The following is a 288,358-nucleotide window of genomic DNA, read 5'->3' on the forward strand; positions in this document are numbered from 1 at the left end:
CAGTCACGTGCTTCAGGTCCTAATAGTCTGACGCACGCATCGTCACCGCTACTGCCCTGCTCCATAGGTATCTTTGAGCACTTTTTTTGTACTCAGGACACGCGCACTGGCTCAGTGAGCAAGTGCAGTGCAGTGTTCCTGACACCCGTCAGTCAGAGCCACCGGACTACTACGACTAATATCCCAAATCATGCCGTCAGCCAGAGCCACTGGACTACTACCCCTGATATCCCACATCATCCCGTCAGCCAGAGCCACCAGACTACTACACCTACTAACCCACATCATCCCGTCAGCCAGAGCCACCGGACTACTACCACTAATATTCCACAGCATCCTGTCAGAGCCACCAGACTACTACCCCTAATATCCTACATCATCCTGTCAGAGCCACCAGACTACTACCCCTAATATCCCACATCATCCCGTCAGAGCCACCGGACTACTACCACTTATATCCCACATCATCCCGTCAGAGCCACCGAACTACTACCCCTATTATCCCACATCCCGTCAGCCAGAGCCACCGGACTACTACCACTAATATCCCACATCATCCTGTCAGAGCTACCGGACTACTACCACTAATAGCCCACATCATCCTGTCAGAGCCACTGGACTACTACCCCTAATATCCCACATCATCCCATCAGAGCCACCGGACTACTACCCCTATTATCCCACATCATCCCATCAGCCAGAGCCACCGGACTACTACCCCTAATATGCTACATCATCCTGTCAAAGCCACCTGACTACTACTGCTAATATCCCACATCATCCCATCAACCAGAGCCACCGGACTACTACCCCTAATATCCCACATCATCCCGTCAGCCAGAGACACTGGACTACTACCACTAATATCCCACATCATCCCATCAGAGCCTCTGGACTACTACCCCTAATATCCCACATTTTCCGTCATCCAGGGCCACGGGATTACTACCCCTAATATCCATCATCCCGTCAGTGCCACCGAACTACTACCACTAATATCCCACATCATCCCATCAGAGCCACCGGATTACTACCTCTAATATCCCACATCATCCCGTCAGAGCCACCGGACTACTACCACTAATATCCCACATCATCCCGTCAGCCAGAGCCACCGGATTACTACCACTTATATCCCACATCATCCCGTCAGAGCCACCGGATTACTACCTCTAATATCCCACATCATCCCATCAGAGCCACCAAACTACTACCCCTATTATCCCACATCCCATCAGCCAGAGCCACCGGACTACTACCACTAATATCCCACATCATCCTGTCAGAGCTACCGGACTACTACCACTAATAGCCCACATCATCCTGTCAGAGCCACTGGACTACTACCCCTAAGATCCCACATCATCCCATCAGAGCCACCGGACTACTACCCCTATTATCCCACATCATCCCGTCAGCCAGAGCCACCGGACTACTACCCCTAATATGCTACATCATCCTGTCAAAGCCACCCGACTACTACCCCTAATATCTCACATCATCCCGTCAGCCAGAGCCACCGGACAACTACTGCTAATATCCCACATCATCCCATCAGCCAGAGCCACCGGACTACTACCCCTAATATCCCACATCATCCCGTCAGCCAGAGACACTGGACTACTACCACTAATATCCCACATCATCCCATCAGAGCCTCTGGACTACTACCCCTAATATCCCACATTTTCCATCATCCAGGGCCACCGGATTACTACCCCTAATATCCCACATCATCCCGTCAGTGCCACCGAACTACTACCACCAATATCCCACATCATCCCATCAGAGCCACCGGATTACTACCTCTAATATCCCACATCATCCCGTCAGCCAGAGCCACCGGACTACTATCCCTAATATCCCACATCATCCCATCAGCCAGAGCCACCAGGCTACTACCCTTAATATGCCACATCATCCCGTCAGCCACCGGACTACTACCCCCAATATGCTACATCATCCCATCAGCCTGGGGTCAGAACCAGAGCGCAGAGTGGAATTGCCCTTACTTCCATACCAGGGATCCCTTTAAGAGGGGCCTGGGGTCAGAACTAGGGCACAGAGTGGATTTGCCCTCACTTCCATACTGGTGATCCCTGTAAGAGAGGTCTGGGTCAGAACCAGAGCACTGAGTGGATTTGCCCTGACTTCCATACCGGGGATCCCTTTAAGAGGGGCCTGGGGTCAGAACCAGAGTGCAGAGTGAATTTGCCCTCACTTCCATACCGGGGATCCCTTTAAGAGAGGTCTGGGGTCAGAACCAGAGCACTAAGTGGAACGGTCCTAGCTTCCATCCGGGGATGCCTTTAGGAGGGGCCTGGGGTCAGAACCAGAGCGCTGGATAGATTTGCCCTGACTTCCATACCAATGATCTGTTTAATAGAAGTCTGGGGTCAGAATCAGAGCACTAAGGGATTTGCCATGACTTCCATACTGGAGATCCCTTTAAGAGGGAAGATGTGCCTATGGGACTATGGGATGGAGGATGTGATGGGTATATGGACAGGGAGGAGGTAATTCATTTCTGCCATGTGCTCTCTGCTCCTTCCTTTCTGGGGGGCAGACAATGGCTGGAAGCTTATGTTCTCGGGGATGCTAGATATCTCCCACCCGGTCAGTGTCTGCTGAGGTGTTGTGGAGTGGGAAAACTGTTACTCATAGCAACCAATCACAGCTCAGCTTCTTTTAAGCAGCTTTGGTGAAATGAAAGATGCTTTGTGATTGGGTGGGGCTATGTGGAGTGGGCATGGCCGATACACACATACATACACACATTCATTTTTATATATATAAATGAATCGCAGGTCTTCCATTTCACAGGTGTTACAGGTTCTATAGGATAATAAACTGTATGCCAAGTTGGAGAACTGTGTATTCGCCGTACAGTAGGTTCAATTCATAGGTTTACTAGTGTCAGCTGCAGGTTTCCGTATGGATCCTGATAAGGTCTGAGCGGTCCTGGAATGGAACCTCCCAAAAAATCTGAAAGCAATAGGCTGTGTGCCCACGTTGCGTTTTTTAAGCTTTTCTGACGTTTTTCCAGCAGCAGAAAGGCTTAAAAAACGCATTCCCATGCAATCCTATGGGATTCCGCAGTTGCTGTGCCCATGCTGCGAATTTTCCGCTGCGGAATCGCATAGCGGTAAAATCCACAGTATGTCCATTCTTTCTGCAGAATCGCGGCAATTCCACCGCCATAGGATTGCACTGAAACACTCACTTTACGCATGTGGCTATGCCCACCATCCGTAAAGTGAGAGCTTCATGTGCGGATGGTACCCAGGGTCTGGAGGAGACTCTCCTCCATGCCAAGGGTACCATATTCCTGTAAAAATAGAATTAAAATAAAAAAATAGGGATATACTTACCCTCTGTCGGCCCCCGAAGCCCTCCCGCATCTCAGCGGTGCTGCCGGCATCTTCTGTTCTCAGGGATGCATTGCGCAAATCACCTGAGATGACGTAGCGGTCTCGCGAGCGTGACATCACAAAGGTCCTTTGCGCAAAGCATCCCAGGGAACGGAACGTACTGGGAGCGCCGCTAAGGACATCGGAGGCCGTCAAAAGGTGGGAATAACCATTTTTTTAAAATTATTTTTAACATCCTATCTTTTTCTATTGATGCTGCATAGGAGCACGTACGTAGGAGCCAATGAAGGCTGGCAGGAGCACCACTTTTTACATGCACTTTTTAGTAAAGGATCAATACCAGAGCTCCTTGCAGGGGGTAACCTGAGGTCTCTCGTGAAATGAAGACCATGGGCTATCTTGGCCAATTGTGACACAATATTTTGCTAGGATTAACAAGTGCTACCCATCAGCCTGGCTGAGCCGCTTTATAACCCCGAACCTCCATCACTGTTGTATCAGCTGTAAAGATGTTGTAGCTCCTACAAAAATATTCTCCCATAAAGAAATGAGAGCGTATAATGATGTTGGGGTCTCACACCCTGCGCGTCCCGCAGCGTATGTCCAAATCTGGTGGCGACAATCGATTGTGGTGTGAATACGCAAGCATGGCCGCCATGAGGAACGTGAGGCACTTCGCGCCAGGTTCAGCATCTTATTTGTGCTTCGGTCACTGTCCGTACTTATACCTGGGCTATTTTTACATTTCTTTGACTATGAACAGAAATATGGGCGTCAGTGGTCAGTAAGTTCTGCTCTACTCAGGGCTCAGGCCATTCATACCTGGTACAAAGTTTCTGCCATATACCTGAGGTACAATGTCTGCGTGCTTATTAGTGCAGAGCCTGCGCTCACAGAAGTTAGTGCAGCAGTGACATGTCACGTGGCGTGGGGTCCCCACTACCTGACGTGTCCACAGCCTGTGAGGTAACTGCCTGAGGTGAGGCACGCGGCCGTCCTCAGTGTCCAGCGCTCTCCGCGGGGAGGTGTGTTCTCCTGACGAGCGCAGCATCAGTCTCCGCTGCCAGCTCGCCTATTAAATGGAAGTGGCGGCCACCGGCGCATCAGTGCAGGACATGCCAGGCGACACACCAGGCTGCTGTCATGCTACACTGGAATGAGGAAGTGGAGTGGAGAGGGGTGGGACTGAGACCTGAGCTTCATCCTGCGGCGCCGCTCAGAGCAGCACATGGAGCAGCTGCAGGGGACTGGGAGAGCTGTCTACGGCCAGCCCACGGCAGAGCAGGTAATGCGGCGTCCGCTCCAGGGGCTGCGCGGGAGTCACCTGTATGGATGTGTAGGCGAGTGCGCCCCATAGTGCGCGGGCATGCACCTGCCCTGTACTGTGCGGGAAGTGCACAGCTCCCTGCCAAGTTCCTCCAGTGTGGAGGGAAGTGTCCCGGCTATAGAGCATTGGAAAGTGCTACAGAATATGTTGGCGCTATAGAAATAAAAAGTTATGTATACATATATAGATGTGTGGATAAATATATATATTTATTTACTTATATAAACACCCTCAGCACGTCCAGAACCGCATCTTTACTGCCCTATAGCTGCCTGTCTATTGATGCACTCTATCCCTCCGTCCATACTCACACACAAAATACAGATACATTATATATAGTATGGATAGGAAAAAAATAGTAACACATATAGTAAAATATTCATGCCAAGAATCTTTGTTCCAATACAGTTTACTCTTCTATTCAACAAGTAGGATGAGCCGGTGTGCCAGAGCCGGGGAGTCTGCTCCCAGAATCATGGAAGGAGCCAGATATCATAGAAAATACATTACACTAACATCCACACATCTATATAATTCTACCGAATATATTACATGACAATAGTACACGCAGCATATGTGACACCGTATACGGATACTGCATAGGATATACATTATGTGTGTGATAAGTTTTCTACTCTGTTATTAATAACTTTTTCACTTTATCCTATCTGTCAGTTAATATATTCTCTCATTAGTTCAGCTCATGACCGTAGTGGACACAAATACTCACATTTTTACGTTTACAATAAAATCAATCTAAATCCAGAATTTAACATTCCTTGTCACACAGATCAGTTCTGGTATTTTGTACATAGGCACCTGGCATGTCATTTGCTCATATGCATAATTAGGTCAATTCATCTTAGAAGGATTGTTTCATCCACTTCATGTACGCATGTTGTTTTACCTACTTCTTATGAGCTGACATTACAGAAGGATGGGGCAGTAAATGTGTCTCCAAACTGTATTTAGACTTGGAATTCTGAATTTCATTGAATGAATCTTCAGTTCACGTGAATGAAGTTTCTGCGTAGATGGAAATAATGAGAAGAGTCCTAGGGTTGTATTGTCATTTTCATTTGCATATTGATTCTCTCGCCGTAAATGTAGTTAGCGTTTTTTTTTCAGTAAAACCTAACAATAATCTAATGATTTCAAGAACTGATTTAGCGAGCGATGCCAGTAAAAGTTTCTCTTGTTTTTACTAATCTTCTGATAAATTTATGAACAAGAGAATATACAAAATGGGAACTTTTTCTCCAGTAAAGCCTTTTCCAAGTTAGACAATTTTTGATATATGTTAGGAGTAAGGTTAGTTACAATTATTTTTCACAACATAAATATAATATAAAATACCATACTTATAGCCACACAACCATTTCCATACTATGCTAGCAGCTAAAACATGAGGGCAGATCTGACTTATTACAAGCATTTTAACTTTTTGTATGAGAATGGATAGATGATCATATCCCTTAATTCCTTTTGATGTAATTTGTTATAATCCAGTTTATATTATCTATATTTCTGTACTGTGTTCTGGATGCAAAACACATTAATATGATTACTAATGGAGAAATGGGGAACAAAATGCACAGGGTAATTTAAGGAAGTTGTGAAATGACACAGGACAGATAAGAAAGTGGAATGAAATGAACTACAGAAACAAAGTACGCCACTGGTAATACAGAAGATGATTGCTATGTTTACTGCTAAACCTAGGAATCAGGAATGTTGTGGATCAGTTCTCACAGAATATTATTTTGGGAGTCATTGATCATGTTTGGGACATCAATAAGGAAATCTGCTTGTAAGGAGAGTGCCTAAAATACTGGCTAATTTCATAATGAGCTATACAGTCATGTTTGGGTGTTTGCAGCTGGCAGGCGTTCAGTAGGTCACTGGAGGGTATGTCCAAGATTTGACATATTTTGGGGTCAGCATCATAACCTCTGATTTTTTGAAGTGTAGTTTATAAAACAAAATGACTTTCTTGTAGTTTTATCCGTTTTCTAGGTATCAAGTTACTGACCATACATTTCAATGCTGTCACACTAACCGATCTTCAAAACCATGTTGAGTACTGTAAAATAAGCTACCACTCCTTTATGATTGCTTTATTTTTGTTTATTTCCATTAGTAAACATTGGTATGCTGTTAAAAAAAAGATGAGAAACAAGGTGTGTTACTACCAGAGGGTGTGGTGCTCCATCGGAATATCAAATCTTATATCTACTACCGCTCTATCTTGTCTTGATAGTAAAGTCGTCCAAAAGTTTTATTTCAGTGAATTTTAATATGACGCTTGGAATTGATTATAGATTTGTTTATGTTGATTATGCTCTTATAAAATATAGAAGTATCTACAGTAATAAAAATTAGAATATATTTTTATATTGTTTTTAGGTTAATTATCAAACCAATTTATTGTATTACCAATCCACATATATAAATACCTGTCTGTGTTCATCAGCTCATGAAATACAATTACGTTTGACCAGCTTGCTTTTTCTGAAATTGCCTGCGCCTCTGACGACCAATTTCGCACGGGCCAAGCTAGTTAGAATATATTTTGATATTGTTTTTAGGACTATTAAGTTAGAGCAGTGCTCCCCAGCTCCCATCCACACGGCCCTCAGCTCATCATGTTTTCAGGATTTCCTTAGCATTACACAGGTGATGGGATTTAAGTAGATAAAATGTACCAAAATTACAATGAAAATATGGTAAAATGTTGAGGTTTCATGCAGTTTTACACCTTCCCCAACAGCCTTAAAAAAGGAAAATGGGTATGGCTGAAAGGAAATAAAAGAGGTTGTTGGTGTAAAATATTGGCATTAGGTGCCATAATTCAAAACATGTATAAAATGTCTAATGAGTTATGCTAAATTTATTATGCCATGTACTGAATTCATGCAGTAAATTTGGGGGCATTTATCACTATTTTTACTAAGCTGAATATCTATACATCATGCAATACTATTGCTAAATCTCTCCAACAGTCACAAACATGATTTTTCTGTAGCTTTGTAGGATGTTCAGGTATGCAGAAGACGAGTCAAAGAAGTAGTAGTGTCTCAACAATAATATCACTAGTAGTAAGTGGAATGTGTCTGTACAAAAGTAGACTTAAAAAAAGATAGTCATTTTAAAACACTTATATCCCCCTTTACATTTGTGTCGGGATTTATGTCTATATAAGAAATGTCAAAGCATTGTGAGATCATTTGTATGATGGATACCCCTGGCTCCTGATGAACCCTATAGAACTACTGTGGAATCAGTATGGGATTCTATAGTACTTCTCTTTGTTTTGACAGGGAGAATAATGCTGTATGCTACAATATTAGTCCTGCCATATCTTCTAGGACTGTCAATAAAAGCTTCAAACAGAACCTCTGATTCCAGTGTGAACATAGCCTTAAAGAGTTATTAACAAAAAAGTTATGCCCTATCCACAAGATGACCGCTGTGACTAAAACCACGATTTCGGATCTCTGAGGGTCCTAGCAGTAGTACACCAAAAGATCAACAGGTTATCCTCTATCCTTTGGCTAGGCAATAACTTATATGTTTGTAATCAATCACCCATTGATATGACTTCAATAGATCATACACAGAAGGTGGGACAAAGTGATGTACTAAAACTCTGGAAGATTTGTGTACCACAAAATGGACACCCAACAGTGTCCAACACACCCTACTAAATTATATCGGGGTCTCTTGGGTTTGTAAAAATTCATATGAACAGATTTCAGTTGCAGAGTGTTCTGTAACAGATATGCCGTGTGTGAACTTACCCTCTTAACATGATATGGTACCTGTAGAAGACCAGCATTACATGAAAAAATTACAGCTGCCCCAACTCTGTTTTGCTGTTCCCTAATATGTAGGAATATATCATTTCAGGAAATAATATGGGAAATTAATATTGACTACGTCTATTCGTAACTTTTAGAATTGTATTAAAAAGCGCATACCTTTGTAATGCTGTTTCCACCTACCGGCCAACTCATTTTGAACTAATAATTCTTATTCTTGACTTGTTAAGCGATGAACAAGAACAATTAGCTCGTAACGCATTGGCAATATGTTAAGTTTGCATTTTAGGGCTCGTTCAGACAAACGTATTGTACAGACATGTGCTGTCTACTTTAAATTTGGATAGTGCGCTTACAACGCACTGACCAATATCATTCTATCAGGCTGTTCACATAACAGTTTTTTCGCATGGAACGAGTGTCCGTGTGAAAAAAACCACAGCATGTACTATTCCATTTGTATTTCAGGTGGGACTCGCCTATTCAAGTCTATGGGAGTGCAAATTATATCTGATCCTATAAACAATCATGATTGTTTACCACTGCATCTATTTGTTATTATCAAATTTATTTTATAGAAGTACTATACAAATGTTATTCCACAAATAGTATTAGTTTCTGGAGCTGTTATTATTATTATTATTTATTGTTATAGCGCCATTTATTCCATGGCGCTTTACATGTAAGGAGGGGTATACATAATAAAAACAAGTACAATAATGTTAAACAATACAAGTCATAACTGGTACAGGAGAGAGGACCCTGCCCGCGAAGGCTCACAATCTACAAGGGATGGGTGAGAATACAGTAGGCGAGGGTAGAGCTGGTCATGCAGCGGTTTGGTCGATCGGTGGTTACTGCAGGTTCTAGGCTTGTCGGAAGAGGTGGGTCTTCAGGCTCTTTTTGAAAGTTTCGATGGTAGGTGAGAGTCTGATATGTTGTGGTAGAGAGTTCCAGAGTAGGGGTGATGCACGAGAGAAATCTTGTATGCGATTGTGGGAAGAGGAGATAAGAGGGGAGTAGAGAAGGAGATCTTGTGAGGATCGGAGGTTGCGTGCAGGAAAGGGAATCTGCGAACAGTCTTATGCAATGTAATCAGAGGACAGCATGAGGTGGGGGTTAAAGCACAAATTTCAGCGATGTGTCACTTATCAGGCTGTGTGCTGTTAACTTACAATGAGGTTTTATCACCAGGACATTATCACTGCCAGGTCTGATGCTCATGCGACTGCTAGACTGACACCCCCCTCCCTCTGATAAGCAGCTCACTTTCAATAGACCATGTACATAGAAAGCCTGGTGGGGGTGGGACTAGCTTTAGCAGCTCTGCTACATTCTAAATCTAAAAACTCTGATTGTGTCACAACTGCCGAACCCAGTAAATTAAGTGATACATCGTTGGATTCAGCGTCTCTCTACATTATGCTGCTCTTAGATGAAACTGCAAAAACCTGATTCCCTTTAATATCTTTGATAATGTATTGTAGGATTCCTGCTTTATAGAGAATAAAGCTACTGTATTTATACCACAATTTTCCTGTATATTTTTACATTTCTTCCTTTGTGACTTTTTTTAAGGACATTTATATAATATGCACCAAATGTGGTCTCTTTTCAGACCTATGAAGTTCACAGTTTTGACGAGTGTAGCATAATAAAATGCACCTTCTTTTGGTGCAGAATGTTGTTTTTAAATCTGTGCCAGCCATTGGGCGGCACAAGGAAAAGTCCCTATCCTGTAGTATACAGTATATTCCTACAGGTGTGTCCAGTACAAGGTGCAATGCAGGGACATACATAGGAGAAACTAAACAAAAACTTCAAACAGGGATGAATCTGCATAGACATACGAAAAATGTCTACACTATATTGAAATACAGAGAGGTACTGTAATTTCTGTTCTTCAGGCTACGCCATGAGTAATCGATAAGTTTACTGCTTAGTTGGTATTGATCTAGTGAATTTTGGGAGCTAATGCACTTCAAAGAAAATCTGTCAGCAGGATTTCACACTATTTTTATGTGCATGTAATTCTTTCAAAGACAAGTTCAGCAATACCTTTTACATGGGCAGTCCATTCCTCCATTACTGAGAAATCAGTATTTCAATTGATATGTAATTGAGTCTCCAGATATGAAGCTTCTGTCATTTCAGTTCTTTTCTCCCCCCAACATTGCCTCCTCCTGCTTAACACTTGGCTCTATTGCCTGAACTCACATGGCATAGAAGCTGTCCGTCAAGCAGGCAGCAGCACTGGGTGGCGAATAGAGCTGTAGTGCCAGAATCTTCAGATCTTCAGGATAACAATGCAAATGTTCTCAACAATGGAGGACTGGACTGTTTAGGTAAAGGTATTGCTGGACTTCTCTTTGAAAGAACTATACACGCATACAGTGTGGACAATAAGTAATTCATACACTGCTGATTTTGCAAGTTTTTCCACATAGAAAGAATGCAGACGTCTAATTTTTATCGTAGGTACACTTCAACTGTATAGCAGAACAGTGACAAGCATGTTACATGCAGAGGGGTGCAATGTTAGTACTGATAGAAAATATTATATACCACCCATACATGACCTAAATAGAACCAACTGCACATGAATATCAAGCAGGCAAAACAGCAGTCATACAGTCCAATATGTAATATAAATGCTTTATTAAATATAATAAACAATGTGACAGGTACAAGGGTATAGCAGGGGGACATATGCATGCTCAAACAGCCACAAAGAAGAAACAGGGGCTAGAGGGACCACAGATTACTGCATCAAAACATTCCTTATACATGATGAAATATCATAGAGTGACATAGCCACCATGGATAGGGCAAGTGCCATGCAAATCAATAGTATATCCCAACAATAGCGGCCATATGTGCAACAGTACAGGGTCAGTACCTGAAAGATGCAGGGAATGAGGGTCCGTCAGCCCATCCCGATGTGCGTTTCCGAGTAACAGAACTTCCTCAGGGGGCGTGGAGAGACAATGCATGTGGGATGTACTTACTTGGCGCCAGCCGGAAGTATTAAGTGTAAAATACACCTAGCGTCACGTCACCTGTGAAACCAATGATGCGGCCAGCACCTCCCCCTGACAGCTGACACCGGAAACACGTGGGGCCCCTCGTGATTACGTGCCAAGCGTCAGGGAAGATGCAACAGCCGAGACAGAGGAAGCACAAGGGATGCATGAGCAATAGAAAGCAAGCAAGCGGCGGCCATCTTAGACAGGGGCACATGAAAGGGCAAACTAGAATAATAAAAGAATGAACAAAAGAATACATAATAGTGAATATATAATTAAAGGGGCGTTGCCAAAGATAATGAAAAGAGACTATAGCCACCAAAGATGGTAAAAATAGATGCCTGTGTGTGTACAGACCATTAAATGGACAATACATCTAGAACAAGTATAGGGGCAATATATAGAGGGATATATATACAAATAATGGCCTAGTGGCATTAATGTAGCATAATTGCCATCACATATCACAATATAAATACAGCTCTATAAGGAAAAGAGCTGTTCGCTTTCTTATACAAATATATATATATATATTGTATATACAAATATGACATAGGGAACAGATATATTTCTCAACATCAACAATACATATGTCATATAACCTCTGTAGCAGATAAACCCCCATTACAAACATATACAAATACAGTGGGGAAAAAAAGTATTTAGTCAGTCAGCAATAGTGCAAGTTCCACCACTTAAAAAGATGAGAGGCGTCTGTAATTTACATCATAGGTAGACCTCAACTATGGGAGACAAACTGAGAAAAAAAAATCCAGAAAATCACATTGTCTGTTTTTTTTTCATTTTCTTTGCATACTGGAGGCTGATCACTAGTGGCTGTAGATCATAATCGATCCATCTATTAATATGTTCTAAAAAGTTCCCTCTCCCCGAAGTGATAGGTCTGCCGTGTGGTGAAATCATGTCTTTATGAACCTTCGGTAGAAGGTACAGGGTGGAGATAGTAGGTTCCTTCACTGTGAGTTCCGAAGCCAGTTCTTTGGTGATAATGTCGTCACTGATAGCCTTAGTTAGAATAGCATCAAGCTTAGCACTAAATGCAGAGAGGGGATTATATGTAAGCTTCCTATAGCAAGTGGTATTGTTCAGCTGTTGGAACGCCTCTCTCTCATACATAGGCTTAGGCCACAGCACAACATTACCACCTTTATCAGACGGCTTCAGCACCACGTCAGGTAGATTTTGGAGGAACCTCAAACAAACTCTCTCCTCCCTTGTAAGATTGTCCCTTCCACCGAATTTCGGAATTCTCAAGAATTCTTCAGTCACCACCCACCACAAACAAATCAATATTGGGACACGATGTTAAAGGATGGGAACTTAGTCAATCTTGGATGGATGGATGGAGGGATCTTACCTCCTACATTGTCCTGTTCAAAGGTCAGCTCTTCCAGGGTCCTCAAAGCCTCCTGTTCCTCCTCTGTAGGAAAAAGAGATTGAATATCATTATTAAAAAAGTACCTCTTGAAAAGCAACGACCTAGGAAAAATATGTAAGTCTTTCACTGCACTGAAAGTATCATACCTTGGTGTTGGCGAGAAGGATAGACCCTTACCAAGCAAAGAAAGATCTACATCTGAGAGTATATAGTGACTTAAATGAATCACCTTGTTGTCTCTCCGATTAACTTCAGATGGGTTCATCATCCGCCTTTTATATGGATGATAGAGAATGATCACGTAATTTATGAACTTCATTGGCCCCATGTGAAGTGATGGAAATAGATGATGCATCCGATTGTTCACTTAATGAAGAAACTGAGACACTAGAAGATGTTCTGTGTAAAATCGGATTATTTTTACTTCTCCAGAGATAGACCTTACCAGTCTGGTAATCCCTTTTATCTCAATTAAACTTAGATAGCTGGTTATCTTGAATCTTTTTGACCAGCTGGTCCATAGATTTATCAAGATCTGTTTCAAATTGTTGTATTTTCTCAGCTGGGCAACCATTCCGTATCTCTGCTTGGGCAACATCAATAGATTTATCTAATTCAGAGATATTCGTAGAATTTAAATTAATAAGTTGCATAAGGGTAAGTGAACACATGTTGCATGCCTCCTCCCATTTAGAAATAAAATGTTCATCATCCACTGGGAAGGTGAGACTGACCTTGACCCGTAATCCCCTCGAGACCATTTTATTGGTAACATATTTCTCCAGAAAAAGCCTGTTCCACCAGATTTGACAAGCAATTTCACATGCTGTTTTGCAAATGGAATAGACAACAGATGGAAATTATTGGCAATTATCAAGACACCCTCAATAAAGGAGTGTGTTATGAATGGGTCACCGAGGAGGATGGCAGGAACAGGCTAAGCCACCAGAAAACCAGAGAGATTGGTAACTAAGCGGATTGCAGACCCCTGATCCTATCCACACAACTAGCAGTAGCCGTGAAGCGTACCTATGATGCCCTAGACACCTCGGCACAGCCAGAGAGCTAACTAAGCCTAAAGCAAGAAAGGTGAAATCTAAACTGCCCCGGAGCAGACCCCAAAAAATAGGTAGCCCCAAACATATATTGTCGGTGAGACAAGATGAAACACAAACGCAGGCAGAAAAATAGACTGAGCAAATGATGGGGCCCAAACTGACTAGACAGGATAGGAAAGGAAAGACACTGTATGCAATCACACAAAAAACCCTGAAAAATCCAACACATCTGATGTACAAAAACACTGAAGTCACACAACTTTGCCCCCACTATATCAGCACTCCGGTATTAACTGGAAGCAAAGCAAAAGAGACCAATATAACAGGGGACTGAACAAACTGACACAAGCAGTAACATATGGAGCGGTGGTCCAGCACAGCCCCCAGCAGGAGCAAGCTGAACCCGCACAACAAGCAGAGATAGACAAAACCAGATCAGATGCAAAGGTTAAGCAAATGAATCACTTAGCTGAACAATGCAGAGACAGGGCAGGAGACATCAGACCTCTGAATGCACAGGAAAGCAATCACCAGCAGGGATTGCGGGAAGTCTGCAGACATAAATACTCCAATCCGTAACCCTACATCTCCATTCGTCATCATCGTCATCATCGTCAGGTGGCAGATCTCTGTCAATTTGGCCAGCTCCACTACCTCCATTAACCCACAGAGGGAGCAGGGGGAGCTTCGGCTCAGAAGTCTGAGCCAGGGAATTCACAACAGGAGTGGTTCTGCAGGTGGGGACCACAGACCACATCTCAGTATTAATGCTTTCTGGCTGATGTTTTGGTCATTTATGAATGATGGTTGTGCTTTCATACTCGTGGTAGCATGAGACAGACTTTACAACCCACACAAGTGGCTCAGATAGTGCAACTCATCCAGGATGGCCCATCAATGTGAGCTGTGGCAAGAAGGTTTGCTGTATCTGTCAGCGTAGTGTCCAGAGGCTGGAGGCGCTACCAGGAGACAGGCCAGTACACCAGGAGACGTGAAAGGGTCCGTAGGAGGGCACCAACCCAGCAGCAGGACTGCTACCTCAGCCTTTGTGCAAGGAGGAAAAGGAGGAACACTGCCAGAGCCCTGCAAAATGACCTCCAGCAGGCCACAAATGTGCATGTGTCTGCACAAATGGTTTGAAACCAACTCCATGAGGATGGTCCACAAATAGTCACCATTCCACCCTACCTAAAAAATGCAATAAAAAACGATCAAAATGTCGTTTGCAGCCAAGCAAGGTATCAGTAAAGCTGTCAGTTTGTTACACAAAAAATCAAGCATTCACCCAGGCCAATAGACAAAATTAACTGTTATGGATCTTGGAATATGGCAACACAAACCCTTCCAATTTATTTTTTCAAACTTTCAGATTTTTTTTTTTCACTTAAATGAAAAAAAAAAGTTTGTTGCCATAATCATACTGACCTGGAGAATCATACTTCATAGTAAATTTTACCACAGAATATATGGCATAAAAACAAAACCTTATAAAACATGACAGAATTGCATTTTTTCAAAACTTCACCAAACTTTTTTCAGTACTTTGAATGGTAAAAAGAATGCTGTTATTTAAAACTATATCTCAGTCTGCAAAACAACAAGTCGTCATACAGCTATGTGAGCGAAAATAATAAAAAAAAAGTTATGGTTCTTGGAAGAAGGAGAGAACAAAAAACAAAAGTGCAAAATTTGGCTAAGGAGGTCAAAGAGTTAAAATGTGATTCATGCTAAAATTAAATAGTGCATCCATTTTTATTAGAATGGGTCATAGTTAATGGATTCATATTGAAAATGTCTAAATGGTCTCTATTACGTTAAAAAACATAATGTGAAATTTTCTCAACAAAATTACTAACTTATAGAACAAGTAGAAGACCTAAAAAGTGATATTATCTTTAGTTTCAGTATGTACTACTTTCCTGTATTGTTGTCAAAGTATATTTACTTAAATGGGGTGTCAAATGTTTAACACCTTATCGACTGCCGATACACATTAATACGGCGGCCGCAAAGGGGCCTTATTCATTTTAAAACAGCGATTGTGAATAATGGTATAGCACCCCCCCTCCTTCCCAGAGTCCGAAAATCTCCGGGGTTTCAGCTATTGGTGGTATCTGAGACACTGGAGAATACGATTAGCCGTTTTTTCTGGTGATCGATTATATAAAAGAAAAAAAAAGTATGCCCGCTATTAAAATCATTTATCTCTCTTCTGACATGATATTCATTTTAGAGGAGAGAGAAATTATGTGCCCAGGGCCCTACTGCTCCGTAGTGCACCCGCCGACATTTACCGGCCGGCACCTGACTTGATCACTGTGATAGACCCTTTCACAGTGATCAAATGCCAATAATTAGTAAATCATCCCCCCATATCATCCCCTTAGTCAGATTATTATTTTTTTATTTTATAATTTTTATTTCTTTCATTCGTAAGGATTAGGGTTTGGCTTGGGGTTGGGCTTAGGGTTGGGGATAGACTTAGGGTTAGGTTTTTTTCATAAAATGACGACGATACTTGTTTAGTACAAGTGCTCTCTACCCAAGTTTTCATCGAGTGCTTGGGTATGCACCGAGTATCGTGGGTGCTTGAGTGACAAGCTCGAGTATCACCATGCCCCGCATGTTTTGCTGCTGTTAGACAACCAGAAAAAAAATGTGGGGATTGCCTGCCATACACTGGCTGTCTAACAGCCTCGAAACATGAGGGGCAGGGACTCGAACACATCATGCGAGCAACCGCAATACATGGTGCATACCCATGCACCTGATGCAAACTCGAGCAACGAGCAATTCCTCTCAACACTAATGACAACATATTCAATATGACGAGCTAATGTTAGCAAATTCTATGTAGTACTTTTGAGTTCAAAATCCTCATTGCACCACTGGATAAAATCCTTGAGGAGTGTACTTTACAAAATGGGGTCATTTATGAGTGTGTATGAGGGGGGTCTGTTGTTTAGGCACTTTAGGGACATTGCAAATATGCCATGTTGCCCGCAATCTATTTCAGCCAATTTGTGTTTTAAAATTCAAATATTGCTCTTTCCGTTCCGAGCCCAGCCTTTTGTCCAAACAGAACTTTTTGACTACATGTGGAGTCTCATGGCTGTAAAAACAAAGTGGGTAACAAACTGTGGGGTCCACCTTTTGGTGTTACCTCTTGCAAAAGTCAAAAAATTGGGGCTAAAGCAACATTTTAAAGGTAAAATTTATATATTTTCATTACACTTTACATTAATTCCTGAGTAGCACGTGAGGGGTTCAAAAATTTCCTGACAATAGTTTTGAAATATTTGAGGTATGCAGTTTATAAAATGGTATCACTTTTGGGTAGTTTCCAATTTATGGACCCCTCAAAGTCCATTGAAACCTGAATAGGTCCAAAAAACAGGTTTTGTAAATTTGTTGAAAAATTGAGAAATTGGTACTAAAATTTTAACCCCCTCTAACATCCTAACAAAATAAAATGAAGTTTCAAAAATTATGCAGATGTAAAGTACATATGGGAAATGTTTTATTAATTTTGTACAGCATGACTAACTGGTGTAAGGATATTCAGATTGAAAGTTTGACAATTAAAATTTTTTTTCTTCAAAACGTTCACCAAAATGGTCATAACGAACAAATTTTACTATAATGAAGTACAATATGTCAAGAAAAAACAGTTTCAGAATCACTGGGATCCGGTGGTGTGTTCCAGAGTTAAACATAAATTGACACTGGTCAGATTTCTAAAATTTGACCTGGTCATTAAGTTCAAAATTAGCTCGGTCACTAAGGAGTTAAATATTGTTTCCCTGTTGGACCAGGCAGAACAGAGCAGTGTCTTTAATTGAATCATATCCATGTGTTCTGACATACTTGTTACAGCGCTCCCCTATGTTCTTTTTATTCGTTTTCAGAATGTTTTACCTAATGTGTTCAATGATGGTGAGAAAATGACTCTTGGATTGGGCTGATTCTGATTCACTGGCCTGCACAATACAAGGAATTGCTACACTGCCCATACAAGAGGAAAGAAAGAGTCTGACTAGCTCCTAATTTTGTGTATTACTGATATAGTATAGAGGAGATGGACTTTCTGAAATGGAATCAAAAGAAGATTGCTCATGTGATGCTATAACACATACAAAATAATTTTTTATTAAAATGGTTTGTCCAGGATTAGAAATATCTTGGCTGGTTTTGTTTTTTAGAAACCGTCAAACCTGTTCAAAGATTCAATGTAGACTTGATCCTCTACTCCTTTGAAGTTAGGCTATATGCCCACGATCCGGAAGTAGCAGAGCTTTGGACGCAGCGTATTTTCGCTGGGTCAAAAACGCTGCCTTCTATTTAACGCAGGTCAGTCCGCATGTGTTCATGGAACCGTGCGGATTTGCCACGTTCAATACATTCTATTGACTAAATTTCTAATTTTAAGAGAAATTAAAATTCTGCGGTCTTGAAAGACACGCCGCATGTCAGTGTCTACGGGTGATCCTCAGGCTCAGATGCACGCACAGTGTACATGTGATTTTTAGAAATCCCATCCACTATGCTGCAATATCTGGCCGCTGAGGGTTTGACGCTGCATAAATATGCAGCGTCAAACCCGCAACAATTCCTGATCGTGGGCATGTACCCTCAGAGTACCAGACACAACCTGTGTGGTGCTTTTTTGGGAAGAATGCAGCCATACTTTCTAATTGTACAGTTTACAACCACTTTAATTTAAATTGAAAAATTTGCACAAAAAAAATTATGTTTTGTGCAATTTGTCAAACTAAAAAATTTTTTTCATGGGATTTCACCTTAAATTGCTTGTAAAGGATTGTTAAAAATTCTCCCCTAAGGCTTTTTATGCTAACGCCACTGTGCTTGTGGTGTTACTTTCTCTACTGATGGATATAGCTCGTTATCTAAAATCATTGTGAATTCCACTCTGTAACCTCTGTTAATTTATCAAAATTCACATGATTTTTGCTTTCTTGGCCTTTTTTCAGAGAATATGAATGATAATACCAAAACTTTTTCTCCATTCATGGTTAGTGGTTGGGTGAAGCCATTCATTGTCAAACTACTGTACTTTCTCTTTTTAAATCAAACTGACAACCCAAAATATCCAAGTGACCCTGATCAAAAGTTTACATACCCTGGTGATTTTGACCTGATAACATGCACAGAAGTTGACACAAATGGGTTTGACTGGCTACTAAAGGTAACACCCTCACCTGTGACCTGTTTGCTTGCAATCAGTGTGTGTGCATAAAAGCTGAGACAGTTTTTGGGATCCAGACAAACTCTTGCATCTTTCATCCAGCCACTGACGTTTCTGGATTGTGAGTCATAGAGAAAGTAAAAGAATTGTCAACGGATCTATGGGAAAAGGTAGCTGAACTGTAAAAGAGGAAAGGGATACAAAAGATATCCAAGGAATTGATAATGCCATTCAGCAGTGTTTAAACTGTGATTAACAAATGGAAAATCAAGGGCTCTGGAAAAAAAAAACCACGGTCAGGTAGACCAACAAAAATTTTGTCTACAACGGCCAGGAAAATTGTTTGGGATGCATAGAAAAACCCACAAAAAACATCAGCTGAAACACTGGACTCTCTTAAAACTAGTGATATGGCTGTTTCAAGATGGACAATAAGGAGGCACTTGAAGAAAAATGGGATGCATGGTCGAGTCACCAGAAGAAAGCCATTACAGTGCAAATGCCACAAAGTATCTTGCCTACAATATGCAAAACAACACAGAGACAAGCCTCAAAACTTCTGTAACAAGGTAATTTGGAGTGATGAAACCAAAATTGAACTTTTTGGCCACAACCATTAATGTTACATTTGGAGAGAGGGAAACAATGCCTATGATGAAAGGAACACCATTCCGACAGTAAAGCATGGATGTGGATAGCTGATGTTTTAGGGATGTGTGAGCTACAAAGGCACAGGAAACTTGGTCAAAGTTGAAGGAAAGATGAATGCAGCACGTTATCAGCAAATATTGCTGCGCATGGGACATACTTGGACGTTCCAACATGACAACGATCCAAAACACAAGGCCAAGTTGACCTGTCATTGGCTACAGCAGAACAAAGTGAAGGGTCTCAAGTGGCCATCTCAGTCTCCTAACCTCAATATCATTGAGCCACTCTGGGGAGACCTCAAGAGAACAGTTAATGCTAGACAGCCCACGAATGTACAGGAACTGGAGGCTTTTTGCCAAGAAGAGTGGGCGGCATTACCATCTGAGAAAATAAAGAACCTCATCCACAACTACCACAAAAGACTTCAAGCTGTCATTGATGTTAGAGGTGGCAATACACGGTATTAAGAAATGAGGTGTGTAAACTTTTGATCTTGGTCATTTGGATGTTTTGGGTTGCCATTATGATTTAAAAAGAGAAAACACAGTAGTGCCACCCAACCGCTAACCTTGAGTGGAGAAAATGTTTTGGTGTTATCATTCATATTCTCTGAAAAAAGGCCAAGAAAGCAAAAATTCTGCTGGGGTATGTAAACTTTTGAGCACAATTGTATCTAGATCCAAAAATACATTTGAAGCAGTACAAAATTTAATAACAGTAGTAGGATTTCGAGACATCCACTCTCCAAGTTTTGAATGTACTAGAGAAAAAAAGGCAGCACTCAGTCAAAATAATTACACAAATACAGTGGACTTGTATTAGTCCATTTGGTAACATATCGGTCCTAATAGACCTTTTTAAATCCTATTTATTTATCTATCTAAATGTTTTTGTGTATGTATCAAGCCCCACTCACTGCCCTCCCACTCCACATATCCCCGCCCACTGGCTGATGGAGAGTGGGGTTGCAGAGGGAAAATGCGGGACGTGGGTGGAGAGCGGAGCTGCGAAGGAAAAAGGGACACAGATGGAGAGTGGTGCTGCGGAGGGATAGAGCAGGACAGCGTGTGGAGAGCGGGGCTGTGGAGAGAGGATGGGGCTGTAGAGGGAGAACGGGGCATGGATGGAGAGTGGTGCGGCAGAGGGAGAGAGCGAGACAATGGGTGGAGAGCGGGCTACGGAAGGAGAGAGCGTGATGGTGGCTTGAGAGGGATGCTGTTAATAGTCCAGTCAAAATACGGTTTGACCCGGAACAAATTCCAAGAAAGCATTTTATGATTTTTTTTATTACTATTATATGTGGGGAAGAACATATTAAAAGTTTTCCAAAAATTGATCACCACAAAGGTCCTAACTATGACGTCATAAGACGATGACAGCCATCGCACTAAAAATAACGAATATTGCCCTATTTCAAAGCTGTAGCTTTAGGTTACAGAAGAGTTTGCATTTTGTATACTATATATTTTCATATAACAATTTTTATACAAAGTTTTATACTAACTACATGGACAGGCAAGGTCATGACGTCATCAATGACGTCATGACATATATGTACATTTCTAGAAATTATAGATTAATACACAGTGCATTTTAAGACCTACTTCATCACTGAATAAGCGTGTCAGGTCAATAGTCACTATTTTCATCATCAGACACTGCTTCCTCACTCATATTGTCACAATGCCCTTCTTGACATGGTCCGCATACCCGTGAACAGGTAAGTCCGTGTCTTTTGCAAGTGCACCGAAGTGTACTACAACCACGAGAACAATTGCAATGAATTATTTTCAAAAGTGTTTCTGGCGCGGGTGAAGTATCCATCATCACTGGAACTAGACTGTTGTTCTGCAATTCCCATCCCCATTCAGTAGTGTCCATGGCCGCACCATTGTCCATCCAAAGCATCACTTGGAGGTAACTCCGAAGGGCATGATACTTCGTTGCAGAGGAGGTCGGTGGCAGTCGTTCAGGTGTAACAAAGATTTTGGCTGAACCAACTTTTTTGCAGAGAGTAGAATATCTCATTGCAGACAGATTGTCTCCAGGTTTGCCCCCGAACAATGCCACCATCGCTTTACACCCAGCGTCTTCAGTCTCAGCTCTGTTTTTGTTAGATGTGGAAAAGATTTTAGCACAGCTATTTAAGACCGAGTCTCCTTTCAAAACCTTGTGTAGACCGAGTTTTTTTCCAATTCCAAAAACCGAGGAAGTGGTATCGCAACCCGTGAATGTATGAAGGAACACAAGACTGCTGCAGACATGGTTTCCCAGGAACTTCTTCATAACCTTAATGTCGTATACTGTTGCAGGACTCCCTTTATCCGAGTAGAAATAAAGCTTGTTGCCATCTCTGGTTGATGTGTGATGAACTAACAACACCAAAAATCTGTATCTTCACCAATGAGACTAGTACTTTTGTTGGATGACATTGACACTGCTGCCTTAACAATCTCCACATCTGCATCCCCCTCTGATTATATTACGTGGCAACCTCTGTCATTCATGCGCTGTGAAACGAGATTGATAAGAGACTGTTTGTTCTCCACATTCGAAAGGAAGTCCTCCTTTTTCCAAACAAATTTTGTTCCTTCAGCAATGTTCACTTAGTTACTTGTTCGTTTTTTGCGCCGTTGCTGATGGGTAATGTCCTTTGTGTTTGGTCATCCAATGTAACCATCAAATACTATCGTAGCCTTACCATAGTGCTTTAGTGTGAAAGATGCATAGTCTTCAGCGATTGAACAATATGTCTTTCCTTCTGACCACTTCAGTCGATGGAGAAGAGAACCTCCATCAAGAACATAAAGTTCCACTTCTGGTACATCCTTGAGTACTGCGTCATCTGAACTCTGTTCTTTTATAGCAGCCATCAGTTGTGCTTTGTTTAGTTTGCATAAGAGATGTTTTGCCTCAAAGAGGGATGGTGGGTATGGTGAAAGTTCATAGGCCATCACCTCATCAAGGGAAAGATCAACAGTTTGAGACACCACAAGAAACCTTTGGAACAAAAGAGCAGGGTCTATTGTTTTGTCCTTAGCAACGTCAATAGCCTCACTGGATGCCAGGGTCTTGGCTTTCATTGACCGCTTGTACTTAACTGAAAACAGTGATTGACCCTCCATTGTTGCCACTATTTCTCTGCCAATGGTGAACAGGTTATAGACATTCACATCCTTATTTGCATTGACACCGGTGATAATGTTGTGAAGAGACACTTCATCAGAGAAAGGTGAAAAGTTCTCAAGTTTATCTGCAATTTTCTCCAGGTCTTCACAATCTCGTCTCGTCCTTGACGTTCTTGCCTCCTTGTGTTGTTCACTGGTGACAAAACTCTGGCAAGTGAAACCCTGCATTGCATCACTGTAGGAAGAGGACACTGGCACGCACAGACAGAGTCCACAAGGCCCTCTGATGTTCGGACATTCCACTTCCTCTGGTGAGTCCTCCTGCAGTTTTTAGGGAGCGCATCAGAGATTGCTCGATGACTAGGTCGCAACCCAGGCCTGCCCAGTACTGATCAGTCCGCCTTACAACTTGCAAGCCATTCATAAATCTATGGAAGACTGATGGCATATCATCTTCCAGAGTGGTCATAGACTGGAGGTAAAGGTAGGCGGCCTTCACATAGTTCCCATGCCCAGCAGCTGCAAGAATGGGCAAACATTCGGCTACAGAATGAAGGTGCATCAGCCAGGATCCTGTACGATCGGCCTCGATAAGCTCCCTTGCAATTCCAAGCATCTGTTGGTAATTCAGCCGTAGTTTACTGGTGCAAGAGTTAGCGCATAATCCGTTTCTTTTGGTGGACAATTTCACTAAGGCAGGTAGAAGTGTTGACCGAATTCAAGTCATTCTCCCCTGTCAGTGTCCGAGCATACAACTGCTCAAGTTCTTGCAACAGGTCTGTAAAACTGGGATGGTCGCAAAGTACTTTGTCTGCAACTTGCTGAGTAAGACACTGATCAAGGAGGAGATGGCCACGAACTGCACGCTGAACTGCCTTTCCAGTCATGATGTGTTGCACAGCATTGTCACCGTAAATTGTTCCCAAGATCTCTTTGATTCCACTCCCATCCATCAACGTTCTTATGGCACCCATAAGATTCATCAATGTGTGGAAGCTCCCGAGCATCAGGACAACATCTCAACCCGGGCTGTCTTCAGGCACCTCGTGTTTGATTTCTAGCGCTTTCCAGTAGAGTGGCTGATCGAATGTAACAACTGCAGTGGATCGGTGTTTATCAGCATGGTTGCACAGATACTCAAGAGTAGAGAAGATGCATGACATGTCAATGATGGGCAGGATTCTTTGGAGTAAATTCATGGACTTCAGTGCGCTGCTAGACAAATTCACTTATCCAGGTTATGAGAAAGATTAACTGTTTATTTCCCAACGCGTTTCAAAGTGTATACCACTTCTTCATCATATGTCATCCCCTGATGAAGTGGTATACACTTTGAAACGCGTTGGGAAATAAACAGTTAATCTTTCTCATAACCTGGAAAAGTGAATTTGTCTAGCAGCGCACTGAAGTCCATGAATTTACTCCAAAGAATCTGAAGTTTTACGGTCACAGAGTTGACCTTTGGACGTGCAGCAAGCTGACTACGGATCTTATATGCCTGAACCTCTCCTGAAAAGGGTGAGTAGATTCTAATTTATTCTTCTAACAATAACCCGGATAAGACCCTATTGCGCTTTTTGTTCCTTTAGTTTGATTGCAATGATGGGCAGGAAGATTACCAAAGACGACCCTGGATGATCACAATCTTTATGTAGCATGTGCATCATTCCATTCCAGCTCGGTGCAGGCTGTTTGAAGCGTAAAGACATCTCCCACAATACATCAACACATTGGTCAATGGCGTTGAGAAATGGCAAGGGCTTGAATTTTATGTTTCGGCGAGTGTGTTTTGCGAAACAGTATTCCCTTACATCAACTCTGCTTTGTTCAACTATCTCCAAGTCCGCAGTCTTCCGTCTGAGAATAGTACGACTGACCTTCCTTCCTGGAGTCACAGTAGCTACCATCCCCATGCCGTGGAAAGTCCCCTTCCCATCTAACGTGATGATATTATGATCGACGTCCGCAGCGAACAGCAGTGCCGTATCCAGTCTGTCTATGGTACCACCGAGTACATCCTGGCCAACAGAAGCGGCAGCGTTTTCCTCAAATCGCTGAACTTCCGAATATGATGAACAATATCCCATGGCTGAGAGACTGTCTACAAAAAATCGAGACCTGAAATGATGATGGAGCTGGACTGCTAACCCAAGCTGCAACGGAGCTACTACAGCCCTGGGACGTACAGCCTGAACAACTGATTGTCCAATGCTTGCGACCTTCCTGTGAATGTCCTTTCCAACAAAGAGGGTTTCAAGCAAGCAAAGCAAACTCAGGGGCAGATACTCTAAGGCAAACTGACATTCAAGCAAAGAAGTCTTTGGATATTCATCGGTTGAAGATGGGATCTTAGACTTGATATCGCTCTTGATTAGTTTGGCCGCAGTCTCTATGATGGCTCTCTTCTGGGCTTCTTCATTCGTTTCCTGACTACGGAAATAGTCCCTCAGGATTATTCTCTTCTTTTCACGGAACGTTACAATGTTAGGCAACCCTTCACACTCTGCTATGTATAGTGAATCGCCATACCTCTCCTCCAGCCTATACCTCAGCCATTTATTACTATAGGCAGCACTGACTCCTTCTACAAGATACTCTGTCATTTTCTTTGCAAGATCTGTGACAGTCAGTTGCTCTTCATCGTTGTCCTCAAGAAATGCACACATTCTCAAGAACGCTTGCTCTTGGTCCATGTTCATCGGCCTCCCTACCTTCCGCGGTTTCTTTGTAGTAGATCCACCACCATGACGCCTAGGAATTCCGTAATTTGTCCGAAAGTTAATGTCACATGAACGATGATACAGACAGTCTGCAGCATGTAAGTCCTTCCCAAAGTACGCGATTCTCCATTGGTGATTGCCCACTCATCATTACGCTCTTTGCAATGTGACAAGATGGACCTTACAAATCCATCCATTTTAACAAAGCTATAGTCATCGAAATCACTACTAGATCTTGTCTTCACCACTTCGTGTCCACAGAACAAACACTGCGTCGTGCTATCATAGGATCCAGTAGACACCCATGTACCTCTCTTGGCAGGTGAATGATGAACGGAAGTAGCTTTCTTATGCAAGTCTAATTGCTTCTTGTTTATGTAGTTCATATGACATCTCTTGTGCACCACTGCTCCAGCAGCTACCACAGTGCTAATATAGGGAAGGTGACCTGACGGATGGACTGACTGGACAGGTTTCAAAGGGGTTTGCACTTGTCAGGCAGGATGTCAGTTATGACAGGAGGGAAAACAGCTAGGAAAGTGTTGGTGACGTGCAGTACCTGGAATTGACATTAGAGGGCAGGGAGGAGTGTGAGCTTAGGACTTGACATCAGCTTAGGGCTAAGAAACCATTGGTCATGGGGGGCGGAGTTGCAGGGAACCGGGAAAGCTATAAATTGGACAGGATGGTTCCAGAAAGTTCCAGTCCCCAGGGGGAGCTCAAGTGACAAGAAGACTGTGACAGTTGGTGCACTGTGAGGAAAACCTAACTAGGGGACTGAGGAGAAAGGAAGTCAAGGGGGGTGGTCCTGACATGAAGTACCACAGTATAGACGAGGCTCTGGGTGTAGGACACCGTATTTGGAACGACGTATGACCAGTAAAATTACTGTTGGTGTACAGGCCTACGGCAACCACAGTGACGGAGCTGTCAGAGCGTCACAGAGTGAAAAGGGACGGTATGTATATACACGTCCCTGTTGAAAGTACGCTGTCTCAATGTGTTCTGTAACCCGAGAGCTGTGAAGAGAATCGCGGTGTGTTGTGGGACCGTCAGGCGGACGGTGAAAGAAAGAATAAACTTGGACCTGTTGCACCCAAAACGTGCCTCCATCTTGTGTCTGTACGTCACTGCGCGGTATACAGAGGGTCCACCCCCCCAGCCCGGCCCACTGACCCTACACTAACGCCCCTCTCAATACTGGCTTTATTGATCCCTTCAGCTCCTTTCGCACCAATCACCACTCTTTCTCCGTCATCTTCTACTTCATAGCTGCATAAGGGGCAAGTTTCTTGACTTTCCATCATTCTCAGCTCTGTAAAAGAAGATAAATAAATCATTAAATAATAAATATAATAGTAGTAATTGTAAAAGAAATATGATAGACACTGAAAGGCGAGTCGCATTTAACATTTTACAGCTTTGGCGGCCATATTTTTTGATGTCACATTTGGACCCTTTGTGGTAACCCTATCTTGGTAAACTTTTAGTATGTTTTTCCCTACATGTAATACTACCAAAAAAACAATAAAATGCTTGCTTGGAATTTGTTCAGGGTAAAGGATTTTTTTTTCATATTTTGACTGGACTATAAGGGATAGAGCGGGACACGGGTGGAGAGCTGGGCTGCTGAGGAAGAGCGGGATAGCCAGTGGAGACAAGGGCTGTGGAGGCAGAGAGTGGGATGGCAAATGAAGAGCAAGGATATGGAGGGAGAGAGCAGGACGGCCAGTAGAGAGAGGGGCTGCTGAGGGAGAGAGCAGGGCTGTGAAGGGAGAATGCGGGACGGTGATTGGAGAGAGGGGCTGTGGAAGGAGAGAGCGTGACGGTGGATGAAGAGCTGGGCTGCACAGCAAGACAGCAGGGCTGTGGAGCAAAAGCGGGGATGCTGAGGGAGAGAGCGGGATGGCCAGTGTAGACAGGGACTGCAGAGGGAGAGAACGGACGGTGGATGGAGAGCGGGGCTGCTGAGAGAGAATGCAGGACAGCGGGTGGAGAGCTGGGCTTCGAAGTGATATAGCAGGACGGCGAGTGGAGAGTGGGACTGTAATTAGTTACTATGCCCGGGCAATGCCGGGCTCTTCAGCTAGTGTATTATATAGAGTCATTATAAACAGAGTGATGTAATTCAAGTGTTTATTTCTGTTAATGTTGATGATAATGGCTTATAGCCAATGAAAACCAAAAGTCATTATCTCAGTAAATTAGAATACTTTATAACACCAGCTTGAATAAATGATTTTAAAATTCGAAATGTTGGCCTACTGAAATGTATGTTCAGTAAATGCACTCAAAGCTTGGTCAGGGCACCTTTTGCATCAGTTGCTGCATCAATGAGGCGTGACGTGGAGACGATCAGCCTTTGGCACTGCTGAGGTGTTATGGAAGCCCAAGTTGCTTTGATAGCAGCCTTCAGCTCATCTACATTGCTGGGTCTGGTGTCTCTCATCGTCCTCTTGACTATACCCCATAGATTCTCTCTCATCTTCCTCTTGACAATACCCCATAGAGAAGGGTTAAGGTCAGACAAGTTTGCTGGCCAATCAAGCACAGTGATACTGTTGTTTTTAAACTAGGCATTGGTACTTTTGACAGTTTGGACAGGTGCCAAGTCCTGCTGGAGAATGAAATTTCCATCTCCAAAAAGCTTGTTGGCAGAGGAAAGCACTAAGTGCTCTAAAATTTCCTGGTAGATGGCTGCACAGACTTTGGTCTTGATAAAACACAGTTGACCTATACCAGCAGATGACGTAGCTCCCCAAACCATTACTGATTGTGGAAACTTCACACTCATCACGACTCATACACATCAGCCCCTCTATACTTCCTTCTCCCATGTACAGCTCCCACACACTCCTCACCTTCCTGAGAAACCTCAGCCAATCTTGCCCAAACACATCGCAGAAAAAAACTACTTACAATTCCAACAACTATTGGCTCTTTATCTTCCTTCTCCTACTGATTTCAGGGGACATCTCCCCCAACCCTGGTCCACCATCCCCCAACCTCAACCCCTACCCTACCTCATATCGAAACCACAATAATCTGATTAACATTACTTGCACTCCCTCATCTCAATCTTTTAATTGTGCCCTCTGGAATCCACGGTCTGCTTGTAACAAGCTTCCTTTCCTACACAACTACTTTCTGAACAACTCTCTTAATCTGTTGGCCCTCACTGAAACCTGGATTCAGGATACTGACACTGTCTCTCCTGCTGCCATTTCCTACGGTGGCTTACAATTCTCTCACTCCCCGAGACCCACAAACTGACCTGGTGGTGGAGTTGGCATACTCCTGTCCCCACAATGCACTTTCCAGGTCATCCCCCCAGTCCCATCACTCTTATTCCCTTCTTTTGAGGTCCACACCATCAGGCTCTTCCGTCCCCTCTCCCTCAGGGTAGCGGTCATATACCGGCCCCCAGGCTCCCCCACCCACTTCCTTGACCACTTTTCAGCCTGGCTGCCACACTTCATGTCCTCAGAACTACCAACCCTCATCCTGGGAGACTTCAACATCCCCATTAGCAGCCCTAATTCCACATCTGCATCCCAGCTTCTATCACTAACCACCTCTCTAGGCCTCTCACAGCTTTCAACCTCTGAGACACATAAGGACGGTAACACCCTTGATCTGGTCTTCTGCCGGCTCTGTTCAATCTCCCACCTAAATAACTCACCGCTTCCACTCTCTGACCACAACATTCTCTCCTTCACGCTCACAAATCCTCACCCACCCCAGCACACTCCTACCTATCACACATTCAGAAATCTGCAAGCCATTAACCCTCAGACACTTTCAGATTCCCTACACTCATCTCTGTCCCCAATCTCCTCTCTTTCCTGTCCTAATCTGGCTGTTCATCACTACAATGACACTCTTAGAAGCACCCTTGACCAAGTAGCTCCCCTCACCCTCAGAACCTCCAAACACAGAGTAAAACAGCCCTGGCTCACATCGCAAACTCAACTTCTCCAGCGATGCTCCAGGAGTGCTGAACGCCTATGGAGAAAAACCCGCAGACCAGAAGACTTCATCCACTTCAAATTTATGTTAAGAACCTATAACGCTGCCCTTCACCTTGCCAAACAGACCTACTTCACCACCCTGATCTCCTCACTAGCCAACAACCCCAAGAAACTTTTTGACACTTTTTACTCCCTCCTCAGGCCAAAAGCACAAGCCCCTATCACAGACATTTGTGCTGATGACCTGGCCTCCCACTTTACAGAAAAAATAGATAATATCCGTCAAGAAATCTGCTCCCAACCACCAAGTGCTGTGACTCCCATCCCTTCCTACATCTCCCCTGGCTCACTCTCCACATTTGATCCCATCACAGAAGAAGTCTCCAGACTCCTCTCTTCTTCTCGTCCGACTACATGCACTACCGACCCCATTCCCTCACATCTCCTCCAGTCTCTCTCTCCAGTCGTCACAACCCACCTAACTACAATCTTTAATCTCTCCCTCTCCTCGGGCATTTTCCCATCCTCCTTCAAACACGCCATCGTTACTCCATTACTAAAGAAACCTGCTCTCAACCCATCCTGCACAAACAACTACAGACCAGTCTCCAATCTCCCCTTCATCTCTAAACTTTTGGAACGCCTAGTTTACTCCCGCCTTACCCGTTACCTCTCCATTCACTCCCTTCTAGACCCTTCACAGTCCGGCTTCCGCCCCCTACATTCGACTGAAACTGCACTCATCAAAGTGACCAATGACCTTCTGACAGCAAAACGTAACGGTGACCACTCTCTGCTCATTCTTCTTGACCTATCTGCAGCTTTCGATACTGGTGACCACCATCTCCTACTCTCTAGGCTCCAGTAACTAGGCATTAAGGACACTGCACTCTCCTGGTTCTCTTCCTATCTCTCTGACCGCTCCTTCAGTGTTTTGTTCTCTGGCTCCACGTCATCTCCTCTTCCTCTTGCTGTCGGGGTACCTCAGGGCTCAGTCCTTGGCCCCCTTCTTTTCTCTCTCTACATGGCCCCAATTGGACAGACCATCAGCACATTTGGCTTTCAGTACCATCTTTATGCTGATGACACACAACTATACACGTCTTCCCCCGACCTTACCCCCGCTGTACTACAGAACGCCAGTGACTGTCTGTCCGCAGTCTCCAATATCATGTCCGCTCTCTATCTGAAACTCAACCTCTCCAAAACTGAACTTCTTCTGCTCCCGCCGTCTACTAACCTCCCTAAATCTGACATTTCCCTCTCCGTGGGTGGTACCACAATAACACCCCGGCAGCAGGTGCGCTGTCTGGGTGTTATGTTTGACACCAATCTCTCCTTCACATCCCATATACAATCCCTTGCCCGCTCCTGCCGCTTACACCTAAAGAACATCTCTAGAATCCGCCCTTTTCTCACTATGGAAACAACAAAAACCCTCACTGTTGCATTGATCCACTCTCGCCTGGATTACTGCAACGCTCTATTAATTGGCCTCCCCGTCACTCGACTATCCCCTCTCCAGTCCATACTTAATGCAGCGGCCAGGATCGTCCATCTGGGGAATCGGTACTCGGACGCGTCCGCTCTTCGCCAGTCCTTACATTGGCTGCCCATTCATTATAGGATCCAATTCAAAGTACTTGTTCTCACCCACAAAGCTCTCCACAGTGCGGCACCCCCTTACGTCTCTTCTCTCATTTCTGTCTATCGGCCTAGCCGATCGCTGCGCTCTGCAAACGACTTTCGACTAACCTCTGCACTAATCCGTACCTCCCACTCCCGACTCCAAGACTTCTCCCGTGCTGCTCCTATCCTCTGGAATGCTCTACCCCAAGATATCAGGACTATCCACAATTTGCATAGTTTTAGGCGCTCCCTCAAAACACACCTGTTCAGAGCGGCCTATCACATTCACTAATCAAAGTCATTCTCTGTGTAAGTGTGCGTGTGTAGCCCATTCACTATCTCCATCCATCCTTCACTCCCGCAAGATGGCTGGACCTTCATTGTAAATACACCATTGTAAATACACACCTGTACTCTGTATCTCCCCCACCTCATTGTAGATTGTAAGCTCTCACGAGCAGGGTCGTCTTATTTCGTCTTATTTTGCTTTAATTATTGTATTGTTAGCGTTGTTACTTATGACTTGTGTTTTGAAACTGTTAAACTGTAAAGCGCTGCGGAATATGTTGGCGCTATATAAATAAAGATTATTATTATTATTATTATTACTAGACCTCAGGCAACTTGCATTGTGTACCTCTCCACTTTCCTCCAGACTCTGGGACCTTCGTTTCCAAGGTCTAGTATGAAATATCCACAATCAGTGATGGCTTGGGGAGCCATGTCATCTGCTGGTGTAGGTTCGCTGTGTTTTATCAAGATCAAAGTCAGCGCAGCCATCTACAAGGAAATTTTAGAGCACTTCATGGTTTCCTCTGCCAACAAACTTTTTGGAGATGGAAATTTCATTCTCCTGCAGGACGTGGCACCTGTCCACACTTCCAAAAGTACCAATTCCTGGTTTAAAAACAACAGTTTCACTGTGCTTCACTGGCCAGCAAACTCACCTGACCTTAATCCCATAGGTAATCTATGGGGTTTTGTCAAGCGGAAGAGAGAAGAGACACCAGACCCAACAATGCAGATGAGCTGAAGGCTGCTATCAAAGCAACCTGGGCTTCCATAACACCTCAGCAGTGCCACAGGCTGATCGCCTCCATGTTACGCCGCATTGATGCAGTAATTGATGCAAAAGGAGCTCCAACCAAGTAGTGAGTGCATTTACTGAACATACACTACCGTTCAAAAGTTTAGGGTCACTTAGAAATTTCCTTATTTTTGAATGAAAAGCACAGTTTTTTCCTATGAAGCTAACATTAAATGATTCAGAAATACACTCTATACATTATTAATGTGGTAAATGACTATTCTGGCTGCAAACGTCTGGTTTGTAATGCAATATCTTCATAGGTGTATAGAGGCCCATTTCCAACAACCATCACGCCAGTATTCTTATGGTACTTTGTGAATACTAACTGTGTAAGACGGCTAATGGATGGTTAGAATACCCTTGAAAACCCTTGTGCAAGTATGTTAGCACAGCTGAAAACAGTTTGGCTGATTAGAGAAGCTATAAACCTTACCTTCCTTTGAGCTAGTTGAGAATCTGGAGCATTACTTTTGTTGGTTCCATTAAACTCTCAAAATTGGCCAGAAAAAAAGAACTTTCATGTGAAACTTGACAGTCTATTCTTGTTCTTAGAAATGAATGCTATTCCATGTAAGAAATTGCCAAGAAACTGAAGATTTCCTACAACGCTGTGTACTACTCCCTTCAGAGGAGAGCACAAACAGGCTCTAACCAGAGTAGAAAGAGAAGTGGGAGGCCACGTTGCACAATTGAGTAACAAAACAAGTACATTAGAGTCTGTAGTTTGAGAAATCGATGCTTCACAGGTCCTCAACTAGCAGCTTCATTAAATAGTACACGCAAAACGCCAGTGTCAACATCTACAATGAAGAGACGAATCCGGGATGCTGGCCTTCAGAGCAGCGTGGCAAAGAAAAAGCCATATCTGAGACTGGATAATAAAAGGAAAAAATTAATATGGGCAAAAGAACACAGACATTGGATAGAGGACGATTGGGAAAAAGTGTTACGGACAGACAAATCCAAGATTGAGGTGTTTGGATCACACAGAAGAACATATGTGAGACGCAGAACAACTGAAAAGATGCTGGAAGAGGGCATGATGCCATCTGTCAAGAGGTAATGTGATAGTATGGGGTTGCTTTGGTGCTGGTAAAGTGGGAGATTTGTACAAGGTAAAAGTGATTTTGAATAAGGAAGGCTATCACTCCATTTTGCAGCGCCTTGCCATACCCTGTGGACAGCGCTTGATTGGAACCAATTTCATCCTACAACAGGACAATGACCCAAAGCACACCTCCAAATTATGCAAGAACTATTTAGGGAAGAAGCCGGCAGCTGGTATTCTATCTGTAATTGAGTGACCAGCACAGTCACCAGATCTCAACCCCATTGAGCTATTGTGGGAGCAGCTTGACCGTATGGTACGCAAAAAGTGCCCATCAAGATAAACCACCTTGTGGGAGGGGCTTCTGGAAGCATGGGGTGAAATTTTTCCAGGTTCCCTCAGCAAATTAATTTTACGAACCTTGTCACTGTCTGGACTAGATTTTAAATTCATTTGGCAACTCATCTGATTAATAAAAGTATGAGTTTTCATGGAAAACACAAAATTGTCTGAGTGATCCCAAACTTTTGAATGGTAGTGTACATTTCAGTAGGCCAACATTACACATTTTAAAATCATTTTTTCAAGCTGGTGTTATAAAGTATTTTAATTTACTGAGATAAAGACTTTTGGGTTTTCATTGGCTGTAAGCCATAATCATCAACATTAACGAAATAAACACTTGAAATACATCACTGTTTATATTGACTCTATATACTATACGAGTTTCACTTTTTGTAATGAAGAACGGAAATAAATTAACTTTTTGATGATATTCTAATTTTGTGAGATGCACCTGTATCTATGTATGTTCATAAGTAATCATTTATTACTTTAAAAATGTTTCTTGTGCTAAATGTTATTTATATTTTTTTGATCTTTCAAGTACTAAAGATCATTTTGCAACGCAGCACACAGGATAAAAAGCAGATGAGGTAAATGAGCACAGGAAAAGGTGTTTTCCTGTTTATTTTAAATACAGCTAGGTGTGAAATTTAGCGTAAAAGAATTAAAGAACTTTAACAGAGGAATAGAATTGTCCTTGATGCTCATTCCTTCTCACCCTTCCATGTATGTTTTTAATTAATCTTAGGATCCCAACATCTTCATCTACTCCTTGACAGCTGTTGCTAAAGGTTCTGAAAAGGTTTCATCTGACTAACAGTGTAATAACTATAGTAGAGAACTTAAAGAGACTCAGAATGACTGTTCAAACAAAGTCCCGTCGCTCAGTGCTTCATGGTGGAGCTAGTCATTTATATTACCCTTTTCATCTGCTTGTTTTCCCTCAATCTCCACATCCACCTCCTCGTCTTCGATTGACAGCTCTGGTTTCACAGAGCCAGAGATGATAAGAAGGAAACCAAGCCGGTGGGAAGGTGTGTATAAATGATTGGCCGCCATGAAGCCTTGAGCGCCTGTACTTGGTTTGAACAGTCATTTTGTACTGACAGTCTCTTTAACCCCTTCCTGACATCCGACGTACTATCCCGTCCACGGTACCCGGGCCCGTATGACCGTGGACGGGATAGTACGTCTACCGCGATCAGCGGCGCCCACGTGGTGAGCGCCGCTGATCGCGGCCGGGTGTCAGCTGATTATCACAGCTGACACCCGGCACAATGTGTCAGGGGCGGTCACGGACCGCCCCCGACACGTTAACCCCTTGCACACCGTGATCAAACACGATCGCGATGTACCGGGGGTTAAAGGGAAGCATCGGCAGGGAGGGGGCTCCCTCCGTGCTTCCCTGAGCCCCCCACGGCAGCGCAATGTGCAGCGCTGCTGCGGGGGGCTCCTTTCCTCCAGGCCCCCGAATCCAAGATGGCGACGGGGGCCTTCGGGGGCCTGCAGGAAGCTGGCTTCCTCAGTGCCTGCAAAGCGCAGGCATGAGGAAGCCTTCGGCACTGCCTGTGACAGATCGCTGATCTGTCACAGTGATCTGTGATGTGACAGATCAGCGATGTCCCACCTGGGACTATGTAATAAAGTAAAAAAAAAATTAAAAAGTGTAAAAATAAATTAAAAAAATCGCCAAATAAATTAGTAAAAAAAAAAAAAATATTCCCCAATAAATTCATTTTTTGAAAATAATAAAAAAAAAACAATAAAAGTACACATATTAGGTATCGCCGCGTCCGTAACGACCTGCCCTATAAAACTGTCCCATTAGTTAACCCCTTTAGCGAACCCCTTAAAAAATAAATATAAAAAACGAAGCAAAAAATAATGATTTATTATCATACCGCCAAACAAAAAGTGTAATAACGCGCGATCAAAAAGACGCATATAAATATCCATGGTACCGCTGAAAACGTCATCTTGTCCCGCAAAAAACGAGCCACCACACAGCATGATCAGCGAAAAAATAAAAAAGTTATAGCTCGCAGAATAAAGCGATGCAAAAATAATTATTTTTTATATAAAATAGTTTTCATTGCATAAAACCGACAAAACATAAAAAAAGACCTAAATGAGGTATCGCTGTAACCGTACTGACCCAAAGAATAAAACCGCTTTATCAATTTTACCGCACGCGGAACGGTGTACACGCACCCCCCCAAAAGAAATTCATGAAACGCTGGTTTTTGTTCATTCTGCGTCCCAAAAATCGGAATAAAAAGCGATCAAAAAATGTCACGTGCCCGAAAATGGTACCGATAAAAACGTCAACTCGTCCTGCAAAAAATAAGACCTCACATGACTCGGTGGGTCAAAATTATAGCTCTCAATATGTGGTGATGCAAAAACTATTTTTACAATAAAAAGCGTCTTTTAGCGTGCGACAGCTGCCAAACATAAAAACTGCCATAAATAGTAAATCAAACCCCCCGTTATCACCCCCTTAGTTAGGGAAAAATAATAAAATAAAAAAAAATGTATTTATTTCCATTTTTCTATTAGGGCTAGGGTTAGGGCTAGGGTTAGGGCTAGGGTTAGGGCTAGGGTTAGGGTTAGGGCTAGGGTTAGGGCTTGGGTTAGGGTTAGGGCTGAGATTAGGGTTAGGGGTGTGTTGGGGTTTGGGTTGGAGTTAGAATTGGGGGTTTCCACTGTTTGGGTACATCAGGGGCTCTCCAAATGCAACATTGCGTCTGATCTCAATTCCAGCCAATTCTGAGTTGAAAAAGTCATATGGTGCTCCTTCCCTTCCAAGCTCTGCCATGCGCCCAAACAGTGTTTTACCCCCACATGTAGGGTATCAGCCTACTCAGGACAAATTTCAAAACAATTTTTGGGGTCCAATTTCTCCTGTTACCCTTAGGAAAATAAAAAATTGGGGGCAAAAATATCATTTTTGTGGAAAATTTTTTTTTTATTTTCACGTCCGAGCGTTATAAACTTCTGTGAAGCACTTGGGGGTTCAAAGTGCTCACCACACATCTAGATAAGTTCCGTGGGGGGGTCTAGTGTCCAAAATGGGGTCACTTGTGGGGAGTTTCAATAGTTTATGTACATCTGGGGCTCTCCAAGAGCACATGACACCCGCAGACCATTCCATCAAAGTCTGCATTCCAAAACGTCACTGCTTCCCTTCCGAGCCCCGACGTGTGTCCATACAGTAGTTTTCTCCCACATATGGGGTGTCAGCGTACTCATGACAAATTGAACAACAACTTTTAGGGTCCAATTTCTCCTGTTACCCTTGCGAAAATGAAAAAATTGGGGACTAATTGATCATGTTTGTGGAAAAAAATACGATTTTTTTATTTTCATGCCCGGGCATTACAAACTTCTGTGAAGCCCTAGGGGGTTCAAAGTGCTCACCACACATCTAGATAAGTTCCTTAGGGGTTCTCGTTTCCAAAATGGGGTCATTTGTGGGTGTTTCCACTGTTTAGGTACATTAGGGGCTCTCCAAAGGCAACATGACACCTGCAGACCATTCCATCAAAGTCTGCATTCCAAAACGTCACTACTTCCCTTCCGAGCCCTGACGTGTGTCCATACAGTAGTTTTCTCCCACATATGGGGTGTCAGCGTACTCAGGACAAATTGGACAACAACTTTTGGGGTTCAATTTCTCCTGTTACCCTTGGGAAAATAAAAAAATTGGGGACTAATTGATCATGTTTGTGGAAAAAATACGATTTTTTTATTTTCATGCCCTGGCATTATAAACTTCTGTGAAGCCCCTGGGGGTTCAAAGTGCTCACCTCACATCTAGATAAGTTCCTTAGGGGGTCTAGTTTTCAAAATGGGGTCATTTGTGGGGGGTTTCCACTGTTTAGGTACATTAGGGGCTCTCCAAAGGCAACATGACACCCGCAGACCATTCCATCAATGTCTGCATTCCAAAATGTCACTACTTCCCTTCCGAGCCCTGACGTGTGTCCATACCGTAGTTTTCTCCCACATATGGGGTGTCAGCGTACTCAGGACAAATTGGAAAACAACTTTTGGGGTTCAATTTCTCCTGTTACCATTGGGAAAATAAAAAAATGGTGACAAAAAGATCATGTTTGTGGAAAAAATACGAATTTTTTATTTTCACGCCCGGGCGTTATAAACTTCTGTGAAGCACTGGGGGGTTCAAAGTGCTCACCGCACATCTAGATAAGTTCTTTGGGGGTCTAGTTTACAAAATGGTGTCACTTGTGGGGGGTTTCCACTGTTTAGGTATATCAGGGGTTTTCCAATCGCGACATGGTGTCCGATCTCAATTCCAGCCAAAAACGTCAAATGGCGCTGCTTCCCTTCCGAGCTCTGCCATGCGCCCAAATAGTGGTTTACCCCCACATGTGGGGTATCCGCGTACTCAGGACAGATTGCACAATAACTTTTAGGGTGCTGTTACCCTTGGAAAAATAAGAATTGAGGGTGAAAAGATCATTTTTGTGGAAAAAATATGATTTTTTAATTGTACGGCTTTATGTTATAAACTTCTGTGAAGCCCTTGGGGGTTCAAAGTTCTCACCACACATCTAGATAAGTTCCTTAGGGGGTCTAGTTTCCAAAATGGTGTCATTAGTGGGGGGTTTCCACTGTTTTGGTACATCAGGGGTTTTCCAATCGCGACATGATGTCCGATCTCAATTCAAGCCAAAAACGTCAAATGGCGCTGCTTCCCTTCCGAGCTCTGCCATGCGCCCAAATAGTGGTTTACCCCCACATGTGGGGTATCAGCATACTCAGGACAAATTGCACAATAACTTTTAGGGTCCTGTTACCCTTGGAAAAATAAAAATTGGGGTGAAAAGATCATTTTTGTGGAAAAAATATGATTTTTTAATTGTACCGCTGTACGTTATAAACTTCTGTAAAGCCCTTGTGGGTTCAAAGTTCTCACCACATATCTAGATAAGTTCCTTGGGGGGTCTAGTTTCCAAAATGGGGTCACTTGTAGGGGGTTTCCACTGTTTAGGTACATCAGGGACTCTCCAAACGTGACATGGCGTCCGATCTGAATTCTAGCCAATTTTGCATTGAAAAAGTCAAACGGCGCTCCTTCCATTCTGAGCTCTGCCATGCGCCGAAACAGTCGTTCCCCCCCACAAATCAGGTATCAGCGTCCTCAGGACAAATTGCACAATAACTTTTGCAGTCCAATTTCTCCTGTTACCCTTGGTAAAATAAAAAAAAATTGAACCTGAAGTATTTTTTTTGTGAAAAAAAGTTAGATGTTCATTTCTTTTTAAATATTCAAAAAAATTCCTGTGACGCACCTAATGGGTTAATAAACTTCTTGAATGTGGTTTTGAGCACCTTAAGGGGTTCAGTTTTTAGAATGGTGTCACTTTTGGGTATTTTCTATCATATAGACCCCGCAAAGTGGCTTCAAATGTGATGTGGTCCTAAAAATAAAATGGTGTTGTAAAAATGAGAAATCGCTGGTCAACTTTTAACCCTTATAACTTCCTAAGAAAAAAAATTTTGGTTCCAAAATTGTGCTGATGTAAAGTAAACATGTGGGAAATGTTAGTTATCAAGTTTTTTGTGTGCCGTATCTCTGTGATTTAAGGGCATAAAAATTCAAAGTTGGAAAATTGCGAAATTTTCAAAATTTTTGCCAAATTTCCGTTTTTTTCACAAATAAACGCAAGTTATTTGAATGAAATTTTACCACTAACATGAAGTACAATATTTCACGAGAAAACAGTGTCAGAATCACCGGGATCCATGGAAGCGTTCCAGAGTTATGACCTCATAAAGGTACAGTGGTCAGAATTGTAAAAATTGGCCCGGTCATGAACGTGCAAACCACCCTTGGGGGTGAGGGGGTTAAAGGGACTGTTCCATAATGAAACCTCTACCCATGTGAACAGAATTGAGAGCCCTCCGCAGACATGGTCCATCTATGGTCGTTTGAAACGCATCTGCTTGCAATATGCAATTTCCCAGTGTTCCTCCCACATTTCCATCATGGACACAGTTTCATTATCACGTTTGTTGACACGTAGCTGTTTTTAAAGCAACCCTGATTAAAGAAACTTAATTTTTTACCGAAACATGGTGTCCTGTGATCAGATGCTGATTATCTGCCTCCTGATGATCCTAAAAGGAGAAACACGTTGAGGTTTCACTCCATCAACCACCAACTTTGAGTACCCTTTTATTGTTATCAACATGATTTAATTATTTATCATTAGTATCTTTCTCTCTTGTGGGCTAATATTGGCCTTATAGGTTAAATACACCTTCTGGCTATCTAGCTTTTGCTATCCTTGTTTAATTTATCAGTTATATCAGGGACTTCAGGGATAGCCGTCGTGGAGCGGGGGCGCCATTCCGCTGACAAGTAGGGTGCCAACCTCCGCTGACAGGAAGGTGTTCAGTCACAGGGAACAATATAGTCAGGTACTCATTTGTTTGCACTTGTCACTTTATGTCTCGTGTTTACAGCACTTTTTTTTGCACCTTTTCTATTGTTGCCCAAACCTACCCTTACTGGCGACACCTTTACACTCCTTTCCTGGTTAAATGGTAATTGTGTGTTGCACCAGTCCAGGGTTATCTAGGTATAACAGGGTCAGCAATCGTGGAGCGGGGGCGCCAATCTCGATTGTGTTTAGGGTGACAACCTCCGCTGGTAGGTAGCTGTTATCAGGGCCCCGATTTAGGGCCTATATAGGTGACACAGTTGTTTGTGGATTTCTGTGTGTTTGTTTTGTTTTTTGATTCAATAAAAGTTGTAATTTACTTATAAATAATTAGTAATGCTCCCCTCATTCTCCAAATTGAATTTTTGAGCTTACGTTTCCAATTCTGATATAATGATACTTTGGGAGTGATCATGGGGATTCTATGGGGTGAACATGGTGTTCTATGGGGGTGATCATGGGGATTCTATTGGGGTGAACATGGGGATTCTATGGGGTGAACATGGGGATTCTATGGGGGTGAACATGGGGATTCTATGGGGGTGAACATGGGGATTCTATGGGGTGAACATGAGGATTCTATGGGGGTGAACATGGGGATTCTATGGGGGTGATCATGGGGATTCTATGGGGTGAACATGGGGATTCTATGGGCGTGAACATGGGGATTCTTTGGGGGTGAACATGGGGATTCTTTGGGGGTGAACATGGGGATTCTTTGGGGGTGAACATGGGGATTCTTTGGGGGTGAACATGGGGATTCTATGGGGGTGATCATGTGGATTCTGTGGGGGTGAAGATGGGGATTCTGTGGGGGTGAGCATGAGGATTCTATGGTGGTGAACACGGGGATTCTATTGGGTGAATATGGCGATTCTATGGGGGTGAACATGGGGAGGCTATGGGGGTGTCTTGCTGCACATGGGGGGGCTATGGAGGTTTCATGCTGCACACGTGGAGGCTATGGGGGTGTCATGCTGCATGTGTGGAGGCTATGGGCTATGGAAATTCCCACGCAGCAATGGCATAAAGTGAGACTAGGGACTTTTTTTTTTTAAGTGGCGGAGGAATACAGTGCGGAAGGATACCTACCTTCCGTCATTGGATTCCTGCAGCCCGTAGAGAACGGCAGCAACAGCTGATGCTGCAGTTCTCTACCCAAGATCGTCGTGGGACACACTCGTGGACTGCTTCGGATCGTGGGTGAGTATTTTTGTGGTTTGTTATGTTAATATTTATTCCGTAAAAGACAATGGCTTCGGGGAACAATGTGACAAGTATTGGTAAGTATGTTACTCTATGTTATATGTACTGTATGTCTATGTATGTATTGTATGAATGTATTGTATGTAGTATGTATGTAGTATATATGTGGTATGTATGTAGCATGTAGTATGTATGTAGCATGCATGTAGCATGCAGTATGTATGTAGCATGCATGTAGTATATATGTAGTATGTATGTAGCATGTAGTATGTATGTAGTATGTATGTGGTATGTATGTAGTATGTATGTAGCATGCATGTAGCATGCATGTAGTATGTATGTAGTATGTATGTAGTATGTATGTAGCATGTAGTATGTATGTAGCATGCATATAGTATATATGTAGTATGTATGTAGCATATATGTAGTATGTATGTAGCATGTAGTATATATGTAGTATGCATGTTGCATGCATGTAGTATATATGTAGTATGTATGTTGCATGTAGTATATATGTAGTATGTATGTATCATGTAGTATGTATGTAGTATGTATGTGGTATGTATGTAGCATGTAGCATGCATGTAGTATGTATGTAGTATATATGTGGTATGTATGTAGCATGTAGTATGTATGTAGCATGCAGTATGTATGTAGTATATATGTAGTATGTATGTAGCATGTAGTATATATGTAGTATGCATGTTGCATGCATGTAGTATATATGTAGTATGTATGTTGCATGTAGTATATATGTAATATGTATGTTGCATGTAGTATATATGTAGTATGCTTGTTGCATGCATGTAGTATATATGTAGTATGTATGTTGCATGTAGTACAGTGGGGAAAAAAAGTATTTAGTCAGTCAGCAATAGTGCAAGTTCCACCACTTAAAAAGATGAGAGGCGTCTGTAATTTACATCATAGGTAGACCTCAACTATGGGAGACAAACTGAGAAAAAAAAATCCAGAAAATCACATTGTCTGTTTTTTTTTCATTTTATTTGCATATTATGGTGGAAAATAAGTATTTGGTCAGAAACAAAATTTCATCTCAATACTTTGTGATATATCCTTTGTTGGCAATGACAGAGGTCAAACGTTTTCTGTAAGTCTTCACAAGGTTGCCACACACTGTTGTTGGTATGTTGGCCCATTCCTCCATGCAGATCTCCTCTAGAGCAGTGATGTTTTTGGCTTTTCGCTTGGCAACACGGACTTTCAACTCCCTCCAAAGGTTTTCTATAGGGTTGAGATCTGGAGACTGGCTAGGCCACTCCAGGACCTTGAAATGCTTCTTACGAAGCTACTCCTTCGTTGCCCTGGCGGTGTGCTTTGGATCATTGTCATGCTGAAAGACCCAGCCACGTTTCATCTTCAATGCCCTTGCTGATGGAAGGAGGTTTGCACTCAAAATCTCACGATACATGGCCCCATTCATTCTTTCATGTACCCGGATCAGTCGTCCTGGCCCCTTTGCAGAGAAACAGCCCCAAAGCATGATGTTTCCACCACCATGCTTTACAGTAGGTATGGTGTTTGATGGATGCAACTCAGTATTCTTTTTCCTCCAAACACGACAAGTTGTGTTTCTACCAAACAGTTCCAGTTTGGTTTCATCAGACCATAGGACATTCTCCCAAAACTCCTCTGGATCATCCAAATGCTCTCTAGCAAACTTCAGACGGGCCCGGACATGTACAGGCTTAAGCAGTGGGACACGTCTGGCACTGCAGGATCTGAGTCCATGGTGGCGTAGTGTGTTACTTATGGTAGGCCTTGTTACATTGGTCCCAGCTCTCTGCAGTTCATTCACTAGGTCCCCCCGCGTGGTTCTGGGATTTTTGCTCACCGTTCTTGTGATCATTCTGACCCCACGGGGTGGGATTTTGCGTGGAGCACCAGATCGAGGGAGATTATCAGTGGTCTTGTATGTCTTCCATTTTCTAATTATTGCTCCCACAGTTGATTTCTTCACTCCAAGCTGGTTGGCTATTGCAGATTCAATCTTCCCAGCCTGGTGCAGGGCTACAATTTTGTTTCTGGTGTCCTTTGACAGCTCTTTGGTCTTCACCATAGTGGAGTTTGGAGTCAGACTGTTTGAGGGTGTGCACAGGTGTCTTTTTATACTGATAACAAGTTTAAACAGGTGCCATTACTACAGGTAATGAGTGGAGGAAAGAGGAGACTCTTAAAGAAGAAGTTACAGGTCTGTGAGAGCCAGAAATCTTGATTGCTTGTTTCTGACCAAATACTTATTTTCCACCATAATATGCAAATAAAATGAAAAAAAAACAGACAATGTGATTTTCTGGATTTTTTTTTCTCAGTTTGTCTCCCATAGTTGAGGTCTACCTATGATGTAAATTACAGACGCCTCTCATCTTTTTAAGTGGTGAAACTTGCACTATTGCTGACTGACTAAATACTTTTTTTCCCCACTGTATATATGTAGTATGAATGTAGCATGTATGTAGTATGTAGTATGAATGTAGCATGTATGTAGTATGCATGTTGTATGTATGTAGCATGTATGTAGCATGTAATTTTTTTTTTTTTTTTTTTTACATTCAACACATTAGCCGGATGATGGGACTACTACTGTCCCATCATTGGCTAATGTGTCAATCACTGTCATGGTAGCAGGCATCGCCCGATGGGACTTGTAGTCCCATCGGACGATGCCTGCACAGACCCCCGGAGCCTGCACAGCCCCCCGGCAGGCCGGCACAGCCCCCCGGCAGGCCGGCACAGCCCACCGGAGCCTGCACAGCCCCCCGGCAGGCCGGCACAGACCACCGGAGCCTGCACAGACCCCCTGGCAGGCCGGCACAGCCCCCCGAAAGGCCCGTACAGACCCCAGAGAGGCTGTACAAGGGAAAAACAGGATTTTTCTTATTCCGATACCGGAAGTCCCATAGACTTGAATGGGACTTCCGGTATCGGAATCGGCGATACCGATACTTTTTTTTTAAGATCGGCCGATCCATTCCGATCCGATACTTTGAAGTATCGGACGGTATCGCTCAACTCTAATTATAACTTAAAAATTACAATCTAATATCTCCGCAATAAATAATAAAAAAATAAAAAGAATGTTTTATTCACCTGTGCAGCGATTATTCTATGATGTGGCCAGTTTAGCATGCTGTACCTGGTAAAAGATTCTCTTAAGTATTGCTTGCCATTACAAGTGCTATTCTCTTTAAAGACTTGAATGTTCATGAACTTTTTATATTCAGAATAATTTATTTTTTTTCCAATATTTTTTATAAATACATTTAGGTCTGTATTTGCCATCTACATACATTCTGAACTGATTGGAGGTAACCAGCTGCTGAGATCTTTCCCATATTCAGCTAAACGCCCAGAGATGGACTCCTCTTCATCTCTTCTTGGTGCACAGAAACAAGCACCATGGGCATAGGTGACATTATATTACAATACTGATATGTTAGGCTGTTAAGAAAACTCTGATCTGACATGTTCTAAAATTCAGCATTATGGCTTTATGTTTTCTTCTGTCTGTTTTCTCTCTCTACTCCTCAGTCCTTCTTCTCCTCTTCATATAGTATAATGGGCTATGTCACAGGGTTCGAGGAAGAAGTGACTGAAAAGTTGGGAAGGAAGCTGTTTTCTTTCCATATGTGTTTCAAGACCAAAAAGTAAAAGGCATCCTTTTAACAAGAGTTCAAATTTCAAAGATGACAGACTTGGGGATCATTGTTGGCTTCCCAGATGCTATGGAAATGCATTAGCAGCACCTTGAGATCACGTCACAGTTGCGCCCACCTCCATGTGTTCAGCCGCTTTTATGCTGTGGACACTAGGTCACTGCAGCATCTCTGGGGGTCAATAACTAGGACTGGAGTTATGTAATATACAGAAAACACCCCCTTTACCAGTGCAGGCTCAACTTTCAGCCTGTGCCATTCCAAAATATCTATGACTCTCACTACATAGGTATACATTGGGAGTACAAATTTATGACGAACTTTGACACTCTCAGTGCTGGAATGAATGTGTCGCATGGATTTATGTCTTTTTACATCAATTAAGGAATTTCCTTTTAAAACCTTGCGGGGCAACACAGAACTAGACCCCAATCAGAGGACCATAAAACATCCAGACTCCTTATCTATGAACTGGTCCAATGTTTATATTTATGTTTCTCCCTCTCCCATATTGATAGTTCTGCTTCACGTCACTTGTCTTATCTATTGCATTTTTACTAGGCTGTATTGTGCATAAATATGTGACTTCAGATTTTGTATTAGTCTAGCCTGATGAAGAGACCTGAGTAGTCTCGAAAGCTTGCAATGTATTACCATCTTTTCAGTTAGCCATTAAAAGGTATCAACGACTGAGGACTCTCAATTCTGAATATTTTTTTACATAGGTATAGTCCCTTAAATACAAGGCCCATGTCATGAATGGGTGAGACTACCAATCACAGCAATTTAATCATTTAGGTGTTGTGTCCCTTAGTTGACATAGTGAGGACGTTGTTAAAAGGCATGTTCACTGCAATTTCAGGGAAAAATTTAAGGCCAGCTAGTAGGTCTTCGCTCGGGCTTTCTGAACCTGTAACATATGCTAATAGGGTGGTTTTAGTACAAAAAAGGATTGTCATGATAAGGCAACCATTTTGATATAAACCTTTTATTCAGGGAACCTGGTGCTATGAGAAAGTATTACCGAATTGGAAATATTTTTTCTTATTATTTAGAAAATGTAAATGCTTATACTGTACTCATTTCCCAATAGTTTTAAAAATATGTTAAGATATGCTAACACTTACAGTTACCTGTCCAAATGTGCAGTGGTGTTGAAATGAGACAGCATTTTACTAAAAGTATTCATTATTATGTCTATGTACGAAAACATGTAAAGGTACAAAAACTTTTACAAAAAAGCAACAGAGATGAAACTTGCTATTTTGTTCAAAAATGTTTGAAATGTTTGAATAAGTTGTTCAGGCATCTGGCTCCAGACATTTGACTGTGTAGCCACCAGATGTGCACTCAAGACACCTGAGAATAGCACCACCAAGGTCCTCAGCGCAAACCAAACTTTTTACTTGCTTTATACCTAGCTACCCTCAAGTCTGTATTTCCCTCGTGTTTCCTTGTACTTGCAACTCAGTCTTCAGAACATTACGTGTTGCAACAGAGGGGCAAGTGTTTCCTACTATTTGTTCCATAGCTGTGGAGCCATCTGTTAAGTTAAACAGGAAGGTCTGGTTTGTCTCTCTCTCCCGGGCTTTTTTTGCTATTTTGGGAGATTCACTTCTCCCTAAGTAGAAGATGGACAGTATGGTCTGATTATGGGACTCCTTATATGTTTAAGACGAGAGCTTCTGTTTTACCCATCTGCTACTGTTTGAGGTGTATTCATTATTAATAGAGCCTGCGACAGTTTCTGCTCAGATATGCAGCCTTGCTTGGGCAAATGAGACATTCTTCAGCAAATTGCTTTCGTTTTTGATTGCTGATTGTACGCGTGTCACCAAGCTGACTCAAGGTTCATCGATGCATGCTCAGTAAATTAAAAGGAACATAAGTATGGATCAGCCAAGAGAATGAATTCTGTGCCTACAATGACCCAAGGCCATTTAATTTTCTGCTTAATTTTGTTGCAGTCAGTTTGCATTTTGGGTTATTATGCAGTAGGAAATTAACAATAAATAACAAATTTGGTCCTCCTGTGCTACTAATGATATTTCTTTATACATCTTAGTAATTCTATTTTTTTTAAAAAAGACTCAAGGACTGTTCCTGTCTGATACCCGGGCAGGTACTGAAGGAAACAAGAGTAAAGAGAAGAATAGTTTAATAATTATAGATTTTAGTTTACAACCCAATTAAATAAATTTTAACAGTCTTTAAAATTTAATTTACAGATAATCAGAGAAACATGGAAACAGATGAGGCACCAGATATGACCCAAATGTCAGGTGAGGTCAATTTAAAATTATGAGGATACATTCAAGCTAATCATCTTGAATAATATAAGATTTTTGTTGGTGCAGTCGTAATTGGGTGAGATTATCAAACAAAGCAAGTGTCCCTTATAAATCCATCGGTTGACCATTATAGAATTGTAATCTTGTAATCCACAGTTATCGTGACAATATGTATTTTAGCTTTTCACTCCATGAAAAGGCTTTTATTGTTTACATGGACGTATCAATAATTAAAGAGGTTGTCCGTCACTTTTTCATAGATGATCTATCCTGCGAATAGGTCACTCAGTGTCTGATAGTTCAGGGTCCGACTGTTATGCGAGGCCTAGGTCGAAGGAGGCTGACAAAACCCGGGCCCCTGCGGAGTCCCTCAAACTAGGGAAAACCCTATCTGACCCTCAACTCAGGGTTTTTGCTAAAGGTGCAAATGCCTGAGCCTCCAGCCTCTCCTTATCTCCTGCTCAGCCCTAAGCTGAACCCTCCACCCTCCACCCAGTGAGTTGTCAAACCACCAAAACCCACACAGTAATAACAGACAAGGAGAACTTAAACCGCACCGCGCCGCATACACACAGGACAATACTATAATGTGAACAGGGCAAAACAAAGCACAAATATAGGAAGGCGAAAAGGTAACAACGGATCATACGACACCAGATATGAATTTCTCTCTCCAACACCTCCACTCCAGACCGGAACCACTTGGCACAAAACACAAGCTATAATCGGCGACGCCCACAGGCCAGCACGACTATTTAAAGACCGTGGGCGTGACCAAACATCCCACCTGATTTCCAGCTAGATTAACCCCAGATAACCTGAGTAAAATCAAGCCGGCGCCACTGAGGCTATAGTGGACGGAGATGGAACTACCGCTGCCTGCCGGACGCTGTGGTGTGAACAGCGTCCGACATGACAGTACCCCGTCTTCTACGAGGGACCCCAGGGCCCTCAAGACTCATAGGACCCGGCTTGTCCGGATGACGGCGGTGAAAGGAACTGACCAGCCGATCCGCATGTATGTCCGAGGCTGGTACCCAAGACCTCTCCTCCGGACCATACCCCCGCCAGTGCACCAAATACTGAAGAGTACGGCGCAGTACTCGAGAGTCCACCACCTTGGAGACTTCAAACTCTAAATCGCCATCCACCATGACTGGAGGTGGCATCGGCGTCGTGTCCACAGAGCCTACCACCTTTTTCAATAAAGACCTGTGAAACACGTTGTGTATCTTGTATACCGCAGGAAGCTCCAACCGATAAGGGTTTATGATGGCAGCAATCTTAAAAGGGCCAATAAACCTTGGACCCAATTTCAATGATGGAATTTTGAGTTTTATGTTTTTAGTAGCTAACCACACCCAATCACCCACACACAGGTCCGGACCTGGCACGCGTCTAGAGTCAGCCACACGTTTGTATCTTGCACTCATGCTCAGCAATCGCTGTTTCACACTCCTCCAGACCGATGATAGTTGAACTCCTAACCGGTCCTCCTCTGGGACGCCCCCAGAGCCCCCCTGACGCAAGGTACAAAACTGAGGATGGTGCCCATAAACACAAAAGAACGGAGACTCTCCCGATGATTCTTGGCGGTGATTATTTAATGCGAACTCGGCCAAGGGAAGGAACGTCAACCACTCCTCTTGGTTGTCAGACACAAAACATCGCAAATACTGCTCCAGATTTTGGTTCATGCACTTAGTTTGACCATTTGACTGCGGATGAAACGCCGACGAATGAGACAACTTGATCCCCAATCGTGAGCAAAAAGCTTTCCAAAACTTCGCCACAAACTGGGTACCCCTATCAGACACTATGTCCGACGGAACTCCGTGCAGTCTGACCACCTCCTGCACAAAGACCTGAGCCAACGTCTTAGCGTTGGGCAAGGAAGGCAACGACACAAAGTGCGCCATCTTCGAAAATCGATCAACCACCACCAGGATGACCGTGTTCCCCGCCGAGGCAGGCAAGTCTGTGATAAAGTCCATGGAGATTTCTGTCCATGGCCTACTAGGTATCCCCAGAGGCTGTAGAGTGCCAGCAGGACGGGTTCTGGGCGACTTGGCCCTGGCGCACGTGATGCAAGCTGTCACGTATGAAACCACATCCTGCCGGATTTTTGGCCACCAGAAGCGGCGCGATACCAGTTCCAAGGTGCCCTTAACCCCTGGATGACCGGCCAGGACCGAGTCGTGGTGTTCCCCCAACACTTTAAGACGAAGATGAAGGGGTACGAACGACTTATTAGCGGGAAGTCCTGGTGGTACCTCCTCCTGGGCCTCGGCAATCTCCGCCTCTACCTCAGTCGTGAGAGCCGAAACCACTACACCTTCCTGGAGGATGGGTACTGGCTCTTCCCGAGGTTCTCCCCCCGGAAAACACCTGGACAAGGCATCCGTGTAAAAAACAATGCCCAGCGAGCCTGCCTGGGAGACAGACGCTTGGCCGACTCCAGATAGAGCAGGTTTTTATGGTCGGTGATGACTGTGACCTGGTGGGCCGCCCCCTCCAAGAAGTGTCGCCATTCCTCAAAAGCCAATTTGATGGCCAACAACTCCCTGTTGCCGATGTCGTAATTCCGTTCGGCCGGCGACAGCTTCTTGGAGAAGTAGGCGCATGGACGCAAATTGCTCAAGGACGAGCCCTGTGACAGTACTGCCCCCACCCCCACCTCAGACGCATCGACCTCCACCGTAAAAGGTTTAGATACGTCCGGTTGCACCAGAATGGGGGCTGAAGCAAAACGGTTCTTCAGAAGCTCAAATGCACGCACCGCATCCTCAGACCAGATAGCGAGATTGGTACCTTTTTTCGTCATGTCCGTGAGCGGTTTGGCTATAGTAGAGAAATTCTTAATAAACTTCCTATAATAGTTGGCAAACCCAAGGAACCGCTGGAGCGCTTTTAGATTACCAGGCCGTTCCCATCGCAGCACCGCTTGCACCTTCGCGGCATCCATTTTAAACCCTGCGGCGGACACAATATATCCCAAAAAAGGCAACTCTTGAACAAAAAACACGCATTTTTCAAGCTTAGCATAGAGCTTATTCTCACGGAGCAGCTGTAACACCTGCCTGACATGCTCTAAACGAGTGTCCTGGTCGCTCGAATAAATAAGGATATCATCCAGGTACACAATCACAAATTTCCCCAGCACATGAGCAAATACATCATTTATGAAATGTTGGAACACAGCAGGCGCGGTTGTCAATCCAAATGGCATAACTAGGCTTTCAAAATGACCCTCAGGGGTATTAAATGCCGTCTTCCACTCATCCCCCTGACGGACCCTTATGAGGTTATATGCCCCCCTGAGGTCAAGTTTGGAAAACCACTTCGCACCAGCCACCTGGTTGAACAAATCAGGGATCAGAGGCATCGGGTAGGGATCACGGACCGTAATCTGGTTTAACTCCCGGAAATCCAGACACGGGCGTAACCCCCCATCTTTTTTCTTAATGAAGAAAAACCCCGCTGCTACAGGTGAGGATGAAGGCCGGATGTGCCCTTTACTTAAACTCTCCGCAATGTAGTCCTTAAGAGCTTGTCTCTCCGGACCAGAAATACTAAACATCCTCGCCTTTGGCAATTTAGCCCCGGGTTTTAACCTAATTTGACAGTCATAGGCTCGATGTGGTGGTAGTTCTGAGCAACCCCTCTCAGAGAATACGTCCGCAAAATCCTGCAATGCCTCCGGAAGGCTGGGCTTCACGGCGGACACACATGTGGCCAAGCAATTCTCCTGGCAGAAACTGCTCCACTGGACTATGTCCTGGGTTCTCCAGTCAATCACCGGGTTGTGCTTAGACAACCATGGGAAACCCAGGACTATTTGTGCTGGGAGATTATTGAGTACCTTACATGTAACCCACTCAGAATGTAGGACCCCAATGTGGAGTTTAACCTCAGCTACAAACTCAGTAATCTCCCCCTGTGGGAGGGGAGCGGCATTAATGGTAACCACGCGAATAGGATGAGGGAGTTTTTTGATCTTGAAACCTGCCATGCGTGCAAACTCCTCATCCATGAGATTGGTGGCTGAACCGCTATCCACAAACACTGATATTGGTAGCTCTCTGCCCGCAATAATAACCCTGGCAGGGAGCATACATTGAGATACCATCATGGAGGATATGCATACGCTCAGTTGGGCCTCCTCCATACCCTCTGAGCTTACCAGTTTTCCGCCGGTGCGACTTTCTTTGGTAGCACAGGACAAGCATTTACATAATGATCTCTTTTACCACAGTAAAAACATGCTCCATGCTTCCTGAACCCAGGAACGCGACGCTGCACATGTGATACCCCAGCGATTTGCATAGGTTCCGTGGGCTCATCTGCAGCAACCACACTGGCACCCCTGCTTTCCCCCAGAGGCAGCGTCTCCTGCGCCCCTTGACGCAAACGGCGATCAATGCGTATAACCAAACTCATGGCAGATTCTAACGATGCAGGAGTCTCATACATCAGAGGGCCTGTTTAACTCTTTCTGAGACCCCATGAATAAACTGACTCCGCAGCGCTGGATCGTTCCACTGTGTGTCTACTGCCCAACGGCGAAATTCTGAACAATAGTCTTCCGCCATACGTTCCCCCTGACGGAGGGCGCGGATTTTAGATTCTGCTAAAGCCGATCTGTCGGGGTCATCATAAATGAGCCCGAGTGCTGAAAAAACATTCTCAACCGAATGAAACGTAGCAGAGTCGGCTGGTAAGGAAAACGCCCATGCTTGGGGGTCCCCACTCAGTAATGATAACACCAGACCCACCCGCTGAGCCTCATTACCTGAGGAGACCGGGCGCATGCGAAAGTATAACTTGCAGGCCTCCAGAAAGATGACAAATTTGCTGCGTTCCCCAGAAAATCGTTCAGGCAGCGGAATCTTAGGCTCTGCACCTGCACCAGCAGAAGCCACTTGTACATTAGCTACAACCAGGCCCTGCTGCTGAACTGCCCCCTTCAACTCGGTGACCTGTACGGACAGCGCCGCCAACTGGCGGTTTATGGAAGTCATGGAATCCATGGAAAAATGTTGGGCCGATTATAATGTTATGCGAGGCCTAGGTCGAAGGAGGCTGACAAAACCCGGGCCCCTGCGGAGTCCCTCAAACTAGGGAAAACCCTGTCTGACCCTCAACTCAGGGTTTTTGCTAAAGGTGCAAATGCCTGAGCCTCCAGCCTCTCCTTATCTCCTGCTCAGCCCTAAGCTGAACCCTCCACCCTCCACCCAGTGAGTTGTCAAACCACCAAAACCCACACAGTAATAACAGACAAGGAGAACTTAAACCGCACCGCGCCGCATACACACAGGACAATACTATAATGTGAACAGGGCAAAACAAAGCACAAATATAGGAAGGCGAAAAGGTAACAACGGATCATACGACACCAGATATGAATTTCTCTCTCCAACACCTCCACTCCAGACCGGAACCACTTGGCACAAAACACAAGCTATAATCGGCGACGCCCACAGGCCAGCACGACTATTTAAAGACCGTGGGCGTGACCAAACATCCCACCTGATTTCCAGCTAGATTAACCCCAGATAACCTGAGTAAAATCAAGCCGGCGCCACTGAGGCTATAGTGGACGGAGATGGAACTACCGCTGCCTGCCGGACGCTGTGGTGTGAACAGCGTCCGACATGACAGTACCCCGTCTTCTACGAGGGACCCCAGGGCCCTCAAGACTCATAGGACCCGGCTTGTCCGGATGACGGCGGTGAAAGGAACTGACCAGCCGATCCGCATGTATGTCCGAGGCTGGTACCCAAGACCTCTCCTCCGGACCATACCCCCGCCAGTGCACCAAATACTGAAGAGTACGGCGCAGTACTCGAGAGTCCACCACCTTGGAGACTTCAAACTCTAAATCGCCATCCACCATGACTGGAGGTGGCATCGGCGTCGTGTCCACAGAGCCTACCACCTTTTTCAATAAAGACCTGTGAAACACGTTGTGTATCTTGTATACCGCAGGAAGCTCCAACCGATAAGGGTTTATGATGGCAGCAATCTTAAAAGGGCCAATAAACCTTGGACCCAATTTCAATGATGGAATTTTGAGTTTTATGTTTTTAGTAGCTAACCACACCCAATCACCCACACACAGGTCCGGACCTGGCACGCGTCTAGAGTCAGCCACACGTTTGTATCTTGCACTCATGCTCAGCAATCGCTGTTTCACACTCCTCCAGACCGATGATAGTTGAACTCCTAACCGGTCCTCCTCTGGGACGCCCCCAGAGCCAACCTGACGCAAGGTACAAAACTGAGGATGGTGCCCATAAACACAAAAGAACGGAGACTCTCCCGATGATTCTTGGCGGTGATTATTTAATGCGAACTCGGCCAAGGGAAGGAACGTCAACCACTCCTCTTGGTTGTCAGACACAAAACATCGCAAATACTGCTCCAGATTTTGGTTCATGCACTTAGTTTGACCATTTGACTGCGGATGAAACGCCGACGAATGAGACAACTTGATCCCCAATCGTGAGCAAAAAGCTTTCCAAAACTTCGCCACAAACTGGGTACCCCTATCAGACACTATGTCCGACGGAACTCCGTGCAGTCTGACCACCTCCTGCACAAAGACCTGAGCCAACGTCTTAGCGTTGGGCAAGGAAGGCAACGACACAAAGTGCGCCATCTTCGAAAATCGATCAACCACCACCAGGATGACCGTGTTCCCCGCCGAGGCAGGCAAGTCTGTGATAAAGTCCATGGAGATTTCTGTCCATGGCCTACTAGGTATCCCCAGAGGCTGTAGAGTGCCAGCAGGACGGGTTCTGGGCGACTTGGCCCTGGCGCACGTGATGCAAGCTGTCACGTATGAAACCACATCCTGCCGGATTTTTGGCCACCAGAAGCGGCGCGATACCAGTTCCAAGGTGCCCTTAACCCCTGGATGACCGGCCAGGACCGAGTCGTGGTGTTCCCCCAACACTTTAAGACGAAGATGAAGGGGTACGAACGACTTATTAGCGGGAAGTCCTGGTGGTACCTCCTCCTGGGCCTCGGCAATCTCCGCCTCTACCTCAGTCGTGAGAGCCGAAACCACTACACCTTCCTGGAGGATGGGTACTGGCTCTTCCCGAGGTTCTCCCCCCGGAAAACACCTGGACAAGGCATCCGTGTAAAAAACAATGCCCAGCGAGCCTGCCTGGGAGACAGACGCTTGGCCGACTCCAGATAGAGCAGGTTTTTATGGTCGGTGATGACTGTGACCTGGTGGGCCGCCCCCTCCAAGAAGTGTCGCCATTCCTCAAAAGCCAATTTGATGGCCAACAACTCCCTGTTGCCGATGTCGTAATTCCGTTCGGCCGGCGACAGCTTCTTGGAGAAGTAGGCGCATGGACGCAAATTGCTCAAGGACGAGCCCTGTGACAGTACTGCCCCCACCCCCACCTCAGACGCATCGACCTCCACCGTAAAAGGTTTAGATACGTCCGGTTGCACCAGAATGGGGGCTGAAGCAAAACGGTTCTTCAGAAGCTCAAATGCACGCACCGCATCCTCAGACCAGATAGCGAGATTGGTACCTTTTTTCGTCATGTCCGTGAGCGGTTTGGCTATAGTAGAGAAATTCTTAATAAACTTCCTATAATAGTTGGCAAACCCAAGGAACCGCTGGAGCGCTTTTAGATTACCAGGCCGTTCCCATCGCAGCACCGCTTGCACCTTCGCGGCATCCATTTTAAACCCTGCGGCGGACACAATATATCCCAAAAAAGGCAACTCTTGAACAAAAAACACGCATTTTTCAAGCTTAGCATAGAGCTTATTCTCACGGAGCAGCTGTAACACCTGCCTGACATGCTCTAAACGAGTGTCCTGGTCGCTCGAATAAATAAGGATATCATCCAGGTACACAATCACAAATTTCCCCAGCACATGAGCAAATACATCATTTATGAAATGTTGGAACACAGCAGGCGCGGTTGTCAATCCAAATGGCATAACTAGGCTTTCAAAATGACCCTCAGGGGTATTAAATGCCGTCTTCCACTCATCCCCCTGACGGACCCTTATGAGGTTATATGCCCCCCTGAGGTCAAGTTTGGAAAACCACTTCGCACCAGCCACCTGGTTGAACAAATCAGGGATCAGAGGCATCGGGTAGGGATCACGGACCGTAATCTGGTTTAACTCCCGGAAATCCAGACACGGGCGTAACCCCCCATCTTTTTTCTTAATGAAGAAAAACCCCGCTGCTACAGGTGAGGATGAAGGCCGGATGTGCCCTTTACTTAAACTCTCCGCAATGTAGTCCTTAAGAGCTTGTCTCTCCGGACCAGAAATACTAAACATCCTCACCTTTGGCAATTTAGCCCCGGGTTTTAACCTAATTTGACAGTCATAGGCTCGATGTGGTGGTAGTTCTGAGCAACCCCTCTCAGAGAATACGTCCGCAAAATCCTGCAATGCCTCCGGAAGGCTGGGCTTCACGGCGGACACACATGTGGCCAAGCAATTCTCCTGGCAGAAACTGCTCCACTGGACTATGTCCTGGGTTCTCCAGTCAATCACCGGGTTGTGCTTAGACAACCATGGGAAACCCAGGACTATTTGTGCTGGGAGATTATTGAGTACCTTACATGTAACCCACTCAGAATGTAGGACCCCAATGTGGAGTTTAACCTCAGCTACAAACTCAGTAATCTCCCCCTGTGGGAGGGGAGCGGCATTAATGGTAACCACGCGAATAGGATGAGGGAGTTTTTTGATCTTGAAACCTGCCATGCGTGCAAACTCCTCATCCATGAGATTGGTGGCTGAACCGCTATCCACAAACACTGATATTGGTAGCTCTCTGCCCGCAATAATAACCCTGGCAGGGAGCATACATTGAGATACCATCATGGAGGATATGCATACGCTCAGTTGGGCCTCCTCCATACCCTCTGAGCTTACCAGTTTTCCGCCGGTGCGACTTTCTTTGGTAGCACAGGACAAGCATTTACATAATGATCTCTTTTACCACAGTAAAAACATGCTCCATGCTTCCTGAACCCAGGAACGCGACGCTGCACATGTGATACCCCAGCGATTTGCATAGGTTCCGTGGGCTCATCTGCAGCAACCACACTGGCACCCCTGCTTTCCCCCAGAGGCAGCGTCTCCTGCGCCCCTTGACGCAAACGGCGATCAATGCGTATAACCAAACTCATGGCAGATTCTAACGATGCAGGAGTCTCATACATCAGAGGGCCTGTTTAACTCTTTCTGAGACCCCATGAATAAACTGACTCCGCAGCGCTGGATCGTTCCACTGTGTGTCTACTGCCCAACGGCGAAATTCTGAACAATAGTCTTCCGCCATACGTTCCCCCTGACGGAGGGCGCGGATTTTAGATTCTGCTAAAGCCGATCTGTCGGGGTCATCATAAATGAGCCCGAGTGCTGAAAAAACATTCTCAACCGAATGAAACGTAGCAGAGTCGGCTGGTAAGGAAAACGCCCATGCTTGGGGGTCCCCACTCAGTAATGATAACACCAGACCCACCCGCTGAGCCTCATTACCTGAGGAGACCGGGCGCATGCGAAAGTATAACTTGCAGGCCTCCAGAAAGATGACAAATTTGCTGCGTTCCCCAGAAAATCGTTCAGGCAGCGGAATCTTAGGCTCTGCACCTGCACCAGCAGAAGCCACTTGTACATTAGCTACAACCAGGCCCTGCTGCTGAACTGCCCCCTTCAACTCGGTGACCTGTACGGACAGCGCCGCCAACTGGCGGTTTATGGAAGTCATGGAATCCATGGAAAAATGTTGGGCCGATTATAATGTTATGCGAGGCCTAGGTCGAAGGAGGCTGACAAAACCCGGGCCCCTGCGGAGTCCCTCAAACTAGGGAAAACCCTGTCTGACCCTCAACTCAGGGTTTTTGCTAAAGGTGCAAATGCCTGAGCCTCCAGCCTCTCCTTATCTCCTGCTCAGCCCTAAGCTGAACCCTCCACCCTCCACCCAGTGAGTTGTCAAACCACCAAAACCCACACAGTAATGACAGACAGGGAGAACTTAAACCGCACCGCGCCGCATACACACAGGACAATACTATAATGTGAACAGGGCAAAACAAAGCACAAATATAGGAAGGCGAAAAGGTAACAACGGATCATACGACACCAGATATGAATTTCTCTCTCCAACACCTCCACTCCAGACCGGAACCACTTGGCACAAAACACAAGCTATAATTGGCGACGCCCACAGGCCAGCACGACTATTTAAAGACCGTGGGCGTGACCAAACATCCCACCTGATTTCCAGCTAGATTAACCCCAGATAACCTGAGTAAAATCAAGCCGGCGCCACTGAGGCTATAGTGGACGGAGATGGAACTACCGCTGCCTGCCGGACGCTGTGGTGTGAACAGCGTCCGACATGACACCGACATCCGACACACCTGCTGATCAGCCGTTCTCGATTGTGGAGCTGCTCCATCTTGTGGCCACGGCAAGGTACTACACATCCGCCTCCTATTGATTTCAAATTGAGCAGTTTCGGCTGACTCTGAGAACAACTGACTGGCAGGGGTGTCGGACCACAACCGATCAAACATTGATCCTAATGATAAGTCATCAATGCAAAAGTAGTGGACAACCTCTTTAACACACACACTTGATCTTCTTTCAAAACGTATATGAAGATAAATGTGATGTAACTAAACAATATTGCAATAATTTATTGGGAACTTTCTGTTTTTTATATGGCTTTAAAAGCCAAAACCAGAAGTGGACTAAAAAATTGTAAGAACCACAAGTTGAATTTATACTTTCTGTGAATTAATGACCCACAGCTTCAAAAACAACACCAAAGTCCCTTGTTGAAAGCTGTATGTGCAGGATTGGACTGGCTCACCTCACTTGCAGAGATGTCAGTGGATTCACCTTTTCTGCAGAGGTGTCAGTCTCACTCCAATACCTAGCACCAGCACAGCAGGGGAAGGAGGGAAAGTGTCACTATGGCTTCTGATTAGCTGACCAGTGTATAGCTGTTGTAGGCTATACCTCTCCAACAGAGGATTGAGCGCTATAGATACGCCACACCATTGTCCCATTCCTTGATCATGGCAATAATTCGGTAAAACATGTTGGGCAGATGTGCTGCATGTCTAAGTTTTATGCAATTAATATTTGTCACTCTGTCTTTAGATGACACTTTATAATACTTTTGATAATCAATGGCTACTTAATATAGTTGAAACAAAAACAATTTATCTATAGGGCAAAAATTATTTTATTTATACCCCATCCAATGCATATATTTTAAAGTAAAATGAATAAAGGTTAAGTTTAGGTTAAGTTTATGACCTGTTAGTGAGGGGTCACATTTAGTCGGGTTCTGCCCCTTTACTCAACTAAATTCTCCTAGAGCGGAGTTAATCAGACCAGTTCCCATTGGCCCTCGTGCAAGCATTTCATAGCAGCATTGGGTCTAATGATGACCCCTGTAACTGCCATGCTAGTCTTCCCCCCCCGCCCCCAAAAAATCAAAATATCACATGTACCCCAAAGTTGCGTCAATAAAATTGTCAGCTCAGAGTTAATTTAAAAAAAACGAGCCCTAACTTAAGTCCATCGATGAAAAAAAGTTACAGAGAATGGTAACAAAAACATTTTTTTCAATGTTACACATTCCAGAAGTTTTCTTCATTGATAAATAAGAAAAGAAAAGATCCATGCCATGTAATTAGGTTATAGGTGTTGATCCTCCTTTTAGGTTCACCTTAAACAGAACCTGTCAGGCCATTCATGCTGCCTAAACCACATAGGGCATGAATCAGAGACCAGCTCCATCTTTGTAGATATTTACTGTTAAATGCTGCGACTTTTCACAAAAGACATACTTTGAACAGGAAACTGAGATAACTAGTCGCAGAGGCTGACCCTATGGCGGCACTTCATGGGAAGGTAGTGAACGCAAGCACAACCAGAAATTTCAACATAATTTTCTCCACAAAAGCAGATTAAACACAACAGAAATGTAAGTCCCTGACTGTAATACATTTTTTGTGGTGGCCCATGGAAGCTGAAAAATAAACAAAATTCATTAACAGACACATGCTGTTTTATACACTGCTTTGTGCAAAACACACTGTAATGACCAGGCTTGTGCAGGTTAGGGGCCTGCCAATGCCAGCAGAAACTTCAACTGTCCTCAGATGCACATCAGTGTATTGTGCTGCACAGACCAATGTGGCAATACCAGCTGCTGGTCAATCAAAGGTCAGCAGCTAATGTTGGTGTGCACGTGACCTGGGGTGCATGGCACTGACATCATGCACTCTCATTGCTTGTATGCTGAAGCTGCCAGCTTCACAAGAGGAAGCCACGCGGAGGGAAGGTAGTTATTTTTTTAAAATCGGTGAGTACATGGTGGCCATAATACTTTATGGATAACTATACCCTGTGCCTTATACATTTCGGATGACAATGGGCTGTGCATTGTACTTTATGGATGACTATTGGCTGTGCATTATACTATATGGATGATGCCTATGGGCTGTGCATTATACTTTATAGATGACTATGGGCTGGGCATTGTACTACATGGATGACTATGAGATGTGTATTATACTACATGGATGATGACTATGGGCTGGGCATTATACTTTATGGATGACTATGGGCTGGGCATTGTACTACATGGATGACTATGAGATGTGTATTATACTACATGGATGATGACTATGGGCTGGGCATTATACTTTATGGATGACTATGAGGTGCATTATACTTTATGGAGGACTATGGGCTGTGCATTATATTTTATGGATGATTATGGACTGTGCATTATACTTTATGGAGGTCTATGGGCTGTCAATTATACTATGTAGGATCTGGACTTTGTATTATACTAATATGGAGGACTATGTGCTGTGTATTATACTATATGGAGGAGTATGTGCTGTGCATTTTACTATATGGAGAACTATGGGCTGTGGGTTATACTATATGGAGGACTGTGGGGAGTGCATTATACTTTTGGTATGGGGTCCCAAGACTTCTATGTATGCCCCGGGTTGGTATAATGATTTATTTATTTTTTCTATACATTAAAGAACAGTGGCAGAACAGAGGAAATATACCAGGTTGGGACCCAGGATAAGGAACACATACCATGTTGAGGGACATACATACCCAGGATGAGGAACATATATGTTTATGCTAGGATGATGGACATATATACCAGAACGAGGGACATATATCCCAGGAAGAGGGATGTGTGTATATATAATGTGTATATATATATATATATATATATATATATATATATGTACAGAATATATGCTAGCTATTGAACCCGTTCTATGCCCTGGTGGCGAGCATTTATATTGGTATATGGTCTCCATCCTGATTTGTGCTGCTTCAATCCTGCGCCCTAATCTTGTCATGTGCTGCTACTATCTTGCGCCCCCATCCTGTCATATGCTGCTCCCATCCTGCACCCCCTTCCTGTCATGTGCAGCCCCCATCCTGCACCCTCATCCTGTTTTGTGCGCCTCCATCTTGATTCCGACGCCACAACCCGCCCTCTCCAGACATCACAGCCTTATTTCATTCATTTGCACCCACCAACAAAATGGCACCTGAAGTGGGCTATATGCATGCGACATTTCCAACGGAGGATTCATGTCCCGGCCTCAGGCCCGCGGCAGTACCGGATAGGAAAGTTGTGCTGGAGATCGCAATATGTGTTCAGTGCTTATGCATACCGCGATCTCCTGGGCCACAATCCTCATCCCCAGATGCGTAACTCTGTGGGGTCCAGACTGCGCAGGCGCGTCACGCTTGCACAGTCTAAAAAGGCTTCAGACACAGTGACGCTCCTAGCATTATATTATAGATATATATGTACATATATTCACACGTGGTCAAAATTGTTGATACCCCTCGTTTAATGACAGAAAAACCCACAATGGTCACAGAAATAACTTGAATCTGACAAAAGTAATAATAAATCAAAAATCTATGAAAATTAACAAATTAAAGTCAGACATTACATTTCAACCATTCTTCCACAGAATTTTAAAAAAAAACCTAAAACTCGTGAAATAGGCCTGGACAGAAATGATGGTACCCCTGAAAATAATGAGACAAAAGGGACATGTTAATTCAAGGTGTGTCCACTAATTAGCATCACAGGTGTCTGCAATCTTGGAATCAGTGAGTAGGCCTGTATAGACGACTACAGAAACTCACTGTGCTTTTTGGTGACATGATGTGTATCACACTCAACATGGACCAGAGGAAGCAAAGGAAAGAATTGTCTCAGGAGATTAGAAAGCAAATGATAGACAAACATGTTAAAGGTAAAAGTTATAAGACCATCTCAAAGCAGCTTGATGATCCTGTGACTACAGTTGCATATGTTATTCAGAAATGTAAGCTCCATGGGACTGTAGCCAACCTCCCTGGATGTGGCAGGAGGAAAATTGATGACAAATCAAAGAGATGGATAATACGAATGGTAACAAAAGTGCACAGAAAAACTTCTAAACAGATCAAAGGTGAACTTCAAGCTCAAGGAACCTCAGTGTCCGATCGCACCATCCGTCGTATGAGCCAAAGTGGACTTCATGGGAGACGACCAAGGAGGACACCATTGTTGAAAAAAGGTCAGAAAAAAGCCAGACTGGAATTTGCCAAACTACTTGTTGACAAGCCACAAAGCTTCTGGGAGAATGTCCTATGGACAGATGAGACAAAAATGGAACTTTTTGGCAAGACACATCAGCTCAATGTTCACAGATGGAAAAATTAAGCATATCAAGAAAAGAACACTGTCCCTTCTGCAAGCGCAAGGCAAGGGACAGGGAACTGGAGTGATGGTGATGGTGCATACAGAGGCTGAGGCCATGGGCAAGCTGAAATTGTTCCACAACAAGCACCCACATCTTCTCGCCCGACCTTCCTCTCCCAGTTACTAGGGGACTGCAATAGCACACCACTGTTGAACTCAGAGCAGTGTCAAAAGGTTGTTGGTTGGATAGCGGATAATGCTTACAGTAACTTTGTAACCACCATCTCCTTGTCTTCCACACGGTCAAGTCTCAGTAGCCGTGAGTCTGGACCGCATGTTTCTCACCCTGATCCTCCTTCCTCCCACCATGCCGAGTGCCCGGAGACAACTGATCCCACACTTGGACACCCCGAAGAGCTGTTCACTTTTCCATTTTTAGATTCGGGCCTCTCGTCCGATCCACTTGAAGCGGGGCAAAAGAAGATTGCATGTAGCGATGCCCAAATATTTGAGCAGCTACGGTCACACGAAGGCGACTGTGGGAAAGTGTCACAAGAAGTGGACGATGATGAGACACAATTGCCAGAAAGTCAGGAGGAGGACCAGGGTGTGCAAGTGGAAGACGAGGTGGTGGATGATATGGTAACTGACCCAAGCTGGCAGGAGGACATGCAGAGTGAAGACAGCAGCATACAGTGGGAGCGAGGCATAGCACCCCAATAGGCAGGAAGAAGCAGTGTGGCGGCTGTAGACAGAAGGTGGACAACCGTTTCCTTTAACACCAACATGACGGAAGTTGCCAGTCCACCTGTTAGGTCTTCCCGAGTTTGGTTGTTTTTTTAATGACTCTGGCGATAACCCCAAAAAGGTCATTTGTACCACCTACCAGGCCAGCATCAGCATGAGTAGCAAAACTACCAGCCTGACCACCACCAGCATGATCAGGCACATGGCAGCAAAGCACCCAACTTTGTGGGCCGAACACCAGGGTCCAGGAACAGTGTCTGTGGGTGACACCACTCCTTCTTCCGATGTTGTACATGCAAGCCAATCCCCTGTTCATGATGCATGCGAAGATGCCGTCTGCCCTGCACCTTTCGTTGCACACACTCAACTAGCACTATCAGCAAGAACGTTCAAGTCATTGTCCCAGCACAGCGTTCAGTTGTTTTTACTCCCGTCCTTGAAACACAAGTGCAAATACGCAGTCAACTCTCCACAGGCCACACTACTAAATTCACACATTTCGCGACTGCTTGCACTCAAAATGTTGCCTTTTTTAGGTTAGTGGAGACGGAAGCTTTCCGCAACCTGATGGCGGTGTCCGTCCCAAGGTACTCGGTCCTCAGCCGCCACTGTTTCTCCCGGTGTTCCATCCCCGCATTACACAACATTAGCCGTGCCCTCAACAATGCAGCTACTGGCAAAGTCCACCTAACCATGGACACTCGGACAAGTGCTTGTGGGCAGGGAACGTACCGTTGTGGCCAAAAGTATTGACACCCCTGCCATTCTGTCAGATAATACTCAGTTTCTTCCTGAAAATGATTGCAAACACAAATTCTTTGGTATTATTATCTTCATTTAATTTGTCTTAAATGAAAAAGCACAAAAAGAAGTGTCCTAAAGCCAAATTGGATATAATTCCACACCAAACATAAAAAAGAGGGTGGACAAAAGTATTGGCACTGTTTGAAAAATCATGTGATGCTTCTCTAATTTGTGTAATTAACAGCACCTGTAACTTACCTGTGGCACCTAACAGGTGTTGGCAATAACTAAATCACACTTGCAGCCAGTTGACTTGGATTAAAGTTGACTCAACCTCTGTCCTGTGTCCTTGTGTGTACCACATTGAGCATGGAGAAAAGAAAGAAGACCAAAGAACTGTCTGAGGACTTGAGAAACCAAATTGTGAGGAAGCATGAGCAATCTCAAGGCTACAAGTCCATCTCTAAAGACCAGAATGTTCCTGTGTCTACCGTGCGCAGTGTCATCAATAAGTTTAAAGCCCATGGCACTGTGGCTAACCTCCCTAGATGTGGACAGAAAAGAAAAATTGACAAGAGATTTCAACGCAAGATTGTGCGGATGTTGGATAAAGAACCTCGACTAACATCCAAACAAGTTCAAGCTGCCCTGCAGTCCGAGGGTACAACAGTGTCAACCCGTACTATCCGTCGGCATCTGAATGAAAAGGGACTGTATGGTAGGAGACCCAGGAAGACCCCACTTCTTACCCCGAGACATAAAAAAGCCAGGCTGGAGTTTGCCAAAACTTACCTGAATTAGCCTAAAACATTTTGGAAAAATGTTCTCTGGTCAGATGAGACAAAAGTAGAGCTTTTTGGGCAAAGGCATCAACATAGAGTTTACAGGAGAAAAAAAGAGGCATTCAAAGAAAAGAAGACGGTCCCTACAGTCAAACATGGCAGAGGTTCCCTGATGTTTTGGGGTTTCTTTGCTGCCTCTGGCACTGGACTGCTTGACTGTGTGCATGGCATTATGAAGTCTGAAGACTACCAACAAATTTTGCAGCATAATGTAGGGCCCAGTGTGAGAACGCTGGGTCTCCCTCAGAGGTCATGAGTCTTCCAGCAGGACAATGACCCAAAACACACTTCAAAAAGCACTAGAAAATGGTTTGAGAGAAAGCACTGGAGACTTCTAAGGTGGCCAGCAATGAGTCCAGACCTGAATCCCATAGAACACCTGTGAAGAGATCTAAAAATGGCAGTTTGGAGAAGGCACCCTTCAAATATCAGGGACCTGGAGCAGTTTGCCAATGAAGAATGATCTAAAATTCCAGCAGAGCATTGTAAGAAACTCATTGATGGTTGCCGGAAGCAGTTGGTCGCAGTTATTTTGGCTAAAGGTTGTGCAACCAAGTATTAGGCTGAGGGTGACAATACTTTTGTCTGGCCCATTTTTGGAGTTTTGTGTGAAATGATCAATGTTTTGCTTTTTGCTTCATTCTGTTTTGTGTTTTTTCATTTAAGACAAATTAAATGAAGATAATAATACCAAAGAATTTGTGTTTGCATTCATTTTCAGGAAGAAACTGAGTATTATCTGACAGAATTGCAGGGGTGTCAATACTTTTGGCCACAACTGTACATCTTGCTGACGGCACACTGGGTTAACATAGTGGATGCCGGAACCCAGATGGACCTTGGGATGGAACATGTCCTTGCGACGCCGAGGATTGCAGGCACTACGTCAATCAAGGTTGTCCCCACAGTCTACCGCTCTTGCACCTCATCCTCCCCCTTCTCCTCTTTAGCCTTCATCTCCAAAATGACATCAGTCACAAGCGCAAAGCACTGCAGTACTGCCTCAGCAAAGCGGCAACAGGCTGTGCTGAAGCTAATATGCTTAAGTGACAAACCGCACAATGCTGAAGTTGTGGACAGCTCTGAAAGAGCAGGCAGATCTGTAGCTGACACCGCTCAACCCACTGCCAGGAGTGACAATGCCCTGATCTGGTGTCTGATCTGAGGCGAGGTGAGCTCACACAGGTACCATGCCTGGCCCATGTGCTTAACCTTATGGTTCAGCGGTTTCAAAAAAAAAAAAAACCTACTTGGAGCTGCAGGATTTGCTTGTCAAAGTACACTGCCTGTGTGCCCATTTTAGAAAGTCATCTACAGCTCCTGCCACTGTTGCCGTACTTCAGCAGCTTCCAGCTCACCGACTGGTGTGTGATGACCCCACGCGTTGGAACTCTACACTGCAGATGTTGGAAAGAATTTGTGAGCAGAAGAGGCAGTTTTTGACTACCAGCATCAACGAGGTTGTCAGTATTCAATTCAGACTCCACAATTAAGACCTCAGGAGTGGACCTGATGTCAGACATATGTACCATCCTCCAAAACTTTGACGACTCCACTAAGATGGTAAGCGGCAATGACGCCATAATTAGCATTACCATTTTGCTTCTGTGTTTTTAAACAGTCTCTGCTCACAATCAAATAGGATGCATTGCAGGCGGAGCACAATGAGATGGAGCAAGGAACCACAGCCCAGTCTCATCTCATCCCAATGTGGATTGGGTGACAATGAGGAAGAGGAGGAAGAACAGGAGCTAGTTTCATGCGCTATAGATGGTACTACCTGCACAACTGTCATACCATCTGTTCAGCATGGATGGCCTGAGGAAAAGGAGGAGGATGAGAGCATGGTCAGTCGTCCTCTTGGTGAGGACACGAAAGTCTTGCCTGTTAGAAGTCTGGCATGCATGGCTGAGTTTATGTTATGCTGCCTTTACCCTCGTGTTCTCCAAATTTTGGGTGACAGTCATTACTGGTTGGTGACACTTCTAGACCCATGCTACAAGGAGAACTTTCTATCTCTTATTCCCGAGGTGGACAGGTCTACTAAAATGGGGCAGTACCAGAGAGCCCTTGTTGCAGAATTATTAAAAAAATTATCATCTGAAAACACTGGCAGCAGAGGTTACAGTTCATTGGACAACCAAGGAGTACAGGTGAGAGAGACACTCCAGCAGAAGCAGGAGAACAATGGCAAACTTCTGGGAGAGTTTTCTCAGACCCTCCCATCGCACAGGCCCTGAGGCATGGGGTACTCTCACAAGGAGTGCAAAGTTTTGGAAGATGCTGAGGAAGTACCTTGCTGACCGTACCAAAGTCCTCCGTGCTTTATTATTGGGTATCCAAGCTGGACACGTGGCATGAACTGGCTCTCTACGTCTTGGAGGTCCTGGCCTGCCCTGCCACTAGCATTTTGTCAGAGTGAATTTTTAGTGCCGCTGGTGGAATTATAACTGATAAGCGCATCCGCCTGTGAACTGAAAATGCAGACAGGCTGACTCATAAAAATGAACAAGGGCTGGATTGGCCAGACTTCTCAATAACACCAAATGATAGCAGCGTAACATAAACTCAAATCCAGTGTCTTTTTTTGGGAGGTCTATTCCCATGCACCTCTTCACACCCACACATGGTTATACGCTTCCTGATGTTGGCTATTTGCTGTTGTCCTCCTACTTCTCATCCTCTTCCTCCACTATCATATCACTAGGGTGACCATGGTCAGTGATGCAACACCCACATATTTTTTGTAAAGGGTGTTTATGATGTTGGTAAAAACTATTTGTTAGTGTGTTCATGTATACCCCCAGGGGTAAATGTTTGTCAGCCCATACACTTAGTGCATGGGCATTACAAGTATAGGAGACCCGCTGCTTTCTAGTAGGAACATTTTTTTATGAGGCGCTCCTCTACGTCTCTTCCATGGGGCATTGGAGTGCCTCCAAATTTTTGCCAGCCCTTGCATTCACTGCAAAGGCAAACACTATGGGAGACCCAATTCTTAATAATGGGAACATTTTTTCATGAGGCCCTCCTGTACGTCTCATCAGAGAGGTATTGGGGTGCGTCCTAATTTTTGGCAGTCCTGCCACTCACTGCATGCGCATTAACAGTATAGGAGACCCACTGTTTAATACTGGGAACAACAAAGCATAGCTGGCTGATGAATCTCTAAGAATAGTGAGGGCCGACTGCTGGCCCTTTAAGAATAGTAAAGGCCGCCTGATGGCCCTATAAAAATAGGCTTTGTAACTTTCTGTGTTCCTTTCTGTATTCCTCCTTCATAAATGAAACAGGATGTGTCTGATGATGTGTCACACACCACATGGCCAGATAAGGTTGTAAAATGTTAAAATGACATTTCCCAGTGAATGCATTTGTCTTGGTTGAAAGCAATGCTAAAGTTCAAAAACGCATCAAAAACTTTACGTGTGAACATAGCCTAAGGTGTGGAGGAGCATTTTTGTTTTTGGTTATTTATTTTTCCTTATATACAAGTCATTACCCTGGAAAGGATGTTTCTTAACATATTTCCCAGGAAAATCCATTTTGGTTTGTTTTTTTTTATGTTTTATTGTGAGTCTGTAAAAGTGGCGTAAGGCTATAACAACATTATTCACATCGAGCACCCGAGCAATCCAATTTTGCTCAACCCGAGCAGTGAGCACCCGAGCATTTTAGTGCTCGCTCATCACTAGAAGCACCAAATTTGACCTCGTGTGTATATACATACCGTGGTATGTAAAAGTTTGATCATTGGGGCCAAAGTGTTTTATTTTAACCTAATCGGTCAACAGGACTTGTCTCCAAATTGCATCAGACTTGTTTAGATATTCTTTTGCATACTTCTGATGCTGAATTTGATGGTGAGGAAGCAGGAGAGTTTTTCTTCTGATGACTATTCTTGAAGGCCATATTTTGCAGGTGTCTGTGAACAGTAGAACAATGTACTACATCTCTGGCACACATCTCAGTCAAAAGGCGGGTCGGGCCTAACAGAATAACTAATCAAATACTGTCCGTGTCCTCTTAGGGTACTAATAAACATTGTGAAAAAATGTGTAAAAACTAAAAAGTTTTAAGTGTTAAAAGTAAAAACTCCCATGCCAGTTTTTCCAATAAAAAATAATGTATAATGGCCAATAAATATCAAAAAATTAATATCCATTATAAATAACTCATAATTGCTATTGCATTGTCTATATTAATACATATAAAAATGCTATGTCAGTAATTATCTGGCACAATGAATGATAGCTAAATAGAGGAAACATTGCCATAATGCTGTTTGTGTTCACGCCGCCTCATGAAAAAGCGAAATAAAAAGTGATCAAAAATGGTATAACTAAAGACTAGGGTGTTTTACACAAAGCAAGCCTTGATGGAACTCAATGCACAAAAAAATGAAAAATTTATGGCTCTAAAAATGTGATTAAAATACTATATTTTACTTGTCAAAATGTAATACAACAGAAAAAACATAAATTGTGAATCAATGTAATTACCATCATATTGTCTCATACTATAATGCTATTTCATTATTTGTACTACTTAGTGAATGCTGTAAGAAAAAAGTACAAAAATCATGCTGCTTTTTCTCATGCAGCCCCGCAAAAAATGAAGAGATAAAAAAGTTGTATGTACACAAAAGTGGCACCAATGAAAACTACAACTTATCCTGCAAAAAAAAAACAAGTGGTAATACCACTTTGTTAACAGAAAAATTAATGAATTATGGGCCTCGGAATTTGACAAACTACCCAAAAATAGTAAAGCATAAAAAAATACATAAATTGGGTATTGTCATTATCATATTGACCTGCAGAATAAAGTAATTATATTAATTAAACTGATTAGAATAGGGACGTGTTTAAGAAAAAAATCCAGAATTACCATTTAGTTTGGACATTCCTTCTCCCAAAAAGTGTAATAAAAAATGAACAAAAAAGTCATGTATCTGAAAATGGTACTACTGAAAACTATATCTTATGACATAAAAAATTAGCCCTTTTACTAATCTTAGGGCAGAGACACACTGGCGAATTTTTCATCCGAGAATCGGATCGTAAAACTTGCCCTGGCTGGCACCTCTCCTGACCTGAACTTGACAGCTGCATAGTAATCCATCACACTGTCATGCTCAGGTCAGGAGAGCTGCCGGCCAGGGCAAGTTTTACAATCCGATTCTCAGACGAAAAATTCGCCAGTGTGTCTCTGCCTTTAGACAGAAAATTGTAAATGTATGGCCTCAGAATAAGGCAACACAAAACAAATGTATTGTGTGTTTATTGTACAAAAGTAGTAATAAAACTACATACATCTGGTGTCGCCATAATTTTTCTGACCCACAGAATAAAGTTAAAATTTAAAACGTCTTAAAACAAAGGATGAATTGCTGATTTTTTTTTCTCTTCTTCCCATATCTCTATTTCATAAAAATTTTTCTTAAAATACCAGTTCAGGTTTAAATATTTATAATATTGTTGAATTGTGTGATATCGCCATGCCTAAATCTAAAGAGTTCCCTTAAAGGGAACCAGTCATGTCCTTTGTAGCATGTAAACTGTCCCCAGTGCGTAGTTAGTGATGCAATGTGCATCATCAACACTTTTTTCATTAAAAACAGGGCTGTAATAAAATGGAAAAATCACTTTATATAGCTTTATTGTACCTACTCATTTAGTCATTTATGGGTGTGCTTCACTGCGTTCAGTCACGGTTGTTGCCGCCCACTGGCGTTTCATATGCCAGTCTTAATGATCGGCGTGCAGGAGTATGATGGGTCTTAGACTGGGTCACACTTGCGTGTGTAATGCGAGAAACTTGCACGAGTCTCTCGCATCAATACCCGGCACTGCCACCGGCACTCGGGACCAGAATGTGCGGCTGTGTTGAAATACATGCAACCGCACACTCCGGTTCCTAGTGCCGGCGGCAGCGCCGGATTGTTGATGTAAGAGACTCGTGCGAGTTTCTCGCATCACACTCACAAGTGTGACTCCAGCCTTATTCATTAAATAAAAGTCTGGTGTATATTTATGATGCAACCTTTTAGGAAACTATTGGGCATGCTTCTACACTTGACCCACCCATGCTCCATCCAGTTTGTGAGGTCTGGCTGGGAAAGGCGTGAAAACAACAAAAGTTGCAAAATGTTTGCGCAATTTTTAATTATTCAAAATGTTGCTACTCTGTTTTACTTCAGAAATCTAGCAAGATTATCGGCACGATAGTGTTATTTATCCACCGTCAAGATGGCATGTCACCAGAAAAACTTAATTCCCACTGTAATGTCAGAAAAATAGAAAATGTTATGGGTTGTACTACTTTGCAGCATTTGCACTATGACAGCGGCAGCTCATCACTATGCAATCTACTCTTCTCTGTACTAGTGGGTAATGAGGATAATGTGAGACCATATGTTAGAAAATTAAAATATTAAAAGGGTTATCTGGGAATAGTAAAAAAATAAATCGATAAAGGGCATGTCATTATAAATTCCTAAATTCTTTTATTAGCAAATTGGTTTTGTTCAGGGAGGTAATCACAATAGGGTTAAAATGGCTGCTGTCTTTTTACTCTTGACAGAAACCTGTCCTAGAATATTAATAGGATTGTGCCGGTGAGCGTGTGCAGTAGGGAGCTCCACTCTGTCTCTATGTGTAGGAAGATTTATATCCAGTGGATATTGAGATGCAATACAGTAGATAGCATCGGAGCTGAGGTAAGAAGAGTCTGCTCACACTGCTGCCCACTCTGACTTTCTGAATGACAATGGGTGGCATAGGAGTTCTCTAGGTCACAGCAATACAATTTCCTACTACATACAAACCCAGGCACCGGTCCTAACTGCAAGGTCAGGTTTCTGTCAGTATAACAGGAAGGCAGCTAGTTTAATTCTATAGTGATTACCTCCCTTAACTAAAATATTGTGATTTGCTAATTAAATTTAAAGAGGAATTATTTTATAATGACAATTTCCCTTATTTATTTTGTTTTCTTTCTAATCTCATAGAACACCTTTTAAACCCCTTTCCGATATTTGCAGTATAAATACGTCATGACTAAGTGCACAGTGATCGCATCGACAATACATATTGGGGGCTGTCTATTGCTTTGGGGTCTGCTCTGGGGCAGTTTAGATTTTCCCTTTCTTTCTTTAGGCTTATTTAGTTCTCCAGCCGTGACAAGGCGTCTAGGACCACCGTAGGCACACTCCATGGCTACTGCTAGTTGTTGTGGATAGGATCAGGGGTGTGCAATCCGCTAGTTACCAACCTCTCCGGTTTTCTGGGCTTAGCTTGCTTTTTGTTGTTTCTTCCTCGGTGACTCATTCATAACAGGGTACCTTGCACCGCAGAAATAATCGATTTTAAAATTGGTCAGACATACCTGATATTTATCAGGGGGGCAGGTCTTTCCCCATCTGACAGAGATGCCTCACATCCATCACTCATATTGCTGCATTGTGTCTCCGCCTCCAAATCTTTATTTTCAAATCCTGGTGCCTTCGCTGTACTATGTCTTCTTGGTTACTGTCGCCCATCCTCTGTCATGACGTCGGCGGCCAGAGACCCGGCCCCGCAGTCGCTTATGGTTTATTCACACTGCGGGGCAGGAATCTTGGGCATGTGCAGTAGTTATCTGCGCCCGAGATTCCCAGATTCCCAAATTCTTGCATTATAGTGATAAGGTGTACATCATTTTTCCTATACACTATAGGGGTGAATAGAGGTGCATGTCTTGGGTTTTTGTGGAGTACCCTGTAATTTAATTATTTTGGACTTAAAATTGGGAATTAATCCCATCTGGTTATGTCTGCTGTCACTGATAACAGTGACAGCAGGTACCACTGATGGGAGAGTAGTATCATCTCCTGGCGCACAGATACATATTCACATAAAAATAAAAACTCATTATACTCGCCTCACATCAGATCCCCGAGGACCTCATCTTCTAGAAATAATGTAAAACAATAAATCAACGTACACACGTGGTCAAAATTGTTGGTACCCCTCGTTTAATGACAGAAAAACCTACAATGGTCACAGAAATAACTTGATTCTAACAAAAGTAATAATAAATCAAAAATCTATGAAAATGAACAAATGAAAGTCAGAAGTTTCTTTTCAGCCATGCTTCAACAGAATTTAAAAAAAAAATAAAACTCATAAAATTGGCCTGGACAGAAATGATGGTAACCTTAACTTAATATTTTGTTGAACAACCTTTTGAGGCAATCACTGCAATCAAACGATTCCTGTAGCTGTCAATAAGACTTCTGCACCTTTCGACAGATATTTTGGCTCACTCCTCAAGAGCAAACTGCTCCAGTTGTCTCGTGTTTGAAGGTTGCCTTTTCCAGATGCCATGTTTTAGCTCTTTGCAAAGGTGCTCAATAGGATTTAGGTCAGGACTTATAGAAGGCCACTTCAGAATAGTCCAATGTTTTCCTCTTAGCCATTCTTGGGTATTTTTAGCTGTGTGTTTTGGGTCATTATCCTGTTGCAAGTTCCATTGCCTGTGACTGAGACCAAACTTTCTGACACTGAGCAAAACCTTTCTCTGTTGAATTCCTTGATATTCTTGAGATTTCATTGATTACGCGTGTCTACTCCCTGTCCGCCGTAGTCCAGGTAATCCAGATTGCCCCACGACGATCTCACATGTAGGTCACATGTGGAGATGTGACCACTCTACCCGGCTGCTGGTAATACACTGCAGGAGCGTTTACCTCCTGTCAGTGTATCAGCAGGTCAGCTTCGGTGCTTTCACTTATGGCACCGCTGCGTGGGAAAGTTCTCACACAGCGGTAGTGCCGTAAGTGAGCACCGGAGCTGATGAACTCTGGTGAATTCTCACGGCATTTCAATGATACTCTATGGGAGGGATCACCTCTTGTCAGTGTATCACTGGAGGCCGGGTAGAGCAGTCTCATCTCCCGATGTTACTGTTCTACACGTGAGATCGTCGTGGAACACTCAGTAAATGGACTATGTCGGACAGGGAGTATTATATGTTGGTTTATTATTTTTTTTTGCTGCAGGGCATGAGGGAGTCGTGGATTAGGCGATACAGTAAGTATGGTAAATTAAGATTCAATAAAGGAGTCTGTGTGATTATTTCAATTAAAGGACTTTATTCTGGCTGTGTGTTTATTTACCATGTAACTATGGGGTTAGTAATGAATAGGTGTCTTATAGATGCCTCTCCTTTACTAATCCGTGGGGTTGATGTTACCGTACAATACAAAGGTGACATCAACCCCTCAAATATTACCCTACTTTCCACTGCTACAAGGCAAGTGGGAAGGGCAAGGCTAAGTGCCAGATTTGGTTTTAGCCTGGGATGGTGATCATGAGAGGCAGAATCCTTGCAAAAATTTCCACAAGGAAATCTGCAACGTGCACACATAGCCTTAATGTCACCAGTAATCTGCACAATTCAATTGAAAAATAAACTTAAATTTTAGAGGCTGTAAAAAAAAAAAAAACTAAAATAATTTGTCATCATAATTATGTTTGTGAAACAAAGAACCTGCCAGGTTCTTTGTTTCATAAATTGTCACGGTGTAGGAACCTACCTCGGCACCTCTCTTTAGTAGTGCACACTGTTTTTGATTCATAATTATGCTTATCATTAAATTAATATTGTACTTTGTTCAAGTACCCTTTGAATTTATAACAGCTTTCAGTCTTGTTGAGTAGGAGTGTATCACCATGGCACACCAAGAATTGACAATCTTTGCCCACTCTTCCTTGCAGTAGCAATGCAAATCTGATAGTGAGGTCATCTCCTGGGTATAGCGCGCTTCAAGTCAGCCTAAAGATTTTAAATTGGATTAGGGTCTAGCTGCGGCCATTCCAAAACTGTTACCTTCCTCTGGTGAAGCCATTCTTTTGTTTATTTGGAAATATGCACATAGTCATTGTCATGCTGAAAGGTGAAATTCTTCTTCAGCTTTTTAACCGAGGCCTGAAGGTTTTGTTACAAAATTGATTGAAATTTGGAAATGTTCATAATTCTCTACACCTTGACTAAATCCTCAGTTCCAGTTGACAAAAACAGTCAAAAATGCTAATGATGCCTCCACCATGATTCACTGTGGGCATGGTGATTTTTTTGTGATGTGCAGTATTGGCTTTGCAGGAGATTGTTGTCATATGCAGTACTTGCCAGAACTTCCTACAGCTCCTGTACTGTTGCTGTAGACCTCTTGGAAGTCTCCTGGATAAATTTTCTTCTTGTCTTTTCATGAATTTTTGAAGGATGTCCAGTTCTAGGTAATATCACTGTCTTGTCAAATTTAAGTCACTTCTTGATGACAATTTTCAGAAATTCCCATGGTATGCATTGGATGTTTTATTTGTATGCTTCTCCTGACTAATGGCTTTTAGTAATGAGAGTACTTTGCTGTGTTGTAAGCTGTTTATAGATCATGGCTTTTGGTGTACCATATTTTTTGGACTTTTTTCCAAAAAAATTTGGAGAAAAATGAGTTGTGCAACTTATAGTTCGGATGTACCTGCTCTGGCTGAGGTGGGACACCGGCGGAGCAGCGGATCACAGGAGGCAGGAGCCGCAACAGCTGCTGCACATTCGCATGTACCCGCTACATAAAGGAATGAATATTCACTGCTTTCCATTCCCATAGGCTTGGAATGCAGTGAATATTCATTCCCTTTAGTAGCGGGCACACGTGAACTCCTGGCAGCTGCAGGAAGCCGGCGGCTGCAGCTAACACTGTGCCAGCTATTGAAAGCAATGAATATTCACTGCTCTCCATGCACATAGTCCCAGCATGGAGAGCAGTGAGTATTCTGGCAGCTGTCCTCAGCTTGTAAGTAGCAGCGCATGATGTCCCTGCCATGCACTGCTTACAAGCATAAATCAGCTGCTGGCATCGGAACGAGATGCTGCGAGTGACCACAAGGAAGGTAAGTATAATGGTTTATTTTTTTATGTTTTTCTGATGGGGTCCATGCATACCAGAATGGGGATGGTGGCGAATCATACCAGGATAAGGATGGGGCCATGCATTCCAGGACGGAGATGGGGGCCCTGCATACCAGGATAGGGATGAGGGAGCCGTTCATACCAGGATAGGGATGAGGAGGATATGCATACCAGGATAGGCATGAGGATGCCATGCATACCAGGATAAGGATGAGTGTGCCATGCCTACCAGGCTAGGGATAAGGAGGACATGTGTACCAGACTAGAGATAAAGGGGCCATGCATACCAGGATAGGGATAAGGAGGCCATGCATACCAGGATGGGGATGAGATGAGGGGGCCATGCATAGCAAGATGGGGATGAGGGGGCCATGCATACCAGGATAGAGATGAGGGGGCCATGCATACCAGGATAGGGATGCGAAAGCCATGCATACTAGGATGGGGATGATGACAGTTGTGTACTGACTACTACGTAACATGAATTTAAACATGATTGGCTAATTCTGAACACAACTATATCCCCAATTATAATGATGCAGCCACTTTTTTTATTTTAGCTTTTTTTTAAAATTTCCCTCATCAAAATTATTTAATCTCATAGTGACCGAACCATTTTTGACTTTAATTAAGATGCCAAATCTTTTAAATCTGACCAGTCTCACTTCATGTGGTAATAACTCTGGAATGCGGCAATGTATTTAAGTGATATATTTTGCATTTATTTGTGAAAATATCGGAAATATGGCGAAAATTTTGAAAAATTAGCAATTTTAAAACTTTCAATTTTAATATCCTTAAGCCAGTTAGTCATACTGTACAAAATAATTAATATATAATATTTCCCACATGTCTACCTTGCATCTGCATCATTTTACAAACGTCATTTTATTTTGTTAGGATGTTAGGATGTTTCATAAGGGACCTATTCAGATTTAAAAGGACATTGAGGGGCTTAAATATTGGAAACTCCTTTAGAAGTAATACCATCTTAATAACCGCACCACTCAAATACTTCAAAACTGTCAGGAAGTGTTTTAACCCTTCTGGTATTACTGAAGGAATTCATCTAGAGGTGTACTGAACATTTTTAACGTACATGTGATTCACAAAATGTTGTATAATTTAGATGTGAAAGCAAAAAATTACATTTTTTCACTAAAATACTATTTTAGCACAAAATTTATAATTTCCACGCGAGGTAATAGGAGAAAATGGACCCCAAAATTTGCTATGCAATTTTTACTGAACGTGGCAGTACCCCATATGTGGTTGTACACTAGTTTTTGAGTACACAGCAGAGGTCGGATGTGAAGGAGCGCTACTTGGCTTTTAGAATGCAAATTCTATTTGAATAGATTGTGAAAGCGATTAGTTGAGCTTCTGGGATGCCAAAACAGCAACCCCTCCAGGTGACCCCATATTAGAAATGTCACTGGTTAAGAAACTCATCTAGGAGTGTTGTGAGTATTTTGAACCTATAAATGCATCACACACATTGGGAAATGAAACTATAACAATTTAGTTTTAAAAATGTAATTTTTTTATTTGTTGCAAATTTGTCAGTTACACAAGGGTTAGCAGGTGAAACTGGACCCCACAATTTATTGTGCAATTTCTCCTGAACGCAGTGATGCCCCATATGTTGTTAGAAACTACTGTTAGGCCACACGACTAGGCTGAGAAGTAAGGAGCATTATTTTGCTTTTGAAGCCCTAGAATAGTTTGTGGGCAACATTTGTGGAGCCCCTAAGGTGCCTGAACAGCAGAAGACCCCCAATAATTACACCATTGTAGAAATTGCACCTCTCAATAAATTAATCTACGGCTGCAATGACTATTTTGTAACATCCACACCATGCTTTATTCTGGTGAATTGCACATATGCCAATTTAGTGCCCATACATTGACCCCTCATACAGTTTAGCTCCCCCATACATTTTGCTCAGCTTTTGCTTCTGACACGCACCTTATAAATTAATTGGTCTCTCCCCACTACAATAATGCCAAGCATCTGGCTGCTTATTGCGGTTTAGGCACAATGGGTCTCAGAAGGAGGGGCATTTGGATTTGAGAGCACAGATGTCACTGGATTTTATTTGAGGGGATGGGAGCAGTGTCACTTTTCCAGAGTCTTTGTTCTTCCCAGTGACAGATGACGGCCTGAATGGGGTCTTATTTTGTGTGGGATAAGTTAGCATTTTTATTAGGATCACATTCTTGTGTTCTATGCTGAGCACTTATCTTGAGGTTTCTGTGAGGAAATATAGGGGAGACACGAAAGGTGGATGGTAACAATTGCTTTCATTGTTCTGACAAGCAATAATGTAATAAATTGGGTGTTCATGTAGCGGTGTATTAACCGGTAACCAACCAGTATGTGTAAAAGTATAGACATAGATGGCTAGTAAAAGCATTAAAGTGTGTGAGAACATGTTACAAGGGTCCTGGTTATGAAGAAAATTTTAAATGGGCAACACAGGTATAGTTAGATAAATATGCTGAGGTGGTTGGCCATTCTGAAGAAATGCGTTTTTAGGGCATGATTAAAACTGTGGGTATTGCAGATTAACTGAATTATCCTGGGTAGTGCATTCCAAAGAAATGGTGCAGCACGTGAGAAGTCTTGGAGACGGGAGTGGGAGGTTCTGGTTATTGAGGATTGAGTCATTAGTAAAACGGAGGGCATGGGTAGGGTGGTAGACTGAGACAAGGAAGGAGATGTAGGGTGGTGCTGAACTGTGGAGCACTTTGTGGATGAGAGTGATAAGTTTATATTGAACTCTGGGGTGGGTAACCAGTGTAATGACTGGCACAAGGTAGAGGCATCGGTGTAACTGTTGATAAGGAATATGATCCTGGCTGCAGCATTCAAAACAGATTGGAGAGGGGAGAGTGGTAAGATTGAGACCGATTAGTAGAGAGTTACAATAGTCCAGACGAGAATGAATAAGAGCCAGAAAAAGAGTTTTTGCAGAGTCGAAAGTAAGAAAAGGTTGAATTCTAGAAATGTTTTTGAGGTGTAGATAAGGAATAGAAAAGAATAGCATCACTTTATGCGGTAAACATCAGATAGATCCAATGCATAAGGAAAATGGTTATGGGTCCACAGCAAAATGACATAGACAGAATTAAGTTTTGCCAGTGAAAGTGAAAATGTGTATCAATACTCAAGCAATGTATTATTTAACTTTTTTCTGAGAATACTGTGCAAAAATATGACAGATAAATTTGTGAAACATTTTCAATTTGAAAATTTAGTGTATTTAAAAGGTCTAATTCAGTGCTGCAAAAATTATTTGCCCTCTATCAGATGTCTGTTTTCCTAAAAATTGTATCACACAGAATGCTTTCTGACTTTAATATATCATTATTATATAAGTTAGTAAAACATTAATTTTATATATATATATATATATATATATATATATATATATATATATATATATTATTAGTTGACACTGACCTCTTACCATTAGATGTCTATCGTATCTCTTTCCCAGACTGCAAACTCTCAGAAAATATTTAGAGACCTTCGGAAGAACCATGAAGGCTAAAATGTCTCACTTTTTCACTGTACGAATTGGAGCAGCAAGGGCTGTCAGTTGATACTCTTAGAGCCCGTTTTTACATTACACGAGGAAGAGATTTGCTGCTCAAGAAAGTAATTCGAATGAACACATTTTATGCTACATCCAATGCACAGCTACTGCATCTTTCTTGTGATCCTTGGCAATGACTAGAATACTTTAATATCTTTATAACAACCATAGCTGCATTGGGGTCTTGTGCTTCCCACTTACCAAAGAGATCAGGCAGAAAAGTTCAATAAAAATAGTTTAAGGGTTTGTGTGAGGATCCCGACTCTCCTCGAATCTGTTGATTGTGCGGTCACGGCACTCAGACGTCATTCTTTGACAAGCATAGTTTTGTACCTTTTGTTCCTGCAACTCGTCGCAGCTCAGTCACTACCTATCATCCCCACTTGGCCAAACAAATTGAGGTCAGAATATGTCAGCTGTATATTCTCTTCTGTTTAGCTTTTAACAATCTTTAGACTGGAGATATATATTGGTATAGCCAGTTTTTATACATTTCATTGTGCACACAGATCTTATCTGCTGCTTTAAGTAACTTGTCATAGCCAAGCGCTTATGCATATAGTGTTACCATTTGAGGAAGACAAGAGACAATAATCCCGCACAGCCCACATTAACCTCATTTAGCTCTCATATCTCTGCTTCTTATGAAACTAATATCTGATGGTAGCTGTTGAAGTTGTGAAATGAAAAGAACAAAGTGAGATATATTTAACGGAACAATATCCGGCACTTCCAGGGAACCAGAGGCAAAGATGTTATCTGCAGTAGCTGGTAGACTTTTAGCCTGCACTGAGCAATAGCTTGTAAGAGTTGTCAACAGGCATTTGTATCTTAGGAACATACATATATGTTTAACGTCATTTACGCCAAGAAGTAAATGTATCTTTGAACACACTACTATAGCTTTTTGTCCAGGTTTGTGTTTTGTGCATTGTTAGTTTGTATTGCTGTGGTAAGTAAGATCCTATTAAACCAGTGATTAAATTTTATTTTTATAGGCAGTTTGTGAGCCTGTTTTTCATGCCTTATCTGTGAGCATAATTAAGTAGTAATAGAGACCCTTGCACAGTAAGTTGTCATACTGTGAGCGGTGACTTCATGAAGGTTACCATGGTTCAGCGGCTGTGAACTGCGATAATCTTACTGACATCACCGCTCATCACAGCAGCTGGGTGCTCGCACTGCACAGCATGAGAACCGACAGTGGCTACTGCTCTAGTCTGTGGAGCTGCATTTTCTGAATCGGGCTCCATTTCCTGGTTGAAGATTACGGAGATCGTCATGGAACCTCCATATAGTGGATTACGATGGACAGATGTGGATTACTTTTTTTTGTTAAAAAATGGGTACAAGAAGGTAATTGTCAGGGAGTGCTTTTTACAATTAAAGGACTTGTCTGTGTGTGTTTATTTATTTTGACTATGTGGTTTGAAATGGGGTTGTCTGACAGATTCCGCTCCATTACTAACCCCTGGGCTTGATGTCAGCAGACATCACACAGCTGACATCAACCCCAAAACCATTACTACAATTGCAATCACACCAGGGCAATCAGGAAGACCTGAGGTTAAGCGCCAGAATTGGCACAACTAATGGATTCACCATTTAGAGGTCAGCTGAAGGCCTCTCTGATTAGGCTGGGAAGGGGTCAATATCCAAATGACCCTTCCCAGCCTATTAATATCAGCCCACAGCTGTCTGCTTAGACTTTGCTGGTTGTTAAAAAATAGGGGGGACACCACATCATTTTTTTGGGTCCCCCTTTATTTAATTACCAGTAAAGACTAAACAGACAGCTGTGAGCTGATATTAATAGACTGGGAAGCTTGATATTTATTAGCCCCTTCCCAGATTACTAACACCAGTTTACAGTTGTTTGTTACGCCATTTTTTATTTATTTATTAGCTAAATACAAGTACGGAAAACTACACACGCAAAGCACTGATTATATATCTCAGTAATATCTATCTATGCATATCGGTATATAAGATTGCTTTATTAGTTTGAAAACTAGCTTTAAATTACATAGTGTTTACAGCATAAAAAATCTGATCTGATTTAGCTGCCTCAGAAATTGACCCATCTAATTACTTGTTTAAAGCTGTTCTGTTCATTTAGTAAAAAGTATTCCTATGTAAAATGTCCCGGTGATGTGTAGATTACAAGAATTCCACTGATGGGTCAGACAAAATAAGTTGTTATCAGAGAAAACTGCTGGTGTGCGCACATTTTCTATTTAAGTAGAAATTAAAGAGGTTTTTCACTAATAAAGTTCACCCCATTTCTTAGAGCGTATCTCTTCCTATCAGTTTTCTAATATACTCCTATTACCTGCCCTGCTCTTGTAGGTTCATTTCTGTGTGGTTGCTATATTCCTCTGTTGTGATTCTGACTCTGTTACTTCCAGTCTGCAAACCAGAATTGGACGTACTGAGAAGTGCACGTCATTGGTGGGAGTAGTGCTACCGCTGTGAATGACATCAGTCTGAACACGCATGCTCAGATCAGACTTTACTCTCCTCCAAAGCTTTGGCAGGATCTGTGCAGAGAAGTGCCATGCTTTCAGCTGACAATCACTGTGATGTACTGCTTGTCATTAGAAAGCACATCGCAGGGCTTGTCAGTTGAACTGATGGCACGTCACAGCATCGTCAGAGTCAGTCTGCTCCACGTATGAGTGAGCAGTCATCACTCTGTTGTCAGGCATCCTGGGAAAAAGGGCTCCTTCCTTGTCCCTAATGCTAGGGGCACCCTAGTTATCCCTATTCTTTGGATTACTTCTAATGGTGAAGACGCCAGGGCCACGTACCTTGCTGACCTCCTTAATCCGCTCTCAATCTGTTCACTTCCCCCACCAAGGGAAGAGGGGGGTACTGATATATGGCAGTACCCCAACCAGAATAACAACAGGGATAAAGAAAAATACCTATCATTAAAATATGCACACACAAACAACAGAGGAAAATTCCAAGGATTGGAGGATGAGGGAAAAACAAAATAGGAGAAGGAGAGGATTAGTACACAACCTAAACTATGCAGCGGTCTTGGATAAATTCACCAAACACCTTCTCAAACAACAACTCTCAACCAACTTGTGAACCATGCACCAATGAAGCTAGCTTTGGCAATGCTTGTTTGCTAGAGTCCAGTATATATAGGATAGGAGAGAGGAGGGGCCAACAGTGAACAGATGAGAACCTTAATACAGGCAAGCATCCAGTAGCTCTCAATTAAGCAGATTAATACCTGCAATGCTAGAAGAAGCCTTGACTATTTAATATGAAAGAGAAGTGCTTCTAGTCAGAGCAGTAGTAGAAAAAATCAGACGGTGTGGTATTTTGGCTCCTCTCTGTCATGGTAAACCCATGATGTAAGCTCAGATTAAACTGCACTCTCCCTTCGCTTGGTTACTGCCAATGCTTTGAACTGCTGACAATGTTTTATGCACTCATGTGATCGCAGGCTTCTTCTGTGTTTTTGTTTGTCCACCTGCGTTTTGAGGATTGCCCACAGGTTCTTATTGAGTTTGAGATCTCGGGAGTTTCCTGGCAATGGCACAATGTTCTGTTTCAATGTTTTGTTCAACTAGCCACTTAGTTATAACTTTTGCTTTGTAACATGGTGGTCCACATGCTGGAAAAAGCATTGTTCATCACCAAATTTCTTCTTGTTGGGAAAAGTTGCTCTTGAAAGATATTTAGATGCCATTCTTTGTTCATTGTAGTTTTCTTAAGCAAAAACGCAAACTTTTGGCTGAAAAACAACCCTATACCTGAATCATTTCAGCATGCGTTATTATTTTCATGACACAAGACTCCTTTTGATCTCTTTTTTCCATTATTCCATTTTTTTCTGTGTCACTATGATGTAAAAGCCATATTTTTGGAGTGGTTTTTATTTTTAGTTTTTTATGGTGTTCACCATGCAAGTTAAATAATGTGACTGTTCATGCCGGTCTTGATGAGGGTTGTGCTGGAGTCAGATGCTCCTAATTCATGAAGAGGTGTATGCCTTTTCATGAATCTGACAAGTGATGTGTGCCTCTATGCTCTACACTAGAAATCTTAATTAAGCCAGGTGCTGGAATGAGATTTCTAACATACGGAATACTACAGTTTGTCATGAAATAGACCACATCCCTCCTCAGCTTCGTCTACTTTGTCAGGACTGAAAGAAACTGGTGTGAAAACACCAACATTCACAAAATGTAGGCAAAACTCTGAGTTTGATTAATTGAGCGCTTTATCCTTACTTTTTTTAGTTAGTCCTAGTATGGGGCTTAACCCATTGGTTTAACCCCTTCGCACCCGAGCCTGTTTTTGCCTTCGTGACTGGGCCAATTTTTTCAATTCTGACCAGTATCACTTTATGAGGTCATAACTCTAGAACGCTTCAACGGATCCTACTGATTCTGACATTGTTTTCTCATGACATATTGTACTTCATGATGGTGGTAAAATTTTTTAGATATGATCTGCGCTTATTTGTTAAAAAAATCAAAATTTGGCGAAAATTTAGAAAATTTTGCAATTTTCAAACTTTTAATTTTTATGCCCTTAAATCAGAGAGTGATATCGCACAAAATAGTTAATAAATAACATTTCCCACATGTCTACTTTACATCTGCACAATTTTGGAAACATAGTTTTTTTTTTTTAGGAAGTTATAAGGGTTAAAAGTTGACCAGCGATTTCTCATTTTTACAACAAAACTTGCAACACCATTTTTTTTAGGGACCACCTCACATTTGAAGTGAGTTTGGGGGGTCAATATGACAAAAAATACCCAAAAGTGACACCATTCTAAAAACTGCAACTCTCAATGTACTCAAAACCACATTCAAGAAGTTTATTAACCCTTCAGGTGCTTCACGTGAATGAATGGAATATGGAAGGAAAAAATAAACATTTAACTTTTTTTCACAAACATTTTACTTCAAAACCATTTTTTTTATTTTCACAAGTGTAAAAAGAGAAAATGAACACAAAATTTTTTGTGCAATTTCTCCCGAATACGCCAATACCCCGTATGTGGGGCTAAACCACAGTTTGAGCACACGGCAGAGCTCAGAACGGAAGGAGTGCCGTTTGACTTTTTCAATGCAGAATTGGCTGGAATTGAGATCGGATGCCATGTCACATTTGGAGAGCCCCTGATGTACCTAAACAGTGGAAACCCCCACAAGTGACCCCATTTTGGAAATTAGACCCCCCCAAGGGACTTATCTAGATGTGTGGTGAGCACTTTGAACCCCCAAGTGTTTCAGTAAAGTTTATAATGTAGAGGCATGAAAATAAAAAAATCATTTTTTTTCCACAAAAATGATCTTTTAGCCCCCAATTTTTATTTTCACAAGGGTAACAGGAGAAATTGGACCCTAAGAGTTGTTGTCCAATTTGTCCTGAGTACGCTGGTACCCCATATGTGGGAGAAAACTACTGTTTGGGCACACGTCGGGGCTCGGAAGGGAAGTAGTGACGTTCTGAAATGCAGACTTTGATGGAATGGTCTGCAGGTGTCATGTCGCGTTTACAGAGCCCCTGATGTACCTAAACAGTGGAAACCCCCCACAAATGACCCCATTTTGGAAACTAGACCCCCCAAGGAACTTATCTAGATGTGTGGTGAGCACTTTGAACCCCCAAGTGTTTCAGTAACGTTTATAATGTAGAGGCGTGAAAATAAAAAAATCGTTTTTTTTCCACAAAAATGATCTTTTAGCCCCCAATTTTTATTTTCACAAGGGTAACAGGAGAAATTGGACCCTAAGAGTTGTTGTCCATTTGTCCTGAGTACGCTGGTACCCCATATGTGGTAGAAAACTACTGTTTGGGCACACGGTGGGGCTCGGAAGGGAAGTAGTGACGTTCTGAAATGCAGACTTTGATGGAATGGTCTGCGGGCGTCATATTGCATTTACAGAGCCCCTGATGTAACTAAACAGTGGAAACCCCCAATTCTAATTCCAACCCTAACCCCAACACACCCCTAACCCTAATCTCAGCCCTAACCATAACCCTAACCACAAACCTAACACCAACACACCCATAACCTTAATCCCAGCCCTAGCCCTAACCCTAGCCCTAACCCTAGCCCTAACCCTAGCCCTAGCCCTAGCCCTAACCTGTGTACCTGCTTTTTTTTTTTCTTTTTTTATTTTTGTGACAAGATCGCTGCCCTGCGATCTGACTCATAGTAACGCCACTTCTCCTCTGATCTCACACTGACAGATGATCAGAGGTGAAGCAGCGTTACTATGTGACAAGATCGCTGCCTGGCACATAATAACGCGACTTCTCCTCTGATCTCACAATGACAGATGATCAGAGGTGAAGCAGCGTTACTGTGTGACAAGATCGCTGCCTGGCACAGCTGTGCCAGGCAGCAATCAGCTGTGCCAGGCAGCGATCTAGTCACACAGTAACACTGCTTCACCTCTGATCATCTGTCAGTGTTAGATCAGAGGAGAAGCCGCGTTACAATGAGTGAGATCGCCGGGAAACAAGCAGCTTTCCCAGCGATCGCTCCCATTGGCTGCTGTGACGCTGACGTCATCAGGACCTGAACCAATCAGGTCTCGATGACGTTGGGGGTCCCAGCATGCATTGCGCACCGGGATCCCCGCGTTGTAAGGTATGTGGGGGTCCCGGGGGGCACAAAACCGTCGGCGCTGCACAAAGCCCAGCAAGCGCCAACGTTTCTCTACTGTGGGCGGTCGGGAAGAGGTTAACACATTGCAATACGTGTTCTCTCCAGGGTATTAGACCTGTCAGTCTCAGAGTATGTGCACATAAATACTTTTTAAGGTAGTTACACTCCGTAACCTGCATGATAGAGCTTTAACCCCTTCACCCTGAGCACGTTTTCACCTTCGTGATCAGGCCAAATTTTACAATTCTGAATAGTGTCACTTTGTGAGATAAGAACTCTGGAACGCTTCAACAGATCCCAGTGATTCTGAGAGTGTTTTTTCGTTAAATATTTTTCTTCATGATTGTGATAAAATTTGCTTCGATTTGACTTTGGTTTATTTGTGAATTTTGAAAATTGTGCAATTTTCATACTTTTAATTCTTATGCACTTAAACCAGAGAGTTATGTTACACAAAATAGTTAATAAATAACATTTTCTACATGTCTGCTTTACATCTGCATAATTTTTTAAACTTTCTTTTTTTGTTAGGAGGGTAAAAGTTGATCAGCAATTTCTCATTTTTCCAACAAAACTTACAAACCCTTTTTTTTAGGAACCACAGCACATTTGAAGTAATTTTGGGGACAGAAAATACCCAAAGATGACACCATTCTAAAAACTGCACCCCTCAAAGTCCTCAAAAACAGGAATTAATGCACTGTGGAAGGAAAAAATGAACATTTTATTTTTCTTCATAAAAATTTTACTTTAGCCCCAAATTTGTTATTTTCACAAGAGTAAGAGCAGAAAATGGACCACAAAATTTGTTGTGCAATTTCTCATAACTACGCCAATACCACATATGTGGGGAAAAACTACTATTGCAGGGCTCGGATGGGAAGTAACACCGTTTGACTTTGTAAACGCAAAAATGACTGGAATCAAGAGCAGATGCCATATTGAGCTCCTGATGTGGCTAAACAGTGGAAGCCCCCACAATTGACCCCATTTTGGAAACTAGACCCTTGAACGAACTTGTGGCCAAAGAGTTATATTTAAACCTCATCGGCCCTGACTTGTTTTCAAATTGCATCAGGCTTGTTTAGATGTTCTTTTCCATACTTCTGGCATGCAGAAGAGGTTTTCTTATGATGACTCTTCCATGAAGGCCATATTTGTGTCAGGTCTCTAAAAACGTTAGAACAATTTACCACAACTCCTGAATCTGCTAAATCTTTCTGAAGGTTCTTTTGCAATCAAGCGGGGGTTCTGATTTGCCTGTCTAGCAATCCTATGAGCAGCTCTCACTGAAGTTTTGCTTGGCCTTGCAGACCTTATCTTGACCTCCACTGTTCCTGTTAACTTCTATTTCTTCATTACATTTCGAACTGAGGAAAGGACAACTTGAAAACGCTTTACTAACTTCTTATAGACTTCTCCTGCTTCTTCTGCTTGGCAGCTGATTAAATGAACCCATGGCTGCCGTTTTATGGCACAAGGTTGGAGGAGGTTGGTTTTTATAAAGCTGGGAAATTTGCATCACCTGGCCTTTCTTAATGATGACAGTGAACAAACCATAACCCTAGCAGGCTTATTAAGGTCTGAAGCCTTGTTCAAAGTTATCTGAGCACAAAAGTCTTTACGGGTGCCCAAACTTTTCTATCGGCCCATCTTCCTTATATAACTTTTAAAATGTAAAAAATGCAAAGAAATTGTGTCATCTTTAACTTTAGGCCCTTTAGAGATCATTTAATCTTCAACTTACTTAACTGTTCACTATAACAGTAATTTTGACCATGGGTGCCCAAACTTTTGCATGCCACTATATGTGGGGAAAATCTATTGTTTGAGCGCAAGGCAGGGCTCAGAAGGGAATGAGCACCTTTTGACTTTTTGAATGCAAAAATGGCTGGAATCGAGAGCGGACGCCATGTCGGGTTTGGAGAGCCCCTGATGTACCTAAACAGTGGAAATAGTTTTCTCATTTTCACAAGGATAGCAGGAGAAAATGGAACCCATAACTTTATATCATTGGGCAGTGAAAAAAAATAATTACATTTCTACCACCAAAAGTTTACAATTTTTTCCTCGAGGAAATCTATAAAAATGGCACAATTTCTGCTGAATGTAGAAATACTCCATATGTGGCTGTTCAGTACTGCTTAGCCACTCAGTGAGACTCGGGAGGGATGAGAATAGTTTGCGGACTCCCTATGCAGAGTCCTTAAGTGCTAGAAGACCAGAATACTCCCTGAAGTGACTCCATTTAGGAAATTATAGCCCTTTGAGAATTTGTCTACAGCTATAGTGATGATTTATAGATTGTAAGCTCTTACGGGCAGTGTCATCATTATATTTGCTTTAATAATTGTATTATCTTTAACTTGTGAAGGGTTGACTCACTTGGCTGCTTGCAAATGTAGACTCAGGAACGCCTGAGGTAAATCAACCGCTAGTTAATTAAAACACAGCATAATACTTAGCGGGGTTGAATAAAGTAAACGTGGCCTTTCAGGCCTAATGGAAAACAAGAGATAAAGTTCAAAAGAGTCCTTTCCCTGCAGTATTCACCTGCATTTACCACACAATGTCCTCAGCTCCTCCTGGAGCCACGTGGAAGTTCCTCCTCTCCCTAGTCACAATACACACTGACTCCCTAGACAAGCTATTTAGCCCCTTAGTGACATAGCTAATTTTGTACTTAATGACCAAGCCAATTTTTGCAATTCTGACCACTGTGACTTTATGTGGTTAGAAATTTGGAAAGGCTTTAACGGATTCCGCTGATTCTAAGCTTGTTTTTTTGTGACATATTATATTTAAAAACTGGTAAAATTTCTTTGATATGATTTGCGCTTGTGTAAAAAATGGAAATTTGGCAAAAATGTTTAAAATTTTGCAATTTTCAAACTTTGAATTTTTATGCCCTTAAATCAGAGAGATATGTCACACAAACTACTTAGTAAATAACATTTCCAACATGTCTACTTTACATCAGCACAATTACAAAAAATATTTTATTTAGGTAGTTGTAAGGGTTAAAAGTTGACCAGCGATTTCTCATTTTTACAACAAAATTTATGAAACCTTTTTTTAGGGACCACCTCACATTTGAAGTGAGTATGGGGGGGTCAATATGACAGAAAATACCCAAAAGAGACACCATTCTAAAAACTGAAACTCTCAAGATGTGTAAAGCCACATTAAAAAAGTTTATTAACCCTTTTAGGTGCTTCACGAGAACTAAAGCAATGTGGAAGGAAAAATGAACATTTTTCGTTTTTCACAAAAAATTTACGTTGGAACCAAACTTTTTTATTTTCACAAGGGTATCAGGAGAAAATGGACCACAAAGTTTATTGTGCAATTTCTCCTGAGTACACCAATACCACGTATGTGGGGGAAAGTCACTATTTGGGCGCATGGCTCAGAAGGAAGGGAGCACCGTTTGAGTTTTGGCTGGAATACATGGCGGCACCATGTTGTATTTGGAGACCCTCTGATGTACCTAAACATTGGAAACCCCCCAATCCTAGCTCCGACCCTAACACAGCCCTAACCCCAACACAACCCTAATCCCATGCCTAACCACAACCGTAACCCCAACACAACCCTAACCTTAAAATAACCCTAACTCCAACACAACTATAGCTCTAACTATAACCCTAGCCCCAACTCTAACTCTAGCCCAACCCTAACTAGAGCTGTAACACCAAGCCTAACCCTAATGGCAAAGAATGGAAAAAAAATTTTTTTTTTATTTCATTATTTTTACCTAACTAAGGGGGTGACAAAGGGGGGTTTGATTCACGATTTTTTTTGTTTTGATCACTGTGATAGGGTCTATCACAGTGATCAAAAAGAACCAATAGGAAAAATCTATTGTTGTTGGGTGCTGGCTGGCAGATCTCGGCGGACGCACTGCACATGCGCCTGCCATTTTCTTCTGGGAAAATTACACTGGGGGTCGTGGGACAGAGCCGGAGGGTACAGGGACACTGGAGGAACTGGGGGGCTCAGAAGACCCCATTTCTCTCTCATCTGGCATGCTAGATCATATCAGAAGCAAAAAGAAAAAAATTGGAAATCAGACATTTTTTTGCGGTCGCCTTTATTTGGTGAATAACGGCAATCGCTACACTGGGGACAGTTAAAACCGATTCGAATCATGTTCTCCGGGGTCTCAGCTACCGCCGGCAGCCAAGACCCCAGAGATTTTCCGGTGCTGGGGGCGCTATAACCTTATTTCTCAGCGCCGTTAAAAATCCGCACTGATAAATAAGTACCCTTAACGGCCACCATTAAAAGGCATATCGGCAGTCACTAAGAGGTTAAGACAGGCCATGTGATAATCACCTGATCGTGACATCATCCCAGGTCCGGTCAGTACACATGCCGTTATCGGCTCTGCAGGTGGAGATATGGTGAACACCATATCATCCGCTCTATGGGTGCCCACATAAATCCAACCCATGTATGTAACTTTAATTTAACCCTCTCAACACAGTGTGCTGGAGCTTTCACATTATTGATGCCAATATGTGCAGTGACACATATCTCCCCTCATACACTGTGCTGGTGACCCTGTCACAGTTGTTACTTATGACTTGTATATGAACTGTTGAATTGTGAAGCGCTGTGGAATATGTTGGCACTATATAAATAAAGATTATTGTTATTATTATTTGAGTTCATAGGTGTTTTCCAGAAACAAGCAGCAGAGGGTGTTGCTCAGTGAAAATTGCAAATCTGCTATTGTAGTGCCCAGTATGTTGCACTGCCCTGTACGTTGTAGTTCCCAGCTCGTTCTTCTGTAGACATGCACCTGTAAATTAGGCAGACTCTCATCATTATAGAAATGCCTTACATGTGGGCGCTAAATGTAGTTTAGGCACACTGTGGGCCTCAGAAGGGAGAGAGGACATTTCGATTTGGGAGTACAGAATTTGCTAAATTTCTCTTGGTGGATGATGAGCTGTAGCACTTTTCCAGAGCCTTTGTGCTACCAGTAACGTGAAAGTAAGTCCCGCTCAGGTCCATCATCTGTTAATTGAAATATAGGGAGATTGAACAGTGCTGCGTATATGATGTACAGCGCTTGGGCGGCTATTTCTTTTTATAACCTAAACCTGCATTACGCTTCTCCTCAACTTTATCCCTGACTGTCTGGTGTATTACTCTTACACAGAGAATAAATTACACAGTGGTGGAGTCACTTTACTAATTGTGACTTCTGAAGTCAATTGCTCACTCAGTATTTTATTTAGGAGTATCAGATAACAGGGGACTGAATACAATGAATGCATGTCACAATTTTAGATTTATATTTTTAAAATAATTAGAAAAATGTGTATAATTTCCTTTATACTTCACAAATACTTGCTACTTTGTATTAATATAATACATATAATCCCAGTAAAATATATTTAAGTTTGTAAGTGTAATGTGAAAAAGTTCACAGGGTTTTGAATACTCTTTCAAGGCACTGTATACAGCGGATGTCGAGAAGGAGTTGATGCAACTTGTCTGCTCTTATAATTCAGTCAGCGTGACTGAGTGATATCAGCAGCCTTGTCCTTGTTAACATTTTCTCCTGAGCTAATTAATGAGACGATCTCTAAAATGATGTAAGATGGTAATATTGACCAGTGGGATGGGTGTCGCAAGTCCGGGTTCTTCGCCTTCCATCTTCTTGCACCGCCGCCCTCCTGCTTGGTTCACCGCTCCCGGCATTGCGCTTCTTCTGCGCAGGCATACTTCTCTACCGTGTTGATGGTGAAGCAAAGTACTGCAGTGCGCATACCCCGGGAAAGGTCAGAGAGGCCCAGCACCTGCGCACTGCAGTACTTTGCTCTGTCGTCAACAGGGCAGAGAAGTACGCCGGCGCAGAAGCGAGATGCAGGCAGCGATGAAGCAAGCAGGAGGACGGCGTTGCAAGACGATGGGAGGCGCCGGACCCAGACCTGCGACACCCATCGGTTCGGACCGCATCGGACAGACCCCCGGGTGAGTATAATAAAACGTATTTTTCTTATCTTGCAGGTCAGATTGGGGGCTTATCTACAGCATTATAGAATGCTGTACATAAGCCCTGAAAGGCAGTGGCCACATCTTATAGCGACGAAACAGGTGACAGGTTCACTTTAAGTTAACTCTCATGGCAAGCAATGATGTTGCAATTTTTGACAATTCATCTGATCACTGTTCATAACAATATAGAGTCAATGCAAATTGGCAGTATAAAAACTGAAGCAGGAAACTTTGTGAAAAACCAAATTTATGTCAGTCTGAAAACTTTTGGCCTTGACTGCATATTTAGGGCCAGAAATGTTAACAGAACCCTTTGATTGAGATCAAAGAATAATTTCCCAAAGTCCAAAGTCTTTCCAAATCTAATAGCACTGGATCTGATTGTACCCTCGCTTTAAGTCTGATTTTAATTCATTGTCATGCATTACCTTTTGATTTGCATACAGGAAATCAAAGCCCTGAATTGAGTGATGGCTTAGAAGACAATGATGAACCAATGCCAATGCCTGAGGATCTTTCTACCAATGCAGCATCTCAACAGACTGCTAAGACTGAGAAAGCTATTGGTGAGATATTTATAATGCAATTTTCAAAATAATTAAACAAAGTTATTTATGCAAAACAAAAATGATGTGGTCATAAGTTAAATATGTAAAACACTACTCAAACCATTTAGAAAATATAATATACAAATGGATTTAAATATACAGGTGCTTCTCACAAAATTAGAATATCATCAAAAAGTTAATTTATTTCAGTTCTTCAATACAAAAAGTGAAACTCATATATTATATAGAGTTGTTGTAAACAGAGTGATCTATTTCAAGTGTTTATTTCTGTCAATGTTGATGATTATGGCTTACAGCCAATGAAAACCCAAATGTCGTTATCTCAGTAAATTAGAATAATTAGCAAAAAAAACCTGCAAAAGCTGCCTATGCATTTAAAAGGTCCTTTAGGCTTTGTGCGCACGTTGAGTGTTTGCTTGTAGACATTTCTGCAAGGTTTCTGCATCTTTTGGCAGGAAAAACGCTGCAGAAAAAAACGCGCGTTTTTGTTGCATTTTTGTATGTTTTTTGTATGTGTTTTTGTACAGCAATGAAGGATTTTTTGAGCTAAATAAAGATATTTAAAAAAAAAAGTAAAACTCATATTATATAGAGTCATTACAAAAGACTGATCTATTTTAAGTGTTTATTTCTGTTAATGTTGATGATTATGGCTTACAGCCAATGAAAACCCAAAAGTCATTATCTCAGTAAATTAGAATACTGTACTTTATAATATCAGCTTGAAAAATTATTTAAAAATACAAAATGTTGGCCTGCTGAAATGTATGTTCAGTAAATGCACTCAGTACTTGGTCGGGGCTCCTTTTGCATCAATTACGCCATCAATGCGGCGTGGCATGGAGGCGACCAGCCTATGGCACTGCTGAGGTGTGATGGAAGCCCGGGTTGCATTGATAGCAGCCTTCAGCTCGTCTGCGTTGCTGGGTCTTGTGTCTCTCATCTTCCTCTTGACAATACCTCAAATTCTCTATGGGGAATTCCCTATGGTTTTTTTGTTAATTATTCTAATTTACTGAGATAATGACATTTGGGTTTTCATTGGCTGTAAGCCATAATCATCAACATTAACAGAAATAAACATTTGAAATAGATCACTCTGTTTACAACAACTCTATATAATATGTGAGTTTCACTTTTTGTATTGAAGAACTGAGATAAATTAACTTTTTGATGATATTCTAATTTTGTGAGAAGCACCTGTTTATCAACCAATCTTAAACAATTTATGGACTGTGGCAAAAAAACATTAGTGAAAGTTTACATGATGGAGTGTACCTTATCCATGGTTAAAGGAGTTATCCATTTTATCTTTATTTCATCATGTGTTGAGTGTAAGATTTTGTGACAATTACCAATATATAAATAATACAGGTTCTCCTCCTTACAGCTCTACTTTTCTCAAAATGGCAGTTGATAGAGATGTAGGTGACCAGACATATCCATCTTTCTCCTATAGCATAAACACAGCACATAGCAAAGGTATTTTTCAGTTTGTGGATGCTCATGGACAGGTTTAGTCACATGCTCCTCCATCAGTGCACCTATTTTAGAATAAGTTTAAGTCTGTTTAAGGAGGTGAAAAACCTCTAATACTTATATTTTCGTTAGTGCCACACAACCATGTCCTCAACATATATACAGTGGGTACGGAAAGTATTCAGACCCCTTTAAATTTTTCACTCTTTGTTTAATTGCAGCCATTTGATAAATTCAAAAAAGTTCTTTTTTTCTCATTAATGTACACTCTGCACCTCATCTTGACAAAAAAAAACAGAAATGTAGAAATTTTTGCAAATTTGTTTAAAAAAAAACCTGAAATATTAAATCGTCATAAGTATTCAGACACTTTGCTCAGACACTCATACTGAAGTCACATGCTGTCCATTACCTTGTGATCCTCCTTGAGATGATTCTACTCCTTCTTTGGAGTCCAGCTGTTTAGTTAGACTGATAGGACTTGATTTGTAAAGGCACACACCTGTCTATATAGGACCTCAAAGCTCACAGTGAAAGTCAGACCAAATGAGAATCATGAGGTCAAGGAAACTGGCCAAGGAGCTCAGAGACAGAATGGTGGGGCAAATCTTTATGCTTGACAATTGTTCCTGCTTCCAACACATCAACTTCCAAGAACTTACTCTGCACATGCTGTCTAACGTGTACCACCACATATGACTTTGTAACAAAATAAGCATTTTATTAACTTATCTTCCAGTGGCTTATTATTATGTTTGATTGGTGTATACTATATCAATTTGTGCAGCTAAATTGCTCCCTTAAAGGGTGATTTTCAAGTTGTGTCTTCCTTAGGCCTCTTTCAAACGTCCATGTCTTTGGTACGTGTGGTGACAATTTTAACACGTACCGGAGACACTTACACACGTAGACTCATTCAAGTGAATTGGTCTATTCACTTACCAGTGTGTTTCCATGGACCTTGTGGCCATGGGCAAAACAAGCTGACATGTCCGTTAAAAAGTCCTGCACATTTGCACATGGATGACACATGGATGTCATCCCTGTGACACGCATTGGCACCAAGGAAGAAGCTGTACAGTAATTGTTCCCCAGCATCGGGTGCTGAAGACCTCTCTCATCATTCTCCCCTGCTCTGCCGGCGATCAGTGCAAGCAGGGGAGAATGATGAGAGTTATTTTCAAGTAAGAACATTGACACCAGGCAGCGGCTGATGGGACTATTACTCCCATCAACCTAAACCTACTGCCGCTAATAACAGTGACAGCAGGAGCTGCTGATTAAAGTAGTCATCACCCGACGCCTGTGCTATAATTAAATAAAAATCTGGTGTGAGTTCCCCTGTATTTTCTATAACAAGCCAGGCAAAACTTACAGTGCTGACATCTGGGGGCTGGTATTCTCAGGCTGGTAAGGGACCATTGATATTGTCCACCCCTGTTATGATTAGGTAACCAAGGAGGATAGCAGGGGAATAGGCTAGGCAACCAGATAACCAGAGAGGTTGGTAACTTAGCGGATTGCATACCCCTAAACTGACAACACAACTAGAATTAGCTGAGGGACGTGCCCTAGACGCCTCGGCACGGCCAAAGAATTAACTAAGCCTAAAAAGAGAAAGGGGAAAGCTAAACTGCCCTGGAGTAGAACCCCAAAGGAATAGATAACCCCGAACATATATTGCCGGTGAGACAAGATGAGGCACAAAACACAGGCAGAAAATATAGTAAGCAAATGATGGGGCCCAAACTGTCTAGATAAAACAGGACAGGAAAGGATACTGTATGCAATCACACAAAAAACCCTAAGAAAAAATCCAACACGTCTGATATGCAAAAATACTGAAGCCCCACGACCTCTGCCCCACTAAATCAGAAGTCTGGTGTGAACTGGATGCAAAACAAAAGATACTTGTATAACAGGGGATTAGAAATACTGAAAAGACTGACATGAGCTGTGGCATATGGAACAGAGTCCAGCACAGGTCCCAGCAGGGAACAAAGCTCAGCTAACACCAGCAGAGCAAAAATCAGAGAAAAGGAAAAAATGGATCAAATGCAAAAAGATTCAAGCACACAAATAACTTATCTGAAAGATGCAGGACAAAGCAGGAGGCAAGTAGACTTCCAAAATGCTCAGGAAGAAAACCAAATCACCGGCAACAACTGAGGGAAGGTTGCTCACTTAAATCTCTCCAGTTTGTAACACCTGACCTCCAATCACCCTCCTCAGGTGATTGACTTCTGTCAGCCAGACCAGCTCCATTACCAGCAGCAACCACCAGAGGGAGCCCAAACTGAGAAGCCAGGTCAAAAGTGTTCACAACAGTACCCCCCTTGAGGAGGGGTCACCGAACCCTCACCCAAGCCACCAGGCCGATCAGGATGGGCCTGGTGAAAGGCGCGAACCAATCTCTCAGCATGAATGTCAGAAGCAAACACCCAAGAATTATCCTGACCATAACCTTTCCACTTGACCAAGTACTGGAGTCCCCGTCTAGCCAGACGAGAATCCAATACCTTCTCTACTTCATACTCCAGATTACCCTTAACCAATACAGGATCAGGGGGCGCAGCCATGGGAACTACTGGCTCCACAAACCTTTCCAACAAAGATTTATGAATGACGTTGTAAATCTTAAACGTTCCTGGAAGAGCCAAACGGAAAGAAACGGGATTAAGGATTTCCAAAATCTTATAAGGTCCAATGAATCTTGGCTTAAATTTTGGAGACGCAACTTTCATAGGAATATTTTTTGAGGACAACCAAACCATGTCACCCACTTTAAACCGGGGACCAATAGTCCTATGCCCGTTGGCAAATCGTTGGTCCTTCTCCTGAGAGTGAGACAACTTATCCACTACTTGATCCCAAATCTGCTGCATTCTCCCTACCACAGAATCAACACCTGGACAGGCCGAAGCCTCCACCTGCCCTGAAGAAAACCGAGGATGAAACCCGAAGTTGCAGAAAAAAGGAGACATCAAAGTGGCAGAACTAGTCCTATTATTTAGAGCAAATTCAGCCAAGGGCAAAAAAGAGACCCAGTCATCTTGATCAGCAGACACAAAACATCTCAAATAGGTTTCCAAAGTCTGGTTTGCTCTCTCAGTCTGCCCATTGGTCTGAAGGTGAAACGCAGAAGAAAAGGACAACTGAATTTCCAGTTTAGAGCAAAAAGCTCTCCAAAATCTGGAAACAAACTGGACTCCTCTGTCAGACACAATGTTCTCCTGAATACCGTGAAAACGAACCACCTGCTGTAAAAACAAGGGCACAAACTCAGAAGAGGATGGCAACTTCGTCAGTGGTACAAGATGGACCATCTTGGAAAATCTATCACAGATCACCCAGATAACAGTCATTCTCTGAGAGACAGGGAGGTCGGAAATAAAATCCATTGAGATATGGGTCCACGACCTCCTGGGTACCGGCAGTGGCACTAACAATCCACTAGAATGAGAACAGGGTTTGGACCAAGAACAAGTCCCACATGACTGCACAAAATTCCTGACATCAAGAGATAATGCAGGCCACCAAAAAGGCCGACTCACCAAATCTCTGATACCAAAATTACCTGGATGACCAGCTAACGCGGAGCAATGAATTTCAGACGTTACTCTTCTCCTTCACTGGTCAGGGACATAAAATTTCCCCATAGGGCATCTTTCAGGTTTGTCCTCCTGAAATTCCTCCAGGGCAAGTCTCAAATCGGGTGAAATAGCTGAAAGAACCACACCCTCATTTAGAATGGTAGTGGGCTCAGTCACAAGAAAGGAGACCACAAAATTAAAACGCCTGAAAAACAAGGGCCACCTAGCCTGTCTAGGATTCAATCGCTTGGCTGATTTGAGATAGATCAAGTTCTTGTGGTCGGTGAGGACCACAACTTGATGTCTCGCCCCCTCCAACCAATGTCTCCACTCTTCAAACGCCCACTTCATAGCCAACAATTGCCGACTCCCCAGATTATAATTACGTTCAGATTGGGAAAATTTTTGAGAAAAGAATTCACAAGGATTCATCTTTGAGGTTACTGGATCTCTTTGAGACAAAACGGCTCCTGCACCAATTTCAGAAGCATCTATCTCCACCTGAAATGGGAGTGAAACATCAGGTTGCCGTAGAACAGGAGCAGAAGTGAATCTCCGCTTAAGCTCCTGAAACGCAGAGTCTGCCTCTGGAGACCAATTCACCACATTAGCGCCCTTTTTGGTCAAAGCTGTCAGTGGTTTAACAATACCAGAAAAATTACTTATGAATTCACGGTAGAAATTAGCAAAACCCAAAAATTTCTGGAGAGTCTTCAAGGAAGTGGGCTGAACCCAATCATAAATGGTCTGGACCTTGACCGGGTCCATTTCAATAGCGGATGGGGACAAAATGAATCCCAAAAACGAAATTTTTTGTACACCAAAGAGATATTTCGATCCCTTAACATACAGAGCATTTTCTCTCAAAATCCAGAATACAATCCGAACATGTTCCACATGAGAATCCCAATCATTGGAAAAAATCAAAATATTGACCAAATAAACGATCAAAAACTTGTCCACAAAATCCCGGAAAATATCGTTCATGAAAGATTGGAAGACGGAAGGGGCATTAGTGAGCCCCAAAGGCATCACTAGGTACTCAAAATGCCCCTCAGGAGTATTAAATGCCGTCTTCCATTCATCACCATGCTTGATGCGAATAAGATTATACGCCCCCCTAAGGTCAAGCTTGGTAAACCAACTAGCACCTTTCACTCTGGAGAATAAATCGGAAATCAGGGGTAACAGATACTGATATTTAACAGTGATTTTATTAAGGAGACGATAGTCAATACATGGCCTCAATGAGCCATCTTTCTTGGCCACAAAGAAAAAGCCGGCACCTAAAGGTGAAGAGGACAGTCTGATATGACCCTTCTCCAATGACTCTTTGATATAAGATTGCATAGCATCATGTTCAGGTACAGATAAATTGAAGAGCCGACCCTTGGGAAATTTACAACCGGGCACTAACTCGATCGCGCAATCATAACTCCTATGAGGAGGCAAGGACGCAGACTTACTCTCACTAAATACATCAGAGAAATAAGCCAAATAGTCAGGAACATCATGAGACTGGGGCGAGGTAGAGAAAACAGGAGTGTCACAAAGAACACATTGACAACCCCAACTAACCACAGACACAGATTTCCAATCCAGAACAGGATTATGGGTCTGAAACCATGTAAAACCCAGTACAATAATGTCATGTAAATTATGCAACACCAGAAATTTACAATTCTCTTGGTGGTCTGGGGCTACCCGCATTATCACCTTGGTCCAAAACTAGGGTCTATTCTTCACCGAAGGGGTAGCATCAATACCCCTTAACCCCTTAACCCCCAAGGGTGGTTTGCACGATCATGACCGGGCAAATTTTTACAATTCTGACCACTGTCCCTTTATGAGGTCATAACTCTGAAACGCTTCCATGGATCCCGGTGATTCTGACATGGTTTTCTCGTAACATATTGTACTTCATGCTAGTTGTAAAATTTCATTCATATAACTTGCGTTTATTTGTGAAAAAAATGGAAATTTGGCGAAAATTTTGAAAATTTTGCAATTTTCCAACTTTGAATTTTTATGCCCTTAAATCACAGAGATACAGCACACAAAAAACTTAATAAGTAACATTTCCCACATGTTTACTTTACATCAGCACAATTTTGGAGCCCAAATTTTCTTTTGTTAGGAAGTTATAAGGGTTAAAAGTTGACCAGCGATTTCTCATTTTTGCAACACCATTTTATTTTTACGGACCATATCACATTTGAAGCCACTTTGAGGGGTCTATATGATAGAAAATACCCAAAAGTGAAACCATTCTAAAAACTGCACCCCTTAAGGTGCTCAAAACCACATTCAAGAAGTTTATTAACCCTTCAGGTGCTTCACAGGAATTTTTTGAATATTTAAAAAAAATGAACATTTAACTTTTTTTCACAAAAAAAATACTTCAGGTTCAATTTTTTTATTTTACCAAGGGTAACAGGAGAAATTGGACTGCAAAAGTTATTGTGCAGTTTGTCCTGAGTATGCTGATACCTGATATGTGGGGGGAATCACTGTTTTGGCGCATGGCAGAGCTCAGAAGGGAAGGAGCGCCGTTTGACTTTTTCAATGCAAAATTGGCTGGAATTCAGATCGGACGCCATGTCACGTTTGGAGAGCCCCTGATGTACGTAAACAGTGGAAACCCCCCACAAGTGACCCCATTTTGGAAACTAGACCCCCCAAGGAGCTTATCTAGACATGTGGTGAGAACTTTGAACCCACAAGGGCTTCACAGAAGTTTATAACGTACAGCGGTACAATTAAAAAATCATATTTTTTCCACAAAAATGATCTTTTCACCACCAATTTTTATTTTCCCAAGGGTAACAGGACCCTAAAAGTGCAATTTGTCCTGAGTACGCTGATACCCCACATGTGGGGGTAAACCACTCTTTGGGCGCATGCCAGAGCTCGGAAGGTAAGCTGGAATTGAGATCGGACACCATGTCGCGTTTGGAAAGCCCCTGATGTACCTAAACAGTGGAAACCCCCCACAAGTGACCCCATTTTGGAAACCAGACCCCCTAAGGAACTTATCTAGATGTGTGGTGAGCACTTTGAACCCCCCAGTGCTTCACAGAAGTTTTTAAAGACCGGGCGTGAAAATAAAAAAATCGTATTTTTTCAACAAACATGATCTTTTAGTCCCCATTTTTTTATTTTCCCAAGGGTAACAGGAGAAATTGGACCCCAGAAGTTGTTGTCCAAATTGTCCTGAGTACGCTGATACCCCGTATGTGGGAGAAAACTACTGTATGGGCACACGTCGGGGCTCGGAATGGAAGTAGTGTCGTTTTGGAATGCAGACTTTGATGGAATGCTCTGCGGGTGTCATGTTGCCTTTGGAGAGCTGATAATGTACCTAAACAGTGGAAACCCCCCACAAATGACACCATTTTGGAAACTATACCCCCTAAGGAACTTATCTAGATGTGTGGTGAGCACTTTGAACCCCCAAGGGCTTCACAGAAGTTTATAATATTTAGTTTATAAAATGATATTTTTGCCCCCAATTTTTTATTTTCCTAAGGGTTACAGGAGAAATTGGACCCCAAAGGTTGTTTTGCAATTTGTCCTGAGTACGCTGATACCCTATATGTGGGGGTAAAACACTGTTTGGGCGCATGGCAGAGCTTGGAAGGGAAGGAGCACCATTTGACTTTTTCAACGCAGAATTGGCTGGAATTGAGATCAGACGCCATGTTTTATTTGGAGAGCACCTGATGTGCCCAAACAGTGGAAACCACCCAATTATAACTCCAACCCTAACCCCAACACACATCTAACCCTGACCCTAGCCCTAATCTAGCCCTAACCCTAGCCTTAACCCTAATGGTAAAATGGAAATAAATACATTTTCTTTTAATTTTATTATTTTTCCCTAACTAATGTGATAACGGGGGGTTTGATTTACTATTTATGGCGGGTTTTTATTTTTGGCAGCTGTCGCATGCTAAAAGACGCTTTTTATTGTAAAAATAGTTTTTGCATCACCACATATTGAGAGCTATAATTTTTCCATATTTTGAGCCACAGAGTCATGTGAGGTCTTATTTTTTGCGGGCCGAGTTGACATTTTTATTGGTATCATTTTCGGGCACTTGACATCTTTTGATCGCTTTTTATTCCGATTTTTGGGACGCAGAATGGACAAAAACCAGCGTTTCATGAATTTCTTTTGGGGGGTGCGTTTACACCGTTCCGCCTGCTGTAAAATTAATAAAGCGCTTTTATTCTTCGGGTCAGTACGGTTACAGCGATACCTCATTTAGGTCGTTTTTTTATGTTTTGGCGCTTTTATGCAATGAAAACAATTTTATATAAAAAAATAATTATTTTTGCATCGCTTTATTCTGCGAGCTATAACTCTTTTATTTTTTTGCTGATGATGCTTTATGGTGGCTCGTTTTTTGCGGGATAAAATAACGTTTTCAGCGGTACCATAGATATTTATATGCGTCTTTTTGATCACGCGCTATTGCACTTTTTGTTCGGCGGTATGATAATAAATCATTATTTTTTGCTTCGTTTTTTATTTTTTAAGGGGTTCACTAAAGGGGTTAACTAATGGGACAGATTTATAGGGTGGGTCGTTACGGTCGCAGCAATACCAAATATGTGTACTTTTATTGTTTTGTTTTTTTATTTCCAAAAATGAATTTATTAGGGAATACAGTATATATTTATATTTTTTTAATTTATTTAGCGATTTTTAAAAAAATTATTTTTACACTTTTTTTTTTTTAACTTTATTACAATGTCCCAGGGGGACATCACTGTCACATCACAGATCACTGTGACAGATCAGCGATCTGTCACAGGCACTGCACAAGGCTTCCTCCTTGCCTGCGCTTTGCAGGCATGAGGAAGCCGGCTCCCTGCAGGCCCCCGAAGGTCCCCGTCGCCATCTTGGATTCGGGGACCTCCAGGGATGGAGCCCCCCACAGCAGCGCTGCACATTGCGCTGCTGTGGGGGGCTCAGGGAAGCATGGAGGGAGCCCCCTCCCTGCCGATGCTTCCCTTTAACCCCCGGTACACCGCGATCGTGTTTGATCGTGGTGTGCAAGGGGTTAGTGTGTTGGGGGCAGTCCGTGACCGTCCCTGACACATTGTGCCGGGTGTCAGCTGTGATAATCAGCTGTCACCCGGCCGCGATCAGCGGCGCTCACCAAGTGGGCGCCGCTGATCGCTGTGACGTACTGTCCCGTCCCTGGGAGTTAAGTCCCAGGGCACATGGATGGGATAGTACGTCACATGACAGAAAGGGGTTAAAGGAATAGGAGTCCGCAGGGTACCATTGGAAAACCACAACGTTTGACAAAGTCAAAATCCATTAGGTTCAGGGCTGCTCCTGAATCAACAAAAGCCTTAGCAGAAAATGAAGATAAGGAGCAGATCAAGGAAACCGACAAAAGGAATTTGGGCTGTACATTGCCCAAAACAAATTAGTGAGCAAAATGTTTTTCCCGCTTAGGGCAGACGGAAATAGTATGAGCGGCGTCCCCACAAAAGAAGCACAACTTATTATGCCTTCTAAATTCTTGACGTTGGTTGAGCCCTAGAAAAAACCCTATCACACTGCATGGGCTCAGAAGTTTGTTCGAAAGGCATCACCGCCTCTCGCATAGTTTTACGTTTACATAAACGTCTGTCAATTTGAATGGCTAATGACATAGAGTTGTTGAGACCAGAGGGGACAGGAAATCCCACCATAACATCTTTTACGGTCTCTGCCAGACCTTTCCGAAAAAGAGCAGCTAGGGCATCATCATTCCATTTAGTAAGGACCGCCCACTTTCAGAATCTCTGACAATATAATTGTACTGCTTCCTGACCCTGGTTCAGTGCCAATAAAGTTTTCTCAGCTTGATCAATAACATTAGGTTCATCATACAACAACCCCAGAGCCTGAAAAAGCAAATCCACATTAGCCAGAACAGGCTCCCCAGGTGTCAGGGAAAAAGCCCAGTCCTGAGGGTCGCCGCGCAACAGGGAGATGCCAATTTTAACCTGCTGCACCGAGTTCCCTGAGGAATTAGGTTTCAAGGCAAAAAAAAAGCTTACAATTATTCTTAAAGTTCAAAAATTTAGACCGATTCCCAGAAAATAAATCAGGAATAGGGATTTTAGGTTCTGCAGCAGACAACTGAGTGAGATAGGCAGAAATTCTCTGAACTTCAGCAGCGAGCTGCTCAACACGATCAGACAATTGTTTAGTATCCATTAAAGAAAAAATCCTCCTGCGGCCCCCAGAGAAAAAAAGGAAAAAATATATAAAAAATTCTGACACCCTTTTTTTTTACTATTCTTTCCTTCTTTAGAGTACCCTAGAATCTACAGTTAGGCTGGCGATTCTGTTATGATTAAGTAACCGAGGAGGATAGCAGGGGAATAGGCTAGGCAACCAGATAACCAGAGAGGTTGGTAAATTAGCGGATTGTAGACCCCTAAACTGACAACACAACTAGAATTAGCCGTGGGACGTACCTACGATGCCCTAGACGCCTCAGCACAGCCAAAGAATTAACTAAGCCTAAAGAGAGAAAGGGGAGCGCTAAACTGCCCCGGAGTAGGACCCTAAAGAAATAGATAGCCCCCGAATATATTGCCGGTGAGACAAGATGAGGCACAAAACACAGGCAGAAAATAGAGTAAGCAAATTATGGGGCCCAAACTATCTAGCTAGAACAGGACAGGAAAGGATACTGTCTGCAATCACGCAAAAAACCCTATGAAAAAAATCCAACACGTCTGATATGCAAAAATACTGAGGCCCCACGGCCTCTCCCCCACTAAATCAGAAGTCTGGTGTGAACTGGATGCAAAACAAAAGATACTGATTTAACAGGGGATTAGAAATACTGAAAAGACTGACATGAGTTGTGGCATATGGAACAGAGTCCAGCACAGGTCCCAACAGGGAACAAGGCTGAACTTACACCAGCATAGCAAAAATCAGAGAAAAGCAAAAAATGGATCAAATGCAAAAAAATTCAAGCAGACAAATAACTTATCTGAAAGATGCAGGACAAAGCAGGATGCAAAAAGACATCCAAAATGCTCAAGGAAGAAAACCAAATCACCGGCAACAACTGAGGGAAGGTTGCTCACTTAAATCTCTCCAGTCTGTAACATCTGACCTCCAATCATCCTCCACAGGTGATTGACTTCTGTCAGCCAGACCAGCTCCATTACCAGCAGCAACCACCAGAGGGAGCCCAAACTCAGAAGCCAGGTCAAAAGTGTTCACAACATCCCCCCAGGATAAAGATAGCAGCCCGCAGCTGCCCTGAAAAGGCACATCTATTAGATTATTATTCTGGCTGTATCTTTATTTACCAAATAACAATAGGATTAGTAATGGACAGGTGTCTTTATAGATGCCTCTCCATTACTAACCCATGGGCTTGATGTCACCTGACAATACATGAATCCCACAAATATGAACCCCACTTACCACCACTACAGGGCAAGTGGGAAGATCCGAGCAAAGCGCAAGAATTGGCGCATCTAGTAGATTTGCCTTTTCTGGGCAGCTGCATGCTGCCAGTTTTGGGCTGGGAGGTCAATATCCATGTTCCCTTACCAGCCTGAGAATACCAGCTCCCAGCTGTCGGCTTTAGCAAAGCTGGTTGTCAAAATTGGAGTTGGACCCCACTCCATTCTTTTAAAATTATTTATTTAAATAATTTAAAAAAACAAAGTGGGGACACCTCTTCTCTCGATAACCAGCCTTGCTGAAGCTGAGAGCTGAGGGTTGCAGCACCCAGCTATGAGTTTTGCCTTGCCGCTTGCTGTCATTGTTCTCACTTAAACATAACGCTCTTCATTCTCCCCTACTCGCGTTGATCACCAACAGAGCAGGGGAGAATGATGAGAGCTGTCTTCTGCACCCAGCGCCGGGGAACAGCGTTTACTGTACCGCTGCTTCCCTGATGCCCGTGCATGTGGTACGGATGCGGCACCAAGAAGGAACAGTCATGGAGTGATGGAAATTACAAGATCGACAGACATGTTAATCATATGCAGCTGATAAAAAAATAGAAACAACATTTTCAAAACATCTCGATTTATTCAGTATGAGTGTCACAAGCAGAAATACACGCACTTACATGTCTTGTCATGTTATGAATGAGGTTAACAATGGTTGTCTGAGCACTGTTCTACCAAGCAGGATGCAGTGGAGCAAATCATCTAGATCCAGTGCTGGTATCTCTCTTTATTTTTGACTTCTCAGATGTTCTCGATGGCAGACAAGTACAGAAACATTGCAGACAGTGGTAGCACATTTGGGCCATTGAGGCTGCTCATAATAGCCCAAGCAACATGCAATCTGGCAATGTTGTATTGAAAAGCGCCTCCTGGGTCACATTGGCGATATGGCGGTATCACTAAGTCCACGATTGTTCCATTCTGTTCTGCAAGTGAAATTGGATGTCGCATAAAAAGCCTAAGGCTTGAAACCTTGTCTACACAAACTATCAGTAGGTATTTGCTCAACATTTGGCTACAAGACAGATGTCTAGCTACAGGTGTTCCATTGACGTCATCATGGAGCAGAGTAAGATGGCAATGGAGGCTTCAGTGGAGGTCTTTTCTCTTCAATCCCACTTTTATCTTGAATGCAATGATAACCAGAGATTGGTCAGGTGACCACATGGGCAACACGATAAAAAGACCTTCTCGAGGAAACATCACATTGGTCCTACTCCTGAGATTAAGGCATGTGGTGGCATAAAGTATGGTAGTTGGACCACTCTAGTCTTCATAGGACATACACGAATATCTCAACATTACTTTGAGTTGATCATGGAACCAGTGCTGTATCCATCTCTCTAATGGGTCCTAGGAACCATTTGTCAGTTTCTGGGATGTCATTGGTCCTCAACTGCAACTGGAGCTGCCAACAGCAAATCTTGATAATTTACACAACCAAATGCATTCTGCATGACAGAACACTCCTCACAGAAAGCTATTGTTAATCTCATTGATATTAGGGAAAGACATGTAACTACAGGTTGTTTGGAAAATGTTTTTATTTTCTCATCGTATGCATGTCATTAACATGTGTATCAATCCTGTGATTTCAATACCTCCATGACTTTACCTTCTTGGTGTTGAAATTTCAGTGTTGAGGAGGGTACATCCAGGGGTTATCCCTGGTGATCTTTAGTTATTTTTGCAGCAGCTGGTGTTAGAAACTCTCATAACCTATTGGTTGTGACTTTTTCCACATTATTGGAGTCTAATGATTTCTTTTCTACCTACCTTGATGTATTTTGGAACCCACACATTCAAAAATAGTGCATAATGGGTCATCAAGTATGCCAATACATCCAATTCTGTCTCAGTATGTGGTGGGTTCCAAAAAAGTAAAAGTAAAAGGTGCTTAGTGCAAAGAAGGAATCCAATGATAACCACTCATGGACAGGTTGTTATGCTGGCATACATGATACCATATATTTATATAAATCAGCAATAGTTTTATGCATGTAGTAAGTTGTAAAGTGCCATAAACTAGATAAATAGGTAAACAAAAAGGATTACATCACCTTAAGTGACAAGAGATGCCTAGATGAAAAGAAAGACCAGGACAGCCACATATCCCCAACTTGTCATTTAAGGTAATGTAAACCTTTTTGTTTACCTATTTATCTAGTTTATGGCACTTTACAACTTTATGCATAATATGGCACTTTACAACTTTATGCATAAAACTATTGCTGACTTATATAAATATAAAGTTGTGCTCAAAAGTTTACATAACCCGTAGAATGTAAGTCCGCAAGAACAGGGTCCTCTCCCCTCTGTACCAGTCTGTCATTGTAAATTTGTTTACTGTAAACTCTCATGTACAGCACCATGGAATTAATGGCGCTATATAAATAAATAAATAATAATGATAACCCTGCAGAATTTTTGCTTTCTTGGCCTTTTTTCAGAGAATATGAAAGGTAACAACAAAACTTTTTCTCCACTCATGGTTAGTGGTTGGGTGAAGCCGTTTATTGCATCCCAAACAATTTTCCTGGCATTTGTGACAGGTGAAGATACTTCCCTTAGTAGCCATTCAAACCCATTTGGGTCAATGTTAACAGGCCAAAGTCACCAGAGTATGCAAACTTTTGATCATGGTCATTTGAATGTTTTGGGTTATCAATATACCCAATATACTAACCATGAGTGGAGAAAAAGTTTTGGTGTTACCATTCATATTCTCTGAAAAAAGGCGAAGAAAGCAAAAATTCTCCCGGGGTATGTTAACTTTTTAGCACAACTGTATGCTATCATGTATGGCCGGCATAACAACCTGTCCATGAGTGGTTATTATTGGATTCCTCCTTTGCACTAAGCACCTTTTACTATTTTGTAATCCACCATATACTGAGAAAGAATTGTATGTATTGGCATACTTGATAACCTATTATGCATTATACAGGGTGGGCCATTTATGTGGATACACCTAAATAAAATGGGAATAGTTGGTGATATCAACTTCCTGTATGTGGCACATTAGTATATGAGAGGGGGAAACTTTTCAAGATGGGTGGTGACCATGGCGGCCATTTTGAAGTTGGCCATTTTGGATCCAACTTTATTTTTTTCAATGGAGAGAGAGTCATGTGACACATCAAACTTATTGAGAATTTCACAAGAAAAACAATGATGTGCTTGGTATTAACATAACTTTATTCTTTCATGAGTTATTTACAAGTTTATGACCACTTATAAAATGTGTTCAAAGTGCTGTCCATTGTGTTGGATTGTCAATGCAACTCTCTTCTCCCACTCTTTTATAGGCTAAAAGAACAATTTACATTTTCCTGAAAAATATACCTATAAAGAGAAAAATCAGACAAACTGAACATTTTGCAGTGGTCTCTTAATTTTTGCCAGAGCTGTATGTCATTCCTTTTTCTTAAACACCGATACTTGTGTCTCATATTTGATGAAGATGATCATGATCATGATGACAGAATCACTGCAAGCAACATCTAGCACACATCTAATGCACACATTTTTATGCCAATATTCGCTGTATCTACCGTAGTTGATATCTGGAATGTTAGCAAGAGAAAGCTTTTGTCTCCTACAAAGCATGAAATTTGCTTGTGATCCAGTTCTGGGTTTCCCATACAACTAAGCAAATTGAATTGTGCAGTCATGGTATTCCAAACACAAGATTGTAGTGATTGTTAGATTTTCATTCAGTTCTTCCAGCAACATAGCTACTATGCTAGACTTGATTCCATTTGAGGAATGATTGGCTTTATAGTATGCCAACTTCATGCTTCACATCTTGAGTAGCTTTATGGGCTGTGTAGCTGGAATTGAGCTTCTGCATTAGTCTTATGTGTAATAGGTGTTTTAATGATGGAGAGATACAATACCAAACTTCTATTTTTCTTGAATTTAGATAGATATTTTGAAGTACAACACAGCATAAGATGATATTAGATTAAATTTTACATGCAACTGAAGAAAATGGGGTAACATGAGTATTTAAGCATTTAATTGAATTTAATCTGCTAAGGCTAGTTTCACACTTGCTTTTTTTTGCAGCGCGTTTTTCCCGCAAAAAAACGCATTGAAAAAACGCATACATAAGCATACAACTGCTGCGTTTTTTTCAAGCATTTTTATGAGCATGCATGAAAAAAACGCAGCGTTTTTATGCGTTTGTATGCGTTTTTAGCGCGTTTTTACCGCGTTTGCGTTTTTTTCCAACATTTTTAGGTGGCCCCTCACACTACCCAAACCATGACTTTACTAACCCTAACCCTGACCCTAACCCTAACCCTAACCCTGACCCTAACCCTAACCCTAACCCTGACCCTAACCCTTAACCAAATCATACTTAACCCTAATCCTGACCCTAACCCTGACCCTAACCCTTAACAAAACCATACTTAACCCTAACCCTGACCCTGACCCTAACCCTAACCCTAACCCTAACCCTGACCCTAACCCTAACCCTAACCCTGACCCTAACCCTTAACAAAACCATACTTAACCCTAATCCTGACCCTAACCCTGACCCTAATCCTTAACAAAACCATACTTAACCCTAACCCTAACCCTAACCCTGACCCTAACCCTGACCCTAACCCTAACCCTAACCCTAACCCTGACCCTAACCCTTAACAAAACCATACTTAACCCTAATCCTGACCCTAACCCTGACCCTAATCCTTAACAAAACCATACTTAACCCTAACCCTAACCCTGACCCTAACCCTAACCCTAACCCTAACCCTAACCATTAACAAAACCATACTTAACCCTAATCCTGACCCTAACCCTGACCCTAATCCTTAACAAAACCATACTTAACCCTAACCCTGACCCTAACCCTAACCCTAACCCTAACCCTGACCCTAACCCTTAACAAAACCATACTTAACCCTAATCCTGACCCTAACCCTGACCCTAACCCTTAACCAAACCATACTAAACCCTAACCCTGACCCAAAACCCAACCCTAACCCTGACCCTGACCCTAACCCTAACCCTAAACCCCCTTAACTAACCCTAACTCTAACTCAAACCCCTAAATTCCATGGTTAAAAAAAAAAAACGCATATGCAAAAAAACGCTTACATGAGCATGCCAGTGCGCACATATGCGCATCCATAGGCTATAATGGCCATTTTTAGCGCAAAACGTGCGCATATGTGCGCATGCGCTTTTTTGCAGGGCCAAAAAATGCAACATGATGCGTCTGGAAAATCCAATCGCACACCCCAAAAAAACGCAGCGCATGAAAATCGCATACATGCGCTTACAAGCGCGCAGGTATGCGCACCCATGTTAAAGATAGGGGAAAAAACGCATGCGCAGGTTAGCGTTTTTTTCCAGCGCTAAAAAACGCAAATGTGAAACCAGCCTAATAGATGTTTTTAATACAGATATAATATATAAAAATATAAGTAAACTTTCAGAGTAGAAATTTTTTTTTCTTCTTCATAAATTAGTAAGCTACTAGCAGAAGTAGACTTATGCTGTTTTTGATATGGATGGTAACTAGAGGAAGTCATCTTTATCTCCTGGATACATCTATTTTGTGATGACAAACTCCAGAGTTATCTACTGTATTTTCCGGCGTATAAGACGATTTTTTAACCCCTGAAAATCTGTTTAAAAGTCGGGGGTCGTCTTATACGCCAGGTGTCGTCTTATACGCCGAGTGCATATGGCGGGGGAGTGGTCCTGATGAAGAAGGTAGGTGTAGGTGGTGTTATCATCCCCTTTTACCTCATTGGTGGTAGTGGTGCGGTGGCTCCTCCTTCAGCAATGTGGCGGCTCTGTGCTGGGGTCGTCGTCGTCGGCTCCTGTTTGTCCAGCGTGGGGGCGCTGTGCTGGGGGGCGGCTGCGGCGGCTCTCTGTCCAGCGTCGGGGCTCTTCCGGCATTTCCCCATAGCCCGGAGGCCTATGTACTGACTGTTGTCAAATACTTGTTGTGACTATAGTAAAGTTTAACTGGTTTTACCTACTAGTCATACCTTCTAACCCTTTTACCCCACTTTAGAGATAGAACAGTTGCCTGCCGACAGCATCAGATTTCTACCCATTTGAACAGTAAGCAAAGCTAATCTGTAACATTTGATTGTGCATCAAGTAAGATTACAGGATAATCACGACCAACATGCAATATCAGCGTTTATAAGAAGCACGGTTGTGAGTGAGCTTGCAACCTTTGCAGAAAAAGACAGATTTTTTTTTCAACTGTACAAATTACCTCAGAGATTTTAAGGTTCCCAGTGGAGATATTACTTCAACACGCATCTAAACAATGTTGTCATGTAACCACATGTATATGTTTTGTTCTGAACTCATGGTTGTTGTGTAGTCTTCACATAAAAGTGCTCCAGAAATGTTCATGCATTTCAGTCTCCAGAACTAACAACAATGCCTAGCTATTAATAACTAGATGGTGTCCCGTATTCTAACGCATTGGGTATTCTAGAATATGTATGTAGTTTATTTATGAAGATTTAAGACACAACTTGTTCAGTAAAGATGAGTGAACTACCTCGCGCTGTGAGGGTTAAATCCCACGCCAATATCGCTGATTAGTTGCCAGGCGCAACCAATCAGAAAAGCGACGTTCAAATCCTGTGGCAATTCGCGGGCGGACTGCACCTGTCGCTGATTGGTCGAGGCCGATCATCTCCCGGCTGCATCGGCGCTGACCTCCGTGCAGCAGGAGATGACTTGCGGCAACCGTTGGGAGATCAGCGGCTAGCGCCTCAGATCTCCTGACGGTAGGGGTGGCGTGCGTCATTCGAATTCCGTGCCAATTCGCGGCCGGACTGTGCCTGTCTCTGGTCGCGGCCGGGCGCGATCAATCAGCGACGCGGGATTCGCGGCCTGACTGTGCCTGCCACTGACTGGTCGTGGCTGGCCATGACCAATCAGCGACGAGGGATTTCCGTTACAAACAGACAGATAGAATTAGACAATTATATACTAGATAAGCTAATTTAAAAGGGAAAAAACTTTGGTCCCTAAAGAGTGTTAAGAAGAAAACGTGTTTCTTGTTTTCTGATAATATACATTTACATTAATACTTATTAATCTCACTTGTGTCTGCTGTTGCGCCCCTATGGGTCCAGTCGCCACAGTGGTACTGCATCTCATCCAGAGGTGTGTTATCCCACTCTCAGGAAAGGATGGAGCACTACCCAGGACTCTGACACTCGCACACAACACCCACCAGCTCAGTCAGGGCATCTTGGTGTACCCTTAGGGAGGATGGCCTGATCCCAGGTTGGCTAGGAAAGGGTGTTGGGGAATGAGTGGGGAAGGTAGAGAAGGGGCAGAGCTTAAGGGAGTGACAGTTGGTGGGAGGAGTTAGTGCTGAGGTAAGATTGTTCTGAAAAGAGTCAGTAAGTCAGTGAGAGGGGAGTGAGAGGAGTGAGGGCTGACAGAGTCTGAGGAGAGTTAGTGAGGAGGAGAAGGAGAAGGACTGCATTTGAAAGAGCTTGAGAGAGGGTTGTGAGGGGAGCCTGAAGGAAGCTCCTGGGAGGACAGAAGAGGTCCTTGGGGCACGGGAAGTGCGGAAGCCACCCATGTTGCCCGTATCCAGAAGTTGAGGGACCAGGTCGCAGTGGGGGAACTGGCCCCTAAGACTAGTGGAGGACTACAAGACTCAGGTAGCAAGCCGGAGGCTGGGGTATCTGTATGTACCTCAGCCACAACCACATTCATTCACCAAAAAGACAGCTATAGAGTAGCAAGGGGACTCAGAGGATGTCACCTGACAAGGTCCACGGCTGCCGGCTTGGGGACCCCGTTTGTGAAGGTGCTGGGCAGAAGAAGTGGAAACCAGTGCAGTGAGATGGCCAGGAAGGAAACTCACAGAAAGGAGTCCTGGAAAGGTGTTTCTGAATCTATCTGGGAGTTTGCTGGACCCCTCACCTGGAGAACATGGCATTAAGCAAGCATCTGTCACAAGTGAACTGTGAGTAAAATTTTGGAAACTGCACCCTGCTATGTCATCTGTGTCATTCGGGTCTCACCTGCCCTGCACCGCACTCACCACCACAGGCACCATCTTTACTTATAACATCCTAACTGCTCTGGGACACAGCTCTACACGTGGAGAGCTTAACCATCTTTGCTGCCCTAAAACGATCCCAGAGGATCTGCATTGCAGCGTCGGCTATCCTTGCCGAATACCACGGGTGGCGTCACGACTAAATCCCCTATAAACTACCCCATCATCATCTTTTATTTATTTTACTGGACGCCCAGGGCCACAGACCAGGTCACTGCTGCCGTGACATCCCCTTTAAGAACTCACCGGCCCGGTACCAAGTAACCTAAGGCCCTGTTGGGCGCTCCACTGCCTGTACAATGTCTGGTATTTTTAGACACCCAATTTTCACATGAACTAGCTACACTTTATGCAATTTGAACTGAAACGGACGTTGAGGAAGTTGCTCCAGTGCCTTTGTGGCAGCTGACTTCTTCTGGGCCCCATTAAGCAGGAGATAAGGCTCTTTTCTCAAGGTTTTAAAAGCAACTAAGTTTTATTAAGACCACAAAATATCAGTATCATAGTCTTAGCCTACTTAAGGTAATGGATTTCTAGGATGCCTTTCCTACTAAAGAGCACAAGACCAGGCATAATTCCTAAGCAATTAAAAAGTGTTAAACATTCCAAGTGCGGTGGAAGACATCATGCAAAGTGTATCAGCAGTTATTACCATAACATGCATGAAAATTGTACCCTATTTAGGGTATACTAGCATATTAGGAGTAATCATCTTTTTTATGAAAAAAATTCTAAATTTTTTCATTATTTAAAAATAATCCTATAAATATAACATTATAAAATATATACAGTACATATACAGCGGGTGAAATAAGTATTGAGCATGTCACCAATTTTCTAAGTAAATAAACTGCTCAAAAAATAAAGGGAACAGTTAAACAACACAATGTTACTCCAAGTCAATCACACTTCTGTGAAATAAACCTGTCCAGTTATGAAGCAACACAGATTGTGAATTAATTTATCCTACTGTTGTGCAAATGGAACAGACAACAGGTAGAAATGATAGGCAATTAGCAAGACAACCCCTATAAAGGAGTGGTTCTGCAGGGGGCAACCACAGACCATTTCTCTGTTCTCATAATTTTTTGCTGTTGTTTTGGTCACTTTTGCATTTTGTTATTGCTCTCACCCCTAAGGGTACTGTACAACGTCATGAAGCAGTGTCTACATCCCATATAAGTTTCTCAGGTAGTGGAGCTCATCCAGGATGGCACATTCATGCGAGCTGTGGCAAGAACGGTAGCTGTGTCTGTCAGCACAGTGTCTACAACATGGATCAGATACCAGGAAACAGCCTAGTACACCTGGAGAAGTGGAGGGTCATAGGAGGGTAACAACCCAGCAGTAGGACTGCTACCTCCTCCATTGTGCAAGGAAAAACAGGAGGAGCAGTGCCAAAGTCCTGCAAAATGACTTGCAGCAGGCCACTAACATCCTTTTGTCTACTCAAACTGTCAGAATCAGACTACTTGAGGGTGGTATGAGGGCCAGACATCAACAAGTTGATGTTGTGCTTAATGCCCCACACTGTCCAGGGAGACTGACATTTCCAGAAAACACCAAGATTGGCAGATTCGACATTAGCGCCCTGTGCTCTTCACGGATGAGTGCAAGTTCACACCGAGCACATGTGACAGATGTGATATAGTCTGGAGATGCCATACAGAACGTTCTGCTGCCTACAACATCTTTCAGCATGACTGGTTTGGCAGTGGATCAGTAATGGTGTGGGTAGGCATTTCTTTGGAGGGCCTCACAGCCCTCTGTGTGCTAGCCAGAGATACCCTGACTGCCATTAGGTACCGTGATTAGATCTTAGACCCATTGTGAGACCATATGCAGGTGCAGTGTGCCCTGAATTCCTTCTGATGCATGAAAATGCTAGGTCTCATGTGCCTGAAGTGTGTCAGTAGTTCCTGCCTAATGAAGATATGCACTGGCCTGTCCGTTCCATTCCCCAGACCTGAATCTAATCCAGGACATTTGGGTCATCATGTCTCTTTCCATCCACCAATGCCACATTGTACCAAAGAATGGCGGGCAGCACTGTGGCTCAGTGGTTAGCACTGCAGCCTTGCAGCACTGGAGTCCTAGGTTCAAAGACAACATATGCAAGGAGTTTGTATGTTCTCCCCGTGTTTGCGTGGGGGTACTCGGGTTTCCACCCACACTCCAAAGACATACTGATAGGGAATATAGATTGTGAGCCCCTTCGTGGACAGCGACGACAATGTGTGCAAACTGTAAAGCGCTGCGGAATATGTTAGCGCTATATAAAAATAAAGATTAAAATTATTAATGTCCAGGAGTTGACTGATGCTTTAATCCAGGTTTGGAAGGAGATCCCTCAGGAGAACATCTGCTGCCTCATCAGGAGCATGCCCAGGCATTGTGCAAAGGTCATACAGGCATGTGGAGGCCACACACACACTGCCAAGCATCATTTCCTTGTCTTGAGGCATTTCCACTGAAGTTGGATCAGCCTGTAATTTGATTTTCCACTTTGATTTTGAGTATCATTCCAAATCCAGATCTCCATTGGATATTAGTTTTGATTTACATTGATAATTTTTATGTTTTATTGTTCTCAATGCATTCCACTGGAATATTTAATTCAGTGATATTTGGGATGTGGTATGTGAGTGTTCCCTTTATTTTTTTGAGCAGTGTATATTTCTAAACGTGCTATTGACACGAAATTGCCACCAGATGTTGGAAACAACCCATCCAATCCACATAGGTAAATAAGTATTGTATATACTCGAGTATAAGCCGACCCAAGTATAAGCCGAGGCACCTAATTTTGCAATGGGAAACTGGTAAGCTTATTGACTTGAGCATAAGCCAGGTATGCACTGTCCCCTCATCTCTGTCCTGGTATGCGTGGCTTCCCCCTTCGCTGTCCTGCTATGCATGGCTCACCCCTCCTGTCGTATGTATGGCTCCCCCAGTCCCGTACTTGTATGCATGGCTCCCCCGGTCCGTCATTGTATGCATGGCTCCCCCGGTCCCGTCGTTGCATGCATGGCTCCCCCGGTCCATTTTTGTATGCATGGCTCCCCTTGTCCCGAGTGGTATGCATTGCTCCCCCGGTCCTGTGTTCTATGTATGGCTCCCCTGATCCCGTGTTGCATGCATGGCTCCCCCGGTCCTGTCATTGTATGCATGGCTCACCTCCTCCTTTCCTGGTATGCATGCTTCAAGAAAAAAACAAAAAACATCCTACTCACCCTCCTCCAACATGCCATCGCAGGCGCAGCACCTCATTCCGGCTTCCAGCAGCGCTTCCTGTGCTGAGCGATCACATTGGTGATGACCGCTCCAAGACGCCTTCTGTCAGGAACACCGCACTGCACTTGCTCACTGAACTAGTGCGTGTGTCCTCAGTAAGACAAACTGTGCTCAGCGATACCTGTGGAGCAGGCAGCAGCAGAGAAGGTGCGTGCTTCAGACCAGCAGGACCTAAAGCACGTGATTGCTGGGGGCGAGGCCTAAACCTCAGAGAGCTAGGAGCTGCAGGAAAACTCCAGCAGGGTTACTACGGGACAAAGTTTCCAAGGGGCATAGACAGGCTGGGGTCAAAGCACGAGATAGCATGACAAAACCAGAGGATAGACAGAACGGGGAGTCACGACATAGCCAATGAGTCATACACGGAGATAGCTTCAAACTACAAGAGAGGCGAGTAAAGAATAGTCAGGTCACAGGCAAGGAGTCATACACAGAGAGGGTAGCGCAGTACAGAATCAACAGGCAAACTCACAACGGGAGACAGAACCGGGTCAGAACCATATAAGCAAGCTAGAAGACAACGAACAGGCACACAGGGGTCAACACACTCGGCCAAAGGCAAAAGTATAACTGACGGGGATCGGAGTTTCCCAGGGCTATAAGAAGCTCTCCCTGAACCAAAGAGAGGCCACAATAATTAACCCCAGGCGTGCAGGTCAAAGCCTGCACTGGGCTCAAGACATTAACCCCTGACGTGCAGGTCAAAACCTGCACTGGGATCATGATGACACCTTCTGTATGGAGAAACTAGTCACTTGCTTTGCTCAGGTGTGATTTGGGCCCATTCTTCCACAGAAACACTTTTCAAATCCTGAAGGTTCTGTGGACTTCTATAAACCCTGAGCTCTAGTTCCTTCCATAAATTTTCTTTTGGACTCAGATTATGTGATTGGCTGGGCCATTTTAGCAGCTTTATTTTCTTTCTTTGAAACCAATTGAGAATTTTCCTAGCTATGTGTTTAGGATAGTTGTCTTGCTGAAATGTCCACCCTCGTTTCATCTTCAACATGCTGGAAAGATGGCAGCAGATTTGTTTCAATAATGTCTATACATTTGTTAATTCATCATTCTTTCAATTACATGAGGTTTGCTATTGCCATATGCTGAAAAACAGCCCCACACCATGATGTTCCCACCTCCAAACTTCACTGTTGGTATGGTGTTTTCGGGGTGAGATGCAATGACTTTTGGCCTCCAAACATAGTGTGTACCAACTATGTCATCTAAAGAGATCAACTTTGGCATCACCTAACCAGACTATATTGTCCCAATATTTCACAGGCTTGACAAAATGTTTTTGAGCAAATTTTAAATGCGCTTGACTATGCTTTTTGTTCACAAATGGAGTCTTGCGTAGCTAGCGTGCTTACAGGCCATGGAGGTTGAGTGCATTACTTGTTACTTTCTTTGAAACAATTGTAATTGCTGATTTCAGGTTTTTCTGTAGCTCTTCACAGGTGTCCCTTGGCTTTTGGACAACTCTTCTGATAATTCCTTTCATTCCTCTGTCTCAAATCTTGCAGGAAGCACCTGGTCACGGACAGTTTATAGTGAAGTTATGTTCTTTCTGCTTTTGGATTATGCCACAACAGAGCTCACTGGAACCCTAAGTATAGAAATTCTTCTGTAAATAATGCCATTAGTATATTTTGCAACAATAAGGTTGCGAAAGTCCTGAGACAGATCACTGGTTTTACCTACCATGAGATGTTTCTTGTGTGGCATCTTGGTAATTAGACACCTTTTGTATGACATCGGTACATCAGTTGAGCTGGCTAATATTATTTCTCAGCTGGATTGCTTTCCAATTTCTGATATATTTCAGCTGGTATCATGGCCTTCCATGGCTTTTTCACCTCTCTTTCTTCATGTGTTCAATATTTTTCCCTGTGTTATTTATCACTATTACACATAATTTAATTTAAAGAATTTAAAGACATCTGTGGTTTGATTTTTGTTTTGCCTATTTGGATTGGATGGGTTGTTACAGACACCTGGTGAGGATTTCATGTCAATAACACCTTTAGAAATATATTTACTTAGAGAATTGGTGACGTATTCCACACGTATTTCACCCACTGTATGTATGTATGTAAAATACAGCAAATACAACTCACAACTCAAAATGAAGTTAAAATCCACATTGTGGTTATAAATAACAAGTTGACTCTGGAAACAGCTATAATGTTACTCCATATATAAATATATTTTTCTATTTATATTGTGTGTTATTTTTCTATTTATATTGTGTATATAAGTTGTTAATTGCCCCAAATCATCCAAATTTTATCAGTGTTTCATTAGTGATTTTTGTGTATGAAAAAAAAATAAATAAATGCAAAGCTTTTCCTATCCATTACAAAGTTGATCATGCACATGAAATGCACATATATGACATTCGTGTGCTGTCCATGATTTTCATAGATCCATAGTAATTTTGATTGATGACTCTGATCAAAACAAACATTTCTCCGTAATTTTATTTACTGACACACAGTCCACATAAAGACATGTGAGCAGACCTATAGATATAATTGGGTACCTGTTCTGTGAATGAGGCCTTTCCTCTGCAGCTACAATGCCTATTCAGCCCCCTGAGTCAATACTTTGTAGGACCACCTTTCGCAGGAAGTCTTAAGAGATATGTCTCTACCAGTCTTTCACATCTAGAGGCTGACATTTTTTCCCATCTGTCTTGGCAAACTAGCTCTAGCTCAGTGAGATTGGATGGGAGCGTTTGTGAACAGAAATGTTCCAAGTCTTGCCAAATATTCTCAGTGGGATTTAGGTCTGGATTTTGTCTGGTCCATTCAAACACATAAATATGCTTTTAACAAAACCATTTCATTGTAGGTCTGGCAGTATGTTCAAATTCGTTGTCCTGCTGGAAGGCGAACCTACGCCCTAGTTTCAAATATTCTGCAGCCTCTAACAGAATTTCTTTCAGGATTGCCATGTATTTAGCTCAATCCTTCTTTTTAGCTTTCACTTGCTTCCTTGTGCCTGCGAAAGAAAAGGATCCCCATAGCATGATGCTGCCACCACTATGTTTGATGGTGGGAATGGGGAATGATGTTTTCAGGGTGAGCAGTGTTAGTTTTCTGCGACACATATTGTTTTGCATTTAGGCTAATAAGTTGCACTTTTGTCTCATCCGATCAGAGTACTTTCTTCCACATGGTAGTTTTGTCCCTTATATGGCTTTTTGTAAACTGCAGACAGGACATCTTATGGCTTTCTTTCAAAAATGGCTTTCCTCTTGCCTCTATTTCATAAAGGCCAGATTTGTGGAGTATACGGCTAATAGTTATCCTGTGGACAGATTCTCCCACATGACCTGTGGATCTCTGTAGCTGCTCCAGAGTAACCATCAGCCTCTTGGCTGCTTCTCTAATGAGTGCTCTCATTTCTTGGAATGTCAGTTTAGGTGGACAGCCATGTCTTGGAATGTTTGCAAATGTGCTTTACTCCTTTCATTTTTGAATGATGGATTGAAAAATGCCCTATAAGATGTTCAGGGCTTGGGTTATTTTTTTTTCTTATAACTGAACCATGCTTTACTCTTCCCCATAACTTTATCCCTGACCTGTCTGGTGTGTTCTTTTGTATTCATTTTCCTGTTTGATCCATAATGTTCTCAGAAGTCTTCACAGAATAGCAGTAGTTATTTATACTGAGAATAAATAACACATCAGTACCCAATCCTAGAGGCAATTGGTTACTCAAGATTTTATTTAAGGGGATCAGAGTACAGGGGGGTGAATACAAATGCATACCACCATACCATATATCTTTATCCCCTTCATGACATGGTGATTTTGCATTTTTATTTTTTTTCCTCCCTTTCCTTCCAAGAGCCATAACTTTTTTTTAATTTTTCCGTCAGTGTAATGGCTTCTTTTTGTGGGACAAGTTGTACTTTTGAATGACACCGTTCATTTTACCAGTGTACTTGAAAACAGTAAAAAAAAACTCCAAGTGTGTTAAAATTGCACAAAAGGTACAATTCCACAATTGTGTTTTTTTTTTTTTTTTATTTATCATGTTTACTAAATGGTAAAACTGACCTGGCAATGTGAATCTCCTGGTCATTATGAGTACCAAATAGGCATAGTTTTTTTATTTAAGTAGTGAAAAAAAATTTGGAAACTAATATTTTTTTTTGCTTTTGTCGATATTTTCTGAGACATGCAAAAAATCTCCAATGCTGCATTATAAAAAATCATACACCAGTGTGCAGAATATCCCCATATATAAGTGTAGTATGGACTTTATTGCAATATAGACAAGAGAGGAGGAACACAAGTCCACTACAAAATAGTACAAATTTTTATATAGATAATACAAAAAGACACATGCGAGAGCAAAAGCCATAAAACCATCAAATACATAGTGTAAAGTGATGAGGGCAATCAGAAATCACTACCCTGAAGTGATATAGACCAGATGTTAACCCAAAAGTCAAAAGTACAAAGCCATTAGAGCACGGTCAGACACAGGGGTGAGAGAGACAGAGCACAGGGGAGACAGCTCAAACGGGACAGCACGTGAGGGGAAAACACAGCACAGGAAGGAGAGAGACAGCATATAAGGGGGATAGCACATGGGGTAGACAGGTCAATGAAGAGAGCACAGACCGGAGAAGTCAGCACATGGGGAAAGAGAGAGTGGATAGGTGGGTGAGCACATGGGGGGAGAGATTCTCAACGCTGCAAAGCCTGCCCCCATTGTGACATTACCGCTCTCCCGATGCGATAGCATCGGGCCTCCATCTAGTATTATCATAGAATGGTAGAGTTGGAAGGGACCTCCTGGGTCATCTGGTACAACCCCTTGATCATAGCAGGATTCACTAAATCATCCCAGACAGATGTCTGTCCAGCCTCTGTTTGAACACTTCCATTGAAGGAGAAATCACCACCTCTCGTGGCAGCCTGTTCCACTCATTGATCACCCTCACTGTCAAAAAGTTATTTCTAATATCTAACCTGTGTCTCCTTCCATCCTGCTCCATCCCATTGCTTCTAGTCTTTCCTTGTGCAAGTGAGAATAAAGATGATCCTTCTACAATGTGACAGCCCTTGAGATATTTGTAGACAGCTGTTAAGTCTCCTCTCAGTCTTCTTTTGTGCAAGCTAAACATTCCCAAATCCTGTAACCGTTCCTCATAGGACATGGTTTGCAGACCGGTCACCATTCTGGTCGCTCTTCTCTGAACTTGCTCCAGTTTGTTGATGTCTTTTTTAAAATGTGATGCCCAAAACTGGACACAGTATATCAGATGAGGTCTGACCAAAGAGGAGTAGAGGGAGATAATGACTTCACGTGATCTAGACTGTATGCTTCTGTTAATACATCCCAGAATTGTATTTGCCTTCTTGCTTCTGCATCACACTGTTGACTTATCTTTAGTTTATGATCTATTAGTATACCCAAGTCTTTTTCACATGTGCTGTTGCTTAGTCCTATTCCTCCCATTCTGTATTTGCTTTTTTCCTTTTTGTTGCCCAGATGTAGTACTTTGCATTTTTCCCTGTTAAAAACCATTCTGTTAGTTGCTGCCCACAGCTCCAGTTTATTTATATCTTTTTGAATCCTCTCTCTCGTCTCTAGTATTAGCTATCCCTCCTAGCTTTGTGTCATCAGCAAATTTAATCAGTGTACCCTCAATTCCTTAATCTAAATCATTGATAAAGATGTTGAACAATACAGGGCCCAGAGCAGAGCCTTATGGTACCCCACTTGAGACATTCTTCCAACTGGATGTGCAGCCATTTATGACCACTCTTTGGGTCCGATCACTAAGCTAGTTATGAATCCACCTAACAGTTGCCTTGTCCATTCCATACTTAGTCATTTTTTCAATAAGGATGGTGTGAGATACTTTGTCAAATGCTTTGATGAAGTCAAGATATACTATATGTACAGCATTTCCCTGTTCCACCCAATCAGTGATTCTGTCATAGAAGTAAATTAAGTTAGTGTGACATGACTTTTTTTGTTACAAACCCATGCTGACTCTGGTTAATCACTTCATTATTATCCATTATTTGTTCAAAGATCTTTCCTGGTATAGAAGTCAGACTCACCGTCCTATAGTTCCCTGGGTCCACCTTCCCCTTTTTGAAGATAGGAACAACATTTTCTCTTCTTCAGTCTTCTGGGACTTCTCCTGATCTCCAAGAATTTTCAAATATTATGGAGAGTGGTTCAAAAATTTCTTCTGCTGTCTCCTTCAGTACTCTGGGGATAAATTCATCTGGACATCGAGACTTGATTTCATTTATGTTAGCTAAGTATTCCCTCACTATCTTTTTGTTTATAGACAGTGAAGATTAGTTGATGTTACATTTCATTTGTGAGACAAAACAGATGCGAAATAGGAATTTAAAAGTTCGACCTTCTCAACGTCCTTTCTTACCATTTCATCATTTTCATCTTGTAAAAATCCTATAGCATCTTTGACTTTTCTTTTACTTTTGACTAGAGATGAGCAACTTTGCCTTTTTTAGGGTCGAGTCGGGTTTCATGAAACCCGACTTTCGCAAATGTCGGGTCGAACGAAATCGTCCGACTATAGGGAAAAGTTGGAGGCCGACGGAAACACGAAACCCAATGAAAGTCAATGGGGAAGCAAAGTCGACAGGGAGTGGAGGACAGTAAACACACCTACAGTGCCCATTTCAATGCCAAAAACATCAATTCTTATTACTGAAGCTTGTCAACCTTAATTTACTTAATAATAATAGTTACGCATTGAAAACTGGGGGTTATTTGGCTAAAGTTGTGAGGGGGTAGGGCTGGCTCCAGGTTTTCGTGTGCCCTGGGTCAAAGAGTGTCAGTGCGCCCCTTTAACACATACCTCAACTCATGATGCTCCGATACGGCACAGAGAAATAGGTATAGTACAATGACAAATACTTCACTGCTTACATGACATGACTGATATATTTTAAATTGTACAATAGCTCAAAAAAGGACAGTATATTACTCCGTACAGTATTATGGCCACCACATGGTGCACCATATAGAATAATGAGCGCCATATATTTCTCCATACAGAATAATTGGTCACATATAATGTTCCATACAGTATATGATGAGCTCCACATAATGCTACAGTATATGATGGTCCCTATGGACGATGCTCCAGTGTGTTATGGGCCCAAACAATGCTCCATATATAATCGGCCCCATTTATAATGCTCCAGTGTATAATGTGCCCCATAGATGCTGCTCCAGTGTCTGATCTGCCCCATTTGGAATGCTCCAGTATATGATGGGCCTCATGGATGATGCTCCAGTGTATGATTGGCCCTAATAATGCTCCATATATAATGGGCTCCATTTCTAATTCTCCAGTGTATAATGGGCCCCGTAAATGCTGCTCCAGTGTCTGATGTCCCCCATTTGGAATGCTCCAGTATATGATGGGCCTAATGGATGATGCTCCAGTGTATGATGGGCCCTAATAATGCTCCATATATAATGGGCTCCATTTCTAATTCTCCAGTGTATAATGGGCCCCGTAAATGCTGCTCCAGTGTCTGATGTCCCCCATTTGGAATGCTCCAGTATATGATGGGCCGCATTTTTAATGAACCCAGGCATGGTATGTGAGAAGAGCTCCATGGAGTAATCTGAAGTGTGTGCTGCCGCATCCTTCACTTTTGGTGTGGGTGAAGGACACAAGGAAAGGGGTTGCTCCTGACCAGAAGCCTGCACTGACGACTCAGTGCTTGCATTTTTTTAAACTTCAGAAGAGGAGGCGATAGCGCTGGAGGCTGTTTCAGCAATGTAAGCTAAAAACAGTTCCTGATGCTCCGGCATTAAAAGCAGTCTACCCACTCCCAGAAAAAGGAGCCTTACAGGCCTTCCGGAGCTACACCATGACGCAGGCTCAACACCTCCTGCCTTAGCTGCTATTATGTTTTTGCTGCCAGCAGATGCACCACCACCACCATCAGTAACAGGTAGCCCCCCACACCCACGTCTGCATCCTCTTCCACCATACTTCCTCATGTTTTGTAAAATGGACCCAAAATACCAGCAGATATATGGTACTGTATCAGAAGCGTACTGCTCTATACAGTCTAGCGATAACAGTAAATCTCCGTATATATTTCATGAGTCATACACAGACGCTCACAAGCTCAGTATGGATTACACAATAAAATAAAAAGTTGAAAAAGGGTACAGTATCACCAGATACACGGTATATATAGTATAGTGTAAACATTCTGAATCTCCGTATATATTTCAGGAGGCAGACACAAACGCTCTCATGCCAAGTATGGATTATACAAGAATATGAAAAGCTGTAAATGGGCAATGTAGCACAAGCGTACAGCTGTATACAGTGTTGGGGTAATCTTTAATCTCCAAATATATTTCTGGAGTAACAGACAGACGTTCACAGGCTCATTATGGATTACACCAGAATCTAAATAGCAAAAAAGGTTACTGTATCAGAAGCGTACAGCTGTATACAGTGTTGGCCAAATTTGAAACCTCGGTATATATTTCCGGAGTCACCCTCAGACGCTCACTCAGTCTGGGTTTGACCATAATAAAAAATGTTGTAAAAAAGGTACTGGATAACAAGATAGCAAGTGTATATATATTATAGGGTACAGTTGAAATCTCCATATACATAGTCCCGTAGTCACTCTCAGACACTTACTCAGTATGGATTTGACCGTAATACTTAATGTCGAACAAAGGTACTGTATAACAAGATACAAGCTGTATCGAGTATAGGGTAAAAATTGGTATCTCTGATTCACCGTATATATAGAAGGCGTAAACCACACACGCTCACTCACTATGGATGATACCGTAATAAAAATTTTTGAACAAAGGTACTGTATCAGCACATACCAGGTGTATCCAGTCTTGGGGAAATTGTAAATTTCCATCTATATTTCCGGAGTCAGACACAGACACTCACAGGCTCAATATGTATGACACCAGAATTTAAAAAGTAGAAAAAAGGAAAGGTATTCGAAGCGTACACCAGTATACAGTGTTGTGGTACTTTTAAATCTTCATATATATTTCAATCTCAGTAAGCCAGTCCAGACTCTCTGCTACTGGAAACTACATGGATACAAATACAAACGGAAAGTCGAGTGTTTGCAGAGATTTGGGAATTACTCATCGCGGGAAAACTTCCCAGTAGATGTTGCAGAGGCGATGCAGACCCTCAATTACTGTGTCAGTGGAGACAGCGAAAACGGTTCTTTGTGAAGAAAGGATTGCTTTATTGCAGTAGCGTGGATCACATCACCGTTACTCGTCTCCATCAAATTGTGATCACAGGGAGAGATGTAGACATGGTCCTCACTGCCTATCATGATGTGTCTGGTCATTTTGGAGTGCAAAGGACAGAAGCTATAGGCCATAGACGATTCTGTTGGATTGGCATGAGAAGGAGACATTGAAAAATGGTGGCAGGAATGTCACACGTGTGTGACTATCACAACTGTGAAAGGTGATCATAAAGCACCACTCCATCCGCTTGTAAGTTGACGTCCATTACAAATGGTAGCCATTGATGATCTGAAGGTAGAGGCCAGCAGGACAGGCCATAGCTACATCTTAGCCATCATCGATCAATACACCAAATTTCTAGTGGCCGTCCCTGTGAAGGATTTAACTGCCCAGAATATACAGCAGTGGAGCACGGAGAGGTAAGTATTGCAACTTGCAAGTGCTGTGGCCATGACCAAGCAGGGGGGCACACTCGTGGGTGACGTACTGGCACAGGGCCCCGCATAGTACGCTGGTGTGTCTGACGGCGAGTAAGCCCCCCACCGTCAGAGACACTGTATTGTACTATGAGGGGCCCTGTGCCAGTACCGTCGGCCACCAGTGGGCCCATCCACCTGTTCGGAGCAATGGCACTTGCCCGGGTGCACCAGGTGTTGACCCCAGCCCTTGGGGGGTGGGCAGCCCAGTTAGTCAGGTTTAAAAAATGGCAAGTTGATGTGTAGTCTGGACATTCAGCAGCTGCAAATGGCGGAATTGGGCAAGTCCGAGGAAGAGGAGGACAAAAGCAAGGCAGTTTTCTGACAACCTATGTGTCATCAGGGGAAGGTGGGACAAAATCCTTTGAAACCCATGCATGGTTCATGTTAATGAAGGTTAGATCATCAACATTTTGGGTTGACAGATGGGTCCTTTTTTCTGTCAAGATTGATCCAGCAGCACTGAAGACTCTTTCAGATAACACACTAGCAGCAGGGCAAGCAAGCTCCTGTAAGGCATATTGTGCCAATTCAGGCCAGATGTCCAGTTTACAGGCCCAATAGTCAAAGGGGAATGACCTGTGAGGGAGAACATCGATATAAGAGGAGAAGTAGTTTGTAACCATAGTTGACAACTGCTGTCTCCTGTCACTTTTAATCGATGCAGTATTAGCAGTCGTGTGAGTGGTACTTGAGAAATCAGTCCACAACATGGTCATGAAACCCCTGTCTCCAACGCCACTTCGGCTGTGTGCACCACGAACACCTCTTCCATTGTGCCCACTACAGCTCGTGGGAGAACCAGCACCGCTGCTGTGTGCTGGGAAAGCCTCAAACAAACGGTTTATCAGAGTTGCTTGTTTGTTAGCCAATATTATCTCTAGGTTCTCCTGTGGCATGATGTTGTGTAATTTGCCTTTGTAGCGTGCATCGAGTGTGTTGGCCAGCCACTATTCATCATCCTTCATCATTTTGGCAATGCGGGCGTCCCTTTTTAGGATCCGCAAGGCATAATCGCACATGTGGGCCAATGTTCCAGGTGTTCGATAGTGGGACACCTCGTGTGCAACACTGCCCGCTGCGGATGGAGTGCTCGTGCGACTGCGCTCTGTGGACGAGCTTTCGCTTATGGAGGAGGAGGAGGGTCAAAAGCCTACAGCCAACTGTTTCCTATACCGTGGACTAGGCAGCACTGTTCCACCGCCGCTGTCCCCTGTGGAGCCTGCTTCCACCACATTAACCCAGTGCGCAGTGATGGACACGTAACGTCCCTGGCCATGCCTACTGGACCATGCATCTGTTGTGAGGTGCACCTTTCTCCTCACTGATTGCTTGAGTGCATGGACAATGCGATCTTTCACATGCAGGTGGAGGGCTGGGATGGCTTTTCGAGAAAAGTGCCGACTGGGTAGGTCATAGCATGGGACTGCGTAGGCCATGAGCTTGCGGAAAGCTTTACTTTCAACCAAACGGTAGGGCATCGACTCTAATGAGATTAGTTTGGCAATGTAGGCGTTCAAAGCCAGTGTATGCGGATGAGAGGATGAGTACTTTCTTGTCCTACTCAGAGTGCCTGGTAGTGTGGAGAGCTGCATATGGGGGAAGTAGCAGTGGACCGGACGGAGTGAGAGGGGGTTGGTGATGGTATTGGTGGTGATGGCGTAGATTCAGTGTTGTGTTGCAAAACCATTGTGATTCCCTGAGTGCTTTGGACTTGCGACGACACCTCAACATTTAGTGCTGGTGGTGTGCTTAACAGTGGCGGTGGTCTTACAGTGGGGGAAGCGATAGAGCGTTGCTGGCTACCTTCAGTCAGAGTAGGTGCACATGTGCTACCTGAGGTTTTGTAGTCTGTCCACGCTTGCAAGTGCATGTTGGTTAAATGTCTAAGCATGCATCTGGTATTCAACTTTCTGAGTTGTTTACCTCAGCTAAACGTCCTTCCGCACTTCTTACAGGTAACCTTTGCCTCATCAGTAGGATTTTGGACAAAGAAGTGCCACACTGCACTCTTCCTACTATGGTATACATTTTCTGGCCTTACACGCTGTGCTAAGTTGACCGTCTGGCCAAGCTGTCCTGCAACTCTTTTAGTTTTTGGTCCATGTTTTTGGACAGCTACGGGCCTGCCAGATAACCGCTGCTGCAATGTCAATGCCTGCTGTGGATCCTTCTCCTTATCTGAACTATTACCATCGCCACCCTCCTCCCCCAATGGATGCCAATCCGGGTCAAGAACTGGGGCATCCATCACTTCCTCTTCAAAGTCATCTGCACCTTCCTCTTTACCTTCCTCTGTGTCACCGTGTAAGGTGGTATAGTATGCAGGAAGGGGCACCTGAGTGTCATCAGGTTCAGATTCTGGCTCAGTAGACTGCAAGGGCAATGTAGTGCTCTGGGTCAATGTACCAGCAGAATCATCTAGCAGTGGCTGTGCATCAGTGCACTCCATGTCAGATTCATCTTGGACAGGGGAATTCAGGATTTGACTGGATAACCCAAGCATGGTATGTGAAAAGAGCTCCATAGAGTAATCTGAAGTGTGGGCTGCCGCATCCTTAACTTTTGGTGGGGGTGAAGGACACAAGGAAAGGTGTTTTTCCTGACCAGAACCCTGCACTGACGACTCTGTGCTTGCAGGTTTCGAACATTCAGAAGAGGAGGCAATAGAGCTGGTGGCTGTTTCGGCAATGTACGCCAAAACCTGTTCCTGATGCTCCGGCTTTAAAAGCGGTTTTCCTACTCCAAGAAAAGGGAACCTTACAGGCCTTCTTGGGCCAGACGATGACACAGGCTCAACACTTCCTGCCTTAGCTGCTTTTGTGCTTTTGCCAGAACCAGCCAATGCACCACCACCATCAGTACCAGCCGCGCCCCCCTGCCCATGTCCGCGGCCTCTTCCACCATAATTCTTCATGTTTGGGAAAATGTACCAAAAATGCCAGCAGAGAGATGGTACTGTATGAGGAGCGTCCAGCTGTGTAAGGTGTATTAAAAAAATTAAATCTACGTATATATTTTGTTAGTCACAGACGCTCCCCCAATATGTATTTGACTGTAATCCAACAAGCATATATACAGTACTGTATCAGAAGTGTTCAGCTGTATAAGTTTTTTGTGTAACTAACAATCTCCGTATATGTATTTACAGAGTGTCACACACACACGCTGACTCTATAGATGTGACTGTAATGCGAACAGCAGATATACAATACTATTTGAGAATCGGACAGCTCAATACAGTGTAAGGTGAAATGGAAATGTCTATATGTATTTACGGAGTGTCACACACACGCTGACTCTGTAAAGATGTGACTGTAATGCGAACAGCAGATATACAATACTGTTTGAGAATCGAACAGCTCAATACGGTGTATGGAGAAATGGAAATGTCCGTATATGTATTTACGGAGTGTCACACGCACACGCTGACTCTGTATAGATGTGACTGTAATGCGATCAGCAGATATACAATACTGTTTGAGAATCGGACAGCTCAATATGGTGTATGGAGAAATTGAAATGTGCGTATATGTATTTACGGAGTGTCACACACGCTGACTCTGTATAGATGTGACCGTAATGTGAACGACAGATATACAATACTGTTTGAGAATCGGACAGCTCTATACGGTGTCTGTATGGAAAATTTTAAATCTCTGTCTATTTTTATACGGAGTGACACATGCTGTCTCTGTATAGTTTTGACCGTAATCAAAGCAGATATACGAAACTGTTTGAAAAGCAGACAGCTCTATACGGTGTAGGTCTGGAAAAATGGAAAATCTCGTCTTTTTGTTTTTCCAGAGTCACACACAGATAGCTTGTATTTGTCCGTGATGCCAGCCGGTACACGGTAGTGTGTGAGGTGCGTACACCGCTATTCGGTGTCTGTGTGGAAAATTGTAAATCTCCATCTATTTTTATACGGAGTGACACACGCTGTCTCTGTATAGTTTTGACCGTAATAAAACAACAGATATACGAAACTGTTTGAAAAGCGGACAGCTCTCTACGGTGTAGGTCTGTAAAAATGGAAAATCTCCTTGGTTTGTTTTTCCAGAGTCACACACAGATAGCTTGTATTTGTCTGTGATACCAGCCGGTACACGGTAGTGTGTGAGGAGCGTACACCGTTATATGGTGTCTGTATGGAAAATTGTAAATCTCTGTCTATTTTTATACGGAGTGACACACGCTGTCTCTGTATAGTTTTGACTGTAATTAAACAGCAGATATATGAAACTGTTTGAAAAGCGGACAGCTCTATACGGTGAAGGTCTGGAAAAATGTAAAATCTCCTCTGTTTGTTTTTCCAGAGTCACACACATATAGCTTGTATTTGTCTGTGATACCAGCCAGTACATGGTAGGGTGTGAGGAGCGTACACCGCTATACGGTGTATGTATGGAAAATTTTAAATCTCCATCTATTTTTATACGGAGTGACACATGCTGTCTCTGTATAGTTTTGACCGTAATCAAACAGTAGATATACTAAACTGTTTGAAAAGCGGACATCTCTATACGGTTTAGGTCTGGAAAAATGGAGAATCTCCTCTTTTTGTTTTTCCAGAGTCACGTACAGATAGCTTGTATTTGTCCGTGATACCAGCCGGTGTACGGTAGTGTGTGAGGAGCATACACCGCTATACGGTGTATGTATGGAAAATTTTAAATCTCCGTCTATTTTTATATGGAGTGACACACGCTGTCTCTGTATAGTTTTGACCGTAATTAAACAGATATATGAAACTGTTTGAAAAGCGAACAGCTCTATACGGTGTAGGTCTGGAAAAAGGGAAAATCTCCTCTGTTTGTTTTTCCAGAGTCACACACAGATAGCTTGTATTTGTCCGTGACACCAGCCAGTACACAGTAGTGTGTGAGGAGTGAACACCGCTATACGGTGTGTGAAAAAATGAATGCTCAGTAACTCACCAGAACAAAATAATAAAAGTTGGAGTGCTTTGAACAGCAGTGTGCACACAGCAATGCAGCTATCAGGTAGCCTTAAAAGGCAGCCTAATCACCACCAGTGCTGCTGCACACAACAAAAATCCTCCCCTTTCACTGCACACTAACTGTACAGTGAAAAGCGCTAACAGCAGAAGCTATTTTTTTTCTTCCCTGTCTAACGCCAGCCAATCACTTCAATGCCCTTCTCTAAGATGGTGGTGGCCTCTGCCCATGTCATCGCGTTGCCTACAGTGTGCGTCCTCCATCATTGGCTGAGAAAAGGCGCTGGAAGCATTATTTGAAACGCAACTTTGGTGCTCGAGTCGGCGACCTCATGGCCGACCTCACGCTACGGTCGGGTTTCAATCGGCGAAACCCGACTTTAGCTAAAGTCGGCGACTTTTGAATTTGACCGACCCGTTTCGCTCAACTCTACTTTTGACACATCCACCAAATCCTTTTTTATTGCTTTTGACGTCTCTTGCAAGCCTTAATTCATTGTCAGCTTTAGCTAATCTGATACATCCCCTGCAGATTCTGCAGTCAGCATTGTTCTTTAGATATGCCTCCCTCTTTCTATTTGATAAACAATTCTTTCTTCCTTTGTAGCACATATTTAAGTTCTGTGTTCATCCATCCTGATTTCCTTAAATGCTTCCTATTCTTCCCTGTTTTCATAATTGTTAACGATTGTGCTTTGAGAATTTCATTTTTCAAAATTTCCCATCCTTCCTGGACATTTTTGTCCTTAAGGATATCCAGCCATTGGATCCCTCCGATTCTCTTTCTGAGTCCCTTTCAAATCTGCCTTTCTGAAATCTAACCTTGAAGTTTTAGTCTTCACAGGTCTTCCTCTAGTTATCCAAAATTCTAAAATAGCATGGTCGCTACCTCCTAGGGTCTCAGTCACTCTTACCTCCTCAACCATTTCTCCCTGATTATAAGGATTAGATTCAAGGTAGCAGATCCCCTTGTTTTCTCCTCTACCTTTTGGACGATAAAGTTGTCAGCAATTTGCTTGACCTGTTAGTTTTGCCTGAGAGAGAATTCCATTAAATGCCTGGATAGTTGAAATCTCCCATGACCACTATGTCATATTTTTTGGAGAAATTGGCCATTTGATGCTTAAAGAGTTCATCCATATCTTCAGCTTGTTGCTGTAGTAAATGCCTACAATGGTGTCCCTTCCATTGTTCTGTCCTCATATTCTTACCCAAACAGTTTCCACTGAACTCCCTGTCTCTGAAGCTTGGATCTCTGTGCAGCTATACTCTTTTCTAACATACAATGCGACACCTCTTCCTTGTTTATCAAGTTTGTTTCATGCAAATAAGTTGTATTCTAGCCTTGTATTCCAATCATGTGTATCGTCCCACCAAGTTTCAGTGATTCGAATGACATCATATTTCTTTTCCTGCGTTAGTAGTTCCAGTTCTCCTAGTTTGTTGCCCATGCTTTGTGCATTTGTATAGAAACATTTTAGTTCGTGATTGGTTTCTTTTCTCCAATATTTTTATTATTTAGATTTTTTTGTCTTTGTTCATCCTTTCAACTTCTAATAGCAGAGTTCTCAATAGTATTTGTCAGGTGTATGGCTTTTTCTGACCTTTTGCTTCCCTTCCCACATTGTTCTAGTTTAAAGCTCTCCTGATGAGTGTAGCAAGGCAACTTCCAAATAAATGTTTTCCAGTATTCATAAGGTGCACTCCATCTCTAGCAAGTAGTCCATCGTATAGGTAATTCACTCCGTGATCCAGAAATCCAAATCTTTGCTGACGGCACCATCGACGTAGCCAGTTGTTAACCTGCAGAATCTTATTCCACCTCCTTGTTCCCTGGCCATCCACTGGGAGGATGGATGAGAAGACCACATGCGCTCCCAGTTCTTTCACTTTGTTACCTAAGTTTTCAAAGTCACTGCAGATGGTTTCCAAGTCCCTTCTTGCGGTGTCATTTGTCTCCAAATGTATTAGCAGGAATTGGTAGTCATCTGTAGGTCTGAAGAGTCCTGATATCCTGTCAGACACATCTTTAATTTTTGCACCTGGAAAACAGCATATTTCTCTTGAGGTTATATTCGGTCTGCAAATAGTGGCCTCTGTTCCTCTCAACAGGGAATCCCCCATGACCACAACTCTCCGTTTCTTCTTCACAACATATTTCTTTCTCCATCCAGGAGGACTCTGATAGTGTACAAGTTTGTTCTTTGTGGGTACAGTTTTTTCTTGATGTATTTTTTCATCATTCATTTTTCATCCTGGTACTGATTCCTGAGCAGTATGGATGCTGACTGCCTCCCGATCCTCCTACTTCTGTGGGCAACATGCTTCCATTCCTCTGTTTCTTCAGATGCATTTCGAATTTCATCTCTTTCTGTAACATGAATAGATAATTCTGCTTTAAGAACGCTTCACCTTCCTTAATAATCTTCAATGTAGCTAACCTCTCCTAGGTTTTGCAAGTTTTCCTCCAATAGGGACACAAGCTTGCATTTCTGGTATGTGAAGTTTGGCTTTTTCACTGGTAAGTCTGTGAACATGTAGCAAGAAATGCAGCTCACCAAATGGCTCCTGGCCTTTTCTATGTTTTTATTGTTAATGATATATGAAAGCGATGGAAAACGTGCCAGAATTTGGGCGCCGACGCATGGTTTACCGATGCCCTCTTTTCAGCTGCAACGGTCAAAATCTAGTATTCTTTGAGCTCGTGGAGACTCTTCACTTATCCCAGCGTGCACTGGGACTATGCAAATCATCTCCTCAGGACTCCTCCCCTGGTATAAAGTGCCAGTGCAGATGTGCTCAAGTTTCAATAGAAAAACGATACTGCTAAGTTAGGCCACACTCCAATATTGACATGCATTAAAATATGCTTAAGCTCAAAAAGAGAAATATCCATATATCATACCATGATCAGGAAAGCAGGATACGTATGAAAATAATTTCAATGCACATTCAAAGGTTAAGACAGGCTGAGCCATATACATACAGTGGGTACGGAAAGTATTCAGACCCTTTTACATTTTTCTCTCTTTGTTTTATTGCAGCCATTTGGCAAATTCAAAAAAGTTCATTTTTTCTCATTAATGTGTACACTCTGCTCCCTATCTTGACTGAAAAAAAACAGAATTTTTAAAAAAGAAAACCTGAAATATCACATCCATGAGTCTTCTTTCGAATGATGCATCAAGTTTTTCACACCTGGATTTGAGGATCCTCTGCCATTCTTTCTTACAGATCCTCTCCAGTTCCATCAGGTTAGATGGTGAACGTTGATGGACAGCCATTTTCAGGTCTCTCCAGAGATGCTCAATTGGGTCTAGGTCAGGGCTCTGGCTGGGCCAGTCAAGAATTGTCACAGAGTTGTTCTGAAGATAATCCTTTGTTATTTTAGCTGTGCGCTTAGGGTCATTGTCTTGTTGGAAGTGGACCCTTCGGCCAAGTCTGAGGTCCAGATGTACTTTGTCGCATTCATGTTTCCTTCAATTGCAACCAGTCTTCCTGTCCCTGAAGCTGAAACCCCCCCCCATAGCATGATGCTGCCACCACCATGTTTCACTGTTGGGATTGTATTGGGCAGGTGATGAGCAGTGCCTGTTTTTTTCCACATATACCGCTTAGAATTATCACCAAAAAATTCTATCTTCATCTCTTCAAACCAGAGAATCTTATTTCTCATAATCTGGGAGTCCTTCATGTGTTTTTTTGCAAACTCTGTATGGGCTTTGATATGTCTTGCACTGAGGAATGGCTTCTGTCGGGCCACTCTGCCATAAATGCCTGACTAGTGGAGGGCTGCATTGATAGTTGACTTTGTGGAACTTTCTCCCATCTCCCTACTGCATCTGTGGAGCTCAGCCAGAGTGATATTGGGGTTCTTCTTTACCTCTCTCACCAAGGCTCTTCTCCCATGATTGCTCAGTTTGGCTGTTATTGGTAGTATTTTGGGTTGTATAACATTTTGGATCATTTTTAAGGCTAGGTTCACATTTATACTGTAAACAGAGTATAAATATACTTATACTCTGAGCCGAGCATTGACGATGGGTTTTCTAATAAAGTCACAGATCTGGCCAAGGTTACAAAACAATTTCTGCAGTACTCAAGGTTCCTAAGAACACAGTGGCCTCCATAATCCTTAAATGGAAGAAGTTTGGGACCACCAGAAGTCTTCCTTGACCTGACTGTCCAGCTAAACTGAGCAATTATGGGAGAAGAGCCTTGGTGAGAGAGGTAAAGAAGTACCCCAAGATCACTGTGGTTGAGCTCCACAGATGCTGTAGGGAGATGGGAGAAAGTTCCACAAAGTCAACGATCATTGCAGACCTCCATCCATTGGACCTTTATGGCAGAGTGGCCCAACGGAACCCTCTCCTCAGTGTAAGACATATGAGATCCCGCATAGAGTTTGCGAAAAAAAAACACATGAAGGACTTCCAGACTAGAAATTTTTGGTGATAATTCTAAGTGGTATATGTGGAGAAAACCAGGCACTTCTCATCCAATACAATATATTAAACAATTTTCAAAATATGTCCAATTAAAAAAAAAAAGATAACATTTCCACATAAACTGTCTCTAATGAATCCTGCTTTCTAGTAAAAGTTTTGTCCCAAATTCCCTGGGAGCCACACAAGAGTAAACTATATAATTTAAGCAATTAGAAACTGCTTTGACATCTAGGTCTTTGCCAAAGCGTCCATAACAGAGTGCAACATTCGAGATGAGTTTGCCATTGGCTTGTGCGCTCTACATAGACAGCATCTGAGATAACAGCTCTCAGAATGAGAAAATGAGCTATGCCAGAGTACAGCAGCCAACTACAGACTCATTTTGTATGCTCTACACTGCATTGGCTGCAACTGAGTTAACAAAACTTTCAGCATGAAGACGTAATATTCATCATCTCGGGCGTTGCCTTAGCAGAGTGAGGCAGCCAATGACAAACTCATCTCGAATGCTGCGCTGTGCTTGGGCAGCAACTGAGATAACAAAGGGTGCACAATTCTTCCCATATCTCATCTCACTTGTAATTTTGTAAGAGGAGAGTGATAGACATCTACTGAAAGACCTGTTCAAAATGTAAAGAAGTGTACCTTATAAAAAAAATACACCAATGTTATGATAAACTAAGTTTTTAAATACTTTTCTAACTAAAGTTAGGATTAGGGCTAGAGTTTGGTCAAAGGTTAGGAGTAGGATTATGAATAGTGGTAGGATTTGAGATACGGTTCGATTTAGAACTCGGGTAATAAAATAGTTCCATAAACAACACAAAAATATAGAAATGCAAAGTAAAAAAATATACAATGTATAGAACCATAATTTAACATTTTTCATGTCTTTTTGTCCACTGCTCAAGGGGAGCAAAGTATTTTTGCCTTGCCCACTGGGCTAAGCAATCGATGTCTGTGCTTTAAAATAGTTAGTGATTAGTAAGAGTATTGTGCCAAGTACTAATCAGTAACTGTTGTTTTAAAGCGCAAATAGCATTTCTTTAGTCAGAACAGCAAAATGTTATGGTAACCTGCAAGATCTCACAGTCTGACTGCAAATGCAGCTGTTGGAGGTAGTTTAGGAACAGTTTTCTTTATTGTTTTTATATAGAGATATCTAGAAAAGTTTTTAGTATATGGCTTTTCTTTAAAAAAAAAAAAAAAAAGGCACCTACCTACTAGTGATAGTTACTCTTTAAGTTCCCTTCCCTATTTTATAGTCTGGATTGCATTAATTTTAACTATGAAGAAGTAGCATTTTTGCTGAACAGGATCTAATGTAAGGAAGCACTATTTTTGGATAGTTAAAGAAATAGGGAAGAAAGTCATAAACATAGTTGTATCATCATTGTCCAAAATTGTATTGGTATAGCTGTAATTACTAATACTAAAGGAAATCTATCACCAGGTTTTTGTTACCTCATCTGACAGCAGCATAATGTAGAGAAAGAGACCCTGATTCCACAGATGTATCACTTAGTTAACTTGGTGCTTTAATTGTGAAACAATAAAAGTTTGCAGTTGTAGCAGAGCTCAGAAAGCTAACCCCGCCCACAGCCCTGATTAGCAGCTTTCTGTGTACATTGTATATTGAAAAGTTTCCAATCAGTGCTGGGGGCATGGTTGGACCAGGATGCACGGAATAGCTAGTCTGGTGCTGGTAATCTCCAGCTGATAAAACATTCATTGTACTGAAACAGCACACAGCCTAATAAGTGACACACCACTGGTGTCTCAGCTCTTACTAATGCTGTCCTCAGATTACATAGCAAAGGCCTGCTGATAGAGTCATTTTAAGCATGGAGAAAATAGGCCAAATTCATTTGGCTAAGAAACTATACATATGTGTATTTAACCCCTTAGTGACAGAGTCAAATTTAATGACCAAGCCAATTTTTACAATTCTGACCACTGTCACTTTATGAGGTTATAGATCTGGAACGCTTCAATGTATCCTACTGATTTTTTTTGTTACATATTTGTACTTGATGATAGTAGTAAAATTTCTTCGATAAAACTTGTATTTATTTATAAAACAAAATAGGAAATTTGGCAAAAATTTTGAAAATTTTGCAATTTTCAAACTTTCAACCTTAAATCAGAGAGTGGTGTCACACAAAATAGTTATATAGAATTTCCCACATGTCTACTTTACATCAGCACAATTTTGGAAACTAAAATTGTAGTCCCATCGGACGATGCCTGCACACACACACAACCCCCGGCAGGCCCGCACAGACCCCCGGCAGGCCCGTACAGACCCCCGGCAGGCTGCACAGACCCCCGGCAGGCCCGCACAGACCCCCGGCAGGCCCGCACAGACCCCCGGCAGCCTGCACAGACCCCGGCAGGCCCGCACAGACCCCCGGCAGGCCCGCACAGACCCCCGGCAGGCCCGCACAGACCCCCGGCAGCCCGCACAGACCCCCGGCAGGCCCGCACAGACCCCCGAGAGGCCGGAAAGACCCCGCACACACACACACACACACACAGTCTCCGCCCACACACCGCCCACACTCTTCCCCCCCTCCCAAACTGGATGTGCAAGGAAAGAAAGGGTTTATTTTCATTCCGATATTTGTGCCCCTTTGACTTGCATGGGTTTCCAGTATCGGAATCGGCGATACCTGATATTTTTGGTGTATCGGTCCGATCCGATATTTCCCAATATCGGAAGGTATCGCTCAACACTAGTTGTAACTCATACCTTCTAGACACTTCTGGGACATTTCTCATATATTTCTAATGTGTACTTGAAGATGAATGCAAAGACCACGGTCCAAGGATTTTGTGCTTCACATTTATACGCCTCTAACATTATTAATATTAGAAAAGCAATTAGGCAATTACATTAAAGAGATTGCTAGGGTTGCGGATCGCACTAAATATAAAATATAAAAAAGTGCAATCGCAACCCAGGGTCCACCGTGCAGAGATGGTAAACTGCTTCTCGGTAATGGCGTAGTGCAAACTAAACCGGCGGGTAACCACTGACCCGGTGTATGCAGAAGCGAACTCTGTTACTTCACAGAGTTCGCTGGCACAAAAGCCGGAGCCTGTTAACTCCACCGGACTCGGCAAATGGAGCGCTAGTGTAGAGTCTCTGGACTCTGTCCCCAGTACACAGGGATAGAGTCCCTCTCGACTCACTAGCGTACGGCACCGCAACTGCGTTGCCAGCAAAACAGATATATTTATAAACAAGCATGCAAGTGTGCACAGACCCGCTCAGGCGGATGTCGCCAGTCGCCCCGGATTGGGCAGATAAGCGCACAGGTTGCGCATGGCGCTGCACAGGCGTGGCTGTCACTTGCCATGGTACTATAGTGCCCCGCAGAGGGCGACACCATCAGACGCTAGTGTGTGCTGAGTACTAGGGGCACAGTGGCATGAGCATTGCCACCCGTTGGTGCTGACTCTAAAGCCGGTTTCACATTAGCGCTTTTTAAGCGCACGCACGGCCGGGGGTAGCTCCGCCCCCGAGCCGGCTCTCTGCTCGGCGTGCCCGCCCCTTGCTTGTAGCGCTGCCTACTAGCGGACAGCGGCGCCTGCGATCGGCGCACCCTATCTTTAGCATAGGGTGCGCAGATCGTGCGCAGGCCGTGCACTAGTTGCGCTTTGACCTGCGCTGCGCACTTTTGACTGTGCGCCGTGCGCGCCAAAATCCGAAAAGTTTGATTTTGGCGCGCACGGCGCACCGTCAAAAGTGCGCAGCGCAGGTCAAAGCGCAACTAGCGCACAGCCTGCGCACGATCTGCGCACCCTATGCTAAAGATAGGGTGCGCCGATCGCAGGCGCCGCTGTCCGCTAGTAGGCGGCGCTACAAGCAAGGGGCGGGCACGCCGGGCAGAGAGCCGGCTCGGGGGCGGAGCTACCCCCGGCCGTGCGTGCGCTTAAAAAGCGCTAATGTGAAACCGGCCTAACTCAGAATCCCTAGCATGAACACAATGGCATTTCGGCATCCATCATCATACTCACAAATAATAATTAGAGTCTATACTAACGCATGGCCGAACGGCCATGTGAACCTTTTATAGCAGCGTCCTTCCAGGACCTTCCTGATGGTCCAATCGGAACAGGCATGGGACATGAGCAAGTGACCCCAGAGCTCCAATGGGAGGCTGAGCCACAGGCATGATCAGTGGAGCGAAAAAGGGACTTAGTTCGAGGAGCTGCTCGCCGCTGGCTTGTGCAGGCTGCTATAGCTGACCAAGGAATGGCAGCAGCAACCAACCTGACAGCACTAGCTTGAGCAAGGTGTCAGGAGCTACGTCTTTGCTGAGCAGGCTCCTCTGCGGCTGGGACTGAATGGGAGACCGCAGCAGGCAAGGGTCAGGATTCCTCCTGTGTAGAGGCAGGAACCCAACGCCTAACGGAGATAACCATTTAGGATGAAATTAGTGATTGTTTCAAACCACCCCTTAAACTTTCTTTATTGCCTTTCACATGTGATTAAAAAAAATCATATGGGACAGGAGGTGCAATAAGGTGACCATAATTATGTCCCAGCACTGCTGCAATAGAAAAGTAGAGAAGATGCCCATTGGCAATTAACTATGCTGCTTAATGGAAATGAGCACAATTATTTGACAAACCTATTAGACAGCGTTCACACATTGCAGCCATGTTGCAATTTTGCGTGACCAAATGTTTGCCTCGATTTACTGAAATTCTGAAAAAAAACATGCATCATGATCACAATGTGTGAAGGCAGCCTTCCAGCAAATAAATGAAATACTAGGAAGAACTGAAAAATTTCACTTCATGAAATGTGTCCATGTTCTCTGTTTCCCATTTTAAACTTTAAGGCTTCCTTTTTGGTAAAGATCCAAGTGTAGAGATCATGAGACATATGACCCATGTTTTTTGCAAACATACATGTAATATAATACTGAGCAGGCAAGACAAGAACAAGTTATAGTCCATTTGTGACACTTATTTATCATTGTCTTCTAGTAACCTTTGGAACTGGTGTATGTATAAACCTCCCAACTTCATTACTTTTTATGTAAATTGATCTCCGCTTTATGGTTTCTGAATGCCCAGTATGTGTTATTGTGCAAGGCGAGATAGAGATGAGTATAGATAGAGAATCAAATTCAAATATAAATGTAACTTTTCTTCTCTGAATAGTATAAAAAAAGTCCTCTAGTGTTTACAGTGTTTCATAATTTTAAAAAAGACACTGGTCCATTGATTTCAACCTATAATCAAATCCTCTGTTGATCCAAAGAAAGGCAAAACCCAATAAAGAAGATGCGAATTGCCTCATATTAGGGGAAAAACTATTCCCTGACTCTACATGCACGGTTTTTCAGAATTATTGGGCAAATTAGTATTTTAACCATATAATCATTTGTATGTATATTTTCCAATGTTTTGATGAGCTTAAATTCAGGACCCCTGTGCTGTAAGGCAACAGTGCTAACTAACCAAAGAGCCACCATTCTGCATACCTCTTTAAATTTATTAAAGAAGCACTCCCATTAAAATTTGTATATTCTTAATATATTGCAGTTATTATATTATATGGCACTGGGTGCTCACATTGTTTGCTTCTACCCAGCTAATTTTTCTTTTTTCCATTATGTCTGTGAGATCATGTGATTAAAAACTCACTAGCTGTATCCATCTAAGCTCTATGTAGCAACAAGAGGTCAATCTTCCCTGTATAAGTCATAGGTCACTGCAAAAGTCCCTGGCAGTGGGAGAAGGGAGCAGATGGGTCAGGAGATGAAGAGGGGAATGATAAATGCAGGGAAAAGAGACTTTTTGTTCCCACATAGAGCAGAGAAAACAGAAGAATTACCTCGGTGGAAAGGCAAAATGAGCAATTGTAAGTACAGAGTTCTATTTAATATGATGACTGCAATGTCTTAAGATGATAAAAACTTTGATGGGAGTGCTTTAAGTTAATTGAAAATTAGAACATTGTTCGATTGTTTCATTGCTTGAACAGGAAAGAAACTTGTGTGAGTATTATGAAATTTTATGTCCTTTAGATGTAGAGGGTGTCCCCTTGTCTTTATTGCTGGCATGAATGAAAGATGATATCTCGTGTCACAGCATCACTGGTAAAGTACTGGATGGGAGATATGTATCATTGAGGTTGTTCGCTTCAGTGATATGAACCTAGGGAAAATGCTCCCACAAACTAAGTGCTGAAGTGGGTTAATCGACCATTTTAAGGGCTAAGTTTTTATGTGACCAGTTGAAGAGTGGGTGGGAGACTGTTCATCATGTCTCCACCCTAGCATGTGGTTTAGGAGGTAAATAGCCTTCTAAGTCATTCAGTGTAGTGTGAGCCTGGAGATGTGAATTACAGAGCCATATGTGAAGATAAAGGAAAGTTGGATTTTTTTCCCTATGTTTGTTACTGAGCGGGCGGATACTCTCAAGCACGTGGACTGTGCTACAGTATATGTTATCTTTTGTGTTCTCGTTATGCCAGAAAGGCCGTGTTTATTTTGATGAACTTTGCAGTAGTTTATGCTGTACGTTTTAAAAAGCCAGCAGAAGATTCAAACGAAAAACGTTCCTGTGTCTATTTCTGTGAGCAGCTGAGTGAGCTGATCCACCACACTGGAAAGAAATCTTTACTGTCCATTCATATTTTATTATTCTTATATTTGTACATTGTAATTAGAACACCCTTAAGCTGTTTTTTTTTCAAATGAATAACCCAAGTTTTGTAACCGGACGTGGTATTAGAGTCCATCCATTCCTGTAATAACATGCACTCGCTCCAGTTCAACTATGTCCGTCTTATACAGTAGAACCCAAAATTGTACACAGTATTCTAAGTGTAGTCGCACACGTGATTTGTATGGAGGCAAAACTATGTTCTTTTCTTGAGCATGTTTAAAAACATCACAAGATTTTATTTGCCTTGGCTGCAATTGCCTTGCACTGGTCACAAAAGTTGAATTTACTGTCGAACAATACATCTAACTCTTTATCTATGGCAGTTATGCCCAGTGTTTTACAATCTAGAATACTTACGGTAAATATTGTATTTCCTTTGCCCAAATGCATGACCTTACACTAATATTCAGTACTTTAAACTTCAATTGCCATTTCTCAGCTCAGGCCTCCAGCCTACATAAATCCCTCTGTAATATTAAATTAACCTCTTGTGCTGATTACCCTGCAGAGTTTAGTATCATCTGCACATACTGAAATTCTACTCTGTACGCTCTCTGTAATAAAATTAATTAATATGTTAAACAAGAGTATGATCCATTGACCCGCTACTTCCTATCACTGAGCCAACTGTGAACCCATTTACACATTTTACTCTAGTATAATTGTTCTCATTTTATGTACCAACCTTTTATATGGCACCATATTAAATGGCTTTGGAAAGTTCCGTCAGGGAACATCCATGGCCTTACCCTGCTCTGGTCTTGGACGTTACCTCCTCACAGATACTGAACAGTTTTGTTCATTAGGACCAATGCCTCATTTTCTTTTAGATACTCCCGGATAGCATCTCTTTGAAAACTGTTAAGGTTTTTTTCTCACAATGGAGGTTTAATTTTGATCCCTTTAAGAATATACCATTTGCCAGTCCTATGGAAGAGACTGTCATTATGGAATTCTTAAATATACTGCTCAAAATAATAAAGGGAACACTAAACAATACAATGTATTGTTTAGTGTTCCCTTTATTTTTATGAGCAGTATATTAGAAATTCGAAATAATGGTCTGCCTATCATGTTATTTAATTTCAGCAGAACTTGGAAGTACAGTGGGGAAAAAAAGTATTTAGTCAGCCACCAATTATGTAAGTTCTCCCACTTAAAAAGATGAGAAAGGCCTGTAAATGACATCATAGGTAGACGACAGCTATGAGAATCAAAATGAGAAAACAAAACCAGAAAATCACCTTGTGTGATTTGGCAAGATTTATTTTGCAAATTATGGTGGAAAATAAGTATTTGGTCATTAACGAAAGTTCATCTCAATATTTTGTTACATATTCTTAGTTGGCAATGACAGAGGTCAAAACGTTTTTTGTAAGTCTTCACAAGGTTGGCACACACTGTTGGTGATATGTTGGCCCATTCCTCCATGCAGAGCTCCTCTAGAGCAGTAATGTTTTGGGCCTGACGCTTGGCAACACGGACTTTCAAAGGTTTTCTCTGGGGTTGAGATCTGGAGACTGGCTAGGCCACTCCAGGACCTTCATATGCTTCTTACGAAATCACTCCTTAGTTGCTCTGGCGGTGTGCTTGGGATCATTATCATGCTGAAATACCCATCCACGTTTCATCTTCAATGCCCTTGCTGTTGGAAGGAGGTTTGCACTCAAAATCTCACAATACATGGCCCCATTCATTCTTTCATGTACACGGATCAGTCGTCCTGGTCCCTTTGCAGAGAAACAGTCCCAAAGCATGATGTTGCCACCCCCATGCTTCACAGTAGGTATAGTGTTCTTTGGATGCAACTCAGCATTCTGTGTCCTCCAAATGTGAGTTTTGTTTCTACAAAACAGTTCTACTTTGGTTTCATCAGACCATATGACGTAATCCCAATACTCTTCTGGATAATCCAAATGCTATCTAACAAACTTCAGACAGGCCCAGACATGCACTGGCTTAAGGAGGGGAATACGTCTGCCACTGCAGGATCTAAGTTCCTGGTGGCGTAGTGGTAGTAGATAGTAGGTGCTCACCATACATCTAGATAAGTTTCCTGAGGGGTCTAGATTGCAAAAAGGTGTGACTTGTGGGGGATTTTTACTGTTTAGGCACATCAGGGGTCTCCAAACGCTACATGGCATTCACTAATTGTTCCAGTAAATTTTGCATTCAAAAAGTCAAATGGTGCTCCTTCCTTTCCAAACTCTGTTGTGCGCCAAAACGGTGATTTTCCACCACATATGGGGCATGCTTAGGAGAAATTGCACAACAAAATTTGGTGTCTAATTTTTCTTGTTACACTCGTGAAAATAAGAAAATTTGAATATAAAGTTAAAATTTTGTGAAAAACCTGAAGGGTTAATAAACTTCTTGAATGTGGTTTTGAGTTTTGAGGGGTGCAGTTTTCAGAATAAACTGAAATATTTTGTGGTTTAAAAAGAATAAAGAACTAAAATTATGTGGTACAGGCTATGCCCATATTAATAGTTTAGATAGGTCAAATGTGGTGACAGATTCCCTTTAAACTAATACTTTTTTATATTTATATTTATGACAGAATTCAGTGTTTTTGGGTAGGAATCTATCAGCCTGACACATCTAGAAATGTCAATCACAAATCTGTCAGAGCATCTCTTCAGTACAGGCCTTTTCATTTTAACCCATAGGTTTTCAATTGTATTCAGGTCTGGGCTCTGGCTATGCCATTGCAAAACTGTTATTTGCTGATTTAGCCATTCTTTTGTTTATTTAGAGGTATACTTATGGTCAATGTCCTCCAGAAAGATTAAATTAATCTTCAGCATTTTAACAGAGGCCTGAAGTTTCGTCGCAAAACTGACTGTAATTTGGAACTGTTCATAATTCTCTCGACTTTACGTAAAAGCACCAGTTCCAGTTGCCAAAAACAGCCAAAAAACATAAACACCTTTATCTCCCTTGGATAAAAACCTATTGTACTGTCTTTTACCTCCTGGTATTATTCAGGAAAATACTATTAGAACAGAGAAACTTTATATGCAATTTATCGGAATCACTTTAAAATGATAGCAGCTGTGTACTGAACACTATTTAACATGAATTTCAACATGATTGGGTATGTAGTTCTCTTCAGAATTAAATAACTTTAAGAGGGTGTTCACACTTTTGCTGTCACAATATTTTAGTTATGTTATTTTTATGCTTCCCCTCAAAATGATTTTAGTTTGTTTCTCAATGGATTTGTATAGATTATAGGTATTATTTAACAAAAACCTGATATTTTAACCTGATATAGGGGTGTGTAGACTTTTTAAATCCACTGTATGTTCCCAACTTTCCTACCTCATTGACTGTTGCTTATAAAGTATGTGTAGAAGAGGAAAAAGAATAGAAAAAATAGATACCGTAAATAAAAAATATAAAGAAAAAATAAATATAAACAGTATATATGTATTTACTGTTCATTTTGTTCATATCTGTTTTAATCATTTCTCTTCCCCCATCCAATGTCTCAGAAATAATTTTCCTAGTAATAAAGTAAGTACAGGACAGCGAGATTTTATAATCACTTCCTATTTTCCAATCTACCTGGCTTCACACAGGAGGCTGGGATTAAGTGAATTCCCTCAATTCTCATTTTTATAAATTCCATTTAAGAATTCAATTACTTTGTCCTCCGTTGCCTTATCCTTGGGTAGTTCTACATAAGATGGATAAGATCGCCTTGTTATTTTACCTTTGTAATGAACGTGTTTAATAGATTGGTCTTTCCCTCATCCTGTTCCACTAATTACCCAGGTTAGAGGCCATAAGTATTATAGAGTTAGGAAATCCCCAAATCATTTTTGAAGGGGTTAACAATATCGCTTCTAATCCTCTTATTGTTTATGTAGTCCTTTTAGGCCGGTTTCACATGTCCTAATATTACTGTTTTTCTTCTTGTAACGGAAAAAATGATACCGGAGATGTCAGTGTCCGTGTGTGTAATACTTGCCCGTGTGCCGCATCGGTACCACACTGACGGGAGCCAGGGAAGAATCAGTACAGTAAGAGCTGTTCCCTGGCGCCAAGTGCTGAAGATGGCTCACATCATTCTCCCCTGCTCTGCTGGCGATCAGCGCTAGTATATAGTCTAATTGTTATTTGTGTGTATGATGATGGATGCAGGTATCAACCTCCCATTGGCGCTCAGGGGTCACATGCTCAGGTCCCGTGCCTGTTCCGATTGGACCATCAGGAAGGTCCCGGAAGGAAGCTGCTATAAAAGGTTCACATGGTCACTCGGCCATGCGCTAGTATATACTCTAATTGTTATTTGTGTGTATGATGATGGATGCATATATCTGGTGACTGACTCATTAAGACTCCCTCCCTCTGGTTGTGTTTGTGTTAGGGATTCAGAATTAGAGTCAGCGCCAATGGGTGGCTATGCTCATGCCACTGTGCTCCTAGTTCTCAGCACACACTGGCGTCCGATGGTGTCACCCCTGAGGGGCACTATCGTACCGCGGCAAGTGACAGCCACCACCTGTGCAGTGCCGTGCGCAACCTGTGCGCTTATCTGGCCCAACCAGGGGCGATTGGCGGCGTCCGCCTGAACGGCACTGTGCACACTTGCATGCTCATTTGTGATTATCTCTGTTTTCATGGCAATGCAGTCCTGGGTGCAGAGTCCTGAGACTCTACACTAGCACTCCATTTGCAGAGTCCGGTGGAGTTAACAGACTCCGGCATTTGTGCCAGTGAACTCTGTGAAGTAACAGAGTTTGTTCCTGTACACACCGGGTCAGTGGTTTCCCACCTGTGTTTAGTTTGCACTCCGCCATTACCAAGCAGCAGTTTACCATCTCTGCACGGTGGACCCCGGGTTGCGATCGCACCTCTTTATATTTTATAGTGCGATCCGCAATCCTAACATTATACTAGCGCCAGGGTCTGGCTAGTAATGGCCGATGAGCAGTGACTCAGTGCGTATATCCTGCAGCAGGAGGGAAGGTTGGCGGCTCTTGAGCATCCAGCCTCAGCTGCGGATGTTACTGCGATTGCTTTCCAGGTAGCCACAGAGGCTGTCTCCTGTGTGACCACTGCCATCCCTGTCCCAACTTTGTCCCATCTCCCGCTGCTCGAGAAGTTCTCGGGTGATAGTGCCTCATGTAGGGGTTTTGTGAGTCAGTGCGCTATACAGCTAGAGCTGCTGGCTGCACGATTCCCCTCTGAGCGGGCTAAAGTGGGATTTGCCATCTCCCTCTTGTCGGGCAGGGCTTTGGAGTGGGCCACACCGCTGTGGGAGCGTGGTGATCTTGTGATGCAGAGTGCTACTCTGTTTTTGGCCACTCTGAAGCAGGTCTTCTTAGGACCGCAAGTCACCCATGACACCACGCTCCTGCTGCTGGCTATATCACAGGGCTCGTCCATGGTCAGCCACTTCGCCATCCAGTTCCAGACGCTGGCCTCTGAGTTGGAGTGGCCAGATAAGGTCCTCATTCCGGATTTCGGGAAAGGCCTGGCTGACCATGTGAAGGACGCTCTGGCCACCAGGGAGGTTCCTGCCACACTGAAGGAACTTATCACCGTCTCCAGCCATATAGACCTTCACTTCACCAAGCGAAGGTTGGAGCAGTCCCAGTGTAGGCAGAGGTTTAGGTTGGCACCTAGTTTCGCTAAACCTCTGGAATCTCCCGATTGGGCGTCCGAGCCTCAGGGGGCCTTGGGGGTTCCTCGCGTGGGATCCAGGTCCCAGTCTGCTCGAGCACCTGTAGTATGTCATGTTTGCCGGCAGTCTGGTCACCTTGCCAACTGGTGCCCACAGCGGTTGGGAAAACGCTCGCCTCTAGTGGTCATAGGAGGGGGCTCACTAGCATCAGTGGCGTTTTCCTCCAAGCTGATCTTTAAGGGAACGCTTGAGGTTGGTTCATCCACTCTGGCTGTGGAGGTTTGTGTGGATTCTGGAGCGGAGGGCAATTTCATGTCTTCTGCCTTCGCTCAACGGCATGCAATACCTCTGGTTATGATGGCCAAGCCAGTCACTGTCAGGGTGGTGAACGGCGCAACTCTACCCTCACAAATTACCCACCAGACCATCCCATTGATACTCTCGGTGTCCCCGTCTCTTCAGGAGACGATATCCCTTTTCATCATGCCCGAGGGTATCGATCAGGTCCTTTTAGGGGTTCCCTGGTTACGGTTCCACTCTCCCCATATAGAGTGGTCCTCGGGGAGGATTTTCGGTTGGGGTAAAGCCTGTGAGGGTAGATGCCAGAGGGAGTGTGTTCAGGTTGATTCCACTAAAGTCCCTGCAGATCAGATCTTTCCTCTCTTCCAACACACTATCAACAGTATGCACACGTTTTCGCCAAGAGGGCGGCAGAGACTCTTCCGCCCCATCGCCCCTACGACTGTCCTATTGACCTCTTGCCTGGTGCTGAGCCTCCTCGGGGTCGAGTCTATCCCCTTTCTGTCCTGGAGACAGAGGCCATATGGCAGTATATTAGGGAGAATCTGGCAAGGGGATTCATTAGGAAGTCGGTGTCACCAGCAGGGGCGGGATTCTTCTTCGTCCAGAAGACGGACGGAGAACTACGTCCCTGCATCGATTACAGGGGTCTTAACGCTATCACCGTTAAGAATAAGTACCCTATGCCCCTGATATCGGAGCTGTTTGATAGGCTACGGGGAGCGAGAATGTTTACCAAACTCGATCTGCGGGGGGCTTACAACCTGATTCGCATCCGTGAGGGGGACGAATGGAAGACGGCATTTAACACCAGGGATGGGCACTATGAATACCTGGTGATGCCCTTCGGGCACTGTAGTGCCCCGGCCATCTTCCAAGACTTTGTGAACGATATCTTCTGGGATATGCTTACCACCTCTGTAGTAGTCTATCTGGATGATATTCTCATCTACTCTCCAGATATCGACTCCCACCGGAGAGATGTTTGCAAAGTCTTCGACCTCCTGCGGGCAAACTCACTCTATACCATGTTGGAGAAGTGTGTGTTTGAGCAGGAGTCCTTGCCTTTCCTGGGCTATATCATCTCTGCCCAGGGATTGGGTATGGATCCTGCCAAGCTACAGGCAGTGATGGATTGTCAGTAGAGTTGAGCGATACCGTCCGATACTTCAAAGTATCGGATCGGAATGGATCGGCCGATCTTAAAAAAAAGTATCGGTATCGTCGATTCCGATACCGGAAGTCCCATTCAAGTCTATGGGACTTCCGGTATCGGAATAAGAAAAACCCTGTTTTTGCCTTGTACAGCCTCTCTGGGGTCTGTACGGGCCTTTCGGGGGGCTGTGCCGGCCTGCCAGGGGGTCTGTGCAGGCTCCGGTGGTCTGTGCCGGCCTGCCGGGGGGCTGTGCCGGCCTGCCGGTGGTCTGTGCAGGCTCCGGTGGGCTGTGCCGGCCTGCCGGGGGGCTGTGCCGGCCTGCCGGTGGTCTGTGCAGGCTTCGGGGGTCTGTGCAGGCATCGTCCGATGGGACTACAAGTCCCATCGGGCGATGCCTGCTACTATGACAGTGATTGACACATTAGCCAATGATGGGACAGTAGTAGTCCCATCATCCGGCTAATGTGTTGAATGTAAAAAAAAAAAAAAAAAAATTACATGCTACATACATGCTACATACATGCTACATTCATACTACATACATGCTACATTCATGCTACATATATACTACATGCAACATACATATTACATATATACTACATGCATGCAACATGCATACTACATATACACTACATGCAACATACATACTACATATATACTACATGCATGCAACATGCATACTACATATATACTACATGCTACATACATACTACATATATGCTACATACATACTACATGCATGCTACATACATACTGCATGCTACATACATACTACATGCTACATACATACCACATATATACTACATACATACTACATGCATGCTACATGCTACATACATACCACATACATACTACATACATACTACATACATGCTACATGCATGCTACATGCATGCTACATGCTACATACATAACACATATATACTACATGCATGCTACATACATACTACATGCTACATACATACCACATACATACTACATACATACTACATACATACAACATGCATGCTACATACATACTACATGCTACATACATACTACATATATACTACATGCATGCTACATACATACTACATACATGCTACATACATACTACATACATACTACATGCATGCTACATACATACTACATGCTACATACATACCACATACATACTACATATATACTACATGCATGCTACATACATACTGCATGCTACATGCATGCTACATACATACTACATACATACTACATGCTACATACATACCACATATATACTACATACATACTACATACAATACATTCATACAATACATACATAGACATACAGTACATATAACATAGAGTAACATACTTACCAATACTTGTCACATTGTTCCCCGAAGCAATTGTCTTTTACGGAATAAATATTAACATAACAAACCACAAAAATACTCACCCACGATACGAAGCAGTCCACGAGTGTGTCCCACGACGATCTTGGGTAGAGAACTGCAGCATCAGCTGATGCTGCCGTTCTCTACGGGCTGTAACAAGAGAAACTGGAGTACACGGTGACAGCAAGAAAAATACTTTTTGTATAAAAATATAAATGTTTATTTATGTATACAAAATATATAAATGATTGTACATAGTAAAACAGTGCACCAAGGAGCATACAAGCAAAACACAAGGGCCACCCCTCTGGCAAAACAATCCCGTTGCAAGCAAATCCACAGGTCAAGTGACCAAAAGAAAAAGTGTATAAGGGGCAGGTCAGGAAGTTCCCATCATAGACCGCAACATGACCGCGATATATCCTGAATAGCCAAGTTAAATAACTAAATAGTACCGCTTACCGGGATCTGAGAAGCCAGAGAGGGAGCCCCAGGTGCCCAATGTCCACCCCCACGCAGCAATGGCATAAAGTGAGACTAGGGACTTTTTTTTTTTAAGTGGCGGAGGAATACAGTGCGGAAGGATACTTACCTTCCGTCATTGGATTCCTGCAGCCCGTAGAGAACGGCAGCATCAGCTGATGCTGCAGTTCTCTACCCAAGATCGTCGTGGGACACACTCGTGGACTGCTTCGGATCGTGGGTGAGTATTTTTGTGGTTTGTTATGTTAATATTTATTCCGTAAAAGACAATGGCTTCGGGGAACAATGTGACAAGTATTGGTAAGTATGTTACTCTATGTTATATGTACTGTATGTCTATGTATGTATTGTATGAATGTATTGTATGTAGTATGTAGTATATATGTGGTATGTATGTAGCATGTAGTATGTATGTAGTATGTATGTAGCATGCATGTAGCATGCAGTATGTATGTAGCATGCATGTAGTATATATGTAGTATGTATGTAGTATGTATGTAGTATGTAGTATGTATGTAGCATGCATGTAGTATGTATGTAGTATGTATGTAGTATATATGTAGTATGTATGTAGCATGTAGTATGTATGTAGCATGCATGTAGTATATATGTAGTATGTATGTAGCATGTAGTATGTATGTAGCATGCATGTAGTATGTATGTAGTATGTATGTGGTATGTATGTAGCATGTAGTATGTATGTAACATGCATGTAGTATATATGTGTTATGTATGTAGCATGCATGTAGTATGTATGTAGTATGTATGTAGTATGTATGTGGTATGTATGTAGCATGCATGTAGTATGTATGTAGTATATATGTGGTATGTATGTAGTATGTATGTAGTATGTATGTAGTATGTATGTAGCATGTAGTATGTATGTAGTATGTATGTAGCATGTAGTATGTATGTAGCATGCATGTAGTATATATGTAGTATGTATGTAGCATGTAGTATGTATGTAGCATGCATGTAGTATGTATGTAGTATGTATGTAGTATATATGTAGTATGTATGTAGCATGTAGTATGTATGTAGCATGCATGTAGTATATATGTAGTATGTATGTAGCATGTAGTATGTATGTAGCATGCATGTAGTATGTATGTAGTATGTATGTAGTATATATGTAGTATGTATGTAGCATGTAGTATGTATGTAGCATGCATGTAGTATATATGTGTTATGTATGTAGCATGCATGTAGTATGTATGTAGTATGTATGTAGTATGTATGTAGCATGCATGTAGTATGTATGTAGTATATATGTAGTATGTATGTAGTATGTATGTAGTATGTATGTAGTATGTATGTAGCATGCATGTAGTATGTATGTAGTATATATATGGTATGTATGTAGTATGTATGTAGTATGTATGTAGCATGCAGTATGTATGTAGCATGCATGTAGTATATATGTAGTATGTATGTAGCATGTAGTATGTATGTAGCATGCATGTAGTATATATGTAGTATGTATGTAGCATGTAGTATGTATGTAGCATGCATGTAGTATGTATGTAGTATTTTTTTTTTTTAACATTTAACACATTAGCCGGATGATGGGACTACTACTGTCCCATCATTGGCTAATGTGTCAATCGTTGTCATGGTAGCAGGCATCGCCAGATGGGACTTATAGTCCCATCGGACGATGCTTGCACAGACCCCCGGACATCAGCACAGCCCCCCGGCAGGCCGGCACAGCCCCCCGGCAGGCCGGTACAGACCCCCACAGGGTGCACAGACCACCGGCAGGCCGGCACAGCCCCCCGGCAGGCCGGTACAGACCCCCACAGGGTGCACAGACCACCGGCAGGCCGGCACAGCCCCCCGGCAGGCCGGTACAGACCCCGGGCAGTCCACACAGCCCCCCGGCAGGCCGGCAGAGACCCCCGGAAGGCCCGAAATGACGGCGCATCATGATGCGCACACACCGCGCATCATGATGACGTCATTTCGGCTGTCAATCAACTTTGAACTTCCGATTCCGATGCCGACTTCCGATATTGAAAAAATATCGGAAGTCGGTATCGGAATTCCGATACAGCAAGTATCGGCCGATACCCGATACTTGCGGTATCGGAATGCTCAACACTAATTGTCAGGAACCCCATTCTCTCAAAGCGGTGCAATGCTTTATGGGGTTCATAAATTACTATCGCCAATTCATCCCCCACTTCTCGACTTTGGTAGCCCCCTTGATGGCCTTCACCAAGAAGGGTGCAAATCCCAAGTTGTGGTCGGAACCTGTTTCCAAGGCTTTCTCCTCCATTAAGTCCAATTTCGCTAGCGATCCCATTCTACATCGCCCTGATGTAGATAAACCCTTCATTCTGGAGGTGGATGCCTCTTCCGTCAGTGCTGGAGCGGTCCTGTTCCAGAAGGACACGCAAGGTCAGAAGCACTCATGCTTCTTTTTCTCCAAGACCTTCTCACCGGTGGAGAGGAATTATTCCATCGGGGACAGGGAGTTCCTAGCAATGAAGTTGGCCTTCTCGGAGTGCAGACACCTCCTGGAGGGGGCTCGCCACCCTTTCCAGTTGACCACAAGAATCTGGTGTATTTGCAGACGGCCCAGCAGCTAAATTCTCCCCAGGCCAGATGGTCCTTGTCCTACTAATGGTTCCACTTCACCCTCCATTTTCTCTCCAGAGGGAAGAACGTCTGGGCCAATGCTCTCTCCCGCTCCTTGGTGTCATCGGAGGAGGAGGAAGAGGAGCTGCCTCAGCCTGAATCATCCCATCCGAGAGCCTGAGGACTGTGGCTCCGGTCGCCCTTGAGTCAGTACCTCCTGGTAAGACATTTCTCCCTGTCCATCTGTGACTGGAGGTCCACTCTTGGGCTCACTCGTCCAGGGTGGGTGGACATTTTGGGACAAAACGGACCTCTGAGCTTCTGGCGAAGACGTACTGGTGGCCGAATAATATCCGTGACATCAGGGACTATATTTGGGCATGCGTCTCTTGCACCCAAAATAGCTCCCCTCGGCAGCGGCCTGCTAGGCTACTTTACCCCCTGCCGGTAGCGGACAGGCCCTGGGAGATGGTCGGTATGGTCTTCGTGGTGGGACTGCCCAAGTCCAGTGGCAGCACAGTCATTTGGGTTGTCACCGACCATTTCTACAAGATGGTGCACCTGGTACCTCTCTCTCGGTTACCTTCTGCACGGGGTCTAGCAGCGTTGTTTATTAAGCACGTTTTCCGCCTGCACGGCATGCCGAACAAGATTGTCAGCAACCGGGGTCCCCAGTTTGCGTCTCGGTTCTGGAGATAGCTCTGTAGTCTGCACAGCATTGAGCTAAATCTCTCCTTGACTTATCCCGAGACTAACAGGTTGGTAGAGAGAGCCAACCAGACCCTGGTCACATATTTAGGACATTTTGTCTTGGCCAGGCAGGATAACTGGGCAACCTTGCTGCTGTGGGCAGAGTTCGCTTTGAACAATGCTGTGGCTGACTCCACGGGTCAGACCCCATGTCATCCACCGACTCTAGGGTGGCAGACTGGGCGGTGGAGGCGCGTGACATTTGGGACCGCAGTCAGGATGCCATCCGGGCCTCCAAGGAGAGAATGAGGTCCTCCGCTGATGCACACTGGCTCCCACCGACTTGGTGTGGCTCTCCGCTTGTAACATCAGGCTGCGGGTTGAGTCCACTAAGTTTGTGCCTCGCTTCATAGGTCTCTTCAAGGTCCGTGAGCAGGTTAACCCTGCGGTCTACCGTCTGGCCCTTCCTCCACACCTGGTTATCACCGACACCTTCCATGTGTCCCTCCTTAAGCCCGTTCACATGTCCCGCTTTTCTGAATCCTCTACCGGGACATCAGGCTTGTCCATGGACAAGTACGAGGTGAACGCCATCATGGGGTGTAAGGTGGTGCATGGCAAAAGGTATTACCTGGTGGATTGGAAGGGTCATGGCCCAGAGGCTAGGACCTGGAACCTGTGGAGAATATCCCTGCTCCCCGTGGCCTTTGAGCGTAGCGAGGCAGCCCTAGGAGGGGGGTAATGATAGAAGTTGGGTTCCTGCCTCTGCACAGGAGAAATCGCGATCCTTGCCTGCTGCCGTCTCCCATTCAGTCCCGGCCGCAGAGGAGCCTGCTCAGCAAAGACGTTGTTCCCAACACCTTGCTCAAGCTAGTGCTGTCAGGTTGGTTGCTGCTGCCATTCCTGGTTAAGCTATAGCAGCCTGCACTAGCCAGCAGCGAGCAGCTCCTGGGACTAAGTCCCTTTTTGCGCTCCACTGAGCATGCCCGTGGCTCAACCTCCCATTGGTGCTCTGGGGTCACATGCTCAGGTCCCGTGCCTGTTCCAATTGGACCATCAGGAAGGTCCCGGAAGGATGCTGCTATAAAAGGTTTGCATGGCCGCTCGGCCATGAGATAATATATACTCTAATTGTTATTTGTGTGTATGATGGTGGATGCATGTATCTGGTAACTGACTCATTAAGACTCCCTCCCTCTGGTTGTGTTTGTGTTAGGGATTCAGAGTCAGTGCCAATGCCACCACCTGTGCAGCGCTGTGCGCAACCTGTGCACTTATCTGGCCCATTGGCGATTGGCAGCATCTGCCTGAGTGGCACTGTGCACACTTGCACGCTCATTTGTAATTATCTTTCTGGCAACGCAGTTGCGCTGCCGCATGCTAGTGAGTCAAGAGGGACTCTATACCTGTGTCCCGGGGGCAGAGTCCTGAGACTCTACATTAACGCTCCATTTGTCGAGTCCTGTGGAGTTAACAGGCTTCGGCATTTGTGCCAGCGAACTCTGTGAAGTAACAGAGTTCGCTCCTATACACACCGGGTCAGTAGTAGCCCGTCGGTGTTTAGTTTGCACTACGCCATTACCAAGCATCAGTTTGCAATCTCTGCAAGGTGGACCCCGGGTTGCGATAACACCTCCTTATATTTTATATTTAGTGCGATCCGCAACCCTAACAATAATTTGTTATAAATAACCACAGTTAGTTACTATGCCCGGGCAATGCCGGGCTCTTCAGCTAGTTAGAAATAAAACAAAACACAGTTTTCCATTTTTATTTAAAAATAACAAACACGGTAATACTTACCTAACACCTGATTCCACTGAATCCATTGTCTCCTGTAATAAAACTAAAATTAAAAAAAAAACAATATCCCTCACCTGTCCGTCTTTCTGTCCCACACCGTAATCCATGTCTGGGGGATGAATAGTTTTCAACCTGCACAGTGCCAAGACGAAACCGTCCACGCTGTGAACCACTGGTGCATGAGCTGCTTCGAGCGGAGCATCATTGACCGACGGTGACATCATCGAGGTTACTGCCGGTCACTGAGGCTGCGTTCCCTGCCAGCAAATGAACTGATGTGACCTCATCACTGACTCTTCCCCATGATGCTGAGGTCACTGCAGTTTGTTATTGATGTTTGAGGAATGTTCTGCCATGCTTAATTCACTAGGGCAGGCAAATGATCAAGATCCATTTTACAATTGCCAATGACGTTCCAAATGTGTTCGATGGGACACAAGTTTGGAGAGACTGCAGGCCATAGTAGCACATTAAATCCATATAGACGGCTCACAGTAGCATGAGCTAAAGGTGGCCTGGCGTCATGTATACAGTAAAAACGCTCCTGGGACACTTCGGAGAAATGGCTGTACCAATGGTGCTTAGGCAATCACTGTGGCCACTTTCAAATAGGTGATTAGACAGAGTGATGAAAGTCAAACCCACACCAATCTGATATTGGAGGCCTATTCTTAAGGCCCTCATACACATTAAACTACTAAAGTCTGCCAAACTCATTTACTGTATATAGACTGGGGCCGACAGTCTAATGTTATTGGAGGCCTCGCTTTTCTCCCATCAGATGATGTGGCTGGAGAGAAAAATCCGGACAGCTGAGTTTCAATGCCTGATCCTTTGTTCTCCTTGGAGATAAGCCACTGCCAAAGGGGTATTATAAAGGACTCACTCTTAAAAAAACCACAGGAACAGTCGGCTTAACTTGTATGTGAGGGGAGTATTGTAGGGAGAGATGGCTGTCTAACGACTTATCCGAGAGTTATCTCATATGTATGGGTGTCTTATGAAGAAGCCATCATTTTTTTAAAACTAAAAAACCCCTTTAATATAATACTAGTTGGCCCGTGCAAAATTTTCGCACATGGGTCGTCGGGGGCGCAGGCAATTTCAGAAAAAGCAAGCTGGTCAAATGTAAATGTATTTCATAAGATGATGAACACAGAGAGGTATTTATATATGCAGATTGGTAATACAATAAATTGGTTTGATAAGTAGAGGCCAAAAAATGTCTTCCAGTTGAGGTGCCACCTGCAGGTCATTCTGTCTTTCTGCAGGTTTATGAAAATTAATGTTTAAACTGTATTTAGTGATAAAATCGTGAATGTGTGGTTTGTTTGCCTCTTTTCTTGCTGAAGCGAGCAAATTTACCTTTCAAATGGTGTATCATTTGTGTGAATGAGGCAAAGTAATCAGCGAAAATGCAGTGCATGTTTACAAATGTGTTTGCATATGTGACTCACCATTTGTGTGTGTGGGGTGAAGTAATCACTGAAAAAGCAGTGCATGTATACAAATGTGTTTGCTTATGTGACTCACCTGCAGTGAAGTGTGCACTCCTCCAATTTGGCTAAAATAGGCTGGGCAAGCAGTTCGGCAAGCTGGAAAGCCCCCAAGGCAAATGTGTGAATTTGTTTTTGATGTCTGTAAGCAGCTTTGTGGTAGCGTGATTTGGGGTACTGTGGTGCCACCTGCAGGTCATTTTTCCTTACTGCAGGTTTATGAAAATTAAAGTTTAAACTGTATTTTGTGATCAAATCGTGGATGTGTGTGTCATGATCCAAGGTGGATCTGACAAGTAAATGGACAAAGTGAAGTTTTTTTCCTTTGGCTTGGTGCAAAAGTGGGTTGATTGCCCCCGGTGGCAATTAGAATTATTACACGTGGTGTCGTTTGTTCTAAGTTGCCCCGGTGGTGGTGAGTGGTATTACACTTTAGTTTTAATATACACGTATTACAAATCAGGTGTGAGGCTCTATAAAAGAGTTTCAGGTGTGTTTGATGATCGTTGGTGATATTGATAGTTCGTTATTTGGGAAGCAAGCCTGGGTGATGAAGGAGCTGAATGAGAGTCCTGGGCAGCCCAGCCAGAGGGGTTGAGTCAGCTATGGGGTCTGCAAGGAGTGCTGGCATGGATTGGTAGAGTTCAACGTTGGTGTCTGCAAGAAGGGCTGGCATGGCGTGGTGGAGTCACAGTTTATGGTGTCAGCAGGAAGTGCTTGCATGGCTTGGTGGAGTGGCGACTATGGTGAGAGTTGCACTCAGCATGCTGGACTTGGTTGCTGAAAGCTGGACTCAAGCATGCTTGACTTCTTGGCAGAAAAGTTGGACTCGAGCATGCTGGACTTTTTGGCAGAAGCTGGACTCATCTTTGGGACTCTGTTTACTGGGCAGCGGCAACTGGTGGTGGACTCTGCTCCAAGGCTGCAAGAGGGTGATGGATCCGGTTATGGTGATGGATCCGGTTGGAGGAGAAGAAGCACACAGGTGGTGGGCTCTGTTGCTAGGAGCGTACGCAACAGAGCAAAGCTAAGTGGTGTTCCCCCTATATTGTCATTTTCCCTTATGTGTGTTTAGTGCAGTGGTGGGATTAGTTTCCGCACCAACCAATTCCCTAGTGAGAGTTTAGGTGCAGGGTGAGTCAGGGTTTGAGGTACGCGTGCGTCGCCCGGTGCGGAACCGGCATAGGGAACGTTAGGAGTGCAGCGACACTGGCTCAGGGGAGTACAGGAGGTCTCCACTTCCCTATTCCCTATCGCAGGGCCCACCATTGTTATTGTTACCCAGGTTTCCCCTTTATTATTTAAATTCGCCTTACTGGAGGCGGGGTTTCCAGACTACTGTATATATAACGTGTATTACCTAAATTCGTCAGTTGGAGGCGGTGTATCCAGCTGCACGTTTTATTATTTAAATTCGCCCTACTGGAGGCGGTGTATCCAGGGGTCACGCGTGTCATGGGTTCGCCTTGCGGTACTCGTTGCGTCCAGACACACATGACCTTGTCAGTGTGGTTTGTTTTGCTATTTTTTTGCTGAAGGGGGAAAGTTTACCTTTCAAATGGTGTATTGGTATGAATGGGTCACCGAGGAGGAGAGCGCAATAGGCTGTGCCACCAGAACACCAGAGAGGTTGGTCGCTCAGCGGATTGCAGACCCCTGATCTTAACAACACACCTACAGTAGCTGTGGAGCGTTCCTACGTTGCCCTAGACGCTTCGTCATAGCCGGAGGACTAACTAAGCCTAAAGACAGAAAGGTGAAATCTAAACTGCCCCGGAGCAGATCCCCAAAGGAATAGACAGCCCCCAAACATATATTGTCGATGAGACAAGATCAAGCACAAACACAGACAGAAAATAGAAAGAGCAAATGATGGGGCCCACAATGACTAGATAGGACAGGACAGAAAAGGCACTGTCTGCAATCACACAAAAACCCTAACAATTCCAACAGACTGATGTACAAAAATACTGAGGTTTGCACAAACCTCGCCCCCACTATATCAGCACGCAGGTGTGAACTGGCGCCTAGCAACAGGCTAATACAGCAGGGAACTGAGCAAACAAACATAAGATACAAAAATACAGGGCAGGAGCCAGCAGCCCCTGGGGGAGCAAGCTGACCCATGACAGCAAGGCAAAATCAGATGCAAAGGGTTTAGCAAATGACACTTAGCTGAAAAATGCAGGATCAGGCAGGAGACAGAAATCCTCAATAAGCAAAGAAAGGAGTATTACCGGCAGCCACTGAGAGAAGTCTGCTCGCTTATGTAGTCCCAGTCACTACCCCCACTCCTCCAATTATCTTCTGCAGCTGTTGGGTTAACATCATGTTGACCAGCTCCACTACCAGCAGTATCCACCATAGGGAGCTTTGCCTCAAAAGTCGGATTAAGAGAGTTCACAACAGTACCCCCCCTTGAGGAGGGGTCACCGAACCCTCATCCACACCACCAGGCTGATCAGGATGGGCCCGGTGAAAAGCACGAACCAATCTCTCAGCATGAATATCGGAAGCAGAGACCCAAGAATTATCCTCCTGGCCATAACCTTTCCACTTAACCAAGTGCTGGAGTTTCCGTCTAGCCAGACGAGAATCTAATATTTTCTCTATCTCATACTCCAAATTACCCTCAACCAATACAGGGTCAGGGGGCCACAGGAACTACTGGCTCCCCAAACCTTTTCAACAATGATTTGTGAAAAGCATTATGAATCTTGAACGTACCTGGAAGAGCCAAACGGAAAGAAACGGGGTTAAGGATTTCCAAAATCTTATAAGTTCCAATGAACCTTGGCTTGAATTTTGGAGACGCAACCTTCATAGGAATATTTTTGGAGGACAACCAAACCATATCACCCACTTTGAACCGGTGACCAAAGGTCCTATGCCGGTTGGAAAACTGTTGGGCCTTTTCCTGAGAGTGGGACAACTTGTCCACTACTTGGTCCCAAATCTGCTGCATTCTGTCCACCACAGAATCCACACTTGGGCAAGCAGAAGCCTCCACCTGCCCCGAAGAAAATCGAAGATGAAAACCAAAATTACAGAAAAACGGAGACATCAAAGTGGCGGAACTAGCTCTATTGTTTAGAGTGAATAGAGTGAATTCGGCCAATGGCAAAATTGAGACCCAGTCATCCTTATCAGCAGATATAAAACATCTCAAATAGGATTCCAAAGTCTGGTTTGTTCTCTCTGTTTGTCCATTGGTCTGAGGATGAAATGCAGAGGAGAAAGATAACTGAATTCCCAGTTTAGAACAAAAGGCCCTCCAAAATCTGGAAACAAACTGGACTCCTCTGTCTGACACAATGTTCTCAGGAATCCCGTGCAAATGAACCACCTGTTGTAAAAACAGGGGCACCAACTCAGAAGAAGATGGCAACTTCGGGAGTGGTACAAGATGGACCATCTTGGAAAATCTATCACAAATCACCCAGATAACAGTCATTCTCTGAGAGACAGGGAGATCAGAAATAAAATTCATTGAAATATGGGTCCATGACCTGCTGGGCACCGGCAGGGGCATCAACAAACCACTAGAATGAGAACAGGACTTAGACCTGGAACAAGTCCCACAGGACTGCACAAAATTCCCGACATCACGAGACAAGGCAGGCCACCAAAAAGAACGACTCACCAAATCTCTGGTACCAAAAATACCCGGATGACCAGCCAGCGCGGAGCAATGAATTTCAGCCATCACTCTTTTCCTCCACTGGTCAGGGACATACAATTTCCCCACAGGGCATCGCTCAGGTTTGTCCTCCTGAAATTCCTCCAGGGCAAGTCTCAAATTGGGTGAAATGGCGAAAAGAACCACACCCTCACCTAGAATGGTAGTAGGCTCGGTCACATCAAGAGAATCTGCAAAGATACTCCTAGAAAGGGCGTCCGCCTCAACATTCTTAGTGCCAGGAAGAAAGGTGACCACAAAATTAAAACGCGTGAAAACAAGGCCCACCTAGTTTGTCTAGGATTCAAGCGCTTGGCTGATTCAAGATAAATCAATTCTTGTGGTTGGTAAGGACCACAACTTGATGTCTAGCTCCCTCCAACCAATGTCTCCACTCTTCAAATGCCCACTTCATGGCCAACAACTCCCAGTTCCCCACGTCATAGTTACGTTCAGATGGGGAAAATGTTCGAGAAAAGAAGGCACAGGGATTCATCTTAGAGGTTAACGGATCCCTTTGAGACAAAACGGCTCCTGCACCAATCTCAGAAGCATCTGCCTCCACCTGAAATGGGAGTGAAACATCAGATTGCCGCAGAACCAGAGCAGAAGTGAATCTCCGCTTAAGCTCCTGAAAGGCCGAGACTGCCTCTGGAGGCCAATTCACCACATCAGCGCCTTTTTTGGTTAAATCTGTCAGTGGTTTAACAATACCAGAAAAATTACTTATAAATTTACGATAGAAATTAGAAAAACCCAAAAACTTCAGAAGAGCCTTCAGAGAAGTGGGCTGAACCCAATCATAGATGGCCTGTACCTTGGCCGGGTCCATTTCAATAGCAGACGGGGACAAAATGAATCCCAAAAACAAAATCCTCTGAACACCAAAGAGACATTTTGATCCCTTAACATACAGAGTATTTTCTCTCAAGATCCGGAACACAGTCTTAACATTTTCCACATGAGAATCTCAATCACTGGAAAAAATCAAAATATCATCCAGATAAATGATCAAAAACTTATCCACAAAGTCCCGGAAAATATTTTTCATAAAAGACTGGAAGATGGAAGGGGCATTAGTGAGCCCAAAAGGCATCACCAGGTACTGAAAATGTCCCTCCGGAGTATTAAAAGCCATCTTCCATTCATCCCCATGCTTGATGCGAATAAGATTATACGCCCCCCGAAGGTCAAGTTTGGTAAACCAACAAGCACTTTTGACCCTGGAAAATAAATCAGAAATCAGGGGCAACGGGTACTGATATTTAATAGTGATCTTATTAAGGGAGCGATAGTCAATACATGGCCTTAATGAGCCATCTTTCTTGGCCACAAAAAAACACAGCACCTAAAGGTGAAGAGGATGGTCTTATATGACCCTTCCCTAATGACGCCTTGATTTAAGATCGCATAGCATCATGTTCAGGTACCAATAAGTTGAAAAGCCAACCTTTGGGAAATTTACACCCAGGCATCAACTCAATTGCACAATCATAACTCCTATGAGGAGGCAAAGACGCAGACTTACTCTCACTAAATACATCAGAAAAATCAGCCAAATAGTCAGGAACATCTTAAGACTGGGGAGAGGTGGAGAAAACAGGCGTGTCACCAAGAGCATATTGACAACCCCAACTCACCACAGACACAGATTTCCAATCCAACACAGGATTATGGGTCTGCAACCACGGAAAACCTAGTACAATAATATCATGTAAATTGTGCAACACCAAAAATTTACAATTCTCTTGGTGGTTCGGGGCGACCCGCATAATCACCTGGGTTCAAAACTGGGGTTTATTCTCCGCCAAAGGGGTAGCATCAATACCCCTCAAAGGAATAGGGGTCCGCAGGGGTACCATAGGAAAACCACAACGCTTAGCGAAGTCAAAATCCATCAGATTCAAAGCTGCTCCTGAATCCACAAATGCCTTAGCGGAAAATGTGGACAAGGAGCAGATCAAGGTAACAGCCAAAAGGAACTTAGGCTGCACACTGCCCATCTTAAATGAGTGAGCAAAACGTTTCTCTTGTTTAGGGCAGGCTGAAATAGCATGAGAAGCATCTCCACAAAAGAAGCATAACTTATTACGCCTTCTAAACTCTTGACCTTGCACCCTAGACAAAACCCTATCACATTGCATGGGTTCAGAGGTTTGTTTGAAAGGCGGCACTGCCTCTCGCGTAGTTTTTCGTTCTCGTAAACGTCGATCAACTTGAATGGCCAATGACATAGAGTCGTCAAGACCAGAAGGGACAGGGAATCCCACCATAACATTCTTTACAGATTCTGCCAGACCTTTCCAAAAGAGAGCCTCTAGGGCATCATCATTCCAATTAGTAAGGACTGCCCACTTTCGGAATTTTTGACAATATAACTCAGCAGCATCTTGACCCTGTTTTAATGCCAATAAGGTATTCTCAGCTTGATCAATAGCATTAGGCTCATCATACAATAACCCCAGGGCTTGAAAAAACGCATCTACATTAGCCAGAATAGGATCTCCAGGTGTCAGAGAAAAGGCCCAGTCCTGGGGATTGCCGCCCAGCAGGGAAATGACAATTTGAACCTGCTGCACCGAGCTCCTCGAGGAGTTAGGCTTCAAAGCAAGAAATAGTTTACAATTGTTCTTAAAGTTCAGAAATTTAGACCGATCCCCAGAAAACACATCAGGAGTAGGGATCTTTGGTTCTACAACAGATGATTTGGTGAGATAAGCAGAAATTCTCCGCACTTCAGCAACGAGCTGCTCAACATGATCGGACAATTGCATAGTCTCCATTAAGGAAAAAATCCTCCTATAGCCCCAGAGAAAAAAGAGGAAAAAATATATAAAAAATTCTGACACTTTTTTTTTGCAATTCTTTCCTTCTTTTGAGTACCCTAGAATCTACAGTTTGGCCGGTGATTCTGTTATGAATGGGTCACCGAGGAGGAGAGCGCAATAGGCTATGCCACCAGAATACCAGAGAGGTTGGTCGCTCAGCGGATTGCAGAACCCTGATCTTAACCACACAACTAGCAGTAGCCGTGGAGCGTTTCCGGCATAGGGAACGTTAGGAGTGCAGGGACACTGGCTCAGGGGAGTACAGGAGGTCCCCACGTCCCTATTCCCTATCGCAAGGCACACTATTCTTATTGTTACCCAGGTTTCCCCTTTATTATTTAAATTCGCCTTACTGGAGGCGGGGTTTCCAGACTACTGTATATATAATGTGTATTACCTAAATTCGCCAGTTGGAGGCGGTGTATCCAGCTGCACGTTTTATTATTTAAATTTGCCCTACTGGAGGCGGTGTATCCAGGGGTCACGCGTGTCATGGGTTCGCCTTGCGGTACTCACTGCGTCCAGACACACATGACCTTGTCATTGTGGTTTGTTTTGCTATTTTTTTGCTGAAGGGGCAAGTTTACCTTTCAAATGGTGTATTGGTATGAATGGGTCACTGAGGAGGAGAGCGCAATAGGCTATGCCACCAGAACACCAGAGAGGTTGGTCGCTCAGCGGATTGCAGACCCCTGATCTTAACAACACACCTACAGTAGCCGTGGAGCGTTCCTACGTTGCCCTAGACGCTTCGTCATAGCCGGAGGACTAACTAAGCCTAAAGACAGAAAGGTGAAATCTAAACTGCCCCGGAGCAGATCCCCAAAGGAATAGACAGCCCCCAAACTGGCGGCTAGCAACAGACTAATACAGCAGGGAACTGAGCAAACAAACATAAGATACAAAAATACAGGACAGGAGCCAGCAGCCCCTGGGGGAGCAAGCTGACCCGTGACAGCAAGGCAAAATCAGATGCAAAGGGTTTAGCAAATGACACTTAGCTGAAAAATGCAGGATCAGGCAGGAGACAGAAATCCTCAATAAGCAAAGAAAGGAGTATCACCGGCAGCCACTGAGAGAAGTCAGCTTGCTTATGTAGTCCCAGTCACTACCCCCACTCCTCCAATTATCTTATGCAGCTGTTGGGTTAACATCATGTTGACCAGCTCCACTACCAGCAGTATCCACCATAGGGAGCCTTGCCTCAAAAGTCAGATTAAGAGAGTTCACAACAGTCTATCATTTGTGTGTGTGGGTGGAGTATGAACGGAGATACAAAGTAATCACCGAAAAACAGTGTTTAGAAATAACAGAATAGATTTAGAATATTGTAAAGGGTTCTCCAAGAAATATAATAAAATAATACACATTTAAATATTGAACATTTTTCTAAATACATTTATTTTGCAAATAGGTATTCTTTATCTACTGCACTCTGTCAGGATTTTAACCTCTTTGAGACATGCACCATACAAGCGTGTCGCATCTCACCCCTTTGATGTGAACTCCGGTGGTGAGCCCACATCTTTCCTAGTACATGTCAGCTGTTTTTAACAGCTGGCGTGTCCGGAACAGCCGCAAGTGGAATTGCGATCCACCCGCAGCTAATAGTCCATTCAATGCCGCTATCTAACTCTGACAACGGCATTTAACGAGAGCTTCTGGTCATCAGGACAGAAATCCGCCCACTGATGACTCACGTGATCACGGGTCACTGGTCGGTTGCCATGACAACCAGAGGTCTCCTGGATACCTCTATGGTTGTTACTGCCGGATTGCTGTAAGCTCCGCCCAGTGGTCGGCACTCATAGCAAGTGCTTAATTCTGCTACGGGTGGTTTCACACGTCCAGATAATTCCGGTACCTGAAAAACTGGTACCGGAGCTATCCGTGTCCGTGTGGACACGTGGTACCTCCGTGAGGCACACGTGTGGCAACCATGTGTCGCATGTGTGCCGCATCAGGACCACGCGGAGGGCGCCGGGAAGAAGCGCTACAGTAAGCGCTGTTCCCGGTGGCTGGTGCTGACCGTGACTGTGATTCTTCTCTCCTGCTTTGCCGGCAGGAGAGAAGAATTAATGAAAACCTGACATGGGGTCCCCCTCGTCTTCTGAACCAACCAGACGAAACTTACAGCTGGGGGCTGCATCCCTCAGCTATCAGCTTCAGCCAGGTTGGTTGTGAAGAATAGAGGGGTCCCCACGCTGTTTTTTAAATTATTTAAACAAATAATATGAAAAAAGGGAATGGGGTCCCCCCTATTTTTGACAACCAACCTGACTAAAGACGACAGCCAAGGGCTGATATTCTCAGGCTGGTAAGGGGCCATTGATCTTGGCCCCCTCAGCCTAAAAACAGTAGCCCCCAGCTTCCCAGAAAAGGCACATCTTTGCCTGATTCTTCCCACTTGCCCTGTAGCGGTGGCAAGTGGGGTAATAAAGGGGTTAATGCCACCTTTCTATTATAAGGTGACATTAAGCCTGGATTAGTAATGGAGAGGTGTCAATAAGACACCAATCCATTACTAATCCTACAGTAAATAAAGGGTTAAATAAACACACACACAATAAGAATAAATTATTTTAATGAAAGAATACAACACACACATTTTTATAATCTTTATTACACTGGTAATTCCTTTGCAAAGCCCACAATCTTCTGAAAAAAAGGTGAACATAATAAACCAACAATATACATTACCTGTCCCACGCTCAGTCACGTCCCATGGCATAAATCCATCTCGGGGGTTAATACGTTTACAGTTGGAGCGCTGCTAATACAGCCGCTGCCGACTGTAAATGACTGGGGAATGAATGGGAGCAGCCGGTGCATGCTCAGTAACTAGCGGAGACGTCACCGCTCATTACTGAGTCTGGCTCTGCTCCATTCCATAGCAGTTCAGCACGCAAAAAATAAGCCCTCACCCACTCCGAGATCACAAAAATTGGAGACACTACGGATATCAGAAAATGGTGCATTTTTTTAATAAACTTTGGATTTTTTTTCACCACTTAAATAAAAAAGAACCTAGATGTGTTTGGTATTTATGAACTCGTAATAACCTGGAAAATCATAATAGCAGGACAGTTTTAGCATTTGGTGAACAAGATGAAAAAAATCCAAAAAACCTTGTGTAATTGCACTTGTTTTTGCAATTTCACCGCACTTGGAATTTTTTTTCCCATTTTTGAGTGCATGACATGGATAACCAATGGTGTCGTTTAAAAGTACAACTCGTGCTGCAAAAAACAAGCCCTCACCTGGCCATATTGACTAAAAAATAAAAAAGTTATGGCTCTGGGAAGAAGGAGAGCGAAAAACAAACGCAAAAACCAAAATGGGCTCCGGCGCAAAGGGGATAAACATGACAACTGCCAGGACATGTAGTAGGTCGTATGTGTCCTTATATGGTCCTTAGATGGTAGCTGCCATCTTGGAATCCTGACAGAGTGAAGTAGATAAAAAATACCTTTTTGGCATATAAAGGTATTTAGAAAAATGTTTGGTATGTAAATGTGAATTTATTTTTTTGTTTTAGTACATTTCTCTTAGAACCCCTTTAAGTAACATTTTCAGTTTAGTACCAAAGCCTGCTAACTTCATTTCCTAATCTCTCCTATTGTTCCATTGTTGTAGCCATGTATATATATATATCTATATTAATAAATGCCCTAAGCAGCTTCCGGTTGTAACAGCTTCCGTCCAGTTGTAACCGGTGACGTCACCGCACACCTCTTTCCATGTTAACCCTCAACACACCACTCCTCCTCAACACACACACTCCTCTCACCTTTCACCATCTCCACTCACGTCCACTCACTCTTTCACTCCACATACGACCCTTTCTCTCACTCCGTCTCTCATACTCACGCCGTCATCGCTGCTGATCCACGAGCCCCGACATCTTCCAGACATCCTCCATGCTGGCGACATGTTCTTGCGGCGACGCCATTTTGGATCGGTGAAATCCCGCGATAGTCAAGATGGCGTCGCCGCAAGAACATGTCGCCGGCGTGGAGGACGTCGGGATCCAAAATGGCGTTGGCGAAATCTCGCGAGATTTCGCCGACGCTATTTTGGATCCCGACGGCATCCACGCCGGCGACATGTTCCTGCGGCGACGCTATTTTGGATCGGCGAAATCCCGCGATACTCAAGATGGCGTCGCCGCAAGAACATGTCGCCGGCGAGGATGGCGTCGGCGAAAACTCGCGAGATTTCGCCAACGCCATTTTGGATCCCGACGTCGTCCACGCCGGCGACATGTTCTTCCGGCGACGCCATCTTGAGTATCGCGGGATTTCACGATACTCAAGATGGCGTCGCCACAAGAACGTGTTGCCGGCGTGGACAACGTCTGGATCCAGGATGGCGCCGGCGGAAGAAGATGTCGGGGATCGTGGAGCAGCGGCGATGACGGCGTGAGTACGAGAGACGGAGTGAGAGAAGGGGTCGTATGTGGAGTGAAAGAGTGATTGGAGATGGTGAAAGGTGAGAGGAGTGTGTGTGTTGAGGGTTAACATGGCAAGAGGTGTGATGCCATCGCATCCTCCCGATGCGATAGCATCGGGCCATAATCTAGTATATATATATATATATATATATATATATATATATATATATTTATATATACTAGCTGAAGAGCCTGGCGTTGCCTGGGCATAGTAACCAACTGTGGTTAGTTATAACAAATTATAATGATTATATTGCACATAAAAACATTTCACATCATATATTCAACAGTACAGATTTGCAACACAAATTAATTAAACGATTACCCAAGTATTGATAGTATTATATTTTCAACTCATTAAAGAGCCTTTTGATAAACAACATGTGTATCTGTGTATCTAACCCTATTCTGTGTGATAATGTCTGCAGAGCTGTGTACCTAATCCTCTCCTGTGTGATACTTTCTGCTGAGCTGTGTATCTAACCCTATCGCATGTTACTGACTGCTCAGCTGTGTATCTAATCCTATCCTGTGTGATACTGTCTGCTGAGACGTGTATCTAATCCTATCCTGTGTGATACCATCTGCTAAGCCGTGTATCTAACCATATCCTGTGTGATACTGACTGCTGAGCCGTGTACGTAATCATATCATGTGTGTTACTGACTGCTCAGTCATGTATCTAATCTTATCCTGTGTGATACTGACTGCTGAGCCATGTATCTAATCCTATCCTGTGTGATATTGACTGCATAGCCGTGTATCTAATCCTATTCTGTGTGATACTGTCTGTTGAGCCATGTATCTAATACTATTCTGTGTGATACTGTGTGCTGAGCTGTGTATCTAATCCTATCCTGTGTGATACTGACTGCCGAGCCATGTGTCTAATCCTCTCCTGTGTGATACTGACTGCTGAGCTGTGTATCTAATCCTATCCTGTGTGATACTGACTGCTGAGCCACGTATCTAATCCTACCTGTGTGATACTGACTGCTGAGCCGTGTATCTAATCATATCCTGTGTGATACTGACTGCTGAGCCGTGTATCTAATCCTATTCTGTGTGATACTGTCTGTTGAGCCGTGTATCTATTCCTATCCTGTGTGATACTGACTGCTGAGCTGTGTATCTAATCCTATCCTGCGTGATACTGGGCTCCCCCTGCAGTCTGTATCAGAGGGTGGTTTGTGTTGGCACAGTAATAAATTGTGTTATTTCCAGTTTTACAGAAGGACGATAACACCATAGAAATGATAAGAATAATAGGCAAAATTGTTTGGTGAATTGGAATGTGCGGGGTTAAAATTTCACCTCACAACATAGCCTATGATGCTCTCGGGGTCCAGACGTGTGACTGTGCTAAATTTTGTGGCTGTAGCTGCGACGGTGCGGATGCCAATCCCGGACATACACACACACACATTGAGCTTTATATATTAGATATATGGTTGTGAATATGACTACTACATTCCTCCTGTTCGTACTTTTGCCCAGCTAAATGGATACAGAGGAGCCAGATAAGTTCATTTCGGAATAAGAAAAAGCAAATAACTGAAAGCAGACATCCTATAGAAAGCCACCAGAGCTATTCCTTGTGTGTGCTTCCTGTTCTGTCACTTCTCCATAACTCTGCATTTCAGTTGGGCAGTCTAAGCGACTTCAGCTTCCTCTTTTTCCCATATCCTATATTTCATTATTTGTGCTTGTTCCTCTTCATCTGTTTATACAATAGGCCAGTGATGTAGAAACCCAGTTACAGGACAACATGCAAACCACAGTGTTTCATAGTTTCTTTTTTCTTGGCAGGGGAAGGGAAGCAAGGCATGCTATGAGAGATAGGGCTCCTCATTTCTTATTCCCATGTGAGTGTGTTTTTTTACTCCATAATTTGTTTAACTAAAATAGAATGCATATTTGCCTGTTTGGCTATCATTCAGGCAGATGGGTCTCTTATAAAATACCCCCAAAGATCTAATTGTACAGTGTGCAGCAGAATACAAATACAATGTGAGGACCTCCTACTATACTGTTTACACACATGTGCCACAGCTTGGGAATTTGGAGCCTAGACACTTTTAGGCCTCCTGACAGATTATATGAAGCTATGTTATTTCATGCCATTTATACATCAGCAGAGCCGCTGACGCTGGTGATTTGCTGCAGCGGTGTTGTGCATTGTAGTCAAGACATTGCTGCTGGAGTGGGCCACTAAAAACCGTGTAACTGCGGAAAGGCAGCAATGGACCCGAGAAAGGCGAGTATTGCTGTTTTTGTTACTTTCTATGTCTTTAAGCCTATGCCCAAATTTAAGTTTATCCCTAGCAACCCCTATAAGTGGTTACAAATGTATGACAGAAGTTACCATCTTCAGAGAGCTCCAGCTAGGAACTATTAAGCCCAGGGAATTCATTTTTATGTAGGTAGCATGTGTACCCGTCTGGTGTGACATTTAGCTTTGTGCCTATACCTTTTAAAGTAAGTAATCCAGTTGGCATTGGGTCCATTTGTGCACTGTGAGGGTCCCATAATGTTAGTGGCTTTGTTTTACTTCTATGCTATCTCATTGAAATCAAGCTAAGTGATTTCGGAAAAACACATTAACTATTGCAAACTAAGGATAAATAGTATTGAGTAAAAGTAGAAGCCGCTTATCTTTCACTGCATATGGTAGGGTGCAAACGTTTATGTCTCACATGAAGAGGCATGAGAAGAATTAAGCAGCAACAGAAAACCATTTTCCCCTATTCCCTGCTTTTAACCAGAAATGTATACTTCTCTTTCACGGTTCTTGTTCCGACATAACTATTGTGAAAATAGGAATATATTAGGACAGAGTGAGGAAGTGGAAACTATACAAACAAGGAGAGTGCCGGCTTTTGCAAGAATTGAGTAACTGTGTTTATCATACAAGTGGCCTTAACTGCTGCTTATTTTCTTTGCATACTTCTATTGTATTGCTAGTAATGAATACTATGTTGAAAAGCTATACGTATATAATACAATGGTAAAGTAGTAAAATAAATAGTTACATAGTAGAGTTTAAAAAACACACATGTCCAACAAATTCAGCCAAGGGATGGGAGAGAATGTAGGGAAGGGGTATATGTAGGACCATAATGCATGAACCAATGGCTCTCCTAGTTTTACTCCCCCTAGAATATGATGCCCACATATTATTAAAACCCAGAGTATCTTCAGTAGACTGCATTATGTAACATAGCATGGTGTCATCTGCAAAAATAGAAACAACACTATTAATCCCATCTCCTGTATCAAAAAATAAACTGTGCACAATCATTAGGCAAGTGAATATTTTGATCATATCATCATTTATACAAATTTTACAAATCCAAGATATATAAACTTGAATGCTTATTAGAACAGATCAGATGATGTATATTTTTTGTAAAGAAGGGAAGGTGCAGCCTAAGGATATCAAGACTCTTTATGAAGGTGTGCAGAATTATTAGGCTACTTTTACAGTTACCGCATTTTTTGCGGCCCGTTATTGCGGCCCATTTTTGCTGGCCTTATCGCCGCAATTTTTATGAGCCGCTGTAATAACGGGCCGCAAAAAAGCTTGCGGATTGCTGTTTTTTATTTTTCCAATACCATGGAAATAGTATTGGGAAAAAAAACGGCGTTCGCAAAACCGGAAGTCATGGTGCATTCTAATGGGGCTGTGTCCGTACGCTGTATAAAAGACCGAGCAAGCTCGATCTTTTATCACAGCCTCAAAGATGGCCCCTACAGCACACCGTGTAATTTTTGCGGGCCGATTTTGCGACCCCAAGGGAAAATCGGCCCACAAAAACGCTAAGTGTAAAAGCAGCCTTAGGTAGCTAAGGCAAGATGAGCTAAAAAAAAGATTTATATGTAAAGAAAGTCAGCACTCAGCCTTCGTTCACAAGACACTTTATTCCTTTTTAATTTTCATTATTATACATGTAGCAAAAAAGTGCAAAAGTCCTAGCAGCATGGTGGCAGGTGCAGAAATTTCATAAGAGACATGACGGATAACAAACATTTTGCGCTAGTTTGGGCTTCTACTGGTCCATCATGTCTCTTATGAAATTTCTGCACCTGCCGCCACGCTGCTAGTTCTTTCAGCTAGTTTTCTATCCAATTACAAACCTTCCTTTCTAATCTTATAGACTTTAATCTAACCATTAGGCATCTATTAGCACACTGTCAAATGCCTTTGCAAAGTCCCCAAAATAAACAAAAACCGGAGGCTGACCAGTGATGTGCATCAGTGATCAATGCTCGACGGCTGTAGAATGCACGCATGGATGTGGTGCAAAAAGGAGATAGATAAAAATAAACTGAAAAAAAAGTCCTTAGCAAAAACACGAACACTAATCAGTGATGTGGGTCTGATCAGCAGCTCGGTGGCTGTAGGATGCACACATGAAGTAGTTCAAATGGGGAGACGGAAATAGGTATCAAAAAAAGTCCTGGAAACAGCGAGCATGAGTGCCGATCTATGATTTGTGGAAATCACACACGGAGATGGTGCAAAGGAGGAGGGAAGAAAAAGTAGACGGGCAAAAAAATCATGGAAAACAGTGAGCACAAGTGCATTTCAATGACTTCTAAATAAATATATTTCTAAAGTAAATATAGATGTAAAAAAGTTGTGGAAAACAGCGAGCATTAGTGCAGATCAGTGATTTGCATTTCTGATCAGTGCTCGGCGCTGCAGGAACACCAGCAGTGATGGCACAGACTTGAACAGCCAATCACAGCGATCATAGTTGCGGGGTAGTATCACCATCCCTCAGGACGATGACTCTAGGTGCCCCGCTGTGAGAATCAGCAGGCACCTTAATACATAGTAACATAGTTATTAAGGTTGAAGGAAGACTTTAGGTTCATCTAGTTCAACCCATATCCTATCCTAACTTGCCCTAACATGTTGATCCAGAGGAAGGCAAAAAAAACCCATGTGGCAAACAGTAAGCTTCACATTGGGGAAAAAAATTCCTTCCCGACTCCACATACGGCAATCAGACTAGCTCCCTGGATCAACGCAATATTAAGGAAACTAGTGTATATACCCTGTAATATTATACTTTTCAAGAAAGACATCCAGGCCCTTCTTAAATTTTAGTAGGGAATCACTCATTACAGCATCATATGGCAGAGAGTTCCATAGTCTCACTGCTCTTACAGTAAAGAATCCGCGTCTGTGAGTATGCTTAAACCTTCTTTCCTCCAGACGTAGAGGATGCCCCTTTGTCCCCGTCACAGGTCTAAGAGTAAAAAGATCATTAGAAAGGTCTTTGTATTGTCCCCGCATATATTTATACATTGTAATAAGATCACCCCTAAGCCTTCGATTTTCCAAACTTAATAACCCCAAGTGTAATAACCTATCTTGGTATTGCAGACCCCCTAGTTCCCTAATAACCTTGGTCGCTCTTCTCTGCACCCGCTCCAGTTCAGCTATGTCTTTCTTATACACCGGAGACCAGAACTGTACACAGTATTCTAAGTGTGGTCGCACTAGTGACTTATATAGAGGTAAAATTATGTTCTCCTCATGAGCATCTATGCCTCTTTTAATGCATCCCATTATGTTATTTGCCTTTACAGCAGCTGCCTGACACTGGCCACTAAATGTGAGTTTGTCGTCCACCCATACACCCAGGTCTTTTTCAGTGACAATTTTGCCCAGTGTTTTACAATTAAGCACATAATTATACATCTTATTCGTTCTACCCAAGTGCATGACCTTACATTTATCCCCATTAAAGCTCATTTGCCATTTATCAGCCCAAGCTTCTAGTTTACATAAATCCTCCTGCAATATAAAATTGTCCTCCTCTGTATTGATTACCCTGCAGAGTTTAGTGTCATCTGCAAATATTGAAATTCTACTCTCTATGCCCCCTACAAGGTCATTAATAAACATGTTAAAAGGAAGCGGGCCCAAAACTGACCCCTGTGGTACCAGGTCTTTTTCAGTGACAGTTTTGCCCAGTCGCGGTGCCGCATTAAAGATAAGATGTATCCATACATCCAAGGTCGTGAAGGTGTTAAGGCCTCATTCAGATGTTCATGTTTGTTCACATTTGTATCTGCATTTCATCAGTTTTTGATCCATATGTCAGTTTTTAGCATCAGGCCGGGGTCACACTAACCGACGCAAAATACGGTCAGTATTTTACATGCGTAATACGGATGAATGACCCCTAAATAGTGCTCTGTATGTCATCCGTAAGCAAGGTGTGGTCGCGTATTTTGTGCATGTCAGCATCCGTATGTAATCCGTATGGCATCCGTATGGCGAGATTTTCTCGCAGGCTTGCAAAATGGACATATAATGGAGCCCTATGACAGGGTTTCTAACAGAAACCAAAGAATAGATATAGACACATAGAATGCATATATATATGTGTGTATTCTATGTGTATATATCTATTCTTTCGTTTCTTTATTAAACCTGTCAGTGTGAGTTTACTGTATAGCGCACTGAATTGCCGGCTTTGCTAAAAGACACCGGGTGCGTATTTCTCGCAAGTCACATGTGTGGTCCGTGTGTAATCTGTATTTTTTGCGCACCCATAGACTTACATTGGCATACTACGGGCGTAGTACGCTGACAATCGCAACATGCTGCGATTGGCACGGACCGTAGAATACAGCCGAGAAATATATGGCTGATGGGAGCTACCCCATAGAGAATCATTGGTCCGTGTGTAATGCATGCTTTTAACGTCTCTCACTCGTCTGTATTCCTCTCTAGTGTGACCCCGGCCTCAGCGTTTTTCACATGATTGGATAAATTACAGAGCTCCTCCTATCCATTGCAATGTTAATCACAAATGCCATCTGTGTGCTGTCTATGATTTCAAGGGATCCGTAAACTTGTAGTGCTTCTTATAATCCATGATGATGGAATAAACAGACATGTCTCTGTGATTTCTGCATGGAAACACAGGTAAAGCACAGATGTGTGGTCAGCCCTATAGCCCATAATGGGTAAGTGTTTTGTCTGTGAAAATCACAAATAAAACATGTACGTGAAATAAGGATGTCTGAATGAGACCGAAGTGTGTTTTGAATCCTTTTCTTGCAATATCCGGCATATTTTCAGTTCTTTGCGATTTTTTTTAATTGGCTTCCAGGATGTGTTGATATTAGTCAGATTTTAACAAATGGGGCCCAAATGCTGTGCATAATATATCTATTATCTAACTATCTCTCTATGAGTCAATAGAGGTGTGGAAGATATTGCATCAGCTTCAACCAATATTTCTGAAACAGAACTTAAAGGGGCCGTCCACTGCTTGGACAAACTCTTAAATTATGTATTTCTATGTTTAAAGTGAAAGAAAATAAAACCGATACCTCCTGCACTAGCGCCATTCCAGCGATTTCAGCAGGGTCTGCCTGCTTTCGCGTAATATTAGCTCAAGTGAACACTGCAGCCGTTAATGACCTGCAGTGCTCACATCTCCCAAAGAAGTCCGACTTTTGTCCAATGGATGCATCAGTGATGCTGATTAGTTGCAGTGCTCACGTGGCATAAAAAATGTCGACATCGCTGGAATGAAGCCAGTGCAAGAGGTATCTGTTTTTTATTTAAAAAGAGGGAATACTGCATTTGAGAAGTGGTTATCCAAATAGCAGACAATCCCTTTAACAGTACAGCCCTCAGGGATTGGAATCCCATTAATATTGCAGTAAAATGTGTCAAGTTTAAATGAAGACTATTTAAAAAAAAGGTTTGTTTTTTTTTTCATTTTAGATACAGCTCTATAAAAAAGCATGGGACAAATGTATCTCTTATTGCACCTTATGCACAATAGTTGCTGACCAGTAAACAGAATGAATATTTTAAGGAGCAGTGCCAACTGTAAGCAGATTACTTTTTACTTGGACAATACGGCTATAAACTAAATAATTGCGCAGTCATAATTGTATATGTTCATTCAGACTATGTCCTATGTCTTTAGGCTGATAAGTAGAGGTGATTTGCTGTGACATTTCTATACTTTTCTGTACCGTAACTTTGTGTGGCAACGTGAAATCATTCTTGCACATACAGGACTCCACATTTAGCTTGTAAATTCAGGATTACTTAAGACTGATATCTAGCTGCACAAGTATCATGTTTTTCAAGGAAATCTTGGTTCATCAGCCCTCTGGGTGTGGTCATGGTGAATGTTTGTCCCATGGGAGATAGCTTATCATCACCTCACTGAGGTTCCCTACCCAGTTAGAATCTTGCTGGATAAAAGTCTGGAAGAATCATCAGTTTTCTGTCAGGGTAGTGCTTAGAAAACAGAAACATGAAAGTATTTCCATTTTACTGCCCCATAACACCTTAAAAGACAGGATAGTTTGAATACAAATGAATAAAAGCTGCAACATATGTAATCAAAAACTAATGTAATACATTATATTTCAATACAATAATCTATTAATTTTGACAGTTTTCCAGATGACTGCAAAAGGCCTCCTGATGTTGGTTGTATATAGAGATCATTATGGATTTTTGTAGAATTTATACAATTGAAGTGCAACTACACTTTCTGAAAGCATTTGACATGTCATAGAGACATATCAGAAGTTTTGATAAGAACTCCACCAATTGCCAAAACGGATGTACTGTAGAAGAAGTACCGAGTGTAGAAGAAGTGCCGAGAGCTGCTCTCCATTTAGGATGTAGACGGACACAAGCTTCCTATTGAGCCCATGTTTAGGCCTCATTCAGACATCCTCTGTTCTTGGACGAGTGCTGTCCGTGGTTTTCACAGATAGCACTTGGACTTTTAATAATCTATGGGGCCATTCACACGTCCATTTTTTGTGAATTCAGCAGTCCACACAAAATTGGAAATTTGCTTGATTTTGATCCGAGTGTTGAATCATAATCGGCAATGCATATCTGTGGGTCTATGAAAAAATCGGACTACACTCAGATAACATCACAGGCTGTCAGAAAGGAGAAGATGGAGAAACTTTTGTTTGTTTGTCTCCTCATACAAAAAAAAAACAGATGGCACTTGGACGACACTAATCAAACTCTGATCAAAATCATTGGTTTGTTTTTTTTCTCATACATGAAAAATACTGACATCTGACTGAAGCCTTAGGGTACTGTTACACTTAGCGATGCACCAGCGATCCCGACCACGATATAACACGGTCAGGATTGCTGGTGCATCGCTAAGTGGTTGCTAATGAGCTGCCAAACAGGCAGATCTGACCAGCGACATAGCAGCAGTCGGGGGTCGCTACTTACCTGTCTGGCGAGGCGATCCCGACATCCTCCTGCCCGCGTCCACGCGTCGCTCATTGCCACAGCAGGAAGCTCAGCAGGAAGTGGCCGACGAGAAACGGCCCAGGACGTTCTGCGATAATCAGCGGGGGAGCCGGTCGGAGGTAAGTATCACACATAGCGATATCGCTAGCAATATCGCTGCTGCGTCACAAAACTAGTGACGTTATAGCGATTATTGCTAGCGATATCGCTTAGTGTAACGGGCCCTTTAGTCTCAGATGACAGCAGCGCTCACAGCTTCTCCTGCATTCAAAAAATCTGATATATATCTAATATGTCAAAGGTTTCCTGAAAGTGCACACTTTAAGATGCTAAAGTTGTATTATGCAAGCAATGGAATCAGCTATGGTATGTTCACACTGAATTTCTTTACTTGGATTTTGGAGCAGATTCTGCTGCAAAATCCACATGAAAATCAGCTTTAGATACTATTTGAATAAACTTCCTTTTAGGCCAGTTTCACAGGTCCGTTTTTTTCCGGTACCAGAAATACCCGTACCAGAGACATCCGTGTCTGTGTGTCTGGGTGCTTCATCAGTACCACACGTACCGGCACCTGAGAAGCAGAGGTACAGTTAGCATTATTCCCTGATACTGGGTGCTGAAGACCGTTCTCATCTTTCTCCCCTGCTCTGCTGGCGATCAGCGCGAGCAAGGGAGAATGATTAGAGTTGTATTCAACTGATAACAGCGACAGCAGTTGGCGGCTGATGGGACTATTATTCCCATCAGCATACACTGCTGCTGCTAATACCAGTGAGAGCAGGCGGCTGATGTGAGTAGTCATCACTCTCCACCTGCGCTATAAATAAATAAGTAAATAAATAAAAAATCTGGTGTGGGTTCCCCTGTATTTTCTGTAACCAGCCAGGCTAAACTGACAGCTGCAACCATGAGAATTTCTCATGCTGATCTGCTGTCAACTCACTGATTTGAACTGCGGTGAACTCAGTGACTTTTTCCCACGGTGCTGAGGTCACCGAAGTTCCACCCGGCTGGGAACTACAAGGCCTTATAAAATTGACTGATAACACCCACGTAGACTCATCAAGTGCCAAATACTGTGATTGCTAAAATCTCTACAATGGAAATATGTTTTATTGTGCTCTGTAACCACGATTATATTATATCTCCAGTTCAACATGAAAAATTTGGTGAAACATTTTATTCGAGCATGCCGAGAAGTCAGTCGGTTATCACACAAGTATGTTTGGATAACACCTTATCCAAGCACGTTCGCTCATCACTAGTTGAGACCTATGGGCTCACACCCATTTGCGAGAAAAAAAACGGTCTGATTTCCGGACAAAAAACTATGCGATTGTCATACGAGTGTAATGCGATTTCCGTGCGATTTTTCCACAGAACATCCGTATGACATGCGTATGCAATCTGTATGCAATGCGATTTTAACATGAGGTTTTACATACAGCAATTCTCTGTATGTAAAAACCCATGTTAAAATCGCATTGTAATACACAATTATACACCGTTTTAAAAACAAACATTCAGCAAAACATATATAGATTAAAAGCTGTGTTAAAATGATCTGCCGCATACAGTATAGAATAGAATAGGATGGAATAGATGTATACACATAGAATAGGTGTGTATATATATATATATATATATATATCAGTGACACACATACAGTATATATGTACATATATATATCTTTATATTTCATAGAGAGATACATAGCAGAATAGCCGATAATTCATTTGTCGGCTTCTGAAAAATCATTGCAGAGGCCGACAGGATAGGAGACATGGTTTACATACAGTAAAGCATTGCAGAACAGTTAGATTTATTTATGTCAGTGACTAATAGTGTTAGTAGTATATGTGTGTAAAATTTAGGAGTTGTAGGTATTTAATAAAATAATGTTTTCACGGGAAAAAATTACGTGGGCTCCCGTGCAATTTTCTGCCCCAGAGCGGGAAAGCCAGTGAGGCAGATATTAATAGCCTAGAGAGGGACCACGGTTATTGCCCCTGCCCGGCTAAAAACATCTGCCCCCAGCCACCCCAGAAAAGGCTCATCTGTAAGATGCGCCAATTCCGGCACATAGCCTCTCTCTTCCTATTGCCCTGTAGTGGTGGCACATGGGGTAATAAGGGGTTAATGTCACCTTTGTATTGTAAGGTGACATTAAGCCTGGCTTAGTAATGGAGAGGTGTCTTCGAAGTTGTTGTAAACGTAGGGTTGAACAAACATCCTTGTATTTTAGGTGAAATCTAAAATGTGAGATGCATTTTTTCTATTTTGTGACAAAAGACTGATGATATGTGTTTCCCTGGTTACCTAGCCGAGCTTTGTCCTGATTAAAAAGAACTGTGATTTCTCATTTATCCTGTGATGATATACATAAGCCAAATATCATAATATATTAGAATAAGCAGACTTGTGTCTTCCCAACCTCGATATTTTAAAGGCATTTTAACTGTGACAAACAGTATCACCACTTCAATGAAGTATTGACGGTGGCGTGTTCAACCCAGCATCCTGTTTGCCTTCTTTATTGCAGCTGTACGTGAGGCTGAGCGGTATAGGGATTTACACGCTATAATTTTCAAATCATTTTCCCGTAAGTATATTTCCATTGTACCATGGCATGGTTAACATTCTGTAAGCATGCAGTATTTCCCGCACATTGAGTGTTTGTGGCACTTTGCGGTAAGGTTTTGCATGCGCTGCCGTATATATATTTATATCTTCTGAATTTAGCTTGATGTGGATCTTTGTTATTATGTATGGATAGCCGTCATACTGCTTTTATCTCTTTACTCCTTCTTTTGCATGTATAATAAAAACATGTCTATGAAACAAAAAAAAACAACTCAAAACTGTTGTACTGTATCTCAATAGAAAACCATTAAAAGGAAGCCTTTGTTCTAATTTTTATTTCAGAAATCAATAGTACATATGAAAATAAGAAACTATGTAATATATCTTATCAGAGAAATGTGCTCTTTTCTCCGCCAGGACTGAATAATCATTTTCAAAATTCTCAATTCACAGGTAAAATCTGTATTCAGTGAAAACAGATTGTTACATTACTGAGACAGGAGAAGTTACTACTAATATTTTATGTGGAGCGTGATGAGGAGGAGGAGAAGGATAAGGAGCTAGAGGCAGAGCTCCTCCCTCCTACTACCGATTTTTTTCTAATTAGAATCTTATCAGCACCTGCTGTCATCTATCTCAGTATTGTAGCAATCTGTCTTCACTGAATACAGATTTTACCCGTGAATTGGGAATTTTGAAAATGAATGAATAGTCATGGTGGAGAAAGAGGCAGATTACTGTCATGCGATATATTGCAATGTTTCATATCTTGATGAGCACTATTGATATATGAAAGAAAAACTAAAATGACAGTTACTCTTTAAAGGAGTTAGCTATGGGGAAACATTTATTTTAAGAAAGGCTCAGACTAAGCAATTAAAGAAGTAAAATTCTCCGTGACCAATCCTCTGCAATTCCAATCCCAATCCTACTTCCTGGACCCTTCACGAGATTGGTTTAAAAATCTAGGTTCACAAAACTGTATAAAAAAAATCGTCAGTTTCATCTAGAAAATTTGGACAATTTTTTTTCTTTTTTGTCATCGGTCTGCAATTCGTTTTTTTTCCATCCAGCATAATGCTTTACAAGACCATTTACAGTCTACTAGGTTAAAGAATACTGTGGTTCAGTATGGCATTCCATCTTTTTGTGCGCACCCATTGATTTGAATGGGTGAGTCTCATCAACTAGTGCATGCTGCAATTTTTTCACACGTAGATTCAGTCAGTGAAAAAAGTCACTCATCTTCATTGTTTCATTGAATGAATAATATTGGTCCAAGTGCTGTACGTTTTTTCACGGACCGCACTCGGACTGAAAATAAGGTGTGAACCAAACCAATGCCCATTCAGCCAATCACTGGCTAATAAAATTACCGGTACTTCCTTTATATAATATTTAAAGTCCTCAGCTTTATTCTGCCCGGACCGTGTTAAATGATGCGGAGTCTCAGAGTAAACATACCTAGAATAGCCAGCCGGTGAGTATAGGGAAAGACTTGGTTTCTCTAATGAGGTCACTAGCTGGTTTCTCCCCACCCCATTCCAGTTGATTGAAAAGTCTCTCCCATGTTAGAAGTGGTTTGGCAGAATGAATCTGATGACAGTTTCCCTTAAACTCCCTTGTCATATCTGTATTGAAACAAAGCATCATTTTGTGTTGTGCAGTCATTTGAAATGAATGTTGTAATAGAGGATACATTATTTTAATATGAAAAGCTGTTTCATTTTATCAATTTAATTATTATATTGAAAATAATACATGTAAATGTTGACTTGAAAAATGCTTCTAAGCTGTAGTGAGTTTTTGTCCCTCTTTTTGTGTCCTGTAGCTGGCAATATTAAAGTAGAGACCCATAGTGATGAGGAGAATGGACGTACCTGTGAAATGAATGGAGAAGACTGTGCAGAAGATTTACGAATGATTGATGTTGCTGGGGAGAAAATGAATGGCTCACTGAACGGACAAGGCACCAAAGCCTTAACAGGAGTTGGAGGTATTCGACTTCCTAACGGAAAACTAAAATGTGATATCTGTGGGATAATATGCATCGGCCCCAATGTGCTCATGGTACACAAAAGAAGCCACACTGGTAAGGCCTGGCATAATTCTTTCATTAAAGGCCGAAAAAGTAATGCGTCATGGCATGCTACAAGTGTAGTGATCATGTGGCTTCATAAAAGATAGTTGGCCACTCACACAATGTAAACTTTATGGTTCCAAAATAGCTGTGACATCAGCATTGACTATACTTTATTCAGCCACCGTATCTCCTGAAAATACTCATATTGTCTGTGAAGCATCAGAATGGCATAGCTCCTTTTATTATTCATTGTATAGTGTCTGTGAAGTATAACAGCACTGCTTTTTTATATTATTCACTGCAGTTTTGTATTTTATACAATAGTTATACCTACAACCTTCATATAAATCACACTTTAAAACTAGAGCCAAGAAAAACTAAACTAAAAACAGTTTATTAATTGTGGTGCATCCCAAAGCTGCCTCCAAAGGTTGTGGGTGTGACAGGGATAGTCAAAAGTGTAGGAGATTTGAATGACCTGATAAACTATTAACATACATTTAAAAGTTAATAGGGGGAAAAGTTAAAATGTCAGCTACTGCCCAGAGTCAGGCTCAATTAGCCAACAGACTTACTGTCATAATTAGGATCAATCCTGTGGTCTAATCTTAAAGCGGGTTTCTATCCTTAGACTACAAGTTTGCAGTCACTGTATGTGACTGCAGACTTGTGAATCCTCACATTGGGCACACTGCATGATGTGAGGATACTCTGGTGGGAGCAGACAGTCATTTAATCGCAAGAATGCGATTTTTTTTTTTTTTTATATCTACAGCCACATTCCCATCGTGTCCGACCTCGCTCAATAAACTTGCATTGAACAAGGCCTTGTACATCTACTCGGCACATGACTGCATGTATACAAATCGCAAATTTGTGATCATGTGCCCAACACTGGAGAATCCTCACAGCGCGCAGGGCGTAAAATGTAAGGATTCACATATAGTGATTGCAGACTTGTAGCCTAAGACCAGACAACCCCTTGGAATGCCAGTCATCCCCATCCCTTCAGATCAGGAGGTCTGCAGTATGAAAGAGTTGTATGAAATTATGGCTGAGCATGCATGCTGCAACCATACAGACTTCTCATTTTGGGTGGTATGGAAGCTTCTTAGTAACTAGTTTCCATTTACATCATCTTGATATTGATTAACAGGCCATTGTCACAACTTTTTCACCAGTTAATTTTTCTATTTCCAATTAATATCTCATTATGTTAAAAATAATTGCATTTAAACTAAATAGCATAGTATAAGAAATGCACATCAATCTCCTTGTAGCATTCATTTACAACATTGTTCATGCCACTTCTGTTTTGGAGCCAAGTATACACTGTGTAACCATTGTGGGCCTTACATATATTTCAGCACTTACCAAAATCACTTTCATGTGTAATAAACAAAATTCTGCTTTGTATAACTTCATAAATATCCATGTAGTCACATATTTAAAATAAAAAAATATGCTATGGGGTGTGCCTATAATCCACTATAAAGACTTGTATAGAAAATATGTTAGAATAAATAGAATTAAGCTAGGTTCTGTCTACAATTGCATCTACTCATGTTTATAAACTCAAAACGTATACACATCAAAGTGTCTTAGTCTGCATGGATGCTTACACATAGAGAACCAGTCGGAAATGCTTTCCTATACAGTTAAATAAATAATAATAGTAATCTTTATTTCTATGGCACCAACATATTCTGAGCACTTTTCAAATACAAGAGGATATATAGTATACAGAGAAAATAAAACATTTCAGAGTAACACATAATTCAATAATTACCAAGAGGAGTAAGGGCCCTGCTCAGAAGCTTGCAATATTATAAGAAATGACACAAAGGTAAAAAGTGCTTGTAGTGTAAGGTTCAGTCATCATTATGATAAATAAGGATGTTTAAAGGGAAGGTGCCATCCAAAAAATTTTTTTTCAGCAATTGAAAAAATGGAAAGAATTAATGTTTACATTTTCTTAAAAAATATTATCATTTGTTTTTAATTTTGCAAAATATGAAAAATAATTTTAAAAAGTTTGGCATTTCCACTTGTTAACACTAGGGGGAGCAGCTACTGAAATCTGGCACAAAAACCTATGACATCTAGGAACACAGTGAGCAGCCATTTTGATGGGGCCTGCAAAGTTACTGACTGTCTTTGCATGTAAAGTCTGGATCAGAACGGCCATCAATCAACCTGATCCAGACTTTGCAGGCAAAGACCCCATTCCCCTCCTCAGATCCTGTCCTGGCGATGTGTGAAAGCGAGGCGACAGGCGCAGTCCGGGGTGACGCTGGGAAGCAGGATGGGGGAAATGTAGCCATACAGTAACGATAAAAATGAGACTCCTCTTCAGCTGCCTCCCCAGCCCTCCCCTGACTGCACCTATTACCCCTGACCCGTGTGCAGGGGCTCAGCCAGAACCACCCTAGAATGGGTCCCCTTTCAGCAGATAATACTGCCATAGTGTTCTCACATAATACCGCCATATACTTCACACATAATGCCGCCATATAGTTCATACCACCATGTAGATCACACATAAAACCAGCAGGGTGACAGCAGCACAGAGTATTTCAGGAGAGCAGTATCACATGGGATAGGATTAGATACACGGCTCAGCAGGCAGCATCACACAGGATAGGATTAGATACACGGCTCAGCAGTCAGTATGACACAGGGGAGGATTAGATGCACGGCTCAGCAGTCAGTATCACACAGGATAGGATTAGATACACGGCTCAGCAGTCAGTATGACACGGGAGGATTAGATGCACGGCTCAGCAGTCAGTATCACACAGGATAGGATTAGATACACAGCTCAGCAGTCAGTATCACACAGGATAGGATTAGATACACGGCTCAGCAGGCAGTATCACACAGGAGAGGATTAGATACACAGCTCAGCAGGCAGTATCACACAGGAGAGGATTAGATACACGGCTCAGCAGACAGTATCACACAGGATAGGATTAGATACACGGCTCAGCAGTCAGGATCACACAGGAAAGGATTAGATACACGGCTCAGCAGGCAGTATCACACAGGAGAGGATTAGATACACGGCTCAGCAGGCAGTATCACACAGGAGAGGATTAGATACACAGCTCAGCAGGCAGTATCACACAAGACAGATATGCCCACACTGGTGAAACTTCCAGCCCCCCCCATACACTAGACTATGGGCTGTATAAGTCACTGTCCTCCTCAGACAGCCATAAAAGCTGTCAAAAAAGCAAAGATGTCAGATTACCGGAGATCACTGGGGCTGTGAGGAGGCAGAGACAGAGCAGAAGAACACAGTAGAGCAGGAAGCACAGGGCCGAGCCTGGAGTAAGCAGGACAGAGGAGCATAGAGGAAAGTCACCCGCACTCACCACTCTCCATCCTCCGGCTCCAGTGAGCGCTTCTCTCCTCTGCTGACCACCTTCTTCATATCTACAGCCTCTCCTCACAACACAGGACCCGTTATGCCACAAGTGGTCCTGTGATAGAGGGTAAGTGGAGCTCAGCAGATAGCACTGGGCTACAGTAAAATGGCGCCCAGCCACACCTACAGCAGTGAATGGTGCAGCCCACAGGGGCGTGCCCAGTTCACTGCTAATGAGGCTGCTTGGTGGGGTCGGGAGCCGTCCGCAGTCTCCTATGTCCAGGGACGGCCATATTTGCAGACTGTATGAGTCCTCCACAGATCTGCAAATCAAGATGGCAGTGCCCAGTGGCTACATTAAAACATTATTACAAACAAACCATAAATCCTGGTTAGTACAACATTTGCTGAAACAACATGTTTTGTTACTTACTATTTTTTTGCAAATTGTATAAAATTGCGGCACCTTCCCTTTAAGTAAAGCTGCATGAACCATTCATCAGCCATTATGTGTATATGTCCAGATACAAAGTGCTGTTGAGTGCATGGAGGGTGAAACAGATGATAGAAAAGACAATATTCTACGGAAAAATTAGGAAAGGAAAATAAGGAATAATTTCATTAGTGAGCTGAGGTGATAGGCTTGTCTAAGTAGAGGTCTTTTAGAGCACAGTTAAAACTTTGTGAACTGGTAATTACCAGATTGTCTGGGGTAGTGCATTCTTGTATATGGGAGATTTAGATGTTAGTCTTTGATCATTCACAGCACAGAGAACATGGATAGGGTGATAGACAGAAATAAGAGCGATTTTGGCCAGTGCAGAACTGTGGAGAGCTCAGTACATGCGAGTAATGCATATAAATTGTACTCTCTAGTGCTCTAGTGAATTGGCAAATAATGTGATGATGGCACGGGGTGCTGGTGTGAGCAGGTTGCAAGATGCAGTAACAGGTCGGAGGCAGAGCAAGGGTTAATGTGGGGTTTAATTTAACCAGTATACTCCTCTCAGGGAGAAAACAGGGAAAACAGTATAAAGGAACACAGGGTGCGTAACTTAGGGGAAATGGGTGTGAAGAATAGGGTAGGAAGTTCAAGAATAGCAAACTTATCAGTCCGACGACTTCAGAATGCGGTTAGCTCAGGATGTGGACATTGGCGCCAAAGCAGTGGCTCGTAAGGGATCCGATATGGTCCTGGAAAAGATGGCGTCCTGGATCCTGGCGGCGGCGGTGATTCCTCGTGGTCTGGTGTAGTCCTGGAAAAGATGACGTCTTGGCTCCTGGCGGCGACGGTGATTCTTCGTGGTCCGGTCGGTAATTGGTGTGTCAGGAAACGACAAGCCGGACAGAGCACAGTCTTTCCTCCTGTCAGCATACATTGACAACGAGCGACTCGATTCAGGTACATAGGGAAACCCCTCACAGCGGGTGTCCCAATTCTACCGTCGGTGCATGCTTATATCCTGACTGGGCATCCTGTCACTCACAATCAGCGATGTCATCAGGGACCAGGTACGTCGTTGTCGCCAGTTTCTGTTAGCAGCTTTTAGCCTCTGCTGGTTTATGCCTGCTCTGGCAGTTGGCTTTTTTTGCAGAAGCCCTGACACTGCCCTCCTGCGCGCTGCACATTCCCACGGCAACTAACTGATTTCCCGTGCACTGTGGCCCTTTTATCTTAGCCATGCCCCCTACTCCTAGGTGCAGAGGTCGGTTCGGGGCCTTAAGCTTTCCCCCATGAAACCTGTGTGACAGCCCCGTCAGTTCCGGATCCGTCACGGAATAGCTAAGCTTGGTCCGGGTGTTCTCTTTACATTGGCAGTTTCCTTGAGATTAATAGAATTGAGCATAGTGAGGAGGAGTTGTTGATCCATAGTGACAAATGCTGTAGAGAGAACCCTGAGATTCAAAACGGAATAGTGATCATTTATTTATCTGTTAGTAGATCATTTAGACATATGTAAGGTCAGTTTCTGTAGAGTGTAAAAAGTGGAAACCAGATTGTAAAGGGTCAAGAAGAGAGTTATCAAGAGTTTAGAGATGAAGGTGAGATCAGAGACGGGTTTTAATTTAGCCGAGCAGTTCTGGTCAAGACGTGTTTTTTTTTAAGTTCAAAGAACAGTTGTGGACTGTTGTTAGTGAGGTGAAGAGAGTGATTAAGTTGTTTGGCTAGAAAAATGGCAAATTTAGCTGTTTTGAGCATAAACATTTAATGGAAAAAGTCTTCTGCTGAAAGTAATTTTCTACCTGGACGTTCAACCCATATTGAGCACATCTGGAGCAGTACTGTAGAAAACGTGTTTGCAGCATCTACAATATTTGTCATGTGTGCCTGATGTTCTGAATGTAGGAGGTGCAAGTTCAGGTGCATACCAGCCATACAGAAGTAAGTGACAACTTATAGGAACGTTAAAGTATACTTCTGGCATATACTTTAGGCTAAGTGGATGAAAATGCAATGTGCACTCAGCCTTAAATAATTGAACAAAAAAAACTTTATTTTCATTACATATTGCGAAGTCTGGCAGAGTCTTACACCTCAAAAAACTACCTCGGACTGACTAGGCAATAGCCACTCCATCTAGCAAGTCCCAGATGAACCACAGCACAAATCCTTTAATCCCTTTACAGGGATATGGACTTACAAAGGGTTCCCTGGATTTTGCCCATGGAGTACTTGCAGTCCTGAGTAGTGGGCCTGAGACAAGGATCGTCAAATCAGCAAGGTCTGTAGCACGAAGGACAAATTAAGGACTGGTTCAAGAGACAAATTTGTAGTCAATGAAACAACTCAGGTCAGATAACAGAAGGACAGACAAGTCAGATAGGTCGGGGTCAAAGTCTGAAGGGGTAACAGATCAGAAAAATGTCAGGATCAAGCTGGATTGGAATGAGGATTTCATCAGAATTTAAAAAAATAGTGTAGTCAGCTCACCAAACTGGATGTAGGAAATTTGCAGTTTGCATTACACACGGATCAAGTTAGGGCAGCTGTAGGTAAAGCAATAAATGGAGGATACGATTCCACGAAGAAGAGGCTATTAATCTCATATATAAAACACAGCATTAAATAGGCCATTTAAAAGACGCTCCAAATAAAACATTGCAATACTGCAGATAAGATATTAATTGCAGGACTTACGCATTTCGACTTGCGTCTTACTCATGCTCTGACCTTCCGGTTGGTAATCAGTCTTACATATGTAAGAGTGACTTAAGGGCATTTCCGTAGTCAATATGATTAATTAGTCAGAAGGCGTCATAAGTGTGAAGTTAAAAATAAAAGAACGTACCTGTAATAAAAACAGCAAAATGACAAAAAGAAATTAGAAATAGACATACCCAATATTGTAAGATGAGATCTTGTCTTAAATTAAGACCATAGGGTGAGCGGGTTTCTAACATGAATATCCAATAAACCGCTACAAGGAGGGGACCATAAACGCAAGTTGACATTGACATTACTACACCGATACCACCACTGATCAGCTGTTAACAACTGACGGAGAACCATAACTAATATTTTAACAGTAGTAATTGCAGCTGCAGATAACATTTGTAGGCCAAATTCACATTTTAAGTGGTGGTCTTTCAAAAAGGCACAGAATTACCTCACTATACTGTTTTGCCACTGTTTTGACAATATTGCTGCCATTTTCTTTCAAAATACTTTAGGGAAATTAGATAAATGGCCACACAAATATGAAGGAGAGGTCATATGGCTGTGCAGTACAGTGTATATTCAGAATTTCTAAAATATCCATAGGGAAGGTGTGGAGAATCATGTTTGCTTAAACAATAATAATTCATATATGTTTAAAAACTAGAGAATCGTGTACGTTGAAACACAAACCCATCTGCATCTCTGTTGCATGCTATTATTTATAGTGTGGTAGCCATCTTTGCGTGAATTTGTTTTTGCATGGCTGCATACGAAGTATTCTGAATACCTATTCAATATATTGTGTTCTTTTCAGTTGTCTGACCTATTATGAAATGTATGCTTTCATGTTATCATACTTTCTAGGCACTTTCTTATGGAACAATTATTGATGGCTGCACTGAGAATGGATGTATTATGAGGAAGAGCAGTCCAAAAACTGTAGTGACTTTAGACCTTCATAGAGCAAAAGATGCAAGAGTTTGACTATCACAAAGGGTCTTTGTCAGCAAAAGATCCATACTTTACAAATGGGTTTTCATAACAACCGGGGGTTTCCAGAAGAATCCCGTGCTTGTCATTGCTGGTCTGCTATGAACGCTGGCCTGTAGATGGTGTTCATAGAAGATGAAGGGCTGTTTGTCGATATGTAACTGAGTTCAGTGGTATCTAAATTTAAAATTGTGAAACTGCAGCGTTTGTCCAACTGCAGTTTTTCACATTTTTATAAATGGGTATTGTCATATAGTGCTTGTAAATACAAGTAATTTTGCAATTTCCTGATTCTTACAATTTTCAGCCGTTCTTCAGATGTTAACACTTTTCTTTTGCTCCCAGATTGACTTGAAGACCAACCACCTCTGCTATGGAATAGAACTTGCGCAATTTTTATGATCTTTTCTGCTGAGCTTGTAAGCATTGTTTTAAAGCATGCTGGGATCTCTTGAGCGCATTGCGTTGTTACCTCCTAATCCCAGATATTTGCGTTGTTACTTCCTAATCCGCTTCACAGGAATGCTAACTAGCTAGACTGTAGCGGTCGTCGGTCTTCTAGCCAACGAGTTTTAAACTGAGGTATAGTGTTAATACCTTAAGAACTTTAAATTTTAATAAGCAGTAAATTGCAGCATTCCGGGAGCAGGAAGAAGAGGGGCTGTCAGCTCTGACAACCCCACTGCCTTTGGATCGGAGACCCCGCGGCATGATGCGGAGTCTCGATCGCTCCCATGGTAACCCGATGTCGTCATGACATCTGGGTTACCAGAGCTCAGAGACTTCCTGTCATGCGCAGTGCATGTCAGGAAGTCTATAAGGTCAACGTGCACAGAGTGCAGCGCTGACAGCTTATATGGCATGCAGTGTAAAAGAATGAAATGGAAAAAAGTTAAATAATTGTAAAAATATTAAAGAAAATAAAAAATAATAAAAAAATCAATAATTATTCAATCAATAAATAAATATTTAAATACAAAAATCTAAGCAATAAAAATACACATATTTAGTATCGCCGAGTCTGTAACGACACGACCTATAAAACTGTCCCACTAGTTAACCCCTTTAGTGAACACCATTAAAAAAAGACAGAGCAAAAAACCAATGCTTTATCATCATGCCACCGAACAAAAAGTGGAATAACACGCGATCAAAAACACGGATATAAATAGACGTGGTACCACTGAAAACGTCATCTTGTCGCGCAAAATAACAAGCCGCCACATAGTTTCTTCACCTGAAAAATAAAAAAGTTATAGCTCCCAGAATAAAGCGATGCAAAAGTAATTATTTTTTCTATAAAATAGTTTTTATTGTATAAAAGCACCAGAACATAAAAAAAATATAAATGAGGTATCGCTGACATCGTACTGACCCGAAGAATAAAACTACCTTATCAATTTTACCACATGCGGAATGGTGTAAATTCCCCCCCCCAAAAAAAAAAGAAATTCATGAATTGCTGGTTTTGTTCATTCTGTCTCCCAAAAATCAGAATAAAATGCGATCAAAAAATGTCATGTGCCCGAAAATGGTACCAATAAAAAAGTCAACTCGTCCCGCAAAAAACAAGACCTCACATGACTCTGTGGGCCAAAATATGGAAAAATTATAGCTCTCAAAACGTGGTGATGCAAAAAACTACTTTTTAGCAATAAAAAGCGTCTTTTAGAGTGTGACAGCTGTCAAACATAAAAACCCGCTATAAATAGTAAATCAATCCCACCCCTTTATCACCCATTTAGTTAGGGAAAAATAATATAATAAAAAACATATTTATTTCCATTTTCCATTAGGGATAGGGTTGGGGTTAGGGTTAAGGTTAGGGTTAGGGTTGGGGCTAAAGTTAGAGTTAGGGTTGGAACTAAAGTTAGGGTAAGGGTTGGGATTAGGGTTGGGATTAGGGTTAAGGGTGTGTTAGGGTTAGGTTTGTGGTTAGGGGTATGGTTAGGGTTGGGATAAGGATGAGGGGTGTGTTGGGGTTAGGGTTGGAGTTAGAATTGGGGTTTTCCTCTGTTTAGGCACATCAGGGGCTCTCCAAACACGACATGCATCTGATCTCAATTCCTGTCAATTCTGTGTTGAAAAAGTCAAACGGTGCTCCTTCCTTTCCAAGCTCTGCCATGCGTCCAAACAGTGGTATATCCCCACATGTGAGGTATCAGCATACTCAGGACAAATTGAAAAACAACTTTTGTGGTCCAATTTCTCCTGTTACCCTTGGTAAAATAAAATATTGGGGGAAAAGAGATCATTTTTGTGAAAAAAAAATAAGATTTTTTTATTTTTATGGCTCTACATTGTAAGCTTCTGTGAAGCACTTGGGGGTTCAAAGCACACATCTAAATAAGTTCCTTAGGGGGTCTAGTTTGAAAAATGGTGTCACTTGTGGGGGGTTTCCACTGTTTAGGCACATCAGGGGCTTTCCAAAGGTGACATGGCATCTGATCTCAATTCCAGACAATTTTGCATTGAAAAGTCAAAGGGCGCTCCTTCCCTTCCGAGCTCTGCCATGCCCACAAACAGTGGTTTACCTGCATATATTGGGTATCATTGTACTCAGAATAAATTGTACAACAACATTTGGGGTCCAATTTCTCCTGTTACCCATGGTAAAATAAAACAAATTGGATCTGAAGTAAATTTTTTGTGAAAAAAAGTTAAATATTCATTTTTTTTTAAACATTCCAAAAACTCATGTGAAGCATCTGAAGGGTTAATAAACTTCTTGAATGTGGTTTTGAGCACCTTCATGGGTGCATTTTTTAGAATGTTGTCACTTGTGTATTTTCTATCATATAGACCCCTCAAAGGGACTTCAAATGTGAGGTTGTCCCTCTAAAAAATGGTGTTGTGAAAATGAGAAATCGCTGGTCAATTCTTAACTCTTATAACTTCCTAACAAAAAAAAAATTTGGTTTCAAAATTGTGCTGATGTAAAGTTGACATGGGGGAAATGTTATTTATTAACTATTTGGTGTGACTTATTTCTGTTTTAAGGGCATGAAATTTCAAAGTTGGAAAATTGCAAAATTTTCACCAAATTTCCTTTTTTTTCACAAATAAACGCAAGTCATATCAAATAAATTTTACCGCTATCATGAAGTACAATATGTCATGAGAAATCAGTGTCAGAATCACCAGGATCCATGGAAGCGCTCCAGAGTTGTTACCTCATAAAGGGACAGTGGTCAGAATTGTAAAAATTGGCCTGGTCATTAACATGCAAACCACCCTTGGGGGTAAATAGGTTGAATTGCCCTTCAAACATTGAGGACAAAGCTTGCAAAAAAAAAAACAAGTATTGCTTGCAATGATACTACTTTTGTTTAAATAGTAGACCCCTATTATAGTAGCCCCCTATAAATAGTAGCCCCCTAGAAGAGGAATTATTACCTCGCTCTTTAGATATTTTATTTCTTATCTCTGTTACATTGCAAAATGCTTTAGTTTTCAAGTAAAGTGCATAAGCAAATAAAGGGTAGTCAACAAGATTAAATAATATGTATGTATTTTATTAATAATAAAATTACAGATGAGTAATTCTATGAATTCTTATGGACATGCTTCTCAATTTGTTTTAGTGTCTAAGTTATAAAATAATTCTGGATTAAAAAAGTTATTGGAAGCATGATAATGATAAAATATGAAGTTTTAATGCACTGCTAAACACTTGTAAAATCCCAAGTTTCCTTCTAGGGCCTTTATGTTACACTTCTTTTTGATCTCATTAATGTTGATTAATTCTTTGGATCTGATAAATATTAATAATGAGACTGAATGCAAATGTTTCCCAAGCAGAGTATCAACATAATCATTTAACCATACACAACAGGACTAGACAGAGCTCTTATATTACATATATAAACATTTTCTAAAGTTTTGGTAGCCAAAGAAAATGTGTAATGTTACAGGGATTTTTTATTTTACTTCTTATAAAATCAATGGATAGTCATTTTTGCCATTCTTTCACTATGCCACACATAGCTGTATGTTCCCCGAAATCTGCTTTTATTGGCATTCCAATAACAATGTTGTATGACAGTGACATTTACAGTAGTATTGTGTTACTAAAAACTAAACCAAGTTTAAACATTGATGTCTTACAATTAAATAAGATATCTAATTAATTAGTATCTAGTTAGAATTTTGTTTGTGTTATATTTATGTTATGTTAGGTAAAGTTATTAGTCTCATGGATCTTATGGCATGATCCAAGAAATTATTGTTTGGGAGATTGAGAGCCTGGCAGCTTTACAGATTATTAATCAATATAAGTTTAAACTTGCCCAACACATAGAGAAGTTAACACTTGTTGAGCATGTATAGAAAAAAATATTATTGCCTAAACTTTTTAGACCCCCAAGGTCTCATGCAATTGGCTGTATTATGGCTCTATGCTAGTTAAGGCTCTTAGTTATATAGTGTGTAAGGTTGCATCTGGACAAGTCCTGTATGGAGTGTATGTGTTACTGAGGTGCCTGGCCTCAGTGATATGAAACCTGGAAAACCGACTCCAGCACAGATAGTCATGAAAGGTTTGTTGTCATGTGTCTGTTTTCGAACCCTTGAGCCTGTGCCTTGTGGTCGGCTTCTCTGTCCGCCGAGCCACACCAGATGCACCTTTTCTCTGGGTGTTTAGTTTCTCTTATCTTTGCTTTAGTCTTTTTATGGTAACATTTGCTTTCATTGACTCATTTGCCTGCCATCTCACCTTTCAAATCCTGTTTCTATACTTCCCCCTGCTGGTATTTCCTGCTGATGATAGTCTCATTTGGATATAAAGCTATAGTGCTGTAGTTTAAGCCAGTCAGTGAAAGACAAGCTAGGGTTTATGTCTTTGTGGTTTTTGTTCTTTTCCCTGCTTCTATCATCTGTTTCTTTTTAGGAAGTTGGCGACGTATTTTCTAACATTTTGTACTTAATTCTTTATTTTGTATTTTGTTGCTTGTTTTGCTCACTCTGGGATCTCTTTCTATTTCAGCACACTTTCCCATCTGTAGGTAATTTACACTTTGCTCTGCCCTCCGTTTCTTTAGGAGTAATGTGAAACGCATTACGGCCTTTCAGACAGCATAGGTCCGAGTTGCCATCATATAGTCTGTGGTTAGGGCTATCTCAGCTCATGTAGGAACCACTATGGACTTCTGGGTCAAGATCTTTTATCTGTACAGGAGTCAGCAGGGTCAGCTACAGTTTGTAGTCTGTTACCTATTTTTCCAAGTGAGTTGCTACACAATCATAAGATTTGATTAGTGGTACAGCATGGGTTCAGGTTTCAGGAATGGCCTGGTACAAGTGGATTGGACCAGTGATTCCTATCCCCAGTCTAACAGGTGCAGCTGATTTAAAAAGGCAAGTGAGTTGCTCACAAATATGTTGGTGTAGAGGTAGAAACACCTCTGAGAATTGTATCTGTGAGTGAAAGGTGGTAAGATCTTTTGATGTTCTCTCTGACAGGACCTGAGAGACTGAGACTTTACTGTACTGTTAAATGGGTGAACCTGTACTGCTATTACATGGATTGCCTATTTTCTTATATTTGGTTTTGTTTACCTTTATGCTAAAGGAAAAGCTGCTTTGTTTTTTTTTTTTTTTGGGCTGAATTTAATAAATTTTCCTTCTTGAGCCAAGAAACTGCGTACCTGTGTGATCGCTACCAACTGCCAAAGAGCTGATTCCCTACAATTTGTGCTTGGATTGCGAGACGTGAATACCAAGGAGTACAGGTGATTGTGGATTAAAGACTGTATGTCCTGGAAGAAGGCAGCTACAGTGCTGCAAGCATTGTTGGACAAAATGGATGCACTTGTTAAACAGCTGGTCAAAGCCAATATCCAGCAGCAGTAATGGCAACAGCAACAGCAGACCCAGCAGGAGACCACCAAACTCTTGGTGCAGAAATTCTAGCTGCAGCAACAACAAATATAGCAACAACAACAGCAACTGTGGCACTAGCAGAGGCAGGGAAACTGCATCACACCCAAACCGAAGTGACAATACCCAACTAAGGAAAATGGTAAGGGGGTATTGCAAAAGATGATGACATTGTTCAAGAGGTGGCAGAGCAGGAGAAATTGCCTCCGGAGCAGTAGGTGGAAGTTCTGTCTGAGGAACCACAGAAAGCGTATTACGATCTGACCCTATAGCACTCCAAGAAGTATGGAAAGCTCAAGGAGGAAATCTTGGCTCGGCTGGACATAACTTTGGCAGTCAGGGCACAACGGGTGCACCACAGTTATTCAACTCCTGTACTTGATTAAAAAATGGCTGCAGCCTGAGACTTGTTCCCCAGTTTAGATGATGGAGCAAGTTGTGATGGACTGGTGTCCTGGTGGAGAGGTATCTGGCGGTGAAAAATTCCCTGAGGAGTCAAGGGGGTTTAAAGTCACCTTATTGGGGTTTCCAAAGGGGTGCTGATACCCAAAAGAATGAGACTAAAATTTCATCTTTGGGGCCTCCAAGGTTCCTGGAGGCTTCAGAGCCAGGATCAAGGGGTACATCCCAGGATGTTATCTGTTGGAGGTGTCATGCCTCTGGTCATATAGCTGCCCATTGTCCCATGACCTCCAAGCTGATGGACTGCAGGCTAGGTTGGCGCTGCTCCCATTTTTGCCTACCCCTAATGCTGCAGCTCATCCTGGCGAAGGGCCTCAAGCATGCCAAGTGTTGGTAAATGGAGTACAAGTGACTGGATTCCTGGACTCTGGAAATTTGGTAACCCTGGTATGGGCCACGCTTCTGACAGTCACCAGGAAGGTGGTGGGCATCAGCTCTATCCACAGAGACGCCAATAACTTTCCTGTGGCCTGGTTCGACATAGACACAGACTCTAGATCTATATCCTATGATGTAAGAGTGGTCTAGAACTTAGTACACCTAGCACCTAGTGATTATCAGAGGAGACTTTCCTTTATTTTGTGACATTTGGGGGAAAGCAGTGTTGCTGAGGGATTTAGCTGGCAACCAGGTCACGTTTATAGAAACGTTGTCACAAGCCGTGGCCTGCAAGTTCCCATTTTCTGCGCTCATTGGCAATGGGGATGAGGAAGCATGCCCTGTAGGCAATGTTCCTGAGGTGGAGTTGTTCAAATGAAACGTTGAAACTGCCCAACACAGGGACTTAATGCTATATGGTGCTGATAATCATGATAGGCATAAGGGTTGGCTGTATCGGGGTACAAAAATGAGGGGCTGGGAAGAGCGCCTTCTAAATGTACAAGTTGCATAATTCGGGCGATAGTCGGTTCACTCAGGTGAAGCGGTTTAAACCTGGAGATCAGGTGCGGGAGTTGGTGCTCAGAGTGGAGAGCAAGTTCCTCGCTAAGTGGCACGTGCCCTATGAAGGGGTGGAAAGGATCGGTGAGGGCTACTGTAGAGTTCACCATCCAGGGAATGTGAATGACTTGTGAAGGGTACAGTGTTGGTTGGCGGAATGTGCCCAGCCCCCAGCTTTAGGTGGGGGAGTATGGAAGGTTGTATCTGGATGAGTTCTGCATGTAGTATATGTATCATTGAGGTGCCTGGCCCCAGTGATTTGATACCTGGAAAGAAGGTTACAGCACAGATAGTGCTTGGAGGTTTGTTTAATGTGGCAACATGGGTTTCAGGAATGGTTGGTACACATGGGTGGGACCGATCAGTCCCATCCACCAATCTGACAGGGGCAGCTGATTTAAAAGGGCAGCTGAGCTGCTCATAACTGTCTGGGTTTAGAGGTGGAAATACCTCTGCAAATTGTATCTGTGATTGAGAGGTGGTAAGACTTTTTGATGTTGGTCTCTCCGACAGGACCTGAGAGACTGTGATTGGAGAGTACTGTTAAACGGGTGAACCTGTACTGCTACTTCATGTATTGACTATTTTCTCCTGTTTGGTTCTGTTGGTCCTTATGCTAAAGGAAAAGCTGTTTTTTTTCAATTTTGGCTTGAAGTTTATGAAGTCTAATAACCTTTCCTTTTTGAGCCAAGAAACTGCGTGTCCGTGCGAATGCTACAGACTGCCAAAGAACTGATTCTCTACAATTGCCATAGTAAGGCGCTGATAGGGGCCTACTGTGTCACTGTGTGCCTCAAGCTTTTAAAGAAGCATTAAAAATTCATTTGGTGTTTGAGAGAAAATAAATTGGGGTATGCTTCATTAAAATTGCCACATTAAGGAGATTCTGTAATCTAGAAGAATTTATGAGGCCTTAATGAAGCTCTGTGGAAAATTAAAGAAAATGTTTTTTTCTTTTTAAATTCTACCTTTCAAACTTAACTTGACAGCTGAATATTAATGCTTCCATCGGTTCTATTGTTGACCATGATACAGTTGTGCTCAAAGTGTACAAAGCCTGGCAGAATTTTTGCTTTCTTGGCCTTTTCTCAGAGAATATGAATGATAACACCAAAACTTTTTCTCCACTCATGGTTAGTGGTTGGGTGAAGTCATTTATTGTCAAATTACTGTGTTTTCTCTTTTTAAATCATAATGGCAACCCAAAACATCCAAATGACCCTCATCAAAAGTTTACATACCCTTGTGATTTTGGCCTGATAACATGCACAGAAGTTGACATAAATGGGTTTGACTGGCTACTAAAGGTAACATCCTCACCTGTGACCTGTTTGCTTTCAATCAGTGTGTGTGCATAAAAGCTGAGAGGGTTTTTGGGATCCAGACAGACTCTTGCATCTTTCATCCTGCCACTGATGTTTCTGGATTGTGAGTCATGGAGAAAGCAAAAGAATTGTCAATGGATATATGGGAAAAGGTAGCTGAACTGTATAAAACAGGAACGGGATACAAAAGTTATCCAAGGAATTGATAATGCCAGTCAGCAGTGTTCAAACTGTGTTTAACAAATGCAAAATCAGGGGATCTGTAAAAACAAAACCACGGTCAAGCAGATCAACAAAAATTTCATCCACAACTGTCAGGATAATTGTTCGTGATGCAAAGAAAAACCCAAAAATAGCATCAGCTGAAATACTGGACTCTCTGAAAACTAGCGGTGTGGCTGTTTCAAGTTGCACAATAAGAGGCACTTGAAGAAAAATGGGCTGCATGGTCGAGTCGCCAGAAGAAAGCCATTACTGCGTAAATGCCACAAAGTATCTCACCTACGATACACAAAACAGCACAGAGACAAGCCTCAAAACTTCTGGAACAAGGTAATTTGGAGTGATGAGACCAAAATTGAACTTTTTGGCCATAACCATAAACGTTACATTTGGAGAGAGGGCAACAATGCCTATGATGAAAGGAACACCATTCCTACTGTAATGCGTGGAGGTGGATCACTGATGTTTTGGGGATGTGTGAGCTACAAAGGCACAGGAAACTTGGTCAAAGTTGAAGGAAAGAGGAATGTAGCACGTTATCAGCAAATACTGGAGGCAAATTTGCAATCATCAGTCCGGAAGCTGCGCTTGAGATGTACTTTGATATTCCAGCATGACAATGATTCAAAACACAAGGCCAAGTCGACCTGTCATTGGCTACAGCAGAACAAAGTGAAGGTTCTGGAGTGGCCATCTCTGTCTCCTGTCCTCAATATCATTAAGCCACTCTGGGGAGATCTCAAGCACGCAGTTCATGCTAAACAGCCCAGAAATTTACAGGAACTGGAGGCATTTTGCTAAGAAGAGTGGACAGTTTTACCTTCTGAGAAAATAAAGAACTTCATTCACAACTATCACAAAAGACTTCAAGCTGTCATTGATGTTAGAGGGGGCAATACATAGTATTAAGCAATGGGGTATGTAAACTTTTGATCAGGGTCATTTGGATATTTTGGGTTGTCATTATGATTTAAAAAGAGAAAACACAGTAGTTTGACAATAAATAGCTTCACCCAACCACTAACCAAGAGTGGAGAAAAAGTTTTGGTGTTATTCATATTCTCTGAAAAAAGGCCAAGAAAGCAAACCTTGTGCTGGGGTATGTAAACTTTTCAGACCAACTGTAGATATTCCAAAGGGAGTCCAAATGCAGGAGAAGCATCTTCACATGTTCCTAGGCAGCTACTTCACCCTATTTTGATGCGACATAGAACATGCCCTTTCATAGCAGATTCATTAACTAGTTCAGGACCAGACCATTTAAATCCATTCCTGAACAGGCACATTTTTTCTTGTTCAGATATTCAAAAAGAATTGCATCTTTTTATGATAGATGGAGCTTTTTTTGTTATTTTCATACTCAGTTATTTTTTTGCTGATGTCAGGCAATATTGGTGGGAAACGTGTCTGATTTTTTAAGACCACAAAAGGACCACTAAAATACATATTAAAATTTGTAATTTTTCAAAATGCGTGATTTCTCTAAAAAGTTGCGAAAACAGTTATAGATAGGAAAAAAGACCATTTTTTTTAGTGCAATATTCATGTGCATAATATTGAACATTTTAATGAAAAAAATGGCAGTGAATACCAGAAGACAAAACAGAAGCAAGACAAAAAAAATTGTGCAAAGTCTTCTCCAGTTTATCCAGTGGAAAGCAAAGTTAAAAAATGTCCTTCCTGACTGGAGGTGGCAATCAGAATGAATGAACAAGAACTCATCTAAGGCTAAGTTCACACTAGGCTTTTTGCTGCATTTTCTATGCGTTTTTTAATGCTAAGTACCAGCAAAGCCTATGAGATTTCAGAAATCTCATGCACACACATTGTTTTTTTGTCATCAGTATTTTGTGCTTTGGACATAGAGCATGTCACTTTTTTCAGCGTTTTTCACCCCTTGAAAAAATAGATTTTGAAAAAAAGCATGTACAGCAATATATGAAATCCATTTATTTTTGTCATTTTTCCAGGTTTACAATTTTGCCTTCATCACCTGAGACGGCCATTTGGATTAGTACAGTTTAATTAAATTAGAGATGGGTACAAAGTAAACCTTGGCCAACAAAGGTGTGATATTGAACAATGTCAGTGGCTGACTGACATGCGAGATTGCACAATGCCTGAGAAACTCAATGGCAGACTAAAGTGTGAAAGTTAAGGGGGTTTTACACATAGCGATATCGCTAGCAATATCGCTAAAGCATCACCGATTTGGTGACGCAGCAGCGATATCGCTAGCTATATCGCTATGTATGATACTTACCTCCAACCGGCTCCCCGGCTGTACATTGCTGATCGCGCGAGATCGCGCAGCTCCATTTCTCGTCGGGCGCTTCCTGCTGGCGCCGACGAGCGACGCGTGGACGTGGAGAAGTCAGGATCGCCGCGTCTGAAAGGTAAGTAACGACCGCTAGATTGCTGCTGAATCACTGTGAGATCTGCCTGTGTGGCAGCTCACTAGCGACCATTTAGTGATGCACCAGCGATCCTGGTGCATCGCTAAATGTAAAGGGGCCTTTAGTGTCCTACTCAATGCACTGCCAGTGTCTTAGGTAAATTATTCCAGACCAATTCACCTCCCTTAGCTGTTACATTTGTATGTGTATTTTTTCATGAACATATGTATTGTATTGGTGACCTGTGTTCATGATTCTGTAATTGAAGCAAAGCTGAACTTTGGGATCTTGAAAAATGCACCAAAAACTGCACCAAAAATACAACTATTCATGTGTTTTTGACACTGCTTCTTTTCTGCCAATAGTGCAGGTTTTCCTGCAAAAAAAAAATGCAGCAAAAATGCCTAATGTGAACTTAACCTAAGACTTTTTCTTTAAGTCACCAACTGTTCCTGCTAAAACCATTTCCTGAAGTGGCTAATCAGCTGATTTAATGCAATTTTTTGTCATTTCCAGAGATTTTATATGGAAAAGCTTGGTACAATATAGTTTGTCGAGTTATTTTATGTATTCAAAACGGATTGTCTAACTGGAAAAATCTGTATAGATTTGTATAAAATAAAAATATATAAAATGTACTTTTATAACTGAATAAAAAATGGTTTCCCAATCTCAATTATCATCGAGTCCCAGAAACTTTACTTTTGCTTTGACAGCATGTGATCGGTGTTGCTTATCAAGGGAGTGGGCAGACTGGACTATTTTAGTAATGTCCAACCCCCCTCTCAGTACACATTGGGACCCTCTATGCAACAAAATCATAGAAATCCTCCTAGACATGCACATCATTGACAGTTGTAGAAGTATTGAAGCTCTTCTTATTTTTCCATGCTATTTAGTTTTACACCAACTATTGCAAGAAAAATTAAACGAATTACATAACAGAGTGACTTCAGACCCTTTTTTTGGAAGGTGGCACATTAAAAACTTTTTGCCCATAGAATACATGCAATTCCACAATACTGTAGGTATAAAATGTGTAGCTCAAACTGAAGGAACTTGTAAGAGGAAGACTGTAGTAGTGCTAATTCACTTCTGATACTCCTTGGGAAGACTTTCACTTTTCTAAACATACAGTCATGAGCTATGAGTTTTGTGAGCTCTTGAGACTATTAATTCAAAACCCCATGATAATATCCTGCAAGGATAATGGATAATGTCCCTCAGCGCAGTGTTGCCTGCTCATTTTTATTTCACCCTCTCATTCTCCTCCCTGATTTGGCCGCTTAGGGACAGACAGGTAATGGAGAAGAAATTGAAAGGGAAAATACATGGGAAAATGTAAATGAAAAGAAGTTATTATAACTGCTATAATGAAGTGCCTTTCATTTAAATATAAGAATGTAACGCTGAAATGAACTTGTGATCCTGAAATGCATTTTTAATGAGTTCCCTTTTTATTTTTGCTGCTTCAGTAGCATATTTTAAAGACCCTTTGAAAAAAAAAGCTACATTAAAAAAAAAAAAAAACACCAAATGCCACAACATACAAAATTGGATATTGGTTTATTCCAAAACTGCTGATCAGGAAGAGTGGCTCTTCAACACAAAAATGTTGCAGTCACTTTATTTAAATGAGGTTGAATTTGCATTGTGATGTGCCATTCTGATTTAGAAAAAAAAATTAGATTTTCAGATCAAATTGACCCAGCCAGTGAAGCGTTAAGGAACTGGCAGGTCTAGTCTAAAAGCCTCATGTTCTATCAAACCTGCAGACGACGGAAGTCATACAGTGCTAGTGAGAAAACAACTTTCTTGTTGAAATTTTCCTCTTGTAACTGTGTAACATTTTTGTTCTCACATAAGTACATACAATACATGATATATAGATATAGATGATAGATAGATAAATTGTGCTACATATTGTAGATCTTTATTACTCTACCCTTTTATAGCTAATTGTCCTGTATATAATTTTGTTTTTATTGTTTTTCTTATCCCAGGAGAACGGCCTTTTCAGTGCAACCAATGTGGTGCCTCATTTACCCAGAAAGGCAATCTGCTCCGCCACATCAAATTACACTCTGGTGAAAAGCCCTTTAAGTGTCACTTGTGTAACTATGCATGCAGACGCAGAGATGCACTCACTGGTCATCTCAGGACACATTCTGGTAAGTGAGCCTGATAGTTAAAGGAGGGATGAGACAGCAGGTAACAACATTTGTATAGTTATATGAAGGTCAATTGCCAAAAAGCAGAGGACTCCGTTACACAAAAATTAAATGATTAGCTTAGTATGGTTGCAGTATCTTGTCCATAAATATAGTAGGAAGAACACCTCCAAAGTACAAATGGCTGCTCTTATTGTTCAAACTAAAAGGAAAAGAAGTAGAGATGAGCAATAAAATTTGAGTGGACTAGAATTCTACTCGAATTTTACAAAAATCCGTATTCTCCAAATTGTGTATTTTTTTTGTAATTTGCTACTCTGCTAATTCAGCAAAACGGCAACTGTTGGCTGCTATTTTTCCAAACTGTAAAAGGCCATCAAAATGTTGAAACAAATAAAATCCTTGTACTCACCTTAAGGCCAGGGTCACAATTGCGAGTGCAATGTGAGAAACTCACACGAGTCTCTCGCCTCAACACCCGGTACTGCCGGCGGCGGTTTGGACTGGAGTGTTCAGCTGCATAGAAAGACATGCAGCCGCACACTCCGCCCCGAGTGCCGGCGGCAGTGGCGGGTATTGAGGCAAGAGACTCGCACAAGTTTTTCGCATTGCACTCGCATGTGTGACCCCGGCCTAATGTTCATCTCTCCGACCCTTGAGTGTCATCCATCCGCTCCTTGCAGCATCTTCAAATTGCCAGTATTCATGCTGAGATCCTTGGGCCTCTGACGCTGGCCTCGGACTTCTGGAGCATGCAAAATGTTACAGCATCGTGACGTTAATGCTTGCACCTTGCTCACTCATATACCAAGCGGATGATCGTGAGCAGTGGAAGCTGCAGGAGTGTGAGTGGAATGGGGTGAGTATAAGGATTTTCCTTATTCTTTAGCTATTACATTTGCTATGGTTTGGGTTTTGGAGAGAGACCCCAGCACATAATAAAGATTTTAAATTTGCAGAGAATTTTCAGTGAATCAAATTTCCTGGGAAAACAAGGCGAATAGGCGAATTAGACTTTTGCTTGATCCACTCATGTTTTAAAGGATAATTCACCTGTAAAAGAAAAGTTTTATTGTATGGTTATAGACTTAATAGATGTGGAAGGGAAAAGCTGTATGCAGTCTTATTTTAGTACTATGCCTTGCTAAATGCAAAAGACGTCATCAGCCCAAAAGAGACTCCTCTAATTTGATAAACAACACGACAAACATGAAAAAAGGACTGAGATACATCTTATATGAAGTTATTGCTATAAACGTAATTAGTTGAGTAACGTTATACTCTTTGAATAAAGCATCATCCAGATTTAAAGTGAACGAGACATTCAAAACATGCAGAAGACTATGACGATATAGCTTTAGGAATATTAACGTTCAGCTTAAGATAAAAGCAATTCTAGCCTAAAATATTTTTTTAATCTTTTTTTAACCAGACAAGTATTACGGTAATTAATTTTTGATCATGTGAGTGTTCCTCTCAGAAATAGGTACGCATATTTTCTGTACAATGTACACTGTTTTACATGGGTTACGTGGTATGTAACAGCACTGAACGCAATATTTTACCTATTTTTTGTTCGCAGTGGGTAAACCACATAAATGTGGCTATTGCGGCCGCAGTTACAAACAGCGCAGCTCTTTGGAAGAACATAAAGAGAGATGCCATAACTATTTGCAAAGTATGGGCCTGCAGAATAACATTTACTCAGGTAATTTACTTTACAGACTGTATCATTACAGTTAGACTGGAAATAACACCAAGTATGATATCAGTGAATGAAAATGATTTATTGACCTTTCATCAATAATGTTGGAACTGCAACAATCAATATGTCACAACTGTAAAACTGCAAGACTATGTTCACACATTGTGTTTATGGTTCAGGGTATCAGTCTAGAAATGCATCTTTCTAAATATGTTCAAAGGCTCTAATGGGCCCAACATATGTCAAAACATTGTCCTTTTGGTTTACATTCAGACATTATGCAATAGCATTCCATTTTCCACTGTATTGTATTCAATTTAGGGTGATCTCTGGGGAAATATAAAACAATAAAAGAACAGTAACTAATCTGTGCAAGATCTCTGCTACTTCTGCTTTGCCTGTTTCCTTTCAGGTTTTCTTGCCATGTGTATAATCCAGCCATGCTCATGTGTTGTCACCAAACATAGCAGTATCCTACCACATGGAATTGGAATAGAGCAGGAATGTATTAGGCTATTTTCACACTAGCGCTTGGCAGGGCTGCCGATGGCAGCCTACTTCCTCTTTCCTGCATCCGTTAAGCCCCGCCCACTGCTGCATCTCTTCCTTCAGGTCCGCCTTTGTCTGCATGTGTCCTGCGTACCCTATCTTTAACATTGGGTACGCAGGCCATGCGGATGTATGCTGACACATCCGCATGCGTCATTTTGACGTGTCCGCTGACTGCAACAAAATGCAACTTGGTGGGTTCGGTGCAGCATCAAAACAATGCATGTGGAATCATCAGCATACATCCGCATGGCCTGGGTATCCAATGCTAAAGGTAGGGTACGCAGGACACATACAGACATAGGCAGAGCCGAAGGAAGAGGTGCGGCAGTGGGCGGGGCTTAATGGAGGAAGAAAGAAGAAAGTAGGCTGCCATCCGCAGCGCTACACAACGCTAGTGTGAAGCCAGCCTTAGATACCACCATTTGTAGGCAGCCTGTAGTAGCAGTATCCTAGAATTTATACTTCAACTACTATCTGCAAAGGTTAATATATTCAAAGAAATACATTTCAGCAAGTTATTGTACATTTACTCAGGATTGATATAAGAGTGTGTGATCTCATGAAGCAGTTTCTTTTCCCCTCTCTATGTAGAACCAATGAATACCACTGAAACGCAGCAGATGCATGTCTTATAGTATTAGAATCTGTCTAGTAGGCTTTCCTAGTTTTAGTGTTACTCTCTCTACAGTTTGCATGAGTAGTTGAAAACACCATGACAATTTATTCTAACATCTGTTTCTCACAAACACACAGTAAAGTCTACCAGTTGTGCCTCTATGATTGCTTTTGTGTTTTCCAGTAAGTATTTTTAACGGGAAATTGCTGATCCTAGTTGCAACCCTTAACATCCACTTAGCATACTCATTTATATAGCACCATTAATTCCACAGTGCTTTACAGACATTATTGGCACTATCCCCGATGGGGCTCACAATCTAAATTCCCTAACAGTATGTCTTTTGAATGTGGGAGGAAACCGGAGAATCTGGAGGAAACCCACGCAATCATGGGGAGAAGATAAAAACTCCTTGCAGATGTTGTCCTTGGTGGGATTTGAACCCAGGATCCCAGCACTGCTAGGATGCAGTGCTAACCACTGAGCCACTGTGCCATCCAGCACAATGATTAAGTATCCCAGAATAATAATAGATTCCCACCCATCTCCATTGTTTATTTGCAGCTCCTTAAATATTTTACGTCACTGACTGGTGCTTTACGTAGTGGTTTTCCCCTTTCAACTCTTTATCACTAATCTGTCATGGCCATTCTAAATAGATTCAAATCATCTGTTACTTAAGGCCCCGTCACACATACCGTGAGACCGCTAGCGAGATCGCTGATTTTGTGATGCAACAGCGATTTCGCTAGCGATCTCGCTGTGTGTGGCACGCATCAGCGACCGCACCCCCCCCCCCGCCGGGTATCGCTGATCGTGCTAGGAATGTCCTGGGTCATTTTTTGATCGTTGGTCTCCCGCTTGCCTGCACGCATCGCTATGTGTGGCAGCAGGAGAGCAACGATCAGCGAGCTCCCAGCACTGTAAGCAGACACTGGGAGCTGGTATACAAGGTAAATATCGGGTAACTAAGCGCGCGCTACGCTTAGTTACCCGCTGTGTACTTTGGATACCTGCATGCTCATGCTGGGAGCTGGTATCCAAGGTACACAGCGGGTAACTAAGTGACGCGCACGCTTAGTTACCCAATATTTACCTTGGATACCAGCGTCCAACGCGAGCACTCAGGTATCCAAGGTACACAGCGGGTAAATAAGCGACGCGCTCGCTTAGTTACCCGATATTTACCTTGGATACCAGCGTCCTCGCTGGTCCTGATCACTGGTGAAATCTGCCTGTTTGGCAGCTCACCAGTGATCATGTAGCGAGGCACCAGCGATCCTGACAAGGTTGTATCATTGTCGGGATCGCTGATGCATCGTTTAGTGTGACGGGACCCTTACTCTCTCCGTGTCTTAAGACTGGACTCCACTTCTGCTCTAGTAATTGTGTACAGACTGCAATGGTAGCATTAACAACACACAGACAATCACTGGAATCAGGTTCAGGTCATCTACAGTGACAGAGCCCAGTGATTGGCTGCAGTGCTATTGATTTCATGTCACCTCCTCAGCCTGCACACAATCACAAGTAGCAATGGAGTGGACATAGCGCTGAACCTGGAGAGGATACGTAACCATTGATTTGATTATTTTTAACATGGCCATGACACATTAGTAAAAAAAAGTTCAAATGGGAAGATCACTTTAAGACTTGTATTTTTTGACATCCTGAATTTCCTTTTATTGTAGCAATAAAAGAAGAGAGCAATCACACTGAACTGGCAGAAGACCTATCTAAGCTTGGGTCTGAAAGATCTCTTGTTTTGGACAGACTTGCAAGTAATGTTGCCAAACGTAAGAGCTGTATGCCTCAGAAATTTGTTGGTAAGAGTTTGTAGCCTCCATTTGTTTTAGTGTAATACCCAAACCATACACCTAATTATTTGATTTGTTAGTTTAGATGAAAATGAATCAGAAATTAAAACATTTTATTTAAAATATTAAAAAACTGATTAAATTATCAAAATGTTCAAGGTGTTTCTGGCATGACCATTTAATCTGTTTTTTAGGTTTAGCATTTCTTTCTATATTAAATCACTAAACTCTGTCAGCAACCTTGCATATTATCTTTGAAGCATAATTTATAACAGTATGAATATACAATGAATACCAAATGAAATTAGGTATATATAACGCCTTCCTGACATAGGATGTGCTAGTAGTACCTCCATTGAGTCCTCATGTATGGAGTCCGCTCAGGAGCTGAATCTGCATCATATCCAGCAGATGGAAGCTATGTGTTCAGCACTTGCACCAATCGCTGCTGAGTAATCATTTTATCCATTTACCGGTATATTGCTTGTTAAAATAAGTTATTTCTGGCACCTTTCGGCCTGCCACCCCACCATGGCTGCCATCTTAGCACTGATTGTGGTGAGGCTTCATAGAAGAATGTCATTCATTTTGTCTATCTATCGCAATACAGACGGATCAAGCAATCAAATGACTGTAGGTTCAAGTTCCTTCGAAGTACTGTAAAAAAAGGTTTACGATTCCAAAAAAGGTTTTAAAAATGTACAAAATTAAAATTTACATAAAAGCATGAATCATGTCTCTTTTTCAAGATTAAAAATGACATTTTAAAAATGTAAAAAAAATAAGCATATTTGGTATTGCCGCACTCATACGAGTTTGATCCATTAAAAAATGTAATCAATTTACACATACAGTAAACACTTTATAAAGAAGGAAAAACAAATCAAAATGCCAGAATTATGGTTTTTCAGTTGTTGTCACACTTCCATAAAAAATGCAACAAAAAAAAAAGCGATCAAAACGTGATATGTATCCCAAAATTGTGTGAATAAAACTTAGCTTGTAACAGAAAAAAACAAATCCCTCAATAGAAAAATTAAAAGCATTACAGATCTCGCAAGATAGCAACACAAACTATTTTTTTCTACATACTTACAATTTTTTAATCACTTAAATAAATTAAAATTAATTGAATAAAAAAAAAAACAAGTTTGATATCACTGAAATCCTAAACCCTGGAGAATTATGTTGCCATATCATTTTTAGCATATAATGAACATTGTAGAAACAAAGCCTAAAAACAATGGTGGAATTATATAACTAATAAAGTCTATTTTTCTCATATCTCTTTCTTTAAGCTTACTTTTGCCTTTATTGCCATTTCATCTACAGATGACTGTGCATTCTCTAACCCAGAGGTGGGGAACCTCTGTTCTGCAGGCCGCATGCGCCCCGCAGTTGCTTATCATGTGGCCCGCGGGCAGGTCCACGGAGTCCCCAATGCTCGGGCGGCAGTTGTATCCTGTCAGCTGCCGGCCCTTTAACCCCCAAGTTCACGGCACGCAGCGTTCAAAACGCTGCCTGCCCTGCACATGAATGATGATGTGGTCTGGGTGGGCGAGGTTAGCGTCTGGGTGGGCGGGATTAGCGCCCAATGCTCTCTCGTCCACATGTCCCGGAAGAGGAGATGCTGCCCGCAGCTCTGTGCCTCCCCGGTGATCTCTGTGCTGGCAGCTGTGTGCTTTTCTACTTGTAATCTGTACCCCCCGCTGTTTCCCCATGTGATATCTATGCCCCCTGTGATCTGTGTCCTCCAGCTATATGCCCCCCATGATCTCTGTGCCCCCAGCTATGTGCACCCCTGTGATATCTGTGGCTCCCAGCTTTGTGCCCCCTGTTTTTTATGTGCCCTCTGCTATGTACCCCCTGTGATGTTTGTGCTCCCATGTGCCCCCTGTGATCTGTCACCCAAAGCTATGTGCTCCCCAGCTATATGCACCCCTGTGATCTCTGTGCCCCTCCCCTGTGATCTTCATGTCACCCCTCTGTGATCTGTCCCCCCCGGTGATCTATGAGCCTCCCTGACGATCCCTGTCCCCCAGTGCTATATATCCCCCCACAGCTGTATGTGCCTCCCAAGTGATGTGTATATTTCCCAGTGCTGCATTTACCCTGAAAGTGCTGTATATTCCCCCGAGTGCTGTATATCCTACCACCTGTGATATATATAGCCCCCAGTGATGGAGAAGCAGCTCCAGCCGTCACATTAAGGGTGAGTTACCGTAATTAATTGCTTGACTAAATATATCGGGGTAATTTTCAAGATGATCATTTTTGTGTGGCCCTCGAATGATGGTAGAAATTTCCAAATGGCCCCCGGATGGAAAAAGGTTCCCCACCCCTGCTCTAACCCAATCACATGGTAGTGGACAGATTGTCACTTCTTTCTGGCTCTTGTCTACATTAAGGTGATTTGATTGGCTATAGATTGTTTGACCAAATCCCACATATTATAATGCTTGGCATACACAGTCATTTCAAAAGACTTTGTCTTGTTTTTAAGCTGTTTACCCGACAGTGATTTTTTTACACTGGAAATGTTGCAGCAAAATTCACCACTGCACATCTCATTATGAAAATGGCATGGCTAAAGGGGAGAAAAATAGCAAAATCAGCTGTTGTTACCCCCTGCCATGCTGGTGGCCCTGGCCCTCCTTGACATGGCTCCAGCAGTGACATCACAACTACAGATTCTGACCACTGTCTCAGCTAATGTCTGCTTGCTCCACTTTTCTGCATTCTGTCAACTGACACGTTCCTTAAAAAGTACAGTTTTTGCATGCAAAACCTAGATGAGAAAAAAGCAGCTTCTCTGTAAGCTTTGTTTTAACAAGATCATAGCCAAGTTTTATATTTGTGACATATAACAAAAATAACTTCTTGCTCAGAGACAAAATGAAAGCCAGACTAGTATTTTCAACGTAAGGCCGGGGTCACACTTGCGAGTGCAATGCAAGAAACTCGTGCGAGTCTCTCGCCTCAATACCCGGCACTGCCGATGGCATTCGGGACTGGAGTGTGTGGCTGCATGTCTTTCTATGCAGTTGAACGCTCCAATCCAAACCGCCGGCGGCAGTGCTGGGTACTGAGGCAAGAAACTCGTGCGAGACAAGATCAGATGCTGTGCTGTGAGCTCAGGGCAGACCTATTGCATCCTGTGCTAAATGTGCTGTTGTTTCTAATCTTGAAAAAAATCTGTAACTTTCAACGTGATGCAAAAGCACAGTCCTGTGACCACAGCCTTATGGCTTCAGACGTCAGTAATTTTTCTTGTATGCAAAAAACAGCCCGAGTTTCATCAGTGTTTTTGATCAGAGTGTCGTCAGAGTCTGCTCACTGTGTCAGTTTTCACCATCAGAGTTTCATCGGTTTTTCTTGGATAATAAATACTGATGGCGGTTTCTTAAGCTTCTCCTACCAAACAGTTCATAAAAAAATCGGACAGCACACAGTTTGCATCCAATTGCTGTCTGAGTTTTCCATGGCCCACAGGCTTGTATTCGTGAGATTAATCTAAGGCCGGGGTCACACTAGAGAGGAATACGGACGAGTGAGAGACGTTAAAAGCACGCATTACACACGGACAAATGATTCTCTATGGGGTAGCTCCCAACAGCCGTATATTTCTCATCCGTATTCTACGGTCCGTGCCAATCGCAGCATGCTGTGATTGTCAGCGTACTACGCCCGTAGGACGCCAATACAGGTCTATGGGTGCGCAAAAAATGTGGAGTACACACGGAACACACGTGTGACTTGCGAGAAATACGCAGGTCTTTTGGCAGGTGACAGGAAATGGGCCAATCCATCATCAGGAAGCTTAGACATGCAGATGAACTCAAAAAGTGCTCCAGACATCCAGGAAGTACGCCTCCACGGAGTACATCAGCGTCATGGCGCCATATTTCCTCAATGTGGAGATGCTTTTATTGTATTAGTGCAGGAGCAGCCAGAAATCTGGGACCAACGTGATGCCCATTATGCCAACCGGGCAAGAAAGGAGGCGTCATGGAGGCGCATATGTCGCCAGATGTTCCACGATTTTGGTGATTGGCCACGTGAGGAGCAGCAGCAACTGAGTAAGTACAACCCAAAAACTGTGTAAAAGTACCTCACATCAAAAAATGCATATAGAATCAGCCCCCCCCCCTTCCTGTGCTTCTACTTTTTTACTCATGAGGCGGGTAGATTTTGATGTGACCCATGGTTTTACACTGCCATAATTTGGCCCAGGCCACAAGCTCCTCATCCTCCTAGCCTACCAAGTTAGTAAGTGTAGTTACTTGATACATGAACTACTGTGAGACCCTGTGTATCTGGCCTGGATGCCCCAATTATATATGCCACCCTGGGTAGAAAGCACACCCCAGAAGGCCACATGCCTAGGCTACTGTTAGCAAATCTGACATCAAATATGTGAAATTGAGAATATTTCCTGTCACATTGCAGTTGAAGATGTGATGAGACGGTGGCGCAGCATCCGCGACTAGTGTTGAGCTTTCCGATACTGCAAGTATCGGGTATCGGCCGATATTAGCTGTATCGGAATTCCGATACTGACTTCCGATACTTTTTTCGTATCGGATACCGGAATCGGAAGTTCCCATAAAGCTATCAGCCTGCTCGATTTGATTCAGCCAATGGGAATCCTCAGAAATGTGGTAACATCCTGTTAGGTATGTTAACTATTGGCATGGCTGTGATTGGCTGCTGAAATGATGTCATCATGATGCATAGTCTGTGTGCATTATGATGCGCCGTCTGTGCCGACTGTGGGGGGTCTGTGCCGACTGTCGTGGGTCTGTACGGGCCTGCCGGGTGACTGTGCCGGCTGCCGGTGGTCTGTGCGGGCCTCTCGGGGGTCTGTGCAGACTGCTGGGTGCCTGTGCCGGCTGCCGGTGGTCTGTGCGGGCCTGCCGGGGGTCTTGTGTGTGTGCAGGCATCGTCCGATGGGACTACAAGTCCCATCGGGCTATGCCTGCTACAATGACAGTGATTGACACATTAGCCAATGATGGAACAGTAGTAGTCCCATCATCCGGCTAATGTGTTGAATGTAAGAAAAAAAAAAACATACAACATACATACTACATACATGCTACATACATGCTACATATATGCATACTATATACATACTGCATACATACTACATACATACATACTACATATATACATACTATATACATACTACATTCATACTACATACATGCTACATACATGCTACATATATACAACATACATATATACTACATGCTACATATATACTACATTCATACAACATACATATATACTACATACTACATACAACATACATACTACATACATGCTTCATATATACTACATTCATACAACATACATATATACTACATACATGCTACATATATACTACATTTATACAACATACATACTGCATACAACATACATACATAGTACATACATACTACATACATCCTGCATATATACTACATTCATACAACATACATACATACTACATACATGCTTCATATATACTACATTCATACAACATACGTACTGCATACAACATACATAGTACATACATACTACATACATACTGCATACATGCTGCATATATACTACATTCATGCTACATATATACTACATTCATACATACATACTACATACATGCTACATATATACTACATTCATGCAACATACATACATACTACATACATGGTACATAGATACTACATTCATACAACATACATATATACTACATACATGCTACATACATACTACATACATACAACATGCTACAGACATACAACATACATACATACTACATACTGCATACATACAACATTCATACAATACATACATACTGCATACAATACATTCATACATTCATACAATACATACATAGACATACAGTACATATAACATAGAATACATACTCACCATTACTTGTCACATTGTTCCCCGAAGCCAGTGTCATCTAAGGAAAAATATGAAAATAACAAACAAGCCATATACTCCCTGATCCGCAGAAATCCACGCGTTTCCCACGCCGATCTCCCGTGGAGAGCAGCAGCATTAGCTGATGCGACCACTCTCTAGGGGCTCAAGGAATCCAGTGTCGGGAGGTAGGTATCCTTCCGCACTGTATTCCTCCGCCACTGTAAAAAAATAGTCCCTAGTCTCACTTTTGGCATTGCTGTGTGAAAAAGTTCCCACACAGCATTTGCCATAAAGTGAGACCAGGGACTATTTTTTTACAGTGGCGGAGGAATACAGTGCGGAAGGATACCTACCTCCCGACACTGGATTCCTGAGCCCCGTAGAGAGCGGTCGCATCAGCTGATGCTGCTGCTCTCCACGGAAGATCGGCGTGGGACACTCACTCGTGGATTTCTGCGGATCAGGGAGTATTTGGTGGTTTGTTATTTTCATATTTTTCCTTAGATGACACTGGCTTCGGGGATCAAAGTGACAAGTAATGGTGAGTATGTACTCTATCTTGTATGTACTGTATGTCTATATGTATGTATTGTATGAATGTATTGTATGTAGTATGTATGTTGTATGTCTGTAGCATGTTGTATGTATGTAGTATATATGTATGTTGTATGAATGTAGTATATATGTAGCATGTATGTAGTATGTATGTACTATGTATGTATGTTGTATGTATGTAGTATATATGTATGTTGTATGAATGTAGTATATATGTAGTATGTATGTAGTATGTATATATGTAGTATGTATGTAGTATGTAGTATATATATATGTAGTATGTAGTATGTATATATATATATATATATATATATGTAGTATGTATATATGTAGTATGTATATATGTAGTATGTATGTAGTATGTATATATGTAGTATGTAGTATGTATATATGTAGTATGTATGTAGTATGTGTTTTTTTTTCTTTTTACATTCAACACATTAGCCGGATGATGGGACTACTACTGTCCCATCATTGGCTAATGTGTCAATCACCGTCATGGTAGCAGGCATAGCCCGATGGAACTTGTAGTCCCATCGGACGATGCCTGCACAGACCCCCGCAGCCTGCACAGCCCCCCGGACAGTCGGCACAGCCCCCCAGCAGGCCGGTACAGACCCCCGGCAGTCCGCACAGACCCCCGGGCAGTCGGCACAGACCCCCGGCAGGCCGGCACAGACCCCCCGGAAGGTCCGTACACACCCCCGAGAGACTGTACAAGGACAGAAAAGGGTTTTTCTTATTCCGATACCGGAAGTCCCATAGACTTGAATGGGACTTCTGGTATAGGAATCGGCGATACCCGATTTTTTTTAGATCCATTCCGATACAATATTTTTAAGTATCGGCTGGTATCGCTCAACACTATCTGCGACCAATACAGGCAGGAACGTCAGCAGCGGTCCAGGAGTGGTGATGCGGGCCACCTAAAGCGGAAATACATTTATTATGACTGCCTCTCCTTCCTCGCCCCTATTCTGGATCTGAGACCGTAAGTAGATACCTCACACCACATTACACAGATACTTTACAGGGCCAAAAATATTGATTAATTTTTGGCTCTGTTCTATTTCATAACAGAACTCACTCCAACCTTACGGAGAGAGGAACTGGCTCAGATACAGATCCTGTAGGGAATGAGGTGGCTGGCCCATCTTCCCCCCGCTACAAGAAGCATGGGTGAAGAATCCTCGCAGGAAAACCCAGTGCCTGTGGCACAAACCCCACCACCAGGACCACATCCACAACCAGGACCGTCTGCTGCTGCACCATCAGTCATACTGGAGGAGCAGGGCAACATGAGCAGCAGCTCAACTTCCCAGATCCGGGCCTCACCACAGCCTGCTGGACCATCCCGGCGAGGAAGAAGAAGGTGCCAGATCCCTGCCCAGGATACACGTACAAATGTGGACACTGGGGTCCTCAACTATTTGGCTAGAGTCAATAGTGATGATGGCGAGGAGGCATACTTGCGCAGCCTGGCCCTTTACCTTCGTGCCCTTTCCCGTGAGGTGAGGCTCCGTATTCGAGGATGTTTTCAGATCCTGCTTGATGCTTGCACACACCACAATACCCCATATGAATTATTTGAATATCTGGAGAGGTGGCAGCTTTCACCCAGAAATCTAATGCGCCTTAGACACCCCACACACATGCTTGCTCAAGCAGGCTCTGAGGATCCTCAAATACGTGGGCCTACACCTCACCCCCTTCCTCCCCCTACCCAACCTTCCCAACAGCAGCCACATATGTCTGGCTCTAGCCAACCTCACCAATATGGCCACTTGTTCCCACCCAGTGTTGGAGGCTGGTCCCAACCTGGTTGGGCACGACATGGTTATATTGGTGGGTATGAGACATGGGCCTACCAGACCCAACAAGATGCCCCTCTTCAGTATCACTCTGGCCAGTACCCACAACAATCCCAGGAGGCAGTACATTACCCACATCATGGGCAACAGTATGCCCCCACACTTGGCGATGTTGGGCAAAGTAGCCAGCAGCAACCACAGGCTGGTTTTCCGCCTTCTCCTTCCCCAACTTTCCACAATTTATAATGTAGCCATTTTGGTATTGCATAATGTTTTTTTTTATTTTTGTCTCTATGTGTGCAAATGTTATTTTGAACAAATGTTGACATCTGCAAAAAGGCCAATTTGGCCCATTGCCACAGTTCTCATATGGCTATAATATGTTTGGCTTAAAAAAAACCCAACCAAAAAAAAAGGCAAAAGTAAACATTTGTCTACTACATTTAACGTCTCTGTCAATTCTAAAAAACAGTGTCAGCATACTAACATACGCTTACCAATGCAAAAAAGCACTCAAAGAATCATAAGGGGTAGAAATATATATTTACACACATAAACCAAAAAATCATAACATAGACAAAGCATGCTCTTGCCAAGAAGTTTCACCCTCAGGTGACATAAAGTAATTTGTGAAAATATCACGCACTTTGAGCCCACGGTCTACGTTGAGGGTTGATAGGTGGTCTCGCCCTACACACATTGTCCAACCCACGCACAACACCAGCAGAGGAGGAACAATCATGTATCCTGGTGAAGTTATGAAGAACCACACAGGCTTTAACTACTTCATTAACATTTTGTTCACTCAGCTGAATGGCAGACTGGAGTACCCGCCATTTGGCACAAAGAATGCCAAAGGAACACTCCACCAGTCGCCGAGCACGTGATAGGCGCAAGTTAAAAATTCTGCGCCGGTGGTCAAGGTTGCGCCGGGGATATGGCCTCATGACATTGCGCGTTAACTGAAACGCCTCATCTGCCACAAGGGCATAAGGGACAGATTCTTGAGTGGAGCCTGGTAGCTGGCGTGGTGGGGGTAGATCCAACTGGTTGGTGCATAGCCGCCGAGCCATAATGGAAGTATTGAAGACTCGAGAGTCTCCCGTCCTTCCATAGGCCCCAATGTCAACAGTTATAAACATGTATTGAGTGTCGACCAGAGCCAACAATACAACAGAAAAGTATTGTTTATAATTGAAGAATTGGGAGCCAGAGTTCGGCAGCTTACGCACCCGGATATGTTTGCCATCAAGGGCCCCAATACAATTAGGAAAGTGGCACTCCTCCTCAAAGTCCCTTGATATCCTCAACCAGTCTTCCATCCTGGGCTCGGGCATGACGAGTTGATGTAGTCTTGACCATATCTCACTACATGTCGACCTGGCTATGCCTGAAATGGTAGATCTTCGAATCAGAAACTCATGGTGGAGGGCGGCATAAGACAGGCCAGTGGACAGGAAGCTGAAGAACAACAGAAAAGGGACATTTTAGAATGCACAAATTAAACAAAAAAAGGTACATACATACCAAACTTGTTAGGATTTCAGATCTACTAACACACACATATTTGGTTGCACAATGACTAAGTGATATTCAGTACATATTACACATAACTTTCTGGTCTGTAAGTTTCAACATATCTGGAATAAGATGAGGGCATTAAAATTAGTCCATAAAGCAATAAATACATACTTTTGGCGGATCCACTATCACTGGGTATGGTTGACCAAAGCGACGTGACAAAAGCCAGTTGAAGAGAACCTGCTCAGTTGTGTTGAAAGTCAGACTGTCTGCCATGTTGCACATACAACAGCAACACACCTAGTGAAGGCAAGGTCACAAATGGACAGAATGGAGGCAGCCACCTGTTCCTGAGGAAATAAATAGGGTGTAGGCTAATTATTTAAATAGTTAGCAGGCCTCAAAACCGTTAAATGTCCATTTTGCAAGGCTGCGAGAAAGTCTTGCAAAATACGCGACCACACCTTGCTTATGGATGACATAAGAAGCACAATTTAGGGGTCATTCATGCGTATTACGCATGTAAACTACGGACCGTATTTTGCGTCGGTTAGTGTGACCCCGGCCTAAGACTTGAATCAAAATCGGACCTGTCTTTTGATTTTTCAAAATACACAGAATTCATATGAGGAAAAGCCAGCTTGGCTGACAACTCCTTTGACTGAAGTCACACAGTACACAGGCTGTCAGTCAGGCAGACGGAGGAAATAGTGCTTCAGTGACAGAGACTTGAGATCTACAATAGATCTTCAGCTTCAGTTGCATATCGATTCAAACCCTGATTTCTAATTAACAAAGAAACAGACTGGCCATGTAAAGGTGTTCTTGGACTTGTCTTTGAAAGAGCTACATGGGAGTGAAATCCTGCTCACATTCCCTTTACTAGCAGATGGTGATTTGTACTATATACTGCAATAATAAAGCAATCCCTGGGAGGACTGAAAAGGAAAACAAGTGAAAAAACTCAAGTTTTAAAAAATATGCAAAAAATGAAAGAACATAAAAATTAAAATCCCCATTATTTTGCCCAGATAAAAATAAATATATGTAAAAAATAATACAAACAAGCATATTTGGTATTTCTGGGTCTGTAAAACTCTGAACTGTCAAAAGGTTTTTTTCTCCCTTTGTATGGAACATTTAAAAAAAATTGAAATACCAAAATTGCCATTATTTTGGTCTCCACATCACCCATACAAAAATTGATTCAAGTGTAGTAGGTACCCTAAAATGAAACCTATTAAATCTACCACTTCATGCACAAAACACAGGCCCTCATATAGCTCAATTGACAAAAAAGTTATGGGTCTCAGAAAATGCAAGCATACATATTTGGTATCACCGTCTCCCTAATTATACTGACCTGGAGAATCATGTGTCACGATAATATAAATATGCCATATTTTGAGCATACTTCTAGAAGTTTCCATAGCTTTACAGACACATGCTGTTGGCTTTTTGACCCCTCCCAGCTCCTTCTCCCTACACACTCTGTGTAACATGATACTAGTGTGCTAGCAGACCCCCACTGAGTAGTTTATGGCCCTAAGCTGGCTGAAGGTAGTTGTGGAAACGTGCTCTTTTGTCTAAGGGGCCCGTTACACATAGCGATATCGCTGTAACGTCACCGATTTTGTGACGTAGCAGTGATATAGCTAGCGATATCGCTACATGTGATACTTACCTCCGACCGGCTCCCCCGCTGACTATCGCTGGTTGCGCGAGAACGTCCTGGACCATTTCTCGTCGGGCGCTTCCTGCTGGGCTTCCTGTGGCGCCGACGAGCGACGCGTGGATGTGGGCGGGAGGATGTCAGGTAAGTAGCAACCCCTGCTATGTCGCTGGTGAGATCTGCCTATGTGGCAGCTCACTAGCGACCACTTAGCGATGCACCAGCGATCCATATCGTTGTCGGGATCGCTGAAGCATCGCTAAGTGTAACGGTACCCTAAGATAGAGTTCATTTAAGATCTAAATATTAGGGCATATCTTGACCCCAGTTGGTGTTATAGATACAAAACTTACATATTTGGAATGTACTCCGATGGATCTATACACCAGTAAATTTTCTAGGTTCCAGTATCAGCCGAATCCAAGTTATAGATTCGGCTTGAACCAGGTTATGCAACGGCTTCGTGTTTGGACTTAAATGAACACCAACATCATGTTGAGAAAAATTATACTTTAGTCGTCGCTCTATGAGGTTCCCTCCCCAATATATGATACTTAGGAGGTTTTAGGCATTTCTGAAAAGGGGATTGCTTCCATAGCTCCGCCCCCCTCAGTGATGTCACAAGCAGAGGGTATATGATCATGAACCTCAGTCTGAGGTTATTCAGACCTGTGGGAGACAGCATATACCATTCATGCCGTGGGCTGAATCATTGCCTTTGGGAACCCCTCCCCCCACCACATTGCTTACCATGGACTGAGGTATCTGTAAGTTTAATTTCACCTTTAATCCTCTTTTATTTTGTAATTGCCTGCATATTCTATAATTGTCTCAATTTGTAACATCTTTTTGTATATTTGTAAACACTGCCTACTTTTTGGAGTAAAATATAATATTACTAGCTTTGTTTTCCTTGCTCTAATATGTATCCCCATGACTTCCGTGCTAAATTAAGCCAATGCTACTGATCGGGTGGCTCCTGACCCAATCTTAATTAGAACCAGGAGCTGGTGGTGGCATAGTGTGTTCTGGGCTTTTGGGGTAGACCCTGGCAGTGACGGACGGAGTTTAATAAAGGTATATCCCGCCTGGGGTCGGGATTAGTCATCTCCCTCACTGCGACCTTCCCATTAGCCCGTACAAGGTGAGGCAGCCCATCTGGCGACTACTTATCCTAGGTGCAGTTCCCTGACTGACCTAAGGGTGAGGGTGGGCACCGGAGAGCTGCAAGTTCCAAACCGGAACTGGAAAGTGGGATATACATAAATCCCTGCTGAAGAAGAACTGGGGGCAGCCAAACACCTCCAGTTTGTGACATATTGATGGCAGCAGTGGGATAATAGAACATTAGTGATCTGGTCTGAGCAATCATTCCTCTCACTAAAAACTCACACAGTTCTTGTGAGGACCCTGTGCAAAAAATTTTGGAGAACGAACTCAGTGTTTATTAGTGCTGAGACAATGCAGTGTGTATAGCAATTATTCCCTCCCCTTCTCTTTGTTTTTCTGTCCTGTCTTTTGTTTGGCAACCATGATTAAGCTGGGAGAAGCTTTTTATAAGCAGCAGTCCAAAGACACTTTTTGCCCTGTGCACGTTGAAGCAGATTGACCCCACGGCAAAACCAAAGAGCAAATAGTCACGGAACTGGTGCAATTTGAAGAGGGTCAGGACCGTGCCCAGAGCCCAGTGGAGGCTTGGACCAGCCAAAGTATCGACGTTACTGGCCCAGAGGTCCAGCTGGTGCAGGCCGACCTTACCTGCAGCCAGGGAGCCGTGGACCGCTATCTGCAAATGGCCCTACAACACTGCCCCGCAGACGATGCGGACAGACGTCTGCAGCTGATCCAGCAAGCTCAAGAGAGCCGAGCAGAGAGAGGCTGAGAGAGCCGAGACACCAAAAACTGCAGATTGCCCAGCTAGGGGTAGTACCCTCCACAGCACAGAGCAGTGAGCCCAGCAGCGCTTAGATTCCTAAACCCCGGCCAGAGCACTTTCCTGTGATGGAAAAGGACGAAGATTTGGACACTTCTGCGGGCCTTTGAGAAAGCCTGCAGACAGTACCAGCTGCCTGAGAACCAATGCCCCAGGTACTTGACCCCAGGGCTGAAAGACAAAGCTCTAGAGGCCTTTGCTTCTCTCCCTCCAGTACAAGATGGAAATTATGAGGCCATCAAACAGGCCCTGATAAAGAAGTACCAGCTAACCCCTGAGGTATACCGCAAGAAGTTCCGGAACCTACAATGTGGCCCACACGACAGTTACAGCGATGTGGTGCAAGGACTCAGGACTCACTTTGACCAGTGGATCCAAGGATTGCCAGTGACCACCTTTGAGCAGCTGAGGGACCTGATGATCAAAGACCAGTTCCTACATCTTGCCTAGCTGAGGTGCGACAGTTCGTGATGGACCGAGAGCCAAAGGATCCTGATAAAGCAGCGCAGATCGCTGACACCTATGAGGCCAACCAGAAATCAGAGGTGCAGAAGCCAGTCACCGCCAGCCTGCAACCAACCTCAGTGCCCCTGCCAGATGACACACCAAAGGCCCTGTCCCATTTGCCAACGCCAGGCCTACAATAGACCCTCGCCAGTGTTTTTCCTGCAAACGGACTGGACATATCAGCGCCACCTGTCCTGAGAAGCAGAAGAACCCCCCAGTCAAGGCCTCCAGGCCTAATGCAGCAGTTCTTTTGGAGGGTGAGGTGGTTGGGAGGGTCGATGACAATGTGCAGCAAGTCCACGTGGGGGGCCATGTCGCTAGAGGCCTCAAGAGCATCGGGGCTGAACGGACCCTCATGTGACTCAAACTGGCAGACCCTGATGAGATTATTTAGGGGAAAACCCTGACTGTCACCGGGATTGGGGGCGTCCGCTGTCCCTTGCCGATGGCCCAGGTTTTCATAGATTGGGGAGCTGGGAGAGAGGTGAAGGAGGTGGGGTTGTCTGAAAATTTGCCCACCAATGTTTTTTGGGGACTGATTTGGGAAGAATGGTTGTGTATTATGTCCCTGACACCCCTCCTCAATCTGATACTAAGGGTAATGCTAATGTTATTGATAATGATGTGAAATTGCCTGCTTTACCTGACGATGTTTTACCTGATAACCATTTTTCTGAGAATGATGATGTGTCTACAGGTGCAGAAGAGCCCAGCCACATCACCCTGCTGGGTGAGGCGGTTGAGGAACTCGTAACAGGAGCAAGCAAAAGTGCTAAGGGAGATGGGGTAGATGCACGGGAACCATGAAGAAGGTAATACCATGCAACTGACCACTAACCATGAGGAAGGTAACTACCCCATGATTAGCACTGCTCCTGAGGTATTGGGGGTGGATGGGGAGGTAGAACCCATTGCAGCGCCGGCTGATGGGTCTGTGGAAAACTCCGGCGAGACAGCCTATGTAGCCGCTTTCACCTGCAGTCAGAGTGCCCAGATTGTAGGTAACGCCCTGCCTTCTGGATCCTCCTCAGAGGGTTGACTGAAACAGAGATAGACCCAGAGCAGGTCCCAGAGGGTTCCCGTGAGGACATAACCTTGACGTCAATACTGGCTGTCTCCAGCCAGGAGTTACAGGCTGCTCTGCAATCAGATGCGAGCCTAGAGTCCTTGAGAGGCCTCGCTCAGGAGCCCACCTCTGAGTCGGATAAGGAGAGGGTGTTGTGGGAACGAGGAAGGTTGTATCGGGAGATAGTTCCTGGTAAATCTCAAAAGGAGTGGTTGAGGGAAAGATAGCTGGTCATCTCGTACCCATTCAGGGGTGAGTTTTGGATTGCCCATGAGATTCCACTTTCTGGACACTTGGGGATCATCAAAACTGAGGCCCAGCTGTCTCAACACTTCTATTGGCCCAAGATGGGGACAAATGTGACCAACTACTGCCGCTCCTGTATCACCTGTCAAAGAGTAGGGAAGTCAGGCTCCCCTGGTCTCTTTGCCAGTGATAAAGGAGCCTTTCCACCTGATCGCTGTTGACATTGTGGGCCCACTGGCCGTCTCCAGCAGATCGGGAAAGAGATAAATCCTCATTGTGGTAGAGTACGCTACCCGGTACCCGGAGGCAGTGGCTCTGTCCTAAACTAAGGCGGATAAGGTGGCGGGTACACTATTGGACATCTTTTCACGAGTAGGATTTCCCAGAGAGATGCTTACCGACCAAGGAGCCCAATTCACGTCTCACCTAATGGAGGCTCGCTGTAAGAAAATGCAAGTGAAGCATCTGGTATTGAGTGCATATCACCCTCAAACCAATGGTTTATGTGAGCGCTTCAACGGTACCCTCAAACAGATGCTAAAAATGCTGGTTGAGACTCAAGGGCGCGACTGAGAGCGGTACCTCCCACACATGCTATTTGCTTACCAAGAGGTTCCGCAGGCCTCAACGGGGTTCTCCCCCTTTGAGCTCCTGTACGGCAGGTGAGTCCGGGGACCCCTTGGGTTGGTAAGGGAATCCTGGGAAAAAGAGCCGACCCCTTCAGAAGTGTCCATTGTGGATTGTCATGTCCTTCCGCAACAAGATGCAGACCTTGACGCAGTTGGTGCCTGACAACATGACGCAGGCTCAGGCTGACCAGAAGCACTGGTACAACCAGAACGCCAGGGAGCAGACCTACAAGGTACGTCAGATGGTGTGGGTGCTTGTCCCGGTACCAAAGGATAAGCTTCAGGCAACCTGGGAAGACCCGTACGTCATACACCAACAGCTCAACCCAGTAAACCTACGTGGTCACTCTTGACCACGCTCGAGGTAGGTGTAAGGCCTTTCACGTCAATATGATGAAGACTCATCAAGAACGTAAAGCCTGCATCCTACCAGTCTGCAACCTGCCCGAGGACGGGGAGGAAGACCCCCTCCTGGACATGCTGGCCCAAACCAAGGCCGGTTGGTCCCTCAAGGACGAAAAGGTAAGCACCTTGCTATACGAATCCCAGCGGTCGCATCTGCAAACTGTGCTGGGACACTTCCTGGCCATGTTTACCAACTGACCTGGAAGGATAGACATAGCTGTTGTGAGTTCATTCTCTGGTTCACCAGTTGTGAGTTACCCTTCTGGACTCCCTCTGGTGGTGACGGGAGGTGGTGCGGCTGGTTTGATCGGTGGAGTTCTGCCACCTGAGAATGAGGGTGACGATTGGATCTCAGGATTCTCAGATTGGATTTAAGACAGCCGACACCCTATTCAGTTGCTGGTGATTCCTTCTGGCTTGTCAGCTCTTGGTTTTCGGCTCTGTTCCAGTCATCTAAAGCTAAGTTTTTCTGCTAATGTTCACACTTGATTTTGTTGGTCTATTCAGTTTTTTGTGTGGTCTGCCAGCCCCGGCTGGGGGCTGAGCTGAATTTCCACTCTTTATTTATCAGTATTTTGCCAATTGGCTTTTTGTCCCTTACTAGTTCGGTCTCTTTTTGCTCTGTCTCAGAATATTTCAGAGTGCTGATATAGTGGGAGAAGTCTAGTGACTTCAGGATTAATTTTACTATCAGAAGTGTTGGACATTATTTTTGTAGGGTTTTTTGCAGGTTGCAGACAGTGTCTTCCCTTTCCTTTCCTGTCTAGTTAGTTTGGGCCCCATCATTTGCTCAGCCTATTTTCCTGCCTGTGTTTGTGCCTTCATCTTGTTTCACCGTCAATACATGTGTGGGGGCTATCTAGTCCTTTGGGGTCTGCTCTGGGGCAGTTAGTTTTCCCTTTTCTTGCTTTAGGCTTATGTAGTCCTCCGGCCGTGACGAGGCGTCTAGGTTCATCGTAGGCACGCTCCACGGCTACTGCTAGTTGTGTGGTGAGATCAGGGATCTGCAATCTGCATAGTTACCAACCACTCTGGTTTTCTGTGGCTTAGCTTGTTTTGCTTTTTTCTCCTCGGAGACCCATTCATAACACATAGCGGTCCACAAAGTGGACACCGGGAATCCTGCCCCACTACGCCGGACACCCTATCGGATCTTTGACGAGGTGCAGCATGCTATGCACCAGGAGATCGATGAGATGTTGCAATCTGGGGATGATTCAATGGTCCAAGAGCGCATGGGCCTCACCTGTAGCCCTGGTGCCGAAGAATGATTGGACTACCCAATTCTGCGTTGACTACAGGGGGCTCAACGCCATCACTACCTCTGATGTGCACCCAATTCCACACATCGAGGAGGTGCTCGAGCAGTTAGCAAACACGGAATACCTATCCATCATGGATCTGAATCTGGGATACTGGCAGATTCCCCTGAGCTCTGAAGCACAGGAGAAATCTGCCTTTATCACCCCCTTGGGACTGTACGAGGCCACGGTCATGCCCTTCGGCATGAAGAATGCCCCTGCCATTTTCCAGTGGATGGTCAACCACCTGCTTCAGGGACTGGAGAAGTACGCAGTGGCGTACCTGGATGACATTGTGTCTTCAGTTCCACCTGGTAGGAACACCTTCAGCATCTCCAGGAGGTGCTCAAGCGTATTCACCAAACAGGCCTGCCCATCAAGTCGGGAAAGTGCCAGATGGGCATGAGCAAGGTCCACTACTTGGGGCACCGGGTAGGCAGGGGGTCTATGAGTCCAGAGCCTGGGAAAGTGGATATTATCGTGTCCTGGCCCACCCCCAGGAAAAAGAAACAGGTGATGTCCTTCCTGGGCATTGCAGGGTACTATAGGTGCTTTGTTCAGAACTATAGCAGCCTTGCAAAGCCCTTGACTGACCTAACCAGGAGGAAGCTACCCCAAACAGTCGACTGGACAGACGGCTGTGAGGTGGTCTTCCTGGCTTTGAAAACAGCCCTGAGCAGCTCTCTCGTGTTAAAAGCAATCGACAGCAGTCGGCTGTTCCTGGTACAGACCAGCGCCAGTGAGTTTGGCCTCGGTGATGTACTTAGCCAGGTCGACTCGGAGAACCAAGAGCACCCCGTGTTGTACCTGAGCCAGAAGCTTCTGCCGAGAGAACTGGCCTATTCCACCATAGAGAAGGAGTGCCTGGCCATGATTTGGGCCCTGCAACGTCTGCCTGTACAGTTGCACCTTCACTGTGGTGACTGACCACAACCCCCTGAGCTTGCTGCAATCCGTGTCTGGTACTAACGGAAGGTTGCTACGCTGGAGCCTTGCTCTCCAACAGTACGACTTTACCGTGAAACACAAAAAGGACAATGCCGATCGGTTGTCCCGCCAGGGCGAACCTGCCGAAGTGTGCATGGAGGAGTACTGAGAGGTCCTGCCTCCGTAGCGCAATCCAAAAGGGGAGGTGTCATGATAATATAATTATGCCATATTCTGAGTATACTTCTAGAAGGTTCCATGACTTTACAGGCACATGCTGTCGGCTTTTTGACCCCCCCCAGCTCCTTCTCCCTACACACTCTGTGTAACATGATACTAGTGTGCTAGCAGACCCCCACTGAGTAGTTTATGGCCCTAAGCTGGCTGAAGGTAGTTGTAGAAGAATGTGCTCTTTTGTCTAAGATATAGTTCATTTAAGATCTAAATATTAGGGCATATCTTGACCCCAGTTGGTGTTATAGGTATGAAACTTAAATATTTGGAATGTACACCAATAGATCTATACACCAGTAAATTTTCTAGGTTCCCGTATCAGTCGAATCCAAGTTATGGATTCGGCCTGAATCGGGTTATGCAACGGCTTTGTGTTTGGACTTAAATGAACACCAATGTCATGCTGAGAAAAATGATACTTTAGTCATTGCTCTACGAGGTTCCCTCCCCGAGATATGATACTTAGGAGGTTTTAGGCATTTCTGAAAAGGGGATTGAACCATAGCTCCGCCCCCCTCAGTGATGTCACAAGCAGAGGGTATATGATCATGAACCTCAGTCTGAGGTCATTCAAACCTGGGTTAGACAGTGTATACCATCTATACTGTGGGCGGAATCCTTGCCTTTGGGAACCCCTCCCTCCACCACATTGCTTACCATGGACTGAGATATCTGTAAGTGTTTATTTTCACCTTTAATCCTTCTTTATTTTGTAATTGCCTGTACATTCTATGACTGTCTCAATTTGTAAAATCTTTTTGTATATTTGTAAACACTGACTACTTTTTGTAATGAAATGTAAAATTACTAGCTTCGTTTTTCTTGCTCTAATACGTATCCCCACGACCTCCGTGCTAAATTAAACCAACGCTACTGATGGGGTGGCTCCTGACCCAATCTTAATTAGAACCAGGAGCTGGTGGCAGCGTAGTGTGTTCTGGGCTTTTGGGGGAGACCCTGGCAGTGACGGACGGAGTTTGATAAGGGTATATCCCGCCTGGGACCGGGATTAGTCATCTCCCTCACTGCAGCCTTCCCATTAACCCGTACACAGTGAGGCGGCCCATCTGGCGACTACTTATCCTAGGTGTAGTTCCCTGACTGACCTGAGGGTAAAGGGGGGCGCCTGAGAGCTGCAAGTTCCAAACTGGAACTGGAAAGTGGGATATACATATATCCCTGCTGAAGAAGAACTGGGGGGCAACCAAATATACCCCCAGTTCGTGACATCATGTTGTAAGGTAATTTGTAGCTCACAATGAATGAAATTACACCTCACTTTTCCCACTAAAAACATCCCTCATATGGCTATGTAGATGTAAATATACAAAGTTATGGCTCTTTAAAGATGGAGAGGAAAAAACAAGAGCGCAAAACTGAAAATGAGGCATGTCCTTAATGAGTTTAAAAAGCCCCAAATGAAATGAATAAGGTACAAATACAATGCAGGTGAAAAACACCACATACTAGGCCCTACCCTTCAACAAGATGCAAAACTTTGTGAGGATCTATAATAATACAGTTTTTGCCAGTTTTCAGCACCACTTTTGTTCAAATTTTTAGTGTGCCACACTTTAATAAATCTGCAATAGTAATTGTTAAGTCATAAATACCTTCAGATTTAATCTAGGAGTAAGGCCATTTTTACTGCAATTTTTAGGTCTGCATTTTGCCTGACAATTTTTAAGACAAAACCTACTGTAGCCTTTCAAATAGATACAAAAATTGACAAGTGTCATGTATAAGTAGCCTAGGGCTGCATTCACACATGGCAGTTGTGTTTTTTAACTGATTTTCAAAACTGAAGGCATAAATACTGTGATTTTATCACTGGCAAAAAAAAGTCGCAGCTGCAACTTATGAACAAACGCAGCCGCATGCCCTATGTATAACCATTGTAACGCCTTCCTTATCTACCAGGACAAGATTTGGTCTGTTCCTTGGCTCCTTTCACTGTTAGAGCTTGTTTACATGACTGTATTTTAGGTCAGAGTGCTGTCCATGAAAAAAAAAAACACTTGGAGCAATGTTATTCAATGGGGCAGCGCAGATGAGCTATATTTTTTTTCACTGACCAAATCTGTGTGTGAACTAAAAAATTATCGCAGCATGTGCTAGTTTCCTCTGTAAATCAGATGAGACTCACCCATTCCAAGTCTATTGGTGTGTGAAATATCTGATGCCATACGGTGCCCCAGTGTAACAGCTGATTTTCATGGATACATTACAATTCTGTAACATGGGAATCTGTAAATGTTCCTGTAAATTATTAATACCTTTAAAAACAGATTGTACAGTCACCTCACTTTCTTGATGAGAATGATTGATTTTTATACGATAGTGTGAATTTACCCTTACATGAAGCTCCACGTCAACATATAATACTAATAATTGCTGCTTGTACATTTACATGATATATTAGTTTTGAAGTAGAATGAAGACAAAGCTTAAAGTGCACCTGTCACCTGTTTTGGCCTCTATAAGTTGCGGCCACTGCCTTTCAGCACTTATCTACAGCATTATACAAGTATAATGCTGTAGATAAGCCCCCGATCCAACCTGCAAGATAAGAAAAATAAGTTTATTATACTCACCCGGGGGGCGGCCCGGTGTGTTTCGGTCCGATGGGTCCGGGTTGGGCACCTCCCATCTTATTGCGACGACGCCCTCCTGCTTCATCACTCCCGGCATCGCACTCCTGCGTAGGCGTACGTCACTGCCCTGTTGAGGGCAGAGCAAAGTACTGCAGTGCGCAGGCGCTGGACCTCTCTAACATTTCACAGCACCTGCGCACTGCAGTACTTTGCTCTGCCCTCAACAGGGCAGAGAAGTACGCCTGTGCATGAGTGCGATGCCGGGAGCGAGGAAGCAAGCGGGAGGGCAGCAGCGCAAGAAGATGGGAGGCATCGGACCCGGACCTGCAACGCCCATCGGACTGGACCGCTCCCCGAGTGAGTATAATAAAACTTATTTTTCTTATCTTTCAGGTCGGACTGGGGGCTTATCTACAGCATTATAGAATGCTTAGTATATGCGAATCCAGACTCATTGTAACACCACTAGAGGGGATAGCTTGCCATATGGCTGTAACGTCCTCTGCGGTTCTGGGCTGCAGCCAGGCAACACCCCGAGAAACACTGATACCCTTTACCCCTATACAGGGATCTGGATTTACAACAGAGCCCAGGAGGTAGCTGTCTGAATATGAGCAGCGGCAGAGCAGGACGGTCGTCAGAGGGAAGTAGGAAAAATGGCAGGCAATAGAAGAGTCAAATTCAGGCCAAGGTCAGAGTCAAAAGCCAGGAGGGCGGCAGAGGTACAGAATCGTTAGGAAGTAGCAGAGTCAGAATATCCAAGCCAGAGTCACAAACCAGGAGAGTAGCAGAAGTACAAAGTCGTCAGGCAATAGAAGGGTCAGAAATCCAAGCTGAGGTCAGAGTCAAACAGAAGTCAATCACTAAGTAGCACACAGGGGAACCAAGAATATATCCGGCGGCTTGCAAGCCCAGTCCCAAGGTATTTGAGGGATCAGGTCATCCCTCACAGGCTCCCGGGCTGATGATGTCATCAGGACCACCCCCAGGACCAGACCTAATGATGATGCACCAACCCCTTCATGACTGACAGAGGAGCGGAGTCTGCGTCCACTAGATGTCTGCGCAGAAGCCCTTTCACTGTTGCCGCCATCACTCAGGCGCGAGCCACGGCGCCTCCTAGTAGCTGAGGGCGGAGCAGCAGGCCCCGAGTTCGACGGCGACATGTCAGTCCGGCGCCTCCTGGTGGCCGAGGCCTGGAGAGCAGGCCCCGAGCCCGAGGGCGGCGTGACAGTCCGTCGCCTCCTAGTGGCTGAGGGCGGAACAGCAGGCCCCGAGTTCGACGGCGACATGTCAGTCCGGCGCCTCCTGGTGGCCGAGGCCCGGACAGCAGGCCCCGAGCCCGAGGGCGGTGTGACAGTCCGTCGCCTCCTAGTGGCTGAGGGCGGAACAGCAGGCCCCGAGTCTGACGGCGACGTGACAATGGCAATGCAAAAAATTCCCCCAGTCACTGCACTCACTTACACATAACATGGAAAAACAGGAGAAAAAAAGGGGAAGTAACGAGTGCTTTTATATATAAATATATCACAATTTTATTAATACATAGTCAGATACAAAAAATCACATTACAAATATATCAAAAAAGGTGCCAGACAGTAGCTCTATGGGAATAGGGGTAAGCCTTCCGTAATAGAAGCATTAGAGAAGATCGCCAATGCAAAAAGTCAACAGGTATCGCCTGGTTACAATAGTATATCCACTTATGATAAAATCATATGAGTAAAGGATAAAGTCAATGAGGCTTACCGAGAAGATAAGAAAGGAGGAGGAAAACCCCTATGAAGACCCCTACTGTCTGGCACCTTTTTTGATATATTTGTAATGTGATTTTTGTATCTGATTATGCATTGATAAAATTGTGATATATTTATATATAAAAGCACTTTGTTACTTCCCCTTTTTTTTCTCCTGTTTTTCTAGCATTATAGAATGCTGTAGATAAGTCCTGAAAGGCGGTGGTCGCATCCTATATTGGCCAAAAGAGGTGACAGGTTAGCTTTAAAAAAAACAAAGGAAACTTTTTGGAAAATATATTTTGTCACATGTGTGAACTTTTGAAATAAAAAAAGATCCAAGAGCAGAGATGTAAAGATTATACCTAGACATATGTAGAGCAACTCCTAGCCTTTCTAGCTGTGCTCAGTTAGCGGTTTCTACTCAGCCTTAGTAACCACATAACCAGCCCAGTATTTTCCAGAAAACACGAACCCAAGTGTTTCCTGTCATGTCTAATTTTACTGGTCTGGTTATGTGTAGTACAACCCCTCTAGCGAGCAAGCACAGTTTAAGAAGCCACACAAGTAATGAAGTGCAATGCATTGAAACACTTAAATGTGTCATATTCTCACTTCTAACACATTGCCTTAAAGCAAACTGGAAAAACGATATTGTTTGTTCTTTAAAAGGATATCAATACTACAGCAGTGTAACTGAGCTGGATGGAGAACTGCTGTGGGTGCAGCTTTTGGGGCACTCTCTTTGTCTTTTTGTAGCTGAAGCAGAATCTGGAAGTGGGGAGAAGTATAAAGAATCACTAAATATGTTCTCATACCTGCTGGTTTTGATACTGTTGGAGGCACAGCTTTTATTGCCATTTTTAGAGCCAGAAGAGAATTCAGCACGAAATAAAAGTATAAGTCCCTCTTTTGTATTTCTTTTCCATCCACTTCTGGCTATGTCTTAAGAAAACAACTTGGAAATCGGCCACACTACCTGAATCAATATCAGAATGTGTCAGTCCAAATTTATTTTTTTGTTTTAGAACTATTGATGCTCAAAGAGGTGATGCTTGAGTTAAACATTAATGGGTTCTCATTGTTTGCAGCATGTGATATTGGCGAGCATAATATCTGGATCGGCTAGCATAGCTCTAATTGACATTACAGCTTATCCGAATAACTATAATGGGGCTCACAGTGATGAGGAGCAGGACCAGGCACCGTCACCTTTAGTGATCAGCTGCAGTGCCTGTGTAAGCAATGAAGAGGACATGGAGCAATGACTTCTTCACTTTGCTGATCTTAGGAAGTTGGACCTCCACCTATCAAACCTGATATGTCATCAATATTAAAGGGAAACTAGCACCAGGTTTTATGCCACCTAAACAGAGCAGTATAATGTAGAAACAGACACCCTGATTCTAGTGATGTGTCACTTACTAAACTGCTTGCTGTAATTTTGATAACTTCTTTGTTTTTTGAGCATTAGATTATCACTAGAGGACTAGTAAACATGTTGCAATCTAGCCCTCCATATTCATGAGCTCTGTATAACCACACCCCCACCATTGATTGGTAGCTTTTTGCCTATGCACAGTATACATAGAAAGCTGCCAATCAGTGGTGTAGGTGAAGTTGTAGTAAGTGATCTAGTAAGTAATATATGTGATATATTAAATGATGGAACTACAGTGAGTGGTACATTGCTGCAATCAGTGTCTTTGCCCCTACATCATGCTGTTTTCAGACAGGGCAGCAAAAACCTTGAGACTTATTCACCATTAAGCTCCAAAAGAATTTGTTTAAGAAAGATATACTTATTTATTTTACTCATTTATATAGCGCCATTAATTCCACAGCGCTTTAAAGACAGTATCGGCACTGTCCCCATTGGGGCTCAGAATCCAGATTCCCTATCAGTATGTCTTTGGAATATATGAAAATGTAATTTGCAAACCTGACAGGTCTTACCTTTGAAGAACTTGTTTTGTTTATATATATATATATATATATATATATATAATCATGCTCATATTAAACCACATACAGTAATGCAAGTGCAGTTGCTTTTCATTTGTATATTAGAAATTTTCTAAGCATTAAGGAAAAGATCTTGAGGTGCTGTACTCCTAAGTTTTGGAATATCACATGAAAAATAATATATATCCATAACTAGCTCTATGCTCTTTTCTTTAGGTGAGAAGCGCCTGTCGGACCTGCCATATGATGCCAGCAGTAATTTTGAGAAGGAGAATGATATGATGCAGACACACGTAATGGATCAGGCCATCAATAATGCAATTACATATTTAGGTGCTGAATCCTTGCGTCCACTGGTTCAGACCCCACCAGGTGGCCCTGACGTGGTCCCAGTTATTAACCCAATGTATGCCCTCCATAAACCTCACGCAGATGTTGTATCTCACACCAACCAGGCAGCACATGAAAGTGCAGTGGAGAACCTGCTGTTACTTTCCCAAGTTAAATCCATTGCTTCAGAGAAAGAAGTTTCTCCAAGTAACAGCTGTCAAGATTCCACAGATACTGAGAGCAACAATGAGGAAAGGGGAGGACTTATATATCTGACCAGTCACATACCGCCCCATACTAGAAATGGGATGTCTATAAAAGAAAACAAGCAATTTGATGTGTATAGAGCTGCCAATGACAATTCTCAAGATGCTTTCAAAGTCATCAGTGGTAACGGAGAGGCAATAAAAGTCCACAAGTGCGAGCACTGTCGAGTTCTCTTCTTGGATCACGTGATGTACACAATCCACATGGGCTGTCATGGTTTTCGGGATCCATTTGAGTGCAACATGTGTGGATACCAGAGCCAAGATAGATATGAGTTTTCATCACATATTACCCGAGGGGAACACCGTTTCAATATGGGTTGATCTAACCTCCTCTTTGCCATATATTTAATGTTCCTCCAAAAAAAAGCACAAACATTTTTCAAGGTGAAAATTTTGAAGACGTATCTATGAACCCAACAATGCATCCCAAGATCTACCACTTACTACAGTTAACAATATGACTACTTTTCATTAAGACTGCATGCCTTTTATAGGATTTTTATTGTTACAGTGACATGATGCCTCATTTTTAAGCATCATGCTTTTGGAAATCTTTTGAAAAGTGTTTGTATTAAGAAACCTAGAACTTACATATATGTGTATTGCTAACATCTGTCCGTTGTATGCTTCTATAATAATATATATGGCTCTTGAGAGCTACTGGGCATTTCTAAGCAACATAAAGAGTCCTTATTCATATTTTTGCAAATGTTAGTCTTTAAACAAATTCTGGAAGTATATGATTGATGCTAAGCTTTATGCTGTAGCAGACCGCCATGGATATTGTTCATGACAATAGTTCCCATGTTTAGTTTAATTATTAAGGAGCATTTAAAGTTAAATACAATATATTACAGTATCCTATAGGGTTATTGATGAATGATAAAACTGACAGTATCATACTACATAATTGTATAATATTAGCTTATTTATAGCTTCTGGTGTCAGCATTATTTTTGAGGGGCTTTATTGCCATTTCTTTTGCTTTTAAAATTCTGCCTACCAGCAGTGGAGTGTTATAACTACATTCTTGTACATATTCACAAAAAATCCTGACATAGATTTTGAACCTGAGCAGCCTGGACATCCATAAGGGTGAGTCTTGTATATATTTCAACACTTTACAAACTTAAACAAAAAATTATTTCACCAATTTTAAAAAAAAGTTCCCAAAAAAGCACAATAACAGACAACATACGGGATATGGAAATTACACTTCTATCTAAATAATATATGTTACAATTACTTGCTATTTAGAGGCTCTGTTCATATTTGCATGTGAAACCATGACACACTACTTAATTTGTCACAAATTTTTTTGTAAATTTTGTAATCGTGAAAATTATGAACTTATGCTAAACTCTGTGAAGAATATTGATGCAAGGAAAAGTGAAAAAGTTATATCACAACTTTAAAAAACCAAAACTGTAGCATGATTGTTTGCTATGTACAGTTGTTCCACTTTTTCATTGTGATTGTTTAATACATTTTCCCAATGCCACTACACCATGAATATATTATTGCTCTCAAAAATACAGTTTATATAAAAAGTCTGCAATGCTAGGTTTTTGTCATTAAAAAAAATCATACCAATTAGAATGATTTCAGAAATGTTTACAATGTTAATGTCAGCCATTATCTGCACAATTCAATTGCAAAATAAACTGAAATCGTTTTAGGTGGAATTATAAAGATTAAAAGCTCAATTAATGTGGTTGCATAAATAAACACACCCTTAGACTAATATATCTAGAAATGTCCATCTTTGCCCACTCTTCCTTGCAGTAGCCATCCAAATCTGTTATACTGCAAGGACATCTCTTGTTTACAGCTTCATTCAGGTCACCCACCGATTTTCAATTGCAATTCAGGTCTGGTCTCTGGCTGGGCCATTCCCAAACTTTGCTTTTTTATCAAAGCTATTCTTTTGTTGATTTGGAGGTATGCTTGGGGTCTCTGTTATGCTGGAACGGGAAATTTATCTTCATCTTCAGAATTTTAGCAGAAGTCTGAAGGTTTTGTTGCAGAATTGATTGGTTTTCGCACCTGTTCATAATTCCCTTCACCTTGAATTATTATGGGGGGAATTCCAGCAGTTCTAATCCCTGAAGCACAGCCCCAAAGCATAATGCTGCCTCCAGCATTCTTCACTGTAGGTATGGTGTTCTTTTGGGGATACACAGTTTTGGCTTTGCACAAAACATAATTTTTGAAACTATGGAATTTTAGAATGATAGATTCATAGTTTAAATGTAAACTTAAATCCATCAAGTTCAACCTATAGCCTAACATGTTGATTAAGAGGAAGGCAAAATCCCCATGAGGCAGATGCTAATAGCCTCCATGTTAGAGGAAAAATTTCTTCCTGACTCCATATACAGCAATCAGAATAGTTCACTGGATCAACGTCCCATCACAAAATCTAGTACTAATTAATCTGTAATATTATATTTATAAAGGTTGGCATTCCAGTACTCCATTAACTTTTGTAGTACTTCAACTATTACAACATCATGTGGCAGAGAGTTCCAAAATCTCACTGCTCTTACAGTAAAAAATCGCCACTTGTGATTATGATTAAACCTTCTAGCCTCTAGATATAGAGGATGCCCCCTTATCACCATTGCAAGCCTAGGTGTAAAAAGATAATTAGAAAGATCCCTGCACTGTCCCCTCAAACATTTGTACATTGTAATAAGATTACTCCTAAGCCTTTGTTGCAAACTGAATAACCCCTGGGTCGATAATCTGTATTGGCAATGCAGTTAACCATCCATCCTTAATAACCTTGGTCACTCTACTCTCAGCCGCTGAAGTTTAGCTATATCTTACTTATACACTGAAGCCCAAATTTGTACACAGTGTTCTAAGTGTGGCCACACTAGTTGAATAGTGGCAAAACTATGTTCTTGCCACGAGCATCTGTGCACCTTTTAATGCATATAATTATTTTATTTGCCTTGGCAGCATTTGCCTGTCAAAAAGTTTTTATGACCAAAAAGTTCAACCTTTGTCTCGTCAGGCTTGTTTTTCCACATGCTTTTGGAAGACTTGTTGTAGGTTTTGGCAAAACTTAATCAGTCTTATATGTTTTTCTTTGTAAGAAAAGACTTCTGTCTTGCCACGCTACCCTACATGCCATACATATGAAGAATACGTCTGCCAATATGAAGACTATGAGATATTATTGTCACATGCGGTACCCAACCAAGTACTTGCTATAGATTCATTTAATTTCTTTAATGCTGCTGTAGGCCCTCTTGGCCCGTGTATTGACTACTATTTAACATGAGTTTAAGTAAGAATAGTTAATTGTAAACACAACCACATCCCCAAATCAGAAGGTGTTCTCACATATGCAGCCTCATTATTTTAGCTTTATTATTTTTAATTTACCCCTCAAAATTATTTGTTTGTTTCTCAATCCATTTGTGCACATAATGGATGACAATAAAGGTCAAAAGTTCTGAAATGATTCTTCATGGTATATCTTACTTGGCAAAAAGCTTGCATTTTAACAGGTGTGTAGACTTTTTATATCCATTGTTGGTCATATGTTTAGATTGAAATTGAAGAATTGTGTCTTCTTTCAGTGTATAACCTAAAAATGAAGATTCAGTGGAAGGCAAAAACTCCGTATATGACAATTAGGTTGGAGCCACACACAACGTATAAAAATCTGGTCCGTATTTTACGGCCGTAATAGGCAGAAATGGTCCATAAATAGTGATCCGCACGTCATCCGATGTCAGGGTGTGGCCGCGTATTTTGCACATGTAAGCATCCATAAGTAATCCAAATGTGATCCGTATACCGTATTTTTCTCGTAACCTTGCAAAATGGATATTTAACGGTTTTGAGGCCTGCACATAATTTAAATCATCATCATCAACCCTATTTATTGCCTCTACACCAGGTGCCAGCCTTCAATCTGCCCATTTGGATGCTGTGCTTGTGTTGGTGTTTTGGTGGTTGTTAGCAAACATGTCAAACACACTTCAGATCAACCCAACTGACTGTGTTCTGTACAACTGGGTTTTGTCCCACCACTTTGGCCAGCCATACCCAGTGATTGTGGATCCGAGGAGGAGAAGACGAATATAGGTCCATCAGCATTTGAGACAACGCCTCAATAAAGGCCATTTTCACAGGCTTTATACAGCTCTGAGGACACCTCCCGACAAGTTTTTCCTCTATTGTCGGATGACCATTTCTACCTTTGATGTTTTGTTGGAGGCAGTGCGCCCAGGGATCACCTTTCAGGACACCCGGATGCGCAAATGTATCTCTGCGGAGGAGCACCTTCTCCTTACGTTATGGTATGTATTTCTCAGCTACAGAATGTATGTACATGATTCATTTTCTAAATAATTCTCTTACTCAGTGACCCCTTTTTTGCTGAGTGACATTCTTAATATTTCCCAAATCTATTGTCAAAGCAAGAATACTATGATATTTGATTACACATTACATAGCCATGTTACGTGTGTATATGTAGTGTAAGGCTAGCTTCTTAGTTACACACTGTTCTGGTGATCTAAATGAAAAGACTGGTGGAGTGTGGCTTCGGCATTCTTTGTGCCAACTGGCGTGTCCTCCAGTCTGCCATTCAGCTGAGTGAAGCCAACGTCAGTGAGGTCATCAAAGCATGTGTGGTCCTCCATAACTTCAATAAGACTGCATAATTGCTCCTCATCTGATGTGGCTGAAGGTGTGGTGGACAATGGGGATAGGCCTAGGCCACATGTGCACCCTTTAAGGCATTCTCTCTCAGGACGCAAAGTCCATGATGTGTTCAACCAGTATTTTGTATCACCTCAGGGTGCTACTACCTGGCAAGATCAGGCTGTATCTTTGTTGTGATGTTCTTATGTGTTGAAGTATAAATTTTTTTTTGGCCCTTTAATATTGTTTTTTGTTTTGTTAATTTGGCCTAAAGATGTGTAAAGAGTGCAATTTTGTCAAATAAGGAAACAAGAGTCCGAACTTTGCATTTTCTACTTTTTTATAAATGCAAAAGTAAACTTGGAATAGTGCTTACCATATTTTTTCATATGGCATATATTGCCCATAAAATGTGGGCCTTTATGTATTATACATAATTTGTACAACAAAATATAGAAAAACATACCTTCATTTGCTAAGGCAAAAAAAAAACAATTTGAGTTCACAATTGCCGGTATGTTGGTGGAGGTGAGGGTTGGAGGCCTCTTGGGGAGTGGGGTTCCCAGCTTGTCCATCACCCTGCCTGTTGTGGTGGATAATCTTGGCCCAAAGTGGCCATAAGGAAAATGGAGATTATACTCCTGTGGATGATTGTAGCCACGTCCATCATACCCACCAATATGACCACGTTGTCCAAAGCCAGGTTGGGGCCAGCCTCCAACACGGGTCTGCAGGTTGGTTTTGGGGGGGAATGGGTTGAGGTGTACGCGCATGTGCAGGAGGAACTTCAGATCCTAATTGAGCAGGCACATCAGGGTGTGGGGTAAGGCGGAGATGGTTATGGGGTGAAGGCTGCCACCTCTCAAGAAACTCAAACACCTCATATGGGATATTGGGGTGTGTGCATGCATCAATTAAGATCTAAATGGATCCTCGCACACGTAGCCTCACCTCACGGGGTAGGGGACGGAGGTACCGGGAAAGGCTTCGAGAATAAGCCTCTTCACCCTCATCCTGGGCAGCCCTGGACAGGTAGTTGAGGACACCTGTGTCAACATGCCTCTGGGTATCAGAGGCAGTGTTATCTCTTCTACATCTCCCACGGTGGCCTACGGCTGCAGGCTGGAGGGAGCCCTCAAGACGGACAGTAGGGCTGCTGCTGTTGCCGGCTTCTTCAACAATGCCGGGTGCTGGTGGAGCTGCTGGTTCTGGACCAGGTACAGAATCAGATGCTGGTCCTGGTGCTGTTGGAGCTTGGGGGTTGCAAATGGAAGGCTCAGAACATGGGCCTGCCACCTCTTCACCTCCCCCGACCGGGTCTAGAATGGCCTGAGAATCTGACCCTGTCTCCCTCTCTGTGAAGTTGGACTGAGTTCTGTTAGGAAATTTAGTTAAAAAAAAATGTAGCTCTGACACTAAACAGCATATGTGTCATGTGGCGTGATGTCTGTACTTACGGTCTGAGATCCATAATTGGTGCCAAAAAAGCCAGGCGGTCAAAATAAATATATTTTCGCTTGGTCAGTGCTGTTGCCCCACTCCTGGCCCTCTGCTGCCTTTCCTGCCGGTACTGGTCGCGGATGCTGCGCCAGCGTCTCATCACATCCTCAACTGCAATGTGAAGGGAAAATGTAATTTTACCTTTGGGAAATGTGACAAGCAACTTTCTTAACATTTCACATAGTCATGTGGCCTAGTAGGATGTCCTTTATTTCAAAAATTTTCTATTACAAACAAGGATAACTACATACACAGTATAGGATTTTAAGGGCTACTTTGAAAAAAGCTTTGTTCTGGCCTTTAAGATGATTGGTAAAAAAGGCGATAACTTACTCATTTGTTGGTGCTCCTCACGTGGCCATTCACCAAAATCTGTAAACATCTGCCCACAGATGTGCCTCCATGCCGCCTTTTTTCTTGCCCGGTCTGAATAATGGGCATCACGTTGGTCCTAAATTTCTGGCCTTTCCTGGACCAAAACTATTAACAGCTCCACATTTATGTGGGTAGACGTGCTGCTGGACTCCGTGGAGGCGTTCTTCCGGGATGTCTGGAGCGCTTTTTGAGCTAATTAGCATGTCTAAGCTTCCTGATAATGAATTGGCCCATTTCCTGTCACCAGAAGTCTTGCGTATTTCTCGCAAGTCACACATGTGGTCCGTGTGTAATGCGTGTTTTTTGCGCACCCATAGACTTGCATTGGCGTATTACGGGCTTATGCTGACAATCGCAGCATGCTGCGATTGGCACGGACTGTAAAATATGCGCGAGAAATATACGGCTGATGGGAGCTACCCCATAAAGAATCATTGGTCCGTGTGCAATGCCTGTTTTTTACTTCTCTCACTCATCCATATTTCTCTTTAGTGTGATGCCGGCCTTAGACCGGAGTCGCACTACCATAGAATATGGGCAAGTGCTATGCGAGAAAACATCGCATAGCACTCGGCCCATTGTTAATCTATGGGGCAGATCACATCTGCAATTATTTTCTCATGCTGAATCGGCATGCGAGAACAATCGCAGCATGCTGCGATTGGCACCGAGATTCGGCAGAGTCTCGGCTCACTCGCACCCATATTAGTCTATGGGTGCGAGTGACACAACACACATCACTCGGATATCATCTGAGTGTGGTGCGATATAAGCTGATGCCGGCAGCAGAGGAGATGGAGAAATTACTTTCTCCGCCTCCTTCGCAGCTGTGTGAGAAGATCGGAACTCAGTAGCATGACTCTCGGCTCCCGCTCGCAGCAGAGCAGGAACCGAGGGTCATTAGCATATTGTGTTCAATGCTCTTGCATCGGATGCCATACGCTACTGTGACTCCATCCTTAGACTAGATCCCTGGATGAATGTTCCATACAGAACGTTCCATACAGAATCTAGTACTGATAACTTCAATAGTATATTTATCAAGAAAGGCATCCAAGCCCCCTTGAACATTTTATTAGTGAATTAAATATCAAAAAACATCATGTGGCTGATGGTTCCATAATCTTCCTGCTCTTAAGGGCCCTTTATACATAGCGATATCGCTAAAACGTCACTGATTTTGTGACGCAGCAGCGATATCACTAGCAATATCGCTACATGTGATACTCACCTCCGACCGGCTCCCCCGCTGGTTATCGCTGATCGCGCGAGATCGGCCTGGTCCATTTCTCGTCATCGGCTTCCTGCTGGCACCGACGAGCGAGCCATGGACGCAGGTGGAAGACAGTCACAATCGCCGCGTCTGACAGGCGAGTACGACCGCTGCTGCATCGCTAGTGAGATCTGCCTGTTTGGCAGCTCACTAGCGACCATTTAGCGATGCACCAGCGATCCTGACCGGGTCATATCGTGGTCGGGATCGCTGGTGCATCGCTAAATGTAACGGGGCCTTTAGTGTAAGGGAATCATCATCTTTCTTCTAGATATAGAGGATGACCCCTTGTCATAGTTGCAAGAGTATGTGTAAAAATATCACTGGGAAGATCTCGGTACTGTATTTGTACAGTGTAATGAAATTGCCCCTACACCTTCATAGTTCAGCTGTATGTTTTCTACTCAGGAGCCCAAAATAATGCTCAGTATTCTAAATGTGGCCACACTAGTGATTGTATAGAGACAAAACTATGTTCTTGTGTTGAGCATCTATGCTTCTCTTAATGTATCCCAGGATTTTCTTTTCATCAAAAAGTTGTTTAATAAATCCAAGTTTTAAACAGCAGCAACAATTCACGAAAAAAAAGTGCAATTCCACATTTTTTTTTTTTACCACGTTCATTAAATGCTAAAATTGACCTGCCATTATGATTCTCCAGGTCATTACGAGTTGGTAGATACCAAACGTGTAGGTTCTTTTATATTTAAGTGGTGAAAAAAATCCAAAGTTTGCAAAAAAAAGTTGCCATTCTCCGAGACCTGTAGCGTCTCCATCTTTTGGGATCTGGGGCCGGGTGAGGGCTTATTTTTTGTGCAACAAGCTGATGTTTTTATTGATACTAATTTGGGATAGATACGATATTTTGATCGCCTATTATTGCATTTTATTGCATTGTTGTGGCTTAATTCATAATTAATAAACTTAATTCTGGCGTTTTGATTTTTTTTATTACGCTGTTTACAGATCGGATTAATTATTTTTATATATTGATAGATCGGACGTTTCTGAACCAAATATGTGCATTTGGGGGTGATTTTAAATTTTTGTTTTTTTTATTTATTTTTTAAAAATCATTTTTTTTTCTTTTCACATTCTTCAGTAGTTTGCATGGGAGACTAAAACCTGTGATCATCCAATCACCTGTGCTACACAGAGCAGGGCTCATTTTACCCATTGTTTTAGCATTTCGTGCATAATTGCTCATTTTATTTTCTCTGCCCAAGTGCATGACTTTACACTTATCTAAATTAAAATTCAATTGCCATTTTTCAGCCCAAGCTTCCAGCCTTCTTAAATCCCTCTGTAATGATAAAGTATCCTCCCCTGTCTTAATTACCTTGCAGAGTTTAGAAAAATTAACAAATATTGAAATTTTACTCTGTATGCCCACTACAAGGTCAGTAATAAATTTGTTAAAAATAAAAAGGGCCTAATACTGACCTCTATGGTTCCCCACTTTTAACCGTGACCCAATAAGAGCATGTTCCATTAATTAATACACTGTGTTTATCATGTATATCATGCAGCCTGTTGTTAACCCAGTGACACATATTTTCCCCATTTCCCATCTTATATATAACTTGCCTGCTCCATTCTGGACAATATCTCCACATAAAAGCTTACCTGCTTAGTTTGCCAGGACCAATCCCTCATAAACACATACTGAGGCATCTTTGAAAGCAAATGCAAAATGAAGTGTTTTCATTGTCATTGCATCAATTGTGCTTTCCTTTTTTAATTTGCACTAGTAAAGTCATCACTCCAAGAATACTTTTGTCATCTTTGGACCTAAAATTATTCACATTCACTAGATAATAACAGCAGCATATATCACATCACATTGCAATCTGAAGAACACTGGACCTATAGTTTGTGAGGAGAAAAGAAGAGGGGAGCAGAGCGCTATATAAAATGAAGTTTGTTAAGCTTGAGTATATGAGGGCAGGACCATACCCGTAGTAATAGGCGGTGTTCTCACCTGGAGGCTTGGTGCAACACTAGGCATAACTAGAATGCACTTAATGGATGATCTAATCTGTTACCAGCAGCCGTAGCCAGCCCAGGCAGTTCCAGATTTGCCTGTTAGGCCGGGGTCACACTGGCGAGGAATACGGACGAGTGAGAGGCGTTAAAAGCACGCATTACACACGGACAAATTATTCTCTATGGGTTTGCTCCCAACAGCCGTATATTTCTCGGGCGTATTCTACGGTCCGTGCCAATCGCAGCATGCGATTGTCAGCGTACTACGCCCGTAGTACGCCTATGAAAGTATGGGTGCGCTAAAAATACGCATTACACACGGACCACATGTGTGACTTGCGAGAAATACGCACCCGATGTCTTTTAGAAAAGCCGGCAATTCAGTGCGCTATACAGTAAACTCACACTGACAGGTTTAATAAAGAAATGTAAGAATAGATATATACACATAGAATGCATATATATATATATATATATATATATATATATGTATATACATGTCATTGTGACAAACATATATATATATATATATATATTTATACTTATACTTCACAGAGTTCTTCATAGCAGAATAGCCGTTAATTAAATTGCCGGCTTCTATCAAATCATTCCCCAACCCGACATGAAATGACACATGGTTTACATTCAGTAAAGCATTTCATTTCATGTTTTTTTATATGTCCCTGACTAATAATTAGATGAGGGTTTGTGTGCCAAATTTGGGAGTTGTAGTTGTTATTTTAAGGGGTTAATTCGTTGTTAAAAAATGCGTGGGCTTCCCATTGCCCTATAGTGGTGGCGAGTGGGTTAATCTAACAAAGGGTTAATGTCACCATTCGGTTTTAAGATGACATTAACCGTTTGTTAGATTAACCCATTCGCCACTGCTACAGGACAGTGGGAAGCCCACGCATTTTTTAACAACAAATTAACCCCTTAAAATAACAACTACAACTCCCAAATTCCAAATTTTGCACACAAACCCTCATCTAATTATTAGTCAGGGACATATAAAAAAACATGAAATGAAATGCTTTACTGAATGTAAACCATGTGTCATTTCATGTCGTGTTGGGGAATGATTTGATAGAAGCCGGCAATTTAATTAGCGGCTATTCTGCTATGAAGAACTCTGTGAAATATATATATATATATGTATATATATATATATTTGTTTGTCTCAATGACGTGTGTATATATATATATACAGTGGGGAAAAAAAGTATTTAGTCAGTCAGCAATAGTGCAAGTTCCACCACTTAAAAAGATGAGAGGCATCTGTAATTTACATCATAGGTAGACCTCAACTATGGGAGACAAACTGAGAAAAAAAAATCCAGAAAATCACATTGTCTGTTTTTTTTTTCATTTTATTTGCATATTATGATGGAAAATAAGTATTTGGTCAGAAACAAAATTTCATCTCAATACTTTGTGATATATCCTTTGTTGGCAATGACAGAGGTCAAACGTTTTCTGTAAGTCTTCACAAGGTTGCCACACACTGTTGTTGGTATGTTGGCCCATTCCTCCATGCAGATCTCCTCTAGAGCAGTGATGTTTTTGGCTTTTCACTTGGCAACACGGACTTTCAACTCCCTCCAAAGGTTTTCTATAGGGTTGAGATCTGGAGACTGGCTAGGCCACTCCAGGACCTTGAAATGCTTCTTACGAAGCCACTCCTTCGTTGCCCTGGCGGTGTGCTTTGGATCATTGTCATGTTGAAAGACCCAGCCACGTTTCATCTTCAATGCCCTTGCTGATGGAAGGAGGTTTGCACTCAAAATCTCACGATACATGGCCCCATTCATTCTTTCATGTACCCGGATCAGTCGTCCTGGCCCCTTTGCAGAGAAACAGCCCCAAAGCATGATGTTTCCACCACCATGCTTTACAGTACATATGGTGTTTGATGGATGCAACTCAGCATTCTTTTTCCTCCAAACACGACAAGTTGTGTTTCTACCAAACAGTTCCAGTTTGGTTTCATCAGACCATAGGACATTCTCCCAAAACTCCTCTGGATCATCCAAATGCTCTCTAGCAAACTTCAGACCGGCCCGGACATGTACAGGCTTAAGCAGTGGGACACGTCTGGCACTGCAGGATCTGAGTCCATGGTGGCGTAGTGTGTTACTTATGGTAGGCCTTGTTACATTGGTCCCAGCTCTCTGCAGTTCATTCACTAGGTCCCCCCGCGTGGTTCTGGGATTTTTGCTCACCGTTCTTGTGATCATTCTGACCCCACGGGGTGGGATTTTGCGTGGAGCACCAGATCGAGGGAGATTATCAGTGGTCTTGTATGTCTTCCATTTTCTAATTATTGCTCCCACAGTTGATTTCTTCACTCCAAGCTGGTTGGCTATTGCAGATTCAGTCTTCCCAGCCTGGTGCAGGGCTACAATTTTGTTTCTGGTGTCCTTTGACAGCTCTTTGGTCTTCACCATAGTGGAGTTTGGAGTCAGACTGTTTGAGGGTGTGCACAGGTGTCTTTTTATACTGATAACAAGTTTAAACAGGTGCCATTACTACAGGTAATGAGTGGAGGAAAGAGGAGACTCTTAAAGAAGAAGTTACAGGTCTGTGAGAGCCAGAAATCTTGATTGCTTGTTTCTGACCAAATACTTATTTTCCACCATAATATGCAAATAAAATGAAAAAAAAACAGACAATGTGATTTTCTGGATTTTTTTTTCTCAGTTTGTCTCCCATAGTTGAGGTCTACCTATGATGTAAATTACAGACGCCTCTCATCTTTTTAAGTGGTGGAACTTGCACTATTGCTGACTGACTAAATACTTTTTTTCCCCACTGTATATATATATATATATGCATTCTATGTGTATATATCTATTATTTCGTTTCTGTTAGAAACCCTGTCATAGGGCTCCATTATATGTCCATTTTGCAAGGCGGCGAGAAAATCTCGCCATACGGATTGCATACGGATGCCATACGGACTACATACGGATGCAGACTTGCGCAAAATACGCAACCACACCTTGCTTACGGATGACATACAGAGCACTATTTAGGGGTCATTCATCCGTATTACGCATGTAAACTACGGACCGTATTTTGCGTCTGTTAGTGTGACCCCGGCCTTAGGCTGGGGTCACACTAGCGTAGAATACGGACGAGTAGTATGCGAGAAAACCTTGCATAGCACTCAGACCACTGTTAATCTATGGAGCAGCTCATATCACCATTTTTTTTTCTTGGGCAATCCGCATCATGCTGCAATTGTACGTGTATATTGTTCGAGACTCTCCAATGCAAGTATATGGGTGCGAGAAAAACTTGGACCCCACACGGACCATCTGTGTGACTTGCAACAAATGCGCACACATTTTCCTCACAACAGCCCATAGAGCCATTAAATTCAATGAGGAAAATCAGTGAGAAATGTAAAGCCATACACATGTCATACAGATGTCATACAGATACACAGGTGCAGGAAAATCACATCATCGCATTGCAAACGCATTACACACAGATGACCATACAGAGAACATTTGTGCAAGTCTCGGCCAAGAGAATCGGACCGATTTTTCGTATGTTAAGTGTGACTCCGGCCTTAGAATAATGTTCAAAACAATGGGAAAATTGTAACCTCAAAATAGCTGAAGAAATCTAGAGCAGATGAATGAAATGTAGGAGCATTTGTTTGATCAAAAATGTGGGTTACAACCCTCTAGCAGTGTTGTCGTTGCAGTCATTATGCTTTCCTTTTTCTAAATGCCGAATGAACACCTTTTTTTCAATCTTGAAATAAATGTTATTTTTAATCAGATAAAGCATCCTGCATCACCACAATTTAGTTTAACACTGCTGATGACTTTTATACATTAATTCAGTTCAGCATTTTTTCCATCCAAATTTGGGCAAGAATTAGACATATAAACAATAAAATAATATACAAAATCCCATTTATAAAATGTCAAAAGGGGATAAAGGGATTTTCTCAGTTTGTTTATAACTTTGTTCATAATTTTAGATCATTTAAAAAAAAATCAATAAAATATTACATTTTATTATATTTGTGCTTATGCCTCTTTATCCCCTTTTGTCATTTTTATAAGTGGGATTTTGTGTATTCTGATATGTAGGAGGTTACTTGAGAACTGAAGATGGACTCTTGATGTGTGTATATATATATATATATACAATAAAGCATATACATACACTTTCTGTATTAAAATATTTTCTGCATATCATATTACAACAATGGAGCAAGTCAGATTCCTTGTCTGACACTATGTTTTCATAGAATGGTAGAGTTGGAAGGGACCTCCTGGTCCATCTGGTCCAACCCCCTGCTCAAAGCAGGATTCGCTATATCATCCCAGACAGATGTCTGTCCAGCCTCTGTTTGAAGACTTCCATTGAAGGAGAACTCACCACTTCTCGTGGCAGCCTGTTCCACTCATTGATAACTCTGTCAAAAAGTTTTTTCTAATATCTAATCTGTGTCTCCTCCCATTCAGTTTCATTCCATTGCTTCTAGTGTTTCCTTGTGCAAATGAGAATAAAGATGATCCTTCTACAATGTGACAGCCCTTGAGATATTTGTAGACAGCTATTAAGTCTCCTCTCAGTCTTCTCTTCTGCAAGCTAAACATTCCCAAATCCTGCAACCTTTCCTCATAATGTATGTATTGATGTATTGTCTTCTTCAACTTCCTCTGGAAGAACCTAAGATGGAGAAACTCCGCATCAGGCAAAGAATTAGGAGACTAGTTAAAATAAGAACACAACTATCCCTGTGGTGTGCTAAAGGGATATTCCCATAGCAAGCATGAAAATAAGCAAGTTTGCATTCAAAATGCTTTTTCTATGTGCTGTCATTCTACTGCTATAACAGCATTTGTCTTACATTGTCTAGAGCTTATTACTAAGCAGACTTAACACCAGAGGATAGCTGAACATGTGCCGTAGCTAGGGATCTGAAAGGTAACTCCTGAGATCCCAGTCACCTCTCTCCAGCCTGGTAATTTTGCAGAGCAATTTGACAGTGCTGCTCTCCTCCCCCTCATAGTTAGATCCTGATCTGGAGCTGCTGTTATGGGTCCTTCAAAATCACAAGCCTGTGGCCCTCAACCATGGGTTGCTTCATTGCTCACTTTCTCCATTAGCAGCTGAGCCCTGTGCTAGTTCAAAGTCACTGTTATTTCTACATGTAAATGTACACATAACAGTGCAGACTTTAGAACAAGCACTGCCAGTCACATTGGCACATTCAGTTCAGCAGGACTATACTGCTCAATCAGAAGGAAGGAAATTAGGAGGCTGGAGAGTCTTGCAGTCCTGAAGAACAAATGTATTAAAAAAGGGTGACATGTTTACATACAGTATGTTTGGTATATGTCAGTATTCACATGCCCCAACTTGTTGAAGTGTCCAGCTGAACTTTTTAATGTAACTAGAATATTCTGTTTTATATATATATATATATATATATATATATATATTTAAACAGTACATCACTGAAGTATGCAAGTGTATAGGCAACTAGTGTTTTACTTTATTTAAAAGCCAAAGTGTAATTATTTCAAAATTGGTTTTCCGTGTGCCAGATCTAATTTATTATAGATTTGTATTAAGACTTGTGTTATGCTATGTCGCAGAAGGTAAGAGGAGTTTACATTTTGCTAGATTATAAGTTAAAATGCAGGACTGTGATTTAGTACTCCATTATTAAAGAGAACCTGTCACCATGAAATTAGAGCATGGAGGACATGAGTAGATTGTTATAGACGAGGAGGAGCTGAGAAGATTAATATATTTTTTTTTTGAGAAAAGATTGAGTATAACCTAGGGTTTTAATCATGTAAACCTCTGTTGTTTTTGTAATTTTTGTCCCAGTGAGTGGACCTATCAGTGACTGACAGCTATGCACACTTATACATGGAAGGCTGTCAGTCACTGATAGGACCGCCCACTGGGCCAAAAATGACAAAAACAGCAGAGGTTTAAATGATTAACACCCAGGTTATACTGAGTCTTTTCTCACAAAATTATATATCAGTCTGTTCAGCTCCTCCTGCTCTATAACTTGGTGTCTGCAGATGAGATGGCATTTCATGGTGATAGGATCCCTTTAAATTGACCACACAGACTAGACTGTATACTGTAGCAATATAGTTTTCTCATGTGAAGGCCTTGAGGCATTATGCTGGGCAGTGACAGCTATATGCAGTAACTCTCCCCCGTACTCCTGTGTCTCCCCACAAGATAAGCTGGCCTGCAGTGCAATGTGTGCTACCATTTTTATGAGATCCAGTTCTCAGTAACTCAAAGGAATTGCCCAAATCAGTAAAATTTTTATGGTTTTTCAATAAATAGTATGACTTATGTCTACTTGTGACATACACTGTAAAGCAGAATTTTAGAATTTCTTGTTATAAAATCCATATGTTTAGTTTCACCCAATATAGAGATTCATAGAAATTCCCTAAACTGCTCAATTTCAGACATGAAATCTGCACGAACTTAGATCTGCTTCATCTTTCCTACTACACCCATAAGCCGAAAATTTGGAGTTGAACCTTTGTATATATGCATCTTTGTGTATTCGAATCCCACCAAGGACAACATCTGCAAGGAGTTTGTATGTTCTCCCCGTATTTGCGTGGATTTCCTCCGGGCACTCCGGTTTCCTCCCACACTCCAAAGACATACTGATGGGGAATATAGATTGTGAGCCCTATCAGGGACAGTGATGAAGATATGTGCAAACTGTAAAGCGCTGCGGAATATGTTAGCACTATGTAAAAAAAAAAAAATAAAGAAAAGATAAAGTATTCAGTTGTGACCCACATCACATTATTAGACAAAATGACTCTTGACTGTAAACGCAGATGTTTCCATGACTCCATGCTTGTATGTTAGAGGTAGACATGCATCAGCACCTGTAGTTATGTCTAATAAGGGCAACTGTCAGACATTTGTACAGGAGCACATGTGCTCTGTATTTCCTTTGTGATCACGTATCTTACTGGTGTATGTTGTTGTTTTCTTGCTCAAGTAAATGTGATCATAAAATAAATTGCCTTCAAAGCTGTTCTACATTCAATCCACATTCTTCATGTTATATTTCACCACTTTCGATTTCAAAGTGCATGTCTCTTGCCATAAAATATCTGATGGAAAAATGAAGAGTTATGGAAGCCAAGTCTAATATATCAGTGACGTTAGCTGTTTTTTTCATGTATTGTGACCTCCTATGGTCGTGCACACATTTCCAAGAATGAAGTCAGACATATAACATACTGTAGGTTGTAAGATGTTACAATCTTCACTTCTGAAAATGCTGGAAAGTTAGATGTTTCTAAAGATTATTTGCTGCATATCAGATATTTGTACCATTTTTATAAACATTCTTTTTTATTTATGTATATATACAAAATGAGTCATTATTTTTGACTAAATCGTTTACAGTTTACAGGGGATGTCTGTGATTAGATCAGAGTATGTTCTTTTTTTTCTAAAAACAGCAGAACTTTAGTCCAAGGACAGTCACAGCTCCACTGCAGTGCCAGACATACCTCTTGAGCAAAAATGAAGTTGTTTCTAGAAAAAAAAATAATCTTTTCTAATCCCCGTAGACCCTATAAAGGAATCTGTCAACAGGACGGCCCCCTTCTCCACAAACTATATAAATGCACATGTAGCTGTTTCAAAGTCAAGTCCAGCAATACCTTCACATGGCCAGTCCATTCCTCTGATACTGACAAATCAGCATTTTCAGTGATATGCAAATGAGGCTGTATATAAGATGCCTCTGTCACTGCAGCTCTATTCCCCATCCAGTGCCTCCTTGTCATGTCTGACTGATGGCTCCTTTGCATGAAGTTGTATAACTGTCAGTCAAGCAGGAGGATTCAGTGCTGGGCAGGGAATAAAGTGGGAGTGACAGCGGCTTCAGATCTACCATAGCCTTTCAGTTTCATTTTTATATCAATTAAGAATCTCATATCTGAATAACAGGGGAACGGACTTGGCCATGTAAAGATATTGCATGGACTTGTCTTTGAAATGGCTGCTTGCACGTAGAAATCTTTTTGGTGGAGAAATTCTGCTGACAGATTCCCTTTAACGGGTAGTTTGGAATTAACACTTTCACTGCTGGGTTGTATTTAGAACTCGTTGCAAGTGTACAAACAGTGTAGACTTTTTTTTTAAGGTATGTGATCACCTTTCTATTTTATACCTTTAAAAGAACTAAATAAACTGATTGTCCCAGAAATTGTCTGATTCATGAGCCATTATTACTTCTGCATGCATTGCATTAACATTCTTGATAACTAAGTAACTGTGAACATTAATTAGATGTTTGTACATTACAGCTTTAGTATTTTAATTAAATGAAATCAAGTGTATAAGGGTCAGTGGCCTGAAGAGTTTGTTTCAATATTTTCCGAAGCTTGGTATACATTGCAAAGGTAAGAATGACAAACACATGCTAAAAATTTTAAATAGCCGAGAAATGATGAGTACAAGTCATTACTGTGGCCTAGTATACGATCAATGGCCGGGAATCACAGCATTTTTGGCCAGGGAATGGCAAAGTATTTGAAATATGGGTATGTAAGTTTTTGCTGGTTTTAGCCACACGGAGCTTAAGCTGTTTTTTTTTTAAATGCTAAAAAACCCTCAATTCTAATGCATTATATGGCTCAGTCCAAGTAGAATTTTAAATAGAACCCAAAACTGCCAGTTCCTGTTCACACATGTAACAACCAAACCACAGCTATAAAGCTGCTTTGGGCTGTCCAACAGTTTACCACTGATCAATATACAGCAGGAAACTGTGTGATGGGAGCACTTTGATGTCAGGAAGCCTATTAAAGACAGACATTTTCAGTGTTTTTAACGTAATTAACAGTGCAAAGATACAACAAAAAAGGTTATGACAAATGGCATTATTGGAAATCCTACCAAAAGTTTCAAAAGTCACATAATAATATTGGATAAAAAGATGATAGAAGCTCAATGTCTTGCTTTTGTAACATGCATGATGAAATGTCACCTTAAGTGAAACAAATAACATGTTATATATATCGGAATATGATGCTAACCAAGACTGACACTATGTGAGTCAAAAGTACTATGCGGTGGGTGCACTGTAGCCAACGCCTTTTCTCTTGGGAGTGAAATGAGTATAGGCTTAGCAGTTATGAATGTGTCCCCAATCTGCCGACCAGCAGAGTGGGTGTAGGTCTTAATGGCTGAATAAGACAGCTTAATCAGTAAAAAGCAAGCTGCTTTGGATGAGGCCAAACAGATGGCAAAACGGGAAGCAGATGTGGCTGCAGCTTCTCCCCATGCATAACTGGGAACCAGCCACTTGGTTAGGAAATTTGCATAGCAAGGGATAATTTTAAAACCTGTGAGTTCTGAATGGATATGACATTTTCACTTCTTCTTTCCTCTACTTTTAACCTTCAGGCTCAATACATTCAAGACTTCAATACAGACAAAATAGACTTGTTCAGTAGCTTAAAGAAATCTTGTGAGTTTTAAAGATTTCCCCATTGTGTCACATGTGACATTTAAACTTGCCTCCTGATCAGCTGAATGTCTGTTCATGAGTTCAGCTGATGTATTTCCAAGTGCACATTGTATTTACAGCGTATCTGCAGTGTTAGTTTATAGACCATATCTTCCCTTCCCTGTCTACTTGTGAGAATCAGTATATGAGATATACCTTTTTAGGGCTCATACCCAGCATAATAAAAAAAAACAGTCCAATATTGTTCTTGAGAAGTCTGACTAGTGTCATGCAAGTGTCATTCATGTGAGTACAATCCAATTTTTACAACCTAGCATCCGATTGGCATCCGAAAGACATGCGAATGCAATCTATGTGCAATGCGACTCCAACATGAAGGTAAATCACAAGAAATTGAAAGAATTGGAGCACTCACCCAGATACTTCTTGATGTGCAATTTTATTCCATGATAAAGCATGACATCAAACCTGTTATGGTCGGCGGAACGCACCAGATATAAAATAATAAGAGGTGCGTTCGCCGCCCGGGGTCCACGTGCGGTAGTTGGTAAGACCACTGCTGGGCAATGGCAGATGCACCAGAAGGTGAAGTAGTGCGCACGGGTTAACGTCACCCGAACGCTAGGAGCGGCTCTGTTCAGACACAGAGTCGCTTGCCAGAAATATAAACAAAGGTGCTGGCCCTGTTATCGTCACAGGAGTCAGCTTGTGGCGTCGCAGCCGCGAACACCAATAGATGCTGTTAATGCAGCGCAGCGGCAACTATAGCCGCAAGCGTCGGCGCCGAGGACCGGGCACCGACGGACGCTAGTGTAGGTGAAGGAGCACTGTGGCGTAGCTTGCCTCTACATGGTGCTGACCTAAGAACACACTCTGTCACCAATCGTATTATCCGAGGGAAGGAGTTTCAGAATGAGTCAGCCACCAGTCCATGCATCCGTCACCATTCACACACATAGCAAGATAAGTCTACACTAGCGCATCGCCGAGCCGCCCTGCGGGCTTTTTATAGCGATGCGCTTCCGGAACCTTCCATTAGCTTGGGAAGGACCAATCAGATCTGACGCAGGACCTGAGCATGTGACCCCTGCTCTCCAGTGAGAGGTCAAGTTGCGGGCATGCCCAGTAGCACGGCATGAGGACTTAGCCTCAGGAGCGTTTCCCTGCAAAGCAGGTTGCGCTGCCATTGCTGCACCAGAGGTGGCAGCAACATCCAGACTGCCAGAGCGAGTCTGAGCAGCAAGCCTGGCTCGCCGTGTTTGCTGAGCAACACCCGGAGCGGTCGAGGAAGAATGGGAGACTGCAGGATGTCTGGCTCTGGATTCCCGCTGTGCAGTGCAAGGAATCCAACACCTAACATTACCCCCCCTCCTAGGACCCCATCCCCTCTGAGCCTCACTGCACTCAAAAGCCGTGATCAGGAGCGGTGCATGAATGTTCTCCACCGGCTCCCAGGTCCAAGCCTCGGGACCATGACCCTTCCAGTCCACCAAATAAAACTTTTTGCCACGGACAAACCTGTGCCCCACGATGGCGTTAACCTCAAACTCGTCAGACGATAAGTCTGATGACCCGGTGGATGGTTCAGAAAACCGGACCATGTGAACTGGTTTGAGGAGGGACACATGAAACACGTCCGATATGGCCAAATGTGGAGGAAGAGCCAGGCGGTAAACCACTGAGCTAAGTCGCTCGAGGACCTTGAACAGTCCAATGTAACGTGGTGCGAATTTGGGAGACTCGACCCGCAGTTTGATATTCCGGGTGGAGAGCCACACCATGTCGCCAGGGGAGAAGCTTGGTGCGGGTCGCCGATGCGTGTCGGCGGACGCCCTCATCCTTTAGATGCCCGGATAGCATCCTGCGTGCGATCCCAAATGTCCCGGGCCTCCACTGCCCAGTCTGCCACCCTGGAATCAGCGGAGGACACCGGCGTTGGGACAGGGACGCGAGGGTGTTGACCATAATTTAGGAGAAAGGGCGTCTGACCAGTGGAATCGGCCACCGCATTGTTTAGGGCAAACTCAGCCCAAGCAGCAAGGATGCCCAGTCATCCTGCCTGGCAGAGACAAAATGTCGTAGATAGGTGACCAAGGTCTGATTGGCCCTTTCGACCAAGCCATTCGTCTCGGGATGGTAGGCGGAAGACAGATTTAGCTCGATGCTGAGTAAGCTGCAGAGCTCCCTCCAAAAACGAGACGCAAACTGGGGACCTCGGTCACTTACGATTTTGTCCGGCATACCATGTAAACGGAATACATGCTTAATGAACAGGACGGCCAGACCTCGGGCGGAGGGTAGGCGTGCGAGTGGCACCAGATGTACCATTTTGGAAAAATGGTCGGTAACCACCCAGATGACCGTACTGCCACTGGACTTGGGCAAGCCAACTATAAAGTCCATGCCCACCATTTCCCATGGTCTATCCGCTACTGGCAGGGGAAACAAGAGCCCCGCCGGCCTCTGTCTAGAGGGCCTGTTCCGGGCACACGAGACGCATGCTTTCACGTATGCCTTGACGTCTCGAGCCATATGCGGCCACCAATATGACCTTGCCAGGAGTTCGGTGGTCCGTTTATTACCAAAATAGCCACCTAGCCTGGAGGCATGTGCCCAGGCAAGAACCTCTGGCCGTAGCCGAGGGGGCACTAAGGTCTTGCCTGGCAGAACCGACTCGAGAGCGATAGGAGCCACGGTCGTAAAACTCTCCGGAGGGAGAATTAACCGAGGCTCCGCTTCTCCCTCCTCCGCTGAGACCACCGAGCGTGAGAGGGCATCTGCTCGGACGTTCTTCTCCCCGGAGAGGTAGTGTAGGGTGAAGCGGAAGCGAGAAAAGAAGAGCGACCACCTGGCCTGACGGGAATTCAGGCGTTGGGCCGTCTGAAGATAGACCAGGTTTTTATGGTCCATGAAGACCTGAAAGGCGAACCGTGCTCCCTTCAGGAGATGTCTCCACTCGGAAAAAGTCAATTTCATGGCCAGCAGCTCCCTGTCGCCGATGGAGTAATTTTTCTCCGCCGGTGAGAAGGTCTTAGAATAGAAGAAGCAGGGATGCTTCCGACCTTGAGCATCCTTTTGGTAAAGGACTGCTCCTGCACAGACGGAAGAAGCGTCTACCTCAAGGATAAACGGCTTATCCACATCGGGACGGTGTAAAATGGGAGCACCTGCAAAGTGTGACTTCACGGAGGAAAAGGTCTTAGAAACCTGTTCGGTCCACGCCTTAGGATTAGCTCCTTTTTTCGTGAGAGCAACCAAAGGAGCTACCAGGGTGGAAAAGTGGGGTATAAACTGGCGATAATAGTTAACGAACCCTAAAAAGCGCTGCACCGCTTTAAGAGAATGGGGTTCCTGCCAGTCCATAACCGCTTGCAGCTTGGCCGGATCCATAGCCAACCCCTGGGCCGAGATGACGTAGCCCAGAAATGGCAAGGACTCCTGCTTGAACTGACACTTCTCCAGCTTGGCAAACAGGGAATTCGCCCGTAGGCGGTCAAATACCCTGCAGACATCTTTCCGGTGGGTGGGCAAATCTGGCGAAAAGATGAGGATGTCATCCAGATAGACCACCACCGAGGTAGAAAGCATGTCACGGAAGACGTCGTTGACGAAGTCCTGGAAGACAGCGGGCGCATTACAAAGGCCGAAGGGCATGACTAGATATACATAATGGCCATCCCGAGTATTAAAAGCTGTCTTCCACTCGTCTCCCTCGCGAATACGGATCAGGTTGTATGCCCCTCGTAGATCTAGCTTAGTAAAGAGTCGCGCCCCACGCAACCTGTCGAACAACTCGGAGATCAACGGGAGAGGGTACTTATTCGCCCCGTGCCAGGTTCTCCCGGATGTATTGGGACATTGCCTCCGTCTCCGGGAGAGATAATGGGTAAATACAACCTCGAGGAGGTTCTGTGCCTGGCAGGAGGTCAATCGGGCAGTCATAGGGACGGTGCGGCGGGAGTGTCTCCGCGGACTTCTTAGAGAAGACGTCCGCATATTGATGGTAAGGTTCAGGGAGCATGGAGAGGTCTGTAGGCAGCTCCGTAGACGCTACCTGAAGACTGTCCCTGAGACACCTACCCTCGCAGTCCTTGCTCCAGCCCAATATTCTCCCGAAGCCCAATCAATGTGAGGGGAGTGACAACGAAGCCAGGGAACCCCAAGGAGTACCTGATCGATGCCATGAGGCATAATAAGCAAGGACAGGGTCTCCCGATGTGAGGGGGACATGGCGAGACCGAGTGGGACCGTCTGATGGGTCACTCGAGACGGCAATGGTGCCCCATCCACCACCCTGATGGTCAGAGGTTGTGGGAGTAATACCAGAGGGATAGTGTGACTCTGGGCAAAACTCGAGGACATAAAGTTCCCCTCGGCCCCGGAATCCAGAGTGACCTCTGCCTCCCAGGTGGAGGAACCGTTATCTAGGGTACCCCGGAATACCGGCTTAGGCGAAAAGGACTCCATCTGGGACTGGCCACCACCTACAACCATGGAACGGGGTCGTCCCTTCGGCCGCTGAGGACATGTGCCAGCCGTGTGGCCAAAGTGTTGGCAGTGATAACAGCGCACGGAGCCCCGCACCTGACGTGGCTTAGTGCCGGTGCGAGATACCTCCATGGGCTCGGTGGAGGGAGACTCCTGTGCGGAATGGCTCAGCGGTTCGGTAAAGGTGGGAGCCAGGTTAATTTTACGTCTGGATAGAGTCCTCTCCAACCCGCGCTCCGTGAACCGGAGATCAATACGGGTGGAGACGGCGATCAATTCCTCCAGAGTTGTGGGAATATCGGGTAGCTAGAGCATCCTTGACGTGCTCAGCTAGGCTTCTCCAGAACACTGGGACTAATACTTTGTCCGGCCACTCCAATTCGGAAGCCAATGTCCGAAACCTGACAGCATAATGGCTAACCGAGAGTGACCCTTGTGTTAACGACAACAGTTGGAGAGCCGTATCGTGCGTGACCCGTGGTCCTAAGAAGACCTGATTCAGAGGCGCGAGGAACTGAGCAGGCCCCTGAACCACAGGATCATCACGTTCCCACAATGGCGTGGCCCACTGCAATGCCCGGCCAGACAATAAGGAGACAATGAAGCCCACCTTAGCCCGCTCTGTAGGAAACAGTGCAGCCAGCAGCTCCAGGTGAATGGAGCACTGACTGACGAATCCCCTACAGGTGGCGCTTTCACCCGAAAACTTATCGGGGAGCGGGAGGGAAGAGATTGTCGGCGAGGGCAAGAGTGTGGGTACACGTGAGACGGCCTCAGCGACCGTCTGGGCGGCAGCTAGCGCAGCATTCGCAGCTGAGTTGGTGCTCTCGATAGCCGCCAACCTGCTCTCCAGCTGCCGAATGTAGCGCTGCAGCTGCTGCACGTCTGCCATTGCCAGCCAGACCCTGGCACCTGTTATGGTCGGCGGAACGCACCAGATATAAAATAATAAGAGGTGCGTTCGCCGCCCGGGGTCCACCGTGCGGTAGTTGGTAAGACCGCTGCTGGGCAATGGCAGATGCACCAGAAGGTGAAGCAGTGCGCACGGGTTAACGTCACCCGAACGCTAGGAGCGGCTCTGTTCAGACACAGAGTCGCTTGCCAGAAATATATACAAAGGTGCTGGCCCTGTTATCGTCACAGGAGTCAGCGTGTGGCGTCGCAGCCGCGAACACCAATTGCTGCTGTTAATGCAGCGCAGCGGCAACTATAGCCGCAAGCGTCGGCGCCGAGGACCGGGCACCGACGGACGCTAGTGTAGGTGAAGGAGCACTGTGGCGTAGCTTGCCTCTACCTGGTGCTGACCTAAGAACACACTCTGTCACCAATCGTATTATCCGAGGGAAGGGGTTTCATAATGAGTCAGCCACCAGTCCATGCATCCGTCACCATTCACACACATAGCAAGATAAGTCTACACTAGCGCATCACCGAGCCGCCCTGCGGGCTTTTTATAGCGATGCGCTTCCGGAACCTTCCATTAGCTTGGGAAGGACCAATCAGATCCGACGCAGGACCTGAGCATGTGACCCCTGCTCTCCAGTGAGAGGTCAAGTTGCGGGCATGCCCAGTAGCACGGCATGAGGACTTAGCCTCAGGAGCGGTTCCCTGCAAAGCAGGTTGCGCTGCCATTGCTGCACCAGAGGTGGCAGCAACATCCAGGCTGCCAGAGCGAGTCTGAGCAGCAAGCCTGGCTCGCCGTGTTTACTGAGCAACACCCGGAGCAGTCGAGGAAGAATGGGAGACCGCAGGATGTCTGGCTCTGGATTCCCGCTGTGCAGTGCCAGGAATCCGATGCCTAACAAAACCATATTAAAGTGTGGAGAATCTGCTGCAGATCCGCAGGGCCAAATACACTGCGGATCTGCGGTAGAATCTGCAACGTGTGCACATACCCTTAGAGTAGACACAAGAATGCAGACCTCTGAATAAATAGATATCCCATAATACTATTAACCAGAAGACCTAAATTTAGAGTCCCAAACCCCTAAATAAAATAGATTCCAGACAGACCCCTCAATAAAAAAATATAACAATATTCATACCACAGACAAGACTTCAGAACCTAGACCATAATCCAACATAAATACAGGCCCACAAAATACAGCAGAAAGACTAGACCCTTAAGTAAGGATGAAAATTAGATCCCAAAGCAATAGACACCTAATATAATCACACACCACCACTAAATGAGCACAGACTCACTAAAGAGAACCCAGACCGTCTAAAAATACAGACCCACTATATATAGGACTAGGATCAGTTATGCTCAAAACGTGTAGACTCGTGACGTTTGTATGTTTTGATTTTCTAATTTTTCCCTTTTTTTAACTAAGTTGGTAATAAAATAATGTTTTAATATACTTACCTCATTTCCTGTGGATGCTGGATTTTTTCACTTTGCTGCTATCACTACAGTATATACAGTGGGGAAAAAAAGTATATAGTCAGTCAGCAATAGTGCAAGTTCCACCACTTAAAAAGATGAGAGATGTCTGTAATTTACATCATAGGTAGACCTCAACTATGGGAGACAAACTGAGAAAAAAAAATCCAGAAAATCACATTGTCTGTTTTTTTTTCATTTTATTTGCATATTATGGTGGAAAATAAGTATTTGGTCAGAAACAAAATTTCATCTCAATACTTTATGATATATCCTTTGTTGGCAATGACAGAGGTCAAACGTTTTCTGTAAGTCTTCACAAGGTTGCCACACACTGTTGTTGGTATGTTGGCCCATTCCTCCATGCAGATCTCCTCTAGAGCAGTGATGTTTTTGGCTTTTCGCTTGGCAACACGGACTTTCAACTCCCTCCGAAGGTTTTCTATAGGGTTGAGATCTGGAGACTGGCTAGGCCACTCCAGGACCTTGAAATGCTTCCTACGAAGCCACTCCTTTGTTGCCCTGGCGGTGTGCTTTGGATCATTGTCATGTTGAAAGACCCAGCCACGTTTCATCTTCAATGCCCTTGCTGATGGAAGGAGGTTTGCACTCAAAATCTCACGATACATGGCCCCATTCATTCTTTCATGTACCCGGATCAGTCGTCCTGGCCCCTTTGCAGAGAAACAGCCCCAAAGCATGATGTTTCCACCACCATGCTTTACAGTAGGTATGGTGTTTGATGGATGCAACTCAGTATTCTTTTTCCTCCAAACACGACAAGTTGTGTTTCTACCAAACAGTTCCAGTTTGGTTTCATCAGACCATAGGACATTCTCCCAAAACTCCTCTGGATCATCCAAATGCTCTCTAGCAAACTTCAGACGGGCCCGGACATGTACAGGCTTAAGCAGTGGGACACGTCTGGCACTGCAGGATCTGAGTCCATGGTGGCGTAGTGTGTTACTTATGGTAGGCCTTGTTACATTGGTCCCAGCTCTCTGCAGTTCATTCACTAGGTCCCCCCGCGTGGTTCTGGGATTTTTGCTCACCGTTCTTGTGATCATTCTGACCCCACGGGGTGGGATTTTGCGTGGAGCACCAGATCGAGGGAGATTATCAGTGGTCTTGTATGTCTTCCATTTTCTAATTATTGCTCCCACAGTTGATTTCTTCACTCCAAGCTGGTTGGCTATTGCAGATTCAGTCTTCCCAGCCTGGTGCAGGGCTACAATTTTGTTTCTGGTGTCCTTTGACAGCTCTTTGGTCTTCACCATAGTGGAGTTTGGAGTCAGACTGTTTGAGGGTGTGCACAGGTGTCTTTTTATACTGATAACAAGTTTAAACAGGTGCCATTACTACAGGTAATGAGTGGAGGAAAGAGGAGACTCTTAAAGAAGAAGTTACAGGTCTGTGAGAGCCAGAAATCTTGATTGCTTGTTTCTGACCAAATACTTATTTTCCACCATAATATGCAAATAAAATGAAAAAAAAACAGACAATGTGATTTTCTGGATTTTTTTTTCTCAGTTTGTCTCCCATAGTTGAGGTCTACCTATGATGTAAATTACAGACGCCTCTCATCTTTTTAAGTGGTGGAACTTGCACTATTGCTGACTGACTAAATACTTTTTTTCCCCACTGTACATACTTCATAAACTTAGGTCAGCCCCCCTAAATAAACATAGACTAGAGATCAAACTCTCTAAATAAACACTGACCCCAAAATTAAAAAAAAATTCAAAATAAAATAAATCCTTCAGATGCAACTATAAGACAGAGGCTGTTATTCATCAAAACTGTTTTGCTGTATTTCTAGCTTAAAACACTGAAAAGTTGCAAACTTTTGTGCACCTTTATTTTGCACACAAATTTTGTGACTTTTCGGCTATGTACCCACGTGTGGATTTTTTGGGGATTTTATGCATTTTTGTGAAAACGCTACTAAAACACATAAAATAAGCAAGCCATTGAATTTCAATGGCATTCCGCACATGCTGTGCTAATGCTGCGTATTTTTCCGCGGCTAAATCGCATTGCGGAAAAATACGCAGCAGGCTCATTCTTTTTGCAGAAAATGTGCGGATGATACCTAGGGTCTGGAGGAGAGGAGACATTCCTTCAGGCCCTGGGTACCATATCCCTGGTAAAAAAAAGAAATAAAATAAAAAATCGTTGATATTCTCACCTTCCGGCGTCTCAAGGCCTCAGCAATGCTCCCGGCAAGTCCCGTACCCAGTGATGCCTTGTGCGACAATGACCTGTGATGATGTAGCGGTCTTGCGAGACCGCTACATCATCAGAGGTCATTGTTGCAAGGCATCGCTGGTACCGGGAGCATCGCGAGGACCGGGAAGGCTGCGTTGGACGCCGGAAGGTGAGAATATCCCGATTTTTTATTATTTTTAACATATCTTTTTACTACTGATGCTACATAGGCAGCATCAATAGTAAAAAAGTTTGTCACACTCGTCAAACACTATGTTTGACGAGTGTGACCAACCTGTCAATCGGCATGCAAATTTTCCGTGTATTTCCCGCGGAAGGGAGTTGCGGAATTGCCACGGAAAACTCCACAAAAAATCAGGACGTGGGTACATAGCCCTAGTGTTTTCACACTCATGCACGCCCATCATTATGACTGGCATTCTGATACCCTAGTCTTAATCAATCTGGCCTTTAGGGGAAATGCACATGTTGCAGTTTCAATTCAAACCTTTCATAATGTATTTGCTGAATTTATTCTGAAAAATGCACATTTGTTACATGAGGACTCTGTTTTGACTTTCATTTATGCATTACAAAAAATGAAGTCGGCACTGTTTTCCGCACAAAGAATTAACATGTTGCAAATTTTGAAATATATACTGCAGGCCAGTGGTGTAAAGAAAAATCACAGAGCCCTATAGTAAAAGCTCTAATTGCTCTGCTAAAAAAAATTATATTTATATCCGTATTGAAGCCCCTTATCACCATAAAAACCCTTTTTATGGCCCTTTTTGGAGTAGGATGATCCCAAAAATGCCCCCACCCAGAAACTGAGTATGGTATCCCACTATGAATTCGCTCCAGAGTTTCACCCCAAACATACAGTGTAGTACCTGTCAGTATGATGCCCCCATTCAGTACGATTGACTCCACACACCTCCACCCAGAATGAGTGCCTCCACAGCACCCACCCAGAATGAGGACCCCCACAGCCCCCCACACAGAATGAAGGCACACCAGATCCCATACAGAATGAGGGCCCTCACAGCCCATTCCTGGAATAAAAGACTCTAGAGCCCCCCAACAGAATGAACACCTGCACAGCCCCCCCAGAGAATGAGGGCTTCTACACAGAATGAGGGCTCCCACTCAGTTTAGGAGCTTCCACATAGTGCGAGAGTTCCTCACTTTGTATGAAACCCCTCACAACCCTCTTCTCAAACTGATGGCCCCACAACCACCTACTCAGTATAATGACCCCCACAGCCCCTTACACTATATATTTGCTCTCATAATTCCCCACACAGTATTATAGGCCCCACAACCCCTCACACAGTGAGAGCCCAAACACCCCCCCACTACACACATAGTGTGAGAGTCCCCACTCATTATGGTTTCCCTCAGTGTCCTACTCAATATGGTGACCCTCACAGTCCACCATAACCACTCACACAGTATTATATCCCCCATAGACCCTCATTCAGTATAATGGCCCCCTACATTCTTCCATTCAGTGTTATGGCCTCCACCAGCCCTTTACTCAGTATTATGGCCTCCACCAGCCCCCTACTCAGTATTCTGGCCAGTAGCAGACCCCACTCAGTACTGTGGCCCCCACCAGCCACCCACTCAATATTATGGCCCCCACCAACACCCCACTCATTATTACTGCCTCCACCAAACCCCCAATCATTATGCCCACAACAACCTCCCACGTCCTGGTTCTGCCTACCGGTTTCTTACATCAGTTAGCCTGACTGTCTTACTTTAACACCCATAATTTGTATTCTTGTGTTACCTAATCTAGACATCCAGGAAATTAAACAAGACTAGATTAATGGAGCAAAATCTTGGGGACAACTGAGCACCTCATCCAAAACTGTAGGCCAACTGGGAAGTATGTCCCTTTGACATTATGTGGCTTTCTCTGTTAATGTCAAGCTTTGGTCTCTGATAAATATTACAGCATGTGACCACTGCACTCAATCACTGAACTCAACAATCTTGTGCCATATAACATTGTGGCCTGTGACTGGCTTCTGTGGTCAAGTGGGGCTATGACAACTGAAACTAATGGAAACAGAAGATCAGCGATGAGAATTAGGGAATGTAGTGCTGCAACAGCAGAGATGAAATAGGTGAGTATATTTTATTTACTCATTTTAGCAGTTTTGCTGCTTGTTGGCAGCTTTTAATTAACCTGGACAACGCTTGTAAGTACCAATTTAATAATGACTACTTTTTATGAGTTTCCTATAAACATTAAAAGCACTTTTCACTCCCAGAAAGTGATAGCATATTGCTAGGACATGCTGTAACTTTCTGTTTGCAAACATCTGACTTATGCAACCTCCACCAGCTTCATGAATGGAGGGACTACAATGCCAGTTTTGAGCTGCAGCCACTTCAAACTTTATTAGAGAATTGTAGAAAAAAATGCAGCAGTCACCCATAAACAGTAATAAATGTGTCACGATCCAGGTTGGATTGTGACAGATTTTGCTCAAATAACCTTTTTTTTCCTTTAAGCTGTTGGCTTAAAGTTAGTTTTGCCCCCGGTGGCCATTAGGGTCATTACACTGTGGTTTCTTTAGTTCTAGTTTTGCCCCCGGTGGCCGCTAGCATTATTACACGTAATTACCAAGCAGGTGATGAACCTGGCTCCTTCCTATAAAGGAGTAGCAGGCGGTCTCATTCACTGTTGGTGATATTGGTCATTTCCAACCAAGTTTGGTGAAGGAAGGAGCTATAGAGAGGAGTTCCTTGCAGCTCAGTCAGAGCTCTCGTGTACTAGCTTCAGGTGGAAGCTGAATTCGGGTGTCGCACTCTGTTGCTGGGAGCAATAGCAACAGAGTAAAGCTAAGTGGTGTTTTCCCTGTTTGTTATATTATTCCTTGTGTGTGTATTAGTGCAGTGGTGGGATTAGTTTCTGCACTGTCCAATGCACTAATAAGGGATAGGTGCATGGCGAGCCAGGGATTGAGGTATCATCTCGGCCACAGGTGAGGAACCTGTATAGGGATCGGTAGGAGTTTAGGGACACGGCCTCTGGGGAGTGCAGGAGGTCTCCACGTCCCCGTTCCCTATTGTAGGGCCCACCACTGTAACTATTTCCCCGGTGTTCCTGTTTACTCTGTAAATTCGCCCTGCTGGAGGCGGTGTATCCAGGTACACGTGTAATTATCGAAATTCGCCCTGCTGGAGGCGGTGTATCCAGCTACACATGACATTATCACCAGCCTAACATTTCTTGCTGGTAAGCCATGGGCCAATTCAGACCTGTGAGCAGTTGCTGCTGGACCTCTCAGAGGTGAGTGAGGAGCTGCATGGTGTGTTGAAGCAGTTCCAGCAGCAATTATCAGGGTCTGGGGCCTCCCCTCTGGCTCAGCCTTAAAAATCAATTTGCGGCCTTGGCAAAGATGCCCCTTGGAGTCTCTGCTGGTGAGCAGGACTTGCTTATACATGTGGATGTACCCAGGCAGGTGGGAGGAGTTGGTGTCCCCATGGTGCTGCCTGGTGTTCCCCGAGGTGAAGGGGTACATCCCTGTAATGAGCAGACTAATGATTTAGTCCATGGTGCTCACGCCAAAACATCTGTACGGTCAGAGAAGCCGTGTCCTCCTGGTCGTGTGGAGGAAGACGACCTGATAGTGTATATTTCCTCCTCGCCCTCAGATGGTACTATGTCAGCAGAAGTGGTGATTGGCGAGGTACCTGAGGGCATACCGGTGCTTGTGGACAGTGGAGCTGAAGTCAGTCTGATGGATGCTCGGTTTGTCCAGACTCATGGTCTGAGGTGTAAGATGCTGGACAAACCCATAAGCGTCCAGGCTATTAACTCTGTCCCACTGAGCCAGGGGGGTTGAACCAAGTCGTAGAAGACATTCAGCTGCATAGTGGACATAATTATGAGTCCCTGTCATGCTACATCTTGGTGGGAGAGCCAGTACCTATCGTTTTGGGCCCCCCTTGGTCGAAAAAACACAACCCGGTCTTAGATTGGCAGACTAGGGAAGTAGTCAGCTGGGAGCAGTCGTGTGAGGGCTGCTGCCTAGGGGCTACTGTCTCTGCCGTCTCTCTACAACCATCCCCTTCCTCTCCAGTGGGGGCAGCAGAGGTGCTGCTGGAGAGTAGGGGCAAGTCTCAACCCTCCCCATTAGCCAACCCTGAGAGGTGCAGGCCTCGTAGTAGGAGGGGTTGGAGGGTGGTGTTTCTCTTGGTGAATTGCGGGGGTGTGAGTGTGGTGACACAGGGGGACGCCTCTGTTGTCAGTTCCAGAAAGAGTTCACCGTATTCTGTCAAATGAATGTGTGGCAATAAATGTTCAGGTCCGGACCTATGTGTGAACGAGTATGTATGGGTGGCCACCAAAAACATCCAGTGGAAGCATGTTGGGGGGGATCTGGAATTCTCAGGTGATTGGGCCGTATCTGGTGTTGGCCATCCTCGGCCCGGAGACTTACCAGCTGGAGTTACCCCCCAAACTTGCCCATACACAACCCGTTCCCCAGGTCGGCACTTTGGAGATGGGTGGTGCCTCTGGAACATACATTGCCAATACCAGTGGTGCTCGTTTGTCATAAACCTGAGGCTCAGGTAGTTGCTGGGGTGAACTCTGGATCTGGGCGTCCCCACTGTAGGTGTTTTTTTGGTGAGGAGCGGTCTTGAGGGTCCAGAGGCCCCTCATTGAAGGAGGGTACTGTCACGATCCAGGTTGGATTGTGACAGATTTTGCACAAATAACCTTTTTTTTCCTTTAAGCTGTTGGCTTAAAGTTAGTTTTGCCCCCGGTGGCCATTAGGGTCATTACACTGTGGTTTCTTTAGCTCTAGTTTTGCCCCCGGTGGCCGCTAGCGTTATTACACGTAATTACCAAGCAGGTGATGAACCTGGCTCCTTCCTATAAAGGAGTAGCAGGTGGTCTCATTCACTGTTGGTGATATTGGTCATTTCCAACCAAGTTTGGTGAAGGAAGGAGCTATAGAGAGGAGTTCCTTGCAGCTCTGTCAGAGCTCTGGTGTAGTGGCTTCAGCTGGAAACTGAATTCGGGTGTCGTACTCTGTTGCTGGGAGCAATAGCAACAGAGCAAAGCTAAGTGGTGTTTTCCCTATTTGTTATATTCTTCCTTGTGTGTATTAGTTCAGTGGTGGGATTAGTTTCTGCACCATCCAATGCACTAGTAAGGGATAGGTGCAGGGCGAGCTAGGGATTGAGGTAACCAGCTCGGCGACAGTTGAGGAACCTGTATAGGGATCGGTAGGAGTTTAGGGACACTGCCTCAGGGGAGTGCAGGAGGTCTCCACGTCCCCATTCCCTATTGAAGGGCCCACCATTGTAACTGTTTCCCCCGTGTTTCCCTTTACTCTGTAAATTCACCCTGCTGGAGGCGGTGTATCCAGCTACACGTGACAAAATGAAGTCCTTTATTCAACCATACAAGGTATTTGGACACAGTTCATGGGACAAGCAGGTACAGGAGGGTAGTGGGGATAGAGCCGGACGACGGCCGTTTCACGTCGTAGATGCTTCCACAGGATGCTTCCACGGGACCAGGTGACACAATTTTCTAATTTTGGATGTTTTTTCAATGCTGTGCACCAGTAACCCTAAGCTAGTATACTGCTGTTCACTGTTTGCCGTTCATCCGCTATGACAGGCTTAATGGTTTGGTCTTGGTGCCATTCATTCCTTCTCTGCACTTCAAACTTTGTTTGCACAACTTAGTTCTTGATTTTGCACAACTTTATTGCTAAAAACAGCAAAGAGTTGCAGTGGGGAGTCCCTCAATTTCAAAATTTTCAGTGGTCCAAGCAGTTCTACCCCCCGACCAACCAGAAAAGGATGACATGTTCTCGAGATACGCCCTCACCTTCCATGATAGGAAAATTTACACCGAATCCATCCGTGATTTTAAAAAAATACGGTTTATTCCAGGTTTAGCAAGTTAAAAAACAGAGTAAACTAATTTTAATAGGAAGCTTTTAGAAGGGCAGACACTGTAGACTAAGTTATTCTTATTGAGAAGACCTTATATACTGGATATAGCTATGGTATATACTGCACATTCAATTATTTAAGCTTACACATGAAATCTGTTTAAAAGCAGTCGCATTCTTGTATTTGAGGCTTCCAAAAAAGATTCACTGAAACTGAAAACTATCAGCAACTATACCCCTCCCTAACAAATTCTGAGGCTGCATTGCTCAACATCCCAACCGTTGGGAACAAAATTAAGGAAACCAAAAAGTTTCCTAATAAGAATTCTTCCGGCAGTTGCAAAACAGTTTCGGTTTCCCAAGGTGAAATGGAGACACTCCACATTCTCTCTACTGCTGGCATTACAGAAAAAAATCATTGACTTTTGTAGTTTTCCTTGATACTGTCCACTCTATTTAAAAGTGATTTGTGGCACTTGCAGATAAATACAGTGGCTTGTGAAAGTATTCACCCCTTTGACTTTTTACTTATTTTGTTACATTACAACTCTTTAAATATTTTTGTAATCCGATTGGTGTGTGATGAATCAGCAATAAATAGTCTAAGTTGGTGACGAGAGTTAGAAAACTATAGGTATAAATTATATTTATGGGATCAAATAACTAAGAATTGGCATGTTCAAATGTATTCACCCCTTTTGCGATGAAGCCCCTAAAATTTCTGGGGCAAGCAATTACCTTTATAAGTCAAATGCTTAGTGAACGGAAGTCTACCTGTGTGTAATGTAATTGGCATATGGTCTGTTAGTATATACACACCTTTTCTGAAAGGCCACAGAGGCTGCAACACCATTAAGCAAGAGGCACCACTAACCAAACAACACACTCTGTCCATATGACCCCAATGGTCATTATGGAAGAGTGGGCAGAAAAAAGCCTTTACTTGAACATAAAAATTGTAAGACTTGTTTTGCGTTTGTTAAAAGACATGTGTAAGACTCCTCAAATGTATGTGGGAAGGTGCTGTTGTCAGATGAGACCAAAATTTAACTTTTTAGCCACCAAGGTAAAAGCTATGCCTGGCGCAAAACCAACACCGCTCATCACCCCAAGAACACCATCCCTACAGTGAAACTTTGTGATGGCAGCATCAAGCTGTGGGCCCAAATACTGCTAAAGCAACACTCAAGTGGTTTAACCCCTTAGTGACAGAGCCAATTTGATACTTGATGCCCAAGCCAAATTTTACAATTCTGACCACTGTCAATTTGAGGTTATAGCTCTGGAACTCTTCAACAGATCACACTGATTCTGAGAATGATTTTTCGTGACATATTGTACTTCATGTTAGTGGTAAAATTTCTTCAATATGACTTGCGTTTATGAAAAAAGTGGAAATTTGGCAAAAATTATGAAAATTTTGCAATTTTCAAACTTTTAATTTTTATGCCCTTAAGTTAGAGAGTTATATAGTTAATAAACAGCATTTCACACGTGTCTACTTTATATCAGCACAATTTTAGAAACATTATTTTTTTAAGGCCGTTATAAGGGTTAAAAGTTGACCAGCGAATTCTCATTTTTCCAGCTAAATTTACAAAACCATTTTTTTAGGGACCACCTCACATTTGAAGTGAGTTTGGGGAGTCAATATGAAAGAAAATACCCAAAAGTGACACCATTCTAAAAACTGCACCCCTCAAGGTGCGCAAAACCACATTCAAAAAGTTTATTAACCTTTCAGGTGCTTCATGAGAACTAAAGCAATGTGGTAGGAAAAAATGAACATTTTACTTTTTTCACTAAAATTTTTGTTTGGAACTAAACTTTCTTATTTTAACAAGGGTATCAGGAGAAAATGGACCACAAACTTTGTTGTGCAATTTCTCCTGAGTATGCTGATACCTGTATGTGGGGGAAAGCCACTGTTTGGGCGAATGGCAGGGCTCAGAAGAGAGGGAGCACCGTTTGACTTTTTGAACACAAAATTGGCTGGAATCAATGTCGCGTTTGGAGACCCCCTGATGTACCTAAACAGTGGAAGCCCCCCAATTCTAACTCCAGCCCTAACACAGCCCTAACCTCAACCCTAACACAACCCTAACCCCAACACCAAAACCCTAACCCCAACACAACCCTAACCTCAACCTTAACCCTAGCTCTAACCCTAGCCCCGACCTTAACCCTAGCACAACCTTAACCCTAACCCTAATCCCAACCCTAACCCTTCAAAGAGGTATTCCATCATTTTTAATCCATAAAATCTATTATTTATTAAAGAAAATTCTTTAAAAACAGCATTGTTGCATACAGCATAAAAATCACCTCCCAGGGCTGTTTTTAAAGAATTTGCTCCAATAAATAATGGATTTCATGGAGAAAAAGGTCTGGAATACCTCTTTGATCGATTACTAATCCTGCTTCGCTACAGACTTCCCATGCTCTGGTTCCTGGACATCTACGGGGTGAGCTGACCTTTTTTCCTTTATCTGTATTTAACCCTAGCCCAACCCTAACAGTAGGCCCCAACCCTAACCCTAGCTATAACCCCAACTACAACCCTAACCCTAGCCCCAACCCTAACCCTAGCTATAACCCCAACCATAACCCTAACCTTAACCCCAACCCTAACTACAGTATAACCCCAACTATAACTCTAACCCTAGCCCCAACTCTAACTCTAGTGCACCCGCCATTTTCTTCCCAGAAGAAGAGGCCGACGGCTGAGGGACATTACCGGGGGATGCAGCAGGGTCCAGGGACACCAGAGGGGCTTGGGGAACTCTATTTCTCTCTCCTCTGATGTCCTAGATCACATTAGAGGCGAGAGGAATTAAATGGGAAATCGTACTTTTTTTTTTTGCGGATGCTGTTATTCCGTGAATAGCTGGGATTGGTAAAAACCGACCCGAATCATGTTCTCCGGGGTCTCAGCTACCTAATCTCAGGATCCGGGAGAATTTCCGGCGCTGGGGGTGCGCTATACACTTATTTCTTAGCCTCATTAAAAAGCGGCGCTGAGGAATAAGTACCCTTAACTGCCGCCGTTAAAAGGCGTATCGATGGTCATTAAGGGATTAAGAGAAAATGTGTACATTAAATGTTTTGTAGTGGCCTAGTCAAGGCCCAGACCTTAATCCAAATGAGAATCTGTGATCAGACTTGAAGATTACTGTTCACCAGAGGAAACCACCTAACGGGAAGGAGCTGCAGCAGTTTGCCTTGAGGAATGGGCAAAAATCCCAATGACAAGATGTGGAAAGCTCATAGATACTTATCCATAGTAACTTGCAGCTGTAATTGCAGCAAAAGGAGGCTTTAGAAAATACTGACTTTTGGGGGGTGAATAATTAAGCACACTTATGTTTTCTGTTATTTTGTCCTATTTGTTAGTTGCTTCACAATAAAAAAAATTATTCACAGTTGTAGGCATCTCCTTTACATGAACTGATGCAAACCCTAAAAAAAACAATGAAATTCCAGGTTGTGAGGTAGCAAAACATGAAAAATGCTGAGGGGAGGTGACTACTTTTGCAAACCACTGTAAATATATAAGTACTACCTATGAACCCGTTCTACACCCGGATGGCGAGCATTTTAATTGGTATATGGTCTCCCATCCTGGTATGTGCTGCCACCCTCCTTCCCTAGTACGCAGGGCACCCCTCAATCCTATCCTGGTATGCATGGTACCCTCACCCCCCCAATCCTGGTATGCATGGTCCCCTCACCCCTCAATCCTGGTATGCATGGTACTCCCTCATCCCTATCCTGGTATGCATGGTCCCCTCACCCCCTATCCTGGTATGCATGGTCCCCTCACCTCCAATCCTGGTATGCATGCCCCCCCCACCCCCTAACCTGGTATGTATGGTCCCCTCACCCCCTATCCTGGTATGCATAGTCCTCTCATCCCTCAATCCTGGTATGCATGGTACCCCTCATCCCCCAATCCTGGTATTCATGGTCCTCTCACCCCCCAATGCTGGTATGCATGGTACTCCCTCATCCCTATCCTGGTATACATGGTCCCCTCATCCCCTATCCTGGTATGCATGGTACCCCTCATCCCTCAATCCTGGTATGCATGGTACTCCCTCATCCCTATCCTGGTATGTATGGTACCCTCACCCCCTATCCTGGTATGCATTGTACCCCTCATCCCCCAATCCTGGTATGCATGGTACCCCTCATCCCTCAATCCTGGTATACATGGTCCTCTCACCCCCCCAAATCCTGGTATGCATAGCACCCCATTTTTCTTCCTGGTATGCATGGTCCCCTCACCCCCCTTTTTGTGGTATGCATGGTCCCCTTACCCCCCTTTCGTGGTATGCATAGTCCTCTCACCCTCCTATCCTGGTATGCATGGCCCCCTCACCCCCCAATCCTGGTATGCATGGTCCTCTCACCCTCCTATCCTGGTATGCATGGTCCTCTGTCCTCTCACCCCCCCTATCCTGGTATGCATGGTCCTCTCACCCTTCCCTATCCTGGTATGCATGGTCCTCTCACCCCCCTATCCTGGTATGCATGGTTCCCTCACCCCCTATCCGGGTATACATGGTCCTCGCACCCCCCAATCTTGGTATGCATGGTACGCACTCATCCCTATCCTGGTATGAATGGTCCACTCACCCCCCCTAACCTGGTATGCATGGTACCCCTTATCCCCAATTCTGGTATGCATAGTACTCCCTCATCCCTATCCTAGTATGTATGGTCCCCTCACCCCCTATCCTGATATGCATGGTACCCCTCATCCACCAATCCTGGTATGCATGTTACCCCTCATCCCCCAATCCTGGTATGCATGGTCCTCTCACCCCCCTATCCTGGTATGCATGGTCCCCTCACCCCCTATCCTGGTATGCATGGTACCCTTCATCCCCCAATCCTGGTATGCATGGTACCCCTCATCCCCCAATCCTGGTATGCATGGTACCCCTCATCCCTTAATCCTGGTATGCATGGTACCCCTCATCCCCCAATCCTGGTATGCATAGTACTCCCTCATCCCTATCCTGGTATTATGACCCCCTATCCTGGTATGTATGGTACCCCTCCTCATCCCCCAATCCTGGTATGCATTGTACCCCTCATCCCCCAATCCTGGTATGCATGGTACCCCTCATCCCCCAATCCTGGTTTGTATGGTCCCCTCACCCCCCTATCCTGGTATGCATGGTACCCTTCATCCCCCAATCCTGGTATGCATGGTACTCCCTCATCCCCCAATCTTGGTATGCATGGTCCTCTCACCCCCCCTATCCTGGTATGCATGGTACCCCTCATCCCCCAATCCTGGTATGCATGGTCCTGTCATCCCCCAATCCTGGTAAGCATGGTCCTTTCACCTCCCCTATCCTGGTATGCATGGTACTCCCTCATCCTTATCCTGGTATGTATGACCCCCTATCCTGGTATGCATGGTACCCCTCATCCCCCAATCCTGATATGCATGGCCCTCTCACCTCCCCAATCCTGGTATGCATGGTCCCCTCACTCCTATTAAAACTACACACATACAAAAAAAAACATTTATACTCACCCTTCTTTCCTGTGCTCCAGCGCTGTCACCACGTACTGCTGGAGGCCGGGGGAGGAGTCTGGCACCGGAGTATGCGCATGCCCATAGCGCTGTCCGGCGCCATATTGCTGAAGACACACTGCAAGTGTGTCTTCAGTAAAATGGCGCCGGATCGCACTATGCGCATGCGCGATTCCGGCCGCACTCCAGCCCCGGTCTCAGGCCGAAGAGAAGCGCCGCGGTAACGCTCCTCCCCGTCAGGTAAGTATGGCATCGGAGATGGTGGTATGCAGTGTGTATGGTACCGCCATCTCCGGCACCATACACACTCCTCACCGCTGGCTGCCTCATTCTGTCTGGAGCCAGACTGTGCAGGCGCGTTGCGCTTGCGCCGTCTATAAAGGCTTCGGACAGAGTGACGCTTACAGCGTTATATCATAGATTACAAGACAGCTGCAGATGGAGGTGAATGTGACCAGACTAGTCCATAAGTCTCCTCCAACTGAAAAATACCTTTCCCATGTGCAGTATTTTGCACTTGGAGAAGGCTGATAAACTGTTCTGGTCATATTCGTATCCATCAGCATCTATTTTCTGCAGGCTGTGATGAAGGCTGCCCTAACTCGTAAGAAGAATAATACTTGTACAGTATATCATTAGTGTTTGACGAGTGTGCTCGGCTATGCCCGGTATTCGATCGAGCATCCTGGTGCTTGAGAGATTCGGTACTCAATTGAGTATCCGGGTACTTAAGCGCCATCCTCAAATCCCCACCCCGCATTTTTCACTGCTGATTTTCATCCACTAAACGTGGGGATTGCCTGCCAATCATGGTAATGCTGTGGCCATGTTGGCTACTGGCATTGCTGTGATTGGCTTGCCGCATCACATCACTGGGTCTATACAAGACCTGGTGAAGGAATGCTCACCACACTGCAACCAGAAAGAGATCATGTGCTCTGATGCCCAAATATTTGGTCAACACATTCAAAAGAAGCCGATGGTGTGAAAAGGAAATTACTGTCTCAAGAGGTGGATGATGTTGAGGCACGATTACCAACAAGTCATGTTAAGTCAAGAAGTCAAGAGGAGGACTAGAGTGAAGAAGTGATATGTAATGTAATGTTTATACATTTTGATGTAATGTACTGTTACTGGATTAGGGCTAGAATAGGATCTTGGATAATATAGGACCATAGTGGGGTAGAATAGAGGGGGCACAATAGAGATAGAGAACAGAATAAGAATAGAGTAGGAGAAAGGCAGCACAGGGATTAACTATATGGGAGGAACAGCACAGAGCAGGGAAGTATAGTTACGATACTTCCTGTTTTGAGGTCAGAAGCCCGGGCAGCCTGCCCAAAGTCAGGGTTTCATGCAGTGCACGAGACAGTTACAGGATGTAGGGATAAAGCTGTGAACGACAGTAAGGGGCCTCAGGCTGGAGAGTAGTGCAGACAGGCACCAGCTCAGCAGGACCATCTTCATGAAGGATCCGGGGTGTATGACCAGCGCGGGAGTCGTTAGGATGGCACTCCTGGCACCTTTCCTGATTGGAACCGGATGAGGTGCTGACAGCAAGCTGGTGATGCAGGAAGTGCGGATGGGACACGGATTGTCCACAGAGATGGCAGGGATTGCCGGGAGAACAGAAAGAGAGGATACAGAAAGAATGGCGTCTGCCTGGAAGGCAGGGAAAGTGCAGGATATGCGGCTCTGTGTGAATTGTGTTGCCAAAGTGATGAGTGCCCATGCTATCAGTAAAGTTGAACTGTTTGAAAAGGACTGTGACTCTGCAGTGTTTTATCGAACCTGGAAACACAAAGCTGGTGTGACAGAGACCGGGGAAACTCCAGCAACTGAAGTGAGTACTCTTCTGCACACATCGCTCACACAACAGAAAGGACTTTGTATTTCATCTGTAGGGTGCCAGAGTGTAGGAACACTACAGCTCATTGCCATGACTACCACCCTGGCTGCCTTATACTATGTCCTTACCAATCCCGTGTCCACGACACAGGTGCAGATGTCTCCCACTCTGCACTGGTTGTTGTGCAGGGGGGATGAAGAGAGAGCAGGTACCTGCATGCCGGGTCTGGAACTTGAAAGGCTGCATCCACTGTTCCCGGGGGGAAGCTTGAAGGAGGCGGCACTTTCCCTGCAGACTAGGGGAAGCCTGAGTGAGACGGACCTTCCTCCTGACCAAGGGAGTGGGAAGAGCCAGAAAAGCTTGCTCAGCAGCAGAGGAAAAAGCGCACGAAACAAGTCAGTGTGGCGCCAGCGCATAGCAGCGCGCTCTGCTTCCTCCACAAGAGAGTGCCCGGGCTGCAACAGGCCGTGCTGCAGCAGACCTGAAGGATGGGGATTGCTGCAATGAGGGGAGTAGTGTGTTCAGCAGCAATCCAGAGAGAGAGCCATGCAGAGAAGAGCCGTATAGAGCAGAGCCTGCACACAGAGCAGAGCCAAGCTGGGTGTTACAGCAGCCACAGAGAGGAGCGCTCCAGCCAGGAGCACCAGTGCCACATAGACCAGCGGGAGAGTGGTACGTGCAGTGTCTGTCCAGTGACTGCCAGAGAACTGCGTGCCGTACACTACGTGACCGTGAGTGCCACACACATGCTGTCCAAGAGGGACTGCACATGAGACTGACACTTACGCCCTAACGTTGGTAGTAGTTGCCCTGAAACTTGTGACCTGACTTCACCAGTGAAGAATAGTTGTGGAGCCCCGTTGGGCTCAGACAGTATTGTGACCCACGCTCCTCTGGCCACAGTAGTATATGGAATAGGCGCAGCGGAAGGTGCCAGAGACCGACCGCTGTCCCCGGAAAACGGGGTTTTGTTGCACACAGGATTTTCCTGGAAGATACACTTTGCCAGCTGTTGCCGGCGTTATTGAGTTCGCAGCAGGAGCTGCAGTTTAAGGACTTCCTGACTGACGTACTAGCGAACTGCCGTTGTCTGAAACTTAGTTCTCCACTTCACCATGTATTTGATATTTATTCGGTTTAATTCACTGTTTAACCCTTTACATCCCTGCGTGCAGTATTTCCCCTGGAAATAAATCTGTTAACCCTTGCTCTGCTGTCCTGTCCGTCACTGCATCCCGTGTTCCTGCTTGAACCTTACACTTAAGAGAACAAACTGACGGCACATCTAGAACTAGTCTGAATAGGTGCATACCAAAAGGCAACATACATATTAAGTTAGAAAATGGTAGCACACCAAATATGAAATATGTGAAATATGAATAGCAAAATGGCTTTAGTAATACATTTCATAATGGCTTTTGTAAGGCATATCAAATATGAAATAAGTGAAATATGAATAGCATAATGGCTTTTGTAATCTTGAAAAACATATGAGATACTTAGCACAAAATTTGGCCAAAAGATGTGAGCCCATTCACCAGCGACAAGGTGATCTCAGATTGAATGGGTCCCTATACTGACTGCCTGGTGTGAACTGACCTCTGGCTAGTAACATGGTAAAGCCTGTATATATAGGACGATAGGAACCAAACATGTGATTGAATGAGATTAAAATCACCACTTGATGAAGGGCGGAGTGCTCAGTCAGAAAACTAGTATACAAGTAAGAGAACAAACTGACAGCACATCTAGAACTAGTCTGAATAGGTGCATACCAAAAGGCAACATGCATATTAAATTAGAAAATGGTAGCACACCAAATATGAAATATGTGAAATACGAATAGCAAAATGTCTTTAGTAATACATTTCATAATGGCATTTGTAAGGCATATCAAATATGAAATAAGTGAAATATGAATAGCATAATGGCTTTTGTAATCTTGAAAAACATATGAGATACTTAGCACAAAATTTGGCCAGAAGATGTGAGCCCATTCACCAGCAACAAGGTGATCTCAGATTGAATGGGTCCCTATACTGACTGCCTGGTGTGAACTGACCTCTGACTAGTAACATGATAAAGCCTGTATATATAAGACGATAGGAACCAAACATGTGATTGAATGCGATTAAAATCACCACTTGATGAAGGGCGGAGTGCTCAGTCAGAAAACTAGTATACAAGTAAGAGAACAAACTGACGGCACATCTAGAACTAGTCTGAATAGGTGCATACCAAAAGGCAACATACATATTAAATTAGAAAATGGTAGCACACCAAATATGAAATATGTGAAATACAAATAGCAAAATGGCTTTAGTAATACATTTCATAATGGCTTTTGTAAGACATATCAAATATGAAATAAGTGAAATATGAATAGCATAATGGCTTTTGTAATCTTGAAAAACATATGAGATACTTAGCACAAAATTTGGCCAAAAGATGTGAGCCCATTCACCAGCGACAAGGTGATCTCAGATTGAATGGGTCCCTATACTGACTGCCTGGTGTGAACTGACCTCTGGCTAGTAACATGATAAAGCCTGTATATATAGGACGATAGGAACCAAACATGTGATTGAATGCGATTAAAATCACCACTTGATGAAGGGCGGAGTGCTCAGTCAGAAAACTAGTATACAAGTAAGAGAACAAACTGACGGCACATCTAGAACTAGTCTGAATAGGTGCATACCAAAAGGCAACATATTGCCATATATGTAATGGTAATTTAAACTTTGAAGAACGAAAAAGTTTAACTAAATTAAAAAATTTGCCTCATGTTGTGATTAAACCCGGGGATAAAGGGGGCAACATTGTTATTTGCCCAACCAGGATGTACGATAAGTTTTTAAACAACTAAAAAGTAAAGTTTGTTATAAAAAACTTTCAATCCATTGTCAACATTCTCCTCCCAACTGAGTGATATTTTCAATAAAGCGGCACCAGAGGGTATTATATCAAAGGAATTTCAACAGGCACTTACTATTAAGGAACCACAAATTCCAACATTTTATCTTCTACCGAAGATACACAAGAATTTGGAATCTCCACCTGGTAGACCCATTGTATCAGGCAATGGTAATTTTTTGGAAAATGCGGGCAAATTCATTGATCATAAACTTAAACCCCTAGTTGAGTGTCTCCCTTCATTTACCCGAGATACCAGCAAATTATTGAAAAAAAATGATGGCCTTCATGTTGAGATTGACACCTTATTAGTCACCTGTGATGTAGAAGGTTTATATTCAAACATCAAGCACAGTGACGGATTGAATGCTACAAAATATTTCCTGACAATGTCAAACAATTCTCCGGCCATGAAAGAGTTCATCATGGAAATCTTGGAGTTCAGTCTAACTCACAATTTTTTTATTTTTAAGGGGTCCTTCTACTTACAGCTCCAGGGGACAGCTATGGGCACATCATATGCACCATCTTACGCCAATCTGTTCCTGGGGCTGTGGGAGAGGGACCTCTTTCTATCTGATCATCACCAGTCAATGTGCCGTGTTCTTTTTTGGACACATTGATGATATTATTTTCATCTGGCAAGGTTCAGTTGAGTCCCTGGACCAATTTATTAATGGACTTAATCAAAATGATTTAAACATTCATTTGACACATAAATATGACAGGAACTCCATTGAATTCCTGGATGTATTAGTCAAACGAGATGCTGATATCATACTCCAGACCGACATTTATAGGAAGAGCACATCTACCAATGCACTTCTACATGCATCCTCTGCCCATCCTTCATCACTAATAAGATCAATCCCAGTAGGTCAATTTTTGAGATTAAGACGCATATGCTCGACAGAGAGTGATTTTGAATTACGTGCGGAGGAACTCAAATTGAGATTTATTAATAGAGGATACAGTCGTCGGAGTTTAAAAAGGGCCTATAATAGGGCCAAACATCTGCAAAGGAATGATTTACTATACTCTTCCTCTAAATCTACTGGGACTTCTTTAGTTCATTTCATTTCCAATTACTATACGGAAAACCAGAAAATGAGGGATGCTTTGGCGAAAGCATGGCCGATTCTTACAGTGGATAAGACGTTATCCACCTACCTCCCCAAAGAACCAAGCATTACTTACCGTAGGTCAAAAAATATCCGGGATACATTGGTGAGGAGTCACTACCACAGTGAAGCCAAAACCTTTCTTTCCCAGATACAACAAAAGAAGGGATCTTTTTCATGAGGACATTGAGTAGCTTGTCCTAATATTGACAGAACTGACAGTTTTAGTGATTCTTCGGGCCAAAGAACTTTTACTATCAGACATCACATTGATTGTGAAACTAGAGCTGTAATTTACTATGCAATATGCCCGTGTCCTAAAATTTATGTAGGGCTTACTACTCGCCAATTGAAAACACGAGTTCGTGAACATGTAAATGGTATTACTGCTGCGAAGAATAAAGATGAAGTATCCTTTTTAAAAACGATTCCCAAACATTTTAAATTATTTCATAACTGTGATCCATCATGCCTAAGGCTGAGGGGCATTGATAAAATTCCACCCACAATAAGGGGAGGAAATATCAGTCAAAAATTGGCGCAAATGTAAACTAGATGGATATGGACTTTGGACACCATGTACCCCCATGGACTAAATGAAAATATTAGCTTTGTTCAATTCCTATGACCACACAGTCATCCGCTTATATACTATTAGTATTTTTAATCATTTTTATTTATCACTGCACTTATTTATATATACTCTTTTATCCCCCTTTTTGGAAGTATGTGTAGTATGTAATGATGTTTTTATTACATTGATTCTCATTATTTTTGCTATTTTATATTCAGGTTCCACAATTATCTTCGACATCTTTTGCATATCCAGCCATTGTGAGTCCTTTGGTTCCTGTATCTCCGTCCTTTGTTACGGTTGATGAAATTGTCTATCTGGACATTACAAGAGAGAAAGGAAGAAACAAAGAAAGAAAAATAAAAAAGGGAGAGAATATAAGAAAAAAATGGAACACATTTTTAACAATTTTTTTTGCACTTGGCACTTTATATATTTTATTGTATATATGTTATTATATATGATAATATTATTTTTTTATATTTCACCTTACACTTTGCGCATTATATATATCTTATTAAACATATGGCATTATATATAATAACACGGATCATTATTATACACTAGATTATGGCCCGATGCTATCGCATCGGGAGGATGCGATAGCATCACACCTCTTGCCATGTTAACCCTCAACACACACACTCCTCAACACACACTCCTCTCACCTTTCACCATCTCCACTCACTCTTTCACTCCACATACGACCCCTTCTCTCACTCCGTCTCTCATACTCACGCCGTCATCGCCGCTGCTCCACGATCCCCGACATCTTCTTCCGCCGGCGCCATCCTGGATCCAGACGTTGTCCACGCCGGCGACATGTTCTTGCGGCGACGCCATCTTGAGTATCGTGAAATCCCGCGATAGTCAAGATAGCGTCGCCGGAAGAACATGTCGCCGGCGTGGACGACGTCGGGATCCAAAATGGCGTCGGCGAAATCTCGCGAGATTTCGCCGACGCCATCTTTTTGGATCCCGAGTCGTCCACGCCAGCGACATGTTCTTGCGGCGACGCCATCTTGAATCTCGCGGGATTTCACGAAATTCAAGATGGCGTCGCCGCAAGAACATGTCGGCGGCCTGGAGAACGTCTGGATCCAGGATCGCGGCGGCGGAGGAAGATGTCGGGGCAGCGATGATGACGGTGTGAGTATGAGAAACGGAGTGAGAGAAAGGAACGTATGTGGAGTGAAAGAGTGAGTGGACGTGAGTGGAGGTGAAAGGTGAGAGGAGTGTGTGTTGAGGCGGTGTGGTGTGTTGAGGGTTAACATGCGTGTGTGTGTGGTGACGTCACCGGTTACAACTGGACGGAAGTTGTTACAACCGGAAGCTGGTTAGGGCATTTATTATTATAGATGATGAGGAAGAAGCCGTCTGTTGTTGGCGGTGATGGCGTGTAGAGGCTTCTTCAGCCAATGTAATAGATTTAGAGTTAGGGGATTCATGTGTGAGACAACGGCGTTTATAAGCCTTAATCTTGTCAAGTCGATGCTGTTTTTCCTCAGGAGTCTCATTAGCATGGCGTTGTTTTTGTTGTAGTGCTAAAGCTGCTTTCCTTTCACTGGCATTGGCATACTGTGCATCGGTATTGAATGGTGGTATTGATAGGGCAGAAACAGATTGCTGATTAGTTATGTCAGTGAACGGCATATGGGATGAAGTGTAGCAGTAAATTGTTCCACATGCTGATGTGGAAGCATCCTGTTGTGAGTCTAATAATAATGATGAGGAAGAGGCCGTCTGTTGTCTGTGGTGACGGCGTGCAGAGGCTTCTTCAGCCAATCTTATGGATTTAGAGTTAGGGGATTCGTGTGTGAGGCGACGGCGTTTATAAGCCTTAATCTTCTCAAGGCGATGGTGTTTTTCCTCAGGAGTCTCATTAGCACGGCGTTGTTTTTGTCGTAGTGCTAAAGCTGCTTTCCTTTCACTGGCATTGGCATACTTTTTGTTATGTCTCATGTTGGCACAGGTAAAGGAGTCTATTTGGCAGTTATCTGGCAGTGAAGAAGGCGTCCTGGAGTATTGTAGAGTAAACAGATACTAATTGACCCTGTAATTGCCCAGCAGTAGTTATGAAGTGGTAGTGGCAAATTGGCCCTGTAGTTAGACACCGGCAGAGGAGCAAGGCAGCAGTAGTTATGGCGGTAGAGGCAAATTGGCCCTGTAATTAGACACCGGCAGAGGAGCAAGGCAGCAGTAGTTATGGCGGTAGAGGCAAATTGGCCCTGTAATTAGACACAGGCAGTGAACAGTCAGAGGAGCAAGGCAGCAGTACTTATGGCGGTAGAGGCAAATTGGCCCTGTAATTAGACACCGGCAGAGGAGCAAGGCAGCAGTAGTTATGGCGGTATTGGCAAATTGGCCCTGTAATTAGACACCAGCAGAGGAGCAATGCAGCAGTAGTTATGGCGGTAGAGGCAAATTGATCCTGTAATTAGACACCGGCAGAGGAGCAAGGCAGCAGTAGTTATGGCGGTAGAGGCAAATTGGCCCTGTAAATTAGACACCGGCAGAGGAGCAAGGCAGCAGTAGTTATGGCGGTAGTGGCAAATTGGCCCTGTAATTAGACACCGGCAGAGGAGCAAGGCAGCAGTAGTTATGGCGGTAGAGAGAAATTAGCCCTGTAATTAGACACCGGCAGAGGAGCAAGGCAGCAGTAGTTATGGCGGTATAGGCAAATTGGCCCTGCAATTAGACACCGGCAGAGGAGCAATGCAGCAGTAGTTATGGCGGTAGAGGCAAATTAGCCCGGTAATTAGACACCGGCAGAGGAGCAAGGCAGCAGTAGTTATGGCAGTAGAGGCAAATTAGCCCTGTAATTAGACACCGGCAGAGGAGCAAGGCAGCAGTAGTTATGGCGGTAGAGGCAAATTAGCCCTGTAATTAGACACCGGCAGAGGAGCAAGGCAGCAGTAGTTATGGCAGTAGAGGCAAATTAGCCCTGTAATTAGACACCGGCAGAGGAGCAAGGCAGCAGTAGTTATGGCGGTAGAGGCAAATTAGCCCTGTAATTAGACACCGGCAGAGTAGCAAGGCAGCAGTAGTTATGGCGGTAGAGGCAAATTGGCCCTGTAATTAGACACCGGCAGAGGAGCAAGGCAGCAGTAGTTATGGCGGTAGAGGCAAATTGGCCCTGTAATTAGACACTGGCAGTAAACAGGCAGATGACCAAAGCAGCAGTAGTTATGGCGATAGAGGCAAATTGGCCCTGTAATTAGACACTGGCAGAGGACAAAGGCAGCAGTAGTTATGGCAGTATAGGCAAATTGGCCCTGTAATTAGACACCGGCAGAGGACAAAGGCAGTAGTTATGGCGGTATAGGCAAATTGGTCCTGTAATTAGACACTGGCAGAGGAGCAAGGCAGCAGTAGTTATGGCGGTACAGGCAAATTGGTCCAGTAATTAGACACCGGCAGTAAACAGGCATAGGACCAAGGCAGCAGTAGTTATGGTGGTACAGGCAATGCCAAGCGTCCGCACAGCAAGTCGGCGTGAGGTAAATGACGCAATTTCACGAATGCAAGATGGCGTCGGCGGACGTCGTTAACACCTCTTGCCATGTTAACCCTCAACACACCACACCGCCTCAACACACACTCCTCTCACCTTTCACCTCCACTCATGTCCACTCACTCTTTCACTCCACATACGTTCCTTTCTCTCACTCCGTTTCTCATACTCACACCGTCATCGTCGCTGCCCCGACATCTTCCTCCGCCGCCGCGATCCAGGGTCCAGACGTTCTCCAGGCCGCCATGTTCTTGCGGGACGCCATCTTGGATTTCGTGAAATCCTGCGATATTCAAGATAGCGTCACCGCAACAACATGTCGCTGGCGTGGACGACATCGGGATCCAAAAAGATGGCGTCGGCGAAATCTCGCGAGATTACGCCGACGCCATTTTGGATCCCGATGTCGCCCACGCCAGCGACATATTCTTGCGGGACGCCATTTTGGATGTCGTGAAGTCCCGCGATATTCAAGATGGCGTCGCTGCAACAACATGTCGCTGGCATGGGCGACATCGGGATCCAAAATGGCGTCGGCGTAATCTCGCGAGATTTCGCCGACGCCATCTTTTTGGATCCCGATGTCGTCCACGCCAGCGACATATTGTTGCGGCGACGCCATCTTGAATCTCGCGGGATTTCACGACATCCAAGATGGCGTCCCACAAGAACATGTCGGCGGCCTGGAGAACGTCTGGATCCTGGATCGCGGCGGCGGAGGAAGATGTCGGGGCAGCGACGATGACGGTGTGAGTATGAGAAACGGAGTGAGAGAAAGGAACGTATGTGGAGTGAAAGAGTGAGTGGACATGAGTGGAGGTGAAAGGTGAGAGGAGTGTGTGTTGAGGCGGAGTGGTGTGTTGAGGGTTAATATGTGCGTGTGTGTGTGGTGACGTCACCGGTTACAACTGGACGGAAGTTGTTACAACCGGAAGCTGGTTAGGGCATTTATTATTATAGATATTGTATTATATATGACAACACTAATTATTATCATAGATAGCTTTTATATGCACATTTATTCTATTTTTTAATTTATTTTTTCATGTTTCACTAATTATTTTGTATATTCTTTCCTTTTATATGCACATTAATTTTATTTTAATTTTTCATAATTTTTTTATATTACATATGACTACAGTCATAATATATTTCACTATATTATTTATTTATTATTCTTATTTTTCACTTTTTAGATGGTGTTAGGCTATCACATATACACTCACTGGCCACTTTATTAGGTACACCTGTCCAACTGTGTGTTAAGACTTAATTTCTAATCAGCCAATCACATGGCGGCAACTCAGTGCATTTAGGCATGTAGACATGGTCAAGACAATCTCCTGCAGTTCAAACCGAGCATCAGTATGGGGAAGAAAGGTGATTTGAGTGCCTTTGAACGTGGCATGATTGTTGGTGCCAGAAGGGCTGGTCTGAGAATTTCAGAAACTGCTGATCTACTGGGATTTTCACGCACAACCATCTCTAGGGTTTACAGAGAATGGTCCGAAAAAGAAAAAAAAATCCAGTGAGCGGCAGTTCTGTGGCCGGAAATGCCATGTTGATGCCAGAGGTCAGAGGAGAATGGGCAGACTGGTTCGAGCTGATAGAAAGGCAACAGTGACTCAAATTGCCACCCGTTACAACCAAGGTAGGCAGAAGAGCATCTCTGAACGCACAGTGCGTCGAACTTTGAGGCAGATGGGCTACAGCAGCAGAAGACCACACTGGGTACCACTCCTCTCAGCTAAGAACAGGAAACTGAGGCTACAATTTGCACAAGCTCATCGAAATTGGACAGTAGAAGATTGGAAAAACGTTGCCTGGTCTGATGAGTCTCGATTTCTGCTGCGACATTCGGATGGTAGGGTCAGAATTTGGCGTAAACAACATGAAAGCATGGATCCATCCTGCCTTGTATCAACGGTTCAGGCTGGTGGTGGTGGTGTCATGGTGTGGGGAATTTTTTCTGGGCACTCTTTGGGCCCCTTGGTACCAATTGAGCATCGTTGCAACGCCACAGCCTACCTGAGTATTGTTGCTGACCATGTCCATCCCTTTATGACCACAATGTACCCAACATCTGATGGCTACTTTCAGCAGGATAATGCGCCATGTCATAAAGCTCGAATCATCTCAGATTGGTTTCTTGAACATGACAATGAGTTTACTGTACTCAAATGGCCTCCTCAGTCACCAGATCTCAATCCAATAGAGCATCTTTGGGATGTGGTGGAACGGGAGATTCGCATCAGGGATGTGCAGCCGACAAATCTGCGCCAACTGTGTGATGCCATCATGTCAATATGGTCCAAAATCTCTGAGGAATGCTTCCAGCACCTTGTTGAATCTCTGCCACGAAGAATTGAGGCAGTTCTGAAGGCAAAAGGGGGTCCAACCCCTTACTAGCATGGTGTACCTAATAAAGTGGCCAGTGAGTGTATATTTATACATGCCTATATATTATTTTCTTTTTTTCTTTTGGGTCAAATTATACCACCATACACCCCCCCCATCCCTTCTCCCCTTTTTATTCTGATTATTTATTGATTTTTTTTCACTAAGTTTCATCACTCTGCTCACATATTATATAATTTTTTTTATTTATTTATATATTTTTTTTTTTTTTTTCTCAGCAAAAACCTGCCAGTTACCTGTTATGTATCTACACTCTACTGAAACTGCCCTCACTAAAGTCTCTAATGATCTACTAACAGCTAAATCAAATGGTCATTACTCCATGCTAATTCTCTTGGCTCTCTCTGCAGCATTCGACACTGTGGATCATCAGCTCCTCCTCACTATGCTCCGTTCCATTGGCCTCAAGGACACTGTTATCTCCTGGTTCTCCTCCTATCTCTCTGACCACTCCTTTACTGTATCTTTTGCTGGCTCCTCCTCCTCTCGTCTTCCCCTTACTGTTGGGGTTCCTCAAGGATCCCCCTCCTCTTCTCTTTGTACACTGCCCCTGTTGGTCAAACAATCAGTAGAATTGGTTTCCAGTACCATCTCTATGCTGATGACACCCAATTATATGCTTCTTCTCCTGACATCATGCCTGCCTTTCTAGAAAACACCAGCGATTGTCTAAACGCTATGTCTAACATCATGTCCTCACTATATCTGAAACTGAACCTGTCAAAGACTGAACTCCTTGTGTTTCCTCCCGCTACTAATGTACCTATACCCGACATTGCGTTTCATCCGTTTTTTGCCGGATCCGGCTACTTGTCTCGTTCCGGCGTCTGGAAAAAACGGCTACTGTAACGTTTTTTGTCTCCGGCGAAAAAGTCGGAAGCGCCGGATCCGACGCTTCCGGCTTTTTGCCACAATGAAAGTCTATGGGCGCCGGAATGCGCCGGATCCAGAAAAAGATGGATCCAGCCACCGGATCCGTTTTTTTAAGTCTGCGCATGCTCAGATCCAATTGGCCAGCCCCCAGGAAACAGCTATAACCTGCTAGACGGATCCGGCAGAAAAACGGATCCGTTTCTACAGTTCTCCAAAATTTATGCCGGATCCGTTTTTTTCTAAAAATAGCCGGATCCTGCCTGATGGCAAAAAACTGATGTGTGAAAGTAGCCTTACTGTTTCTCTTATTCATTCTCGTCTCGACTATTGTAACTCTCTTCTAATCGGTCTCCCTCTTACCAAACTCTCCCCCCTCCAATCTGTCTTGAATGCTGCTGCCAGGATCATATTCCTCGCCAATCGTTACACCGATGCCTCTACCTTGTGCCAGTCATTACACTGGCTACCCATCCACTCCAGAATCCTGTACAAACTTATTACCCTCACCCACAAAGCTCTTCATGGCTCAGCAGCACCCTACATCTCCTCCCTTGTTTCAGTATACCATCCTACCCGCGCCCTCCATTCTGCTGATGACCTGAAGTTAGCATCCTCAATAATCAGAACCTCCCACTCCTGTCTCCAAGACTATACACATGCTACGCCAATTCTTTGGAATGCACTTCCCAGATCAATACGATAAGTCCCCAATCCCCACAATTTTAAGCGTGCCTTGAAAACTCATTTATTCAGACTGGCCTACCGGCAGTCTGAATAACCTAATCTATCCCCATGTGGCACAGCCAAAAGTTTTTACCATAACCAGGTTCCCCACATCATGTTCCCACATGCTTTATGCATCCATTAGCCCTCTGCGTCTGTACTGCTACACACTTAACATTATGGCTGGTCCATACAATCAGGGCAACTGTTACCACCCACCTTTCGTGTCTCCCTTTTTTTACCTCATAGATTGTAAGCTTGCGAGCAGGGCCCTCATTCCTCTTGGTATCTGTTATGATCTATGTGATTATTGTTAAGCTGTAATGTTTATTGTCTGTACAAGTCCCCTCTGAAATGTAAAGTGCTGCGGAATATGTCGGCGCTATAGAAATAAAATTTATTATTATTTTTATATATCCATCTATTGCAGGGACAGTGTTAATCTAATATCATTCTCCCTTATACATTTCATCTGTCAGGATCTGCCGGTCACCTGACATATGTCCTTCTATGACAGGGGCCCGTGTTAGTCTAATATTATATTTCTATATACATTTTATTTGTTTGAATTTGCCGGTCATCTTTTACATGTTTACCCATGACAGGGGTAATGATAGTTTTCATTTTCTTTTCTTTCTTATCGATATGATTTTTTTATTTTTTCTTTAGGACCTTCCTTTTGCTTATTTCCCCTTTTTTCTACCTGCCAGGACCTGCCGGTCACGTGATCTATGCCCACCAATGACAGAGGGCTGGGTGGAACGCACGCTGATA

The 288,358-nt window shown here is 43.2% G+C and overlaps 1 protein-coding gene across 2 annotated transcripts; it reads left to right on the plus strand.

Annotated features, from left to right (window-relative positions):
• The first annotated feature begins 4,472 nt into the window (after positions 1-4,472).
• Positions 4,473-235,752, plus strand: IKZF1 (IKAROS family zinc finger 1). Of its 2 annotated transcripts, none has more exons than XM_073549868.1 (8): positions 4,473-4,656; positions 47,375-47,428; positions 92,194-92,313; positions 182,244-182,504; positions 203,240-203,407; positions 204,990-205,115; positions 207,972-208,106; positions 233,332-235,752. In XM_073549868.1, exons 1-8 carry the CDS (start codon positions 4,515-4,517, stop codon positions 234,033-234,035), a joined length of 1,710 nt encoding a protein of 569 aa, XP_073405969.1. In that variant the 5' UTR covers positions 4,473-4,514; the 3' UTR covers positions 234,036-235,752. The 2 variants fall into 2 exon arrangements, with proteins under 2 accessions (XP_073405969.1, XP_073405970.1); XM_073549869.1 differs by having other exon boundaries at positions 182,244-182,408.
• The last annotated feature ends 52,606 nt before the right edge of the window (positions 235,753-288,358 follow it).

This window comes from Dendrobates tinctorius, unplaced genomic scaffold (assembly GCF_039654945.1).
Source record: "Dendrobates tinctorius isolate UK_male_01 unplaced genomic scaffold, ASM3965494v1 ptg000162l, whole genome shotgun sequence".
NCBI classification, from domain to species: domain Eukaryota; kingdom Metazoa; phylum Chordata; class Amphibia; order Anura; family Dendrobatidae; genus Dendrobates; species Dendrobates tinctorius.

Excerpts from the sequence above, each read along its gene's own strand:
- IKZF1 (XM_073549868.1), top strand. The coding sequence starts at position 4,515 with ATGCTACACTGGAATGAGGAAGTGGAGTGGAGAGGGGTGGGACTGAGA. Across the intron at positions 47,429-92,193 it reads AGATATGACCCAAATGTCAG|GAAATCAAAGCCCTGAATTG; the intron begins GTGAGGTCAATT and ends ATTTGCATACAG. Across the intron at positions 182,505-203,239 it reads ACACAAAAGAAGCCACACTG|GAGAACGGCCTTTTCAGTGC; the intron begins GTAAGGCCTGGC and ends TTCTTATCCCAG.